General features: G+C 40.4%; 3 protein-coding genes, 1 non-coding gene and 5 pseudogenes across 20 annotated transcripts; 3 read left to right on the forward strand and 6 right to left on the reverse strand.

Annotated features, from left to right (window-relative positions):
- Window positions 1-10,946: 10,946 nt before the first annotated feature.
- CCDC18 (coiled-coil domain containing 18) lies at window positions 10,947-155,797 on the reverse strand. Of its 12 annotated transcripts, none has more exons than XM_059688810.1 (30): window positions 154,735-155,797; window positions 147,785-147,924; window positions 147,127-147,301; window positions 142,474-142,635; window positions 140,423-140,529; window positions 134,889-135,017; window positions 123,508-123,604; window positions 119,653-119,774; window positions 118,449-118,740; window positions 113,244-113,368; window positions 111,995-112,155; window positions 108,429-108,652; window positions 107,090-107,200; window positions 102,021-102,152; window positions 96,949-97,083; window positions 96,716-96,793; window positions 90,410-90,526; window positions 88,946-89,113; window positions 84,743-84,885; window positions 76,531-76,694; window positions 75,820-76,033; window positions 68,886-68,985; window positions 63,377-63,493; window positions 62,024-62,167; window positions 59,319-59,522; window positions 52,859-52,996; window positions 41,040-41,240; window positions 34,455-34,922; window positions 24,034-24,089; window positions 10,947-11,301 (listed from the first exon to the last, which is right to left on the reverse strand). In XM_059688810.1, the coding sequence occupies exons 2-29, from the start codon at window positions 147,916-147,918 to the stop codon at window positions 24,075-24,077; spliced, it is 4,377 nt and encodes a 1,458-aa protein (XP_059544793.1). In that variant the 5' UTR covers window positions 147,919-147,924; window positions 154,735-155,797; the 3' UTR covers window positions 10,947-11,301; window positions 24,034-24,074. The 12 variants fall into 12 exon arrangements, with proteins under 12 accessions (XP_059544793.1, XP_059544806.1, XP_059544797.1 ...); XM_059688814.1 differs by lacking the exon at window positions 10,947-11,301 and having other exon boundaries at window positions 22,923-24,089; window positions 154,735-155,430; window positions 155,615-155,797; XM_059688811.1 differs by lacking the exon at window positions 10,947-11,301 and having other exon boundaries at window positions 22,923-24,089; window positions 154,735-155,430; window positions 155,584-155,797.
- On the reverse strand, window positions 43,139-45,070 carry LOC132231906 (archaemetzincin-2-like; annotated as a pseudogene).
- LOC132231948 (U2 spliceosomal RNA) lies at window positions 129,881-129,976 on the reverse strand (annotated as a pseudogene).
- A 239-nt stretch (window positions 155,798-156,036) lies between the features above and the next one.
- On the forward strand, window positions 156,037-171,575 carry TMED5 (transmembrane p24 trafficking protein 5). 2 transcript variants are annotated; one of them, XM_059688877.1, is made up of 5 exons: window positions 156,037-156,440; window positions 161,689-161,786; window positions 164,704-164,896; window positions 167,433-167,472; window positions 168,066-168,282. In XM_059688877.1, the coding sequence occupies exons 1-5, from the start codon at window positions 156,252-156,254 to the stop codon at window positions 168,134-168,136; spliced, it is 591 nt and encodes a 196-aa protein (XP_059544860.1). In that variant the 5' UTR covers window positions 156,037-156,251; the 3' UTR covers window positions 168,137-168,282. The 2 variants fall into 2 exon arrangements, with proteins under 2 accessions (XP_059544860.1, XP_059544859.1); XM_059688876.1 differs by lacking the exon at window positions 167,433-167,472 and having other exon boundaries at window positions 156,066-156,440; window positions 164,704-164,887; window positions 168,066-171,575.
- Window positions 171,576-178,868: 7,293 nt separating this feature from the next.
- Window positions 178,869-179,030, reverse strand: LOC132232268 (U1 spliceosomal RNA). The gene has a single exon (XR_009452385.1). It is a non-coding gene; the product is annotated as a U1 spliceosomal RNA (small nuclear RNA).
- A 7,476-nt stretch (window positions 179,031-186,506) lies between these two features.
- On the reverse strand, window positions 186,507-268,404 carry MTF2 (metal response element binding transcription factor 2). 5 transcript variants are annotated; one of them, XM_059688845.1, is made up of 17 exons: window positions 268,130-268,404; window positions 217,489-217,505; window positions 217,307-217,408; window positions 217,105-217,186; window positions 212,310-212,405; window positions 212,005-212,105; window positions 211,472-211,620; window positions 209,061-209,156; window positions 208,147-208,215; window positions 206,712-206,835; window positions 203,868-203,969; window positions 197,003-197,070; window positions 194,909-195,079; window positions 191,065-191,170; window positions 190,884-190,936; window positions 190,664-190,768; window positions 186,507-188,991 (listed from the first exon to the last, which is right to left on the reverse strand). In XM_059688845.1, exons 5-17 carry the CDS (start codon window positions 212,383-212,385, stop codon window positions 188,634-188,636), a joined length of 1,578 nt encoding a protein of 525 aa, XP_059544828.1. In that variant the 5' UTR covers window positions 212,386-212,405; window positions 217,105-217,186; window positions 217,307-217,408; window positions 217,489-217,505; window positions 268,130-268,404; the 3' UTR covers window positions 186,507-188,633. The 5 variants fall into 5 exon arrangements, with proteins under 5 accessions (XP_059544828.1, XP_059544829.1, XP_059544824.1 ...); XM_059688846.1 differs by having other exon boundaries at window positions 217,101-217,186; XM_059688841.1 differs by having other exon boundaries at window positions 217,307-217,505.
- On the reverse strand, window positions 205,099-206,409 carry LOC132231908 (large ribosomal subunit protein eL34-like; annotated as a pseudogene).
- LOC132229437 (TCF3 fusion partner-like) lies at window positions 221,121-221,884 on the forward strand (annotated as a pseudogene).
- Window positions 234,187-239,007, forward strand: LOC132231909 (RAF proto-oncogene serine/threonine-protein kinase-like; annotated as a pseudogene).
- Window positions 268,405-288,358: the final 19,954 nt, after the last annotated feature.

A 288,358-nucleotide genomic window follows, 5' to 3' on the forward strand; every position in this document is an offset into this window, starting at 1 on the left:
GTCCCCATGTTACCCTCTACCCCAGATTTTTGTTGTTGTTGTTAATCTTCACCCAAGGATATTTTTCCATTGATTTTGAAAGAGAATAGAAAGGAGGAGGAAAAAGAAAAGCATCAGTGTGAGAGAGACACATTAATTGGTTGCCTCCCGCACACACCCCAACCTGGGCCGGGGATCTAACCTGCAACCGCAGTATGTGCCCTTGACCGGAATCGAACCTGGGATCCTAATAGGCAAAATTTTAAATGCCCAATCCACCCATAGCTCCTGCTTGTTGGCACTAGATCACATGAACCCATAACTCTCACAGGTTTACAGTTGCTCTAAGCTAGGCCCATCTCATATCCCAGAAATATGGAATTGGTGGTGGGGAAATCTCTGAAGATAGGGCACAAACTGAATGAACTATCTTTTGGGATAAGAAATGTTCTAAGCACTTTATAGAAGCTGGGCAATAACTTTCTGAGAAGAAATTCCTTTCAATAGCATAAACCAACACAGATCTAGGATGCGTACAGGCTACTCTTGAATTCTTTAGATAACTGACTCAACTGTAAAATCTAGTAAATGCCATTACTTATGGTTTAGTTGAGCTACAAAAGGGGGGACAAGATGATCTTCCCTCAATAAAACTTAGTACATTTCAAATATAGATTTATTTTTCAAGTTCTGGAAGGTTCAGTGTCTGGTAAGGGCCTACTTGGTATAGACAGCTGTCTTTCACTGTAATCTTACATGGCAGAAGGGGTAAGTGGTGTTTCTTATAAGGGCATTAATCCCATTCATGAGAACTCTGCCCTCATGCCCTGATCACCTCCTAAAACCTCCAGCTCAGAATACCATCATCTTGGGGGTTAGGATTTCAACAATGAATCTGGGGGGACATAAACATTCATTTCATTGTAGATTAGTAGGCAGGATAATAGTTCAGCAGATCTGGCCCCAGTAAATTTAAGCTACAAAAAGAGAAGTATGCAAAAGATTAAACAAAATGAAAGAAATTAACCTAGTTTCATTGACAAAATGTTAGAACTGAAAAGAAAAGTGACAATGCAATAAGTCTGGAGAAAGCCTCTACAATAAGGGAATCTAAGAAACCCCCAAACCACAGACAGTTAAGATTGGATGCATCATGTCTATTTGAAAAGACATGATAAATGTCATATTGAAGGCCTTCAAAGGCTATGATAACAGGCTATGGCCTTCTGGTAAATGCTGAGTGAACTAGAAATAGTAGTGAAAACTACCCAGTACTTAACAAGACTCACAGAGTTCATGATGCCAGTAAAGCTAAAATACAGTGAAGGTAAAACAAGCCATTGAACACCCCTCTCCCACCCGTGGAGGAAACCAGAGGCCATACTGGATGTGCACTGAGTTAGAAGTGGGGTTTTGGCTTCTGAGAGCCAGTCTTGTGGCTATGAGCAGGGGCTTGGAAGGCAGCTGGCCCTACCACATACTAACCATGTGACTTTCACAAACATTTCCAACCATCTGTTTCCTCATGTGAATAATAACAGTCACTGCATTGTGACTACATTGTGTTTCTCACAATTAAATGACATAATACATTAGAAGGTTTAGCAAAGTTCCTGGCACATACTAAACATTAAAAATACTAGCTCTGTGCCCGGCCAGTGTAGCTCAGTAGTTGAGCACCAACCTATGAACCAGGAAGTCACGGTTTGATTCCAGGTCAGGGCACATGCCTGGGTTGTGGGCTCAATCCTCAATGGTGGGTGTGCAGGAGGCAACCAATCAGTAACACTCTCTCATCATTGATGTTTCTATATCTCCCTCTCCCTTCCTCTCTGAAATCAATAACAAATATATATTAAAAAAAAAAAAAACTAGCTCTGTTATTTCTGAATCAGTCACAAAACAGACAGTGAAGTCTGGTGCCCAAGTGCATGTGGTAGGAAGAAAAGGGAGAGCCAAGATAGGAAACCAAGGGGGCTTGGGACTCGAGGAGTCAGTGCCTCACAGATGGCAGCTTCCATGAGCATCACAGTTTGAGAAAGAACTTCCCAGAGGAATAGGAGCTGCTGTCCTAGAAAGACTAAACAAGCCTTCCAGGACACGTGGTCCTGTCCAAGATGTCAACCGAGACATTTGGTCAACACCAAAAGGCCCCTGAAACTTGGTTCTGTCCTAAACATCCATGCCAAATGGTCCTTGATGTTTGATCCTGTCCAAAATGTCCACAACTAGAAAACATTTCTGGGTTCAAATAGCCCGTAATGTTTATTTCTAGTTTGAGTTTACAGGGTGAATCCCTGTAAAAAATACTATCATGTTTGCTTGGTCCAATAATTGTGTTGTGGCTGTATTGTCAGTAATAACCCTTCTTGCCTTGGCCAGGTGGCTCCGTTGGTTGGAGAGGCATCCTGTGCACCCAAATGTGGGTTCGATCCCCAGTCAGGGCTTGTACAGGAGGCAACTGATCAATGCTTCTCTCTCACATTGATGTTTCTCTCTCTCTCCATTCCTCTCTCTCCTAAAAATCAATAAAAACCTATTCTCAGATGAGGATTTTTAAAAAAAACCTTTCTTGCCTTGGCAGCCTAGCTGGTAATGGCTCATGGGGTGAGGTAGGTGGTCGGGTTCGAATCTTATTAAAGAAAATGGGATTGATGTGAACTATGGATCAAATATTGCCATTGACATTTTGGACAGGAGCAAATGTCCACTGATCCCAAACTGTCCATAATAATTGAGTCCATGCTATTCTAGGTCTAAAGCTTGTGCTCTTAATTATTGTATTATCCCATCTTAAGATTTTACTTGGGATATTATAATCAATAAAGTCGAACACACAAAATATGTGTGAAGAAAATTAAAATACAAATTTGTGAAATAATTCCATAATTAAATACTATGTGGGCTTATGTTTCAAAGAATTTTCATTCTAACAAAATTGTCCCTCTATTAGGGCCTTTCTAAAAACAGTAACAAGAAGCTCATGCCCTGTTCTTTCACCTGCTCTGCTATTTTTCCCTTCAAAAGAAAACTGCATCTTATTCACCTTAGAATCCACAGGCAGAGAGTAGAGGCTCAATAAATGTTTACTTAGTAAACCCAAAATGTGGCCCATTAAGCCATATTTTTTAATATAATACCTCAAAATGTAGTTTATAATCACATAGTGAAATAATTATTTAGCAACAAAAAGGGATGAGCTACTGATGCATTAAACAGAATGAATCTCAAAAGCATCATAAAAAAAAAAACACGTTTGGCTCAATGGATAGAGCATCAGCCTGCAGACTGGGGGGTCCCAGGTTTGATTCTGGTCAAGGGCATGTACCTTGGTTGCGGGCACATCCTCAGTAGAAGGCGAGCAGGAGACAGCTTATCGATGTTTCTCTCTCATCGATGTTTCTAACTCTCTCTCCCTCTCCCTTCCTCTCTGTAAAAAATCAATAAAATATATATTTTTAAAAAAGGCTATACTGTATGATTCCATCCTGGTTATAAATTCCATATAGGCACAGAAAACAAATCAGTAGTAGACAGGGGATGGGGAAGATGCTTGATCACAAAGAGGCAAGAAGAAAATTTGAGATGATGGAAATGTTCTCTATTTTCATTGTGGTGGTGGTTACATGATTGTATACATGTGTCAAAAATCCATAGAACTGTGTATGCAAAAGGGTAAATTTTACTTTATAAGTTATGCCACAATAAACCTGACAAAAAAAAAACCCCTAAGATCATGATATATGATACTCCTTGGTAATTTCCTTAACATGCACCCACTAATTTTGAGGTGACTATCAGTATTTCACAGAAGTCATGAAAGCAATTTTCCTGTTATTAACAAGTCTAAAACATCATTTAACTATAGCTTCTCAAAGATAAATAACCTTAACTACTCATTTGCTATTGTTTTTTTTTTTGCGAAGAACATGTTGTATAAGTTATCTTGTACAAAAGGTATTTAGTTTAACTATCTTTAAATACACAAGATCTGAATGATTAAAATGTAATTGTTCATTTTCAAGGTACATAAAAAGTATCCAGGAATTCGATAGCTGCTTATCTTTATGAACGATTTCCTTGTTTGGTTATCTCTGGAACAGTCATATCACTGAGGGTTGTTATACGATGGCTTTCATGATTTCCCATTCATTCATCAATTTTTTCATTTAATAATTGTTTGATGAATATATAAGCCAGACACTGGGGATGCAGGAGTGAGTAAAACACATGAGAGCTCTGCCCTTTGCCTTACACTCTAGTGAGGAGCGAGACCATAAACGTGGACAAATAAATACCTTAGAGTGATAGGAAGTCTTATGAAAAATACAACAGGGTAATGGGGCATGGGATGACTTTGGGGCGGGCAGAATACTTTGGATAGAGTGGTGAGGGGATCTGAGGAGACATTTGTACAGAGAATCCTGGAAAGTGAGGGATGAATGATGAGTCAGCCATGAGAAGCGTATTCCAGGCAGCATAGCCACAAAAAGAGCAAAGACCTGAGACAGAAATGTTTGGCAATAAATGAGGGCTCCTCATGTGGTCAGAAGGCAGTGAACAAGGTGAGAGTGTCAGCAAATGAGTCTAGAAAGCAATGCAGGCCTCGGAGGCCTTGAAAAGGAGCTTCAGTTTTATTCTAATGGAAATGGGAAATTATCAGAGGGTTTTAATATTCTTTTTAAAAGCATCTCTGGCTTCTCTAGTGGTGGGCAAGAAGATCAACTTAGAGAACAATCAGATGGCCATTGCAGTCATCCAGGCAAGAGATGAGGATGGCTTGGATCAAGGTGGTAGCAGTCATGGTGAAAACATACCTCATAGAGGCTCCACTTTGCAGATAGGGATAACAAGACTTGCTGATGGATTGGATGGGGGTGGTGAGAGAAAGCACTAAGTGCATGGGGATGCTGTACCCAAGATCAAGAAAACTGGGATAGCCCGGCTGCTGTGGCTCAGTGGTTGAGTGTCAACCTATGAATCAGGAGGTCACAGTTCGATTCCTGGTCAGGGCACGTGCCCGGGTTACAGGGTTGCTCCCCAGTAGGGGGCATGCAGGAGGCAGCAGATCATTGATGTTTCTATCTCTCTCTCCCTCTCCCTTCCTCCCTGAAATCAATTATATATGTGTACACACACACACACACACACACACACACACACACACAACTTAGTGGCCAGATTATTATGACCACCACATCAGAACTTCATTGGGCCACCTTTTGTCGTCAATACTGCAGCAATTCTTCTTGGCATTGACTCCACGAGATGTTGAAAGGTGATGCGAGGAATCTGACACCATGCCTGATGAATAGCACTGTCCAGTTCTGTGAGATTTGATGGTTGTGGAACCAGCTGCCTGATGGCTCTTTTAACTTCGTCCCACAAATGCTCAATCGGATTGAGATCTGGTGATTGTGGGGGCCACCTAAGCAAGGTAAAGTCTCCCTCATGTTCTTAAAACCACTCCTGCACAATACGAGCACCATGGCATGGTGCATTGTCTTGTTGGAAGAAGCCATCTCCATTGGGATATGCCATCAACATGATAGGATGAACCTGATCAGCAACGATACTTAGGTATGTTGTGCTATTCAGACGTTGTTCCACACGAATTAAAGGGCCCAAATCATGCAAGGAAAACATGCCCCAAACCATAACACTGCCTCCAGCAGCTTGAAGGGTTGTACTCATGCATGTGGGGTGCATGCTTTCATGCTGTTTCTGTCAAATTCTCACTCTGCCATGTGCATCATGCAACTGGAAACGTGATTCATCGGACCATGACTTTTTTCCAATGCTCAACTGTCCAATCCTTGTGTTCCTGTGCGAATGGAGACGTTTTATCTTGGTAACTGCAGATAGCAAAGGTGTTCGAACAGGCCTTCGGCTTCCATATCCCATACGATGAAGTGTATGGCTAATTTGCCTACAAATGTCAGGTGGTCATAATAATCTGGCTACTCAGTGTGTGTGTGTGTGTGTGTGTGTGTGTGTGTGTGTGTGTGTGTGTCCAGGATAGGAAAAAATTTCTGGAGCGTGAACAATAATCCTGTTTTGGTCTTGTTATTTTTGAGATGCATTAAAGAGATAAAAGTGGAGAGGTAAGAAAGCAGTTAAATATTCAAGTGTGGAGATCTGAGGAAGAGACCAGAGTTGAACACATAATTGTATAATTCATCGTATGTATGTAGATTGTATTTAAAGCAATGAGACTGGATATAATTACCAATGAAGTGAACTTAGGCGAGGAAGAAAAAATGTCCTAGATCAGCCGTGGGCAAACTATGGCCCGCGGGCCGGATCCGGCCCGTTTGAAATGAATAAAACTAAAAAAAAAAAAAAAAAAAAAAAAAAGACCATTCCCTTTTATGTAATGATGTTTACTTTGAATTTATATTAGTTCACACAAACACTCCATCCATGCTTTTGTTCCGGCCCTCCGGTCCAGTTTAAGAACCCATTGTGGCCCTCGAGTCAAAAAGTTTGCCCACCCCTGTCCTAGATGGTGACCTGGGGCACTTTAATACTTATAGGTGGAGTAAGGGGAGAAGTGACCCAGAAGAAACTCCGGTGACATAGGAGGAAAACTGAGAGCACATGGAAATGGAAGCGAACAAAAGGATGTGGTTTAAATAGGAGGAAATGTTCATCTCTGTCAAATCCTGCAGAGAAGTCAAATTAGAGAGGACTGAGAATTGCCATTGTATTTGGAAGGTGAAGCCGTTGGTAACAGATTTGATGAAGTGATGAACACATGATTGGAGTGAGCTTAACAGAGAAAAAGTAGAGGGAGCATGTACAGGCAATTGTTGACAAGACTCACCTTGAAAGGATGCTGAGCTACAGGGTAGAAGCTGGCAAGGATATGGACTGTGGGGAGAGTTTACTTAAGGGCAATACTAAGGTATGATGCAGAAAAAGGGGCAGATAATGGAAGTAGTGAAATCCCCAAGCAAGCAGGCCTGATATCCAGAGCCCTAGAGAGAAGAGGGTGTGATTCTCATTGTGAAAGGAGGGAGACATGCATTCAGTTAGGAAGGTTAGTAGATCCAATGCTGAGAAAACAAGGTAATGGCTGCTGGATGGCGTCTGTTCCTTTAGTGAAGCATGAGTGAGACCACTACTTGAAAATGAAGGACGATGAAGTATTGTAGGTTTAAGGAGAAAGGAGATGTGAAATAACTTGGAGAGTCAGAGGCAATGTCGTATTCATATTTGCAACCTACTTAGCACGGTGTCTAGAACATCAGAGGCACTAAAAAATGTTTGAAGAGTGACTGAAGTTAAAAATCACAATAGAGCCCTAGCTGATTTGGCTCAGTGGATAGAGCGTCAGTCTGACCACTGAAGGGTCCAGGGTTCAATTCCAGTCGAGGGCACATGTCTGGGTTGTGGGTTCGATCCCCAGTAGGGGGCATGCAGGAGGCAGCCAATCAATGATTCTCTCTCATAATTGATGTTTTTATCTCTCCCTCTCCCTTCCTCTCTGAAATCAATAAAATATATATATATATATTTTTAAAATCATAATAGAAAGGAAGAATTGACCCATGGACACAGACAATGGAGTGGTGAGGGCCGGGAGGGGAGACAGGAGGAGGACTGGAAGAGGTTAGGGAGCGGGGAGAAAGGAGTTATCTATGTAATACTTTCAAAAATAAAGATTTTTAAAAAAGGAAGAACTGTAATATGCATTAAAGCTTACAAGAGTGCCAAGCTGGTGTGGCTCAGTGGTTGAGCATTGGCCCATGAACCAAGACATCACGGTTCAATTCCCAGTCACAGCACATGCCTGGGGTTGCGAGCTCAATCCCCAGTAGGGGGCGTGCAGGAGGCATCTGATCAATGTTTCTCATTACTGATGTTTCTCTCTCCCTCTCCCTTCCTCTCTCTAAAACTCAATAAAAAATATTTTTAAAAAATAAAAGCTGTAAGAGTGACATATTTGTACTTTGGTTTACAAATGGTATAGGGTCTACTTTAATTTATTCAATAAATTCTAGAATACTAGAGGAAGGAGGCATCCTTACAAAAGGTAATTTAGGACAAGATTACTACTTTACACTTTCCCACTACGCTAATCTTTTTTCTTAGTTTTTTTTTTGTTCTTTTGTTGCTTTTTGTCTTATATCCTACATGTGAGTGAATTCATATGGTTCTTGTCTTTTTTTTTATTTTAGTAAATCTTTATTGTTCAGATTATTACATTTGTTCCTCTTTTTTCCCCCCCATAGCTCCCCTCCACCCAGTTCCCACCCCACCCTCTGCCCTTACCCCCCCACTGTCCTCATCCCTAGGTGCACAATTTTTGTCCAGTCTCTTCCTGCATCTCCCACACCCCTTTCCCCCCCAAGAATAGTGAGTCCATTCCCTTTCTATGTCCCTGATTCTATTATAATCACCAGTTTATTCTGTTCATCAGATTATTTATTCACTTGATTCTTAGATTCACTTGTTGATAGATGTGTATTTGTTGTTCATAATTTGTACCTTTACCTTTTTCTTCTTCCTCTTCTTAAAGGATACTTTTCAGCATTTCATATAATACTGGTTTGGTGGTGATGAACTCCTTTAGCTTTTCCTTATCTGTGAAGCTCTTTATCTGACCTTCAATTCTGAATGATAGCTTTGCTGGATAAAGTAATCTTGGTTGTAGGTTCTTGGCATTCATCACTTTGAATATTTCTTGCCACTCCCTTCTGGTCTGCAAAGTTTCTGTTGAGAAATCAGCTGACAGTTGTATGGGTATTCCCTTGTAGGTAACTGAGTTTCTTTCTCTTGCTGCTTTTAAGATTCTCTCGTTGTCTCTTGCTCTTGGCATTTTAATTATGATGTGTCTTGGTGTGGTCCTCTTTGGATTCCTTTTGTCTGGGGTTCTCTGCGCTTCCTAAACTTGTAAGTCTATTTCTTTCACCAGGTAGGGGAAGTTTTCTGTCATTATTTCTTCAAAGAGGTTTTCAATATCTTGCTCTCTCTCATCTTCTGGCACCCCTATAATTCTGATGTTGGTGCGCTTGAAGCTGTCCCAGAGGCTCCTTACACTATCCTCGTATTTTCGGATTCTTTTTTCATTTTGCTTTTCTGGTTGGGTGTTTTTTGCTTCTTCGCATTTCAACTCTTTGCCTTGATTCTTGTGCTCCTCTGGTCTGCTGTTGGGAGTCTGTATAATATTCGTTATTTCAGTCCATGTTTCTTTGTCTCCGCATTTTTTTATGCTTTCTTGGTGCACCCCCTAGTGGTCTTTGTGCACAGTCTTGTTGTAGTTAAGCCTTGATTGTTGTAGTTAATACTAGGGGGATTTGACCTCCAGGCCAACTGGCTGTGAGAATCAGCTGTGTCTGCAGTGGGAAAACTTCTGTCCTCTAGGGAGGTGCTAATCTAGCCTTTTCCTGAGGCTATCTGGCAAATGTCTCCGCAGGGCTTGGGCGGGGCGGGTCGCACGGGATCAAACAGGGCGGGGGGAGGGAGCAGTTATGGCTGCTCTCAGTCCTGTCCCCAGAGGCTCTGCCTCTCAGAGTCCCAGCAACCGCTGCAAACCTCGGAGAGAAAGCTGCCCTTGTGTTCTGACCGATGCTAAACAGTCCCGCTTCTCCCGTTTGAGTGTGGGTCCCTAGAGACTCGCCCAGAACTGGAGCTCAGAATCTGAGACTCCCTCCCGATTGAAAACGACAACCGCGCCCTCAGCTACCAGCCCGCTCCGCGCATACCTCCGCACCTTTGTATTTTCCGCACTGCGCCTCCTCTGAGTCTCATATGCTGTTCTCTTTCCTTCTAGTTGAAGAATTTCCCCTCAGCCAGCTTTCCTGTGGTTCTGGGTGATGTCCGTTCCGTCTTTTAGTTGTATTTGTGAAGTGGTTGTTCGAGGCAGCTAACTCCGATGTTTACCTATGCCGCCATCTTGGTTTTCTCCCTTAGTTTTTTTTAAATCTTGATTGTTCAAAGTATTACATGTCCTCTCACTGCCCCCCTCCATTGACCCCTTCTAGCCTGCCCCCATCCCCTGCCTCAGACCTTCACCACTCTACTGTCTGTGTCCATGGGTTATGTATTCATGCATGCAAGTTCTTTGGTTGATCTCTTCCCACCCACCTACCCACCTCCGCCTTTCCTCTGAGATTCCACAGTCTGTCCCATGCTCCTATGTCTGTGGATACTATACTAATGTTTGTAAGGGTGAGGGGATTTTGTCTTTTTGTTGTTGTTAATTCTTACTGGAAGATATATTTTCTATTGCTTTTTTAAAAACTATGTTTTTATTGATTTTTAGAGAAAGAGGAAGGGAGAGGGATAGAGAGACAGCAACACTGATGAGATGAGAGAGAAAAGCATTAATGGGCTGCCTCCTGCATGCCTCCCAGTGGGGATTGAGCCTGTAACCCAGGCTGACCAGGAATCGAACCGGTAACCTGTTGGTTTCTGGGTCCATGCTCAACAGCTGAGCCACACTGGCTGGGCTCCATTGATTTTTATTTTTAATTTTTAGAGAGAGAGTGGAAAGAAGGGGGAGAGACAGAGAGAAACATCAATGTGAGAGACATAGCAGTTGGTTGCACCTGGACTGGGGCCAGGGATTGAGCCTGAAACTGAGGTATGTGTACTTGACTGGAATCAAATTTGCGCCCCTTCAGTCCAAGGGCTGACACTCCAGCCACTGAGCAAAATTGGCTGGGTTTTCATCTTTATATTCTGTCTTTTCATCTTTATATTCTCAGGATGTACATAGAATAGTACTGGCATAAAGTAAGTGCACAATGCTTTTTAAAATATAAAGACATGACTATAAACACGTGGCGCTTTTAATCCCAAAAGGATTAAGTACTTCAGGGATGAAAAGCTATAGTGGATTATAAAGTTAAATGGATGCTTTAGGGCCATTTTGAGGGAGTCACAAAACTTTCTTTGTAATGTCATTTCTTTTTAAAAAAAATTAAATTTATTGGAGTGACAGTGGTTAATAGGATCATATAAGTTTCAGATGGAGATATCAATGATACGAGATCTATATATTGCACTGTGTGCCCACCACCCAAAGTTAAATCATCTTCTGTTACCATAAATTAGGCCCCTTCACCTCCACCTCTTCTCCTCTGTTTGTATTTATGAGTTTCAGTTTTATATCCACAAATGAGTGAGATCATATGGTCCTTAGCTTCTTCTGACTTGTTTCACTTAGCATAATATTCTCAAGGTCCATCCATGTTCTCCCAAGTGTTTCATCTTTTCGTATGGCTGAGTAGTATTCCACTGTGTACATGTACCACATATTCTTTATCCAGTCCTCTATTGCAGGACACTTTGGTTGTCTCCATGTCTTGGCCACTGTGAATAATGCTGTAATGAACATAGGGTGCATATATCTTTGCAAATACATGTTTTCCAGGTATATATCCAGGAGAGGGATTGCTGGTTTATATAGTAACTCTATTCTTAATTTTTTGAGGAATCACCAGACTGTTTTCCATAGTGGCTATTCCAGTATATTCTCACCAGCAGTGAATGAAGGTTCCTTTTCTCCACAACCTCTCCAATACTTACTACTTATCTTGCTGTTGATAGTAATTCTAACAGTTGTGAGGTGGCATCACACTGTAGTTTTGACTTGCATTTCCCTAATTGCTAGTGAGGGTGAACATCTTTTCATTATCCATTGGCCATTTGTACGCTTTCTTGGGAGAGGTGTCTGTTCGGGTCCTCTGCCCATTTTTTAATTGGGTTGTTTGTTTGTTTGGTGTTGAGTTTTATGATTTCCTTATGTATTTTGGATATTAAACCTTTGCTGGAGCTATTGTTTGCAAATATCATTTCTCATTCTGGTACAGTCAGTTAGACAGACATGAGCAGAGCAAGGACGATGGGCCAGGTAAGAAACTTACCAGGTCAGAAAGCCTTGGATGCCTGGCAAGGGGCACAACTGGGAAAACAAGAACCTCACCTCCAGGATAACCTTTCCTCCCCTAGCATATTGCTGGTCATGCGGTTTGGAACCCCTGACTTTTCATATCACTAGTCATGCAGTTTAGACCCCTCTGACCTTTTCCTCCCTTAAGATAGTATCTAGGCCTCAGTGGTATTTCAGCTCCAGGCCCAGAAAAGCAGCAAAACCAGACAAGTGACACTTTAGGGCCAGCTGCATTGACTAATGACTTCCTGCCCTGGCGACAACCAATCAGTGGAGACCATGACCCTAAAAAAGCACACCTGGAAAGTTGATGAATATTCTATTGAGATCCTCTGCTGAGACCTCCCCTAAGATTCCCACCTGCAAGGGAGAAATAAATACACTCAGGATGAAGGACCCGGGAGCACACTCGCGCCATTCCCTTCCCTCTTCTTCCCTCTAAGGGACCCCACGAGACTTGCAACCAGAGTAGGAATGGGCAGCGGCAGCTCAGCCAGGCCTACCGCCCTGAACCTGTCTCCAAGGCCCTCTTTCCTCTGACTTCCCAGTGAGCCAAAGCAGCCCAGCTTAGGCTCTCCTGTTGTGTCTTCTATGTCCTTCCTTGTTTCGCTGTGCTAAGCATATTTTTGCTGCAGCCAATAAATTCTTACTTGCTTTGTTACACTTTGTCTCTTGAATGAAATCTTTCCTTTAAGACAGGAAGCAAGGTCTCTTTTCTCCTGGTAATAATTTGGTTGGCTGCCTCTTTGTTTTGTTGTATGGAACATTATTTTAAGAATGAAAAATGGATTTTGAGTCACACCCTTAAATATGGGCATCTCTTATATTTGCTTTGATCTGTTTCTATAATGTAATTCATTTTGTCTTGTTCAGCTAACACTGCATTGTGAACTACTAGCATATCCTCAAACTCTTCAGGACCACCCATTCTGTTGACTCTCCTCCTCCAGGAAGACTAGAGAGGCTCCATTCTGTGGGGTTGGTGAAGTACCACACCCCCTGTGCCAGCTGTGGAAGACCAGCCCCAAAGGAAGTTTTCACTAAGCAGGCAGATTCTGGCTCCACTTGACTCCTATGTTAGGCTTCTCTTACCCCTAGAGTTGTGTACAGCATGGCCTCCCCATTTCTTGTAACACTGGAGTAAAATGCTTGAAAAAAGTAATATAAAGAGGAAAATGTGCTTGGGAATAGACAAAGGAAGGAAAAGGAGGGAAGGTAGAAACAGAGAAAGGGGGGAAGAGAAATCTGCTCAATTTAAAGTTAGTTAATATAATTTCAGTCATGCAGTTGAACAATAAAAAAAGACGATAAACTTCACAGATGCAGAAATCAAAACAAAACAATCCCATGGCAGAGGGGCAGAAAAACTGAGAAAGCATGCACCCCTCAAGTGGTCACTTTGCCTTGTAATGATCAAACAAACTGTTTTTACACTGGGGAAAACTACGTGTGCCCATAGATAGCTCTGGTTTCATGTGTATATATCACTGCAAGTTACAAAGGAGAGAGAATATATACATATTTATTAAGGTTTTCACCAAGAACACTTGGCTTTTCTGACTAGAAAAAGTTCAGAAGGGGGAAGGTGGGGTTGGAAACCATTAATCAGTCATTTTGTAAGTGGCTGGCGCCCTCTGGTGGCAATTTAGATTCCTTGCATGTGGATCCTAAAATGCATTTTTGAGGAGGAAAAATCTTTTAGGAAAAACAAAACAAAACAAAAAGAGCCCACCTCATTACCCCATTCTAATGTCCTGAAGTTTTCTTCAGTGTACTCTGTCTGCAAAGCTAAATTTTAAAATTGGGGAAAATAAAATATTTGTCTGTAACATAATTATGTTTTTATCGTTCCAATTTTAGTATACGTGCTGCCGAAGCGAGCACCATAATTATGTTTTTAAAAAAGCTACTTTGACAACATAAAATGGCAGTGGAAAAGACAATAGCAATGAGTCCTTTGAGGGCAGGATAAAGATGTTGGCCCATTGCCAACATCTTTATCCAAGTTTAGAGAATTTGCACGAGGGAATTTAACCCCCGAAAATGGATCAATAGGATGCTAATTGCTATTTACATATTAACGAATGTACTTGGAAAAGCATTCAATGAGAAGGCCTTTCTTTATAGTTTATATATAAAGACTATCCTTTTATTTATGCTAAGATAGCCCTCTGCAAAGCTTGACGTGTGTGTGTGTGTGTGTGTGTGTGTGTGTGTGTGTGTGTGAATTTGCTGTTTAATCCAGTGTTAAGCATCATAGAAAAAAAATCTTCACTTTGATGCTTTACTATGTTTTTAGTGATCAGTAAAGAGTAGGCATGTTTGATACAGCTATAACAATCCTCTTGAGGTAACCAGGTCGTAAGTTGTTTGATAGCCTAAGGATTGGGGTATTTGATAGGCAAAAGCAAGCTGGTATTGACAAGATTCTTTCAAAGACAGATCACACTGCTGGTACTGTAGAGGATGGACAAGATCAGGGAGAGGAAGAAAGACCAGTTAGGAGGCTGCTTAGATAGTCCAAGGGAAAGGTGATGCAAGCCTAAATTAGTAAAGCAGACAGGTGGAAAAGACAGGCTAGACTAAAGATATTTCTGAAAGGGAATAGTCATTATTAGTGACTGAATATGAGAGGGGCGAGAAGGAAGAACTGAAAATAACTCTGAGAGCCAACTTGAAAAAATGGATGGATAGTGACAGCATCAACTAAGAACAGGAATATAGACTGGACCCAGAGTGTTTTGGTGTTTTGTTTATCCAGGTAGATGATAAATAATAATATGGAAGAAAAAGGAGTCACAAACTAAAGTTGACAAGCTCAGAGAAGGCCCGCACGGCAGGCCTTTCAAACTCAGAGACCAAGGTAACCACACAGGTTGTGGTCTGAATGTGAAATTCCTAACTAAAAGTGGGTCCTGGTGGCTAGTCATGTCCTAAGCCTGTAGATTCCTTGACAAAGGTCAATCTTTAACTTTGAAATTGTCTACTGTCTTTGTGTATCTAAGATAACACACCTTTGAAATATCAAGGAGTCTTTTCCAGACTCCTTGAAGACATAACACCCCCTGGAGCAGGAGACTACATTGCTATCTTGTTGCCCACATACCATCTCTCTGTGCTGTAAATGTTATCCTTTGGTGGCAACCAAAAACGAATAAAAACATCAAATAAACATGAAACTTTTCTCCATGTAGGTTCTTTTTAAAGTATTTTTATTGATTCCAGAGAGGAAGGGAAAGGGAGAGAGAGATAGAAGCATCAATGATGAGAGAGAATCATTGATCAGCTCCTCCTGCACGCCCCACACTGAGGATCGAGCCCCCAACCTGGCCATGTGCCCTGACCAGGAATCGAACCATGACCTCCTGGTTCATAGTTCAACGCTCAACCACTGAGCCACACCAGCCAGGCTTCACGTAGGTACTTAAAATAAGGTCTTGCTGAAACCAAGGGTCCTTATAACTTTGAATAAATTTAGCTTTAGATCCTAGGTCTAGAAATCCTCTCTCTCTCTCTATACATACCCCTCTCAGAGCTAGCCTTTTCCCTGGATAATCAGCAACCTCCAAGGGAGCAGACAGAGCCAGGACCTGACTAATGGTCACAAGGTCTGGGCCCCTGGCAGACTACAGATAACATCCGGACCTGAGTTACATTTCAGCTCCTGAGCACTAAGGTGGGATGACCTCCTGCTCCTTTTCCATGAAATCAGACAGAGGATGACAGAGCAGACTTCAGAGATATCCTCAAGAACTGACGAAATGGTTTATTACTTCACCTCTAATCAGTCAGCAACCAGCCACAACCCCAACCCCCCCAGGCCTCAGCATCTTGTGACCTCGCCCTACATAATCTGTGACCTACATATCATCTGAAAGTTGTGTCTTTAGACCATAAGCTTCCCCCGTTCTCCAGATTGGCCAATTCAATATTAAACTGTATTTCTCTCTATACTGCAAATTCCTGCTTGTACATTTCTTTGGGCCAGTGCTCACAGACAGACAGACTCAAACATTGGGGTCCTGGTAAATTTTGGTGACACAGATGGTACTATTTCAGCCTGTAGATTTGCCGGCCCCACCTAGCAGCCATCTACTCTGGAGGCTCAAGCCGGGACAAGTCCCTGTGACCATGTGCTGTTGATCTATGGAACCTCTCGTTTACAATAGGAGATACGAAAAGGTCAGGATATCCTATTTGGTTGTTTTAATGTCTACTGGTGAGTAGCCTCCTGGGTGACGACCCCAGAAATTCCCCCTATTACACTTGATCAGGTCCTTGAGGGACTCACCTTGGCCTGGGGCTCACCTTACTGGTTGTACTAGACAAGGGACCCCAAGAGGTTACAATTAGCAATCAGGATTGATTACTAGAACTGTATCTGTTATTAAGTCTGTGTCTCATCATATGGCAAGGGGTGCCAATTCCAACCGCATGTCAAGAGACCTTGAAAGAGTAAGCTGTGGAATCCTGACCTGGTATAAATCAAGACAGTATTTGCCTCATCTTGATCAAACTGAGCAGACCTCGTGTTTCGTGACTTTGAGGGAATAATAAACAGGGTCCCAGGTGTAGCAGGAATTTTGAGCCACCTGACCCTACTGTCTTAACTGTTGTGTACAACTTATCATCAGACAGACTTTAGAAGGATATAAGGTTTGAAAATACAGTTTTTGAAGGAATCAAGGATGGTATAGTTTTGTCCTAAAAAAAGGTTGGTAAACTCTGAACAGTAGAAAAGGATAAAACTAAGGACTAAGGAAGTGGTAGAAGGTCTGTAGAAAGTAATCATAAGAAAAGATATTGCCCTGAGGAACCTGATGTTTAACTTGATCCCCCAGCCCTAGCTGGTTTGGCTCAGTGGATAGAGTGTCAGCCCAAGGACCAAAGGGTCCCAGGCTCGATTCCAGTCAAAGGCACATACCGTGGTTGCAGGCTCTATCCTTGACCTCAATTGGGCCATGTGTGGGAGGCAAGCAATTGATGTGTCTCTCTCATATCGACGTTTCTCTCTGTCTCTCCCCCTCCCTTCCACTCTCTCTAAAAATCAATAGAAAAATATCCTCAGGTGAGGATTAACAAAATAATAATAATAACAACTTGGTCTCCCAATCTAGTCCCCTGGGTGCTCTTACAAAAACTGGGCCATGTTCAGCTCTGACCTACTGAAGAGAAAAAGAATGCCCTTCCTTTGCCAGGTGGCATGGCTGCAATATAATTTAGGATCAGGCAAACCTGGCCAGAAAAAGGATAATTAAATTATACTACCATCCTGAAACTTGAGTTATTTTGTAAAAGAGAGGAAAAAATGGAATGAAATCCCCTATGTAGAAGCATTTATGCTTTTATATCAGAATAAGTCTACTCAAATGAAATGTAAAATTATGGTACAGCAAACAGGTAAGCCAATTAATTAGGCCAGTTGTGTTGAAGTCACCTGAGAATGAAGATGATACATTCTTACTCCAGGGTAATGCCCCATGGCTGCCTCTGCTCCACCACCATTGGTGGAGATACAGTGCAGCTCTTCCCCCGTAACCTCCAGCCAGACCTGGGAGTGGCCTTCCCCTCTCACACCCAAAGGGATTCTAGATGTGGTTAAGAGTTTCCTCCAACCCAGGTAGGCAATTCCCATTAAGGCAGGTGCTAGTAGGAGGTCTTGATGTCAATGGACAACTGGTAGGGGTGGTCTGGATGTCACTCTCTTTACGACTTCAGTCCTTTTTAATGGGAAGAATAATATGCCTGCCTGCAGGGAAAATACAATAAAGACAGAAAGCCTTCACCTCCCATAACCCTAATTGGATAACATCTGACATTTGTTTAATATCCTTCTCAAGGCTGAGGAAGGAAGGGTTGTCTTAGATAAGACTAGAGAAGAGGTTAATTGCCTTTATAATGAGACACCCCAGAACCCAGGATGGGGCAGGGGTTTCAGTTGCCGTCCCGACTACCCATGCACAATAGAATGTCTATAATGGGGACCAAACTTGACCATTACCAAGAATGTATCCTAGTGGGATTAAGGAAGGAAGTGCCCAAACAGAGGAGTTTCGATAAAGTCCAGCAGCTAAAGCAATAACCAGATGAGAATCCTTTGGAATTCTTAGAAAGGATCTTTGAGGCTTATCGCCAATATACTGATGTGGGCTGAGGGCCCCTGAGAACAAAGGTTATGAACACATCCTTCATTGCACAAAGTGCCCCCGATATTCAGAAAAAAAGCTTCACAAGGTGGAGGGTGCCTTTGGAATGCCTATGTCACAGCCAGTAGAAATTGCTTGTAAAATCTTAAATAGCAGAAATCAGGCCTCAGAGAAACAGGAACAAAGGACAAAGCAGCAACAGACCAGCCTGCTGGCTGCTGCACTGTCCTCTGGAGGGCCTACAAAGACAGAACAAGGTATGGTCCCAGGGAACAAGGGCTTAGCACATAGAGGACACACAGAAGTAGGCCCCAGTGAAGCAGGGGGTCCCTCGGGGGTGAGGACGACGGAGCCCCAACGCGCTAGGGCGTCTGCATGCACGACTCTGGAGACCAGGTTCAGTGACGCAGATCCATTTTATTGTGGAACTACAGGGGTATATATAGCATGAGGGGACCAATCAGAGGGAGACACGTTGCTACAGGCGACCAATGGCTGAAAGGCTGGGGTACTGTGCACGTGGCTCTAGGAGTTCGTTCAGGCGGGCGTTGCTACTGCCTGGTGTGCTGAGGAAGCATGTCATGGTGGAGTGTGCTCACACCATTGCATCAGCCGCAGCGCTGAGACATACTTCCCGAGCTCTACGTACACCCCAGACAGTGTGCCTACTGCAAACAAGAAGGCCATCGGGAAAGAGAGTGCCCAAACCTAAACCACAGACAAGATGGGGGACGGCAAAGGGCATTACAGATGCCACAACTCTCCGAGAGTGACAGGGCCCAGGGCTCCATTCAACCCAGGTGGCTCCTTCACCATCACCCACACAAAATCCCAGTTACTCTAACAGTGAAAAAGAAATTGACTTTTTAATTTTAACACTGGATCTACATATTCTGTATTAAATACTCCTCTGAAAAAACACTGTGACTGAAGTATTGGGGAGCCACTGCAGAAGCAGTTCCTCCAGCAAAAAGAAAAAAGAACAAAAAAAAAGTGAGACAACAGTGTTGGCAAAAATGTGGAGAAAAGGGAACCCTTGTGCACTGTTGGTGGGAATGAAGATTGGTGCAGTCACTGTGGAAAGCGGTATGGAGTTACCTCAAAAAATTAAAAATGGAACTGCTTTATGACTCAGAGATTCCACTTCTGGGAATACATCTGAAGAAACCTGAAACACTAATTCAAAAGAATATATGGGAGGTAGGAGATCAACCGAAGGACTTATATGCATGCATATGAGAATAACTAATGGACACAAGACACTGAGGGGTGGGGAAAGCCGGGGGAATGTCAAGTGGGGGGAAAAAGAAGACGTGTAATACTCTTTATAATACTTTAAGAAATAAAAATAAATAAATTTAAAAAAAAGAGAAAGAATATATGCACCCCTGTGTTCACTGCAGTGCTATTTATAACAGCCAAGGTTTGGAAGCAGCCAAGTGTCCAACAGAAATATCTCTTTTAATGAAATATCCTTGTTAAATTTTGGTATCATTGTTATGTTGGCCTCATAAAATAATCTGTGAAATTCCCCTCCTCCACTGTTTTCTAAAAAAGCTTCTGTAAGATTGATACTACTTCTACATTAAATGTTCGCTAGACTTCTCTAGTAAAATTATTTGGGCCTGAAGAATTCTTCAGGTCAGCATGATCGCCACTCCACTTAGGCTTTATCTCCCTCCATAGCTGTAACTGGGGGAGCTTGTCCCCAATCTGAGAGCTTAGGCATATGGTAGGGCTAACTATGAATGTTTCCCTCCTTTTAAGCATTACAGTCTGCCTGTAGTTCAATGTCTAAAGAACTGCCTTGCATATTTTGTCCAGTTTTATGATTGTGTAGGATATGAGAATAAAACCAATACCAAGTATCCTATCATGGCTGGAAGTATAAGGTTATCTACTCAAAGTCCATATTCTTTGCCACTTTTGTAAATTACCTCTTTAATGGGATTCTATATAAAGAAAAATGATAAATGTAAATACATACTTAATAATGTGGGAAAACATCAATAGGGGTTAGGGAATGAGAAAGCTGGAAGAATCAAATTGTCAGAGAATGGGGAAGTTGGAATGTAAGGTTTCATAGGTGAAACATGATAAACTCTTGATACACACAAATACGGATGGCTGAAACAATAATCTAATCTCATTTTGCGGAAAGAGAAGAGTATTCTTTTTTTTTTTTTTAAGTTTTCTTAAAATATATTTCTTTATTGACTTCAGAGAGGAAGGGAGAGGGAGAAAGAGATAGAAACATCAATAATCAGAATCATTGATCAGCTGCCTCCTGCACGCCCCCTACTGGGGATCAAGCCCATAACCCAGGCATGTGCCCTTGACCAGAATTAAACCCAGGACCCTTCAGTCCGCAGGCCAATACTCTATTCACTGAGCCAAACCAGCTAGGGCGAGAAGAGTATTCTGATAGCCATCAGCTGGTGATCTTTGATGGCAAGAACTGGGTGAAAGATGATGGAAAATAAGCACACCATATAAACAAACATAGAAACACAAAAGCAGGAAAAGAAAGCTTTGAGGAAAGATAATGAGTATTAGATAAATTTAAATTTTTCTTAAAAAAAAAACAAAAGAAAAGAAAACAACAACACCTGCAGACTATCTAGAGAATTTTCTGGGTAGGCAAGTGCAAATATAAATCTACTGCAAGAAAGAGATGAAGATATAAATCTGGAGGTTATTACCATAAAGATTCTTAATGAAGCAATAGGACTGGATGTGATTATCTAAAAAGAACATAGATCTTTAGAAGAAAAAAGGTCCAACATCGAAAACTAGGGAATCCCAATATTTTAGAAGCAGGCAGACAAGCTGACTAATGGATGTTCAGAGAACTAAAAGGCAATATAAAGAAGAAATCTGGTACGGCAGTTAAGAGCAGGGATTCTGGAATCAAATACTTGGCTCAAATCCCAGCTATTATACTCATAAAGCTATATGATCATGTGAAAAATTACTTAACCCATCTGCGCCTATTTTCTGTAAAAATACAGAAGTGATAAATAATAGTATTTGCCTGATGAGAGACAAATCACGATGGCTCTGGAGGCTCATTCAGCCCCAATCTCCTTCCTTCTCCAACTGTTACTAGCGAAGATCAACAAGTTTAAATTAGCTCAACTCTTTCTAATAAGGCCACTTACCCTACAAGGAAGTTTCCACTGGTGCACAGTCTGCCCTGCCCCAACCTAATAAATGTAGAATATTATGGAGGCAGGGCTCCTCTCTACTGCAACTTTGGACATGGTGCATGCAGACTATGACTAACCTAAAGTGTAGAGTAAGAGTTTGGGGATTATGTATACTCTCCTTCTACTCTCATGTTAAGCTTTTCCTCAACAAACTATACCATGTGATTCTATAATGCTGTGTTGCATGACCTCCTTACAAGATATTTCCTCATAAGGTTGTTGTGAAGATTAAATAAATTAATATTTGTAAAGTGTTTACAATACTGCCTAGCATACAGTAAGCATTATGTAAAGGTTAGCTCTTTGTTTTTAAAAGGAGCGTCAGGAAGGACTAGCAGTGTTCTAGAGTCAAATAAAGAAATATCAAGGGAGAGGTGGGAAACAATGTCAAATGCTATAAAAAATTAAAGAACAAAACAGGACACTGAGTATGGCAACAGAGTAGTAGGAGTCAGTCAGATTATATTAGGTTAAGGACTGAGTGGAAATTAAAGAGTAAGACAGGGAGTATAGACTAGTTTTTCTATAAAACTTGCTAGCAAAAGAAAAGACAAAGTACATTAACTTAAGTAAACAGCTAAGAATACTGTGGTGTCTCAGAATGCAAGGTCAATAGTGTGGCTAGGTCTCACAAACATGTGGAACCAGGGACCATTAGTATCTGTTTCCTGTTTCTCTCTATAGGTGAGCTTCGTCTTCTCCTCCTTTTACCAGACTACTTGCATTGCTTATGTGGTCCATGGTAGGAAACATGACTACTGAGAGCTCTGGAGCCTTGCATTTTACAGTCCAGGCATACAATTGATTTTTTTGTTTTCAGTGCCAGTTTCCAAAGTCTTTAAAAAGGACTCTGGCCTTACTTAAATTAAGTGTCTAATTCTGATTGAATCAACTGTAGCCAATGATTTATAGAGGTTAATGAATTAGAGCATAAATGGCTATTCCTATTGCAACTGTATGAATCCAGTGGGATATAGAAAAGACAAAATAACAAGTGAGTCCCAAAAGGAGACAATTTTTTTTTGAGGGGTAGGTAATATAAAGGTGGGTTTTTTTTGTTTGTTTGTTTGTTTTTAAGGTGGGGTTTTTGTTAATGGTGTTTTTTAGGCCAGGTAAAAGATTTTGAATGTGTTAGGTTACTTAATTGAATAAATTCCTAGGTTAGTAAAGGGAAAGAATGGAATTTAGTGCACAAGTAGCCTGCCAGAAAAAATAAGCTTTTCTATAGGAAGGAAGAAAATAAGAATGCACACTGGCATAGGAAGGTCCAGGAACGTGAAGGAAATTGAGGAAGATCTGACCTGAAGATCTCCTGTGAAGTATGTGGCTAAGTTACCTTGAGAATGTGGGAGATGCATAAAAGGGGTGCTTGAAACAAATAATAAATATTACTATAGCTGTACTGAGGGAAAGGAAGCTAAAAGGAAGAGGTTAGTTTGTCAAAAATGGTTAGTCCTGGCTGGGTGGTTCAGTTGGTTGTAGCATCGTCCCACACACCTAGGTTGCAGGTTCGATCCCTGGTCAGGGAACCTGTGGGGGGTAACCCATCGATATTTCTTGCTCTCTTTCCCTTCCTCTCTCTCTCAAACCAATAAAATCATTTCCTTGGGTGAGGATTAAACAAAATTGTTGAAATAAGGGTGATGGCTAAGAAGACTTAACTCTTGGGGTCAAGTTACTAGTAAGTAGCAGTAAAAAGATAAACTTTATTTCACACCTGACAAATAATTCCAAATTCTGCATTAGTGTTGTTCAAATGGCACTGGCAACATATTAACAACTTTAATGATTAACTATTAGAAAAGATTAATTCTGTATTATTTTCTAAGGATCACTTATATTTACTTATGAATTAATAATTTTGTCTAAAGACATCAAATCTGAACTCTTGAGAGATTTGTAAATTCAAATGTTTAAATGTCATCCTAATTTTGCTGCATTATTTTTATTCTACCATAAAGTTAACTTGTGTAAATGGAGTCACTAACCCAACTGATATGCTTAGAACATATCAATTTCTTTGTAACACATACTTGTGTCATTATGTTAAATAATTCCACCTGTAAAACAGGAATAATAATAGTATCTACTTCATGTCATTATCATATGGATTAAATGAGTTAACAAATATAAACTGCTAGAATAGTTCCTGAAAAATGACAAATACTCAACAGAAGCCTGCCATTATTAACACAATTACGAACCTGTGGTAGAATGACTTTTAAATTTGTAATATTCATTTTAAAAATAACACATTACCAGAAAAATAAACAATACTAAGGTAGTTTGATTAAAAAAATATAAATGACTCAATGTACTTGTGCATTTTAACAATAATCCTATATAATAAAAGCCTAATATGCAAATTGACCGAATGGTAGGATGACCGGTGGAACAACCAGTTGCTATGATGCGCACTAACCACCAGGGGGCAGACACTCAACACAGGAGCTTCCCCCAGCCCGCAGGCCCCAGGCCAGCCAAGGTGGGTGCCAGTGGAGGCCCCCCAATCGCCCTGCCAGTCACCCCACAGATCAGTCCTGATTGCCGGCCAGGTGTAGGGACCCTACTTGTGCACGAATTTCGTGCACCGGGCCTCTAGTTTTTACATAAAAAACAAAGAAAGCAGAAAATTTAAACCAAAAATAATGAATGAATTTTCACAAAAAATATAAGTAAGCTTTAGAAGAAAGAATTTTCTTTAAAAATATTAAAATATAAAATTTATTCAAAAGGAATAAAATAACAGCTTCTATGAAGTATGAGCTACATATAATAAGGAAACACAGCACTGTACCATAAATGACATTTTTTCATCACATCAACATCTTCTTTTAATTATAAATTTTCTCCCTGGAATAATACAAAATAATAGATTAATATTGAAATATTATTATATTGATTTAGCATTAAAAATCCACTAAAACAATCAGGAGCATAATTTAAAGCAAGACTGGAAATACTAAGCTAATTGAAAAAATGAATAAAAATGGATCAATAATGGATCTCATGGATGTAAAAAGCAAATAATTCTGGTTGAGGATGGGGAAGGAGTGCAAGGTTAAACTAAATTGATTTAAAACACAAAAATGGGGACATAATAAAAATAAGATACTTAGCCACTGGTGTCACATAGTTCAAATGAGGGCACGATAAGAAAGACCAAAGGCTACATGAAGAAAGTCAAATGAAAAAGAAAGAAGAAAAAATAAAAATAGAGCACGAAAGAAAAAAAAAAGAAATAAAGTTTGCCCAAAGAAAGTAGCACAACATAAAGTAGAAAAATAGAGGGAAAGGGCACAGGAGATTCTAAAAATGCAGGTCAAATACTCTTATCATACCTTGGCCTTTCCATTGGCCAGGAACTTTAAAATGTTATTATGTCTCTAGATATTACCTGCACTCCTGCCTCATTTTGTTTTTTTCCCCTTTTTTCCCCTTATAGCTGATTTTTTCAATTCTTATTTTTCATTTTATTGCATAGTATACAGACCATATTTTGTAAACTACTTTTCCTTTTTGTAAATAAGATGGAAATAATAAGAAATAATACTTCCTATAACTTCCAAATAAACTATGACTTGGCTAATCAATCAACAACACTTTCACTGCTCTAATCTAAAACAAAAGTTCTTTACTGGAAGTCTGTGAATGCCTTAAAATTGTGTATGTGTAATATTTTGTGAGTTCTGAAGCTTTTGTCAGAAAAGCAGAATACTGCTGTTAGCGGTTTTATTGTGAATGAAATTGCCAACATAGCTAAGTGTCAGGAAATTTAGTATTTGGGCTGCAACAGAAGAAAGGGAGCTAACACTTGCTAAGCACTTCTCACATACCAACTTCTATATGGTATTCTCTGAACCAGTGGATTTTAAGACTGCATTCTCTCTGGAGCGGGAACTCCATTAAGGCCAATTGATGCCCTGAGCACAGTCCAACAATGCCTCCTGGCCCTTCCATTGCTTACAATAATGAGTTTAAGGTCCAAATCAGCGGATGAGTTAAATGCTATCAGACTTGGCCAGCTTGTTTTACTCTCTATAGAAATGAAACTCACACCATGAGTCAGAAACAAATGTAAAGCCAATGACACCTCAAACCAAGCTTTTAAACTTTACATTCACCATTCCAAAGAAAAAGGTGTTTTTTAAAATATATTTTTATTAATTTCAGAGAGGAAGAGAGAGATAGAAACATCAATGATGAAAGAGAATCGTTGATCGGCTGCATCCTGCACTCCCCCTTTTACTGGGGATCAAAACCGCAACCCAGGCATGTGCCCTTGACCAGAATTGAACCAGGATCATTTAGTTTGCAGACCGATGCTCTATCCACTGAACCAAACTGGCTAGGACAAAAAAAAAGGCTTTTTAACATGACAGATAAAGATAAAGATAAAGATAATTACAAAAAATTCTATTCCAGTTAGGCGTGGCAGTGAAAGAATTAAATGCATTATAGCTAGGGCACAAAACTCTGTGGTGCTTCCACTTCCCTTGGTGCCCGTGCCCTAAGCTTGTGCTTATTTTCTTTAAAGGGTAATCCAGGGCAGTCCTGGAGTCTGAATATGCAGTCATGGAACAGGGTGAGCACGTAGCTGGTTAAAAATCGGATATAACCCTCCCTCAACCAGATAAATTATCTTTGCATCTGATTGACATATTTGGAATTCTTTCTAACACTTCATTTAAACAATGGTTTACTTGGCTTAAAAGTGTTTAAAAATTATTCTTGTAAATTGGAGACCAATGCAGTTAGTAGATGAATAACCTGAGAACCAGAACTAGCCTGTAGATCATGGGAAGGGAGAGGGAGAGAGAGAAACATCCATGATGAAAGAGAATCACTGATGGGCTGCCTCCTGCACGCCCCTTACTGGGATAGAGATCGCAACCCAGGCATGTGCCCTTGACCAGAATCAAACCTGGTATCATTTAGTCCACAGGCCGATGCTCTATTCCAGTGATGGCGAACCTATGACACGCGTGTCACCTCTGAACTCATTTTTTTGGCTGATTTTTCTTTGTTAAATGGCATTTAAATATATAAAATAAATATCAAAAATATAAATCTTTGTTTTACTATGGTTGCAAATATCAAAAAATTTCTATATGTGACACGGCACCAGAGTTAAGTTAGGGTTTTTCAAAATGCTGACACGCCGAGCTCAAAAGGTTCGCCATCACTGCTCTATTCATTGAGCCAAACCGGCTAGGGCAGAAAAAGACTTTTAACATGGCAGATAAAGATAATTTTCAATATCTCATGTAAAATTTACAAGGCAATACATATTTATTAGAGCAATGTACATGTATATGACCATAAACAGTAAAACCATAGCAAGTCAAAGTTTCAATAGTAGCAGTTCTCACTCTGAATTTTCTTACCTTCCATAAAAAAACAAAAACAACCCAACAGTGAAATTAGAAAACAGTGGAAGCCCTACAGAAAAGCATTGAAAAGATGCCTTTCATTACCTTTCCCATAAGATTAATAATGTATAATATGCAAGTAATGAGCATCAGAGAATTGAAGAAAACCCTCAGATGAGCATTTGTAAAGCATAAGTCCCAGAATGGGTTCCAAAGGAGCCCTGAAATGAGTTCTGAGTAACCCAAAGAGCCAGTGCCTTCTATCTATGACAAAATTAAGTCAACATAGGTCATGCAATTTGAAGCTTGTGAGCCATGAGAGTCCCATGTGAGCTTAAAGAAATGAGTAGTAACTATGGTTAACGCAAATTTAAAACTCAGTAGAGTATCGCTACAATAAACAACCATATGTACATAGAATTTAACTTTGGCTGAATTTTCTTAGGAACTGTCTACAGTAGTTTGCATATTTTTATTTTTTTATTGATTTCAGAGAGGAAGGAAGAGGGAGAGAAAGATAGAAACAATCAATGATGAGAATAACTAATCAGCTTCCTCCTGCACACTCCGCGCTGGGGATTGAGCCCGCAACCCAGGCATGTGCTCTGACTGGGAATTGAACCCTGATCTCCTGGTTCATAGGCTGATGCCCAACCACTGAGCCACCCCAGGCAGGCTCTTCACTGATCCTAAACCTACAATAGATGATACTCTATGTCTTAAATTATACTCTTTCTTCTTATTTCACTAAGACAATAAAGGCAATCAATAAAGAAATTCCTCCCTTCCCACCAAATCTTCCATTGTACATGTTTCTGTATCCATATATTCTGCCTTCTTTCCCACTGCAGTGGATGAACTGCCTTCTTTATTCAAGGCCAATTCTGCTTCTCTACTGGATCCTATCTTCTTCTACCTTAAGAATTTTATTCCTTCTACTCTCCGTCTTGAATTATCAGTTTCCCTGTCTACTGGATCATTCCCACTAATATATAAAACACTGGTTTATTGCCCTGATCAGTGTGGCTCAGTTAGTTGGGTGTCATCCCGTGCACCAAAAGGTTGCTGGTTCAATTCTTGGTCAGGGCACAGGCCCGTGTTGTGGGCTCAATCCCTGGTAAGGAGCATGCAGGAGGCAGCTGATCTCACATCGATGCTTCTCTCTCTTTCTCCCCCTCTACCTTTCTCTCTCTAAAAATAAATAAAATAAAAAATACAGTCAAGTTACAGGATAAAAATAAATGTATAAAAATCCACTGCCTTCCTATACACTAACAATACAATTTTAGATAAAGAAATGAGGAGAAAAAAACAATTCCTTTTGCAATTACAACAAAGAGAATAAAATACCTAGAAATAAACTTAACAAGGATGTGAAGGAACTATATACTGAACATTACAAGACATTATTTAAAAAGTTGGAAAAAACACAAAGAAATGGATATTTTATGTTCATTAAAATAACCAACATAGTTAAAATAGCCGTATCAACCCTAGCTGGTTTGGCTTAGTAGATAGAGTGTCGGCCTAAGGACCAAAGGGTCCTAGGTTCAATTCCAGTCAAGGGCATGTACCTCAGTTGCAAGCTCCTCCCCTACCCTAGGAATTGGTCAGGGCTCATGTAGGGGGCAACCAATCGATATGTCTCTCTCACTGTCTTTCCCTTTTTCTTCCACTCTAAAAATCAATGGAAAAATATCCTCAAGTGAGGACTAAAAAAAATTAATTAATCAATTAATTAAACAAAATGGCCATATCACCCAAAGCAATATACTGATTTAATGCAATCCCCATCAAAATCCCAATAAATTTTTTTTAAAGAAATAGAACAAAAAGTCTCAGATTTGTACGGAACCAAAAAAGACTCTGAACAACCAAAGCAATCCTGAAAAATAAGACAAAGCCAGAGGATCATTCTCCCTGACTTTAAATTATACTACAAACCAACAATAATCAAAATAGCATGATACTGTGGCAGAAAATAGATGCACAGACCAATGGAACAGAATGAAAGCCCAGAAATAAACCCACATGTATATGGGCAAATAATTTTCCATGAAGGAGCCAAAAACATACTATGGTGAAAAGAAAGCCTCTTCAATAAATGGTGCTGGGAAAACTGTAAAGCCACATGCAAAAGAATAAAACTAGACTACTATTTGGAAGGCAGCTATGCTCACCACTATACCACCAACGCTAGACTACTATTTGTTACTATACACAAAAATTAACTCAAAATGGATCACACACCTAAATATGAGACCTGAAACAATAAATTACATAGAAAAAAAAACAGGGGATTTTATGAATTTGACCTCAAAGGCAAGAGAACTAAAAACCACATAACAAATGAATGGGACTATATCAAACTAAAAAGCTCTGCACAGTAAAAGAAACCATCAACAAAACAAAAAGGTAACCAACCAAATTGGAGAAAATATCTGCAAACAACACTTCTGATAAGGGGTTATCCAAAATATATAAAAAACTCATACAATTATTCAACAACAAAAAAGGAGCAATCCAAATAAAAAATAGGCAGAAGACCTGAATAGATTCTTCTCTCGAGAAAACCCACAAATAGAAAACAGATGTATGAAAAGATGTAACTCCACTAGCTATTAGGGAAATGCAAATCAAAACTACAATGAGATACCATCTCACACCTGTGAGAATCGCTATTACCAACAAAACAAGTAATAACCAGTGTTGGAGAGGTTGTGCAGAAAAAGGAACCCTCATTTACTGCTGGTGGGAATGTAGACTGGTACAGCCACTATGGGAAACAGTGTGAAGGTTCCTCAAAAAATTAAGGATATAGCTAACATATGACCCAGCAATCCCTCTTCTGGGTATCTACCTGAAAAATGTAAAAACATGTATTCATAAAGATATACATATCCCTATGTTCAGTGCAGCATTATTCATGGTGACCAAGACATGGAAACAATTTTTCTAGTATCTTTCAATATGACTGGATAAAAAAAAAAAAAGATGTGGTACAGCCCTGGCAGCTGTGCTAAATGGTTAGAGCATCAGCCTGTGCACTTGAGGGTCTTGGGCTCAATTCCTGGTCAAGGGCATATACCTGAGTTGCAGATATAATCCCCACTGTATGGGAGGCAACCAATTGACGTGTCTCACATCGATGTTTCTCTCTCTCTCCACCCTTCCCGCCCTTCCATTCTCTCTCAAAAAAAAAAAAATCAATGAAGAATATATCCTCACTCCTCAGGTGAGAATTAAAAAAAAAAAAAGATGACGTGGTACGTATATACAATGGAATACTACTCAGCCATAAGAAAAGATGAAACACTGCCATTTGCGACAACCTGGATGGATCTTGAGAATATGATGCTAAGCAAAATAAGTCAAGTCACACAGAAAAAGTCAAGAACATTCACATGTGGGATATAAAACTAAAAGCAACAAATGAACAAGCAATCCAAACAAACAGAAACTAACAGACACAAACAACAGTACGGTGTTTAGCAGCAGCAAAGGAGGGCGGGGGAGGAAGTAAAGGGGATCAAATATATAGTGGAACCTCATTTCTCTAACTCAATTCGTTCCAGAAGGCTGTTTGAGAAGTGATTTATTCAAAAACAGAATAATTTTTTCCATTACAAATAATGTAAATTGAATTAACACATTCCAGACTCCTAAATGATTCTGTTTTAACCTTTCTTATATACAGTGCATGTCTAATGTACTGCTTAATTTATAAACAAACGCTTCTTTTCTTAAATTTATTGACTTCCTATTAGCCTTAAAGGAATTTTCCACATATCACTGTCTCTGAGATACTATCACCAGCTAACTGCTTTTAGTTTATCTAATCAACAATTTTTCTACCTCTTCAATTACCTATGATTGCTGTTTTGTGAGCAATTTCACACCCTGAGCAACATTAGCACTCTTTTTTTAAAAAAAATTTATTTTATTGCTTAAAGTATTGCAAAGAGTAGTACATATGTCTCCTTTATTTCCCCATTGACCTTCCCCCGGCCTCCATTGTTTGCACTCTTGATGGCCTCTTTATGTTTTCAAATTGTGTTAACCCTCTATTTCACCAGCAACAAAAGCCTTCTCTCCTTTGTTGCCTGAGAGACACGTTTTGTCACGCTGAGGTATCAACACAAAAGGGTTGTCAGCTGAGACATTTTTTCTGTGAACAACTTGGGTAGAGAATCAAATTGTTTGAGATGGGAGACGTTAGAGAAAGGAGGTTTTGATTGTATAGTGATGAAAGATGATTTGACTTTGGGTGGTGAACACAATGCAATAAACAGATGATGTATTATAGAACTGTACACTTGAAACCTGTCTAATTTTATTAATGTCACCCCAATACATTTAATAAAAAATGAAACAAAAAAATTATAACTTCAGCCTCAAACTAATCACTCATTTGTCATCGCCACTTAGACATCTAATAGAAATCTCAAATTTAATATATCTAAAATCAAACTCTTGATTATGTCTATGCCTCCAAATCTGCCTATCTCCTAGTATTCCCCATCTCAGTAAATGCTCAGATACTCTGGCCAAAGTCTTTGACCTCTATTTCACTCAAAACCTACATTACATCCTGTTGGTTCTAATTTCAAAATATATCCAGAAATTCAACCATTCTCAAAAGTTCTACATCTCTCCTCCTGCCTATCCAAAATCATCTCTTGCCTGGATTATTACAAGTAGCCTCCTAGTGATGGTGAACCTATGACACGTGTGTCAGAGGTGACACGTGAACTCATTTTTTTGGTTGATTTTTCTTTGTTAAATAGCATTTAAATATATAAAATAAATATCAAAAATATAAATCTTTGTTTTACTATGGTTGCAAATATCAAAAAATTTCTATATGTGACACAGCACCAGAGTTAAGTTAGGGTTTTTCAAAATGCTGACATGCCAAGCTCAAAAGGTTCGCCATCACTGTCCTAGATAGTGTTTTTTACTAGATAGTTTTTGCTTTTGCATCTTTATCATCCATTCTTCGTAAAGCAGCCAGAGTAGTCCTTTAAAAACATAAATCAGATCATGTCATGTCCTTAAGCAGAATGCTTCAACGGCTTCCCATTACACTTCAAATAAAATCCAAACTTCTTACAGGAACTATAAGATCCCTTTCGTACCCCACAGAATTATCTCTGACTTTCTCAGCTACTACTCTCCCTCTTGTTTACACCAAACCAGCCACACATATCCTAGCTGATTTTTGAACATGAGGCATGCTAACACCTCAGCATTTTAGGAGCTGTTGTTCCCTTTCCTCCAATGTTCTTCCTCCAGATACTGAGATAGTTTACTTCCTTATTTCCTACAGGACTCTAATCAAATGTCAGAGGCCTGTCCTGATCACTCTATTTAAAATAGTACCCCTGTCACAAGGCATCCTCTTACCAACTTTCTTCATAACACTTCTTTTCACCTGGCATTAGAACGTATGTCTATTTAGTTGTTTATTGATGGTCTCCCCACTAAAATGGAAGTTCTGTTTGGACAGGTTCTTAGTCATTTTTGTTTATTCACATAATCCTAGAAACTACTATTATATAGTTTTTCAATAAATTCTAAATGAAGTGAATGGCTGAATAAATGATATACAGTGAACACAACGGTAATCTTAAAGGCTAAATGAAAACAAATTTTATCAGGTTTTATAGAAGACTAGAGGCCCGGTGCACAAAAATTTGTGCACTCGGGGAGTGGGGAGCCTCAGCCCAGCCTATGCCCTCTTGCAGTCTGGGACCACTCAGAGGATGTCCACCTGCTGGCTTAGGCCTGCTCCCTGGGGGATCGGGCCCAAGCTGGCAGTCAGACATACCTCTGGCAGCCCGGCAGCCCTTGGGGGATGTCCACTTACCAGCAGGGAGCAGGCCTAAGCTGCAGTTGGACATCCTTAGCGCTGCTGAGGAGGTGGGAGAGGCTCCTGCCACCACCGCTGTGCTGGCAGCCATCAGCCTGGCTTGTGGCTGAGCAGAGCTCCCCCCGTGGGAGCACACTGACCACCAGGGGGCAGCTCCTGCATTGAGCGTCTGCCCCCTGGTGGTCAGTGTGTGTCATAGTGACCAGTCATTCCCAGTCGTTCTGCTGTTAGGGTCAATTTGCATATTACCCTTTTATTATATAGGATTGAGGCCTGGTGCATGGGTGGGGGCCGGCTGGTTTTCCCTGAAGGGTGTCCCGGATCAGGGTGGGAGTCCCACTTGGGTGCCTGGCCAGCCTGGATGAGGGGCTGATGGGTGTTTGCAGGCTGGTCACACCCCCTTCAGGATGGGGGTCCCCACTGTGGTGCCTGGCCAGCCTGGTGAGGGGTTGATGGTTGTTTTCAGGCTGGCCAAGCCCCCCGGTGACGGAAGCTCCCAGCCTCTCCTTTTTTTCCTTTTTTTTTTTATTCTGGGATTTATTTACCTTCTATAATTGAAACTTTGTAGCCTTGAGTGGAGCTCAGAGCCGGCCAGGGCGGGCGGGAAGCTTGGCTTCCTCCATCGCCAGAGGCAACCCAAGCCTCCTGCTTGCTCCAGCTCCGTGGCCACAGCCGGCTGGAAGCAGGTATCTGGGGTTTATTTATCTTCTATAATTGAAACTTTGTTGCCTTGAGTGGAGCTCAGAGCTAGCCGCAGCAGGCTGGAAGCTTGGCTTCCTCCATACTTGGGCAACCAAGCCTCCTGCTTGCTGCAGCTCCGTGGCTGCCGGCCGCCATCTTGGTTGGGTTAATTTGTATATAGTTGCTCTGATTGGCTGGTGGGCATGGCTTAAGGCATAGCGAAGGTATGGTTAATTTGCATGTTTGTCTTTTGTTAATGTAGATTGTCTTGTTTATTATACCACAATTTCATAATGTGTAAATTTTGTTTTAAACACAATATTACATTTATATAGCTTTTTACATGTAAATAGTAAGTTAAGCTTTTTTTTTTTTTTTTTTTTTTTTACAGAGAGGAAGGGAGAAGGATAGAAAATTAGAAACATCAATGAGAGAGAAACATCGATCAGCTGCCTCCTGCACACTCCCCACTGGGGATGTGCCCGCAATCAAGGTACATGCCCCTGACCGGAATCGAACTCAGGACCCCTCAGTCCGCAGGCCGACACTCTATCCACTGAGCCAAACCAGCTAGGGCTAAGCTTTTCTTAATATGAGAAAGGGTATGGAGAAATGAAAAGAAACTATAACACTGTCTTGAATCTATGCTAAAAACACTTTTTAAATTGTTCAGGCTACCAAACCTATTTTTATGTGTTTAAAAATGAGGCAAATGGGCACTTTAAAAAAGCGACGGTAATATTACCTAGAAGAGATTATTTATTTCCATATGCAAACTATAGATTAAATGCTTATAAACAATGTTGAGTGTAGTAGGTATATAGTTGCCTATTCAGTATGATATGTTCGAAGAATAATGGGAGTAGATAAATCATGTGAATGAGATATTCTGAGCCACTGTAGAAGTTTATGACCAAAACAAAGGTTACCTTAATCTTTACTAGAATGGTTTCCAGGAATTCTAGAAACAAACTAATTTTGAACATTTTCCAATATTCTTGAGTTAAAAATACTTTCCTAATACGAGGTAGAATAAGTCCTTTAAGCAAATATAGAGATTATATTTAATAAAAAATATAGGTTATTTTTAAAAAATTACTTTTCAAAGCAAAATTTTTAACTCTACTTTTCAGTTGTAAAAGCATTCCAAACTTACAGTGAATTTTTTGTACTTTCAATATTTGTGTACATCATCTAATGGCATGCTTCATTTAAAGATGGATTTCCTACAACTAATAAAATGATATTCACTGGAGACAAATCATTATAACTTCTAATGTATAAGATACATACCTGAGTTAAGCCAGCACCTGTTTGCATAGAAGACTTTTTAAATAGTCTCACTTCTTTGTTTATGTATCTTAGCATTCCACTAAGAGTACTGAAGTCATTATTCTCAGAACTGTCATCTTCTAGGTCATATGTGAGAGGTTTAAATGAGTCAGACTGGGTATAAGTCAGATCCTTCTGGCTTTCTTCTAATGTTGAAGGTTGTCCTAATTGCATTTTTTTTAAGTCCTGTAGTAATTCTGCAGAAAGATCTTCATCACTATAAGTTTTGAAACTAAGGTCACTGGCACTAATGGAGCGACGTAGTTTTCTACACTTGAGAAAAGCTGTTTGAGCATGTTTGGTAAATTTTGGATCTTGAATGCCAGGCATATTTCCTATTGGAGATGTGAAGGAGGCTGGTAGAAACTTGACATCTTCTGACCTTTCATGTCCAGAAATTTTGGCTTGTAATCTGGTTAATTCTGATTCCTGTAGAAAAATTGTACATAGGAGGTACTCAATACCCTTCGTTAAATAAAATTGCTGACTCTTAGAAGTCATCTAAGTCAACCTTCATCCCAGTATAAAAATTCCTTTTATAACAAATTAACAGGGTTTTCCCAGCTCTGTTTCAAGCCTTTTGGACAATTACATATATTCACTTGAAATACGTTTAAACTACACTAAGGAATTCCATAAAAACTAGATTTTCCTTATATAATTCTTTTCTGCTTAGTGTTAATCACAGTATCATTCTCTAGTCAAGACTAAAATCTTCATCTAAAAATTTCTCTGCAAAAGTGTAAAAATACACAATCTTTTGTTAATCTAATATATACACACAAAAAACCCCACAACTCCCTTCAGAATTTTTGTTTATTGTTTTATTGCTTAAAGTATTACAAAGGTTATTACATATGTGTCCTTTTTTCCCCCCCGCCCTTAACAATCCCCTGGCCTCTCCTACCCCCCAGTGTCTTATGTCCATTGGTTATGCTTATATGCATGCATACCAGAATTTCTAATAGAAAATAAATGTATATTAGCTACTCTGCTTTATATGTCCTCATTATAAGAAAGCTTTATTATGGTAGAAAATTTTCAAAGAAAAACCTTTAAGAAAATGATTACTAATATTTGATAAATCAATCCTTATTAAATAAACTTTTCATTTCTATTATTTTTCCATGTCCTACATTTGGGTCTTCTGACCCAATTTTGGGATCCTAAGAATGAGGTTACATTGAAAAATAATAAAGCCTAAGAAAGTGAAGAAAATACATTTTCATTTTAAAACTTAAATGATATGTGTAGTAGTCTCCTGTTCAAATACATTCCTTTTCTTATGGGTATCCATCCTATCTAATAAAAGAGAAACATGGTAATTGGCGTATGACCGTTACCCTTCCCATTGCCTGCCTAATCAGCGAGATATGCAAATTAACTGCCAGCCAAGATGGCGGCCGGCAGCCAGGCAGCTTGAAACTAACATGAGGCTTTCTGGCTTCAGTGACGGAGGAAACCAACATTCCCCACCTGCTTTGCCGGCCTCTGAGCCTGCAGTTTAAGAAACATTGTAACAAATATAGAAGCTAAACAAAACCCCAGAAACCTGCTTTCAGTGAGGCCCGGATCTCAGAGCTGGAATTGATACAGTTTTGATTATAGAACCGAAACAAACCAGATACATTCTTTCAGCATCAGAAGCCTCAGAGCTGGAGCCTCAGAGCTAAAGCTGGCCCAGAATAAAAAAAAAAGAAAAAAAGGAGCAGTTGGGAGCTTCAGTCGGCCTGAAAACAGCCCTCAGCCCCTCACCCAGACTGGCCAGGCACCCCAGTGGGGACCCCCACCCTGAAGGGTGTGTGACCAGCCATCAGTGTGACAAGGGGCAGCGCCCAAACCCCCTGATCGCCCTGCGGCTCTGTGTGTGACAGGGGGCGGGGCCACAACCTCCCTATCCGCCCTGCTCTGTTCGTGACAGGGGAAGGCGCCCCAACCCCCTGATCAGCCCTGCTCTGTGTGTGACGGGGTGCGGCGCCCCAACCCGCCCCCCCCCACACGGGCCCTGCTCTGTGTGTGACGGGGTAGAGCCATAACCTCCCCATTGGCCCTGCCCTGAGTATGAGAGTGGCGGCGCCCCAATCACCTGATCGGCCCTGCTCTGTGGGTGATAGAGGATGGCGCCCCAACCCCCTGATCCGCCCTGCCCTGAGTGTGACAGGGGGCGGTGTCCCAACTCCCCTATCAGCCCTACTTTGTGAGTGACAGGGGGGAGCTCCACAACCCCCTGATTGGCCCTGCTCTGTGCGTGACAGGGGAAGGCGCCCCAACTCCCCATTCGGCCCTGCTCTGAGCCCAACCAGGGGCTGCACCTAGGGATTGGGCCTGCCCTCTGCCACCCGGGAGCAGGCCTAAGCCAGCAGGTCGTTATTTTCCGAGGGGTTCCAGACTGCGAGAGGGCACAGGCCGGGCTGAGGGACCCCCCCCCCCCCCCAGTGCACAAATTTTTGTGCACCAGGCCTCTAGTAAGATATAAATTTCTAAATCAGCTATTTTTAATTTGATACTTTTTATATTTTCTAAAAATACAGCGCTTATAACTGTCATTACCACAGTGTGCATTACAAAATGCAAATTTAATATGCATATATCAGTTCTTTTATATCATTATACTACTTCATCTAGAAAAAGTTTAAAAGTGGCAGGTGTGCCAAATTTTTTAATGTAAGTCTTGGATTCACATTCTTATAATTACAATTAATAAAGTACCTATAGAGTAGATATATACTGCTATGTGGGAAGTTTAAAAAAAAACAACAAACCTCTTGCGTGTTATCTAGCCACAATTGAGAAATGCAGTATCTCACAAAGTAGGATTCCACTTAAGTTAAACATCTGACTTTTATAATAAAAGGTACTGTACTGCCCTAACTGGTTTGGTCAGTGGATAGAGCATCGGCCTGCAGACTCAAGGGTCCCGGGTTCGATTCTGGTCAAGGGCATGTACCTTGGTTGCGGGCACATTCCCAGTAGGGGGTGTGCATGAGGCAGCTGATCGATGTTTCTCTCTCATCGATGTTTCTGGCTCTCTATCCCTCTCCCTTCCTCTCTGTAAAAAATCAATAAAATATATATTTTTAAAAAATGTACTGTACTGAATACATTGAACATCATTCAACTTTTTCTTAAGACTCAACGAAGGTTCCTGTTGTAATCATCATTGTAATGTGCCATAATATAATGATGCCTTTAGGGCTCTCAGAAAATGGTCTTAGCTTTGCTCTCACTCCAGTTGCCCTCAAAACTAGGCACTTTTGCCCTAGCCAGCTTGGCTCAGTGGATAGAGCATCGGCCTGCAGACTGAAGGGTGCAAGGTTCGATTCTGGCCAAGGGCACATGCCTGGGTTGCGGGCTCCATCCCCAGTGTGTGGTGTGCAGGAGGCAGCCAATCAATGGTTCTCTCTCATCATTGATGTTTCTATCTCTCTTCTTCTCCCTTCCTCTCTGAAATCAATAAAGAAATATATTTAAAAAAACAACAACAAAAAACTAGGCACTTTTTAGGGTACTAAAGTAAATGAGATGGAAAGATTAATTGCGTCAAACACTGTTTATCATTTCTCTTCTCTTTTTGTTCTCTGTATTTAATGCTGCTACTAATGGAATTGCTTTCAATTATTTATAGCTACTTCTTTATTTTTTAAATTTTTAATATTTTCTTTTTTCCCCTCTTTTTTCTATTTTTTTCTTAACAATAACCCACAACCGTCGTACCAACTTAATATTATTTTCTTAATATATTTTTTGTTTTTTAAAAAAATATTTTTATTGATTTCAGAGAGGAAGGAAGAGGGAGAGAGAGATAGAAACATCCATGATGAGAGAGAATCATGGATTGGCTGCCTCCTCCAAGTCCCCCACTGGGGATTGAGCCCACAATCCGGGCATGTGCCCTTGACTGGAATCGAATCTGGGACCTCTCAGTTCCCAGGCTGAGGCTCTATCAACTGAGCCAAACAGGCTAGGGCTATATTTTTTATTGTTGATAGTATTACAGATGTCTCCTGTTTTGCCCTCCTGACCCCCTCCTCCCGGCCCCTAGCAACCCCTCCGCCCCCGTAGCTACTTCTAATTGTTACAGTTATGCCAGCTTTTACTCTTCTATTAACTTTTCTTACTTCTTTCTCTCCTATGAGCCAGCTGACACTGACTTTGAAAGCTAGTGTCAGAAAACAAAGGAATTCGCCCTGATCAGTGTGTTTAAGTGGTTAGAGCATCGGTCTGCACACCAAAGGGTCACAGGTTTAATTCCCAGTCAAGGACATGTACCTTGCTTATGGGTTCCCTCTCCAGCCCTGGTTGGGGTTTGGAGGGAACCAGTCAATGTGTCTCTCTCACATCCATGTTTTTTCTCTCTCTCCCCCTTCTTCCCTCCCTTCCACTCTCTCTGAAAAGTAGTGGAAAAAATATCCTCATGAGAGGATTAACAAAAAAAATAATAATAGAAAACAAAGGAATTCTATTTTCTGACTGGTATATTTGCTAATTATGGTACATGTTCTAAGATCTCTATATGTATAGTTAATTTTAGAATTGCTGATATTTACCCAGTATTTTGGCAATTTTCAAAGTAGTTGAACTTAAAAAACTTCTGGATAATAGATAAGTGCAATCTAATTGTATTTATCTCATTGGTAATATCTAACAAATGAGTAGAGATAACTACTGTGACAAGGAATACATAATGCAGAGTCTTTTCAATTTTTAGTCAATTTTTCCCAATGAAGTTTTATAATTTTGTATAAATGTTATTAATCGCCAGAATATTAGGTATATTAATGTTTCAATAAAAGCAGGAAGAGCCTGGCCAGTGTGGCTCAGTGGTTGAACATCAATCCATAATCCAAGAGTTCACCAGCTCAATTCCCAGTCAGGGCACATGACTGGGTTGCAGGCTCAATCCCCAATAGGGGGCGTGCAGGAGGCAGCCAATTGATGTTTCTCATCAATGTTTCTATCTCTATCCCTCTCCCTTCCTCTCTCTCTCTAAAATCAATAAAAACATACTTTAAAAAATTCAGGAAGAGTATTCAACCAAAACATAATTTTAGATTGTCTATTCAGGTTTCTTTTAGTACTGTGAATATCAAGGCATCCTATATAATAAAAGGCTAATATGCAAATAGACTGAACAGCAGAACAACTGGACAACCGAAAAACCGGTCATTATGACATGCGCTGACCACCAGGAAGGACGTGCAGAACATGATGGATGTTGGCAGCAGGCGGCAGAGCGCAGAACCTGGTGAGAGTCAGCCACGGTGGGATGGTGGAGCAGGTGAGCAGGGGCGCCAGATCAAGGTGAGGCACAGGTCGCTGTCATTGGGGCAAGCTTCTGGTGGTTACTGAATATTCTTTGCTCCTGTGCACCGCAGTCCCGCCTGGCGCTTGCACCCACTGCCAGTGCCAGCCCCATTCGCACCCGCTGCTGGTGCCGGAGCTGCCACTTGCACCTGCTGCTGGAGCCTGGCGCCATCCTGATCACTCGGTGCCATCAATGGATGTGAGAGGCAGCTGCCAGCCCCGATCGCCCCTGAGGGCTTCTCCACCTCCCCCTGCTCCTGAGGGGCAATCGGGGCAGCAGCTGCCACTCGCACCTGCTGACAGCACCAGCCCCACTCGCACCCACTGCTGGGGCCAGCTCCAATTGCTCTGCGCCGTCAGCGGGTGCAAGTGGGGTCAGCGCCGTCAGTGCATGGGAGCAGCAGCAGTGGGAGTAGGGCTGCTGGCAGACAGGGGACTGGGGTCCAGTGCAGGAGGGGCCGGGTGGGGGCACAGAGGATGGGCCAAGGTCTGCCCCTGTGCCCACTGTAGCCTCACAGCCCACAGTTCCTTTCAAAGTGCATGAATTCATATACTGGGCCACTAGTATTATATAAGAGATTTACGTGCTTAGCTTAGTAACTAGAAATATTTCTAAGGTATTATTTAATTAATATTTTTGGCTTTTAAATAATTTTCATTTTGCTATAAAATGATTTTTCTAACTATCAATTAGATTATTCTTTTTTAAGGTCTTAAAAAACTGACCATGTTAATCATACACATTGGCAGTTTTAAACTAACATTAAAATTTTTATCTCTATGCATCAATACTAATATTAACTCCAAATTCTAGAATAAACTGCCATGATCAGCAGGGTAAAGAAACAGAAATAGGCTATTTGAAAAAATGACATATATACTCAAGTCAAGTAAAAACTGCAGACTGGCAGTCTGGGAAGCATTTTTCTCAGCCTGTTGAGGTCTTGCTTCCAGGCATGTCATCAAATGAACTCTTATAAAAAATTTTCCAAAATAAATTTCTTTTCTAGCCCTAGCTGGGTGCTCAGTGGTTAGAGCATCAGTCTGCAGACTGAAGGGTCTTGGCTTTGATTCCCGCTCAAGAACACGATGTTTTCTGTCTTTCTCTCTCCATTCCACAATCTTTAAAAATCAATGGCAAAAATATCCTCAACTGAGGATTAACAACAAGAAAAAAATTTCTTACAGGTTTGCCATTCTTACAGCAACATATGCTTTATACACTTTTATATGTTTACTTACTTTAATAAGTAATGCTTCATTTGTAGCTTCAATTACTTCATTCCGGTCTTGGACTTGTTGATGCAAACTGCTTACAGTGTCCTGAGCTTCTTCTAATTCTAATTTTGCCTTCTCTAATTGTTCATTTAGTTGCTGAACAGAAGTCTTCTGAGAGTCAACAGAAATCTTCCACTTTGCATGGTTCTCTTGATGTGAAATCATCTATATAGCCCCAACATTGAAAAGGAAAAGAAGAAAATAGGGTGGTGTTGGTTTTAATAACATTCTAATACTTTTCACTTCCACCTAAATGAAAGTAAATTGTTTTTAATTACAAATATCTGATTTCTCAACAGATAATATACTCGAAGAAAAAAGAGAGGGAAGGAACTATAATCTTAAATTTACTTAAGAACCAAATAAAATGGACTAGTTTTGGATCCTGATTTGAACACATCACCATAAAGACATTTTTGTGACAATTAGGGAAATCTGAACAATGACTAGGTAGTTGGTGATATTAAGGAATTACTGTCAATTTTTAGGTGTGATAATGATATTATAGTTATAATTTTAAAAATAACCCTTATCTTTTAGAGATAGTTACTGAAATGTTTACTGATGAAACAGTGACATCTGGGATTTGCATCCAAACAATAGCTGGTATGTGGAAGGGGAAGGGAAGTGAGTGAGGTTAAAGATATAGTGACCACCATACTTCCCAGTTTGCCTAGGTCTTTCTGGGTTTTATGCCTTGGTGTCCTGGTTAGTTAGTAACAGCATCCCTTTTCATTCTCAAAAGTATTCCCTTTTAGATAAAATAAATGGTCAACATACTTATATATGAAATCAAATTGGCCAATCCAAGAGTTGTTAACTATTGAAGTTGAACAATAAAGATGGGAGAGGATATATACCATTCTCTCTACTTTTGAATGTTTAAAATTTCCACAATAAAAACTTTTTAAAAATCTCATTTTCATTAAAAAATCAGTTTTTTAAAAAAATATTTTTATTGATTTCAGAATGGAAGGAGAGTCTCTGAGAGAGAAACATCAATGATGAGAAAGAACCATTGCTTGGCTGCCTCCTGCACACCCACTACTGGGGATGAACTTGCAACCCAGGCATGTGCTCTGATCCAGAATCGAACCGTGACCTCCAGGGTCGTATGTAGGTCGACACTCAACCACTGAGCCACACAGGCAGGACCATAAAAAAATTAGTTTTGCACCCTAGCTGGTTTGACTCAATGGATAAAGCGTCAGCCTGCAAAAGCTCTTCCTCTTTGAAATCAATAAAAAATATATTTTTTAAATGCCAGCAAATATTTTTTTAAAAATCAGTTTTGCAATAATTATTCTTTTTATTATTTTATAAGAGTGAGTTTACTTTTAGAAAGTCACATAGGTAGAAGAAGTGAGCCACAGAAGAAATGGGCTTCAGGAAATGTTACAGAGACAAAAGAAGGGCCCTTGAAGCTTAGGAGAGAGAAGCAAGGAAATCATGCCTGGGGAAAGGGGGTAGTGAAAGGCAAGGTGGGCGGGCTCCTTAGAGAATGAGGCTTGCAATAATTATTAAGTGACTTTTCTGACAATTCTAAAACCTGTATTTTAAAAAATACTTAAAAATTTTTTGATCCCTTTTTCTAACTCTGTTATTTTAATGACATACTCTCATTTTTATAATCAATCAAATGCACTTTATTTTATTATTTTTTTAACTATATATTTTATTGACTTTTTACAGAGAGGAAGGGAGAGGGATAGAGAGTTAGAAACATCGATGAGAGAGAAACATCGATCAGCTGCCTCCTGCACACCCCCTACTGGAGATGTGCCTGCAACCAAGGTACATGCCCTTGACCGAAATCGAACCTGGGACCCTTGAGTCCACAGGCCAACGCTCTATCCACTGAACCAAACCGGTCAGGGCAAAATGCATTTTAGAAATAAATCTTTGTCAAGCAATATATAGGAGAAAAACGTTATTTTTTATTAGCCATGCAAGTATTTATTTTAATTACTCCTATTTGAAGTTCCTTACTTTGGAGAACAGCAATGGCATTTTATTACCCACTCTTTCCATTCCTTAAAAGCTTCAATAAAGTTTTGGCAAGTTCACTTATCTTCATGACTATGTTTCAGAGTGACTCCAGGTGCGTCAGCAGGTTCATCATCAATCCATCTCACCAGCCCTTTGTAACGTTCTATAATGTTGAAGCCAATAGTACACTGCAACTTGGGTAAATAGATAGGGTAAAGGTTTAGGGGTGCTAGTCAGCTTCTTTCAAGTGGCTGGAGCTTTGCATTAGGTATGCAAGCTACTGTCAGTGTTTAAGACTTATAGGATTGAGCCCTAGCCCGGCTCAGTGAACCCACGGACTGAAGGGTTGCGGGTTCGATTCTGGTCAAGGGCACATACGTTGGTTGCAGGATTGATCCCTGGCCTTGGTCCAGACACATGGGGGTGGCAACTAATCGATGTGTCTCTCCCCCCCCCTTCCATGCTAAGAATCAATGGAAAAAATATCCTCGGGTGAGGATTAACAACAACAACAACAAAAGACTTACAGGATTGAGCAGCAAAACACAAGTCACTTCAGGAATGTAAGTTATCAAAAGGTGAACAAATAGAAACAAAAGACAAAAAAATAGAAAAACAAAAGTTGAACAGTCACTTGAAGATGTTTTCTGCAGCTCTTCACTTTGCCTTTATAGTATGAGCTATAAAAAGCTGTCATACCTGGCAAAGCTGAATGTCCTACACCGTCTATCAAAGAGGCCTATCCAAAGACAAAATTCCAGGAGTTTCTGGAGTGCAAATCAACCATTGTCATTCCCATGAAAGCATCTTTAGATTTTGTCTTCTTTAAGCACTTCAGAATATGCCCTGCATGAATTAGTAGGTTCTTTGTGCTATCAATGACTCTACAAGAGCACCCCGTTGCAGAGACAGGAACTGGTTCTAGAAGTTTTACTGTCAAGCCACAGAAAAATGCTTCACAGTAGCCCTTCAGCCATTTATTATATTATTTACTGATAATTCTGGTCTTTCCAAGAGATCCAGTGCACTGTATATTGTGGAGAGCGGCTACAATTTTTGGACAGGTTCAAGCCTTGGACTAATGAGAGGGCATAGTCCTCTCACGGCCACGTGCAAGTCCCAGCTTGGAGGGCAGAGCCCTCCCAGTACAATTATTGCCAACAACTATGTTGTAAGCTTGAACCTATGGTCCGAACGCGTGGCCCCACGTGTCGGAGTGATGTGGCCTTGATAAGAGTTCAGGTGCATGTAATTGAGGAGGCTCGAAACCCACAAGAATGTTGTAAACATCTTGACCACGCCCTTACTTTGCCTCGTGGAATCTGGCTATAAAATAAAGACACGGCCTTTAGTCCATGGTGCTGTCTCTCCATCCGGGAGCAGCATCCCACCCAGACCCAGCTTTGCTCTCTTGTCTGTCTTTTCTCCATCCTTCACCGCCCCCTTTCGGGGTCACTGAACCAGGCTGAGCTGGTGCGGCAAATAAGGCACCCTGGGCCTGAGTATGCCATGGCCATGCCGGCTCGCCACAGTATATAAAAACTGTGGTTCTCTAGAGAGGGTGTCCTTCTTTAAGGATAACTGAAAGAGTGTCCAAAGTCTTGGGGAGTCTCTAAGTGGGAGGTGGTCAATCTAATTACAAATGCAAGATAATGGGTCCAAAGAAATCACTGTACAGCTGGAAGACTGTTCATCAAATGCTGCTGCCCAGATCTCATTTCTCATACTGTGATACAAGTGCTGGGTTCTTTGAGATGAGAGCTGTTTTTACTGTAGTGTCTGTTCAGATAATGAGAGGACTCTTCTATTGACATCGTGCTTCTATATAGTGCTTTCATTCTTCTGTTGTATGGGGCTTACAAGAACGGGCATTCTGGGCCTGACCAAAAAAGTGTTGTACTGAGTAAATTCACCCTTGGCAGGCCTCGACATGACCCGTAGTGGTACCTGTGTTACATGTTATTATGTCATACATATAAAAAATTAGTACCAAATTCTCCAAAGCAATACTAGAACCAAATTTTATAATTCATTTTATGTACTATCTGCTTATAAATAATTTCAGGTTGCTTACAAAAATAAAAGTTAATAAATGGATAATCTATAATAATAAAAGCACAATATGCTAATCAGACCAGACAACCTTGGGGATGAAGCCAGGGCTCCGAGGGAAGCCCAGGTATTGGGTGCCAGAGGGAAGCCGGTGCCAGCAGCCAGGGCAAGGAAGGCATACTCTTGCACGAATTTCGTGCATCCAGCCTATAGTCCTATATAATAAAGAGGTAATATGCAAATTGACTGTCATGCCCTTGCACAAGATGGCCACCCCCATGTGGTCACAAGATGGCCATGCTGGGCCAGCAGGGGAGGGCAGCTCGGGGAGACCGGGCCGGCAGGGGAGGGCAGTTGGGGGCAATCGGGCCTGCAGGGGAGCACTTAGGCGTCGATCAGTCTGGCAGGAGAGTGGTTAGGGGTGATCAGGCTGGCAGGCAGCAGCAGTTAGGGGCAATCAGGCAGGCAGGCAGGCAAGTGGTTGGGAGCCAGCAGTCCTGGATTGTGAGAGGGATGTCCAACTGCTGGTTGGATGTCCTACAGGGATCAGGCCTAACCCGCCAGTCAGACATCCCCGGAGGGGTCCCAGATTGGAGAGGGTGCAGGCTGGGCTAAGGGACACCCCCCCCCCACCCCGCCCAGTGCATGAATTTTGTGTACCGGGCCTCTAGTTAAAAATAAAAGCAGAATAGAGACCATATGATAAGTGTAATGAATAGGCACTAGCAAACACTTGAGATGGACTAATTATTACTGAGGGTCACTAAGTTGAGCAGTTAATATCAATTAAATAATTATGCTAAATCCAATAGCATTCACATTTCTCTTTAGAGACTAAAGGTTGTAATCTCTTGGAGTTACAAATATGTTTTGTTTGGCAGACACAATGTTTTCAAAGGGATCTGAATCTAAATGCATTTAAGCAAGACACAGTGAGCACAATCTAACCAATACTTCACAAAGATATTATCAAGCACCTTTTTTATTATGGTGCATTGTTTTTTTGTTTGTTTTTTTTTAATGAATCTTTATTGTTGACATTATAGAGGTCACTCCCCCCCCCCCCCACAGCTCCCTTCCACCCAGTTCCTACCCTGCTACAGGCCCTCACCATCCTATTATCTGTGTCCATAAGTAATGCATACATACATATAAGATCTTTGTCTAATCTCTTCCCCCACCCTCCCCCACCCCCTTCCCTTTGAGAATCACCAGCCTGTTCCATCTCCATGACCCTCATTCTATTCCATTCACCAGTTTATTCTGTTCATCTGATTTTTTTATGCTTTTGATTTTTTAGATTCAATTGTTGATAGATATGTATTTGTTGCCACTTTGTTGTTCATATTTTTTATCCTTAACTTTTTCTTCTTCCTCTTTTTTTAAATTAAATTTTTATTGTTCAGATTATTACAATTGTTCCTCTTTTTTCCCCCTATAGCTCCCCTCCACCCGGTTCCCACTGAACCCGCTGCCCTTAACCCCCCCTCCCCCCCACCAGTGTCCTCATCCATAGGTGTAAGATTTTTTTCCAGTCTCTTCCCACACCCCACACCCCCCACACCCCTTTTACCCTGAGAATTGTCAGTCCACTCCCTTTCTATGCCCCTGATTCTATTATATTCACAAGTTTATTCTGTTCATCAAATATTTTATTCACTTTATTTTTATTTTTTCACTTGATTTTTAGATTCACTTGTTGATAGATATGTATTTGTTCACAATTTTTATCTTTACCTTTTTCTTCTTCTTCCTCTTCTTAAAGAATACCTTTCAGCATTTCATATAATACTGGTTTGGTGGTGATGAACTCCTTTAGCTTTTTCTTATCTGTGAAGCTCTTTATCTGACCTTCAATTCTGAATGATAGCTTTGCTGGGTAGAGTAATCTTGGTTGTAGGTTCTTGCTATTCATTGCTTTGAATATTTCTTGCCACTCCCTTCTGGTCTGCATAGTTTCTGTTGAGAAATCAGCTGACAGTTGTATGGGTACTCCCTTGTAGGTAACTAACTGTTTTTCTCTTGCTGCTTTTAATATTATCTCTTTGTCTTTTGCTCTTGGCATTTTAATTAGGATGTGTCTTGGTGTGGTCCTCTTTGGATTCCTTTTGTTTGGGGTTCTCTGTGCTTCCTGGACTTGTAAGTCTATTTCTTTCACCAGGTAGGAGAAGTTTTCTGTCATTATTTCTTCAAATAGGTTTTCAATATCTTGCTCTCTCTCTTCTTCTGGCACCCCCATAATTCGGATGTTGGTAGGCTTGAAGTTGTCCCAGAGGGTCCTTACACTATCTTCATATTTTTGGAATCATTTTTCTTTTTGCTTTTCTGGTTGGGTGTTTTTTGCTTCTTCGTATTTCAAATCTTTGACTTGATTCTTGCGATCCTCTAGTCTGCTGTTGGATCCCTCTATAATATTCTTTATTACAGTCAGTGTATGCTTAATTTCTAGTTGGTCCTTATTTATTGATTGATTTTTTAAAATATATTTTATTGATTTTTTACAGAGAGGAAGGGAGAGGGATAGAGAGTTAGAAACATCAATGAGAGAGAAACATCGATCAGCTGCCTCCTGCACACTCCCCACTGGGGATGTGCCTACAACCAAGGTACATGCCCTTGACTGGAATCGAACCTGGGAACTTTCAGTCTGCAGGCCGACGCTCTATCCACTGAGCCAAACCGGTTAGGACTAGTTGGTCCTTTTTTATATGCTCGAGGGTATCACTAGATCTGTTGAGGGTCTCACTAAATTTATTGGCAGTTTCTAGAAAATTCTTAAAAAACCTTATAACCGTGGTTTTGAACTCTATATCCAGTAGTTTGCTTGCCTCCATTTCTGTCATTTGTGACCTGCTTCTTTGTCTCCGCATTTTTGTTGCTTCCCTGTGTTGATAGAGTGGCTTTCTATGCTAGGTGTCCTATAGGGCCCAGTGGCTCAGCTGCCCCCATTACCTGAGGTGGACACTCTTGGTGCACCCCTTTGTGGGCTGTATGCACAGTCTTGTTGTAGTTAAGCCTTGATTGTTGTAGGTATCACTGGGAGGAATTGACCTCCAGGCCAATTGGCTGTGAGAATCAGCTGTGTCTATGGTGGGAGAACTTCTGTGCTGGAAACACCCTTCTGGGGCAAGACTTGCTTCAGTGGGGCTTTGGTGCTCACTGAGTCTGCCCCCTGAATGTGTCCCTTGTGGATCTGAGGAGTTGTAATCTGGATGGTCCCCCTCTGACCACTGGGTACACTGGCTCTTGGATCTCTAAGGAGGTGCTAATTTAGCCTCTGCCTGAGGTTACCCAGCAGGAGCTATGAAGAGAACTGCAGATTCCCCTTCCTTTTTTGGAGTTTGGAGGTGCCCAGATGAGGCCCAGCTGTGAAGCAATGCAAACTGCTGTGGGGCCTTGGGCCTTCTTTTGGATGTTCTGGGTCTCTCTGACCCAGCTGCAGTTTGTTAGGTAATTTTAGATTGCAACGGGCCAGGCCATTCATATGCAAAAGCCTCTGTGCACAGCTTGGGTGGGGCGGGGTCTCAGGGAATCAACAGGGTGGAGCAAACAGCTATGGCTGATCCTCAGCCCTGTCCAAAGAGGCCCCGGGTCTCAGGGTCCCAAGGTAATCGCTGCAAGCACCTCTGGAGAAAGCCGCCCTCGTGCTCTGCCCGATGCCAGACAGTCCAGTTTCTCCCCATATGAATCTGGGTCCACAGAGACTCGCTCAGAACTGGAGTTCAGAGCAGTCGGGAGCTTGTGTCTCCTTCCCAATTGAAAAGACAACCACGTCCTCAGTTGCCAGCCCTTTCCACATGAGCCTCCATACCCTTGCACTTTACTTCTGCACCTCCTCTGAGTCTCAGTGTGCTTTTCTCTTTCCTTCTAGTTGTAGAATTTCCACTCAGCCAGCCTTCCTGTGGTTCTGGATTATGTCTGTTTTGTCTTTCAGTTGTATTTTTGAAGTGGCTGTGCGAGGCAGCAATTTCAGGTGTTTACCTATGCCGCCATCTTCTTCCTCTTCTTAAAGAATACCATTCAACATCCTATATAATAACACCCTAATATGCAAATTAACCAAATGGTGGAAGGACCGGTTGCTATGACGTGCACTGACCACCAGGGGGCAGATGCTCAATGCAGGAGCTGCCCCGTGGTAGTCAGTGCGCGCCCACAGAGGGAGCGCCACTCAGCTACAAGTCGGCCTCATGGCTGGGGAGCGTAGCGACGGTGGCGGAAGCCTCTCCTGCTTCCAGACAGCGCTAAGGATGTCTGACTGACTGCAGGCTTACGACAACCCCTGAGGGCTCCCAGACTGTGGGAGGGCACAGGCTGGGCTGAGAGATGCCCCCACCCTCTAGTGCACGAATGTCATGCACTGGGCCTCTACTTTCATGTAATACTGGTTTGGTGGTGATGAACTCCTTTAGCTTTTTCTTGTCTTATAAGTACCACGCGCTAACCGATTGTGCCACTGGAGCTCCTGCTTTTTCTTTTCTGTGAAGCTCTTTATCTGACCTTCAATTCTGAATGATAGCTTTGCTGGGTAGAGTAACCTTGGTTGTAGGTTCTTGCTATTCATCACTTTGAATATTTCTAGCCACTCCCTCTGGCCTGCAAAGTTTCTGTTGAGAAATCAGCTAGCCGTCATAGGTAGGTAGGTAGGTAACTGCTCCCTTGTAGGTAGGTAACTGCTTTTCTCTTGCTGCTTTTAGGATTCTCTCTTTGTCTTTTGTCCTTGGCATTTTAATTAGGATGTGTCTTGGTGTGGTCCTCTTTGGGTTCCTCTTGTTTGGGGTTCTCTGTGCTTCTTGGACTTGTAAGTCTATTTCTTTCACCAGGTAGGGGAAGTTTTCTGTCATTATTTCTTCAAATAGGTTTTCAATATCTTGCTCTCTCTCTTCTTCTGGCACCCCCATAATTCTGGTGTTGGTACGCTTGAAGCTGTCCCAGAGGCTCCTTACACTATCCTCGTATTTTTGGATTCTTTTCTCTTTTTGCTCTTCTGGTTGGGTGTTTTTTGATTCCTTGTATTTCAAATCTTTGACTTGATTCTTGGGATCCTCTAGTCTGCTGTTGAATCTCTGTATATTATTCTTTATTTCAGTCAATGTATGCTTAATTTCTGACTGGTCCTTTTCCAATTTTTGGCATTCTCACGAAGATCTTTGAAGGTTTCACTAAGTTCCTTGGAGGTTTCTAGAACATTCTTGAGTAACCTTAAAACTTTGGTTTTGAAATCTATATCCAGTAGTTTGCTTTCATCCATTTCTTTCATTTGTGACATGTTTCTTTGTCTCTGCATTTTGGCTGCTTCCCTGTGTTTGTTTCTATTTATTGGGTAGCTGCTAAGTCTCCTTGAGTTGATAGAGTGACCTTGTGTGGTAGATGTCCTATAGGGCCCAGTGATTCAGCCTCTCCAGTTAGCTGAAATGGATGTTCTTGATGCACCTCTTGTGGGCTGTGTGCACAATCTTGTTGTAGTTGAGCCTTGATTGCTGTTGGTGTCACTGGGAGGAATCGACCTTCCCGCCACTTGGCTGTGGGGTCCAGCTGTGACTACAGTGGGAAAGCTGCTGTGCTGGAGACACCCTTATGCAGCAGGACTTGCTTCAGTGGGGCTTTGGTGCTCACTGAGTCTGCCCCTTGAGTGTGTTGCTTTTGGATGCATAGAGTTATAATCTGGTATGGTCTGATCCTCACCATGGGGTACACTGGGTCTTGGTTCTCCAGGGAGGTGCAAAGTCAGTCACTGCCTGGGGCCACCCAGCAGGAGCTACAGAGAGATCTGCAGATTCCACCTCTTAGTATCAGGTTTGGAAGTGCCAGACGAGGCACAGCTGTGAAGCAAGGCAGGCTGGTGCTGGTGCTGGGTCTTGGGCCTTTTATTGATAGCTTTGGGGCTCTTTGACCCAGTTGCAAATTGTTTGACATGTTTTAGGCTGAGAAAGGACAGGCCATTCATATGCAAAAGCTGCTGCCCACAGCTTGGGTGGGGTTGTAAATTGGGTGGGGCGGGGTCTCAGGAATCATCAGGGCAGAAGAAACAGCAGTGGCTTCCAGTTAGCCCTGCACTGGGGAGTTCTCAGCACAGGAACAATGACCACTATGAGCACTTCCATCTGGAAGAAAGCCGCCCTCGTTTTCCTGCCCCGATGCCAGACTGTCCAGTTTCTCCTCCTATGTGTCTGGATCTCCCAGGCCCTCATCTGTGTGAGAATAAACAAGTCATCTTTTCTGCCAAAGAACAGTTTAGACAGCTGCCATGCAGGCCACATGACTTGGAGCTCTATCTTGAAACCGCAAGGCCAACCCCTCCCTTCGAATTAGTCAATCGTGAAAGACTGTGCGCCTGAGCTCCAATCAAGAGGGACAAGTGACATGCGTCAGGGATTATAAAGCCGAGCAGACCACCTGCTCAGTGTGTGTGTGCTTCCAGACCATGTGTTGCGCACCCTTCTACGTAAAGTAAAGTAATTTGCTTTGCTGCCTGGCTCCCGAGTATGTTTTGTGTTCTACCAAGACCCCTAAATTTGGGGGATCACCTTCTTACACCTGGCACTGGTGCTCAGAGGAAGTGGGAGCTTGTAAGTTCAGTTCGTGGTGCCGGCCTTTTAAGAGGAGCAGCTGGGTTTCCAGCAGCCCGTGTGTCACTCAGCCCCAATCTACACTGGTTTTTACAGTCCGTAGTTCTTACTGCCCGTAGGAATTTCTTTTTCCAGCTCTGGATCCTGGTTTGGGTGTCTGGTGTGGGGCTGGAACCCCTAGCTCCTCCAAGCACCCTCTGCAGAGGTGACCTCCCTCCCGATTATAAAAGCGGCACACATGGGTGCCGGACCAGGCCGTGCCGTGCCTCCGCACCTCCTACCAGTCTCAGTGTGCTTTATTCTTTGCCTCTCTAGTTGTAGTACTTCCACTCAGCCAGCTTTCCTGTGGTTCTGGATGATAGTTGTTCTGTATTTTAGTTGTAATTTTGATGTGGTTGTGGGAGGCAGCAAGTACAGGCATTTGCCTACACTGCTTTGAAAGGTGTTTAATATAAATGTATTTGCAAGTTTTGCCATTAGAAAAATGCCTTATTAGAACTTCACAAGTATTTTATTTAGATCTTGCACATACATTTTAGATAACATCTTCAGATGTAGTTTTTAAAAAGACAAGAAATGCTCTTCTAATTGGTAATACTGCCTATTTTTATAAAAGCTCAGACATACTAACAGCTAAAAAGCAAAGTATCAGGTTCTGGTATTGCCTCTCCATCTAACTTAATATCAGAACAAATGTTGGAAATTACAAAGCATTATAGATTCACATCACATTAAATTGCTTCTATTGGATTTTTAAATACACCAGTTAGTTTTGGTAAGTGCTATCTTATAACCAATAATGATGATGATGAACCATGCTTTGGTATAAGAACTTTAATTATATTAATTCATTTAATCCTCTACACAGCTCTATGAGATAGATGCTATTATTTTATTCATTTTAGACTGAGGTATTAATTGCCCAAGGTCACATAAGTGCTAAGTGATGCGCTGAGATTTGTAACCAGGTACCTGGCTCAAGAATTCAAGCTCTTAACCTCACAGCATATAGCTCACTGGATATGAAGTCAAAGTTGTATGTTTAGGCTACCAGAAATAAAACCACAACCTATTATTCTATTATTAACACTTAAGAGCTAGACTTATATTTATGTCCAGATAGGTCAACCCATTTCTGCAGGGAGTAATGAAACAAATTAAAATGTTCTTTACCTCCAGATGGTAAGCTTCTTTGAGAGATTCTAGTTCTGCTGATAATTTCTTGACTTCTGCTTGCATTCTTGCTTCTAAATGAGCTTCACGTACTTGAGAGGCCCCCAGTTCTTCAGCTAAATGGTTTCCATGAGCTTCCTTAAAAATGACATATTAGTAAAGGTTATATAATTTGTCTATCTAGCTACTATAGCTAAGCAAATCCTCTCCATTTATGGAAGTACTTTAATCTTTTAACATTATAAACACTCATATACTAAGTTAACTTATTAGATGGTAGACTTTAAAGTCTATACATTTAAAAGACTACTAATGGGAGTACATTAGTATATTGTTCAATATTATAAGTTCACAAATCAATGCTTTCTGTAAAACAAACTAATAACCATAGTAAGCTGAACTTTGGCAGAAAATAGTCTACTCTTTATATATATATACTAGGGGCCCGGTGCACGAAATTCTAGGGGGGGAGTGTCCCTCAGCCCAGCCTGCCCCCTCTCACATACTGGGAGCCCTCAGGCGTTGGCCCGCATCACCCTCCAATCGCAGGATCGGCCCCTTGCCCAGGCCTGACGCCTCTGTCAGAGGCGTCAGGCCTGGGCAGGGGACCCTCATTTCCCCCCATCACTGGTTCTGCCCCCAGCCCAGGCCTGATGCCTCTGGCCCAGGCATCAGGCCTGGGCAGGGGACCCCCAGACCCCTCTGATTGCTGGCTCTGCCCCTTGCCCAGGCCTGATGCCTCAGCCAGAGGCATAGACCCCCATCACCCTCCGATCGCCTGATAGGCCCCTTGCCCAGGCCTGACGCCTCCGCCAGAGGTGTCAGGCTTGGACAGGGGACCCCCATCTCCCCCCGATCACTGGCTCTGGCCCCCGCCCAGGCCTGAGGCCTCTGGCCCAGGAATCATGCCTGGGCAGGGGACCCCCATCTCCCTCTGATCGCTTGCTCCACCCCCCGCCCAAGCCTGACGCCTCTGACCCAGGCTTCAGGCCTGGGCAAGGGGACCATCATATCACCCCAATCCCCGGCTCAGCCCCCCGCCCAGGCCTGATGCCTCGGCCAGAGGAGTTGACCCTCATCACCCTCCGATCACCAATCACCGGATCGGCCCCTTGACCAGGCCTGAGGCCTCCGGCAGAGGTGTCAGGCCTGGGCAGGGGACCCCCAGCTCCCCGCGGTTGCAGGCTCCGCCCCTGCCCAGGCCTAATGCCTCTGGCTGAGGCGTCCGTCCCGGGCAGCGGGGACCCGCAGCTGCAGCGGCCCCGCGATCGTGGGCTCCGCTTTAGGCCCAGGCAAGGGACCCCTAGCTCCCGGGACTGCCAGCTTCGACCGTGTCCAGCTCCCATCGCTGGCTCCACCCCTACTTCCTGCTATCACTGGCCAGGGTGGAAAAGGCACCTGATTCTCTGATCATGGCTGGGGGGCAGGGCAAAGGTGGCCCCAGGGCCGCCTTTGCCCTGCCCCCCAGCTCTTAGCTCCCCCCTGGGTTTCCGATCACTGTCAGTGGCAGGGGGCTTCTTCTTGCTTTCCCTTTCGCCTCCCTGCATTGTGCCTACATATGCAAATTAACCGCCATCTTGTTGGCAGTTAACTGCCAATCTTAGTTGGCAGTTAATTTGCATATAGCCCTGATTAGCCAATGAAAAGGGTATCGTCGTACGCCAATTACCATTTTTCTCTTTTATTAATATATATATATATATATATATATATATATATATATATATATATATGTATATAATTGATTTCAGAGAGAAAGGGAGAGGGAAAGAGAGAAATACCAACTGTCAGAGAGCATCATTGATTGGCTGCTTCCTGCACACCCCCTACTGGGGATCGAGCCCACAATCCGGGCATGTGCCCTTGACCGGAATCGAACCCGGGACCCTTTGGTCCACCGGCCAATGCTCTATCCACTGAGTCAAACCAGCTAGGCCGAAAATAGTCTATTCCTAAGTAGGCCCATGCAATTTTGTTTACCAGAAGTGCTATTTGCTTATCAAGAGTCAGTTGTGTAATTATCCAAACCTATTTATGCTACTTGTGCTTGTGACTGTAATATGTAATTTTATTACACATTATGAAGAATGATGAAATATATGTGCAAAAGGAAAACTCTTTTTTTATTTTGTTTTGAAATATGTTTTTATTGATTTGAGAGAGAGAGAGAGGTAGGGAGAGGGATAGAGAGATAGAGACATCGATGAGAGAGAAACATCATGGATTGACTGCCTCTTGCACTGGGGATCAAGCTGCAACCCAGGCATGCAACCTGCCTGGGAGCTGAACAAGTGACCATCTGATTCATGACTGACGCTCAACCACTGACCACACCAGCCGGGCAAAAGGAAAGTTTTTATATGAAAACTAAGTTACATGCTGTAAAGCACCCAATAAATGAATCACAAACTTTTGCTAGCCATACAAGCAGTCAAGTAGCTGTAAAATATTGTCGGAAACCTCATAAAAAATATGAGATGTTATACTCTAATTAATTTTCAAATGTTTTTTTAATTCTTCCACTTTGGTTTTTTTTAAATGTCTTCTTGTTTTAATTTTTCAATTACAGTTGACATTCAATCTTATTTTACATTAGTTTAAGGTATGAAGCATAGTGGTTAGACATTTATCTAATTTACAAAGTGATCCTTCCAATAATTCTAACACCCACCCAGAATCATATATGATTATTACAATATTATTGACTATATTCCTTATGCTGTACTTTACATTCCTGCAACTATTTGGTAACTACCAATTTGTACTTCTTAATCCCTTCACCTTTTTTCACAGAGCTCCCCAACCTCTCTTCCATCCGGCAACCATCAGTTTGTTCTCTGTATCTACAAGTCTGTTTTTGTTTTGTCTGTTCATTTATTTTGTTCTTTAGATTCCATATATAAGTGAAATTATATGGCATTTGTCTTCCTCTGCCTCTTCTTTCACTTTGAATTGGAAACTATTGAGGGGTGGGGAACGTCAGGCCCATGGGACCTGTATAAGGCCAACAAAATCATTTGGTCTGGCCCTGACAAAGTTTTAATTAAATGTTTGACCAAATATAGCAGGCTAATTTTTAAGTTGATAATTTTGTATGGCCCTGGAATGAAGTTATAAATATCCAAATGGGGACATGGGCAAAAAAATGTTCCCCACCTCTTTTGATGGAATGAGTATGATTTATGGAAGAAAGACCAGGTAGATTCTAATCAAATAATCCTACCCATACACAAAGAACCAAGATTTGGTCCCACATTAAAGATTAACATATGAATGCATATTTAGAGTTTGGGGTTAAAATATAATATTTTAAATTGACATTTTAAATAATTTCCCACATTCACTCACTGTTTTTTTAAATATATTTTATTGATTTTTTACAGAGAGGAGGGGAGAGAGGTAGAGAGTTAGAAACATGGATGAGAGAGAAATATCCATCAGCTGCCTCCTGCACACTCCCCACTGGGGGTGTGCCCGCAACCAAAGTACATGTCCTTGACCGGAATCGAACCTGGGACCTTTCAGTCTGCCGGCTGACACTCTATCCACTGAGCCAAACAGGTCAGGGCTCATTCACTTTTGATTAACTGATTTTATCAGATAAGATCAATCTACCCTAATAAAAGAGAAACATGCAAATTGGTGTCACTCTGCCATGCCCACCAGCCAATCAGAGCGACTATGCAAATTAACACAACAAAGATGGTGGTTAATTTGCATACACGGGTGTGGAGCGAAGACTGAAGGCTCCGGCCAGACTGAAGACTGAAGAGGCTTGGCTTCTCTATTGTGGCTGGATCAAAGGCCTGGGTCCCGGGTGCCAGAGGAAAACCGGTGCCAGCAGCCAGGGGAAGGAAGGCCTAGTGCGCGAATCTTCGTGCAACAGGCTTCTAGTTCTACTATAATTAGATACTATTGATAAGGGCAGAAGTGAGATAAAAGTAGATAGCTTGCCAAAACCGGTTTGGCTCAGTGGATAGAGCGTCGGCCTGTGGACTGAAAGGTCCCAGGTTCGATTCCGGTCAAGGGCATGTACCTGGGTTGCAGGCACATTCCCAGTGGGGGATGTGCAGGAGGCAGCTGATCGATGTTTCTCTCTCATCGATGTTTCTAACTCTCTATCTCTCTCCCTTCCTCTCTGTAAAAAATCAATAAAATAAAAAAAATAAAAATAAAAAAAGTAGATAGCTTCCCTTCTGGTAGACTCTCAAATGCCTTATTATTTTAATAAATACTCCCTAAATATTTTGTATTAGTCTAACCATCTAGAAATGTGAATTTAAAAAAACCACTAGGTTAACCAAAATTAAACATAAAAATACTTTAACTCAATTCCTATATTGAATTACTAACCATTATAGAAATCAAAAATAAAAATAAATTTTAAAAAAATCACAAGAACTTTTCTAGAACACCAATAAATATATTTTTCTCAAATTAACCCATGGGTACCAATCTAACTATTTTTTTAAAATGTTTCCATTCATTTTTTTTAAGGGGGAGAGAGAGAGAGAGAAAGAGAGAAATCAATGTCAGAGAGAAACATTGATCAGCTGCCTCCTGCATGTCCCTCACAGGACATGGAGCCCACAATCCGGGCATGTGCCCTGACTGGGAATCGAACCAACAACCGTTATGGTGCATGGGACAATGCCCAACCAACTAAGCCACACCAGCCAGGGCTAGTGTTCTTGCTTTTTATTTAATTTAATTTATTTATTTAATTTTTTTTGGTTAATCCTCACCCAAGGATATTTTTCCATTGATTTTTAGGAATCATTTAGTTGGCCCTGCCAAGGCATTAATTAAATGTTTGACTAAATATAGTGGGCTAATTTCAGAGTGAAAGGGAGAGGAAGAAACAGAGAGAGAAACATCAATGTGAGAGGGACACATGGATTGGTTGCCTCCCTCACGTGCCCCAACAAGGGACAGGGATAGAGCCTGAAACCGAAGTATGTACCCTTGGCCAGAATTGAACCCAGGACTCTTTAGTCCATGAGCCAGCGTTCTATCCACTGAGCCAAACCAGCTAGGGCTGTTCTTGCTTTTTAAAAGCACAATACCTCCCCAAGTGTTCAGGATTGCAGGTTTCATAATAGTCATATATTTAAATAATCAGTTTTCACTTATAGGAGTGGCTACAAATATAAAATCTTTCACTCAATAAAGATTTATTAGCTTTATTTTGCCTTTAAAGTAATAGCTTATCCCTCGCTGGTGTGGCTCAGTTGGTTGGGCATTGTCCTGTGCACTGAAAGGTTGCTGGTTTGATTCCCAGTCAGGGCACTTGCCCGGGCTTGACCCAGGTGAGAAGGAGGCAGCCAATCAATGTTCTGCTCTCACATCAATGTTTCTCTCTCTCTTTCTCTGCCCCTCTCCCTTTCTCTATCTCTGGAAAAAAAAAAAAAACAATCTTAAAAAAAAAGTGTTAGCTTAAACTCACTTGAAGGTCTAAAAGTGCTTTAATAACTCAATTTATTAAAAACTAATTAGATTGGCCAAAACTCAATTCTGAGGAACTTCCTAGCTACATTAAAAAGCTATGCTGCCCTAGCTGGTTTGGCTCAGTGGATAGAGCATCGGCCTGCAGACCAAAGGGTCTCGGGTTTGATTTCGGTCAAGGGCACATGCCCGGATTGTGGGCTCGATCCCCAGTAGGGGGTGTGCAGGAAGCAGCTGATCAATGATTTTCCCTCATCATTGATGTTTCCATCTCTCTCTCCCTCTCCCTTCATCTCTGAAATCAATAAAAAAATATATTTTTAAAAAAGATATGCTAAGTATAACATTTTTTCTTTTAAATAACATAAAGTTTAACATTTTAAACATTTTTTTATTGTTATTAATCCTCACCTGAGGATATATTTTTTAAAAAATTGTTTTTATTGATTTCAGAGAGGGAGAGGAAGAGAGATAGAAACATCAATGATGAGAGAGAATCATTGATCAGCTGCCTCCTGCACACCCACTACTACGGATAGAGCCCAAAACCCAGGCATGTGCCCTGACAAGGAATCGAACTGTGGCCTCCTGGTTCATAGGTAGATGATACTCAACCACTGAGCCACAATAGACGGTCACTGAGGATATTTTTCCATTGATTTTTAGAGAGAGCAGAAGGGATGGAGAAAGACTGAGAGAGAGAAACATCGATGTGAGAGAGACACATCGATTGGTTGCCTACCACACATGCCCAATGGGCATGTGCAACTGAGGTACATGCCCTTGACTAGAATAGAACCCATGACCCTTCAGTCTGCTGGCTGACAACCTATCTACTGAGCCAAATCAGCTAGGGCACTTTAAACATATTAAGTGTACATTTCAGTAGCATTAGGTACATTCACATTGTTGTGCAACACTAACTTTTGCAAGAACTGTATTATACAGTTAAAAAAAATGAAAGGTAAAATATTAATATTTTCAATAAGGTAAAACTATTAAAAATAGGGATTACCTTCTCTTTAGAGAGTTGTTTTATTTCCTCCAGTTCTGTTGAGAGCTTTTCTATTTCTCTCTGTGCTTGGATTTGTTGGTGACGAGCATCTACCAATTCTGTATGAGAGTTTTGCATCTGTTCCCGGGTTAGCCTCAATTCTTGCTCCAAATCTATGGTCTCCTTATATTGAGTTGCAATGTACTGTTCCTGCTCTTTCATAACCTGAAATACACAGGATATATTTAAGTTCAAAATGAAATGATACAAACAACCTACATCTTATTTAGATTTTTTTTTATTGTTTTATTGCTTAAAGTATTACAAAGGGTATTACATATGTGTCCTTTTTTCCCCCCCCCCTTGACAATCCCTGGCCTCCCCTACCCTCCAAGGTCTTATGTCCATTGGTTATGCTTATATGCATGCATACAAGTCCTTCGGTTGATCTCTTACCCACCTCTCTCCTGCCCCCCAACCCTCCCTGGCCTTCCTGCTGCAGTTTGACAATCAGTTTGAGGCAGCTCTGCCTCTGTATTTAGAGTTCTCTTTTAATAAGTGACTTCACTCCTTCCAACTAAATCTCTATAAAATTTAACATACAATGAATATAATCTACTGTGAAATTGATATTCAGAAAATGTTTTTATTTTTAATAACAAGAGACTGACAAAAGTACTGTAAAAATATGGGAATGACTGGTATATTTTGCATCACTTTAATATGCCAGCTGTATAATCCTTTATCATTATGAATATAACATGACAGAATACATAATAACATAAAGAGAAAAAAGAAGTTAATATCTGATTATCCATGTCAAAGATGGAGAATATATTGGCATGAATAATAAAACCCAACATTAACTCACACAGCTGGATTAGAGTCATTACTTCATTCCCTGTAAGAGTAAAGTGTGTCACTGAGACTGCTACTCTCTCTGAAATACTTTTACATTACTCAGTTAAGTCCCTAGTAAAGTTTGTTCTTAGAGAAAAAAAAAATCAGTGAAAAGGAAGTGAGTTCTAATAGCTTGATTAGATGATAGGGAATGACAATTGACCTTAAGGCTGATAAGAAGTAAAGAAAACTGTATAAATCACTAGGATGCTGATGTCTGGAATGGGGGCCCAGGGCCCAACTCTGTTGTATCCTATATAATAAAAGGCTAATATGCAAATAGACCAAACAGTGGATCAACCAAATCACCAGTTGCTATGACGTGTGCTGACCACCAGGGGGTGTATGCGGAACATGGTGGGCGTTGGGCACGGTGGGATGATGGAGCAGGTGAGCAGGGGCACCAGACCAAGGCAGGGTGCCAGTTGCTGTCATCAGGATGAGCCTCTGGTGGTTACTGAAAATTCTTTGCTCCCGCGTGCCACAGTCCCGCCTGGTGTTTGCACCTGCTGCCGGCACCGGAGCCGCTGCTCACACCCACTGCTGGTGCCCAGCACTGGTCCCAATCACTCGGCACCATCAGTGCGTGCCAGCAGTGGCTGCTGGCCCTGATTGCCTCTGAGGGCTTCTCCACCTTCCCCTGCTCCTGAGAGGCAATCAAGGCAGCAGCTGCCACTCGCAGCCACTGACGGCATGGCCCCGCTTGCACCCGCTGCTGGCACTGGCCCCAATCACTCCATGCCGTCAGCGGATGCGAGCGGGCCAGCACCATCAGCTCGTGGGAGTGGTGGCGGCAGGAGTGAGGCTGCTGGGAGACAGGGGACAGGGGACAGCGGGAGGAGCCGGGGGGGGGGGGGCGTCATGGAGGATGGGCCAAGATCCGCCCCTGTGCCTACCGCAGCCTTGTGGCCCAAAGTTCCTTTCAAGATGAACAAATTCGTGCACTGGGCCCCTAGTGTCAATATAAATGTCGTGTAAATATTTTTAGCCATCCTTGTTAGGGAACACAAAATGACTGGGCTAGTAATCATTTTCCCCCCACAGGGGCCCAAACTTGTTCTCAGAGACCCTGCTTGATTTATGTATGTAATTCAACTAATATTTATTCATGTTTACTATGTGATACGTGCTGTTCTAAGTGTTGCTACAAGAGTGAACAAAGGAGACAATGTGGCCATTCTTATGGAGTTCATATTCTACTAGAGAAGACAGATAATCAATGAGAATCAATGAGTCAGACACAATAAAGAGGGATATACAAAGTTATACAGTTGAGTATAGTATTTAAAAACAAGAGAAAGTTACATTCACAAGTGCTCTTAGAAACAATTTCAGTTTTTATTTATTTACTTATTTAAATTTTTATTGATTTCAGAGAGGAGGGGAGAGGGAGAAAGAGATAGAAACATCAATGATGAAAGAGAATCACTGTTTAGCTGCCTCCTGCACAATCCCTACTGGGGATCGAGCCTGCAACCCTGGCATGTGCCCTGACCAGGAATGGAAAAACACCTCCTGGTTCATGGGTTGATGCTCAACCACTGTGCAACACTGGCCGGCTGCAATTTCAGTTTTTAAAAAGCCAGTGGGTGAAATGGTTCATGACTCAACACACATGCAAACTAATGATTCTTCATCTGGCAACTCATTAGAACATAAGAATAAAAGACTTAATAAAAGAAACTAATAGGTATTGGCCCAAATAATTAGCCTAAAAATATTTATAACACAGTTTCTGTATACTAAAACCAAACAGTTTAAAACATAAAGATTTATATGGCTCTTCAAATAATACATGTTCCCTAGGAGGAAAATAATTTGCTTACACTTTCTATTTCTTTCATCTTTTGTTGTGTTCGTTCAGTTTCTTTTTTCAGTTGATTGATCTCCTGTTCGTTTTGTAGCGTTATAAATTCTTTTTCTCGGAGCTGTTCTTTGGCATTTTGCAATTTTTCATTCAAACTTTCTATCTGAATTTTAAACAGAACAATATTAATATAACTAAGGAAAAATAATTCTTTAATCATAACTACAATTCAAGTAAGTCAAGCTTTGAACACATATATCTAAAACAAAAAAATATAAATGTGTGTTTTTAAGACAACCATAACTTAGACATAAACATCAGAATTCTTGTGCCTAATAAGATGCTTATATGTATAACTAAATATGCTAAAAGAGATTTAGGTCTCAATTATATTTGTATAAGAAAAGAAAATTAGGGTACCTTAAAACAAATATTACATGACGTTACAAATAATTTTATAAGTAATGTGTGTATAAGGAAAAAAATATAGTGTAAAAGTCCCCTTCCCACTGTGTTCCTTCCTTAGCCACAACCAGTTAACAAAATTACTTCCAAATCCTTCCAGAGATATTTTATACATATTCAGATATGCATACATTATGATAAGTATGTGGACACAATGATCCAAGAAAAACTATATTCAAAATAACATTAAGAGAGTAGTCATAGTGGGGGAAATGTTGCAATGTTGGTCATAGGGTACAAAATTTCAGTTATGTAGGATGAATAAGTTCTATAGATCTAATGTATAGCATTTTGACGATAGTAATACTGTATTGCATAGTTGAAATTTACTAAGAGAACAGATCTTAAGTGTTGTCACCAAAATAAAAACAAAAAACAAAAAAAACCCTGTAAGTAATTAGCTTGATTGTGGTAATTATTTTGCAATGTATATCAAATATCACATTTCACACCCTAAATACATGCAATTTTTATTTGTCAATTATACCTCAAAAAGATAGGGTGAAATATTAAGAGGAGAAAAGAAATATAAAGTAGCATGTACAAGGTGATTAAAATTATATAGTATTTTTTGCCCTAGCTGGTTTGGCTCAGTGGATAGAGCATCAAGCCTGCTGACTGAATAGTCCTGGGTTCGATTCTGGTCAAGGGCACATGCCAGGGTTGCGGGCTCGATCCCCAGTAGGGGGCATACAGGAGGCAGCCGATCAATGATTCTCTCTCATCATTGATGTTTCTATCTCTCTCCCTTCCTCTCTGAAATCAATAAAAATAGTTTAAAAAAATAAAATTATATAGTATTTTTAATATATATTCTGTTAAAAAGTTATGCTATATGAATAATGGATACTTACAGTAAAGTAATTATTTTTAAAACAATTTAAAATATGTAATTTTTATAATTTACCTGTTTGTTGCATTCTTTAAGTTCCAATTCTGATTTCTCTAGTGTACCCTCTAATTTAATAATTTTCTGTTCCATTTCTCCTCTGTGCTCACGTATAGTCATATCCAAATGTGTAACCTAAATAGGAAAATAACATTAAACTGTCATTCAATTTTATTCTGATGTGAAAAATTGTGTGCTTAGAATGTGTTTTAGAATTATTTATAGTGGGTATAACTGAAACAAACTCATCTCAAATAAATTATTAAAAAGAATAATAGGAGAACCAAGATGGCAGCGTAGGGTATAGACCTGTGCGTGCTGCCACTCACAACATCACTGAAACAACCAACTATAAGACAAACAACTACCATTCAGAACCATGGGGAAGTTGACCCAGTGGAAGTTCTACAACTGGAAGGAAAGAAAGAAGAGCAGTGAGACTGAGTAGGAGCTACAGAAGCACCAAGAACAGAGGTACAGAGTCGCGGGCCAGGCAGGCTGCAACTGGATGCGCGTTTTTTTTCAATCGGAGAAGGTTACAAACTCTCGAATCCTCTGGGCTTGCTTGGGGCGAATCTCTGAGGCCCTAGACCCCACGGGGAGAGGCGGCACAGCCTTGCAGCGGTTGGAAAACAAGGGAGGCTTTGTCGCACAGCTGCTCGCTGGCACTAGGGGACGCAAATTGCCGCAGTCCCAGAGAGGCGAGGAGCAGCGGAGACGCCATTGCTATTTGCTCCGTCCTGGTGACTCCCTGAGACCCTGCCCTACTCAATTTACATCCCCATCCAAGCCGTGCCAGTGGCACAAAAAGACCCACCTGCGCTTTTGCAGCATAACCCAACAAATTGCAGACTTCAACTCCTCGCACCCATAAGAGACACAGTCAAGAAGCAGACCCAGGAGAACCAAGATGGCAGCATAAGGTACAGACCTGTGTGTGCTGCCTCCCACAACAACATCGAAACTACCAACTATAGGACAAACAACTATCATTTGGAACCATGGGAAAGCTGGCCCAGTGGAGGCTCTACAACGGGAAGGAAAGAAAGAAGAGCACTGAGACTGAGTAGGATGTGCAGAGGCACCAAGTACAGAGCCCAACCCAACAAACTGCAGATTTCAACTCCTCGCATCCAAAAGAGACACACTCAAGAAGCAGAATCAGGTTCTGAGGAAGCCAGAGCCAGACCAGGCTGGGCTGGCAACATGGAATCGCTGTACCAGCAAATGCACAAGCACGTCCACCAATTCCAGTCTCACATGGGACGCTGGGAGACGGCAGACAAGCAGACTGTGCTCTTAGTAGAAAACGAAATCCAAGCAAGCATACCAGATATTCAGCCACCAAGAATGCCTGGAGATTTTGTCCAGCAAGGAGCTGCCCAACAAAAGACAGAATGCCAAACTTTGTGTTGTCCCAGTGAGGCCGGGACGGCCCTGGTGAGGCTGAAACTGCCCCGGTGAGGTCGGGACGCCCCCAGAGAGGTCAAGATGGCCCCGGTGAGGTCAACACTGCCCCGGTGAGGTCGGGACGCCCCCAGAGAGGTCAACACTGCCCCGGTGAGGTCAACACTGCCCTGGTGAGGTCGGGACGGCCCCGGTGAGGTCGGGACAGCCCCGGTGAGGCTGAAACGGCCCTGGTGAGGCTGAAACGGCCCCAGTGAGGTTGGGACGGCCCCGGTGAGGTCGAAACTGCCCCAGTGAAGCCAACGACGACCCCAGTGAGGTTGGGACGGCCCCGGTGAGGCCGAAACAGCCCCGGTGAAGTCGGGATGGCCCCGGTGAGGTTGAAACGGCCCCGGTGAGGTCGGGATGGCCCCAGTGAAGTTGGAATGGCCCCGGTGAGGCCGAAATGGCCCTGCTGAGGTCAGGACGGCCCCAGTGAGGCTGAAACAGCCCCGGTGAGGTTGGGACGGCCCCGGTGAGGTGGGAGCAGCTCTGGTGAGGTTGAAATGGATAATAAAGACCAATATAAACTGATGAACAAAAATAGATGCAGAGGCAGAGCAGCATTGAACAGACTGTCAAACTACAGTGGGAAGCCTGGGGAGGGTTTGTGGGGGAGTTAAGAGATCAACCCAAGGACTTATATGCATGCATATAAGAATAACCAATGGCCGAAACCGGTTTGGCTCAGTGGATAGAGCGTCAGCCTGCGGACTGAGAGGTCCCGGGTTCAATTCCGGGCAAGGGCATGTACCTGGGTTGCGGGCACATCCCCGATGGGGGATGTGCAAGAGGCAGCTGATCGATGTTTCTCTCTCATCGATGTTTCTAACTCTCTTTATCTCTCTCCCTTCCTCTCTGTGAAAAATCAATATATTAAAAAAAAAAAAAAAAGAATAACCAATGGACACAAGACACTGGGGGGTAGGGGAGGCCGGGGGAAGGTCGGGGGGGGGGGGGAAGGAGACATATGTAATACTCTTTGTAATACTTTAAGAAATAAAAATTATTTTAAAAAAAATTAAAAAAAGAATAAGAAAAAAATAATCATCGCTTAATACTGGATCTTGAGCCCCATATATATTATAGAAACTTAAAGAAAAAATATTATGCTCAAAATGACAAAATGATTCAGATTTCATTTCATACCAACATTCAAATTATGGGGGTGCCAAAAGAAGAAAGAGAGCAAGATATTGAAAATCTATTTGAAGAAATAATGACAGAAAACTTCCCCTACCTGGTGAAAGAAATAGACTTACAAGTCCAGGAAGCGCAGAGAACCCCAAACAAGAGGAACCCAAAGAGAACCACACCAAGACACATAATAATTAAAATGCCAAGGGCAAAAGACAAAGAGAGAATCCTAAAAGCAGCAAGAAAAAAGCAGTTAGTTACCTACAAGGGAGTGCCCATACAACTGTCAGCTGATTTCTCAACAGAAACTACGCAGGCCAGAAGGGAGTGTCAAGAAATATTCTAAGTGATGAATAGCAAGAACCTACAACCAAGATTCCTCTACCCAGCAAAGCTATTATTTGAATTGAAGGTCAGTAAAGAGCTTCACAGATAAGAAAAAGCTAAAGGAGTTCATTACCACCAAACCAGTATTATATGAAACGCTGAAAGGTATTCTTTAAGAAGAGGAAGAAGAAAAAGGTAAAGATAAAAAATTATGAACAACAAATACTTATCTATCAACAAGTGAATCTAAAAATCAAATGAATAAAAAATCTGATGAACAAAATACACTGGTGAATATAATAGAATCAGGGGCATAGAAAGGGAGTGGACAGACAATTCTCGGGGGAAAGAGGGTGAGGGGGTGCAGGAAGAGATTGGATAAAGATCTTACACCTATGGATGAGGACAGTGGTGGGGGTTCGGGTGAGGGCTTGGGGTGGGGTGGGAAGCGGGTGGAGGGGAGCTATGGGGTGAAAAAAGAGGAACATCTGTAATAATCTGAACAATAAAGATTTTTTTTTTTGAACAATAAAGATTTTTAAAAAAACTAAACTATAAACCTAGAGAATTTGGGTACAGCTATAACTTTTTAGATAAAACACCAAAGCTCAATCCATGAAAGAAATGATTGATGAGCTGGACTTTATTAAAATGAAAAAGTTCTACTCTGTGAAAGTTAATGTCAAAAGAATGAGAAAAGCTACACACTGAGAGAAAATATTTGCAAAAGACAAATTTAATAAAGACTGGTATCCAAGATATACAAAGAGCTTTTAACACTCAACAATAAAAAAACAAACCACCCGCCCTAGTCAGTATGGCTCAGTTAGTTGGGCTTTGTCCGGTGCACTGAAAGATTGCGAGTTCGATTCCCAGTCAGGGGACATGCCCAAGTTGTAGGCTCAACCCCCAGGAAGGGGGCATGTAGGAGGCAGCCAATGGATGTTTTGCTCTCACAACAATGTTTGATGTTTCTCTCTCTTTCCCTTTCCCTTCCTCTCTGTCTAAATAATCTTAAAAATATAGACAATTCAATTAAAAAATAAGACACCTTACCAAAGGAGATAATTAGGTGGCAAGTAAACATAGGAAACAATGCTCCATATCATGTCATTAGGGAAATACAAATTAAAACAACAAGGAAACAACACTATACACCTATTAGGATGGTAAAGTCTGAAACACTGATAACACTAAATGCTAGCCAGCATGTGTAGCAACAGGAACTTCCATTTGTTACTGGTGGGTATGCAAAATGGTACAGCCACTTTGGAAGGCAATTTGGAAGTGTCTTATTAAAATTAAATATACTCTTACAATATGATCCAGCAATCATGCTCCTTGTTATTTACCCAAAGAAACTGAAAACATGTCAACACAAAAAGCTACCCACCAATGTTTATAGCAGCTTTATTTATAATTGCCAGAACGTGGAAACAGCCATGATGGCCTTCAATAGGCGAATGAATAAATAAGCTGCAGTATATCCAGAATATGGAATCAGTGTTAAAAAGAAATGAGCCATCAAGGTATGAAAAGACATGGAGGAATCTTAAGTGTTTATTACTAGCTGAAGGAACCCAATCTGAAAAGGCTATATACTCTGATTCAATTTATGTATATGATATTCTGGAAAAAGCAAAACTACTGAGACAATAAAAAGATCAGTGGTTGCCAGGGTAGGGGGAAGAAAAGGGAGGGATGAACAGGTGCATCATAGAGGATTTTTAGTGTAGTGAAAATACTATAATTCCTCCCAGAGAATGTGCAACTCCAAGAGTAAACTATAATGTAAACTGATGTATCAATGTAGGTTCACAACTGAAACAAATGTACTATCTCTGGTGGGGAAGGTTGATAATGGGGAAGGTTGTACACATGTGGGCGTATATGGGAAATCTGTGTACGTTCTTGCTTAATCTTGCTATGAACCTAAAACTACCCTGAAAAAATAAAGACTTCAAAAAAGATGCTGGTAAGTAATACCTTCTGAATATTTTTGCTCCTCCAACAAACAATAGCAAATAACTCGTTTAACACCATTTTTTCCAATATACAGTAGGTCCTTGGGTTACGTCGGAGATCCGTTCCCCTAAGGCAACATGTAATGCGATTTTCGCTGTTAAGTCGGAACCCACCTACATAAGCACCTATGTCACTCACATGGAGCACATATACAGCAGTAATGAAGTGAAACAGTAAAAAAATTTAAAAGAAAGATAACAATTCCTGACCTTTACTTATGGTAAATAAATAATAAAAAACATAAAGCACGTATGTACATACATCGAAATGATGGAACTTTTTTTTTTTTTATAAATACTGTAAATGGGAGATGGAGATGTAACCACGACGTAACCCGAGGACTGCCTATACAGTAATATAAGAGATCAAAATGTTCAGATACTAAGCTAATTTTCATTCTCAAAAATCCTTTTGCTGTAAAAATAGCAAGATAAAGAAAAATTATATGTTTCTAATTTTTCAAAAATATTTATGTGCACAAAAAACAAGTATGTTATAAAAATATCCATTTATCAAAAAGTGTGACTTCTGAAATATTGTGTGATTGCATTTTAACAGAAAATTTCATTACAATATAATTAAGAAAACCAACTTGAGCTGCTCTTTGCTTTAGCTCCCAATTTCTCTCCTTAAGTGCCTGATCCATTTCAAGGAGTTCCTGCTTTTTGTCTTCAATCTCCATCTTGCAGTCTCTGAAATTTAACAAAGGAAAAAGATCAAAGCAAACAGTGGAAATATTATAGTACTTAAAAATTAAGTCAACTGGAGGAGAAACCAAGATGGCGGCATAGGTAAACACCTGAAATTGCTGCCTCACACAACCACCTCAAAAATACAACTGAAAGACAAAACAGACATCATCCATAACCACAGGAAGGCTGGCTGAGTGGAAATTCTACACTAGAAGGAAAGAAAAAAGCACACTGAAACTCAGAGGAGGTGCAGAAGTAAAGTGCAGAGGTACGGAGGCGCACGTGGAAAGGGATGGCAACTGAGGACATGGTTGTCTTTTCAATTGGGAAGGAGACACAAGCTCCCAAAGGCCCTGACTCCAGTTCCGGGCGAGTCTCTGGGGACCCAGACTCATATGGGGAGAAACTGGACTGTCTGGCAGCGGGCGGAACTAGAGGGTGGCTTTCTCTCAGAGGTGCCTGCAGCAATTTCCTTGGGACACTGAGACCCGGGGCCTCTTAGGGCAGGGCTGAGGATCAGCCATAGCTGTTTGCTCCACCTTGTTGATTCCCTGAGACCCCGCTCCACCCAAGCTGTGCACAGAGGCTTTTGCATGTGAATGGCCTGGCCCTTTGCAATCTAAAATTACCTAACAAACTGCAGCTGGGTCAGAGAGACCCAGAACATCCAAAAGAAGGCCCAAGGCCCCACAGCAGTTTGCATTGCTTCACAGCTGGGCCTCATCTGGGCACCTCCAAACCCCAAACAAAGAAGAGGAATCTGCAGATCTCTCCGTAGCTCCTGCTGGGTAGTCTCAGGCAGAGGCTAAATTAGCACCTCCTTAGAGATCCAAGAGCCAGTGTACCCAGTGGTCAGAGTGGGACCATCAAGATTACAACTCCTCAGATCCATAAGGGACACATTCAGGGGGCAGACTCAGTGAGCACCAAAGCCCCACTGAAGCAAGTCTTGCCCCATAAGGGTGTCTCCAGCACAGAAGTTCTCCCACCATAGACACAGCTGATTCTCACAGCCAATTGGCCTGGAGGTCAATTCCTCCCAGTGATACCTACAACAATCAAGGCTTAACTACAAGACTGTGCACACAGCTCACAAAGGGGTGCACCAAGAGTGTCCACCTCAGGTAATTGTGGAGGCTGAGCCACTGGGCCCTATAGGAAACCTAGCACAGAAAGCCACTCTATCAACACAGGGAAGCAGCAAAAATGAGGAGACAAAGAAGCAGGTCACAAATGACAGAAATGGAGGCAAGCAAACTACTGGATATAAAGTTGAAAACTACAGTTATAAGGTTTTTCAAGAATTTTCTAGAAACTGCAAATAAATTTAGTAAGATCCTCAATAAGTCTAGTGAGACCCTCAAGGATATGAAAAAGGACCAACTAGAAATTAAGCATACACTGACTGAAATAAAGAATTGTATACAGAGATCCAACAGCAGACTAGAGGATCGCAAGAATCAAGTCAAAGATTTGAAATACGAAGAAGCAAAAAACACCCATCCGGAAAAGCAAAAAGAAAAAAAGAATCCAAAAATATGAAGATAGTGTAAGGAGCCTCTGGGACAACTTCAAGCCTACCAACATCCAAATTATGGGGGTGCCAGAAGAAGAGAGAGAGCAAGATATTGAAAACCTATTTGAAGAAATAATGACAGAAAACTTCCCCTACCTGGTAAAAGAAATAGACTTACAAGTCCAGGAAGCACAGAGAACCCCAAACAAAACGAATCCAAAGAGGATCACACCAAGACACATCCTAATTAAAATGCCAAGAGCAAAAGACAAAGAGAGAATCTTAAGAGCAGCAAGAGAAAAACAGTTAATTACCTACAAGAGAGTACCCATATGATTGTCAGCTGATTTCTCAACAGAAACTATGCAGACCAGAAGGGAGTGGCAAGAAATATTGAAAGTGATGAATACCAAGAACCTACAACCAAGATTACTTTATCCAGCAAAGCTATCATTCAGAATTGAAGGTCAGATAAAGAGCTTCACAGATAAGAAAAAGCTAAAGGAGTTCATCACCACCAAACAGTATTATATGAAATGCTGAAAGGTATTCTTTAAGAAGAGGAAGAAGAAGAAAAAGGTAAAGATAAAAATTATGAACAACAAATACATATCTATCAAAAAGTGAATCTAAAAATCAAGTGAATAAAAAATCTGATGAACAGAATAAACTGGTGAATATAATAGAATCAGGAGCATAGAAAGGGAGTGGACTGACAATTCTCAGGGGGAACAGGGTGTAGGGGTGCAGGAAGAATGGACAAAAATCTTACACCTATGGATGAGGACAGTGGGGGGGGGGGTAAGGGCAGAGGGTGGAGTGGGAACCAGGTGGAGGGGAGCAATGGGGGGAAAACAAGAGGAACAACTGTAATAATCTGAACAATAAAGATTTAAAAAAAAAAATTAAGTCAACTGGGTCACCTTTCCATGCATTTTTTTAGATTGAAAGGGCTCAAACTAAAGTAATAATGTATAAGAAAAATGATTGATATCAATATAATTCGTTTAATATAGTGTTAAAAAGACAAAAGTTAGTTTAAACTCTATTACTATAGACAGTTTAAGCAAAATATTAAAGCACTCCCAGGAAATAAGATTGAATCAGTATTAGAATTTAAAAACTATATCCATATTTTTTGATCTATAGATCAAAGGAGCATTTGAAAGTCTTTTCTATGTAACAGCTGGGAGTTTATTACAATTGAATTAAGCATTTATCTCATGGTTGGTATTCTTGATATCCGCAGCTAAAGAAATGACCACCGTGTTTCTCATGGGAATTTTACTCAAAATGATGCATTACATATAGTGAAGTAATAAAGTCAACTATAGAAATATTTTTTATAAATATAAATGTATTTTATACATTATATATTTTATAAATATATATTTTATAAATTATCGTCATCCTAAAACCCTAACTTACATTTTAATACTTCTAACAGTCTGGCGCCTATGATCAGAGAATTTTAATTTGAACTCTAAGTTATGACATGACAAAGTCTGAAAATGTTGTATTGATTTTGAAAATCTTCAAATGTTTCCCAGTTTTAAATATGAAACAATATTGAATAAAGATACAGATTTTAAAAAACAGATCCTGAACTTCTTTAATGAGCTGTTTATTATTCTCCTAAAAGTCAAAAGTTGTAAAATACAAGGCTAAACTAAAATTCTAAAAGTAACATGAAACCTATATGTTCATGTTGACCAATGTCATCCCAATAAAATTTAATAAAAGAAAATAAAATGTGAATCCTAAAGATATCTAACTGCTGTCTATGCAAATAATTGAGCTTCTAAAATTTAGATATTAGAATTTTAGATTTCATTACTACTTCTTTCATCTATTCACTCACTTAACTATGTAGAAAATATTTGTTGGATGCTTCCTATATGTCAGGGTTCTATGTACTGTAGACTTAATAGTCAACAAGATAGATGTCCTTCATCACATGGAGCTTATACTCTCGTAGGTCCAGGAGAGAAGATGAATTATAAATAACAAACAACTCAACAAGAAAAATATCACAATACAAAGTGCTATGTTAGAGCATTAAATAGTGATGACTGGGTGGCTACTTTAGAGCAGGTGGCCAAGGAAGGGTTCTCTGAGGTAAGAATGTCAAACTTGTGGTCCATGGGCCGCATGTGGCCCACAACGAATATTTTTACAGCCTAGCCAACATAATGGTATGTAAGAAACATTTTAATAAAAATGTCATAATTTAATTTTTACAATATCCTGTTATACACAATAATTAATAACGAACTACAATGTTCACTAATGACTAATGACTATAATTTTGTTGTATTCATTTTCCTTACGCATCTTACGTGCAGGTGCACCACTTCTCTCCACTAATACTAGTAGCGAATATTTTAGCAGCCAATTGTTATATCATTAGTCTTGTACTGACTGGTTTGGTGTGCCCAACAGGAAATGTTTCGCTTTCAGAGAACAAGAAAAATAGGTTTATTTGCGTTAAGCTTATTAATTTGTGCAGTTATTCAGTGTCTGGTAAGTAAATGTTCAAGAAAAAATATTAATTTTTATTAAAATGTTCTATGATTTTATGTTAACGATTACTCATTTCAGCCCTTTGTATTCAGCATGTCTCTATCGAAATAAACCTGTTTCTATGAAAATTGAAGCTTTTGGTTTTTTGCGGCCCACATAAACTTAAACCTTATTTGGCCCATCTTAGCCTCTGAATTTGACATGCTTGCTCTGAGGTCATGTGACGGGCAAGAAGCTGGCCACAGAACCATTATTTTAGGCCAAAGAAACAGCTATGGCAAAGTTGGAAGATGCGAAAAAACTTGGTAAGTTTTAAGTAAAGTAAGAAGGCCAGGAACAAGATCAGTATGAAATGAGGCCAGGGAAGTAGAGCAGAATCTTGTCATGTAGGGTTTTATATTCCAGAATAAGGACCTTGCATTTTTTTAAAATTGTGGTAAAATACATAGAAGATTTACCATTTTAACCCCTTCAAAGTATATAATTCAGTTACACTAAGTACCTTCACAATGTTATTACTTCAATGTGTTACTATCGCCACTATTTCCAGTACTTTTTCATCACTTCAAATGAAAATTCCATACCTATTTGCAGTTATTTTCTATTCCCCTTCCCCCTAGTTCTTGGCAACCACTAATCTGCCTTCTATCTCTATAGATTTGTTAATTTTGGATATTTCATATAGGTGGAATTGTGCAATGTGTATCTGATTTCTTTCATTCAGCATAATGTATTCAAGGTTCATCATGTTATAGCACATATCAGTACTTTCTTTTCATGGCTGGATAATATTCCTGCCTAGCTGGTTTGGCTCAATGGATAGAGCATCGGCCTGCAGACCAAAGGGTCCTGGGTTCAATTCCAGTCAAGGGCATGCACCTTAGCTGCAGGCTCCCCCCTGGCCCCAGCCCTATGGCCTGGGCAGGAGGCAACCAATTGATGTATTTCTCTCATACCGATATTTTTCTGTCTTTCCCTCTCTCCTCCACTCTCTCTAAAAATCAATGGAAAAATATCCTCGGGTGAGAATTAAAATATATCTATCTATATCTATCTATCTATCTATCTATCTATCTATCATCTATCTATCTATCTATCTATATATTATATTCCTTGTATGGATACACCACATTGTGTTTATCCATTCAACTACTGATGGACACTTGGGTTGTTTCTACTTGGTGGCTATAGTCAAGAGCTGCTATGAACATTTGTGCACAATTTTTGTTTGAACACCTGTTTTCAATTATTTTCTGTACATACCTAGGAGTGAAATTACTGAGTTACAAATAATTCTTGTTTAACTTATTGAGAATCTGCCAAACTGTTTTGTGCAGCATCTATACCATTTCAGCTTCCCACCAGCAATGTATAAAGGTTCCAATTTCTCCACCCGCTTGCTAATACTTGCTATTTTCTGTTTTGGTTTTGGTTTGTTTTTATCATGGCCATTCACTCATTACAGTATGAAGTGGTATCTCACTGTGGTTTTGATTTACATTTCCCAAGTAGCCTGAGTTTTATTCTGAATCTTCTGGGAAGCCATTAGAAGGGTTAAGTAGGGGAGTAATATAATCTGATGGATGTTTTAAATCATAACTTAAATCCATTCTGTGGAGAAGGGATTGTGGGAGGGTCAAGAATTTAAACAGGGAAACCAGTTGGGAAGTCATAGCAACAGACCAGGTGAGAGATGATGATGGCTTGTGCTAAGGCAATGATTAAAAAAGAGGCCTAGAAATCAACTGATTTCAGAATATATTTTAGAAACAGAGTTGAGATGATTAGCTAATAGATTAAATGAAAAGAGGGAGAGAAAGAGATAAAATAATCATATATTTCTGGTTTGAGCTACTGTATGATTCTGAGAGGAAGGGCAGGAGAAAAAAAAGAGTTCTGTTTTGGCCAACCTTAAGAAGCCTCTTAAAAACCTCTAAGTGGAAAAAAACAAGTAAGTCATTAGATATTTGAGTCTGGAGTTTGGGTAATAAGTTATTTCTGGAGATATGGATTTGAAAATCTGACACATACTATTTAAAACTACATGAACTTTACTAAAAATTAGCTTGTGAGTAGAAAAGAGAAAGGAATCCTAGAATAAATCATGAGTTACATTTAAGTTTCTGGGTCATCTTGCTGCTCTCTATCCTGTTCTTTCATTCCACTTTTCACATCCTAGGTTTTCGTTTTCAGAATCTATTTCCCACACTCTGGCTCTGGTCTGGCTCTCCAATCCCACTTACCATAGAAGTAGTGAATTTAGCTGCTAATCTAAGAATCTATTTTAGAGTTGGACAGACTTGTGTTTAATTTCCATCTCTGAACCCTCTATCTGACTTTGGGGATTTTACTTAATTTTCTCAGGCTTCAGTTTTCTCAAGTGTGAAAAGGTTGTATATGTTGTAAAGAAATTAGTAAGATCACATATAAAGTCCCTGACATAGCATTGGCACAAAATAAAGGCTTAATACAAAGAACAATATTGTTATTGTTAATATTACTTTGCTATTAACCACTGCGATATGCTGGTCCAATCATTTTCTACCACTATAGAATACAGGAGTGGGCCAATGTAAAATGGTCCACAGATCAATAATAAATTATTAGCCAACAGAAACTACTGAATTTATTACATGGAGAGTGGGACAGGCTAACCAGGAAGAGCCACAGTGAACCAGCTGAGAAATTTAGACATCTAGAATTCAGCAACAACTGGGGTATTGTATGACCCAAGGATTCAGAATAATAAAGTGAAATACTTGTAATTGTGATATCATTTCTTAGTATTAACTCACCTAAGTTCAGCTGTGAGATCCTTTATAGTGGTGTATTTTTCCTCCAATGATAATTGAGCCTTCTGTAGCACGTCTCTCAATTCCTGGAGTTGTCTTAAAGTACTTTTTAATTCTCCATGAGCATTTTGCAGTTCAGTCTCTAGTACTTCCCGTTTCTGCAAGGTTTCTGTTAGTTCAGTTTCAGTGTGGTGCTGTAACTTTTCTAACTCCTTCACTGTTAAGATAAGAGAATATTTTTAGAACTACATATAAACCATTTATTATTAAGAACTTTGTAAATAATTATAATTAAGAATATTCAATTTTATTCATCTACCAGAGATAAGATATTGACTACACATTATCCCTTTAAACCCTATCATCCCAAGTTCTTAACTTTAGTTCACTTCTTTAAATATAAATATGCAGCCCTGACTGGTTTGGCTCAGTGGATAGAGCGCCAGCCTGCAGACTGAAGGGCCCCGGGTTCAATTCCGGTCAAGAGCATATACCTTGGTTGCGGGCACATCCCCAGTGGGGAGTGTGCAGGAGGCAGCTGATCGATGTTTCTCTCTCTTCGATGTTTCTAACTCTCTATCCCTCTCCATTCCTCTCTGTAAACAAATTAATAAAATGTATTTTAAATAAATAAATAAATAAATAAATAAATAAATAAATAAATAAATAAATAAAAATATGCAGGCAGCTAAGCTCAGCTAACTTGTTGCTTACCAGCATTTGTTTTCTTATCTAGTTCTATCCTTGTCTGTTCTAAGATCATGTCTAACTGAGAGAGATGCATTGCTTTATTTTCTCCATCTCGTTTTAGGTGCATTATTTCTTTTTCCATTGTAGACAGCTCTTCTTTGTACTGATCCATCTCAAGTTTTACTTGCCTAATTAAAAACAAACAATAAAACAAATGATAATTTGGAAATTTAAAAACCGACTGACTTGTCTCTGACTAAACAAAAACTGCAAGTTATATGAGGGCAAATATCAGCAAAATGTCTAGTCAGAATCTTAAATCACCTTATGATATTGTTTAAAATGCTCCAACTAAATACAACTGTACCACCTAGTAATATTTAACAAGGCTAGCAGTCTTTTCAATTTAACTACAGTTAATTTTTATAAAGCTTTATATGGATTGAGAGCTAGTGCAACTTCCTTGCTTTACAGATGATTGAAAATAGAAGATTAAGTGAATTAATTGTCTAGGATAGCAATTTTCAACCTTTTTAAAAATTTCCTGGCACACATAAACTAATTGCTAAAATCTACAGCACAACAATAATATATTTTTTGCCAATCTGTCAAAAATATAGGCATAATTTTTATTCACTCACATGGGCAGGTATTGTTGTGTTGGCTGTTGTTATCTTTTTATTTGATAATCTAAGGCAGTGGTTCTCAACCTTCCTAATGCCGCGACCCTTCAATACAGTTCCACATGTTGTACTGACCCCCAACCATGAAATTATTTTCGTTGCTACTTCATAACTGTAATTTTGCTACTGTTATGAATCATAATGTAAATATCTGATATGCAGGATGTATTTTCATTGTTACAAATTGAACATAATTAAAGCATAGTGATTGATCACAAAAATAATATGTAATTATATATGTGTTTTCCGATGGTCTTAGGTGACCCCTGTGAAAGGGTCGTTCGACCCCCAAAGGGGTCGCGACCCACAGTTTGAGAACCGCTGATCTAAGGGAAAAGAGGTCAGTGCCCCTGACTAAATAGTCAGGTATTGCATGTTTTAAAAATTATTATGGCACACTGGTTAAAAACCACTGGCCTAGGATAATACAAATAGTTATTAATAGTGAAAGTTTACTAACTTTCAGGTGGTCCTGGGCTTAATTTCACTACAGAAGTTTGAAGTTTGGCTACCTATCAGCTCATAAACATAGTGAGAGGAAGTTTTAAGTCAATTTGCTGTTAATTCCAAAGTGATATTTACTATTTAAACAATTGTTAGTGTCATCCACAATAGTGGGCAGAGCTGATGTTCCTTTGCATCAGCATTTTCTTATTGTAGTTCTTTTGGTCTTTGACATTTCATAAGCTGAGTTTGCAAGTTAGAGCATTTGTTTTCTAAATGCAACATAGATGAAATTGTATTTGTTCAGGAGGTTTTTTTTCAATGTCCATAAGTGAACTTGAAGAAAACTAAAAAACTCCTGAAACAATTTGCATAATGATGTATGCATATGTTATGTCTATGTATAGAAAATGATCCATATCCTCAAATATGTCCATGGCCCAACAAAGTTAAGAACTATTAGATTAGACAAGTGCTGATGACCCTTTTACATGTCTAAAATCCTAGCTAAAGCTTGACTAATTCTTTTCTCATATTAGAGTGGATTTAAAACATAATTTAAAAAAAATAATCAAAAAAGGTTGGTATACAGTACTAAGAGGTAATAGCTTGTCAGCAAAGAAGTTGGGGAAAAGTTATTATTATTATTTATTTCGCCTCACCTGAAGATATTTTTCCATTGATTTTAGAGAAAGTGGTAAAAAGGTAGGGAGGGAGAGAGGTAAAGGGGTAAGGGGAGAGGAGAGAGGGAAAGAAGCAGAGAGTGAGAGAGGGAGATATATATATACACATACATACACACACACATGCAGTAAGAGAGAAAAACATCGATTGGTTGACTCCTGCACACGTCCCAACTGGGGCTGGGGATTGAACCTGCAGCCCAGGTATGTGCCCTTGGCTGGGAATCAAACAAGTGACCCTGCTGGATGACACTCTTACCACTTAGCTACACCAGCCAAGGCTTAAAAGATTTTTTATTGATTTTTTTAGAGAGAGAGGAAGGGAGAGGGACAGAGAAACACCAGTGTTTGAGAGCGCAACATTGATCGGCTGCCTACTGCATGCCCCCGACTGGGGATAGAGCCTGCATCCTAGGCATGCACCCTGACCAGGAATTGAACAGGCAACTCTTCTGTGCATAGGACGATGCCCAACCAACTGAGCCACGCCAGCAGGGCAGGGAAAAATTATATTTTAAAAAACAAGAACTCAAAAAGCACAGCTTCCTACAGATATTTGGTAACAAATAAACAGAGTTCTATACTCCTAAAGGTTTCATAAAGTTACCATGATATAACTAATGAATATAATGATAACCCTAGTCACCCAGAGAAGGTAAAAATGACAAGAAAATACACATTTTGGAAAATTTCTATAAAATTTTGTTTTGTTTTGTTTCAAAGTTTCAGTGTTTGATAAAGATAAATTTCACTCATTTCTCTATTTATGAGCAACTATACATTATTTCCTGATGCCATGTAAATGAGGCATTACTATAACACAATAAATATTTAAAGGCTTAAGATTTTTAACTATTATATAAATAATCTAATACCAATATTTTCCCCATAACTTTCAAAATTTGTAACAGCCTTTAAGCCTACGAGTTTTTCCAAAAATACTTCACATTACAGGCATAGAGTTATTATGGACAATTAAGTCTGAGATTGGAAACAGGGCTAAAGGAAAAATTATGCAAAAATAAAACTAAACTTTAAGAATATAGCAGCTGAGATTCTCTGGCATCTTCAAATGTAAAAAGATTTTTAAATGGCTATGGAGGCAGTCTGAGAAATCTAACAAGTGCTCCATGAACCTCAGCACTAAGACAGTAGGGTTAGGACATTTACATATAATATCAGAAGAACCTTCCAATGTGATGTAACAGAAAAAACTTAGTTTTAGAGCACATCTAAATTATGTATCTCATACCCTAACTTCTTTGAGTTTCAGCTTTTTTTCTTTTTTACTTAGATTCATAATTTCCAAAAGTTATTTAGAAATATATCTTAAAAAAACAATCTTTATTGTTAAAATATTACAGATGCCTTCCCCTCACCCCGAGTTATAGCTCTGGCTGGTGTGGCTCAGTTGGTTGGGTATCATCATGTGCACTGAAAGGTTGCAGGTTTGATTTCTGGTCAGGGCACGTGCCTAGCTGCAGGCTCCATCCCTGCAAGGGGGCATGCAGGAGGCAGCTCATCTATTTTTCACGCTCTCATCGATGTTTCTCTCTCTCTCCCTATCCCTTTCTCTCTAAAAATCAATTAAAAATCAAAATAAATAGATATTTGGATAATAAAACCCAATGGGCTGTTTTGAAGACTGAGTTAATGTGTTCACCTAGCACACTGCCCACCACAGAATATATTCAATAATTAAGTTTCTTCTCTTTTAATCTGAAAATATTTTATTGCTAAAACAGATCCAAGGAGATATATAACATATATATTTTAACTGTAATATCTTTTGGGAGAGAAAAATAATTTTATAAGTTGCAATTCCAAAAGTAAAAGAAGTATTAGTGAGAAGAGAGAAAACCCTGCTTCATGAAGAGATTTCTTGGAACTAGGGTGCATCTTTCTTATGAAGTTTAATTATCTAGTTTATAAGCTTCCTGTTAGCATTTAGGACTTACTTTTCCTATGAATGTGCCTTTAGCTATAACCATAAATAGTTTTTGTCTAGAAGTCAAATTATAGGGGATTATAGAGGTGAGAAAAGAAACAATTATTTCAATTTTCTCAGTGAAACAGAAAGCAACATTGGGGAGGGTTTGTAGGAATTTTGAAAGAAAAGGCAAAGGTACAGAAAAGTATTGCCAGATAGCATTAAGGCAGTGGTTCTCAACCTGTGGGCCGCGACCACCTTGGCGGTCGAACGACCCTTTCACAGGGGTCGCCTAAGACCATCATGCATATCAACTATTTACATTACTATTCATAACAGTAGCAACATTACAGTTATGAAATAGCAACGAAAATAATTTTATGGTTGGGTCACAACATGAGGAACTGTATTTAAAGGGCCAAAAGGTTGAGAACCACTGCTAAGGGAACACTTCAGGCTTAAAGTTATAATTTTAAAGTAAGATTGGTCAGTGTGGTTATTTTCTCAAGCCTCTGTAAAGATGCAAACATGGAGTAGTCTGAGTTGGTTTTAGGCTGTGTACCACAAAGTAAGAGTGAGGTAAGGGAATTGTGGTTATATGCAAATCAGTTATTTTAATGACTAATAAGAATTTAAGCTGGGTAGAGAGAGAAGAGAGAACATTAGGGAATGAGACAGTGATGGGACTGATGGATTAGGGTTCCTGATAAGACCAAAGAATTGTTGAATTTGGGGTATTAAAAGAGAATGAGCCCTAACCAGTTTGGCTCAGGGGCTAGCAGGGGTGGGCAAACTTTTTGACTCGAGGGCCACAATGGGTTCTTAAACTGGACCGGAGGGCCGGAACAAAAGCATGGATGGAGTGTTTGTGTGAACTAATATAAATTCAAAGTAAACATCCTATCTAATAAAAGAGAAAAATGGTAATTGGCGTACGACGATACCCTTTTCATTGGCTAATCAGGGCTATATGCAAATTAACTGCCAACTATGATTGGCAGTTAACTGCCAACAAGATGGCGGTTAATTTGCATATGTAGGCACAATGCAGGGAGGCGAAAGGGAAAGCAGGAAGAAGCCCCCTGCCACTGACAGTGATCGGAAACCCAGGGGGGAGCTAAGAGCTGGGGGGCAGGGCAAAGGCGGCCCTGGGGCCACCTTTGCCCTGCCCCCCAGCCATGATCGGAGAATCAGGCGCCTTTGCTGCCCTGGCCAGTGATAGCAGGAAGTAGGGGTGGAGCCAGTGATGGGAGCTGGGCATGGTCGAAGCTGGCAGTCCCGGGAGCTAGGGGTCCCTTGCCTGGGCCTAAAGTGGAGCCCACGATCGCGGGGCTGCTGCAGCTGCGGGTCCCCGTTGCCCGGGCCGGACGCCTAGGCCAGAGGCATTAGGCCTGGGCAGGGGCGGAGCCTGCAACCGCGGGGAGCTGGGGGTCCCCTGCCCAGGCCTGACACCTCTGTCGGAGGCCTCAGGCCTGGTCAAGGGGCCGATCCGGTGATTGGTGGTCGGAGGGTGATGAGGGTCAACTCCTCTGGCCGAGGCATCAGGCCTGGGTGGGGGGCGGAGCCGGGGATTGGGGGGATATGATGGTCCCCATGCCCAGGCCTGAAGCCTGGGTCAGAGGCGTCAGGCTTGGGCGGGGGGTGGAGCAAGTGATCAGAGGGAGATGGGGGTCCCCTGCTCAGGCATGATTCCTGGGCCAGAGGCCTCAGGCCTGGGTGGGGGCCAGAGCCAGTGATCAGGGGGAGATGGGGGTCCCCTGTCCAAGCCTGACACCTCTGGCGGAGGCGTCAGGCCTGGGCAAGGGGCCGATCAGGCGATCGGAGGGTGATGGGGGTCTACGCCTGAGGGCTCCCAGTATGTGAGAGGGGGCAGGCTGAGCTGAGGGACACTCCCCTCCCCACACACACCCAGTGCACGAATTTCGTGCACCGGGCCCCTAGTCATTACATAAAAGGGTACGGTGCTTTTTTTTTTTTTAGTTTTATTCATTTCAAACGGGCCGGATCCAGCCCGCGGGCCGTAGTTTGCCCACAGCTGGGCTAGAGCGTCGGCCTGCAGACCCAAGGGCATGTACCTTGGTTGCAGGCACATCCCCAGTAGGGGGTGTGCAGGAGGCAGCTGATCAATGTTTCTCTCTCATTGATGTTTCTAACTCTCTATCCCTTTCCCTTCCTCTCTGTAAAAAATCAATAAAATATATATTTAAAAGAAAAAGAGAGAGAATGAGGAGTCCTAGCCGGTTTTGCTCAGTGGATAGAGTGTCAGTCAGCCTGAGGACCAAAGGATCCCAGGTTCAATTCCAATCAAGGGCATGTACCTTAGTTGCAGGCTCCTCCCTGGCCATGGGGCTCATGCAAGAGGCAACCAATTGATGTGTTTCTCTCACATTAATATTTCTCTCTGTCTTTCCCTCTCTCTTCTACTCTCTCTAAAAATCAATGGAAAAATATCTTCAGGTGAGGATTTAAAAAAGAGAGAAAATGAGGATAATATGGGGTAGATACATAATATTCAGATTATGTTGAAATACTAATGACAAGATCAAGGATGAATCATGTGAGTGAGTGGCCTAGGTATGAGAGAGATCAGGATCATTAGAGGAGAACTTTTTAAAATGAGGCTAAGGTGCCCTAACCAGTTTGGCTCAGTGGACACAGCGTCAGCCTATGGACTGAAGGGTCCCAGGTTCGATTCCGGTCAAGGGCATGTACCTTGGTTGCGGGCACATCTCCAGTGGGGAATGTGCAGGAGGCAGCTGATCGATGTTTCTCTCTCATCGATGTTTCTAACTCTCTAACCCTCTCCCTTCCTCTCTGTAAAAAATCAATAAAATATATTTTAAAAAAATAAAAATAAATAAAATGAGGCTAAGGTGTCAGAGGATCAGCTAGATAGATATACTATATTGAAATCTCCAAGAATAATGACAGCAGTGATTAATCTTTGTGAGGAATTTTAGAGAGCAACAGTAAGTCGGGCGGCCTGTAGGTGTCAGCAGCAGTGAGGGATGATATGATCAGATGTCATGAAGTTTGTGAACTATGGTATACTATTGCACATCTTGATCCTATGGTACAAGAACTGTGGGGAAAATTTTTTACTTTAGAGGGCTGCAAGGAAAGAAGTAATATCCTCGAGAGAATCAGATTTCTATTACAAGAAGAGGAAAGAAGTTGAGGATATAGATGTGTCACAGGATGGATTGGGAATTCCAGAGGACACAATGGAAGTCTTTCAGAAAGTGGAATGAAGTGGGAGAAGGGAAAAGAATACGTGGAGAGGTTACTATGGGAGATAAGGGTTGAGCTGAAAATCTATAGCTTCTAGTGGTGTTTTGCATAACCAAGGACAAAGTTATAATGTGATTAATCTTTGAGGAATTAAGGTACACACTGGTGGTGTGGCTGTGTTAGTGGACAGAAACCTGTCAATAGAAGAAAGACAGTCTGAAGAACTGTGGTCCTAGTTTGAAAAATAGGACACCCGCTTGACCCTGTTGAGAGAGTTGAGGACATCTGGGGAAGCAAGTTGCTACTCAAGGCACAAAGGCCCTATCTTTACTCCTGTCAGTAGGGGAGAAGAAGCCTGGTGACCTGTGGTTTTAGTTCAAGTGCATAATTAGCTCTCACCTCCTATTGGTAGAATCGTGGGCTAATTATGAGTATATTATTAATTAAGTCAACTCTTGTTGACAAAGTAGAAGAGGTCTGGGGAAGCTGGGTATAGCTTTCAGCTCATGTGTGCATTTCTTTACTAACTGATGCCTAGACCCAGCCTAGCCAAATTAAATTAGAACCTTAGAGGTGGGACCTAGGCATCAGTACTTTGTAAAGCTCCTCAGGTGATTTTATTTATTTTATATCTTAAATATATTTTTATTGGTTTCAGAGAAGAAGGGAGAGGGAGAGATAGAAACATAAATGATAAGAATCATTGATCAGCTTCCTCCTGCATGCCCCCAGTGGGGATTGAGCCCACAACCCAGGCCTGTGCCCTGACTGGGAATCGAACCGTGATCTCTTGGTTCATGGGTCGATCCTCAATCACTGAGCCACACCGGCCAGGGTCCTCAGGTGATTTTAATGTTCAGTCAAAGTTCAGTCAAGGTGGAGAACCACTGCTTTATTTTATTAAGTTACTCCCTCCCCTAGATAACTCAACCCCATTCTTGTGTGTGAGTACATCTTTGCCTTAAAATGTTATTATTTTCCACAATTTAATTCACTACAACAATTGCTAAGTGCCTATGAGGTATAAGGAATTATGCTAATTGTTGTAGGAGCCCCATTAAAATAAACCAGATATTATCTTGGTATTAAGGAACTTATAATAGGAGGGTTATGAGGGAGGTGCAAACAAAACACTATAGGAACACAGACTGTAGATAAATTACTTTCTCAAGCAAAAGCTTCCCTGAACATTTTCTGATATTGAAACTCAGATACTACTGATGCTGAAAGAGGAAGATAAATGAAAAGTATCATATTCATTTTACCTTGCAGTACCAGTAAGCTCGATAACTTTCTGTCTTTTCAAATCTGCTTCATGTGTGGCTGCATCACATTTCTCCTCCATTTTTCTCAACTTTTCAGTGGAATTTTCCCTTTGTTTTTGAAGCTCTTGTTCCAGTTTTGATACCTTGTAAAACAGTATTCAGTAAGTATTTTAAATTCAGTCACAGCTCAATATTCTTCAGAAGAAGAAAAAATATATATGTGTAGCCCTAGCCTATCATTCAGTTTCAAGATGTATTATAAAAATCAAAGTATAGACCAGGAATTATAGCAGGTCCTTGAATAATGTCATTTCATTCAATGTTGTTTCATTATAATACTGACTAGGGGCCCGGTGCACGAAATTCGTGCACTGGGTGTGTGTGGGGGGGAGTGTCCCTCAGCCCAGCCTGCCCCCTCTCACATACTGGGAGCCCTCAGGTGTTGACCCCCATCACCCTCCAATCGCAGGATCGGCCCCTTGCCCAGGCCTGACTCCTCTGGCCTAGGCGTCCGGCCCGGGCAGCGGGGACCCGCAGTCGCAGCGGCCCCACGATCGTGGGTTTCGCTTTAGGCCCAGGCAAGGGACCCCTAGCTCCCGGGACTGCCAGCTTCGACCGTGCCCAGCTCCCATCGCTGGCTCCACCCCTACTTCCTGCTATCACTGGCCAGGGCGGAAAAGGCACCTGATTCTCCGATCATGGCTGGGGGGCAGGGCAAAGGCGGCCCCAGGGCCACCTTTGCCCTGCCCCCCAGCTCTTAGCTCCCCCCTGGGTTTCCGATCACTGTCAGTGGCAGGGGGCTTCTTCCTGCTTTCCCTTTTGCCTCCCTGCATTGTACCTACATATGCAAATTAACCGCCATCTTGTTGGCAGTTAACTGCCAATCTTAGTTGGCAATTAATTTGCATATAGCCCTGATTAGCCAATGAAAAGGGTAGCTCGTACGCCAATTACCATTTTTCTCTTTTATTAGTGTTGATAAGGTACATAGGAACCTAACTCACTTATATCAGTAAGTCTACACTAAAATTGTTTTCATTATTTGTCATTTCACTTAAAGTGATGGAATTTATCAATGTTAAATGAGGACTTACTGTAATGTTTTGAAATATAAAAGCAAAACAATTTTTTATAATGTATTTCATTCCTATACATATTTATAGAAGTGGCCACATCATAACACTAAAATAAGACTTACAAGAATTGAACAAGCCCAGCCAGTGTGGCTCAGTGGTTCATTGACCCATGAACCAAGAGGTCCCAAGTTCAATTAACTTTGAGCCAATGACTTTAATATCCTTCCTGATCTTCTAAGACCTTTCAATGAAGAACTAAATTCAGAGTATAAATCATTAATACCCACTCAGGGCACAACCCAGGCTCAATCCCCAGTAGGGGAGGTGGTGTAGGAGGCAGACGATCTATATTTTCATCTCTCTATCCCTCTCCCTTCCTCCCTTCTCTAAAATCAATGAAAACATATATATTTTTTAAAAATTGAACAAAATAATGGTAAATATTCTCCTTTTCATTATCCCCATTTGAAATGTTTTTTCTTCTCTTGTCAAATCATGTTCCTTTCCTTCTTCACAAATTGGCCCATTCAGTGAAGAATTACAAGATTCCCATCTACCCTCAAACATTATAACCTGCATTTACTCCCAACATGATTTGCATTCACTCCTATTCATTCTTCCTTCTGTTTCTGCTACAGTGAAAGAGGTATTCTTTCTCCTATACAAGTCAAATTATATCATAGGTATTCTGGGTTCAATTCCTATCCACATCCTCAGGAACCTCATATTATTTTTTAAATGTTTTTATTGATTTTAGAGAGAAGGAAGGGAAAGGGGGGAGAGGGAGAGGGAAAGGGAGAGGGAGAGGGAGAGGGAGAGGGAGAGGGAGAGGGAGAGGGAGAGGGAGAGGGAGAGGGAGAGAGAGAGAGAGAGAGAGAGAGAAACACTGATCGGCTGCTTCCCATAAGAACCCCAACTGGGGACTGAACCTGCAACCTGGGCATGTGCCCTGAAGAGGAATTGAACCGGTGACCTCTTAGTTCATGAGTTGATGCTCAACTAATTGAGCCACACTGGCCAGGAGGGGCCCTCATACTATTCACTATCTCTATTCTCTGCTTTATCTTCAATCTCTCTTTCTTCTGGTTTCTTTTTTATCAGAATTTAAACATGTTCAAGATCCTTCTATTGTAAAAAATCATCCTTCTTACTTCTATCTCCCTCCAACTACCACCCCTTCTTTTCTCTTCTCCATAGCCCAACCTCTCGGTTTCCTATGCTTGTTGTATCATTCTCACTTCTCCTTCATTCCTCAATCATAGTAATCTGGCCATTCTACAGAAACTACGCTAATTCATCAATGAGCTCCATGTTGCTAATTCCAATGGATATTTCACAACCCTCAATTTACTTGGCATTGATTCCAACAGTCCATGATACCAACTATCATTTCTTATCATGAAATACTTACTTTGGCTTCCATGTACTACATCCCTCACAGATCTATCCAAGTCAATCTCCTCACTCCTCATACTACATTCTCTTCCTAGTAAATCTCAGCCACTCCTTGTTTTCAATGAACATTTACATGATTCTGATTTCAAAGTTAATCTCTGGGCAATGACTTTAATATCCTCCCTGATCTTCTAAAATCTCTCAAAGAAGAACTAAATTCAGAGTATAAATCATTAATATCTACTCAAGTTTCAAGAATAAAATTAAAACAATACCCAGGTAAAAAGGGAAGGGAACCATGAAAAATCTATCTACTCTGTGCTTAATTAGAGAGCACACTCATAAGCAGAAAAAAATCTAAAGATAAGTAATAATCTGAAAGAATACAGCACAGAACCTATGCATAATGGAACAGAAATGCAAGATAGGAAAATATTCACCAAATACTGAAGAAGTTTTTTTTAAAATATATTTTACTGATATTTTACAGAGAGGAAGGGAGAGAGAGTTAGAAACATCGATGAGAGAGAAACATCGATCAGCTGCCTCCTGCACATCTCCTACTGGGGATGTGCCCACAACCGAGGTACATGTCCTTGACCGGAATCGAACCTGGGACCTTTCAGTCCGCAGGCCGACGCTCTATCCACTGAGCCAAACCGGTTTCAGCAAAATTTTTATATATAAATTCCTTTATACCCTCAAAGAAAGAGAACACAAAAATCTCTTAAAGATCATGAAGAAATAAAATCACCAAATGAAAAATACAAATGAACTGGCAGACTTAGGGAGGAGAAAAAACAGAAGAAAACTGTAAGACCATTAGAGAAATAAAAACAACTCCAGAAGGAACAAGAATTATAACCAATCCTGCATAAACCCAGATCAATGACAAGGTATGCAGGAAGTGGGAATCTAACACAGATGAGATGAAGAAATACTTCAGAATAAAGCTGTACATCAGGTATATCAAGCAATAGGCCTACACTTTAACAAAAAAGATGGAAGAGTTACAGGAGTGATCTCTAGAAAAAAAAATATATAATATCTGCCTGAAATGTCTGAACGTATTGAGAGGAGATTCTTTAATTCCATTCGAGAGGCTGAGGATGAATTCAGAATACATAGATAAAGTCATAAAGGTGAGGTGTAGTGAGATTACACAGAACCATCATTTTCTAATTTACATGTTTCTCTAAAGTTTGAAAAGGGGAAAAGAACAAAAGATGTGAAGTACAGTATCTGTCTGAATAATTCAGATGAATTTGTTAATGAATGAAAGAGCGAAGATTGGGTTCTAGTATAAATTTTCTGAGGATACTTTCTTTAGAATATTAATTTATTTTTAGAAGTAAGTGATATCCTTTGTGATTTTTCTTTTAGTGTCGTGCTTTGGCATTTCTTTGGGGATTGTCACAAATCCTAATCAAAAAAAAAAAAAAGAAATTGGAAGGTCTGATGATTCATATAGGAATTATATTCAGATCCAGGAAGAAAGGAGATATTGAAGAAGAAGCCTATATTATAAGTAAGTTGTATGGAATGACAAAATGTGCCCATGGTCACATTACACAGGAATAGAGCTTTATCCATTTTATGATGTTAATATAGAATATTTCTTATAATATGAAATCTTTGATATTGAACACCAATTTATATAACTAACAAAAATGTATTATTAATTGTAAAAATTTCTATTTCATACAAGTAAAATTATTTTGACCAATAATACCTGTTTTTCAAGTTTAGTTTGAATGTCTTCCAGCTCTCCATTTCTTATTGTCTCTTGTTGTAACATTTGCTGCTGTTGCTGAAGAGTATGCTGTAGAATAGCATTTTGCTCAGAGGTCTCTTGAAGACTATGATTTTTTATCTTTAGCTCTTTCTGTAAACAGTATACCTAACAAATATATACATTTGTCATTATAATGACATGCTTCAAATAAAAAACACAAAATGTCAAAGATGTCTGCCTTGTTAGATAATTATCAAACTTGCCATGTGGGACAATTATATTTATAGCTATAGGTTATTATGTGGAGGGGGGCGGGTCCATCTTTCTGATGAGGAGATATGCTTATAGGGTTGGCCCTTGGATGGTGTCTGGGAATGTGCATTTTCACATTCCCTAAGAGCTGAAATTGCTTTGTCTGGCTAGGGCATAGAATCATGCTTTCCTTTTGAAATTTTGATACTTGTTGTTGTTCCTGTGTGACTAGCGCCCCCATATAAAATATTGATTTGTGAGTCATAAGCAGGTTTCCCTGGGCAGAAATATTGTAGACGTTACCATATTTCACTGCTATAGAAAGAAGCGTGTTCTATGTGATCCCTCCCAGAAGAAGGAAGAGAACATAGGAGGCCATGAGTTTTGTCATACTCCTATCGATGTATCTTTTTCCCTTAGTAAAAATAAATTATAGCCGTAAAAGCATTATGTGCTATTTATTACATTATTGTTGCCATTATTGCCATTTTTGTAAAATTATATCCTAGCAATGCACTTTTGAATATTCATGGTCCAAAAAACACATAAAGGAATGACAATACAAACTAAGAAATCATACCTATTCACTGCAAATATTTAAAGACTTGAATATTGCATTCCTGCAAATTGCTTTAAAAGACACCTTTGAAATTATCTGAAAGCACTTATATTGGGGGGGGGGGGAGGAGGAATGCCCTTTGTCCTAGTTTTCCAAATTCCAAAAAAATCTGCCAAAAAAATTATTGTTAAATTTGAATAAACAATGCAGTATAATTTAATGATTATTTTATAATATTCTTCGCTTGCTCCCAAAAGAAGGAGGTTAAATAAATGACCTTGATATGCTGAGCTCCTTCATATCACTTTGATTTAAAGTGATACAACTAGACTGGCCAGTGTGGTTCAGTGGTTGAGTATTGACCTATGAACCAGAAGGTACGGTTCGATTCCTGGTCAGGGAACATGCCCGGGTCACGGGCTCGATCCCCAGTGTGGGGTATGCAGAAGGCAGCCAATCAATGATTCTCTCTCACCACTGATGTTTCTTCTCTCTCTCTCCCTTCTTCTCTGAAATCAATAAAAATATTTATTGATAAAAATATTATTTAAAAAAAACAGATGTACTTGTAAAGTATTTTGAAAATAAACAATATCTCAAAAAGAAGTCACTTGACAAATATTCTATATGTAAAGAAAATATTCATTTACCTCTTCAGATTTCTTCTTTAGCTGTTTTTCAAACTTTTCCTTATTTCCTTCCAATTGATTCAAATGCAAGGCAAGTTCTTCCTTACAAATTTCCAATGCTGAATCTAACTGTCTGACCTAAGCAGCAAAAATTTGAAACAGGAAAATCAACTCATATTAATAAGTGTTTATTATATGCTCAATATTTTATAGATTTATGTCCTAATGTTAATTCACTGCTTCTAACAGTGAATATATAGTCAAACTTAGGACATAAAATATGAATACAGAAGAGATTTACTTAGAAACTAACTTTTTCATTGCAAACTAGGAAACCAGAAAATGGAGTTGAAGAATAAATAGGACATGAACAAGTGAGAAAGGTCATTCCAGGAAGAAGGAGTATGTTCAGAGTTAAGTCTCTGTAAAAGGGAATGGTGAGAAGCTGGCAGGAGCTCAGCATATCAAGAGTATGAATTTGTTCTGTTCATCAGATTTTTTATTCATTTGATTTTTAGATTCACTTGTTGATAGATATGTATTTGTTGTCACTTTGTTGTTCATAAACTGGTGAATGTTATAGAATCAGGGGCATGGAAAGGGAGCAGACTGACAATTCTCGGGGGGAAGGGGATATGGAAGGTGCAGAAAGAGAATGGACAAAGAGCTTATACCTATGGACGAGAAGAGTAGGGTGGGGGGGGGGGGCAAGGGCCTGGAGTGGGGTGGGAACTGGGTGGAGGGGAGCTATGGGGGGGAAAAAAGAGGAACACATCTGTAATAATCTGAACAATAAAGATTTAAAAAGAGAGTATGAATGTTAGTGATGTGTATTGGGGGGAGAAGGCAAGATAGAGGGGCCAGCCATCAAGAACCTGTAAAACTGCTGAAGCCGGTTTGACTCAGTGGATAGAGCGCTGGCCTGCGGACTGAAGGGTCCCGGGTTCGATTCTGGTCAAGGGCATGTACCTGGGTTGTGGGCACATCTCCAGTAGGAGATGTGCAGGAGGCGGCTGATCGATGTTTCTCTCTCATCGATGTTTCTAACTCTCTATCTCTCTCCCTTCCTCTCTGTAAAAAATCAATAAAATATATTTAAAAAAAAAGAACCTGTAAAACAAACACTCTAAAAGGAAAGCAGTATTTCAGCCTACTCCTTAAGTTTCCTTGATCAAGAAAAATAGCAAAGTGAGTACAAACTGTTATATTGTGCTAATGCAGAAGTCAATAAGAAAATGAAAATGTTGTCAGCCTGAAAGCTGCTTTTGCTTTGAATCAGTGAAAATAGTTTTAGAAAGGCAGCAATGTAACTTGGTTCAAGGGTTTTACAGTTGCAAATGCTTAATATAAAGAGAAAATTAGCAACAAGTAACCCAAATCAACAAATCTATTTTTTGAAAAATTAATTCAAGAGCCAGTTTGCATACATGCTCTATCTCCTATCTGCTAATAAGATTCTTGTCTTGGTCCTTTCTTGTCCTTACAGTAATACAGTAATTTTGAGCTTGTCGGGTTTTCTCTCTCTCTCTCTCTCTCTGTATATTTTTATTGATTTCAGAGAGGAAGGGAAAGGGAGAGATAGAAACATCAACGATGAGAGAGAATCATCCATCAGGTGCCTCCTGCACGCCCCTCACTGGGGATCAAGACCACAACCAGGGCATGTGCACTGACGGGGAATCGAACTGGTGGGCTTCTTTGTGCCTCGGGTGGATGCTTAACCACCGTGAGTAACACCAGTGAGGTCTCTCTCTCTCTCTCTCTCTCTCTCTCTCTCTCTCTTAAATATATTTCTTTATTGATTTAAGAGAGAGGGAGGAAGAGACAGAAACATCAATGATGAGAGAGAATCATTGATCGGCTGCCCTCCACACGCCCCCCACTGGGGATCAAGCCCGAAACCCGGGCATGCACCCCTGGCTGGAATCGAACCCAGAACCCTTCAGTCTGCAGGCCGACGCTCCATTCACCGAGCCAAACTGGCCAGGGCATCTCTCTCTCTCTTAATAGCATCCTATTGTGAAAAAAATCTAAACAAGATAAACAGAAAAAGAAAAAAATGTTCCCTCAGATACTATTCTGTATCATGAAATTGTCCTTACAATTCTTATTTCTAAAAAGAAAATCTTGACACAGATTTCAAAGATTGTCCCTAGAGCTTGTGAATGTAACCATCAACAGCTTTAAAAGCTTGTAATTTTGAACGATTATTTTTTGTTAATAAACTGTTGCCCTCATAATAATTTTTAATTAACATTTGTTTATGAAAGGTATAAATATTTGCAAGTTTTCTTTCTTAAGCATGAGAATGAGCACTGGTACTTGTGTCATCTTACACAGAGAAAAAGAAAATCTATGACTGTCAGAATATCACTACATTGATAATTAATAATGTAAAAACTCATTCAGACAAGATTCATCACTAAATGTTAAAACCAATGGTTATAAAGTTGTTGAGGATCAAGGCCTTTACATGGTCTCCAAGAATTATTGCACATTTTTGTGTATTAATTATAAAGGAAAAAATGTGCCCTTAGAACAGTGAGAGCTGGCAATAACCACCTTAAATAAAGTGTAAAGATTGGTAATGCCAATAATGGGGTGATCAGACATTATGGGTGTCCTGATATGAAGCAGTGGGAGGAACACAGTATAACCCATGTGGTGTTCTAGTTGACTTAGACTTTTCAAAATATTTAAGTGTTATGAAGAATAGGAGACAGTGAATTTAGGGGAATCTAAAGAACCAAATGCAACACATAAACTATAATTAAATCCTAGACTGGGGAAAAGAAAAGGAACAAAGCAAAAGCAGTGCAAATCAAGGTTTTACCAGGTATACAAACCCCCTGAACACCCCACTCAAATAAAGAGTCTAATTCAGAAACAAGGCCAGGAATAGGGTGATGCAAGGAAGGTACCTAGGGGTTAAAATTTAAAGAGGCACTCAGGGTCATGAAAGTTCTGACCCTTCCACTTGTATGACCCTAAGAGTAAGCATCTCCTTAAATTTTGCGCTAGAGGCCTTTCCCTTGCTTCACCGTAGTTCCATATTTGTTCTATAGGTCTGTGGCACAGCAGATATTCTGCAAGTCAAACAAGTTCCCAGGGGATGCTAATGCTGCTAGTCAATGTTTGAGCATACTTTGAGCAACAAGGCTGTAAAAACATTTTTAAATATTTGGGAAATTTTCAGTATGAACTGTGTATTGTTATTGAATTATTGTTTACTTTCTCTGGCATGTACAGGTGGTGTGGTCCTGAAGGAGAAAGTTCCTGTTCATAGGAGATGCAACTTTAAGTATTAAAGGCACAAAGTGTTATGACATCAGCAACTTCTCAGGTAATCTGTCAAAAAGGGAAGTGTGTGAGCAGGGGGAAGGGATATTGGGTGGATGCAAACACAAGGGTGTGTATGCATGTGTGTACAGAGAGATGAAGTGAGTATAGCTAGCACTTAACAAACAGTGAATCTACAAAGATGTTCTCCCTACTATTATTTCAATATTTTTGTAGAATGAAATTTAAAAATTAATAAACCAATTAAAACTAATAAATAATAAAAAACAAACATCCACTACTCCAATAGATTTCTTATTTTTGAACAGAGCTTGAGAGTGTGAATCTCATATAAATAAACATCATTACTGTATACAAAACACTTACTGCTCTGATGAACCAAAAACCTACTCAGGGGTACAACCTGGGGCAACTGGATGGGAGTTCTACACTATCCTTTCTTCAACAAAAGCACCTAAGCTCTTCTTCTTTCCCCTTCCACCCACTTATGACTTTCTTTTTTGAGGGGATCTAGAGTGGAAAATAAAAACAAAACAATAAATAAATAGAATCTAAATCTAATAAACACTCTCAATTTTCTATTTAATAGCAGGCTAAAAAATTACTTTAATTTACTGATTTTCTTATTACTTGTTTAGAATTTTCCCATCAATTTTCTAGCTCTCATTAAGCTAGAAGCTGCATCATACTTTTCTAAGTGATACATTTTTAAACTGGGCCCTGGCTGAGTAGCTCAGCTGCTTGAAGCATTGTCCCAATACGCTAGGGTTGCAGGTTCAATCCCAGGTCAGGACATATGCAAGAATGCATAAGTAAATGGAAGAACAGACTGATGTCTATCTTTCTGTCTCTCTCTTTCTTCCTCTCTCTCTCTCTAAAAATCAATCAATCAGTTAATCAATAATTTAACCCCTAGCTGGTTTGGCTCAGTGCATAGAGCATCAGCCAGCGGACTAAAGGGTCCCAGGTTCAATTCCGGTCAGGGGCACATGTCCAGGTTGTGGGCTCGATCCCCAGTAGGGGGCTTGCAGGAGGCAGCCGATCAATGATTCTTTCTTATCACTGATGTTTCTATCTCTTCCCCCCTTCCCCTTCCTCTCTGAAATCAATAAAAATATATTTTAAAAAATAATTAAAATAAAAAAACCAAACTTTAAACTGATCCTAATAACTCTCCTGCAGATAGAAAATTTGTAATTTTTTTATGCAAAGAACTAATTAACGTATGCAGAAGGGCATAGCCAGAAGTCGGGAAGCAAAGATGATAATGACATAATCAAGAAAAGAGAACTAGATTTCAAACTTCTTTTTTATTGCTACAAATATCCAATATGTTAAGACTCATTTAGCCCCAGCTGGTATACTCAGTGGATAGAGTGTCAGCCTGTGCACTGAAGGGTCCGGGGTTTGATTCTGGTCAAGGGCACAGGCTTGATCCCCAGGAGGGGACATATTCTCTCTCATCATTGATGTTTCTATCTCTCTCCCTCTCTCTCTGAAATCAATTAAAAAAAAAAAAGAATCATTAAGTATAACTTCAGTTATAAGAATTTTGTTTCTAATTTCAATGACAGTAAAACTATTAAAGGTACCAAGGGAATAAAACCCAACATCATAATTCATTCTTTTGTTGATTTACTTCCTGTCTCTTACCTGGCTATTAATATGCAGAAATAACTTATCAGATGACGGGCTAGATGTGTTAGGTGGTTTAAAGAAAAACAGGAGTTAAGTGGCAATATAAGTTTTATTTAATAAAATTATTTCATGCCCACAACCTTTGTACAGTAGTGATTTTTAATATTAATTATCTTAGAGGTTAGTTTTACATGAAGCAATGAATTGACATGGCATGAAATATTAAAAGTTTAGAAAATACTATAGGAAAGTTATGGATAAACATATAATTGTGTTTACATGGGTATACAAGGTCACAAAATGGATTAAAAACCAGACAAAAGTACTAGTACTATACAACACCAATTTTTAAAATTCCTTTATATTCAAGCCATATATGACAGAATAAAGATAGCAGTATGTTTGGATCTATTTTTAATACTAAAAATGCAAATGAGAAAATATTGAATACATAGTAATTACGTATTAAATTCTGAGTAACTTAGCATATACTAAGCATTTTATGTACCTCATTAATCTGAATCTCACACTATTGTTATCCTTATTTTACAGATAAAAAAATTAAAGTTCAGAGAGCATAAATAACCTAGCTAAGGTTATGTCAGTTAATAAACTGTGAAGCCAGAACTGAAACCTAAGTCAATTTATCTCCAAAGCCCATGCTTTTAAGCATGAAGATATATTAGTCACAAAACTGTATTTTATCTGGAAATTCTGAGTTTATCTCCTAATTAATCTTAGAACAGGTAGAAAGAAATAAAACTGGACTGCTTATAGTTTCATCTCCTTTCACTTTCACTGTTAATTCTTTACTAGTAATATTAACAAGTAGCTAATGTTAAAAAAAATTTAATGTTAAAAAAATGGTTAGATAATATAAAAAAGCAAAAAAAAGAGGTTAGGTAATATACAAACTAAATTACCAACCATCTAGTAATTAAGACCAAAACTCACATTGAAGAAAATATATTTACAGAAGCTAAGTTCGTTGACCCAAGTAAAATCTTTACCTTTTGATTTTTATATTGATAATTTTTACAATTTATAGAAAAAAGTGAAAAAAACCACAGGAATGTCTCCATTAAGAAAAAAAAATTTTAAGCATTTTTATTATCCTCACCTAAGAATATGTTTATTGATTTTTTAGAGAGAGAAGGGAAAAAGGGAGAAAGACAAACAGAGAGAGACATCCATGTGAGAGAGAAACATCGATCGATTGCCTCCCAAACACACCCGACCAGGGATCAAACCTGAAACCTAGTTATGTACCCTGACCGGGTATTGAACCCACAATCCTTTGGTGTATGGGACAATGCTCCAACTAACTGAGCCACCAACCAGGGCTAAGAAAAATTTTTTTAAAATTTCTTTAAGTATTCGCATCCTAACCTTGATTGTTTCTTCAGATACTTGGTTCTGTAATGCTTTCAAAGCTTCATCTTTCTTCATATTTTCCTTTTCCATTTCCTGAAAACAGATTGATAAGCAAAAATATAAGTATGGTTATAAATATTTTAGCATTACTAATGTGCTGTTTAACAACTGATAAAGGTATGTTACAGAAACATAAACTTAAAATACTACTCAGCTTTTAGAAAGCATTTTTATAAAGATGGTTTTACCCTTTTGCTTTCTGTCAACAGTCTGTCTAGTGATTCAAGATGATGCTGTTTGCATATTATGTCTTGCTGCAACATGGACATAGTCTTTTCTTGCTCTTTAAATTGCTGGTCTTTTTTCTCTAGTTGAGATTCAAGCTTAACATAAAAATAAGATTTATTAATTTTCATGTCAAATTTTTTAAAATTTTAAAACATTTAAATATATAAAAAGAAATATAATTCATTTTAAATTACTGAAATTACATATATTTTTGCATTTTACCAAATTTCCTTTCGTTTCCCTTCTTTTAGAGAAGAAATGAAATCACACGCCCACGTCTTATCCCTTTACTCCTTCACCAATACTAGACTGAAATTGAACTGTATCATTCTGTGGTGTTTCATTCTTACACATTTTTTTGTGCTTTTAATATATGCATTTAGTGCTATAAGCTTCCCAGAGCTGCTCTAGCTGCACCCCACAATTTTTATGTTGTGTTTTCATTTTCATTCAGTGTGAATTGTTTTAATTAACCTTGAGACTTACTTTTTGATCCATGGATTATTTAGAAGTGTGTTGTTTAGCTTCAAGTATTTGGGGACTTTTCAGATATCTTAATGGTTTCTAGTTTAATTCCATTAAAGTCAGAGGACATTCTATGTATGATTTCAATTTTTACATTTGATAAAGCTTATTTTGACCTAGGGTATGGCATACCTTAGTGCACATTTCATGAAGGTACACTGGAGAAGAATGTATATTCTATTGTTGGGTGAAATATTCTATAAATGTCAATTAGGCTAATTTGATAGACAGTGGTGTTCAGGTGAGTTCTATATCCTTGCTGATTTTTAAAAAATATTTTTTTATTGATTTTAAAGAGAAAGGAAGGGAGAGGGAGAGAGAGAAACCAATGATGAGAGAGAATCATTAATTGGCCGCCTCAGGCATGCCCCCTACCAGGGATCAAGCCCTTAACCTGGGCATGTGCCCTGACCGGGAATTGAACTGGTGGTCTTTGGTTCATAGGTTGACACTTAACCACTGAGCACACCCGCTGGGCTATCTTTGCTGATTTTTATGGCTACTTATTCTGTTGATTACATAAAAGAGTAGTGTTGATGTCTCCAACTATAGTTTTGGATTAATTTCTTTCTCCTTTCAGACTTCACATTTACTCCATGTATTTTCACCAGGGGGCAGACGCTCAATTCTTTTGTTAGGTACCTACACATTTAAGACTGTTTGAGCCTTTTATCACTATGTAATGTTCCTCTTTTTCAACTGCAAGTTTCTTTCTTTTGACATCTACGTTGATATTTATATAGCCACTGCAGCTTCCTTTTCTTTGCCTGGGACATCTTTTTCCAACCTTTTATATTTAACCTATCTAGTACATCTTTATATTTAACACAAGAGGCCTACTGAACGACATTTGCAGTCAGGGACCCCTTGGGGGATGTCCGACTGCCGGCTTAGGCCTGCTCCCCTAGGCACTGCTCTGGAGGCAGAAGAGGCTCCCACCAACCAGCTTCTGTCTGAGCAGTGTTCCCCCTGTGAGAGTGCACTGATCACCAGGGGGCAGTTCTTGCATTGAGCGTCTGCCCACTGGTGGTCAGTGCACATCATAGCGACTGGTCTTTCCATTCTTCAGTTGATTTCCATATTACGGTTTTATTATATAGGATGGATTTCTTGAAGAGTATATATATATATATATATATATATATATATATATATATATATATATATATATATATATATTTGAGTTAATTTTTTAAATACAATCTCACATCTTTTATTTGGTGTATTTAGAACATTTACATCTAAAGTAATATTTGAGCCCTAGCCTGGTAGCTCAGTTGGTTAGTGTCGTCCCATATACCAAGGTTGCACTTGCACGTTCAATCTCCAGTCAGGACACATATAAGCAACCAATGAATGTATAAATTAGTGGAGCAACAAATTGATGCCTCTCTCTCTCTCTCTAAAATTAATAAATTAAAAAATAAAGTAATATTTTATAAGACTGGATTTAACCAGTTAACTGCCACAATATTTTGAATTTAATTAAAAAAGGTCTGCCACTTGCGTCTATAGATGCTTATGGTGTACAAATTGTTAAACATATCATTTCATTATTAGTTTTCTCTTTGAATCCTGTTTTCCTTCCTGTTTCTACTGTCCAGTCTTCTTTTAAATATATGAATATTTTCAGAATTCTATTTTATCTATTGGCTCTTTACTATGTCATTTTTAGTGGTTTTGCTAAGATTATAATATACATATTTAATTCTTCATACTTTGCTGAGAATTAAATTTTGCCACTTGAAGTAAAATGTAGAAACTGTATATAAATATATATCCCTTAACCTCCTCTTTTATGTTGTAGTTGTCCAGTGTATTACACCAACATATATTAAAATCTCAATAGACAATGCTATAATTTTTTTCTTCAAATGTCCTAAAACCTTAAGAGAAGAAAAATAGTGCATTGTATCTAACCAAATAGTTACTGTTTTTGTTGTTCTTCCCTCACTCCTGAGGTTCCAAGTTTCCTTCTGGTATTATTTCTTTTTGTTTGAAGAACCTTATTTTGGAACAAGTACACTGGTGGCAAAATCTCAAAACTGTCCTCCATCTAAGAATATCTTCATATTCCCTAAATAATATCTGTGCTGGACATAGAATTCTATGGTTCATGGATTTTCTCTTTCAGCACTAAATGTTTTCTCTTCTAATCTTCATGGTTTTTGATGAGAAATCTACAGTAATTTTAGTATTTGTTCCTTTATATGCAATGTGTTATTTCTCTGGATGCTTTTAAGATATTTTTGGTTTTGGTTTTCAGCAAGAACTTTGATGTAAGAGGATGTGGAGAAAAAGGAACACTTGTGCACTGCTGGTGGGAATGCAGACTGGTGCAGCCACTATGGAAGACAGTATGGAGTTTCCTTAAAAAACTGAAAATGGAACTCCCATTTGACCCTGTGATCCCACTTCTAGGAATATATCCCAAGAAACCAGAAACACCAATCAGAAAGGATATATGCACCCCTATGTTCATAGCAGCACAATTCACCATAGCTAAGATCTGGAAACAACCTAAGTGCCCATCAGTAGATGAATGGATTAGAAAACTGTGGTACATCTACACGATGGAATACTATGCTGCTGTAAAAAGGAAGGAACTCTTACCATTTGCAACGTCATGGATGGAACTGGAGAGCATTATGCTAAGTGAAATAAGCCAGTCAATAAAGGAAAAATACCACATGATCTCACTCATTCATGGACAATAGAGACCATTATAAACTTTTGAACAATAATAGATACAGAGGCAGAGCTGTTTCAAACAGATTGTCAAACTGCAGCGGGAAGGCCGGGGGGGGTTGGGGGGCAGGAGGTAGGGGGGTAAGAGATCAACTAAAGGACTTGTATGCATGCATATAAGCATAACCAATGGACATAAGACACTGGGTGATAGGGGAAGCTAGGGGACTGTCTAGGGCGGGGGGATAAAATGGATACATATGTAATACCCTTTGTAATACTTTAAGCAATAAAAAAAAAAAAAGAACTTTGATGTATTTTAAAGTTGTTTTCTTTGATTTAACTTCTTTGAGCTTGTTAATTTGTAAACTTATTTCCTTCTATTCTATTTTATTTATTATTTATTTTTAAAAAATATATTTTATTGATTTCAGAGAGGAAGAGACAGGGAGAGAGATAGAAACATCAATGATGAGAATCACTGATCAGCTGCCTCCTGCACGCCCCAACTGGGGATCGAGCCTGCAACCCAAGCATGGGCCCTTGACCAGAAACAAATCCGGGACCCTCTAGTCCACAGGCTGACACTCTATCCACTGAGCCAAACCAGCTAGGGTTTTATTTTATTTTTAAATATGTTTTTATTGATTTCAGAGAGAGGAAGAGAGAGGGAGAGGGATAGAAACATCAATGATGAGAGAGAATATGCCCCTACTGGGGACTGAGCCCACAACCTGGGCATGTGTCCTGAGCAGGAATCGAACAGTGACTTCCTGGTTCATGGGTTGATGCTCAACCACTGAGCCACATGGGCTGAGCTATTTCTTTCAATAAAATTGTGAAGTTCTCAGTCATTATTTCTTCAAATATTTTTTTTGGTACCAGTCTTATTCTCTTCTCAGGGACTCTGATGACATGAATGTTAGACCTTATAATATGTCCCAAAGGTCCCTGAGGCTCTGTTCATTTTCTTCCAAATGTTTTTTTTTTCCTCTCTGTTGCTCAGACTGAATAATGTCTATTGCTTTATATTCAAGCTCATATTTTTTTCCTCATTAGCTCCATTTTGTTATTAGGCATATACAAATGATACATATTTTTACTTAGCCTTGTGTTCTTGGTCTCACACCTTTTTCTTTACTTCTGTTTTTACTATTTACTTTCTATCCACAGTTAAGAGTGCTTCTATTCTCAACCAATCTTCAAGCAAGTGATATCTCTAGTGGAAAAGAATCTATAGAATCACTCTTAGTTTGGTAATGTGAAAAAATAATGATTGGGGGGGTGGGTAAGGGCTGGGAGAAGGGGGGGGAATGGGAGCTATTTGTACTACTATCAATAATAAAAATACATATTTAAATTGAAAAAAAAAAAGATTAAAACTGAAATGGCAGGAGTGCTATATAAGAAAGCATTTAAAAATGATCCAGGCCCGGTTGGGATAGCTCAGTGGTAGAATGTTGACCCATGTACTAAGAGGTCACTAGTTCAATTCCTGATCACGGTACATGCCCAGTTTGCAGTATCAATCCCCAGCAAGAAGCAGCTGATCTTTTCTCCTCCCTCCCTATCTACCTCCCTCCCTCCCTCTCTTTCTTCCTTCTTTCTCTCCTCTCTCTCTCTAAAAATCAATTTTTAAAAATCTGTTGTTCTTGATTAAAAAAAAAAAAGATTCAGAAGCAATGGGATTCTGATTATAGTCCTTGCCAGTAACTTTTTATGTCTTTATTTCCTCAGATATTAAAAAAAGGAAGTTGGACTAGTAACGTTAAGGTAATTTTTATTCTATATCTACTTGTAAAAAATATTAATGTCTTACTCTTTCAATCTGCTTTTCCATTTCTTTATGCTGTTCAAGATGAATTTTCTTTGCCTTTTCAAAAGCTAAACAAATTTTCTCATGTTCTGTGTTGATATTGGTTTCTAGACTTCTTATCTTTTCATTCTTTTCCTAGGAATACAAAAACACTTGAAAAGAATTTAATTGAGAGGTAGTTTTACATAAGAATATATTAGTAAAGCATTATATTTGTGATACTCTATTCTTTAAAGATTCATAGTAGTTAATAAATCAAACTTGGAGAACCAAGATGGCATAGGTTAACGCCGGAGTTTGCTGCTTTGAACAACTACTTCAAAAGTGAAACTAAAAGACGGACCAGACATCACCCAGAACCACAGGAACACTGGCTGAGTGGAAGTCCTACAACTAGGAGGAAAGAGAAACGCACACGGACACTCAGAGGAGGCGCAGTGCTGAAGTCAAATTCTGAGGTGCGGAGTGCGCGGAGCGGGCTGGCGGCGGAGGGCACGGTTGTTGTTTTCAATCGGGAGGGAGTCGCAGACTCTGAGCTCCAGATACAGGCGAGTCTTTAGGGACCCAGACTCAAACGGGAGAAGCGGGACTGTCTGGCTTCAGTCAGAGCGAGTGCAGCTTTCTCTCCGAGCTTTGCAGCGGGTGCTGGGACTCAGAGAGGCAGAGCCCCTGGGGACAGGACTGAGAGCCGCCATAACTGCTCTCTCCGGCCCACCCTGTTGATCCTGTGCGACCCGCCCCGCCCAAGCCCTGCACAGAGGCATTTGCCGGATAGCCTCAGGCAAAGGCTAGATTAGCACCTCCCTAGAGGACAGAAGTTCTCTCACTGCTGACACAGCTGATTCTCATAGCCACTTGGCCTGGAGGTCAAACCCTCCCTGGAATTAGCTACAACAATCAAGATTTAACTATAAGACTGCGAACAAAGACCACTAGGGGGTGCACCAAGGAAGCATAACAAAATGCGGAGACAAAGAAACAGGACAAAATTGTCAATGGAAGATATAGAGTTCAGAACCGCACTTTTAAGGTCTCTCAAGAACTGTTTAGAAGCTGCCGATAAACTTAATGAGATCTACACGAAAACTAATAAGACCCTCGATCTTATATTGGGGAACCAACTAGAAATTAAGCATACACGGACTGAAATAACGAATATTATACAGACGCTCGACAGCAGACCAGAGGAGCGCAAGAATCAAGTCAATGATTTGAAATGCGAGGAAGCAAAAAACATCCAACCGGAAAAGCAAAATGAAAAAAGAATCCAAAAATGCGAGGATAGTGTAAGGAGCCTCTGGGACAGCTTCAAGCGTACCAACATCAGAATTATAGGGGTGCCAGAAGATGAGAGAGACCAAGATATTGAAAACCTATTTGAAGAAATAATGACAGAAAACTTCCCCCACCTGGTGAAAGAAATGGACTTAACAGGTCCAAGAAGCGCGGAGAACCCCAAACAAAAGGAATCCAAAGAGGACCACACCAAGACACATCATCATTAAAATGCCAAGAGCAAAAGATAAAGAGAGAATCTTAAAAACAGCAAGAGGAAGAAACTCAGTTACCTACAAGGGAATACCCATACGACTGTCAGCTGATTTCTCAACAGAAACTTTGCAGGCCAGAAGGGAGTGGCAAGAAATATTCAAAGTGATGAATACCAAGAACCTACAACCAAGATTACTTTATCCAGCAAAGCTATCATTCAGAATTGAAGGTCAGATAAAGAGCTTCACAGATAAGGAAAAGCTAAAGGAGTTCATCACCACCAAACCAGGATTATATGAAATGCTGAAAGGTATCCTTTAAGAAGAGGAAGAAGAAGAAAAAGGTAAAGATACAAATTATGAACAACAAATATGCATCTATCAACAAGTGAATCTAAGAATCAAGTGAATAAATAATCTGATGAACAGAATGAACTGTTGATTATAATAGAATCAGGGACATAGAAAGGGAATGGACTGACTATTCTAGGCGGGGAAAGGGGTGTGGGAGATGTGGGAAGAGACTGGACAAAAATCGTGCACCTATGGATGAGGACAGTGGGTGGGGAGTGAGGGCAGAGGGTGGGGCGGGAACTGGGAGGAGGGGAGTTATGGGGGGGAAAAAAAAAGAGGAACAAATGTAATAATCTGAACAATAAAGATTTAATTAAAAAAAAAATAAATCAAACTTCAAAAATATTTAAATACTGAGAGAAACCAAGATGGTGGCATAGCTAAACACTGGAAATTTCTGCCTCCCACAACAACTTCAAAAATACAACTAAAAGACAAAACGGACATCATCCAGAACTACAGGAAGACTGGCTGAGTGGAAATTCTACAACTAGAAGGAAAGAGAAAAGCACACTGAAACTCAGAGGAGCTGCGGAGGTGAAGTGCAAAGGTATGGAGGGGCATGCAGCAAGGGCTGGCGACTGAGGACGTGGCTGTCTTTGTGAATCAGGAGGGAGTCACAAGCCCCCAACTGCTCTGAACTCTGGTTCCGGGAAGTCTCTGGGGACCCTGACTCGTACGGGGAGAGACTGGATGGTCTGGCAGCGGGCAGAATTCGGAACTCGAGGGCGGCTTTCTCTCGTAGGTGCTTGCAGCAATTACCGGGACACTGAGACGCGGGGCCCCTTAGGGCTGGGCTGAGGATCAGGCATAGCTGCTTGCTCCGCCCTGTTGATCCCAAGACCCCACCCCACCCAAGTTGCTGCAGAGGCTTTTGCATATGAATGACCTGGCCCTTTGCAATCTAAAATTACCTAACAAACTGCAGCTGGGCAGACAGACCCAGAACTTCAAAGAGAAGGCCTAAGGCCCCACAGCAGCTTGCACTGCTTCACAGCTGGGCCTCATCAGGGCACCTCCAAACTCCAAAAAAGGAAGGGGAATCTGCAGTTCTCTTCGTAGTTCCTGCTGGGTAACCTCAGGCAGAGGCTAAATTAGCGCCTCCTTAGATCCAAGAGCCAGTGTACCCAGTGGTCAGAGGGGGACCATCCAGATTACAACTCCTCAGATCCATAAGGGACACACTCAGGGCGCAGACTCAGTGAGCACCAAAGCCCCACTGAAGCAGGTCTTGCCCCAGAAGGGTGTCTTCAGCACAGTTCTCCCACTGCAGACACAGCTGATTCTCACTGCCAATTGGCCTGGAGGTCAATTCCTCCCAGTGATCCTACAACAATCAAGGCTTAACTACAACAAGACTGTGCACAAAGCTCACAAAGGGGTGCATCAAGAGTGTCCACCTCAGGTAATTGGGGAGGTTGAGCCACTGGGCCCTATAGCACACAAAGCCACTCTATAGACACAGGGAAGCAGTCAAAATGCGGAGACAAAGAAACAGGATACAAATGACAGAAATGGAGGCAAGCAAACTACTGGATATAGAGTTCAAAACCACACTTTTAAGGTTTTTCAAGAACTTTCTAGAAACCGCCGATAAATTTAGTAAGACCCTCAAAAAGTCTGGTGAGACCGCCGATAAATGTAGCGAGACCCTCAAGAAATCTAGTGAGACCCTTGAGGTTATGAAAAAGGACCAACTAGAAATTAAGAATACACTGACTGAAATAAAGGATATTATGCAGAGTTCCAACAGCAGACCAGAGGAGCATAAGAATCAAGTCAAAGATCTGAAATATGAAGAAGCAAAAAACACCCAACCAGAAAAGCAAAAAGAAAAATGATTCCAAAAATAGGAAGATAGTATAAGGAGCCTCTGGGACAGCTTCAAGCGTGCCAACACCAGAATTATGGGGGTGCCAGAAGAAGAGAGAGAGCAAGATATTGAAAACCTATTTGAAGAAATAATGACAGAAAACTTCCCCTACCTGGTAAAAGAAATAGACTTACAAGTCCAGGAAGCACAGAGAACCCCAAACAAAAGGAACCCAAAGAGGACCACACCAAGACACATCCTAATTAAAATGCCAAGAGCAAAAGACAAAGAGAGAATCTTACAAGCAGCAAGAGAAAGACAATCAGTTACCTACAAGGGAGTACCCATACGACTGTCAGCTGATTCCTCAACAGAAACTTTGCAGACCAGAAGGGAGTGGCAAGAAATATTCAAAGCGATGAATACCAAGAACCTACAACCAAGATTACTTTATCCAGCAAAGCTATCATTCAGAATTGAAGGTCAGATAAAGAGCTTCACAGATAAGGAAAAGCTAAAGGAGTTCATCACCACCAAACCAGGATTATATGAAATGCTGAAAGGTATCCTTTAAGAAGAGGAAGAAGAAGAAAAAGATAAAGATACAAATTATGAACAACAAATACACATCTATCAACAAGTGAATCTAAAAATCAAGTGAATAAATAATCTGATGAACAGAATAAACCGGTGATTATAACAGAATCAGGGGCATAGAAAGGGAGTGGACTGAGTATTCTCGGGGGGAAAGGGGTGTGGGGGGTGCGGGAAGAGACTGGAGAAAAATCGTGCACCTACGGATGAGGACAGTGGGGGGGGGGGTGAGAGCGGAGGTGGGGGGGGAACCGGGTGGAGGGGAGCTATGGGGGGAAAAAAGAGGTACAACTGTAATAATCTGAACAATAAAGATTTAATTTAAAAAATATTTAAATACTTATTAAAAAGGCAAAATGGTTATTTTAAAAATTGTATCAAAATGAGAAAATTAAACTACTTAAAAAAACTGTGAAGCATTACCAATGGACATAAGTCACTGGGGGGTAGGGGAGGCCAGGGGATTGTCAAGGGCGGGGGGAAAAAAAAGGACACATATGTAATACCCTTTGTAATACTTTAAGCAATAAAAAAAAGTGAAAAAACAAACAAACTGTGAATATCAAAGAACTACTATTATTTCCTTCAACTCTACTAGTATAAAAATGAGAAAATGTACGTAACAATTGCATATAATATTAACCCTAAAGATATGAAAACAAAAAAGAAATAATGGGAGGAGTTTAGAATTTATACTTTCCTATATGATATATTTTATAATAATAATACTAAAACAAACATGCTGTCACGAATTAAGTGCCTTAAAGTCATGGTGAATTTGTAGCAAAAAAAAAAAAAAAAAAAAAAAGGGTAATTTTTACCATAAGCTCCTGTTCAAGTTCCGCATTTTTTGCAGCAATAGAGGAATAAGCAACTATTTTTTCCTCCAGCTGTTTCTCTAGAGTTAAAAGTTGAGAACATTTCTTTGTCATCTAAAAACAGATCAAAATGAAAAATTATTTTAAAAACCTACTTTAAAAAATGAGTTACAATTTAGAAGAAAAACAAATAATGGAGGGTAGATCAGAGATACAATGCAGCTCGTTTCATCTATGTAATACATAAGCAATTTAATTCAGACCCTCTATGTCTAAGTAGGATTACACCTTAACCCATTTCTTAAAAGAAGCTATTAAAAACTAAAATTACTATAATAAAATGTTAACAATAGTTATTTGATGATAGAATTATCAATGCTTTATTTTTCCTTTGTCCCTTTTTGTATTTTCAACAAGATTGTGCTAATTTTGTAATTTTAAAAAAAGTTATTAATCTTAGTACTTGATAATTTTCTAAGTAAGCTAAAGCTATAATTACAGACTGACTAAATCTCCTTTTCCATTACTTAAGCAATCTCCTATCCCACAGGTCTTTTTCTTGGCTACAAACTTTAAATGAGAATTCAGACATTTAAAAAGTGCCCCCAGAGATAACGGCAGCCCCTGGTTTGAAGGATGAGTATAACAGACACCTGTGTTCTGTGGGTCCACTATGACCTAATGAGTTATCCTTGTTCTGACCTCAATGGGATGAAGATCAGATACTCACAAAACACACATTATCCCCTTTTCAGAATGTAATCCACAGCATTATCTGTACCAGATTCATAAGCAGGTTTTTTTTTAATTCACATCCCTGAGCATAACTCAATATCTGCTGAATCAAAATCACTAGGATCCAGAAATCTGCATGTTTAATAGGAGTCTCAGGTGGCTCTGCTGTTTGCAAAAATTTGAAATCCTCTATTACCACTATTTTTCTTCCAATTGCATAATCCAAATACTTTACTTGTACATGTGTATTAACCACATTATGTTATACTTAGAAGAAATAAGAGTATAGCACAGTATAAATTCCATCAAATTTTAGATCTTTTAGCACCCTAAAGTGTATTTTCCTACTTTTAACATAGGTTATAAAGCAAATGTTTCCAAACAAAATTTTAGAAAGAATTTATAAATGGGGGGATAAGGACACATATGTAATACCTTAATCAATAAAGAAAAAAAATAGAAGAATTTATAACTTATGTGGTTCCATTAATATTTTTAAATGTATAAAACTGGACTTACAAACATACAATTTTTAATAAAAACCTACAATAATATATTTTTTCTTGTATGAAAATGTAGCCCATATAAACTGTTAATTCAAGCTTACTTCACTTTCAAGTTTGCTAGAGTTTGAAGCTTTCTCTAGCAGCTCTTCTTGAATCAGCTGAAACTGACTAGTTCTGTGGGCCATGTTAACTTTCAAATCAGAATTCTCAGCTTCTATTTGCATCAACTTAGTACGGAGTTCTTCTATTCCAGAAGCAAGTTTTTGCCTCTCTCTTTCATATTGCTTGCTCACAGTATGTTGATTTTGATCTTTTATACTTTCTGCTAGTAAAAATAAGAGGAAAATTATTCAGTATAAATTTCAAAAAAACCCTATTAGAATGTTAAAAGATTTAATCATAAAGTTTAGTTTTTGATCTAAAGAATAGTAAAGGGAATGGAGGATGAGATATACATTAAGGAAAATATAATGAAACGAACATGGTAAGTACAGTACTTTCTAACTTAAATACATAATAAAGTGGGAATAAGTTCTTTTTAGTATCACTAACTTTTATTTTTTAAAAAATATATTTTATTGATTTTTTACAGAGAGGAAGGGAGAAGGATAGAGAGTTAGAAACATCGATGAGAGAGGAACATTGATCAGCTGCCTCCTGCACACCCCGCACCGGGGATGTGCCCGCAACCAAGGTACATGTCCTTGACCAGAATCGAACCTGGGACCCTTCAGTCCACAAGCGGATGCTCTATCCACTGATCCAAACAGGTCAGGGCAGTATCACTCACTTTTATAGACTATTCCTTCATACCAGAAAAACTATTCCTTTGTACCAGGAAGAGCCCTTCTCTGTCTTTAAAAATCCCCCTTTTTTTTTTTTTTTTATAGAAATCATTGTTTTAAAAACAACATAACAAAACCCTTGTCATGTCTCCTTAAACTGAAGTTAATCATAAAATGTATTTGGATAACCTGAGATCATTATGAATATTCTGATATAAATGCAGGTTCAAACGCTGAAAACTGACTCCCAGTCCAAACTAACTGATGAGAATTCAGTGATGCATTTTAAAACTGAGGGTTACCAGAGGCAGTTGTCTGAATACACCCTTTCTCCATTATAAACATACACACCTATCCTCACACCTCAAGATAACGGGAGCTTCAGAATTACTTTATAAAGGCATAATGTAAATGATTGCATGAAAATACACATAGATGTGGAAACAAGTAGAGATGTACTATGACTTTAGTTCTTCCTATCAACTCTCCATCTTGCTAATATTTCACTTTCTACACTAGCTATCTATCATTGGCTCTATTCTTTTTTGATGTCAGAGAATCTATGACATATATTTATCACCACCTCTAAAAACTTAGCATTCCTTCTGCTAATCCATCTTTCTTCTTTCTATTCTAATAACTTAGATATCTACTTTTCTCTGCTGTCATTTCTGCTGCTAGACTGTGTATTTGAAGATAGACTGTGATACATTAAAGCTCTACATGTTAACCACTAAGGCAACCACTTAAAAAAAATAGGTATAGTTAGTTAATTAGTAGTGGAGATTTTAAAAAATGAAATACTAAGAAGGCAAGAAAGATGGACAAAGGCCAACAGAACAAATAGTAAACAAATACTAAGATGCTAAATTTAAATCCAAAATGGAATACTAAGAAGGCAAAGATGAACAAAGGTCAATAGAATAAATAGTAAACAAATACCAAGATGGTAGGCTTAAACCCCCAAGGATTGATAGTTACATTTAATGAAAGTGACCTAAACATTCCTATTAAGGAGCAAAAAATGTCTACCTGCTTATAAAAGCAAGAACTAAGTATATGCTTTCTATAAGACAATCACTTATACATAAAAATACAAGTTAAAATTATGGGGAAAATCATACTAGGCAAACACTAATCAAAATAGTTGGTGATAAACTATCAGATAAAAATAAATGGAAAGATGTTTTGTGCTCATGGATTAGAAAAATTATTATTGTGAAAATATCCATACTATCCACAGTGATCTACAGATTCAATCCAACCCATATAAAATTCCAATGGCCTTAAGATTTTAACACTACTCTCAGTCATTCACAGAACAAGTACACAAAACATTTTTATTAAGGATAAAAAAGACTAAACACCATCAACCAATTTCACATGATTGACATTCAAAAGAACATTCCACCAGCCCTGGCCTGGTAGCACAGTTGATTAGAGCATCATCCTGATACACCAAGGTTGCAGGTTTGATCCCCAGTCAGGGCACACACAAGAAACAACCAAGGAATGCAGAAATAAATGGAACAACTGATGTTTCTCTCTCTCTCTCTCTCTCTCTCTCTCTCTCTCTCTCTCTCTCTCTCCCCTCCAACTCTCTCTCTAAAACCAATTTTAAAAAAAACAACACTAAAAAAAAAAGAGAGAACACACTCCACTCAAAAATTATAGAATACTAGTACTTACTAATTTTTGTCAAATGCATCTGGAACATTCAACTATACACTGACTAAGCTTCAAAACAGTATTTATAAAATTAAATCTGGTTCACTCATGAATTAAGCTGTTTAATGGAAACAACCTAATGTCTACCGCTAGTAACAGGTATCTGAAACGTCCCTAAATATAAGGAAATAAACACACACAAGAGATATACAATATCTGAAATGAAAGTATAATATGTATATTTAAATACATTAGACAATAAGTTAAAGTAAACTTTAAGAAAAGTTAGAAAAAAGAAAATTAAATATAAAGTAAACTGGGAAGGAGTAAAAAGAACTGATTGTGGTGATTGTAACAAGGGTATATAAACATGAAAAACAAACAAATCGTATCAAGTGTTTGTCTCAGGGGAATATTTTATTGTAAGGAAATTTTACTTTAATAAAGTACTTTGGGGGGGGGGGGGTTAATCTTCACCCGAGGATATTTTTTCATTGATTTTTAGGGAGAATGGAAGAGAGAGGGAAAGACAGAGGGAGAAACATCAATGATGAGAGAGAATCATTGACTGGCTGCCTCCTGCACGCCCCCTACTGGGGATTGAGCCTGCAACCCAGGCATGTGCCCTTGACCAGAATCGAACCCGAGACCTTTCAGTCCACAGGCCGATGCTCTATCCACTGAGCCAAACCAGCTAGGGCAAGGTATGTGCCCTTGACAAAAATCAAACCTGGGACCCTTGGGTCCACAGGCTGACCCTCTATCAGCTGAGCCAAACGGGCTAGGGCTAAAGTACATTTTTTAAAAATATAATTTTATTGATTTCAGAGAGGAAGGGAGAGGGAGAGAGGGAGATTGAAACATCAATGATGAGAGAGAACTACCAATCGGCCGCCTCCCACATGCCCCCCACTGGGGATCAAGCCTAAAACCTGGGCATGTGCCCCTGAGCGGAATCGAACCCGGGACCCTTCAGTCCGCAGGCCCAAGCTCCATCCTCTGAGCCAAACCGGCCAGGGCTAAAGTACATTTTTAAAGAATGATGCAAAATTTAAGAATTTTGAAATAATTTTTGCTGTCTTATCAATCCATAACTAGTAATAACAGATTATTTAATATGTTTGATAATAGTTGGTAAGCCATTTATTTTTAAAAAACTATCACAGAGAACTCTGATCATAATTTATTTTAAAAATTCAATAAAATATACTCACCTACTTGACTAGTTCCTAGTTTTACAGGTTCTGTTTCTAAACTATGTAATTTGCCATTTTCTTTGTTGTCATTCTGAGAAATAAGACTCTGAGATAACTGATTTGCAGTTAGATTTGCCTGAAGCTTTTGAATTTCTGCCTCTTTTATTGCAAGCTTAATCCTAGCACAGAGAAAAGAAGCCAAAAAATATTAGAAAGGTTCTATAAAAATATCTCATTCTATTTTTTACCTTTCAAGATGGAAAAAATTTAAAACTGGTATTAGTCAACTATTGGGCAGGATATGTAAATTCTTTTCTACCACTGATTGGACTACAAACTGGTTCAGATACTTTAAAAACTTGGTGATACCTAGTAAAATTGAAAATGTACACGCTATTCTCAGATTTTCACTTTTAGGAATATATACTAGAGAAACTCATCTATATTGTAGTTAACATGTATAAATGTGTACTTTGTAGCACTGTATGGAAAAGACAGAAACTAGAAACACAGTAACTAACACTAAAGGAATAAATAAATTGTGACATTGTTATAGGATAGACTCTTATACAGCTATAGAAACTAAATTAACCACATTAATCCATGCACTGATCAATCACTCTACCTACTTCAACATGGATGAATTTAAAAAATGATCGAGTGAAAAAGCAAAATTACAAACAATATAATCATATAGTATATTTCTGAGTGCAAACATATACAAAATGGATTGAAGAATATTACCCAATTCATGATGGTGGATACTAAGGAGGAGAATGGGACTAGTGGTAAGAATCAAAATGTATAATCTATCCTGTAATGTTTTATTTTTTATTTAAATAAACAGATTTGAAACAAATATCACAAAATATTAAGAATCAATTCTTTGGCCCTGACCAGTTTGGCTCAGTGGCTAAAGCATCGGCCTATGGACTGAAGAGTCCCAGGTTCAATTCCGGTCAAGGGCATGTGCCTTGGTTGCAGGCACATCCCCAGTAGGGGATGTGTAGGAGGCAGCTGATCAATGTTTCTCTGTCATGGATGTTTCTAACTCTCTATCCCTCTCCCTTCCTCTCTGTAAAAAAAAAATCAATAAAATATATATATATATTTTTAAAAGAATCAATTCTTTGTTGTGGAAACAGATATTTGTTATAATACTCTGGACTTTTAGTATATTTTTCAACATTTCAATTAAAGATCTTAATTTATTACCAGTTTTTAAAAACATTGTATTTGATACAACTTCAGAGCCTAAAAACCATACCTCAATTCTGAAATCATCATTTTATTTGTCTCACAGCAGCCAATGTAGTTGTCTTCCTTGTTTGACAAACTACTCATCTGTTGCTTAGAAAGAGATGATTTAAAACCAAGCATTTCTCTTTTTAACTGTAAGTATAAAAATAAACATATGAATTTATAATATCTGTGATATAATTTTTTTATTCAGAACTCCAACTCTGAAAAATTGTGTGAATTTAATAGAAACAACCTAACATCCATCAATAGAACATATAAATACATTATGAAATAGAAAGATAATGGGAAAACTACAATAGTTAAATAAACCTGCATGATGTAAATCATTATGGAAACATTACATAACATAAAACTGAATGTAAAAAAACAGTAGCACATGTAGTATTTTTTTAGCCATGTAGTAGTTTTTAAAATGCACTAAACTATATATATGTGTGTGTGTGTGTGTACACATGTGTATGTGTGTACATATACACACACACACACACATTCTAAATGCATCTGTATGTGGCAGTATTTAAAATATGAACAAGAAGGCGTGGCTGGTATGGCTCAGTGGTTGAGCATCAACCTATCAATGAGATAATGGCTTGATTCCTGGTTAGGGCAAATGCCTGAGTTGCAGGCTAGATCTTCAGTAGGGGACGTGCAGGAGCCAGCCAATCAATGATTCTCTCTCATAACTGATATTTCTCTCTTTTTTTTCTTTTTAAATGTATTTTTACTGGTTTCAGAGAAGAAGGGCGAGGGAGAGAGAGATAGAAACATCAATGATGAGAGAGAATCATTGATTGGCTGCCTCCTGCACACCCCGTACTGGGGATCGAGCCCGAAACCTGGGCATATGCCCTTGACCGAAATCAAACCTGGGGACTCGTCAGTCTGCAGGCCAACGCTCTATCCACTGAGCCAAACCAGCTAGAGCTCATCATTGATGTTTCTATCTTTCTCTCCTTTCCTCTCTGAAATCAATAAAAATATTATTTAAAAAAAACAGCAACATTTAAAATATGGACAAGAAGGCCCTGGCCAGTGTGACTCGGTTGGGCAACATCCTATATACCAAAAGGTTGCCATTTGATTCCTGGACAGGGTACATGCCCAGGGTTGTAGGCTCGATCCCTGATAGGGGGTGTGCAGGAGGCAGCCGATTAATGTTTCACTCTTCATATCCACATTTCTCTCTCCCTCTCCCTTCCTCTCTCAAAAATCAATAAAAAAATTTTTGAAAATATGGACAAGAAGGATACACATGAACTTCAAAATAGTTGCTACCTCTAAGAGGGAGAGAATTAGATGTGATAGGTATATAAAAAGGCTTCATTTACCTGTAAAATTTTATTCTAAAAAAATCTGAAGTGGATATGCAAAATGTTATCCACATTTAGCAAATGCTATGCTACATTGGTCTCTGTACTTTTCTGTGTGCTTGAATAACACAGAATTTTTAAATTAGTTGTAAAAAGGGGCAAGGTAAACAATATGACCATTACCTTCAAATTATAACCAAATCACATTTTCTAGAATGAAAAAACTCACATTTCCAAACTATGTTATTCTTAGTACTGCATGAAACACAGGATCACGCATATTATTATCACACTACCTTTAGAATCTCATATTAAATAAATTTTGATACTGAGTCAAATTAGAATATCACTTTAAGATGAATGCTATCTGCATATGATTACTATCAGATTTATAAAGCAAACTGGTGCATTAAAAACCTAAGCAAATAATCAAAAATCAGCATCCTAGGAAAGTAGATATAGCAGAGGCTGGGAACCAAGAATCATACATTCAGTTTCAATTCTGCTACAAGTTATTAACTTCATGGTTAGCTATTTCTTCACCAATAAAACAATGGTATTGAATCAGATACTTTCTAAGGTCCCTCGTAGCTTCATAATTTCATGACAGTTTAAAATTGTTAAAAGGCTACCGTCCATACATATGTGAAACCAACCACGATACATTTATCTGTAGCTTTCTCCTGATCTCACCATTATTTTACACTTATCAGAAACGTATAGCTTAACTTCTTCCTAATCTCACTTGTAACTATGATCATACACATATATAACTTAACGAGAAAAAGGGACTGGCTACAATATAAAAACACTTTCATGTTCTGTACCATTCAGTCAGTATGTGAGAAGTTGCTCAACATTAATCATTAGGGAAATGCAAATTAAAACCACAATGTGATAACACCTTATACACACTAATATAGATATAATAAAAAAGAATAAACAATAACAAATATTGGCAAGGATGTGGAGAAATAGGACCCCTCATGCATTGCTGGTAAGGATATAAAATGGTGCAGCCACATTAAAAAACATTTTGGCATAAATTTACTATATGACTCAGCATTTCTATGCCTAATCAAAAGAAATGAAAACATATCCACACAAAGACTTACATGCAAATGTTCATAGCAGCATTATTCACAATAGTCCCAAAGTAGAAACAATCCAAATGTCCATCTTTTGGTGAATAGATTAATAAAATGTGGCATGTCCACACAATGGGTAATAGTCAACAATAAAAAGAAATGAAATACTGATATATGTCACAATGAGTGATCTTCAAAAACATTAAGAATGCAAAAGGACAGATGCAAAAAGAGACCATGGTTAATTTAATTTATAATAAATGTCCAGAAAAGACAAATCTCTAGATGCAGAAAGTAGATGAGTGGGATAGGGATTAAAAATAGTGGCAGAGTAAGTGGATATGCTGCATGGACATGCTTCCAGGAACAAATTGGAATTACAACTAAAATACAGAAAAACTTCCTGAATAATCAACAGGAAACTCGCAGAAGAGAACCCTGATACCTAAGGACCGAAAGTGGAGACCACATAAACTGGTAGGAGGGGCAGAGGCACGAAAGGGCTGGCTGGGCGCACACAGATAGCAACTGAAGTCCCAAAGAGGTATCTCAATTGTCGGGGGTTGCCACTGAGAACTCTGGGATCTAATCCCCAAGCTGGTCTCCCCAACAGAGAGCATCAAAACTGAAGAGGGTACCCACATAACATCTGGCTATGAAAAGCAGCTGAAAATTCAGGCACCCTCTTAAAGGGTCAATGCACAAAATTCCCTGTGGAGCTACCCATCTTGTGCTCCAGCAGTGAGGGGGTGAAGTGTACTGGAGCTGAGAGAGCAGAAGTCAGGACTGGGAACCAGGGGGATAGAGTTTAGAACACAGACACCCCAAGTTTCCTAGACTGAGTCATTCCCTCACACAGGACATCTTTCCAACATAGACATTTGCCTTGCCTGTGAGGAAGACAGTTGACACATCCTATTGGAAAAAACCTTGCCCTTAGGTCACTTAAGAGATTAAAAATAACAATTAGTCTCCAGGCAGAAGCAACCGCCCTACCCTGTTGAAAAAAACTCTCACCACACCTGAGATGATTGCCTGGGGGCAATTCAAGAGGAATGCTATCAGTCTGTAGGCAGAGGCAGTCTCTGGAGGCTTTGAGTGTTTGCCTGATCTAATTAGTCAGAAACAGCCTTTAACACTGTCCTGGACTAGAGATTGAGAGGTGTAGAGCAGCAGTCACCAACTTTTTGGACCTCATGGACTACCAGTGATCCCCAGACCACTGGTTGGCGATTGCTGCTCCAAAGGTTTCCTTAAACCAGTGGTAGCCAACCTTTCAGACCTCACAGACCACCAGTGGTCTTGGCGACTGCTGGTATAGAGGATCTACCTAATACATAGTCACAAACCCACACAGACAGCCAAAATGAGGAGACAAAGAAACAACCCCCAAATGAAAGAACTAGAGAATTTTCCAGAAGAAGAGATAAATGAAGCAGAGATAAGAAATTTATCTGAAACAGAGTTCAGAGTAATGATGGTAAAAATGCTCAAAAGCATGAAAAAGAAAGTAGATGAGTGGCTCCCTAGCGGTAAGGGTGAGTACAAAAACTAATTATAAGTGGCACAAGGGGTCTTTGGGAGATGAAAGAAATGTTTGAAAACTAGACTGTGGTAACTGTTCTAAAACTTGTGAATTTACTAAAAATAATTGAACAATACACTTAAAATGGGTAAATTTGGTGGCATATAAATGTCACTTTAAGAAAGCTATTTTTTGTGGGAAACAGTATGGAGTTTCCTCAAAAAATTAAGGATGGAATTCCCATTTGACCCAGTAATCCCACTTCTAGGAATATATCCCATGAAATCAGAAACACCAATCAGAAAGGATATACGCAACCCTGTGTTCACAGCAGCACAATTTATAATAGCTAGGATTTGGAAACAGCCAAAGTGCCCAACAGCATATGAGCTGATTAAAAAACTGTGGTACATCTACACAATGAAATACTATGTTTTTGTAAAAAAGAACTCTTACCATTTGCAACAGCATGGATGGACCTGGAGAGCATTATGCTAAGCAAAATTAGCCAGTCGGAGAACGATAAATATCACATGATCTCACTCATTTGTAGAATATAATGAACAAAAATAGATCCAGAGACACAGAAGCATTGAACAGACTGTCAAACCTCAGAAGGAAGGCAGGGGAAGGAAGGGAGGGTAAGAGATCAACCAAAGAACGTGTATGCATGCATATAAGCAAAACCAATAGACACAGACAGTAGGGGGATGAGGGCATGTGCTGGGGGGTGGGAATGGTTGGGGAGAGGTCAATGGAGGAAGAAGGAGACATGTGTAATACTTTAAACAATAAAGAATTTAAATAAAAATGTTTCTAAAAAGCTGTTTTTAAAAAATTCTGTGCCAATTTTTTTTAATGTATTTTATTGATTTTTTTACAGAGAGGAAGGGAGAGGGATAGAGAGTGAGAAACATCGATTAGAGAGAAACATCGATCAGCTGCCTCCTGCACACTCCCCACTGGGGATGTGCCCACAACCAAGGTACATGCCCTTGACTGGAATTGAACCCGGGACCCTTGAGTCCGCAGGCCGACACTCTATCCACTGAGCCAAACCGGTCAGGGCTGTGCCATTCTTATATATGACATCTGAGAGACTAAGAAAGGCTGAAATAGTAGAAAATGTAAAAGAAAAAAAATAGGAATTAGACAGAAAAGAAATTGATGTCTGAAAGTATAGACATCTAAAATAAAACAAACAAACAGAAGCTAATAAATCAACCACAAAACGATGGTTTCTTATAAAGCACTTCAGTAAAATTTTCCTTTTCACTCATACTTACTGGCAATCGGGACATAATTTTATCCAAATGTCTCAGTTCCACTCTTGAACTTTCTATTTCTTGCTGACATACATCCAGTCGCTCATTCTGTGTTGCAATACGGACCTTTAATTCTCTGTTTTCATTTATTAGAGAAAATTTTTCTCGAAGTATTTCGTCTTTGTCCTCTAACTCACTCTCTAGCTTCAAAATAGTTTGTCTAGATTCAGATAGTTGTGCCATTATTTCTGAATTTTTCACTGCCATGATTCTTATTTTTTCTTTTCCGTCATTATTTTCTTCTTTTAACTGCCTATGAAGAAAAAAAGCAGAAAAATTAAAAACATATTCATTTTTAATAATGATATTTAGTTAATCTCACACAAAATATTTTAAAGCTTAATTTTGAAATAAAAATATCTGCTCACATTTGCCATGCGCCTACTTTCTGCATGCCAGGTACTCACAACTTTATGTGGTAGCACTATTATTACTTCCAGTTTATATTTGGGGAAATTGAGGCACAAAAATGTTATAAAACTTCCCTGGTGTCTCACAGTAAGTAGTAGGGCAGGATAACCCCATTATCTCGGAAGCATTTCTGTTCCTTTTTAAAAGTGTGAAACAGGAGATCTAACTCCAAAATCCTGACACAACTTTTTGCAGCTTTAAGAAAGTTTTAGATCATGTAAGGAACAATCATGAAGTATCAGCCACAACTCCATTAGGTAAAGTCTAATCAACCATTAACGGATTACAAAGCATTACTATTTTCAAATACATATACCTATAAATATATGTCAAACATTATGACAATCTAATCTTTAGAATTGTTAATGTATTTAATCAGTTCCCTTTTTCACATTTTTAAGATCTCTAAAGGGAGAAGGCTGGACTAGGTGATTCTTCATGACTTGAAGAATACGTATTTTACTAACTAGCTAATGTGGTCACACTATAAGAACATGAAGTGTGTGTTAATTTTCTCTAAATATTTTCAAAGCAAAAATTGTGATCATATTACTCTATATCTACAAGTATATCATCATACATTTTATTCATTTAAAATCCTCACTTCATTATATCTAGAAAACAATTTGTCATGAAGCCAATCTTTCTACATAATTTAAGTCCACAATTAAAATATACAAAATACTCTATTCCAAAATGCTTCAATTTCTTCATTTCCCCACAAAAATCCTTTTTCTACAACAGGATACTGTACCTTAATTTCTCTTTTAGAATTTCAAGGTCACTTTTATATAGACCACACTTTTCCTGTAGCCTTTTATTTTCTTTTTCACAGTTAATTAGATTTTTCTCTAATATTTCTTCTTCAGCTTGAACCTAAAAACAATAATTTGTTTTAAGTATGCACACTAATGTCATCAGTTTTAGGTTTTTTAAACTAAAAAGTAGTGACTTTTGAAATAATCAGGAGAATGGAATAAGTATTCCACCCATTTAAGTTACCAACCTTATAGTAAAGGGAGGAAAGTGAACTTCCTGGACAGGGAATAGGATTCTAACTACCTGTTCAGAAATGGTTAAGAGCCTATGACAGAGGGGCAACAGCAAGAGTGTTCTGGCCTCACATGGACAAGTCAAACAACTCATTCAGGGATTCTGCATGAAGTTACTAAAGGCTAACTTTAGTACAAATGTTCCAGAGAATAATTTTTGAAATTGTAGCTAAAAAATACTCCCAATGAAATCATAGTCCAAAATTTAAAACAAAAGCCATGTACTCAGGATGGAACAGTGGGAGTGGAGGACTGGGCAGATCTCCCTCACTTCCTTTGTTACATCTACCTAACTATAGGGCTCTGCTGAGCAGTTTGAAATTGATAATCCTAAGAAGAGTTATGAGAAATCATCTCTTATATTTGCCTCTCTCTCCTCCATAAAGTCCTCCCTTTCCTCGAGGATACCCACCCTATACTAGTCATTCTACCTTCCCCTACAGATTACCTTTTTAAAAATCACTTCTATGATATTTCATTCCCACAGGGACCATCTCCAAGGCTTTCAAACAGTGACCTAATTAATTCACATTTAAGATTTTGGTATCAAATGGGATTTTGATTTCTTAATCATCATCCTATCTAATAAAAGAGAAACATGGGAATTAGCATACAACCGCTACCCTTCCCAATGGCTAATCAGGGCAATATGCAAATTAACTGCCAGCCAAGATGGCGGCCGGCAGCCAGGCAGCTTAAAGTGAACATGAGGCTTGCTTGCTTCAGTGATGGAGGACTCCAACATTCCCCGCCTGCCGCTGCCAGCCTCTGAGCTGCAACTCTAAGCAACTATGTTACAAATATAGAAGCTAAACAAAACCCCAGAAACCTGCTTTAGTCCATCGGGCTTCAGGCAGCAGGATCGCAACATTGTTTCAAATACAGAAGGTAAACAAAGGCCAGAAACCTGCTTTCAGCAGTGGAGGACTAAGAGCTGGACCCAAGCCTCAAAGCTAAAGCTGGCCCAGAATAAAAAAGAAAAAGAAAAAAAGGAGCAGTTGGGACCTTCAGTCACCCGCCAGCCTGAAAACAGCCCTCAGCCCCTCACCCAGACTGGCCAGGCACCCCAGTGGGGACCCCCACCCTGAAGGGTGTGACCAGCTGCAAACAGCCATCATCCCCTCACCCAGGCTGGCCAGGCACCCCAGTAGGGACCCCCACCCTGATCCAGGACACCCTTCAGGGCAAACCAGCCGGCCCCCACCCGTGCACCAGGCCTCTATACTATATAGTAAAAGGGTAACATGCCTCCCAGCACCGGGATCAGCGGAGCCGAGAGGCCTCCCGGCACGAGGATCAGTGTGACAGGGGGCAGTGCCCAAACCCCCTGATTGCTCTGCGGCTCTGTGTGTAACAGGGGGCGGGGCCACAACCTCCCTATCCGCCCTGCTCTGTTCGTGACAGGGGAAGGCGCCCCAACCCCCTGATCAGCCCTGCTCTGTGCCTGATAGGGGGAGCTCCCCAACCCCCTGATCGCCCTGCGGCTCTGTGTGTGACAGGGTGCGGCGCCCCAACCCCCTGATTAGCCCTGCTCTGTGTGTGACAGGGGGCAGCGCCCCAACCCCCTGATCGGCCCTGCTCTGTGGGTGATAGAAGGCGGCGCCCCAACCCCCACCCCGCGGGCCCTGCTCTGTGTGTGATGGGGTAGAGCCATAACCACCCCATCGGCCCTGCCCTGAGTGTGACAGTGGCGGCGCCCCAACCCCCTGATCGGCCTGCTCCGTGCGTGACAGGTGGGAGCTCCCCAACCACCTGATGGGCCCTGCTCTGTGCGTGACAGGGTACGGAGCCCTAACCCCCTTGATGGGCACTGCTCTGTGCGTGACAGGGGGCAGCGCCCCAACCCCCTGATTGGCCCTGCTCTGTGCGTGACAGGGGGTGGCGCCGCAACCTCCCCATCGACCCTGCCTTGAGTGACAGGGAGCGGTACCCCAACCCCCCAATCGGCCCTACCCTGAGCATGACTGAGGGTGGCATCGCAATCTCCCAATCCGCCCTGCTCTGTGCATGACAGGGGAAGGCACCCCAACTTCCCAATCGGCCCTGCTCTGAGCCCGACCAAGGGCTGCATCTAGGGATTGGGCCTGCCCTCTGCCACCCGGGAGCAGGCCTAATCCAGCAGGTCGTTATCTCCCGAGGGGTCCCAGACTGTGAGAGTGCACAGGCCGGGCTGAGGGAACCCTCCTCCCCGCCGAGTGCACAAATTTTTGTGCACCGGGCCTCTAGTATATAATAAAAGGCTAATATGCAAATTAACCCAACAGCGGGAACAAACGGTCACTATGACGCACACTGACCACCAGGGGCAGACGCTCAACGCAGGAGCTGCCCCTGGTGGTCAGAGCACTCCCACAGGGGGAGTGCCACTCAGCCAGAAGCCAGGCTTATGGCTGGCAAGCACAGTGGCAGTGGCAGGAGCCTCTCCTGCCTTTAAGACAGCGCAAAGGATATCTGACTGCTAGCTCCCTACAGGTAGTGGGCCTAAACCATCAGTCAGACCTCCCTTGAGGGCTCCTAGACTGAGAGGGGGCTCAAGCCAGGCTGAAGGACACCCCCCCCCCAGTGTATGAATTTCATGCACTGGGCCTCCAATTTTTAATAATAATATTTCTCTTTTCTACCCTTCTACCTCTCTTTTATTTTTTAAATATATTTTATTTATTTATTTATTTATTTATTTATTTATTTATTTATTTATTTTTTTACAGAGAGGAAGGGAGAGGGAGAGTTAGAAACATCGATGAAAGAGAAACATCAATCAGCTGCCTCCTGCACACCTCCTACTGGGGATGTGCCCACAACCAAGGTACATGCCCTTGACCGGAATTGAACCTGGGACCTTTATGTCCACAGGCTGACACTCTATCCACTGAGCCAAACCAGTTAGGGCCCTTCTACCTTTCTTTAATCAGAATCATAAACTTCCTGCTTCAATTATCTCAAGATGGAAGTCTCTCATATCAGTATCAGTTGACTAGACCTCTCTTCTGAGCTCCACAATTGAACATCTAACATGTGGCCTTCCTCCAAACAGGTTTTATTACTATGTGGTATTACTTGAAGATAGCAAATAAATGTAATAAAGCCATTATATTACTATGAAGAATCTGTTCAGGTATCTTTTCTTTGAGAGGCAGAAGTGAGCCCCTCTCAGGGTGGTAGATCCAGGGAGATCAACTGAAAGCTACATAATCTACTCTTTTATTTTCACTGAGGTTATAGGAATAAATTTCCTGCTTCTATTTCTATAGCTCCAACTTCTGCTCACTCACCCCATCTTCCTCTATATTTTATTTCTTCTCTTGTCTCCACTCTTTTCTCTGGATAAAAAAAGTTTCAACTCATTATAAAAAAAATTGTCCATCAATTAATTAAGGAACATCATGCTTAACTAATATTTATAAATTCTTTATTTCAAAGATTTTATTATAAATGAGATAATAAAAATTACTCCCTGCTTTAATCATAAATACATATATTCTATTTATGTCTCTATTTTTACAATATGGACTGTAATACTAAACACTGACTTTGTACAGTCAGTTAATTAGATTTACCTTTTCCAGCTTTTCAGCCACTTTTTCTTTATAATGTTGGAAAGCTTTACTCAGCTCTTCAGCATTATATAGTGCTTCATTCCTTTGTCGTTCAGCTCTAAAATTTAAAAAGGGATAATTAATAAAAGCAAAAGATGCCCTGCACTGAATAGTTAAGATCCAAAGTAATCTATATTTAATTTTGAGGAGTAATTAGAGAGAAACAGATTTCTCTGTACTAAAACAAAAAAAAGAATACTAAGCTTAAACTGCAAATAAAAAATGAAGATTAATAATTTCCTTACTATAAGATATCAATATAAAAAATAAAATGTAACAAAATATTTATAAACATACTTTAAATCATACATACATTCTTATGTGTTGGCAATATTTTTCCCTCAATCCAGAAGACAGACAAGAGAAGTAGCCTGAAGCTGTATGATAAATTGTCACTTCACTGCCTAATATATTAAAAATACTCGGTAAATCCTATGACCTTTACAAAGATCAGGTAAAATTTTCAAAAAGGTATTTCAAGACACAGTAACTTTTATTTATGCATATATAAAAATCTGAACAACAAATCCAATCATCACCAAGCACTGTCTTAAGCCCAACCATGCTGCCTCACCTCCTAGCTGACCCTGACCTTTCATCATACTTCTCACACTGAATTGAGATTATTGGACTGGAACTTGGTCAATTTCCTATCCACATCTAAAACTTTCCTAGCCCTGACCAAGTAGCTCAGTTGGTTAAGCATTGCCCCAATACACCAAGGTTGTGGGTTTGAGTCCTGGTCCGGGCACACATAAGAATCAACCACTGAATGTGTAAATAAGAACAACAAATCCATGTTTCTCTCTTTGTTACTATCTCTAAAATCAATAAGTAAAATATAAAAAGAAACCCACACATAACTTTTCTATATTTAATCCCATTCTCATCACATTGTTTCCAGTGTAAGGGAAGTGTAGTGACTCTTCTTCAACATGATTTCCTTTACCAATACTCTGGATCTTAGCTCTTTCCTTTGAGGAACTTACTCTGTCTTCTGTATTTTAGCCTCTTCTCTATTGGCTTACAAACTCAAGTGAAAGTACCCCTTATTTCCTAAATATGTGGTTCTTAAGTCTGGATAGCAACTGTGAATACTGGAGATGTCTATTTGGTTTCAAAGTTTCAGATAAAAAATAGCAAGTATTTAAACAATAAGAGATTTATCTGAACATCTAAGAAAATTCATTCTATTAATTTGCAAAGCTAGAACTCAGAAAGGAAAGGATACCTATGTTTCTCATTTAACAAAACAAAAACCCCCAGATATTGTGCATTTCTCATGTTATCCTTTCTTTCAAGCCAAAGTTATCCACTTTATAGATATCTACTCCTCTTTACCACCAATTTTTTTTTAAAAGTCGTAACATATTTCAGTCACACAGAACCGTCTGTATATATATTATATATGCATGTACTCACAACCCACACTTAATGAATCTTAAATCTGCTATTTTTCTTTCATGGAGACTTAGTTGCTTATTTATTTTTAATCCTTACCTCAGGACGTGCTTTTACTGATTTGATTTTTGTTACTCCTCACCTGAGGATATTTTCCCATTGATTTTTAGGGAGAGTGGAAGACAAAGAGAAAGACAGAGAGAAACATCAATGTGAGAGAAGACATTGATTGGTTGCCTCCTGCATGAGCCCCAACCATGGGCCTGGGCCAGGTAAGAGCCTGCAACCAAGGTACGTGCCAGTGACTGGAACTGAATCCGGAACCCTTTGGTCCTCAGGCCGAGGGTCTATCCACTGAGCCAAACTGGCGAGGGCGCTTTTATTGATTTTAGAGAGAAGAAGGAAAAGGGAGAGAGGGAGAGAGGGAGAGAGTGAGAGAGAGAGAGAGAGAGAGAGACAGAGAGAGAGAGAGAGAGAGACAGAGAGACAGAGACAGAGAGAAAGAAACATCAATTAGTTGCTTTCTGCACTCACCTGATAGGATCGGACACACACCTGCCCTGACCAGGAATTGAACGCACCACCTTTTGGTGTATGGGACAACACTCCTATCAACTAAGCCACAAAGGTCAGGGCAGACTTTTTTATTTTAAGAAAACAAAGACATTACAGAGTTGAGGTCCTGTCCCTGTGAGTCTTTTCAAAACCCCATTCCCCTGACTTCTTCCACAAAGGTAACCCTAGAATCACTTTGTTTTTTTAAATTACAAAACATTTTGGAAGAGTGTGGGGGCAGAAGGGGGTCCTAATATATGGTGGCAAGAGAAGATTTGACTTTGGGTGGTGGGCACACGGTGCAATATACAGATCTTGTAACAGAGAAACCCACACCTGAAACCTGTATGTTTATGCTGACCAATGTCACCACAATAAATTTAATAAAAATAAATAAATAAATAAAAGCACTAAGATGTAACATTAAAAAACATTTTGTATATTCATATATTAACCTAAGCCCACAAATAGTACCTTATAATTCGTCTAAGAGGCAGATCGTTTTCACATTTTTAACTTCTCTAAGATTGATATGTATTTTACAATTGATGGTATCTCGGTTTCATGGCGATATTTTTTTCTTAGTGATTACTAACATAATGGTATATCTTAAAATCTGTGTAATCTTACATTTAATAAAATATCAGTCTTTTTTCATGTTTTTATATTTTATACAAATGGCATCACACTGCCTATATCCTACTGCAAATTGCTTTTGTTCAATTCATTCAAGACGTATCTATATTCACTGATATGACTACAATTCATTTAAAAAAATCTATTACATAATATTCCATGGTATAAAAATACTGTAATTTATTTACCCATTCCACAGTTGATAGACATTGAAGTGTTTTCTCAGCTAATACAAACAACATTGCAGTCAACATCACAATGCATAGTTTCTTAGCAATATGTGTGAGAGTTTCTTTAAGATAAATAACTAGGAGCAAAATTGCTAGATTTTTTCTAAAAGTTATTTCAAAATTTAAGGTACTATATAGGTGAACATTCAACTTTATTAAATCTTTTTCAAAATTTTCACAGGAGAATATTTAGAGAAAGTGGAAGAAAGGAGAGAGAGAGAGAGAGAGAGAGAGAGAGAGAGAGAGAGAGAGAGAGAGAGAGAGAAAGAAAGAGAGAAACATCAGTGTTGGAGACACGCATGGATTGGTTGTCTCCCGCATGCACTCCAACAGGGATAGGGATCAAACCTGCAACCCAGGAATGTGCCCTTGACTAGGAATCAAACCCGAGACCCTTCTGTGTGCTGGCTGATGCTCTAACCATGCAGCCATATCAGCCAGGGTGTTTATTAAATTTTTTTCAATAATTAGTACAGCAGCTGTACCAATTTACATTCCCAAACAGAAATGTGTACCACACCCTCACCTACACTTAGAGAACCAGTAGAGAATAATATAAATAATAACTTATTTAAGCCTCCCAACAATCTAAAACTTTTCTAAATTTTATCATAAGTTCCTCAATGGTATATGAGGAAGAAAGCTTGTTTTAAATTTCCAAACATACATGACTTGGGAGATTATATTCCAACTTAACTGTACTGTGGTCTGAGAAGGTGATATGTGTGACATCAATCTTTTGGTGTTTATTGAAACTCATGTTTTCTGGCATAGTGAGGTAGGTAACGGATTATAAATGTTATAGAAGTGCTTGAAACAATATCATTTCTCAAATTGTTCAGTATAGGGTTCTAGATAAGCATCCATTAGATCAAGATTATTAATTGTCATTCAATTCTTCAACTTCTTACTTTTTTTGTTGTTTAATCTAATAATTCCCAGTAAATGTATAAAAATGTTCCCTGTATAAGATTTATTTACTTCTACTTGAAATTTTATTTTCTTTATATAATCTTGGACTAAATTATTAGATACATGTAAGTTTAGAATCTCCATAGCTTTTTCCTTAGGTGTTACTTAAACGTAAATTTATCATATGAATTATTTTTAACTCTAGCAATGCTTGTTGCATTTAAATCTATTCTGTGTGATTTTAATATAGCTATATCTACTTTGTTTTGGTGACTATTTGCCTGAGATATTTCTTTCCATCCCTCTGCTTTAAACTTTTCTGTGTTCATATGTTTTAGGTATGTCTTTTATAAACAGCATAAAACTAAACAATCTCTGCCTTTATACTGGCTTTTTAATCCATTATAATGACTCTTCTGTACCCAAAAAAATATCTTTGCAAAAGTTTAAATCTTTCAATTTCAGAATGCCAATATTTATTCTAACACTTCAAAAAGCTCCAAGAGTCTTCATGTCACATCTCTACCTAAAAATCTCAATTGCCTATTTATGCTTTCCAGGTTAAAATACAAATCTTTTGGCATAACACACAAAGCCATTTATAGTCTGGACCAAACCGGTTTTTCTTGCCTCATTTCTTATTACACCTACCCATTTACATATACTATATAATAAAAGGGCAATATGCAAATTGACCCTAACAGCAGAACAACTGGGAATGACTGGTCACTATGAAACACACTGACCACCAGGGGGCAGATGCTCAATGTAGGAACTGCCCCCTGGTGGTCAGTGCGCTCCCACAGGGGGAGTTCTGCTCAGCCACAAGCCAAGCTGATGGCTGCCAGCACAGTGGTGGTGGCGGGAGCCTCTCCCACCTCCTCAGCAGCACTAAGGATGTCCAACTGCAGCTTAGGCCTGCTCCCCGCTGGAAGCAGACATCCCCCGAGGGCTCCCAGGCTGCCACAGGGATGTCTGACTAACAGCTTAGGCCCGATCCCCTGGGGAGCAGGCCTAAGCCAACAGGTGGACATCCCCCAAGGAGTCCCAGACTGCGAGAGGGCACAGGCTGGGCTGAGGGACCCCCCCGAGTACACAAATTTTTGTACATCGGGCCTCTAGTAAGTATATAAAATTCCTCAATGTTCTTCAGCAATGATGTCTTTTTATATTTCTACTAGAGGCCCGGTGCACAAAATTCGTGCACAAGTAGGGTCCCTAGGCTTGGCCTGTGATCAGGGCCTATTAGGTTTGCTGCTTCCCCACCTCCCCATCTCCTCCTTCCCTCACTGCCCATGCATTGCCACTGCGTGGTTCCTGCGCCTCCCTGCCTCGTCCTTCCCTCGTTCCCTCAGTGCCCCGCTACCACCACTGGTCACCCGCTATGTTCTGTGCCACCCCCTGGTGGTCAGTGCACATCATAGCAAGTGATCAAACTCCTGTACTCCTGGTCGAACTCCTGAGGGGGCACTTTGCATATTAGCCTTTTATATATATATACACTAGTAGCTTGGTGCACGAAATTCGTGCACATTGAAAGGGAATTAATTAGAGGAACGTAATTTGGACTCACTATCTAATATCAATAATATGTGAGCATGAGGCAGTCCGCGTTTCTGAAATCCAATGACATGAATTTTAGCTATTACTTTGCCAAATAAATGGAATTTACAGATATCATTTAAAAGAGCATTCAGCTTAATATTAAAAACTCTGCCTACCAAATCGGGTCTGTTTTCAATTTTTTGCCAGCGTTGCAAATTGTTTGCAATATCTGCCCATTTGGGGTTGCATGTCATGGTTATGAATAAATAGGGCTTGCCATACTTCATTACAATTGTCATAGCATCCTGATATCACTGCTGCATATTTCTGGGACTACCCTCAAAAGATGATGGAAGTATTATCATTTTACCAATCGGCACATTGTCCTTTTCAGATCTAGATTTGAGATAATCCATCAAACCACTGTATTTTTCAACTCTCAACTTAGATTGTTTGCTTTGATGAAATTTATCTGATTGGCCTCCATTTTTTAATACGAATCCACAATAAACTGTTGAGTTAATTTTCCTACATTTAAAATAGGATTGAACGTGTCCCACACAGAGAGACGAAATCCATAATACTGCATTTGTGTGACTCATGTCCTTACGTTTTGTCTAGTATTATTGTCCATTACACTGTTGTCTCTGAGTCTTGTTTTTTTTAATTTGAAAGTGGATGGGTTTTTTTGTTTATTTTTTATTTTTTTATTTTTTTGTCTCTGAGTCTTAATGCAATATCTGTTCCCCAGCCTTTTTCACCATGTGGAAAAAGAATAGGATATGTCATTGCATCTAACGTAGGAAACAGGATATTGATTTGTTTCATTTTAGTGGCATTTGGATTATTGGGATCTGGTTTACAATGAATGAGCAAGTCCCTTTCAAAAGGAGGTTCTTCATCTTTGTTTCTTAATATGACAGCAATCTCGGTTACACGGGTAGAATTATATCTACCCGGATCACTGTTATGATTGTATTTAATCACCACTGTTACCTCTGTGGGAGCAATACCATTTGCTGCTGCTTCAGATTGGGCTTCCTTTTCTACCTCATGTAGCATCTTGTACGATACATATTTTTTTTTTTTAGATATTAAACTGATACGAACAGATACTACACTTGATCTTAGCCAAAAGGCGGAGAAGCGATTATACGATTCTTTTAATTCATTTATTTCATGCATGAGGTTGTTGATGTTGATCATGAGTCTTTCTGAGCAGCTGTGGTTTTCTGGCATTGCTATTCTTTTACTTGTAGCTTCGGCTGTATCCAAAATATAGAGTTGAGCAAACTTCCGAGAAACACCATCCAAAGGATGTAAAGTTCCAGTACGGTGATAAACTTGTCAGTGTATTCTAAAACAGTATGGTCCATATCTTGATGGCGATGCAATATTTGCACCCATGGAAGCAAAAGCAAAAGAACTATTTATGGAACGAGTATTTTCCAGGAAATTTTTACTGTCAGAATCTTCGTTTGTCATTAATCTTTCTAAATATGCCAGGTAATCTGGAAAATGTCTATCATTTGGACAGACTTTCCCTTTGCTACGACATCAAGTAAATTTCCCATCGGATAGTTTTCATCTGAGAAATTTAGGGATAGGCAAAATTCACATCGAACAGTCATTCCACCACAACTATGTTCAAGGATTGCATCCTCATGTACTCCATTTTCGCTGAGAAGGCAGTTCCTACTGGTATTGGTAGTATTTGTTGATGACTGTTCTCTCGACATATTCTGTCGTCACTACCACCTTCTTTCAACTTCAAAGGCACATTGCCGGGAGCCGGTCCATGCTTGCTGTTTCAAGGGACCTGGTATATATGGCATACTGTTCTTAAAATGTTTGCTCACCTTCTTGGCACTATGTGTTTTAACCAAGGTCTCCTCTCTGAGAAAGGTTGTTTCCCCAAGGAGGGATTTTCCCCTGAAGTTAGGGAGGGAATAAAACCACTCAACTAAGTGCCAGGCGGGTAATTAATCACTTTAACTACGAACAATCATGCTTAAGCTACATAATCTTTACTCCCTGGAATGGAGATAAGAAACGCCCTAACCTTTGTAATAGAGATTGATAGGATTGAATGAACTGGTATAAATACAGATGTAACAAGACAGCAAGACACAGGGCTTGGAAGACAGGACTAAGAGAGACAGAGCCTAGGCACAGAACCTACACAGAACGTTCTCTAGAGACAGAAGAACTTCGCTGGAGAGAGCATGCCGGAGGATCCTGGACAGGGACTGGCCTCGGAGCCTGGAGGCGGAGCCTGGCGAGAGAGCATGGCAGAGGATCCTGGACTGAACCTGACTGCGGAGATTGGCAGGAGAGCCTGACTAGAACCTGGTGACTGAACCTGACTGGAGAACCTGGACAGAACCTCTCTGGAGATCGAGACCAGAACTTGGCTGGAGATCCAGGCTGGAGATGCTGGCTAGGCTGCTGATCAACTGAACGCTGTCTCTGTGTCATTCCTTCTTCACCGACTCCGTCCACACCTTTGGGGACCCCTGGACCTGCTGGGGTTGGACCCCGGCAGCACATTAGTCTTTAGACATTTTCTGTCAATAGTGCCATTGTTTTTTCAGCATCAGAGCAACATTTTTTCAGTAGCGGGTGTTCAGATACATCCTGTTGCAGGCGCCACCTTCTTTCAATATCAGATGCACACTGCTCTGCAGACACTTTCTGTCAATAACGACGGCATCTTTCAGCTGCAGAGCTATGTTGTATCAACAGTTGTTCTTTAGACATAGTCCCACCTCCCAGCTGTCACGGTCTGAGATGCAGGTGAATGAGAGGCCTGGCTACCAGGCCACTGAGAACTGTCTGACCAATGGCTGAATCTGGCTGATTTTGTGGGGGTGGGACTTCCTCCTCCCTGCTGTCAGTTTCCACAGCTGTGATGAGGAAGCTGGACAGAGGGAGCCGCACCCTCCAAGCCGCCCTCTCTCTCACTCTGCTCTATGTCCAGCGGTCTGCTGCTCTGCCAAGTCCTCCAAACCTCTTGCTCTCCGCCGGCAAGGTCCCAGGAGTCCGCGGGAGTGGCTAGGCGCGGATGGCCATGCCTCCCCAACCAGCGAAAGTCCCGGGAGCCCGTGGGCATGGCTTGGTGCACCTCCTGGGGCTGGCAAAGGTCCTGGGAGCCAGCGGCTGCGGCCGCCATCACCTTCTGGGGCGCTTGACACCTGCATATGCAAATTAACCACCATCTTTGTCAGATAATTTGCATAGTCACTCAGATTGGCTGGTGGGCATGGCTGGTGGGCGTGGCTTGAGCATAGTGGAGGGATGACTAATTTGCATGTTTCTCTTTTATTACATAGAATATACACTAGGGGCCCAGTGGGCGAATTTGTGCACCTTGAAAGGAATTGTGGGCCGCGAGGCTGTGGTGGGCACAGGGGTGGGTCTTAGCCCATCCTCCGCACTCCCACCCAGCCCCTCCCCCTGTGGCCCCTAGTCCCCTGTCTGTAAGCAGCCCCGCTCCCACTGCCATCATTCCCACGCACTGACGGCACGGAGCAATTGGGGCCAGTGCCAGCAGCGATTGAGAGCAGAGCCTGCACCATCAGTGGGTGTGAGTGGCTGCTGCTACCCCAATTGCACCTCAGGAGCAGGGGGAGGTAGAGAAGCCCTCAGGGACAATTGGAGCCAGCAGCGCCACTTGCACCAGCTGATGGCACCAAGCAATTGTGACCGGCGTCAGGTGCCAGCAGCAGGTGCGAGTGGCAGCTCCGGCTCTGGCTCCGGTGCCGGCAGCAGATGCGAGTGGGGGCCAGCACTAGCAGTGGGTGTGAGCAGTGGCTCCGGCGCTGGCAGTGGTGCGAGCAGGGCCATTGGTGGCAGTAGGTGGGAGAGGTGGCTGCCAGCCCCAATCACCCCCCAGGAGCAAGAGGAGGTAGAGAAGCCCTGAGGGGCGATCAGGGCCAGCAGCTGCCACTCACACCTGCTGACGGTGCCAAGTGATTGGGGCAGGCGCCGGGCTGCAGCAGCAGGTGCGAGTGGGGCTGGCACCGGCAGCAGGTGCAAGCACCCGGCTGGACCGTGGCATGGAGAAGCAAAGAATTTTCAGTGACCACCAGAGCCGTGCCCCGATGACAGTGACCAGTGCCCCACTTTGGTCGGTGCCCCTGCTCACCTGCGCCGCCATCCCACCACAGCCGATGCCCACCATGTTCCATGCTCTGCCACCTGCTGCCAATGCCCACCATGTTCTGCGCGTACCCCCTGGTGGTCAGCGCACATCATAGCGACCAGTTGTTCAGTTGTTCTGCTGTTCAGTCTATTTGCATATTAGGGTTTTATATATATCGACTAGTAGATAGATGCCTTTGCACATGCTGTCCAAACTGTGGCCATCCTCACTATTCACCTTGTGAAAGCAAAGTCAATACTTGACCCTAAGAATCATATTAAGTTTTACAGAGAGAACTAGTTGCTCTTCCTTTGTATTTTTTCTTAGCTATATTAGAAAGCTAGTTTCCATAATATTACCTCACTATAATAACCATATGCAAAAAGATTATCTGAATAAGTCTGAATTTCAGAATATTTAACCATACAGTTTATTAATTTTTTTAAAATATATTTTTATTGATTTCAGAGAGGAAGGGAGATACAGAGAGAGATAGAAACATCAATAATGAGAATCATTCATTGGCTGCCTCCTGCACGCCCCCTACTGGGATTAAGCCAGAGGACTGAACCCACAACTCGGGCATATGCCCTGACTGGAATCAAATTGTGACCTCTCCACTCAACCACTGAGCCACGCCTGGAGGGCTTTAACCATACAGGTTACACTCATGATAGTTACATTTGCTAGTGTTTATTATTTAAAAGGCACCTAACATTTCTTCTTTCATTTAATCCTTATATCAAGACAATATCATCTCAATTTAAAGATGAGCAAAGTTAGATTCAAGAAGGACAGATAATTTTCCCAAGGTATCAAAGCCACTGAGAGGTAAAATCTGGCTATTTAACTCCAAAACCTAAACATTACCACAAAGTAATATTGACTACCAAATATACATTGTAATTGAAACTAGACTAGCCAAATGCTGTTAGGTTTCGAGAGGTTAAATAAAAATGCAAACAAATATTTAATCTACTTATGACAAATTTTCAAAATACACTTTCTTTGAAATGTTATTTACACTATAGTGCAAATTTTAAAAATATTTTAATGTAAAAGATAAAAATACAGATTATGATTTTACTTTATGTAAAAGTTGTCATAATTACATTATTATATTGTAAAATCTCATTGACTTAAACTAAACATTTTAAATATTAGTTTAAAAGTTAATTGACATTCAAAGTTAATGGTTCCTGGGTCAAGGCTACCTACAAAACTTTATTTTAAGACATGGTTTAAATAAAATAGATATTTTTATAGTACCCACGTATTCCTAAAGGAAGACCCAAAGACACTTTCTCATGAATTTTATGTAAGTCATGCAACTTAATTTCAGAAATAAGTAAATATCATTATGTTGATCATCATTATCAGGCTCTTAGGAATTAATCCCAATCAAGAATGCCAATAACATAAAATTCACACATGAAAATTTTAATGGAGTCCTGGTTGGTTTGGCTCAGTAGGTGGAGCATCAGCCTGCGGACTGAAGGGTTCTGGGTTCGATTCCGGTCGGGGGAACATGCCCAGGTTGCAGGCTCCATCCCCAGTGGGGGACGTGCAGGAGGCAGCCAATCAATGGTTCTCTCTCATCACTGATGTGTTTTTTTTTCCCCCCATAGCTCCCCTCCACCCGGTTCCCACTCCACCCCATGCCATCACCACCCTATTGTCTGTCCATTACTGATGTCTCTCTCACCCCCTCTCCCTTTCTCTCTGAAATCAATAAAAATATATTTTTTAAAAAATTTTAATGGGAAATGAAAATAAAAATGTACCAAAAAGATTAAGTTATTCTACTGACAAATTTCTGAAAAATTTTAACTTCAAAACTTAGCTAGAATTTTAAATAGGTAATATATTCTTTTTTTCCACTTACAAAAAAAGAAATAACTTGCTTTAAAAACACATACCTCTTTCCTTGTTTACTTTGTTCAAGTAAATCCACCTTCAGCTTTATACATTCCTCTTGGGACTTCTGCAAACTCTGTTCCTTTTCAATCACCATTTTCTGACTCTGCTCTAATTTATCTTCTGCCTCTCTATAAAATAAAGGATATTTTTTAAGGTTATTAAAGCGATTATGTCAGTATGCAAAAATAGTTCAACATTAGGAATTCTGTTAGTTTAAACGAGAATTAAGAGAAATGAATATTTAATTAGAGATAAAGAAAAGGGCATATTTATCATTTGCCATCTAGGAGTTTTAGTAATAATAAAAGAATACTTCCATCAAATTATATATATACAGCTTACTAGTATATCCTATTTCATGGTCAGATACTAAAAGCACTATCATATAGTTTAGAGACTGGATAAGAATGACTATTATCACCACTATATTCAATGATTTTTTTCCTGACAGGTACAAAAAAGCAAATATGAAAATATAATAAGTGTAAATATAAGAAAGAAAAGACAACATTTTCTTTTTTCGCTGATAATATCATTAGCTACCTAGAAAATCCAAGATAATCAAATGACAAATATTAGACTTAAAAGATTATGACGAACACTCCAATCCTATCTAATAAAAGAGAAACATGGTAATTAGCATACAATCGCTACCCTTCCCAATGGCTAATCAGGGCAATATGCAAATTAACTGCCAGACAAGATGGCAGCCGGCAGCCAGGCAGCTTAAAGTGAACATGAGGCTTGCTTGCTTCAGTGACGGAGGACTCCAATGTTCCCTGCCTGCCGCTGCCGGCCTCTGAGCTGCAACTCTAAGCAACTATGTTACAAATATAGAAGCTAAAGAAAACCCCAGAAACCTGCTTTAGTCCGTCGGGCTTCAGCCAGCAGGATCGCAACATTGTTTCAAATACAGAAGGTAAACAAAGGCCAGAAACCTGCTTTCAGCAGCGGAGGCCTAAGAGCTGGAGCCAAGCCTCAAAGCTAAAGCTGGCCCAGAATAAAAAAAAAAAGAAAAAAAGGAGCGGTTGGGGGCTTTAGTCACCCACCAGCCTGAAAACAGCCCTCAGCCCCTCACCCAGACTGGCCAGGCACACCAGTGGGGACCCCCACCCTGATCCAGGACACCCTTCAGGGCAAACCAGCCGGCCCCCACCCGTGCACCAGGCCTCTACCCTATATAGTAAAAGGGTAATATGCCTCCCAGCACCGAGATCAGCGAAGCCAAGAGGCCTCCCGGCACCGGGATCAGCGTGACAGGGGGCAGCACCCAAACCCCCTGACTGCCCTGTGGCTGTGTGTGTGTCAGGGGGCAGTGCCCCAACCCCCTGATCGGCCCTGTTCTGAGTGTGACGGGGTAGATCCATAACCTCCCCATTGGCCCTGCCCTGAGTGTGAGAGTAGCGGTGCCCCAACCCCCTGATCAGCCCTGCTCTGTGGGTAATAGAATGCGGCGCCCCAACCCCCACCCCATGGGCCCTGCTCTGTGTGTGATGGGGTAGAGCCATAACCTCCCCATTGGCCCTGCCCTGAGTGTGATAGTGGCGGCGCCCCAACCCCCTGATTGGCCCTGCTCTGTGGGTGATAGAGGGCGGTGCCCCAACGCCCCTATCGGCCCTACTCTGTGAGTGACAGGGGGGAGCTCCTCAACCCCCTGATCGGCCCTGCTCTGTGCGTGACAGGGGGGAGCTCCCCAACCCCCTGATGGGCCCTGCTGTTCATGACAGGGGGCAGCACCCCAACCCCCTGATTGGCCCTGCTCTGTGGGTGACACGGTACGGGGCCCCAACCCCCCTGATGGGCCCTGCTCTGTGTGTGAAAGGGGGCAGCGCCCCAACCCCCTGATTGGCCCTGCTCTGTGGGTGACACGGTACGGGGCCCCAACCCCCCTGATGGGCCCTGCTCTGTGCGTGACAGGGGGTGGCGCCGCAACCTCCCCATCGACCCTGCCTTGAGTGTGACAGGGGGCGGTGCCCCAACCCCCCAATCGGCCCTACCCTGAGCATGACTGAGGGTGGCATCGCAACCTCCCAATCTGCCCTGCTCTGTGCATGACAGGGGGTGGTGCCCCAATTCCCCAATCGGCCCTGCTCTGAGCCCGACCAGGGGCTGCACCTAGGGATTGGGCCTGCCCTCTGCCACCCAGGAGCAGGCCTAAGCCAGCAGGTCGTTACCTCCCGAGGGCTCCCAGACTGCGAGAGGGCACAGGCGGGGCTGAGGGACCCCCCCCCCCCCGAGTGCACAAATTTTTGTGCACCGGGCCTCTAGTCTATCTATAAAAGGCTAAGTGACTGACTGTATGTCCCTCTGACCGGCCGGTGCATATGACGCCTACTGGCAATTTAAAAATAAACGTTGACTCAAGCATGCGCGATACATATAAAGCTCTAGGTTGTTCTGATTCCAAGAATTGATTTGTCCCTGTCTGACACTGACCTCCCATTTAAATTAATTCGAAGACAGTTTCCCATGATGCCAGCATCTGCGATGACTATTAATAAATCACAAGGAAAAACTCTAGACAGAGTAGTAATATTCCTACCTGAACCCGTTTTTGGACATGGTCAGTTATATATTGCTTTCTCTCGAGGTCAAAGAGCACGAGACGTTAAAGTTCAAGTTGTAAATACTTCATCACAAGGGAAATTAGTCAAGAACTCTGAAAGTGTTTTTACTCTGAATGTGGTATACAGGGAGATATTAGAATAAGTTTAATCAATTTATTAGTCACTGTTTTTATCAATGTTGTTTTATGTCATGTTTTTATTGTTTTTATATCATGTTTTTGCTGTTTGTTTTTTTTTAAATATATTTTATTGATTTTTTACAGAGAGAGATAGAAAGCCAGAAACATCGATGAGCGAGAAACATCGATCAGCTGCCTCCCGCACATCTCCCACTGGGGATATGCCTGCAACCCAGGTACATGCCCTTGACCGGAATCGAACCTGGGACCTTTCAGTCCGCAGGCTGACGCTCTATCCACTGAGCCAAACCAGTTTCGGCATGTTTTTGCTGTTTTTTTATATCATGTTTTTGTTGTTTTTATTTTTTTTACTTTTTGTTTTTATATTTTATTGAGTTTTTACAGAGAGGAAGGGAGAGGGATAGAGAGTTAGAAACATCGATGAGAGAGAAACATCGATCAGCTGCCGCCTGCACAGCCCCCACTGGGGATATGCCCACAACCAAGGTACATATCCCTGACCGGAATCGAACCTGGGACCCTTCGGTCCGCAGGCTGACGCTCTATCCACTGAGCCAAACCAGTCAGGGCAGTTGTTTTTATATCATGTTTTTGCTGTTTTTACATCATGTTGTTATTGTTTATTGATCAATTTATATATTACTAGGGGCCCGGTGCACGAAATTCGTGCACTGGCTGGGGGGGGGGGGGAGTGTCCCTCAGCCCAGCCTGCCCCCTCTCACATACTGGGAGCCCTCAGGCGTTGACCCCCATCACCCTCCAATCGCAGGATCGGCCCCTTGCCCAGGCCTGACGCCTGTGGCCTAGGCGTCCGGCCCGGGCAACGGGGACCTGCAGTGGCAGCGAGGGGCGCCGCGATCGCGCGGGCTCCGCCCCTGCCCCTGCAGGATGCCTCTGGCTGAGGCGTCCGGCCCGGGCAGCGGGGACCCACAGCTGCAGCGGCCCCGCGATCGTGGGCTCCGCTTTAGGCCCAGGCAAGGGACCCCTAGCTCCTGGGACTGCCAGCTTTGACCGTGCCCAGCTCCCATCGCTGGCTCCACCCCTACTTCCTGCTATCACTGGCCAGGGCGGAAAAGGCACCTGATTCTCTGATCATGGCTGGGGGGCAGGGCAAAGGCGGCCCCAGGGCTTCCTTTGCCCTGCCTCCCAGCTCTTAGCTCCCCCCTGGGTTTCCGATCACTGTCAGTGGCAGGGGGCTTCTTCCTGCTTTCCCTTTCGCCTCCCTGCATTGTGCCTACATATGCAAATTAACCGCCATCTTGTTGGCAGTTAACTGCCAATCTTAGTTGGCAGTTAATTTGCATATAGCCCTGATTAGCCAATGAAAAGGGTATCGTCGTACGCCAATTACCATTTTTCTCTTTTATTAGTGTAGATTTTCATATACATTTTACTAATTTTCTTTCATCTCTGACTCCTCTATTATAGAGAAATGGCAAGTAGCGATATTAAAATATTTCTTCTAGTTAATTTCCTTTCAATGTGCACGAATCCATGCCGGGCCACTAGTTACAAAATAAAAGCAGTAGCTTTCCCATGTACTATCAGTGAACAATACAAGAACAAATTCACAAACAAAAATATACAATACCTAGGACTAACCATAATATATGAGTTACAAAAAAATCTGAAAAACTCTAATGGTCATGAAAGACAGCTTTAGTGTACATCTGAATCATCTGCAGGACTTGTTAAAACATAAGACTGTGCCCTGGCTGGGTGGTTCAGTTGGTTGGAGCATTGTCCCATAAACCAAAAAGGTTTCAGGTTTAATTCCCAATTAGGGAACATACCTAAGTTGAGAGTTCAGTCCCTGGTTAGAGCACGTATGGGAGGCAACTCATTGATGTTTCTCTCTCTATATCTCTCCCTCTCCATTCCTCTCTCTCTAAAATCAATAAAAGCAGCATGTCCTCAGGTGAGGATTAATAAATACACAATAAAGATGATCTATCCTCATATTTAAAAACAAACTAAACATAAGATTGCTGGGTCCCACCTCTCACAGTTTGTGATTCAGTAAGTATGCGATAGGACCTTAGATTTGTATTTCTAATAAGTTCCCAAATAATGCTAATACTGCTGGTTCCAGAACTACACTTTAAGAATCACTAAAATGAAGTAATGTGCTATTTAGTATGTATATATTTCTTATTTCAAAGCAGAATAGAAAAAATTATAAATTGCCTGATTCTGTATATTTTCTTTCTTGAACTCCAATGAAGAGATAGAGAAAAGGCATATTTATCATTTAACATCTATGAGTTTTAGTAAGGAATAAAAGAATACTTCCATCAAATTATATATACAGCTATGTAAGGCAAGAAATGAACAAGTTAAAGTTAATAAAAGCATGTAAATAAGTATCTCAGCCTAGATCTAGTCTTTTTTATTTTAAGTCCCCATATACTGCATGAATCCTGAAGCCAAGAGGAGCTAACACAGATTCAACACATTCTAACATAGTCCAGTACAGATTTATCGGGGCAGACGACAAGATTTAACATGATATATAAAAAAGCAGAAGCAGGAAATAAAAATTTGTTGTTGTTGTTAATTCTTAAACAAGGATATTTTTCCATTAATTTTTAGAGAAAGTGGAAAGGAGGGGGAGAGACAGAGAAGCATTGATGTTACAGAGATACACTGATTGGTTGCCTCCAGCACTCGCCCCAACGATGGCCAGGATTGGGCCTGCAACTGAGGTATGTGCCCTTGATCGGAATCAAACCCGAGATCCTTCAGTCTGTGGGCCGACACTCTATCCACCGAACCAAACCGGCTAGGGCAGAATAGAAATTTTAAAGCTATAAAAAGTATACTTACCTCAAAACTTTATCTTGGGCTGAAACTTCTGCTTCCAAATTTATAATTTGTTCTTCTAAGATTGGCACATTGGCTGCCTGTTGTTGAGCAGATTCAAGCATAGAGACCTAAAACAAACAAGGTAGCTCTAGATGGTGGAACTCAGCGATCTTTCTCATTCTTTTGTATCCATTTTTAAAGTTTTCTTTAAAAAAAAAAGTTTTCAACAAAAGAGAACGTATTGCGCTGCCTGGTGTCACTAAGTGGTTAGAGTGTCAGCCCGGGTCGTGGGTTCGATTCCCGGTCAAGGGCATGTACCTGGGTTTCAGGTTGACCCCAGCCCCAGTACAGGTATGTGCCAGAGGCAACCAATCAACGTGTCTCTCACACCAATGTTTCTCTCTCTCTCTCTCTCTCCCCTTCCACTCTCTAAAAAAATCAATGGAGTCCCTGGCTGGTTTGGCTCAGTAGATAGAGCATCGACCTGTGGACTGAAGGGTCCCAGGTTCGATTCTGGTCAAGGTCACATGCCTGGTTTATGGGCTCAATCCTCAATAGGGGTTGTGCAGGAGGCAGCAGATCAATGATTCTTTCTCATCATTGATGTTTCTATCTCTCTTTCCTTCTCCCTTCTTCTCTGAAATCAATAAAAATATATATTTTTTAAAAATCAATGGAAAAAAATGTCCTCAGGTAAGCACTAACAACAAAAGAGAATGTATTACTTTAAAAAAGAAGGGTCGTAGCCAGTTTAGCTCAGTGGATAGAGCGTCAGCCTGCAGATTTGAAGGGTCCCAGGTTTGATTCTGGCCAAGGGCACATGCCCGAGTTGTGGGCTCAATCCCCAGTGGGGGGCATGCAGGAGGCAGCCGATAAATGATTCTCTCATCATTGACATTTCCATCTCTCTCTCCCTCTCCCTTCCTCTCTGAAATCAATCAAAAAATAAAAAAGATAAATAAGCTTATTTCCTTTAATAAAAACACACAAATTTGCAATCTTAAGATTTTAAGCTTGCCCTCCCTCCCAGGAGCACAGCCAAGCCTTTCCCCAACCCCTCTTCTTCCCGCCCACAGGCATGCATCTCCTAAACTCTAAAGGACCCCTAAGAGGCTTGCAACCAGGGTAGGGATGGGCAGCAACAGTCTGTCCCAGGCAAACCCCTAAGCCTGTCTCTACAGCCCCCCTTTCTCTGACTTCTTAGTGAGCCAAAGCAGCTCAACCTAGCTTATTTCACTATCTAGTCCCTCTGTTATCCTAGGCCAGTGATGGCAAACCTTTTGAGCTCAGCATGTCAGCATTTTGAAAAACCCTAACTTAACTCTGGTGCCAAGTCACATATAGAAAGTTTTTGATATCTGCAACCGTGGTAAAACAAAGATGTATATTTTTGATATTTATTTTATATATTTAAATGCCATTTAACAAAGAAAAATCAACCAAAAAAATGAGTTCACGTGTCACCTCCGACATGCATGTCATAGGTTCGTCATCACTGTCCTAGGCCCTTTCTTGTTTAATTTTTCTCAGCTTAATAAATGTCCTCTAAAATAAAACTTAAAAAAAGATTTAAAGAAGCTCTGACTTATCTAAATGCAGACTATACAAGTTTTTCTGAATCATTTTCAGATATTAAATTCATATAAAATTGATTCCATATATATTGATACTATCCTATCTAATAAAGACAGAATATGCAAACTGACCATCACTTCATGACAAAGATGGTGGCACCCACAGCTAATAAGGAGGGAATATGCAAATTATTGTGACAAAGATGGTGGCGGCTGCCCCGGAGCTAAGGCGGGAGGTGGCGCCTGGCCCCAGGGCGAAGGCGGAAGGTGGTGGCCAAAGCGAAGGCTGGGATCCTGGGTGCCAGAGGGAAACTTGTGCCGGCAGCCAGGGGAAGGAAGGCCTATTCTTGCACGAATCTTCATGCAACAGGCCTCTAGTATTATCATAATAAAAGCTATTCATAACACCTTAAAACAACACAAGAATATTTTTCCAATTCTAAAACTTCATGTAATTATGATTTTCTGTTAGCATAGTCACCATTTTAAGAAACATACTTTTGCTCTTGACTGTGTTAATTCAAAGTGGACAGATTCTATCTTAGTCATTAAAGAATGATTCTGTGAGACCAAACAGGCATTCTGTTGCCTAAGTTTATTAAGTTTCTCTCGAAGACTTTTCATCTCCTGATCCATAGCATTAGCAGATGAAAAAGATATCTGAAAAATCAAAAAAGAACAATCTATTATTATTTCATTAAGCATTACATGTAATTAATGGAAAATGGTGAACAATTATCTATAAAATAACTAAGTAGCTCAGAAAATTAATTAAAATATTTAGTGAGTGTTGGTGAGGAGCTGTGGAACAATCAGTTCCCTCTCCATCACTGCTGGAGGACATGTACATAAACAAGTACAGCTTGGAACTTTGGAAAGGTTCTTGGTATTATCTATTAAGGCTAAATATGCTAAGATTTGACAGTTTTATTTCTGGTATAAATCTGACAGAAACTTTCATATTTTTGCACCTGAAGATATAAAAATATTCATAGCTACATTGTCCATAAGAAACAATTGAAAGAACCCAAATGTTCACCAACAATAAAATGAATACTGAATAAACTGCATACATATTTTTATTTCACGCTTTTAAATACAGTGGAGCCTTGACTTGCGAGTTTAATTCGTTCCGTGATGGAGCTCGTAACTCAAATTACTCGTACGTCAAATCAAAAAGTGAACGAGTGAGACACGTGATGCTGGGCTGATGTTGTGGTGTTCACTGTGATGTTCACTGCACCAGCTAGCAGTGGAGTATCTGAAGCTGGCTCGTAACCCGAATTTTAGCTCGCAACTCAAAGCAAAAAATTGGCCGAGAGATGGCTCGTATCTCGAAAAACTCATTAGTCGGGACACTCGTAAGTCAAGGCCCCACTGTATATATTTTACAATAAATTATTTTAATTTTCATAAGGGTTAAGATTTTCAAAACCTGATTTAATTATTATTATTACTTTAAAGCTATTTTTAAAAGGCACAAGCATTTTATTTTTTAAAATACATTTTTATTGATTTCAGAGAGGAAGGGAGAGGGAGATAGAAACATCAATGATGAGAGAGAATCATTGATCAGCTGCCTCCTGCACACCCCCTACTGGGTATCGAAGCCGCAACCCAGGCATGTGCCCTTGACTGAAACTGAACCCAGGACCCTTCAGTCTGAAGGTCGATGCTCTAGCCACCAAGCCAAACCAACTACGGCCTTATTTAATTATTTTTGAATAATATATTATACAATTCAAAAGTGAAAACTACAGAAAAGAAAAAGCATACACAGAAGTCTCATTCCCATCGTTAGTAGTTACATAACCAAAGTTTTAACATTACCATTTATAAATTTTTAACACCACTCATACATCAAAAAATATGAAACAGCTTACATAGGAATTATTAATTATAGTTTTAAGTAAACCTAGCCTTCAGGTGTTTTCACATGCATATACAAGCAATACAAATTATCCATGCAAAAAACTGCATACTATATACAGTTGGCCCTTCATACCTACTGATTCTGCATCTACGGATTCAATCAACCACAGATCAAAAATATTTGGAGGCCACCATCTTTATTCCAAGTTCCCTATACAAAATGCCCGGTGAAGCCACAGAAACTGTCCCTGCTACAGAACGAGTTGCCACCAGGTTCAGACAGGGTCTGGAACAGAATCTGACAATGATGAATCAGTGCCGGAGCTTGAGGAACAAGATTCCACACAGGCAATCATACAACAAGCCAGCTGGTAGCAGCACCTGCTGAAATCAGTGAAGAACCAGTCAGGAAGAAAAAGAGAGCCAGAGTGAAAAGAAGGCACAGAAGTCTATGTCCAAACTGGGCCTTGGACATAGGTTACAGGGGTTATTAGGGTCACTATCCGGAAATCTAAGAATATCCTTTGTCATCATAATACCAGATGTCATCCTTTTTGGAGAGATTTCAGAGGAATGGTGGCATGAGAGTGCACCTTTTACTCTCCCCCTAAAATTTCAATAAGTTAACCAACTATAATTCAACAAAGAAAGCCCTGCTCAATACAGACACATGTCTTAGAGACCAGCACACTGAAACATCTAAAGGTGGGCAACTGGGAACAAATGGAGAGATGAGAAGGGAGGAAAGTGCAGATGGCCTGTAGACGCAGCCCTGTAGCTGGGAGCTCCTGGCTCAGCTGGCAGAGAGAAGAGAGAAAGCCTGTGGTAGCAGGTGCTTCCTTTGGTCAGAAGGAATAGAGAGCTGCAGGGGCAGTCAATCAAGGTAAGCAGGCTGGAGCAAACAGCGACTGAGCTAGCAGACGCCTGTCAGAGCACAAGATTCTGCCAGGCGGCTCTCCACTGTCAGGCTGAGCAGTGGTATTTCAGACAAAGAAACAAAGTCACAGAGCCCTGCCTCTGCCATTTGGATTCCCAAAACCCACTTCCCATTGCCCATGGAGTCGGATCCAGGAGCATACTATCTGCAAAGTAAGAGCTGTTGCCGTTGAACCACTGTTTCCCACTGTGACTGATCCACGGGAGGGGTACTTATATCTGACAAAATAGATTTCAAGATAACAAGAGACAAAGATGGACACTTAAAATGGTAAAGGGAACACTACATCAACAAAGCATAACACTTCTTTTTTTAAAAAATATATTTTATTGATTTTTTACAGAGAGGAAGGGAGATAGAGAGTTAGAAACATCGATGAGAGAGAAACATCGATCAGCTGCCTTCTGCACACCCCCTACTGGGGATGTGCCCACAACCCAGGTACATGCCCTTGACCGGAATCAAACCTGGGACCTTTCAGTCCGCAGGCCGACGCTCTATCCACTGAGCCAAACCGGCCTTGGCAACACTTCTTAACATATATGCACCCAACCAGGGAGCACTGCAATACATAAAACAACCACTAGACCAAATGGACATAATTGACATTTACAGAACCTTTCATCCCAGAATATCAGATTATACATTCTTCTTTAGCGCACATGGAACATTCTCAAGGATGGACCATATGTTGGATCACAAGCTAGCATCAACCAATTCAAGAAGATTGAAATTATACCAAGCATATTCTCTGACCACAATGCCTTGAAATTAGAAATCAACTGCAAAAAGGAAGTAAAAAACACACACAAATACATGAAGATTAAACAACATACTGCTAAAAAATGACTGGGTCAAAAAAAAAATAAAGGATGAGATCAAAAGATATATAGAGACAAATGAGAATGACAATACAACATATCAAAACCTCTAGGATGCAGAGAAAGCAGTAATAAGAGGGAAGTTTATAGCCCTCTCTCCTTCTCCTTTCCTCTCTGAAATCAATAAAAATATATATATTTTAAAAAAAACATAATACACCACATTAACAAAAGAAAGGATAAAAATCGTAAGATCTTATCAACAGATGCAGAAAAAGCATTTGATAAGATATAACATCCATTTATGATTAAAACACTCAATAAAATAAAAATAGAAAGAAAGTACCTCAACATAATGAAGGCGATATATGATAAACCCTCAGGTAATATCATACTCGTTGTAAAACTGAAAGCTTTTCCTAAGATCAGGAACAAGGCAAAGATATCCACTCTCACCACTCTTATTCAACACTAGAGGCCCAGTGCATGAATTTGTGCACGGGTGGGGTCCCTTGGCCTGGCCAGCGATCGGGGCCAATGTTGGGGAGGGGGAAGCCAGCCAGGGGAAGGGACCACAGGAGGTTGGCCGGCGGGGGAAAGGACCACGGTAGATTAGCCGGCTGGAGGGGAGGAACCATGGGAGGTTGGCTGTGGGAGTGCACTGACCACCAGGGGGCAGCTCCTGCATTAAGCATCTGCCCCCTGGTGGTCAGTGCACATCATAGCGACTGGTCAACCAGTCATTCGGTCACTTGGGCTTTTATGTATATAGATAGTGCTGGAAGTCCTAGCCAGAGCAATAAGGAAAGAGAAAGAAATAAAAGGCATCCAAATAGGGAAGGAAGAAGTCAAACTATCACTTTTTGCAGACGACATGATTCTATATACAGGTAACCTTAAAGATTCCACCAAAAAACTATTAGAAACAATAAATAAATATAGTCAAGTTGCAGGATACAAAATCAATGTGCAAAAATCCTTTGCCTTCCTGTATAACAACAACAAAACTTCAGAAAAAGAAATGAAAACAAAAACAAAAACAATTCCTTTTGTACTTGCAACCAAAAGAATAAAATACCTAGGAATAAACTTAACAAAAAACGTGAAAGACCTATATACTGAAAATTACAAAACATTATTAAAAGAGATTGAAAAACACACAACAAAATGGAAAAATATCCTGTGTTCATGGATTGGAAGAATCAACATAGTTAAAATAGCCATATTACCCAAATCAATATACAGATTTAATGCAATCCCCATCAAAATCCCAGGTTAACAGTAAGTATACTTTAACCACTTAATAAATAATTACAGAAGTTTAAAAATAGAATGATATAACAAATCAACTACTTTCCTCTAAGACAAAACAAGAACCATTATATTTAAATTCAGCAAGTCTTGAGCACGGTAATAAGACTTTGGAAAAAAACCATTTAAAGAAAAAACTCAAAGAAGAAAGTATTTTAAGTAGGTAAAAAACAAAACCACTTTTAAGTAGAGAGGTCTAAAAACTATAACCTTATCTCTTGGCTGTTTTTGAAAATCAGTACTGCTACTGGGCATTTTATAAATTTTTTTATAAGGTGAGTAATTCAAAAGTCCAAGCTGGCTAGGCTGAGAAAGTTCTTCCAGAATCAGCCTTTCAGACCTTGAGGGATTACAGGCATAATCGGAATTTTCACTTGGACTAACACTAGAGAAAAAAAGAAAAGATGCATTTTAGTTCTTTGATAGTTTAAGTATTCACTCCAAATTTCTATACATTAAATAAGGAATAAAGAAAAGCATTTGAAATGCTGCTAGAAATTGGATTCACACTTAAGAACTTAAGGCTTCAACTGAAATTTTAAATAAAACATAATTAATTTTAAACTAGCAATCTGTGTATTTCTAGAGCTTCTATGCTAGAAATACTTATTTCAAAAAGCAATCATAATAATAGATGAATAAGGCCCCAAATATGTATTTCATACTGTGTCCCTTAATATGTGCTTTCTTAATATGTACATGATTCTCCAATATTTCTATTTTCTCCTAAACTGAGTTATATTTGAAGTTATAGAATATTATTTCCTATTCTAGAGACATTAGATACACAATAATAATGAAATTCAGACATTTTACATTTGTAAACTAAGTCATACTCTGAATTCTATATGTGATTTTATTTACTTACCTGGATAACTCTTCCCCTAAACTCTGCAAACTCCATTCTGTTATTTTTAGTTCATGTCTTAAGGAAGCAACATTTGCAAGCAAACTTTCTTCTTCATTGTCTTTCTTATAGTAGTTTGATGTATTAGATTCCATTTATTTCTTTAAAAAAAGAAATGAATTTCTCGTACCTTGCCAAAAAGAGCCTGTGGTGTCAATCAAAATAGTCTCATATTAATGGAGTTTAATTATTTTTCTATTTCTAAAATTGTGAAAGCTTTCATGGTAATTTAAAACAAATTAAAACAAAAAAAAAAAACACATTTAATTTCTCTGAAGTGTAAAGCTATAATGGAAAGTTCTATAGAATTTAAATGAATCAATTTTCATTATAGCCAGGGTCTAGTTATTATAGATCCCCTTTTCTAAACAATTGTGTGAACTCATTATTTTTATTCCATGTTAAAGATGAAGAAAATAAGAATAAGACAGATTAGCCCTAACCGGTTTGGCTCAGTGGATAGAGTGTCGGCCTGCGGACTGAAGGGCCCCGGGTTCGATTCTGGTCAAGGCCATGTACCTTGGTTGCGGGCACATCCCCAGTAGGGGGCGTGCAGGAGACAGCTGATCGATGTTTCTCTCTCATCGATGTTTCTAATTCTCTATACCTCTCCCTTCCTCTCTGTAAAAAATCAATAAAATAAATTAAAAAAAAAAAAGAATGAGACATTAAATAATATACTCAAGGTCACACCAACAGTAAATAATGGAACCAAGATTTGAACCTAAGTTCTCAGGATCCAAAGACCTTTTAATTGTCACCCTGCAATTTTCTTATTATATATCAATTTCAATATGAGGTATTTGAAGTTACATTACAAGCTCTGGATATCTGATAAAATTGGTATCATTACAGTCATCCATATTTTCTGAAAGGCAATTTATTACCAAATAAAGATGATCTGATTCTCCCATTCACAATGGTTATAAATTTTTAAAAGCACACACATTCACATCACAACCACAGAGATCAAAATGATCCTTGGTGGGTTAACTCATGGAAATCTATCCTATATAATAAAACGGTAATATGCAAATTGACCATCACTCCAACACACAAGATGGCTGCCCCCATGTGGTCACCAGATGGCCAGCAGGGCAGAGCAGTTAGGGGGGAACCAGGCCAGCAGGGCAGAGCAGTTAGGGGGGAACCAGGCCAGCAGGGGAGGGCAGTTGGGGGCAACCAGGTCAGCAGGGGAGGGCAGCTGGGGGTGACCAGGCCTGCAGGGAAGGGCAGTTGGGGGGATCAGGCCTGCAGGTGAGGGCAGTTGGGGGGGACCAGGCCAGCAGGGGAGGGCAGTTGGGTGGTGGGACCAGGTCAGCAGGGGAGGGCACTTAGGGGCAACCAGGCTGGCAAGGGAGGGCAATTAGGGGTGACCGGGCCAGCAGGGGAGCAGTTAGGCATCAATCAGGCTGGCAGGCAAGCTGTTGGGAGCCAGCAGTCCTGGATTGTGAGAGGGATGTCCGACTGCCTGTTTAGGCCTGATCCCACCAGGATCAGGCTGGTGGGATCGGGCCTAAACGGGCAGTCAGACACCCCTTGAGGGGTCCCAGATTGGAGAAGGTGCAGGCTGGGCTGAGGGACACACACCTCCTCCCCCCCATGCACTGGGCCTATAGTGTGTGTGTGTGTGTGTGTGTGTGTGTGTGTGTGTGTGTGTTTACACACACACACACACACACATATCCTATCTAATAAAAGAGAAAAATGGTAATTGGCGTACGACGATACCCTTTTCATTGGCTAATCAGGGCTATATGCAAATTAACTGCCAACTATGATTGGCAGTTAACTGCCAACAAGATGGCGGTTAATTTGCATATGTAGGCACAATGCAGGGAGGTGAAAGGGAAAGCAGGAAGAAGCCCCCTGCCACTGACAGTGATCGGAAACCCAGGGGGGAGCTAAGAGCTGGGGGGCAGGGCAAAGGCGGCCCTGGGGCCGCCTTTGCCCTGCCCCCCAGCCATGATCAGAGAATCAGGCGCCTTTGCCGCCCTGGCCAGTGATAGCAGGAAGTAGGGGTGGAGCCAGCGATGGGAGCTGGGCACGGTCGAAGCTGGCAGTCCCAGGAGCTAGGGGTCCCTTGCCTGGGCCTAAAGCGGAGCCCACGATCGCGGGGCCGCTGCAGCTGCGGGTCCCCGCTGCCCGAGCCGGACGCCTAGGCCAGAGGCGTTAGCCCTGGCAGGGGCAGAGCCTGCAACCGCGGGGAGCTGGGGGTCCCCTGCCCAGGCCTGACACCTCTGCCAGAGGCCTCAGGCCTGGGCAAGGGGCCGATCCGGTGATTGGTGATCGGAGGGGGATGAGGGTCAACTCCTCTGGCCGAGGCATCAGGCCTGGGTCGGGGGCGGAGCCGGGGATTGGGGGGATATGATGGTCCCCTTGCCCAGGCCTGAAGCCTGGGTAGGAGGCGTCAGGCTTGGGCGGGGGGTGGAGCAAGCGATCAGAGGGAGATGGGGGTCCCCTGCCCAGGCATGATTCCTGGGCCAGAGGCCTCAGGTCTGGGCAGGGGCCAGAGCCAGTGATCAGGGGGAGATGGGGGTCCCCTGTCCAAGCCTGACACCTCTGGCGGAGGCGTCAGGCCTGAGCAAGGGGCCGATCAGGCGAGCAGAGGGTGATGGGGGTCTACGCCTGAGGGCTCCCAGTATGTGAGAGGGGGCAGGCTGGGCTGAGGGACACTCCCCTCCCCACACACACACCCAGTGCACGAATTTCGTGCACCGGGCCCCTAGTATATTTATATTTATATATATATACATCCTATCTAATAAAAGAGAAACATGGTAATTGGCGTACGACTGCTACCCTTCCCATTGGCTAATCAGTGAGATATGCAAATTAACTGCCAGCCAAGATGGCGGACAGCAGCCAGGCAGCTTGAAACTAACATGAGGCTTGCTTGCTTCAGTGACGGAAGAAACCAACATTCCCCACCTGCCTTGCCAGCCTCTGAGCCTGCAGTTTAAAAAACATTGTAACAAATATAGAAGCTAAACAAAACCCCAGAAACCTGCTTTCAGCGAGCCCAGGATCTCAGAGCTGGAATTGATACAGAGTTTCGATTATAGAACCGAAACAAACCAGATACCTGCTTTCAGCAGCAGATGCCTAAGAGCTGGAGCCTCAGAGCTAAAGCTGGCCCAGAATTTAAAAAAAAGAAAAAGAAAAAAAGCAGTTGGGAGCTTCAGTCACCCGCCAGCCTGAAAACAGCCCTCAGCCCCTCACCCAGACTGGCCAGGCACCCCAGTGGGGACCCCCACCCTGAAGGGTGTGTGACCAGCTGCAAACAGCCATCATCCCCTCACCCAGGCTGGCCAGGCACCCCAGTGGGGACCCCCACCCTGATCCAGGACACCCTTCAGGGCAAATGAGCTGGCACCCACCCATGCACCAGGCCTCTACCCTATATAGTAAAAGGGTAATATGCCTCCCAGCACCGGGATCAGCGGAGCCGAGAGGCCTCCCGGCACCGGGATCAGCATGACAGGGGGCAGCGCCCAAACCCCCTGATCGGCCCTGCTCTGTGTGTGACAGGGTTCGGCACCCCAAATCCGCCCCCCCAAGGGCCCTGCTCTGTGTGACGGGGTAGAGCCATAACCTCCCCATCGGCCCTGCCCTGAGTGTGACAGTGGCGGCGCCCCAGTCCCGATTGGCCCTGCTCTGTGGGTGATAGAGGGCGGCGCCCCAACCCACTGATCTGCCCTACTCTGTGTGTGACAGGGGATGGTGCCCCAACTCCCCTATTGGCCCTACTCTGTGAGTGACAGGGGGGAGCTCCTCAACCCCCGATCGGCCCTGCTCTGTGAGTGACAGGGGGGAGTTCCCCAACCCCCTGATCGACCCTGCTCTGTGCGTGACAGGGGGTCACGTGCCACAACCTCCCCATCGACCCTGCCTTGAGTGTGACAGGGGGCGGTGCCCCAACCCCCCAATCGGCCCTGCTCTGAGCCCGACCAGGGGCTACACCTAGGGATTGGGCCTGCCCTCTGCCACCCGGGAGCAGGCCTAAGCCAGCAGGGCGTTATCTCCTGAGGGGTCCCCGACTACGAGGGCGCAGGCCGGGCTGAGGGGCCACCCCTTCCCCCGAATGCACAAATTTTTGTGCACCGGGGCTCTAGTGTGTGTGTATATATATATATATATATATATATATATATATGAGAAATATGCAAATATGGCCAGGATGCCGTAATAGGACACTACTAGACAGGAGGAGGCTATGCGCGGAGGTGAGGCCCAGAGCAGAAACAGAGACAGAGACAGAGCCAGCCCGCAGCCTCCACGTCCGAGCGCAGGCCTGGAGAGGAGATGGCAGGCCCGCCACCCATGGAAGCAGTGCGGCTCCCTCCCACCTCCCGCAGAATTGGCGCGGGTCCCTCCCGGCTCCTGTGGAAGCGGCACGTCTCCCTCTCAGCTCCCGTGGGTGCCAGTGGCTCGCTTCCACCTCCCGTGGAAGCCGCACAGCTCCTGTAGAAGCAGCATGGATCCCGGTAGCACACTGCAGTTCCTGCTGGCTCCCATGGAAACGGCGGGCGGTCTACTGCCCGCAATATCATGCGATGGGCTACTAGTCCTATCTAATAATAGAGAAACATGGTAATTAACCGTAACTTCGCTACCCTTCCCATTGGCTAATCAGCAAGATATGCAAATTAACTGCCAACCACAATGGTGGCCGGCAGCCAGGCAGCTGAAGCGAACAGGAGGCTTGCTTGCTGCAGTGATGGAGGAAGCCAAGGTTCCCTGCCTGCCGCTGCCAGTCTCTGAGCTGCACTCTAAGCAACTATGTTGCAATTATAGAAGCTAAACAAACCCCAGAAACCTGCTTTCAGCCGTCAGAGCTGGAGCGAGCAGGACCGCAACAGTGTTACAATTATAGAACCCAAACAAACCCAGATACCTGCTTTCAAAAGCTGAGGTCTCAGAGCTGGAGCCAAGCCTCAGAGCTAAAGCCGGCTCTCAGCTCCAGTGACAGCCATAGAAGGTAAATAAATCCCAGAATAAAAAAAAAAGAAAGAAAGGAGAGGTTGGGAGCTTCAGTCACCTGCCAGCCTGAAAACAGCCCTCAGCCCCTCACCCAGACTGGCCAGACACCCCAGTGGGGACCCCCACCCTGAAGAAAGTGTGACCAGCTGCAAACAGCCATCATCCCCTCATCCAGGCTGGCCAAGCACCCAAGCAGGACCCTCACCCTGAAGGGGGTGTGACCAGCTGCAAACAGCCATCATCCCCTCATCCAGGCTGGCCAGGCACCCAAGCGGGACCCCCATCCTGATCCAGGACACCCTTCAGGGCAAACCAGCCTCTATCCTATATAGTAAAAGGGTAATATGCAAACTGACCCTAACAGCAGAAAGACTGGGAATGACTGGTCACTATGACACACACTGACCACCAGGGGGCAGACTCTCAATGCAGGAGCTGCCCTCTGGTGGTCAGGTCGCTCTCACATGGGAGAAGCTCTGCTCAGCCACAAGACAGGCTGATGGCTGCCAGTACAGCAGTGGTGTTGGGAGCCTCTCCTGCCTCATCTGCAGCGCTAAGGATGTCCGACTGCAGTTTAGGCCTGCTCCCCGCTGGCAAGTGGACATCCCTGAGGGCTGCCGGGCTGCCAGAGGGATGTCTGATTGCCATCTTAGGCCCAATTCCCCAGGGAGCGGGCTTAAGCCAGCAGGTGGTCATCCCCTGAGGGGTCCCAGACTTTGAAAGGGCACAGGCCGGTCTGAGGGACCCCTCCTCCCCCCCGAGTGCACAAATTTTTGTGCACCAGGTCTCTAGTCTATATAATAAAAGCCTAATTGACCATTACAGCTGAACGACCAGAACAACTGGTTGCTATGATGTGCACTGATCACCAGGGGGCAGACGCTCAACACAGGGACTGCCCCCTGGTGGTCAGTACGCTCCCACAGGGGGAGCGCCGCTCAGCCAGAAGCTGGGCTCACAGCTGGCGAGCACAGCGGCGGTGGCAGGACCTCTCCCACCTCCACAGTAACACTAAGGAGCAGGGAGCAGGCGGGCAGTAAGGAGCAAGGGCTCCCAGACTGTGAGAGGGGTGTCTGACTGCTGGGAGCTGGTCTAAGCCGGCAGGCAGACATCCCCCAAGGGATCCCGGATGGCGAGAGGGTGCAGGCCAGGCTGAGGGACCTACCCCCCCAAAAAAGTGCAGAAATTTCATGCACCGGGCCTCTAGTATATGAAGAAAAGCTTTTGCTTCTTCAACTTGTGTATTTCTAGGGTTATGAAATTCTCTACTAAATATCTTTACACATAAAAATCGTGATAATGCCGAAACCGGTTTGGCTTAGTGGATAGAGCGTCGGCCTGCGGACTAAAAGGTCCCAGGTTCGATTCCGGTCAAGGGTATGTACCTGGGTTGCGTGCACATCCCCAGTAGGAGATGTGCAGGAGGCAGCTGATCGATGTTTCTCTCTCATCGATGTTTCTAACTATCTCTCTCCCTTTCTCTCTGTAAAAAATCAATAAAATATATTAAAAAAAATCGTGATAAGGGGCCACATTTTATTAAAAATTAATATATAACTAAACATTAAAATACATATGTTCATAATTAATACAATTAAATGAAAACTTTATAATCTCTATTACTCCTAGCTCTTTCTGCATAATCTTAAAATAACATTCCTCTTTCGGATCCCATTTACCTTTAGCATTATAGCATCCCTCTTTCATCACCCTTCTAGAATTCTGACCACATTTCAAGCTCTAAATGGCTAGGAGTCCTATGAATTATGTTCAGGACTGTAAGGCACTTAGGGAAACTTAGTATTTTCAGTGAATAAATTATTTCTAAACTGCCTTTCCTCCCACTCATTCAGTTAAAATATTATGACATTTATCCCATAGTCAAAATTTCTCAGATGTAAGGAGAAACATTAAAAGAAAACTCTCACCTTATTGAAAGAAACTATGTTAGGAAATTAAATGAGCTATTCTGTGATCTTAGAGAAAATCCTTTTTCCCCTTTTGCTTCTACAAATTTGCCTCTGCTTAATTATTAAGAAGCCCCCAACGTCAATGTATCAGGCCCGTCCCCATTCTGCTTTACCTTTTCAACATCTCTAGCTTCCTACAGGACGATGAAGGGGAAAAAAAAGGGGTAAATAAAATGTGGGGAAATTAAAATGCCATTCCATTATCATGGATCAACTAAATTAGGTTTTATGTCCCAACGTCTCCCGTGTACTTTAAGAATTCCCTAATTCTCCTGAATTATCAATCAATACAGTGCTATTCAAACATTTTCTTTTTCTTGGTGGCCATTTATTGTCAAACCAAGAGTCCCCCTCACTTTAGCGGCCACTAAAATCTACCTTCCTTGCCTGTACATGCGGAAAAGCACAAGCTACCTGCATAATATATCTGAACGTCTGCATAATATTATATAGGGAATTGCCTTCATTTATCCCGGCCCTGACGTCATCTCTTGGCTCTAATAACACTGTGCTTGGAGCTGCTGTTCCCAAGCACCCCCACCGCAGCGAGGAACAGGCGCTCTTCATACCCCTGTATGTGATAGGACGGGCTGCAGTCGGACAGGATTCCCGCATCAAGAACGCTCTGCTGGACAGCAGTGATCCTACGTCCGTCTGCAGGAACAGGGCACATAGGACATCTTCCTCACAGAGCCGCGCGCGCAGCGCAGGCAAGGACTAGACAGCGTGCGACCGAGGGTGCCCGCAGGGAAGGCCACCAACTCCCCCGGCGGGCCTGAGTCCACCCTCCAAGAAGCAGTCGCTCACCACCCGAGTCGTCGCTGGCAGAGGGACCCACCCGACGACAGCGCCCGCCGCGCTCTCGTCTGCGTTCCGAAGCCTCGGGCCCTCTCGCGGGCCCCGGGCCTGGAACCAGTAGACACAACAGGTAGAGAAACCGAGAACCCAGATTGCTCAGCGTTCGAACCGCCGCGGGAACCGTTGGGAACGCACCGCCCCCTGCGGGCCCAGCTCCGCCCCCGACGCCCACCTCCCCGCCTCTGCGCCGGGTAACGCAGGCGGCGTGGGGCCTGCTGGGAATCGTGGTCTGAGAGCGCCGCCCGGACGGCTCGCTCGGAACTACATTTCCCACAATTACCCCCCAAGGCGCCCATTGGCCTGCAGGAAGCTATGGGAACCTGCGGCTGTGGGCGTGCGAGGCGGGCGGTGCTCACGCCGGCCGTGAGGGAGCCGGGACCTAGGAGGGTGCGGAAGGGACTGCTGGCCCCGCCCTCAGTCCCCCCTCACCCTTTGGAGGTTGGCGAATGCTCCTCAGTGGGAGTGTTTGCCGCCGCTGCGGCCGCCGCCTGGAGTGTCCTCAGGCTCCGGGTTTCCCTGCCTCGCCAGCCACGCGGAGTCCGGGGAGGCAAGCGGAGCCTGGGTGCCGATAGCCCACACCGCCCACGCCTTTTCCAGCCCGAGATCGCCCGGCAGGGATGGGCGAAAAGACCTGGCTGCCCTTCCCGGTGCTGCTCCTGGCCGCTCTGCCCCCGGCGCTGCTGCCCGGGGTGGCGGGCTTCACGCACTCCTTGGACAGCGACTTCACCTTCACGCTGCCGGCCGGCCGGAGGGAGTGTTTCTACCAGCCCATGCCCCTGAAGGCCTCGCTGGAGATCGAGTACCAGGTCAGTGCGGAGGGTGAGCCGGCCCCCCTCCTTCCGCCCGGCTGACCGCGTCGTCGCCCCTCGCCCGCTTGGCGACGGGTCGGGGGCGCGGGGTGGTGCGGCGCGGGGGCCGCGGGAAGCCGCCGCCGCCGCCTTCGCGCAGGCGCGCTCTGCCGCCGGGGAGCCGAGAAGTTAGGCGGGACGGGAGTTGGCTGCGCTCTGCCTTTTCCCCTTTCCTCCCGTCGTAGAGCGGCCAGCGCCGCGGATGGCGGTGGTTTTTTCTGTTTCACAATTCGCCCGTCGCTTCGCTAGCCAGTCCACGCTCCAGGGACTGAGAATTTCACAATTCAGGGCTAATACACGTTCTCCTTAGTCATTGGATGAGATGATGGTATTTGTTTTATTCACGCCGCCACCCTCGCCCAAATGCAAATATCGTAAGTTGTAACTGTCCTTTCTGCAGTTAAGGATTTTTGAATTGGACCATGCGATTATCAAGCAATCCGATTTCGGTATAAACCTGTGAAAAAGACTATGGATGTATGCAATGGTACATTTGCTTATCAGTTACATATTTTTTAATCGAATTAGATCTAATTGTATATTAAAGCGATATAACCTTTCATTTCCGCATTAGAAGCTTCTCCCATATCACTGGCTTCTTTTTATCTGCACAGTAGTGTGTAGGAAATTGCCTTCATTTATACAGCCCTCTGGTAGAGGGTAATTTCTTAGAAGAAATCTTGTTAGTTCAACACAGCTGATTTCGATGTCTCTAGGTAGCACTGCAAAAAGAGATGCGCTGGTGTGGTTCATCTTTTAATTTTTTTACAAGTTACATAATTTATAATCAGGTGTCACTTTTTTTTCAGGTCTCACTTTTTAAAAAATATATATTTTTATTGATTTCACAGAGGAAGGGTGAGGGGGAGAGAGAGAGAGAGAAAAGCATCAATGATGAGAGAGAATCACCTGCACGCTCCCCAGTGCAGGCGAGTGCCCTTGACGGGAATTGAACCGGACCCTTCAGGCCACAGGCCCCTTGCTCTATCCACTCAGCCAAACCGGCTAGGACAGGTGTCACTTTTTTAAAGTTGATGTAGGGAATCTTTTTCAGTAACAGGTACTGTCATATATAGAGCAAAATAAAGAGTTATGCTGGATTTTCATGCGAAGGGACTTCAGAATTAGATTATTTATAGATGTATAAGGTAAGCATAGAGAGTAAAGAATCTAATGTCACACATAATTAGCAAAACCAAATCCAGACCTCTTGCTCGCCAGACCTCGACATTTTAAAAATGTCCAGTCTAGTTCAAAAGTTCACTTACTGAACAGTTAACTATATGCCAATAATTGGGGGGTGGGGGGAAGGGGGTAAAAACAAAAGAAAGAGTCCCTGTTTTCAGGAGGTTCTTGAAATATTTAAGGAGCACTGGCTCATAAGCAGGTAATTTCAGTAAAGTATGGTTAAGTGCTCATAGAGAAGGGCCACTTCTCTGGGGTTTCAGAAAAGGATACCTGAAGAAAATAAATTTGAATCTAGAAAGATGCTTAAGTGAAACAAGGATGCAAGGAAGAGGGGACATTTCAAAAAAAGGAACAAAATGAATATGCATTTTGCATTCTGAAAATGCATAGTGGGAGTGTTTTGGCTGTAGGCAGTATGAAGTGGAAGTTACAAGTGCTGAGGTTTTATGAGACTTCAAGTCTAGAAAGTCTAGAGTGGGAGTAAAATAAAAAGGTTAGAGAGATAACCGGAGGCTTTATCATGGGTCATGATCTGAGCCTTGCGCACCATTTTAAGTAGCTTTGTCCTTATTCTGTGCAAGAGCCATTGAAGATTTAAGCAGCATGGTAACGGAGTCAAAAATGTTTGTCCGATAGATCACTGCATAGTGCGGAAGATGGGTTTAAGTAAGTCAAAATGAGAGGCAAGGAAATCAGTGAAATGGTCTACAAGACAGCAATTTGTACTATTCAAAAACGCCTCAGTATTTACCCAGGTATTAGGGAGGAAGTCTATTTTAACTTCTGACCTCTTATGATTAAGAGCTCTAGCGCTAGAGGTAAAATGCCTGAGTTGAAATCCTCTCAATTACTACCTGTGTGATTTTGTACAAGTTACTTAACCTCTGTCTTGTAAAATAGAGATAATAGTAATTGTCTCCTAGATTTGAAAAAAAATGAGTAAATGATTGTTCATAGACCATCTCCGACACATAGTAAATATTAAATGAATGTGTGTGTGTTTTTTACATTTACACTTCTAGTGTTATGTAGCTGGCTTGGTTTAGCTTTATACTTTGTATAAAGGGACTGTTCCCCCAAAGCATTCACTCTCCCTAAACCATTTAATTGTTTTCATTGAGGAGAAAAGTATAATCATTTAATGTCTATAAACCTAGACAATGTAGGAGGAATGTGTAAGGTAGAGATCATCTTCAGCCCTTTGCATTTCCCTACTCCATGATTAATTTCCAACAAGTAAGCTCTGGTTTTTGTCTTAGTATTTAAAATTTCAGGGAATTGGTGTTCCAGACACTGCCTTGGAGTTACTGTGACAAACTGATGAGCCCTACATTATATTGTTCTCAAAATTTTTTAATGTCAATACATGTATCTTATGAATAATGTAGATCATTTACTTAAAAATTTAAATCTTTGGCCCAGCCACTGTGGCTCAGTGGTTGAGCATCGACCTATGAACCAAGAAGTTATGGTTCGATTCCTGGTCGGGACATGTGCCCAGGTTGCAGGATCGATCCCCAGTGTGGGGCTGCAGGAGGCAGCCGATCAAGGATTCTCACTTGTCCTATCTCTTGCTTCCTCTCCCTTCCTTTCTGAAGTCAATAAAAATATATTTTAAAAAAGAACACGTGATAAGGCATTGAGGAGTAAGACACTACTTTTGAGGAATTGAAACATTATTACCATAGCACACAGACAGGGGAAAGTGGCACTTGCCTTTCATGTTCCATTAAAATCAGTGGGGAGCCGAAACCGGTTTGGCTCAGTGGATAGAGCATCGGCCTGCGGACTGAAAGGTCCCAGGTTCGATTCCGGTCAAGGGCATGTACCTGGGTTGCGGGCATATCCCCAGTAGGAGATGTGCAGGAGGCAGCTGATCGATGTTTCTCTCTCATTGATGTTTCTAACTCTCTATCTCTCTCCCTTCCTCTCTGTAAAAAATCAATAAAATATATATATAAAAAAATAATAATAATAAAAAAATCAGTGGGGAGTTTAGATTTGGATTATGGTGTAAGTTGGCTTCTGTGTTTTTTAAAAATATATTTTTATTGATTTCAGAGAGGAAGGGAGAGAGAGATAGAAACATCAATGATTAGAGAGAATCATTGATCAGTTAGCTGCCTTTGCACGTCCCACACTGAGGATCGAGCCCGCAACCCGGGAATGTGCCCTGACAGGAATGGAACAGTCATCTCCTGGTTCATAGGTTGAAGCTTAACCACTGAGCCATGATGGCTGGGCAGCTTCTGTATTCTTAAGTGCCATTTTTAACAATTTCATTAAGCCTGATAGCCACTAACAAAAATATATTTTAAACTTAGCTTTACTGAAATCTTTGCTTAGTTTTGTTAGAGCTCGTTTTCTGACTTAATGGATTTTTTTTTTTTTTTTTGAGGATAACCTGAGTAATTCTTTTAGTATGTTTTGAGTCCTTGGGTATCTGAAAATTGCTCTTACTTTTTACTTTCACTTCAGTAAGTACTATAATTTTTATTTTTACTTGGGAACATTGAAGTCATGGTTCCATTGTGGGTTTTTTGCATCTTCTATGTAAGAATTCTGATGCCAATCCCAATTCTTGATATTTTTCAGTCTTTACTACTGGTGTTGGAAGTTTCCAGATTGTTCTTTTTAAATCCTTTGGAAGAGTCAATAGGATTTTTGGATCTTTTTTTATTTATACTGCTTTCCATCTATTAAACTCTTTCAGTCTAATGAATTTTATCTTTTGAAGCAGGAATTTTTATTCTCTTATTTGATGATTTCTTCCCTTCATTTCTCTTGGTTCTCTCCTTTTGAAATGCTTACTAGATGAATAATTTAAAATCTTTAGCTCTGTGCTTCATAAGGGACTTACCATTTTCCTCATACTTTTCATCTATACTTTTTCACCTTATTCTGAGAATTCCTTGGCTCGTTCTAATGCTCTGATTTTTAGGCTTCATCTATGTTCATTCTGCTAACATTGCACTTGTTTATAGTGCACATTTAATTGTGAGTTTTGAGATCAATAGATACTGGTAGCTGGATATAGCCTTTGCTCAGTAGAGTATCTTCCAGAAATTCCTTTCTCTTCAAGTCTCTTAACAGGCTTCTTGATTTCTGGTGGTGTTATGGATTATTTATATTATGTTTTCTTCATTTCATTGGGATTTAAAGAAGAATTGTATATATTTAACTTGCCATTTGAAGCCAGTTGTTTTGGTTTTTTTGTCAGTAAGTAGAGCACAGGAGTAGGTAATCTTTTATATCATTCTATTAAAGCCACCAAGAAAAATAAAGTGGAGTGTTACATAAGAAAAAGAGTAGCCATGGGAGGGAGATTGGTGAGTTCATATTTTCTGGCTATGCCACTTATTTGCTGTATCATCTTGGGAAAATTTCTTCTCTCTGCCTTCATTTTTTTTTTTTTTATTAAAATGAGAACAATAATAAGACCTACGTTTTAGAGTTGTTTTGAGGAATAAATTAACCCACATAAAGCACTTACAAGACAATGTGTGGCATAAACTGTAATTGTGAACTGCTCTCTTCGCAGCAGCAGCAGTAGGAGGACATTTGGGGATTGTAAAGGAACAGATTGTGTTCATTGGCCAGTAAGTAAGCAGCCTACCTTGAATGTATTGTTCATATTGGGGAATAATATATGAATGTGTTGAAGAAGTCAGTTGGAGTCAGATCATGGTGGTCTCAAATTCTAGACTAAGTATCAGCTAATTCTTATTTTATTCTACAGGGCTTCTCAACTTGAAGGCACTGTTTTAGGAAGATTATTTCACTAATACCTGTAAGGCCTAAATTTCCATGATAGCCAACAGGAATTGGTACAAAAGAGAACAGTTCCAAAAATGAATGGAATTGAACTAGATGATCTTTCTGCTCCTTTCTAGCCATAATGAGTCCATTGACTTTCTTACCCCTCTAGGTTTATAAAGAAAGTCTCTTCATTATGGGATCTACTTTCTATAATTTATTTTCAGAATTTGTAATATATGTTCTCTTCTGTATTCTACAGGTTTTAGATGGAGCAGGATTAGATATTGATTTCCATCTTGCTTCTCCAGAAGGAAGAACCTTAGTTTTTGAACAAAGAAAATCAGATGGAGTTCACACGTAAGTAATCTCTTAGTTGATTCCTTGAGCTGAATAATACCAATGGGACCATCTACAAGGCAGGAACATTTAGCACATTTGATACTAAATATCAATATAAAATTATTCCATATGAACATTTTATTATTTGTTGTTACTATTATTATTATTATCATTATTATTTTTAATCCTCACTCGAGGACATGCTTAACCAGGGATCAAACCTACAACCTAGGTATGTGCCCTGACTAGGAATTAAATCCTAAACCCTTCGGTGTACAGGATGACTTTGCTCCAACCAACTAAATCACACCAGCCAGGATACCAAATGAACATTTTAAACAATCCTTTTTATTTATTTTTTAATGTATTTTTATTGATTTTAGAGAGGGGAAGGGAGAGGGATAGAGAGAGAGAAACATTGGTGATGAGAATCACTGATTGGCTGCCTCCTGTGGGGATTGAGCCTGCAACCCAGGCATGTGCCCTGACTGGGAATTGAACCATGACTTTCTGGTTCATAGGCCAATGCTCAACCACTGAGCCACACTGGCGGCCTAAATAGTCCTAGATAGTGGTCTAAAAAACTAGAATATTTTCCATTAACCTTTTTCTTTTTCTTTAGGCATTTTGTATTGATCCTGTTTTTTCCTTGCTTTGTTTAAATAGATAAGTATTCCCTAAATATTATATGCAATCTATTGTGTCATTTTGAACCAACCTTTTTGGCTAGAAGAGGCCTTCCATTTTAACTGTAAATTACACTTCCAGGTAATTTATTATCTCTGCCCATTCTTTTCTTCCTTAAAACAACAGTAAAATACATTTGTGAGTATAAGTAAAAATTGTTTTACTCAGACCTTACTCTTTTTAGACGATTAGAAGACCTGAAAGTAAAAGATGTGACCATAGGAAACCATATAAAAAGAAAATACTTGTTATAACACTTTCAGTTTAAATTTGACAACTGGCCATATATTCCCTTTTTTCATCTATTTTCCTTTTTCCATCTGTCACTGGTGTTTTGTTGTTCTATTATTTTACTTTAGCTCTTTCATTACTCAGTATTGTTGTGTTTAAACTAAACTGAATTTATAGGAAAAAGAGCGAATACAGAGTATCTAATATTTGCCATAAATGAGGCCTTGCATTTTATATGCTTCTAAATTAATTCTTCCAATCCACTGTGAGATAGATTCTTTGATTCCCTAATTCCCATTTTACAGACAAGGAAGCTCAGAGAAGTTAAATAAGTCTGCAGGGGTATATATTTATTAAGCGGAGGCAGGATGGACCAAAATATTTACTTTCTACCATATGATGCTTAGAACATCCCTGGCACATAGTACATGTAAGTACTAGTTATTATTATAATTATTGGTGTTTATTAACCAAAGTACCTGGCATGGTAATTGATAGTAAATACTGAATACATGTATGACTGAAGGAGGGGGAAAATGTCTCCACCATAATTTTTCAAGATACTCATTTCAGAGTGCTTTGTAAAGCGGCTTTTTCCTATGTAGAGCTCAGGAAAAATATTTGCATAAACTATTAATATATAAAATAAATTACCATTTTAAAAGTCAGTTTAGATTGATATGCTTAGGATTAACTATGCTTTCTCTTTGATAGGTATATGAACAAGAAATAAAAATGTAGTTCACCTTTAAATTTCAGAATATAGAAAATATATAGAGTTTCTCTCAATTTTTATTTCCTCTCCAGTTTTATGCTTTCTTTTAGAGATAAATTAATATTGACTCTTAGAGGGAAAAGGTATTTTATTGCTTTAGTACACAGAATTGCCTCTCATTAAAACATTGGGAGACAGAAATTAATTTATAAGAGTTTGCATTTATTGAGTTCTTTTGATGTGCCCGGAAACTATTCTAAGCACTTTACATGTATTTGTATACATATTATTCTTCACCACAATCCTATGAGTTACATGATATTTTTATCATTTTACCAATGAGGAAATTGAGACCTAAAGCTCTTAAGTAAACTGATGGCAGGTTACACAGCTAGTCAACAGTGAAGCCAGGATCTAAAACCCATGCAGTCTAATTCACTCTTAATCACTACATGAAGTTTACACATCTACTTTGTAAATATTAGATTTTAATACACATTTTATCTTTAGCTATATTAACTTTTTAAAGACAACTAAAATCTCAGTTACAGCATTGAAATAGTTTTTTCTTAATTTAAATCTTTAAAATAAATACTGTCCTTCTAGAAGTCGGGATAAGTAAAAATTTCTCCAAACAGAGCCTTATAACAGATTAAATAATACCTATTTGTCTAACACTGCCTGTAATGAAGAGTTGTATATAAATGCATTTTTCTAAACAACGGAATTAATATTACCCTAACTGCATTCCAAAGATGTACTTATTTGGTAGGAGTCCTGGAAGAAAGCATTTAGGAAAATCAATCACTGGTTTTGAAAAAAAACACCAAAAACTCATTTTATAAATTAATCTCAATTGAAGGCGAGGTTTGTAGTCATAAATATTGAAGTTCATTGTGAGTTATCATGTATCTAGTTTTTAATTCAATTCTTTTCCAAAAATTATGTCAAGACCATTTACCGTAATGCCAAGCACATCTAGATTGCAAGTATAGTACTTGAATATACAGTGGTGGGCAAAAGTAGGTTTACACTTGTGAGTACTCGAAACAGAGTTGATTTTTGTATTATTAGTTATTGTATTACTTATTTGTATTAAACTGTAAACCTATTTTTGCCTACCTCTATATATTTCTAGGTTGCCTCTCCCAAAAAATTATAAATTATCTTTTAAATCTAAGGAAGTCTATCAGTAAGCTGTCCAATTATTATTACCGGTTACTTCTTCTATCTGTAGTATTTTTTCCTTTGATTTGAAATATAAGTACTGATAATGGAAGACATGTACTTTTTTTAATACAGGGTAGAGACGGAAGTTGGGGACTACATGTTCTGCTTCGATAATACATTCAGCACCATTTCTGAGAAGGTGATTTTCTTTGAGTTAATCCTGGATAATATGGGAGAACAGGAGCAAGAACAAGAGGACTGGAAGAAATATATTACTGGCACAGATATGTTGGATATGAAACTAGAAGATATCCTGGTCAGTATGGTCTATTAATGAAATAATAAAAATTATTAACATCCAGAGGTTTTACTCTGTGACAGGCACTGGCTAAGTATTGTAACTGCATTATCTCATATAATCCTTACTTAACTCTATCAGGATCATCTCTATTTCCCAATAAGGAAATTGTATTTTAGGGGGGATTAAGTAACATTCCTATCACATAAACAGAGAGAGAGAACTAGAATTTGAATACAGGCTCTTAACTGCAAAACTTCCTTAGAATATTCACTAACAGAAGAATATAATAATCTGTTGCATACTTGCACTGAGTAATTTGTAAACAGTTAAGATATACAGGCATTTTTCCCACATCATAGTTTTTATAACATGGAATTTTATATTATTTGATTAATTTGGGAACACTATTGGCATTACTCAAACCAGACCTAGCAATTATCAGAAACTAGCACTGCACTCAGGAGTGCAAACTTAGGATATGGCTTCTTTTCTTGAACTGCTTTAAGCTTTATTATAAACATGAATAATGAAACATGTATAAAAACCTATTTACATTTAATAATAGTACTGTCAGTGCTAGAGGGAAAGGTCATAACCCTTCAGCCACAGCTAGATGTGTAACCAAAGGACAGAACTTACTCAGTGATATGTGTAACTCCATTGTAGAAATTCTTGCAGGAGAAATAACATAGTTATTTCAAGTTTGAAACTGTAACACTTCTAATACTCTTATCACCTGAACTTTTTAAAAATAATGTGATATTTTGATAAATATATCTGAGTTTTCTTAGGAAAGGAATGATCAAATTATAGCAGAAGAGACATAAATCAGCTTAAGTTGGAATATTAAGTGGTCCTATCATATGTGTAATTCCTTGGTGACTGAGCTCTCTGAGCCTTGGTTTCCAACCCGGAAGATGGGGACAATACCTCTAGAGTTGTGAGGTTGAAATGTGATACACTATGTATATAAGTGCTTTAAACAGTGTCTGGCAAATAATAAATGTTAGTTTTCATACCTTTTCCACTGGTGTTACTCTGAATACAAACTGAAAGGCTAAAGTTTGATTGGCATTAGTTTTACCATGACATTTAAAAAATTATATATATATATATATATATATATATATATATATATATATATATATATGTATTTTTTTATTTATTTATTTATTTTTTTTTCAGAGAGGAGAGGGAGAGACAAATAGAGGCATCAATGATAAGAATCATCGATTGGCTGCCTCCTCCTGCAGGTCCTACACTGGGGATCAAGCCAATAACCCGGGCATGTGACCTGATGGGAATCAAACTGTGACCTCCTAGTTCATAGGTCAACTCCAACCAGTGAGCCACACTCGCCGGGCTACCATGACAGTTTTTTTTATCTCATCATGATTTCTTATGTATATTAAGCTTAGTTGAATTTTAGAACTAGAAGATGACTTAGATATTATTAATGTAGCTTCAGCCTCCTTCCTTTTCCCTTCCATTCCATTTTTTAGATAAGGAACTGGCTTACAATTAAAATGGAAATGCTATGTCCATATTTCCACTATAGTCCAATCTTCCCACACATTTAAAAAACCTCAATCAAATGAACATATTCTTCCATTTTAAATATATGTTACCAACAAGAACAAAATGCAAGTAGTTATAAATCTTATTAGTACTTCACTGCATTCTCCAGAGATTGACTTTACTCACACAGTTAAACAAAATGACCAGAAAGTTCCGATTTAAATATGGCTTAAAATACTTAGATTCCTTAAGAAAATAAAGTGTCTTTCAGGAGCTTTTTCCATTTGCTCCCCCAGACTTTGTATATGTGACTATCATCATTATGCTATTGAAAAGAACTATGCATGCTTTTTTTGAGGAGTTGAACTCCATATTTTCCTGGAAAATATCTATTTCTTTACAGAAATGCCCATATGATATTATATTTTGTAGTTTTATAGGATCAGCACAGCAGCCTGAAATTGAGTATATTTTTTTACTTAAATAAGGATTTTAAGCAAAGTGGGTCTCTAGGAAAAAAGTCTGTTGCTTGGATTTTTTTATTTTATACTAGAGACCTGGTGCACAAAATTTGTGCACATGTAGGGTCCCAAGGCCTGGCCAGCAATCAGGGCCTATCTGTGAGGTGACCATCGGGGCAATTGGAGGGTCCCTGCTGGCACCTGCCTTGGCCAGCCTGGCACTGCCTGCTCGCCAGCCAGCACTGCCCCCTGCTACTGCCTGCTTATTGGCTGGCCCCGCCCCCTGCCGCCGCCACTGGTCGCCTCCCTCTGTGGGGCGACCGGCGGGGCGATCAGGGTGACCCCACTGGCACCTGCCTTGACTGGCCTGGGGCCTGCAGGCTTGGGGCAGCTCCTGCATTGAACATCTGTCCCCTGGTGGTGAGTGTGCATCATAGCGACCGGTTGCTCCACCATTTGGTCAATTTGCATATTAGGCTTTTATTATATAGGATTATTTTAATTCTCAACTAAATTTTACCTTATATTCATATAGTCTATAGTTAGTCTTCAAATAATTTCTGATCAGGTCCGTACTATAGTTTTTTTTTCCAGAAGATATGCAGCTTAGAATGAATCTTGGTAAGTTTGTTTAATGAATGTGATCTTGTAATAAGTTTTTATTAACAATAGGTTGTTCTTTTTGGGTGTAAATAATGCACATATGAAGTTGAAATAGTTTTTAATTTCACTATTTTGTGAGATAAAAACATTGTGTGTTTTGCTAAATACTATATTGGACCAGATTAACATTCCAAGAAAAAAAAATATTAACATACAATGCATTAATTATATGAAGGCAAATTCCTAAAAACTTATCAGTTCTGTTTTTTAAAACATTTTCTTATAGTTGCATGGGATGAGAAAGAAATAATGTATGTAAAATTCCTGGCACTGTGCCAACTCAAATATATTTTCATTTTATTTAGTTTCAATTTGTAGCTTTGTTCGTGTGTTAAATAACTATTTATAAATAATAATTTAAATGTATCAGGAGAGCTATGACATAACCTTTCAGATAACCTTTATGTAATCTAAATAGCATCTGTTCCTTAATTAACATTGTGTTTAGATATGAAACATATGAATAGGAAGGGTACTGTAAAACACATTTTAAAATGAACTTAAAATTACTGAGAATTCTTTCATAGTAAAATTATTTTCTTTATCTCCAGGAATCCATCAACAGTATCAAGTCCCGACTAAGCAAAAGTGGTCATATCCAAACTCTTCTCAGAGCATTTGAAGCGCGTGATCGAAATATACAAGAAAGCAACTTTGATAGAGTCAACTTTTGGTCTATGGTTAATTTAGTGGTAATGGTGGTGGTGTCAGCCATTCAAGTTTATATGCTGAAGAGTCTATTTGAAGATAAGAGGAAAAGTAGAACTTAAAACTCCATATTGAAAAAGAGACAGAAAAATGCAATAAACTGTTACAGTCAAGACCATTAATAGTATTTCCAAAATGTTTTCAGTTATTACCATAAGTGTGAAAATTTTAATTTTAATGTGAAAGAAAAAGTCTTCACTTTCATCTGTGCAAGTAATCTTATTGCTCTGGTTATACTTAAGTGCATAGCAAATATTTTGCAGAGTATAGGTATAATTGAATGAAGCCATATTAATAATGGCATTTTCCTGTTTAAAAAAAATGCAAATGTGTCATAGGTGATTTTAAAAAAAGGAACTTTGGGCCTAAATGCAACACCAAACAATTTTTGTTTAATATTTTTTTTGTTGATTTTTGGAGAGAGAGAAACATCAATGTGAGAGGGAAACATCAATAGGCTGCCTTCTGCACACCTCCTACCAGGGATCTAGCCCATAACCTAGGCATGTACCCTGACCAGGAATTGAACCAGCAACCTTTCAGTGCAGGATGCCCAACCAACAACTGAGCAACACCAGCCAGGGCCTAATAATGTTGCTGGGTTTTTTTGTTTTTGTTTTTCTGTAAATCCTCACCCGAGGATTATTTTCCATTGATTTTTTTACAGTTTTTTTTTGGGGGAGGGGGGGGCAGGTGGGGAGATACATCGATTGGTTGCTCCTGCACACAACCTGACTGGGGCTGGGGATTGCACCTGCAACCCAGGTAGTGCCCTTGACCAGTAATCAAACCTGCGACCCTTTGGTGCCTGTGCCAACGCTCTAACCACTGATCCACACCAGCCAGGGCCGAACAATTTATTTATTTTTTATAAATTTTTTTAAATTGATTTCAGAGAGGAAGGGAGAGAGAAACGTCAGTGGTGAGAGAGAATCACCTGCCTCCTGCACGCCCCCTGTGGGGGATCGAGTCCGAACCCAGGCATGTGCCCTTAACTGGAATCGAACCCAGAACCCTTCAGTCTGCAGGCCAACACTCTATCCACTGGCCCAAACCAGCTAGGGCCAAACAATGTTTTTAAAAGATTCTCTTACCTAGAAGTTTCCTTGTAAATGTAGCAATTATAAATTAAATTTCCAACATACTAAGTTATAAATCATCTGAGAATTGACCTAATCATGGATTGAATATATCTTTAGAAGATGAAGACTCTACTTTTCTCTTTTTACATATGCATCTCTCCTCTAATGTAAATGGAAGCATAGCTGTGAAAAAGAGATTTGTGAGACTTTTATAACCAAATATATTTCAATTTAAAATATTAGCAACAAGTAATTAGTTTTATATACTTATCTTACATTCCCAAAAGTTGACATTGTGATAATTCTTAAAAATGCTAAGTCATAATTAAAATTAGGACAAATTATCTTTTTGAAATAAAGAGTTAAAGGTTGCTAAGTCTCCTTTAGGACTTATTCTGTCTAATCCTTAACTAAGGTATAGGATTTTAAAATTAAATGTGAGAGAAATAATTTTGTTTTTATGTTGTCAACAGTGTTAATTTTAACATGATTATTGAGTTGGATACATTATTACCAGCAGTTGTAAAGGAAATATTGCTAAAAGGATCTGGGCCTAACATAAATATCTCCTTTTCTGACTTCTCAAAATCAGTAAAAGAGAACTAATAAAGTCAATATAAAAAGAATTAAGGTAAGTATCTATAATCTAATGGGCCCCTCATAATGAACTAACCTTAATACAAATCATGAGATAATTTCCAGTTAACTAGAAGAAATATTACTTGGCTATGAACTTTTTTACAACTGTTCTGTTTGAATTATCTAATAAGTATTCGGGTACATTTTATGAAATATAAGTCCTATTGTAGTTTAGCATTGGGTATACATATTTATTACAAATATAACTTTCATAAAATGATTTTTCTGATCATTTTATTGACATTCAAGTAAAATTTGAAACCCACAGAATCCCAAGTTTGAATACTCATAAGTAAAGGCTGTACTGTCCTGGCCTCCTGCAGTCCGTGGAGTCTTACTCCAATACTAGTAATTAATTGAATAGCATTTTTAGGTTATACCCATTTGTAGTATTGTTTATAACAAATATGAGTTAGAAGCAGCCAACTTCTAAATTTGAGTACAGAATCCCTCTGTAGGTTAGTACTGCTGGCAATGTTAAGCAATGATTGATATCCAGAGAGAATGTTTTCATTATGCTTTATACTCTGTGGTACAAAAAGATTTATTTCCCTCCTTATGCCTTTGGGAACACAGAAACTTAGGTTTCCCTACTTTCAAGCTTTTTTAAAATCAGGTAAATGCCATGTATGATCAATTACCTTCATTGGCCAAGAACGTGCTTTAAGTGTCCAGGAATAGTCCCTGTAACATGCAAAACAAGGGCCAATAAGTCATTGCCTCTGAAGAGCCCTCCCCGTCACCCCTCCTATTAACCTAATGAGAAGCAAACTTAGAGTACTATAATAAAACAGTACAACATAAACTACTGCATCTTTTCTTTAAAACTGTGATTAAGAATTCTACCTCTTATGTATGGCTAGCAACTATACTGTACTCTTATTCCCTACCTAACAATGAATTTTTTACATCTTGTACATATGATTTCTGCCACTGATATTAAACCTATGATTCAGTAACTTCTCACCATGTAACAATGGCCTTATTTGGAAAAGAATTTAGGAAGATTGAGGACAATTTTATTTTTATAGACACAAAGTGAAAAGAGATTATTTAAGAAACATGTTATTTGTAATTAGCCAAAAGAAGTAAAATTGATAAGCAAAGGACTAAATTTTGAAATATTTCTGAAGCTATACTATTTTCTTCATGGTTTTTAATGCCAACATTCACTTTCATAGTTAAAATTATGCTAAAATTGAGTAAGCTATCAACAGCTTTTTGTCTTTCGTTTTTAATTAAAATACTGCAATATTTAAGTAAGGCCTAGCGTTTCGCTCTGATTTGCATTTGGGTAATTAATGATATGCTTTTCTTTCATGTGAATGTCAAGACATAAAGGATAAATAAATGGTTGAAATAGCATTGAAATAAATTACACATTCAAATGTAATTTCATGTTATGTTTATCCTTCTTAAGCATTGCTATTATGTCTTAACATTGACAAAGACTTGAGTTCCTATAATTGTATGCCTTCTCAAATGAAATTTTAAAGAAATTGATTCAGCATGTAATGGTGTTTCATCTGAAGTGTAATAATGCAGTGTTGTTCAAATTGCCTTATACTTGTGAACAACCATATTAAGTGAGAAATGAATACTGCACCGAGTGTAATAAAAATTTAAAAATCTGACTTGTCTTATCAGTTGTAAATGCTATCTAATCCTTCAAGTCTTTACTGATCTCATCTACTCTCCTTTCCACTTGAAAACCCATAGTTCACTGCATTTATTACATATCCTACCTTGCATTGGAGTTCTGCTTATATGTATACTTATTCATATATTGTCTAAACATGCATTGTAACTAAAAGGGCTCAAAATATAGAAGCAAAAATAATCAGTTCTGAAAGTTTGGAATGCTATAAATAAGCACTCTACTCCTCTACCCCACCACAAGAATTGTTTAGGTCTGGCATACGGCTCCAGAATCTTAAATTAACCATCACAATTTGGGATTCTGGTGTCCATTTTCCTTGAACCATTACTGGGTGATTTTGGGAAGTCAAAACTCCTTTGAATCCATTCACTGGTAGAAATATTGTAAAATCTTAAAACTTAGTTAAAATAGCCTATCAGAGTCCAGTACTTAGGGGTCATTCCCTTCACACCTTCTAGACAAGTCATTCTTCACCCCCAAGCTGGTAGAATTCCTAAGGCAGTTTTCTACTTCTACACTCCTGTCACTTTCAGGTGCCTGGGCTTCTGTAAGACTTGTGTCATTAGAAACGAGTCATACTACATTTACTATATATATATGGCATAAAATACATTCAAACCTAAGATGACATATGAAAGTATTGAGTCCATCTCAAAGTATGATGGACTCAATCCTTAAACCTGAAAGAGGAAGAAAAGAAAATGCAGGGCAGGTTAAAAATTTGGAGGTCTTCAATGACCATGAGTCAATAGCAAAATGAACAATGAGAATCAGTTATCCAACAATGAAATGAACTTCTTTATATAGAGAGAGACTACTTTCTAATCCTGGAAGTTTTCCAGTGGCAATATGATCGGATGTTACAAAAGGATTATTTCTACATCTGATATCAAGTGGGAGAATGAAGTAATTATAATTAGTCTATCCTTTTTACACTTATTTAAAATCTGAAAACTAGTAAAGCTATGAGACATGCCAGAGCTTCAAGAGACATATTTTAAAGTTATAGTTTGCTGGATTCTTGCTTGATACTCAAAAACCAATTGGAAATGAAATTAACACAATATCATTTACAATCACTCCAAAGAAAACAACATATTTTGGTATAAATCTAACAAAACATGTACAGGATCTATATGCTGAAAATTATCAAATGGAAAAAAACTTTAAAAATGGATTGGAAGTCAGTAAAAAGGTCAATTCTTCCTAAATCTATAAATTTAACATATTCCTACAAAAATCCAACAAGCTTTGTTTTTGTAGACAAACATTCTAAAAAGTTTAAATGGAAAAGCAAAGGACTGCCCTAGCCGGTTTTGCTCAGTGGATAGAGCATCAGCCTGTGACGGAAGGGTCTTGGGTTCAATTCCAGTCAAGGGCACATCCCCAGTAGGGGGCATGCAGAATGCAGTTGATCAATGATTCTCTCATGGTTGTTTCTCTCCCTCTCCCTTGCTCTCTATCTAAAATCAATAAAAACTTAAAGTTTTTTTTAAAAAAATATGTGGATGGCAAATAAGCATATAAAAAAGATGTTCAACATAATTAGCCATTAGGGAAATTCAAGTTAAAACCACAATGAGACAATGAGATTATCACTACACAACTAACAGGGTAGCTAAAATAAAAGTGACACCACCAAATGCTAGCAAGAATGCAAGAAAAATTGGGCCACTCATACATTGCTAGAGGTTTATAAAATGGTAAACTCACTCTGGAAAATATTTTGGCAATTTGTTATAAAATTAAACAGGAACTTATCATGCAACACAGCACTTCTACTCTTGGACACTTATCCCTGAGAAATGACAGCGTATGCTCAAATACAATCCTGTACATGTTATATAAGCAGCTTCATTTTTAACAGCCCACATGTCCTTAAAAGAGTGAATGGTTAAACTGGTACATCCACACTGTGGAATACTATGCAGCAATAAAAAGGAACAAACTATTGATACATGCAACAATTTGGATGGACCTCAAAGGAATTAGGTTAGTGGGGGGGGGGGGGAGGGATAAACTTAAAAGGTTACACACTGTATGATTCCTTTTACATAACATTCTTGAAATAACAAAATTATAGAGATGGAAAACAGATTAGTGGTCACCAGGTGTTAGGAATGCAGGGAAGAAAGGGAATGTGGCTATAAAGGCAGTCTTGTAGTAGAATAATTGTTTTCATTGTGGTTGTATATAAATCTACATGTGATAAAATAACAGAATTATATATAAACTTGTAAAATCAGTAAAATCTGAATAAATTGTGGATTGTACCAATGACATTTTCTGGACTTGATATTGTACTATATGCAAGATTTTACATTAGCGGAAACTAAAGAGTACAAAAGGACTCCCTGTACATTTTTTTGATGACTATTTGTGAGTTTATAATTATTTCAAAATAAAAAATTAAAACAAAAATGGGCAGATGAATTGTATGTTGGTATATACATATTTCTGAACAATTTAACTCTAGCTTCATTTTAAACCTAAATATTCTCTGAAAAAATGACCATCATTTTCAGTATTACTTTAATTAAGAACTTAATTACTAGTATAACAGTGAAACACTATATTCTTCAGGAAACTTAAGGGTTGAGTGAGCCTGATTGTTTTTACATGAAATATGAAAAGTTCAAAAGTCAACATTTTTCCTTTTTGAAGCAATGCTACATTCTAAAATATTGTCTACTAGTGAGGTTATGATGAAGTGGTTACTAGAACACAGCCTTGGGAAGTCCACACCTATTGGCAAAGTGTTGCAGAATCATCATTCTGAATCTCAACGGAGAAACTATCCTTGATTTTTTCAAATGCTGACTTTTTTCAGTGGATAATCAAGGAATATAGGTATATGGAAAATATTAAACATAGGATAATGTTTTCTTCACCAATAAAGGTAAGAAAGTCTTTTTTCTGTAAACGATCTTAGGATTAAGGAATATACATCACATGCAACTGAAAAGCAACTTATCCTATATAATAAAAGGCTAATATGCAAATTGTCCCCTCAACCAGGAGTTTGACCAGTTCGACCAGCGGGCAGGGCCAGCCGGCCAACTGCCCGCAGCCCCTTCCCCGGGCCAGCTGAGCCCGATTGGCCCCAATCGGGGTGGGCCAGCTGGACCCCACCCATGCACAAATTCATGCACCGGGCCCTCTAGTTAAGTATAATATAAACTACTGTAAATTTTTAAATGCCAAAGGGACATAAGTTTAAAACCAAATATGCAGCAACTATTTCACTACTCCTTGGACAAATAGCAAAGGAGAAAAGAATGAACAAAGATCAGTTTGTTTAGACAGGAAAACAAGGAAAGACTATAAAATAGTATGCAGATATCCCATATATTGTCAAAGGAGAGTATTTCCTTTTTGGCACCCAAGCAAAGATCAGGATGCAATACTTTTATATCCCCATAGTACCTAAATATTCCCAAGACAAAGTTTAATGTTTTAGGATAAGAAAAATCTGAACATTGCTATGCCTTGACCTTTGGAGAACAGAAAAGCAAAGAATCTGCCCTTAAAGAGTTGACAGCTTAACTGGAGAGAGATAATATTCAAGAATTATCAACTACTAATTTTTCCAAGTCAGCTTTCTCATTCATTGCTCCAGGAAATTTGGTAAGATCCCTCAAATTTAGGTTGTGTCCATCTTATGTACCATCTATACTTCGTTTTCAAAGCACTGATCGCACCATATCGTAATCCTATATAATAAAGATGTAGCTGAAACCGGTTTGGCTCAGTAGATAGAGTGTCGGCCTGCGGACTGAGGGGTCCCGGGTTCGATTCCGGTCAAGGGCATGTACCTGGGTTGCGGGCACATCCCCAGTGGGGGATGTGCAGGAGGCAGCTGATCGATGTTTCTCTCTCATCGATGTTTCTGACTCTCTATCTCTCTCCCTTCCTCTCTGTAAAAAATCAATAAAATATATTTTTTAAAAAAGATGTAATATGCAAATGGTCGATACGTAACGACCAACCGCGTAACGACCGGATCACAGATCAGCAGGAGGGTGAGGCAGCGAGCTACAAGTGGGCCGTGGAGAGCTACAGGAGAGGGCAGGGCAGCAAGCTATGAGGGGATGTGTGTGTGGAGGGAGCTACAGGAGGGCGGTAGCAAGCTACTGGCGCACAGATTCATGTGCAGGGCTACTAGTTAACACATATAAATCCTCTATCAGACCCTATTCTGAAGGCAGAGAACATGACTATTGTATCCACCACACCCGGTGTTTAGGACAATATTTGTTGGGACAAAGATGAGGCACACTGTTTATTATTAAGTAAAAAGTGAAATTTCAAAATAACATGAATGATCTTTTTCAGTAAAAAACAAACCAAAAAATAAAGTCTAAAAGGCTAGGGCTTATACACCATTTTCTCTGGACTGTAGAACTGAAAAAATCTTCAGAATATTTTAGTTTTGTGTTGTCTGAATTTTTCACTGAGTGAGAAATACTTTTATGTCATAATTAGAAATAGTAAAGCTTTTTAATTTTGGAGAAAAAATAATTGATATAAGACTTCCTCTCATTTTTCTCATCTACTTCCTACATCTTTCCTTATAATTGCCCTTTTCTTCTAAACCACATCTCCATTCTCTTAGAACTGCTTTACTAATTCTGTTTGTTGCCAGCTAAAATACAATATAAGGTTAAGAGGAAAAGCAATACTTTAGGAACAAATTAGCATTATTTCCTCTAAGTTAGGTTTAGATGAGGAAAAGGAATATTTTTTATCCCAGATGTGAATAATTTCTATTATAAGGAAAACCCAAATTAGAAGTTATTGCAGTTGCCTTATGAAGGGGACAATTTACTTGTTGATTGTAATATTGAGTTTTCAAAGTTTCTCTATTACTGAACTACAGCTTGTGCTTGCTATTTTCTAAACCTAAAGTATTTTTCAATACCATAGACCAGTGGTCGGCAAACTCATTAGTCAACAGAGACATATCAACAGTACAATGACTGAAATTTCTTTTGAGAGCCAAATTTTTTAAACTTAAACTATATAGGTAGGTACATTGTTATTAACTTAACAATTTTGGATTGAGTACTTAGTATTAACAACATGAGTTCAATACACTAATATATTTATGGAATGCCTATTATGTGTCTAAGGCTGGAGATAACATGACATCCTTCTGGAACTTACATTCTAGTGAGGAAGATCAACTTTTTTTTTTTTTAATATATTTTATTGAGTTTTTACAGAGAGGAAAGGAGAGAGACAGAGAGCTAGAAACATCGATGAGAGAGAAACATCGATCAGCTGCCTCCCGCACACTCCCACACTGGGGATGAGCCTGCAACCAAGGTACATGCCCTTGACCGGAATCGAACCTGGGACCCTTCAGTCCGCAGGCCGACGCTCTATCCACTGAGCCAAACTGGTTTCAGCAGGAAGATCAACTTAAATAAGTAAATAGTCACATCAAATAATTGCAGTTGTCATGAGTGCTAAGGAAGGAAATAAACAGTAAGTGAGAGAAGTTATTTAGCAAGGTTAGGCATTTAAACTTCTCTAAGCAGATAAGTTTCATTTTATAATAATAAAGCCACCAACACAAAACAATTACAATTCTTAAATTGATGACAAAAATACCTGTAGAATTTGTAGCTGGTTGGAAAAATTCAGGTAACTTTATGCTTCAAGTAGGTACTTTTGTCACCCGGGCGTGATTTGCGGATGCGACTAGCACTAACCACTGCACATGAGACTGCTGACTGACTGGCTCGCTCAACTCGTGCATGAATCACGCATGCCTCCCCCGCGCTGTGTATCCCACGGCCTGCCTGCAGCGCGTCTCCCGTCGCCCAACCAATACCCCCCACTTTCGAACCACTTCTTCAAAACAGACTTGCCCAGGCCGAAAACTGACTTCTGCGTATGAGCCACGAAGTTTCAATCACACTGTACTTGCATGCCCGCACATGGTGTTTTGTGGAAGAGCCACACTCAAGGGGCCAAAGAGCCGCGGTTTGCCAACCACTGCCATAGACAAAGTAAACATTGTAATTTTAAAAGGTCAATTTCAGTAACTACATGAAACTTTTTTTTTTGTTAATCTTCATCAAAGGATCTTTTTTCCATTGACCTTTAGAGAGTGTGGCAAGGAAGGAAGGGGGGGAGGGGCCGGGGATAGAGGGGGGAGGGGAGAGAGAGAGAGAGAGAGAGAGAGAGAGAGAGAGAGAGAGAGAGAGAGAGAGAGAGAGAGAGAGAGGGAGGAACATCAATGTGAGAAACACATCCATTGTTTCCCACACATGCCCCAACCAGGGACAGGGATCCAACCTGCAACCCAGGTATGTGCCCTTGACCAGAATTGAGCCAGTGATGCTCTGGAGCACAGGCTAAGCATGCCGGCCAGGGCTACAACCTGCTTTTAATACACCACTTAGAAGTACAGTATGGACTTTTGAATCCACAACAGAGTATCTACCTGGAAAGCACCATAAAATAGTCTCTAGGAAATACTTCCCACTGCTTTTGCTTCAGAATAAGCTTTCAAATAAACCAACACAATGGTTCCTTACTATAAATATAGGTACAAATGCTTTTAAAAAATACTTTTTTGGTTCAGCTAATAACCTTAAATCTGCTCTAAATTATTCTAATACTATGGTAGCATGTAAGAAAGTAAGTCACATTTTTACGGAAAATTTTCGGCATACCTGCCACAGAACCACCATGAAGAACCTCAAGTCTAAGTCTTGGCTCAAAAAATGGTGATGAGCAAGTTTTTAATAATAAAGTGCAGAAGCTCCTGGGAAATGACTGACAGAGGCTGCAGCTATTAACGTATGCTGATCTATAATCCAATTCTATTCCATGTCCTACGCCCAAGTATGCTTTATTTCAACCAAGCCTATCTTCCTTCCTGTTCTCTGAACAGGTCTGCTCTTCTGTTTCCTCTATTTAATGACATAACTAGCCTCCCAGGTCCTCAAAACTTAAAATAAACCTCCTTACTCAGTCCTCTCCCCGTATCTCTTATGAATTCTTTTTTTAAAAAAAACACCTCATCTGAGGATATGTATTTATTGACTTTAGAAAGAAGGGTAGAAGGGAGGAAGGGACAGAGAAACACCAATTGGTTGCCTTCCACATACGCCCCAACCAGGAATCAAAACCACAACCTAGGTATATGCCCTGACCAGGAATTGAACCCGCTACCTTGTGGTGTACAGGATGATATTCCCACCAACTGAGCCATATATATGTATTCTTTCCCTTTTTTTTTTTTCTTTTACAGGGGAGAATGCGGATGCAGTTCCCCACTACCACAGACTATGTAGTCGAGTTTGCCACATTTGGGGAAATCACAGGGGTCAGCACACCCGGAGTATAATGGGAGAGCCTCACCCTGAGAAAATCCCCTTCAAGATCATGGTATCTCCCCCGCCAGTAAGTATCTCCATGCATTCCGAACATTCCTACTGCTTCTACTACCTCAGCTTTACCTCAATTTAGATTAGTCCTAGTTGGTTTTGCATTACATCATTTCCCTCTAAATCATGCAAAACATTCATGGTCGTCTAATGCCTTCATGAAGTCTTCCTTAATAAATCATTTTTCCCAAACATCCTCTACAGGCAGGCCCTTAAAAGTAATTCTCCCTTCCCTTAAATTCTCTTGCCGCTGGGACCCCTTTAAATAGCTAAACATAGTTATCTTCCCAGTAGAAAACAATAAATGAAGGAGGCAATCATATCTATTTCACATCCTCCCCCGCCCCCCCTAGTCTTAACAGGCCCTCACATATTGGGTGAGATGTTACTTCTCAACTCCAGGCCTATTCTTACCTTGCTCCCTCCTTCTGAACCAAGATGTTATCTCCTTCAGCAGCTGTTCAGGTTAATCCATCCTTGAAAATACAACTTAAAAAATACTTCAGTCCAAATCAATCTCCTTTCTCCAGGGATATGCCATATATTTGGATACCTTTAGTCAGTCATACACTGTTTTCAAATACTGCTTAATTGTCATGTCCTAACTCCCCAAGACTGTACATTCTCTAAACTATAACCCTTGAATTGTCCCTCCCAATTCCATTTATTTGTGCTGTTTCTTATTCCACCCTATTTTTGCCAGTCAAAATCCTATTGTCCTTCAAACCCAAATTCAAATGAGATCCTCTTTAATAAGTCCTTCCCTAATGCCTCTTAGGTTTATTCTACATTCTTATGGAACCTTATAGCAATATTCCATAGTACTTATCACATTTCAACTCAAATTTAGTTGTGTTTGTGTCCTCCAGAATTTAAAATTTCAGAGCAGGGCTCCTAATATTTCATTTCCCTTTTCACAGCAAGTCACAGGTATTTGAAAAATGATTGCTACATTTTAATAAACACCACAAAATGGCTTGTAAAACCATTTTCAGAAACTGAAGCATACAAAAAAAAAAATCCGGTAATACTAAAGTGGATTAAATTGTGTGTCCCCCCAAAAGATATGCCTATCTTTTTTTTTAAATCCTCACCCAAGGATATTTTTCCATTTATTTTTAGAGAGTAGGAGAGGGAAGACAAAGAGAAACATCGGAGGAGCCTGCACCCGAGATACATGCCCCGAGGTATGTGCCCTTGACTGGAATCAAACCTGGAACCCTTTGGTCCACAGGCCAACGCTCTATCCTCTGAGCCAACTGGCTAGGACAGATATGCCTATCTTAAGAATGGACCTTATTGGAAATACAGTATTTGCAAATATGATTAAGTTAACGGTCTTGAAGCAAGATCATCCTGGACTTAGGGTAGGCCCTTAATCCAATGACTGGTATCTATATAAAAGGAGAGGGAGATTTAACACAGAGTAAGGATGTGTGAATTGGAGGCAGAAAATGGAGTTATGCTAGCCCTGGCTGGGAAGCTCGGTTGGTTGAGCATCATCCTGTATACCAAAAGATTGTGGGTTTAATTCCAGGTCAGGGCACATACCTAGGTTACGAGTTTGATCCCTGTCCGGGCTTATACAGGAGGCAACTGATCCATGTTTCTCACATAGATGTTTCTCTCTACTTTCCCCTCCTCTTTCAAATCAATTAAAAAAAGAAGAAAGAAAATGGAGTAATGCTAATCCAAGGAAAACCAAGGATTGCTGGCTGCTACCAGAAGCTAAGAGAGAGGCATGAATGGATTCTCTCTCAGAGCCTCCAGAAGCAACCAACCTTGTAATCACCTTGATATCATACTTCTGGCCTCTAGAACTAAGTGATGAATTGCTGTTGTTTTATGTCACTAACTACCATACCAGTACGTGGTGACTTTTTATGGTAGTCCTAGGTAACTAATACAAATAGTTAAACAGTATACCTTTGAAAAATTCAGAAAAATAAATTTCTTATTTTCACAAATAAAAGCAAAAATAAGGTTAAGAAATAAACAAATTTGTTTTTAGTACCTAAAACCATATTTTACTTAAACTTAATATTAAGTAGATTTTATTTATAGGTAAGTAGTGGCTTATGTTAAACTGAATTCAGTGCAACCTCTAAATATAAAATGTTTTATTTTCAAAGTATACAGTTTTAAAAGTTGTAAAACCAAAGTTATACTCATATATACTATAATTTTAAAAATTCATGCTATTTTTAAAGAGAGTAGTAATGGTGAACAGATGAAGTGCTACTTTATTGGTATTTCACTACAATATAAATCTTAATGTTATTCTTAATGGAGGTTTGTATTATCAATGTAATTTGATATTAAGGGTCAATATTTTATTCTCTATAAAGGATTTAATCCAGTGCTCCCCTTTAACCCTTAGACCATGTGTAACCCTTAGACCATGTTTCTAAGTTAAGTTTTGCTTTTTTAAAAATATGTATTTTTATTGATTTCAGAGAGGTAGGGAGAGCTAGAAACACAATGATGAGAGAGAATCACTGATTAGCTGCCTCCTGCATACCCCCCACTGGGGGGTCGAACTTGCAACCTGGGCATGTGCTCTAACTGGGAATCGAATTGTGGCCTCCAGTTTCATAGGCTGATGCTCAATCACTGAGCCACAAGTTTTGCTTTTTTAAGTGAGAGTATGCTTAAGGAACAAATAATTTCAATGAGTGGAAACGAATAATAAATCCCTCTAATTGCAAAAATATAAATGATTGTATATTTTGTTAATTTTGCTTATCTATAACACTGGTACCTTCAATTAGCAAATAAGATTTGATTGTAATATGGCTGACAACATACATATTTTCTCTAGAAGGGGCCCACAAATAAATATACATTACATTTTCAAGCACATGAGTCTTTATGTTAAGTACTACTTTTTAATAAAAGTACAAATTTAATTTTTAAATATTTTAAAAATTATTTCAAAAAATATCAAGAGTTTGACCTTATTGAAACATTTTTAATTATACCTTCCACATACATGCAATAACCAGCTCAGGTAACTTAATTTTACATATTTCCATGAATTATTTAGCTAAGATCAAACATTACATAAATTTGGTAAAATTACTATTTTCTTAGAAATTATGATCCTCTGAGGCTTGGCATTTTAAATTTAATTGCAGTCACTCAATTTCAGTACTTAAAGTACTAAAAATTAAATTAATATTATCAATTCTTATGTTCATTTAATTATATGGTCATGGTAATTAGCATTGAATATTGCTCTCATTGACACACACATCTCCTTTCTATTCCTTTTAGGCTATGTTTATAACTATTAAATACATGCAATAAAACCATGTCAATATGCTATTCTGAAAACGATAATATTCTTATATGACAAATCCATACTAGACAAAATACTATCTTCTCTTTCCCATAAGATACAGATGGCATGAGCAAACTCCTAAGTCTTAGATAAGTCAATGGCTTTTCCTATCAAAACTCTCTCCAACGAGCTTCATTTCCTAAAACTTCCATGTCTCCTCAAGGAAAAGTTTAACTTCATGGATATTTTCAAAAGGGACAGAAATTTTCACAAATTCCTGTTTTTGTCTCAAATTTTGCATAGGAAAATCTTATATTCCACTAATTCTATATAGGAAATTCTGTATTAAAGGTAAAATATGTTTGAGATCAATAATTATTTAAAACAACACTAATTATAATCCTTCACTAAGACATATTATTAATACTGCATACTGCTATTAGCATTTAACTTCAATTTCCAATTTAATCTTGAATATATTTTAATGTAATTGACTTACTTATATAAATGGTAATGTATCTAAGATTACATATGCAAATTATCAATTAATATAAAAACATAGCAATGTAATTTCTAAAAATCATTCAAAAAATGGTATTTCTCCAGCAAAAGTAAAACATTTAAAAAACTTAATTTCTTATAAAAAAAATTTTAGTGAGCTTAATTTTACCTTCTTAATATGAAAAAATGACTTTTAACTATCCACTAGACATTCATTCAAATACTGTCAACATTTTTTCTTTTCAGACTTGACATAATCAATGATGGGTTGAATAACCTTGGCTGAACTAAATAACAAAATATAAACTCAATTTTATTTAATTCTCCAAGCCCAACTCACAAACAAAAGCACTGAGGATCAAACAAACATCTCAAGGGAGTTCAATGGAAGCCAATAAACATGCACAGGCCACCTGACAATATGACTTCAACATTGAACAAAGTCCTCCAAAATATAGCTAGCCATTTGCCAGTTTCATAGCACTGATCTTGCACATATTTTATGTGTTCTATGAACTCAATGTCAGTGCTGCTCTTGTGATACTCAATAAATTCAATGATACCATCAAACCAATATAAGAAATGTTAAAGGGAATTCAAGAAAAAAAAGGATCAAAAATATGAATAAAATGGCAATAACTACATCTTTATCAACATTTTTAAATGTAAATGGTTAAATGCTCCAATCAAAAGACAGTTTGGTTGAATGGATAAGACAAGACCCTTATATATGCTGCCTGCCAGAGACTCACTTCAAATCAAAGGACACACAGGCTGAAAGTAAAGGGATGGAAAAAAATAGCTCATGAAAGAAAAAAACAAAACAAAACAAAAAAAACTGGGCCCTAACCGGTTTGGCTCAGTGGATAGAGAATAGGCCTGAGGACTGAAAGGTCCCAGGTTCGATTCCGGTCAAGGGCTTGTACCTTGGTTGAGGGCATATCCCCAGTAGGAGGTGTGCAAGAGGCAGCTGATCGATATTTCTCTCTTATCGATGTTTCTAACTCTCTATTCCTTTCCCTCTTCCTACCTCTCTTAAAATAATCAGTAAAATATATATATATACATTTTTTAAAACTGCAGCAAAATTTACCATAGCCAAGATATGGAAATAACCCAAGTGTCCACCAACAGATGAATAGATAAAAAGTGGTACATATATACCACCTAGTAGTACTCAGCTGTCAGATCTGCAACGGCATCGATGGGCCTATTGGGTATTGTGCTAAGTAAACTAAGTCAGGCAGAGTGAACTAAGTCAGGCAGAGTGAACTAAGTCAATCACACCATCTGATTTCACTTATATGTGGAATCTAAAAACAAAATAAACAAAGCAGAAAAACTAATAGAACATTATGATGGCTTACAGATGGAAGGTCGGTAGGGGAAGGGGAAGAAAGGGGGAAGGTATTAAGAATTACAAATTTGTAGTTATAAGAAAAGTCATGGGGATGTAAAATATAGGACAGGGAATATAATCAGTAATATTATAATAATTATGTATGGTGTCAGATGGGTACTAGATTTATCATTGATCACTTCATAAGTTATATAAATGCCTAATCACTAGCCTGAAACTAATATAATTTTGTATGTCAATTATAATTAAAACATGAAAAATTATTTAAAAAAGAAATAAACCATGCGTCCAGGACAATATAGGCCCAATGTATACTATGTTTTTTTTAGGGTGCTCTAAAATTTACCATTTCTTCTACTGCTTTTAAATCTAATTTACTTTAGGGAATCTACTTGCCTTATCTTTTATTTTGTCCATAATAAATATTAGTATACTTTCTCTATGAATACCGTACTTACATTAAACTCAAACCAACTCATGTTTCCTAATTGGGCCAGATAAATCCTTGGCCATTCTGGTTGACCAATGATCCAGGAAGACATTAAAAAAAGGCTTTCTAATTAAAAACCCCCACAAACACAAAGGTAATTAAATATTAAGGAATAACATTTTTGTTGGGTAAAGTTAAACTTTGGAGGGCCACAAACCATTTACTAAGATTTTCTTGCCCCCTCCCCGAACCCCATGAACCAATTTGTGCCAGTTTAGGGACTATATTATACTCATTGGGAAAGCATGTTATAGAGTTACCAAAAAAAAACAAAAAGGATTGAATACTAAAGGAACAGAAATTAGACTAATGATAATGACAAAATATATTTTTGTTTTATCCAATATGTACATTTTATCATTTTTTGAGGTTTTGTTCATTTGTTTGCTTGCTTAAATCCAATGGAAAATTTTTCTGAGTGAGATATCACACTCCTTGAAGATGCTTTAAAGTGAGGAGTTGTTACTAAACATCCAGCTTCAATACTCATCATCTCCAAGGGGAGCAAGCAAAAAGGGATTTTGTTGGATAAAAGGGAGGGGGAGGGAGAGAAAAAAAAGTGAGCCAGTTCATTTGCAGTCTTATTCTAATTTCAAATATAAAGTCAGCAAAATATATTAATCTAGTTATTTCTCCAAGACACTTTGATATTAAGATAAATATTGTGCTGTACTTGCTCCTATCTATTGGTTATTCAGAGAGCCAGATTGCTTTCACAGCTTCGCCAATCTCCAAATTGCTCAGTCAGACATCTGGTTTCTTAACTACTATTAATTAGAAAAGAATCCATGATCAGATGAAAGTCTCACTTTACATTTAACTGTCAAGTTTTTATTTTCCTGAGGAAAGCACATGATTGATTAACTGCCACAGAAGAAACAAAAGGAGATTTTGGGGAGTGTGTATTCATAGAGATACTCAAATATCATTAAAGAGGAAAACATCCCCATAAAAGAAGGCTTCTTTTCTATTTCCCAAAGTTGCACACATATCTTCCTTTGCCATCACATCCTCATTCAAAAACCTCTAGAACCACATTATAAAACAATCTGCTATAACAATGCAAGTCAGATTATGTTCCAATAAAAACTTATTAGTACGCAGCAGAAAATCAAGTAGCCCCCAAAAAACCAGAATTATAGTCCCCAACACATAATAGAAATCTTCTGTATACACAATAGAAATCAAACACGCCTAGTTCGACATACCTTGCAAAATAAAAAAGGAGAGGTACCCCCATCAACTCACATATCCGTGATCATTCACACTTCCATTGAACATTTAATAATAAAATATACCTAGCAAGAACTGACTTCATCACCCCGACATTAGAATTTCTAAAATAACTCAGATAGCTCATGTTGTGATTTTGTTTGATCACCTAAAAGCCTAAGAATCCATATTTACTATTTATTACAAGGGTATTTATAAAAATGTATTTGTTTAAAACAAAAGAATTAAATGAGTATGATATTATTGATATATCAATATATTATTGATAATATATGATATATTGTACATCTTTTCTTTCTGTAGCCTAGGTAGGGACAAAGCTTTCTAGGAAAAAAACAAAAAATCCTTTTATATGAACCCTGACACCTTCTTTGTAAGTAAGAAAAAAACAAAGTTGAAAGTCTGAATTTTTTTTTTTTTTAATTTGGGGGACAGGGTAGAGAGAGGGAGGTATACTGTCTTTCAAGTATAAAGAATACAAACTGGCTTAACAGGTAAGTTTTTAAGGATCGTTTAAGATGAGCATGCAATAATAATTATTATTTGGGGGCAAGAGAAAAATGAAAGCGAAGTTTTATAAAGACTGATTCAAGTGAACATACATGTTTACAATGGAATTAGAAAATCCTTAGCTCCCTGAGCTAAATAAAAGTAGTCATCTATTGCACCAGTGTGTATTTTTAAGCAAATACAGAAGCAAAACTCATTAGCTATTTAAAAAATACACACATTTAATGTTGGTCTGTTTTAATTCTACGTAAAGCAATTCCAAAAATACAAACTGAACATCAGCGCCATGTGAATCACCATGATAAAATAAAACAGACATTCACAATAATTACGTCTAAAGACAGTTCAGCTTAATAAATCATCTTCCAAGTATGCCAAAGAGTTTCTAAAAATACTGCTGGTGTTCAGTTAGAATTAAAGGACTTTGGGGAAAATGAAATAATATGATACAGGGGGAGTGAATAAGGTTACACGGGATTTACATTTTCCATTACCCCTAGATATAAACAAACATTCAAAATCAACACAAACTCTGTGTGTTATTCAAAATATTGCAGTGCAGGAAAGGCAACTTTAAATTAATAGCTAGGGGGAAATCAAGTTTTGGTGGAGGTAAACAGAAATGACAGTTTTAATTCACACTTTTGTAAAGCTCATTTATACCTGGCCAACCAGGAACCAAATGCAGGACAACAATGTTCTCTGCTTCTTTTGGCTATAGTATGACAAGAAAAGGTCATCTTTTGAAGATGTTTAAAGAAATAAAGCAACTTTCATTATAAACAGTCAAATAATCAATCAATGGAATAAATAAGTACTAACCCACATTTTTACCGCTCTGTAATCACTACGCTTTACATATTTTTCATTTTGGCAGCAAATTCCCCAATTTTTAGGCTAAAATCCACCAATCACTTTTAAGAATAAAATGAATAGCCACCAAAATAAGAATATTCTTCTGTTTACTCTTTGGCTAAAAAAGAACAAACAAGCGAAACAAAAACAAACAGAAGACAACTCTAACACTGGTGATAAAAGAAATTGTTTCTTTTTACATGTAAAATAAAATTATCAATTTAAATCTTGGTACATTTTATAAAAACAAGAGGTAATGTTGTAAAAAAACAGCACTAGCCGTGGCAGGCAACATACTGTTTGTTAACCCTGTGCAATAAAATACTTTGTTCATACTACACTTATTCAACATGACTAACAGTTACTACGGACATTTCAGGAATCTTCACAGGACTCCTATAGACTTACTGTTAAAACTGAGAGACATTTACAATCAAAATGTGCCGTGAAAAGTTGAAAACGTTACTTCTAGTAGGAGATAATGTTCATATTATTTGAATTTGTTTTAGGTACTGAACAGCTGAGTTACAAGGACTGAAAGAGAAAAGCATTCTAAAAGCCCATGAACAATGTTGTCCACACCCTTCTTCAGAGCACACTAAACTTGTTTGACACATTTCTCTTCATACATAGCAAGCAACAGCACCCAATAAAAGCCTGAGAAGAAATGCTGCTGTGTAAATACTGCAACTATTCCTGAAATAAGAATTATGGGATATATACTCCAAAGCTGCCCATTCCCATAATTTGTATTGCATAGGTCACATAATCACACACATATACATACACAACTGCGTGTGTATATATATATATGCACATGCAAAGAATATATTAAGACGACAATGAAGTCTAGTCACAGAGCAATTTACAGGCTCAATATATATTTTTACACTTTGCTTGAAAGAAAATTTCAATATTTTACAGTCTTTTAGTAGGCATTATATACACTGCACTTAATGAAATCTAAAAGATATTGAAATAAACTTTTTCCAACATTTTGGTAACAAAACAGACAATTTTTTCAAATACTTGTGCTATCTAACTACAGGATCTGTTTGCTCTGATAACCACTCATCACAAAAACTGACTCAATGGAATAATTAGAAAAATTATCTAACACCATGCATGGGTTTGAATCATTTTTAATATCCTATTCTAGAAACATTCTACAAATCTTAAGATTTAAAAAATTAAGTCTCTTTGATTTTTAAAAGATATCTTTTTATGACAATATCCATAACATTGACAGATACACATTAAGGCTAGTATCATCTTCTTTTGTGAAATTTTTTGACATTTTTTTTAAGAAAGATAGTAAAAGCCAGACTCCTTTAGGGCTTTGAACTGTACCTATAGAAAATGAGAGTGCAGTGAACATAATGTTCAGTCCTACAGTCAGGATGCAGTTGCTCCTTCCCATTCCACAAGATACTGCACCTTTCCATCAAGTGTCACCCGACGAGCCAACACTCGGTATTTTTCACCACATGCTATTCTACCTGCAGCACCAAAATAACTGGTAATGGAGTTTTTTAGATGAGTGAGTTGTAACTCCTGATCTGCTAAGTTATTCAAAATCTCTGTGTTGAGTTCATCAAATTGGTAATCCTCTTTGCCTTCATCGTCTTTTACAATTTCTGAGTTCTGAGTCTGGAGTGCTCTTCTTGGAAGACGACCCCTCCGCCTCCGTAAATGAGGGATCGCAGCAGGCCAAGATCTTCCTGTACGAGTTCTTTTTCTGGAGTCAGATAAACTATGGAAGAAAAAAAGACCATAATTATCCACTACATTTATAAAGTATCCTCTGCCCATACTATATGTTTTCTCTGATTATTTTTTTTCTATCACTCTGTTATAGTATATATCCTGGTGACATAAAATTAGCCAAACCAAAACAATAAATGCTATATAAATGGATTATCACTCGCCTTCATTAGATTCCATCACCTTCTTGGGGCTGACCTTTGAAGAGCTTTTCTTCCTTAACTATGATCTATTAAGCTTAAAAGAATCAAAGGAAATTTTTGGATTACCAGGCCGAGTCAAATTCTTACCAAGAGGACCTATTAGTAAGTCAGGTTTTGTCAACACTCTTATCATTAACATCCCCCATCCCCCAGAAAGCCAGTTCATTCTTTCAATGCAGCAAATATACAATATGTACAAGACACTGTGTCCCATGTGCTTAAACAGATGGTAAAACTAGAATAAAGGGTGTCTTATTACCAGTTCTAAGCCTAGTAAAGTAAGGAAATGAACTGGAATAAGCATAAACTAGAAGTCAGGCAATCCTGAGTACAGCTCTTGTGATATTGGCCAAATTCAAATCCCTTATCTTCTGTGTTCTCTTAAGAGAAAAGATTAAGTGAAGGAGTTGAACTAGATCATCTTTGAGGTCCTTTTCTGCTCAGAAATTTAATGATTTTATGAACTTATAACAAAGGGAGAATAGGGCACAACTGCTAAATTCAAAGACTTTATAATCACACTACAGTTAACATACCAGCTCTGCTATACTTGCTAAACATGCTATCTTGGACTTGTTACTTAAAACCCTCTAAGTCTGTTTCCTTATCTATAAAATGGAAATAACAGGACCTACAACTCAAAAGACTGTTTTAAGAATTAAAGAAGATAATATATGTAAAAAGCTTAGCACAATAAGAGGCCAAAAAATAGGTTACCTAATTGTTCATGATTCATTTAAAAATGTTACATTTTAAGCTTCAAATACTTAGAATATTATATAATTTACACGAGTTTTTTTAATTGTGAACAAAAATTAAACAAAGAGAAGTATAAAACTTGGAAGCTCGAAACTCTGACCCCAAGTAAACAAAACTTTTCATAACTGATGAGTCATACTTTATGGAAGTTTTTCTTCTGAAGAGTTTAGGTTATGCAAAACATTAAAGAAATCTGCTATTTATAAAAATCCTGAGTTTAAAAATACTTTTACTAACAAAAGAACTTATGTTTCAGGTTCTATCCCCAGTAGGGGGCCTGTAAGAGGCAGCGAATCAATGCTTCTCTCTTTCCTTCTCCCTTCCTTTCTTTCTTCAAAAAAAAAAGGTCAATAAAAATATATTAAAAAAATATTTTAAAAGAAAAGCATAAAAAAGTCTCATAGAAAAGAGCACATAAACAAAAAAAAAGAAAAAAAAAGAGCACAGACTATAAACATTTGTGTGCCTCTTTTCTCCGTGCACACAGCAAATTTTCTAAAAAATTTGAATGTGCTCTAAAAAGCAAAATTATTCAAATGAATATTAACAACCTACAGCATCGACATATTGGTTGCTTCTCAAAAGGTGAAAAACATACTTGTATCACTTTCAATTGGAAAATATGTCGTTAATCATCACTTCACAAAGAAAAAGAGACTACAGGAAAATTAACAAAGAATAAGAACATAAAATATCTACCCATAATGCCTGGCAATGCTAGACGAGGTAGTTTCTTTTGCACTGGAAGCACCCGTGAATTCCACATCTGAGGTATTAGATGAATGTGCAGATCCCTCAGTTCTCCTGAGACAAAAGAATTTAAATGGTAAAACGACTATATTACATAACAATAGAAATAGTAATTCCCCCCCCCCCAAAAGAAAGTTCTTAGGATAGGAGAAAATAACTTTCTATTTACCCTATAGAACAAGGTAAATCCAAGGTAGGATTTTCTGAAATTGATTCCTTATCCTGGAAAATACAAAAATATATGTATTTAAAAAGCATGATTCTAAAGTAAGCTGAAAAGATACTAGTTTCTCAGTCATTTTAAGCACCTTTCCTCTCTGAGAACATATACAAACATATTATTCTCTTACCAAAGACGGCTCAGCAGTTTTCTGAATCATTTTTCTTGTATATGGACCAGGTGGACGACCTACAGATTTTTTCTTTCCTTTTTTTTCTATGCCATTGCTTACTTCCCTGAAAAATAAAATCATTATGTATTTAATCTCTGCATAAAGAGAACAAAAACAATGGACAATATACACTGTCATATCTCTATGTAATAATTAGGTTATGCTTATTTTATTTTTATATTAATGATAATATAAAAACAAAATAAATATAAGTTGAATCTATAAGTTTGGTCAAATGCACAAGTAATACATTCTAATTTAAATAAGTATTTATTGACTCAAGGGATATTCACATATGAAAGGTTTAAGAAAGTTCTCTTTAATACGCTTGTGAAATATACCACCTAAAAAAGTTTTTTTAAATGAAGAAACAGACAGCTATTTCAAATGGAAAAGTTCAAAATTCCTGAAAGTTCCATTATATAGGTTAGGTTGTTACTAGTAGGTGGGTACCTAGGGGATGTTTCAAGGATTTATTACTAAAAGTAATTAGGAATTCAGTAGTTAAACCCACAGAGCCAGGAAGTAACTATGTTAAAATATACTAATTATAAATAGAGGTTACCCTTTAGATGTATATACCTAAATTTTATATATACATATTCATTCTTGAATGGTAATAATCAGAAAGAGAATGAAGCCCACGGTGGGAGAGGGTAAAGTGAGTGAGTCATTCAAAGGGCAAAATTATAAAGATCTAGAAAACCATTTTTGAGACATAAAGGCAAATAGCAAGGAAAAAAGCAATAGTTAAGGACACCTCTAATTAATATAAGGGAAGAAGAAAAGGGCAACTATCAATATACAAAACATCTATTTCACTTATTCAACATTATCTACCATATAAATTTTGTAATTCCTAATTACATAATAGGAATACCGAGATGTTCTCTGTGCTAATGGGTTAACAAAATAGTTAGAAAGTGACAAATGTACATACAAGTAAGCTTATTAAATGGGTTAAGTGTTGTAAGAAAGTTATCCAGGAAAATTCAATTAAAAACAACAACAAAAAAATGAACAATACTATAGATACAGATGGAAAGAGGTGAATGGAGTAAAGTAGGAAAGCATACCTCTCCAGACACCAAATTAAGATTGGAGAATAAAGGTGGAAGTACAAGTAAGGAAGCTAGAGGAACATAACTGCAATCAAAAGTCTCAAGGCTAAGATGGATAGGGCACACACTTTCTTTTTTGAAGATGATCAACAGAACATTTCTTAAGGACCGACCCCTGACTAAGGAAAGTACTCTCACATTAAAAGGATCACACTTCATACGTAGGGCCCAGAAGTAACTAAAAATGCCTTTAAAGAACGGTGAACCATTACCAAGTAGCATCAAATGAAAATCTGATAGCTACCACAGATAAAGTGTCCTATCAAAATCATAATAGGAATGAGAGAGTTTGTGCAAACCTTTTTCTAATTCATCATATGGGCAATTACTAGCAAAGGATTAATAATAAAATTTGTAAGTGATAGTATTCTTTCCTTCAAAAAAAAAAAAAGCACAACAAAAACAACAACAACCCTGAAGTAGCATCTACTTTATTACAAACTCAAATAGATATGAAGCACTGCCAATCCTCTGGAATTACATTTTCTCACTCTCCAAAATGACTACCTCATACTTTTATTTGCTCCTTAAATGTCTCTCTCAACTATCTTTGCCTCATTACTTCACTGAGAAAATAGAAGCTATCTGTCAATAACTTTAGTCATCTTCCAAATGGCAAATCTACAATAAAACCAGCATCTGTACCTAACTTCTCTTTTTTCACTCCATTTCAACAGAAAGACGTTAAGTTCTCCTACCAAAGGCTACTCCCACATTTGGGCTCTAAAATCCCTTTCCTTTTGGCTTCTCAAAGACTTTACAGTATCTTTAATTACCTCCCCTATCTCCTATACCAATCTCTTCTCCACTGGATCATTCCTACTAGCACACGAAAACAGGTTCCAATTATCTTCTATCTATTAAAAAACCATCACTTGATTACTCCCTCCTCTTCAGCTTCCATTCCATTATCTATTTCCCTTCACAGTAAAACTACTTCTAAGAGTTGAGGACACATACCCTTTCCACTTTCTCCCTTTTCATTCAGAATTCTTAGATTTCCTTTGTTATTATTATCATCATCATTACTTTGAATCTCCTTATGTTTCTTATTTGCAGAAAAACCCCAGTTTTGACATGTCAATTGGACAGTGCCAGATTCAATCACATTTTAACACACTTCAATTTGACTTCTATCTTTACCTCTCAAAAAAAAATTGGTTTTGTCAAGGTCACTAATAAAAGAATGCTATCTTATCCAACAAACATTTTTCTCTCATCTTAACCCAGCTCTTAAAAACACTCAATACTATTTAATGCATTCATCTTTCTTGAGACAGTACCCTTCTTTGGTTTTCGTGACACTAAACTTTTCTGATTTCCTATTTCACTGATCATCCCTTTTTGTGTTCTTCATTTATTTCACCTCTTCCCAAATCTCTAAATAGTATCAGAGCATTGTTCTGGGCCACATTCTCTTCTCTCCTCTTGCTCCCTAGATAATTTCATTCATTCTCCTGGCTTCCAAATTTTTATTATGTGCCCTGACCTCTCTTGAGCACCCAATTGCCTATATCTAACATCATCACCATAACTTAGTTATCTCAAGATCAATGAGTATGAAACAGAAGAATGCTTCATTCACCTTGCCAAATTCTGTTCTTTCAGATCTTGGAAACAGATAGCACCACCCACCAGTTGCTCAAGCCAGAAATCTGGGCATTTGTTAAACTTCATTCCTCCCCTTCTTTCATAAATTTAATTCATTCACATAGCCAATAAATTCTTCCAATAGTTCTCCTGAATCTATTTTCTCTCTCCATTAGACTGTTCACTATACAAGCAGGCATCATCTATCTCTTACCCAGACAACTTCAAGAGTCTTAATTTCATTTTTCTCTTGCTTCTATTCTTACCTCTATACCTATCCATTCTCCAAAGAGCATCCAAAGAGGTACTTTAAAAGATAGTCCGATCTACTTACATCTTTAAATAGTTCCCCATTATTCATAGAAAACCCAAAGTCCTTATGAAACCTACAAGATTCTAGATGATCATGCCCTACTCAACCTTCTCAACATTTTGAAGCTACTCTCTACCCCTCATTCTTACCCCAAAATCCTTTTGGGAGTTCCTACAACATGCCTCACAGTTTTCACACTTGTTATTTCTACCTGGAGTATTCATCCCTTTGTTCTTCAAATTATTAGGTCATTTTTAATCTTTAAGTTTCAACTTAAATAGGCCTTCCTTAAACCTCCTTCTTAAGTAGACCCAATCCATTCCAGTACAGTCTAAATCTGTGTGTTATTTCCTAAATGGCACTAGCATGATCTGTAATTATTTTACTTTTATCACATTTCTTCCTCACCATAATGTAAACCCCATCAGGGCAGAAAGGAAGTCTGTCCTGTTTGTTATTATATCCCCACACTTAGTAAGATGCTAAATGGAATTAATGAATAAATGAAAAATAAAAAATAAATAAACAGGCCAGCATTTCAATTGTTTGCTAACCAAGTCAATAGTGCTTATTCCTGGAAAACCTAAGATCTGAAATAAATGAATAAACATCTAGTAATAACTCTTTGTACCTTATCTAAGCAAAAAATTATACACAGTAAAACAAATCAGGGTAACTACCACTTGTACTTTCAAATATACTAATGAGACTAAACAACACACATTTTTAGTTACAAATAAGCTAAAGAGAAAAAACTAAGCCACAGATCAACTTTTACCTTGAATCAGACATAGGTTTGGATGCCTTTCTGCCTTTAATTTTAAATTCATGGGATGTTCCTTCAGGTTCTTTCTCTGCTTTGAAAGCCACATTTGGTGGCACAGGAGGAACACGAATTCGCAACCCAAACAAATGCTTCTTCTTCTTTATTTCTTTCCCAGACATAAACCTAAATTTTTAAAAAAATTAACTAAAGATTTAAAAACTGAACACATATACATGGCAGACCCTAACTCAACTTTCAGATATAAAGTCTTCATACATGAAACTCCACCCAATACTACAAAAACTACCTTTTCCCTTGCTTTCTTTGATTCTTATCTGCCCCAGAGCCAGTCCACAGGTTATGATGGAAAAATTGGGAGGGAGGATAGCATCCGAAGGATGAGAGATGTGCACATGTCCACCTTTCTTTTTGAAATATGGCATCTAACTTTTTAGAGGAAAGCAGAGTATAGAGTGGTGTCTTCTTAGTCTAGCCCAGGGGTGGGCAAACTTTTTGACTCGAGGGCCACAATGGGTTCTTAAACTGGACCGGAGGGCCGGAACAAAAGCATGGATGGAGTGTTTGTGTGAACTAATATAAATTCAAAGTAAACATCATTACATAAAAGGGTACGGTCTTTTATTTCAATAGTTTCATTCATTTCAAACGGGCCGGATCCGGCCCACGGGCCGTAGTTTGCCCACAGCTGGTCTAGTATGTTTTTCCATATTTTAGTGTCATCTGTTAAAAAGTATCTCAAAAAAAGGTGTGGGACAAGAAGAATTTCACGTGAGAGTATATCTGCGAGACACTCTGGTCAGGAAGTAGTAGGTAACAGCATTGCTAAAGACAGTCTCAGAAAATACAAAGAATAGCGTGTGTGTCAGATCTGAAACTAGAAATAACCTGGAGCAGAGAAATGTTATTTTAGTGTGGGTTTGGGTCTCTGAATAATATGCTCTGAAAAGTAAGAGCCTTTAAGGTCCTTAGTCCTAAACACCCCAATCTATCTTAGCTCTGCCTGCTTAGCAACAAGAACCACTACCAAATGCTTGGACTATTCTTCCACTTTCATGTAGGATTGAAAAAGAGAAGCTCCCATTTCTATTATAATAGGAACACATGTATTTCTGGCATCCTAAACTGGATTACAGAATTCCCTGTCCCATAAAGTATTTTTACCAACACAATAACTGCTCATGGACTTTGTGACTTTTTGAGCTGGCCTAAAGATCTAGCTACTAGTAATTATAACATTTTTTGAAAATGAGGAAATGCTATCAAGTATAAAAACAGCAAACCTGTTATAAAAATTCTGTAATGTAATTCAATAGTTGGAGTTGGCATAAACATTTAAAAAATTACTTATATGTATTTTGAAAATATTTTAAAGAAATATAGATATGCTGGGGTTTTTAAAAAGGAAAGATTAGATAAAAAATATCAAACAATATCACTTAATTATAAAAAACTTAGGCCACTGCCCAACTAGCATGGCTCAGTGGTTGAGCATTGACCTATGAACCAGGAGGTGATGGTTTGATTCCCGGTCAGGGCACATGCTCAGGTTGTGGTTCGATCCCCAGGACAGGGTGTGCAGGAGGCAGCTGATCAATAATTCTCTCTCATCATTGATGCTTCATCTCTCTCTCTCTGAAATCAATTAGACCACTGATACTACTTTTCTATAACTGAGGCAATAACTAATCTCAATACCATAAAAGACCTCATTTAAAAACCCACATTCTCTACAATATATTCCCCTACCTTATGCAAATTCCCACCAGCTAACAAGATTTTATTTTACTTTAGGTAGATTGCATTATAAAAACAAATCATTACTTGTTGCACAAATTGACCAGGCCAAATTCCCCTGAGATACTCATATGCCACCTCCCATTCCCCATTCCTATAGGATTGCTCTTCCCTTCTCCAATCCTTGAGAATCAATGTACTACTCTAACTAAGAGAGAATAGGACATTAGAAATTTTTAAACTGTATGTACTAGTTCTATACACAAATCCCACAATTCTTAAACAATGCCATTATTCCTTAGACTGAATAAATGTCTCCCTCATAGGGAAACATAAAATAAATCAACTTACATGGTCTTGTAATCATTTAATGCCTCCAGAACATGCTCATATCTTTCAGATTTTGGTGTGTCTGCCAGCTGTGAAGTATCAAGAAACAATTTAACGTAGTATAATTTAATCAATTAGTAATATACAGGTGCTAGATAGAGGCAATATAATGCAGAAGAAAAGGGTAGTGACTGATAGAAGATCTAATTCCAGGTCTTAATGACAAGCTGCTCTGTGATTTAAGGCTGCTTAACCTTTAAAGGCTTATTTTCTTACCTATACAAATGAGAATATAAATCCTGCACTAATTACTTTACTAGTAATTGCAGATTAAATGATATGTCTGAGAGAACTATGAACTGTGTAACATCACAAAAGTGGGATTAGTTATTATTAAATTTATTTTAATTTTATTACCTGCGGGAAAATATATTTGAATTTGCTTTAATATCAACCATAAAAGCTTCTAATAGGTATTAATTAGATATGAATAGGGAGGAGTATAAAAAATAATGAGAAACATACCATTTTATCTCCCAATACTTTTAACATTAGTAAACTAATCATTTCTATAACTTTAAAAACTGTGAAATTTAAGGACATTATTTTTATAACAATTATAGACTTTAACCAGCCCTAAAATCCAAATTGCCTCAGTAATTTTTATGATCTCAAATCATTTAAAAATCTAAATATTAAATTCTAGAAAATATTCTATTTTGTTTCAAAAGGGCTTCCTGTAGTCATTTCTGTATCATCTTCAAAGTTAAAACAGCAGAAAAACTCTGAATCATAAAAGTACCACCCTCAATTAAAGTCACAAAGTCTTAAAAAAAAAATAAAGGTTTCCAAAACATCACAACAGCTGACTTTCAGAATTCTGCAAATTATCTTTTTTTATTTTTTTTATTTGCAAATAATCTTCTTTACCAGGTAAAACTCCTAAATCTCAGAAATGCTTCAAATAAAGAGAGCAAGCAAATCTGCCACATAGAAGGCTGGAGTTAGAAGAGACATAAAGTCATCTACTCCAACTCTTATTTACTTAACAGATATAAAGATTAAATGAACTGCTCAAATTCACATGGCTGGTTAGTGAGAGAGCTAGAACCTGAACCCAAGTAACAGTAAGTCCACTCACTATTCATTGAGAGCCAATTCTGTGCAATGTGTTAGTTGCTAAAAGGGGAGGGAAGCAGTTTTGTGCTCATTCCTCCAAATCACTCTATCACTTTCTCCTATTGTAATCTGTGAAGTGTCCAACGATAAAAAAAATTCTATTAAAGTAAAAATAACAGAATCAAACTTTAAAGCTTGAAAGAGACCCTAGATGACCATGTAATTCAAGCTTCTATCAATACACTGCAATCTTTTTATAGTACTGATAGTCATTCAACCTTACTATTACCACTGATGAGGCACCTACTGAGACAGCCCATTCCATGAGTGTATGAAACTTTCCTTCTGGGAACTCTTCTATTCTCTCTTTTACAAGATAGGTCTTCAAATATTTGACAGCAGCTATCATGTCTAAGTATAAGATTAGGTTAAAGTTTTTACCAGTAACATCACATGATTATTTCATATTAAGCATTGGCTAACTAATTCCATCCTCTTCCTCATTCCCACCCATGTCCCTACCCTAACTCTAAAATCTGATCAGATGCCCTAACTGGTGTGGCTCAATGGCTAGAGCATCAGCCTATGGACTGAAGGTTCCCAGGTTTGATTCCGGTCAAGAGCACATGCCTAGGTTGCGGGCTCAATCCCCAGTAGGGGGCGTGCAGGAGGCAGCTAATCAATGATTCTCTCTCATCATTGATGTTTCTATCTCTCTTTCCCTCTTCCCTTTTTCTCTGAAATCAATAAAAATATATTTTAAAAATAAATAAAATCTGATCAGATGAACTTCTATCAAGTCAAGTATTCCGTTATACCTGCTTCTTCTGTACTGTTTGTGTATTTAAACCTAAAAGCAGAACTTTATAACTATTGTTAATCTGATTTTGTTTGCAGCTCAGTGTTCAAAATTATTTTTTCTCTTGATTCTGTTATATTGAGGGTAGAGACAAAGACACACCCTCAAGAATAAACTCTCCCTCAAGAGTATTTCCAAGCCAAGGCCCTGGCCAGGTTGTTCATTTGGTTAGAGCGTCATCCTCATATGCCAAGTTTGCGGGTACGATGTCTGGTAAGGACACATTCAGGAAGCAACCAATGAATACACAATTAAGTGGAACAACAAATCGAAGTTTTTCTGTCTCTCTCTCTCCCTCCCTCTCTTTCCCTTTCTCTCTCTAAAATCATTAAAAATATGTATTTTTTCCCAAGACTTTGCTTTTGTTACTATCATTTGATTAGTTACAAATCCATTTTACTTTAACTAGTTCACATTTCATTGTCTAATATGAAATTGAGTTGCGCTACGGTACACCATGCCCATACCAGTTTTGCTAACTATAACAAAAAAGAATCCGGAGTATTTAACAGGATTTATTCTAATAAATCAGTGTTATTTCCCTACTGCTTCTTAAACCATGCACTTGAAAAATCTGCTCTTCAATTTGGCTGACAAACAACTGACTTTCTAATTTCTCAAATCCACTCCTTTTTTCTTTTTTAAAATCACAATGAAGTCTCATCTTCTTTTAATGCTTATTCTCTATAGCTCTCAGAAATTTTATCTTTAAGTTCCGTCAGCACTCTTGGACTATAACTGCATAGGACTGTATTTCAACTTGCATAATGAGGTCAAGGGATCCCATTCTGTGTTTTGAAAACAGGGTTGTATATTTCTGTACAACATAAATGATATTATGTATAGCTACAACTCTTTCCACCATTCAATTATTCATGTTGAATTCCCTGCCACATAGGCTTAAGCATGACAAACAGCTTAATTTGTCCACAGACTTATATACTACATGCTAATATATAACACTCAAGGCCCCATGTGTTTTTGTTAACTAGATTTCTTATTATACCTGCTCTATCATACCACATTTTCCATTAGCCAAAACATCATTTCTGCCATAGTATTTCATTTGAGTTTTATCTATGCTTTTCCCCTTATATCCCTCAAAAGTGAGATAGCACTCTACACATTGTTAAGACCACAGTAAACAGAAAAGTGGGTAGTCCTTTCAGAACTAGGACTTCAAATCACATTAGGAATCAAAGACAAATGATAAGAGGCAGATTCGAGAAAGTACTGATATCTCATTTTAACTCCCAAAAGAAATCTGCTACAACAGTGATACATCATTCTAAATAAAAACCTTAAGCAACCTTTATTCGGGGTCCTAAATAGTATATTACACATTTTTACAAATCCAAAGAAAACATTCCAAAACAGATTCTCAAACAGCTATACTCAATCAATGAAATCATTAAGTCACTACTTCTCAAAGATATAAAAAAATTTACATAAGAAAACATATCAAATTATATGTTCTATATGTTCTAAAAGTTTCAGCTTCTCTTCACAGCAATCCTAAAAATAACCAACTGAAAAAATAGATATGCTACATAAATGTTAAATTTGCCTTTCACTATGAAAGACATTTAATGATTTTGAAACTTCTTTTTGTTATTAAAAGAGGTCACGGGCCCTAACCTATCTGGCTTGGTTAGAGCATCTTCTGTGCATCAAAAGGTGGTGGCGGGTTCAATTCCCAGCCAGGGAACAGACCCAGGTCCCAGGTTTGATAACTGGCAGGGGAACGTGCCAGAGGCAGCCAATTGATGTTTTGCTATCACATCAATGTTTCTCTCTCCTTTTCTCTCTCTAAAATCAATTAAAAAAAAAAGTTCACAGTACTACTTTATACCAAATTAAAAAAAGAAGCACAAAATACTAAACAGACACCACTGATTCAATATAAAATTGTTCAACTAACTAGAAATGTAAATAATTATTTATTAGGCTTCTCAAACAACATAGAAATACCATTTACTTTAGCCAGAGTCATCATATGTTATAATTTAGCTTGGCAATCTATATGTATAAAACCCTAATATGCAAATAGACCAAAGGGTGTAACAACCGAACAACCGGTCACTATGACATGCGCTGACCACCAGGGGGCGCGCACAGAACATGGCAGGCGTCAGCAGCATGTGGCAGAGCGCAGATAATGGCGGGCATTGGCCATGGCGGATGGTGAGCGGGGTTGTCAGACCAAGGTGGGGCGCTGGTTGCTGTCATGGGGGCAAGCCTCTGGTGGTTACTGAAAATTCTTTGCCTCCGCACGCCACTGTCCCTCGCACCTGCTGCCAGCACCGGAGCTGCTGCTTGCACTCACTGCTGGCGCCTAGCGCCCGGTGCCGGCCCAGATTGCCCGGCACCATCAGCAGCGGTGAGTTTTATCTATGCTTTTCCCCTTATATCCCTCAAATATAAGTCAGCGGGGGCGAGCAGCGGCTGCCAGCCCCAATTGCCTCTGAGGGATTCTCCACCTCCCCCTGCTCCTGAGGGGCTATGGGGGCCGGCAGCCGCCTCTTGCACCAGCTGCTGGCACCGGCCCCAATCGCTCCGTGCCATCAGCAGGTGCAAGTGGGGCTGATGCCGTCAGTGTGTGGGAGCAGTGGCAGCGGGAGCGGGGCTGCTGGCAGGAGCGGGGCTGCCAGCAAACAGGAAACTGGGGGCCACAGCGGGAGGGGCTGGAGAGGGGTGTGGAGGATGGGCCCACCGCAGCCTTGTGGCCCACAGTTCCTTTCAAGGTGCAAGAATTCGTGCACTGGGCCCCTAGTATTAAATATGAGAGTGTTTCCCTTATTAGGTGTGACTAGGTGTCCATTATATATACCTAAACAAAATGCCATAAAAATCTCAACTTTCCAAATCATTACAAGATTTTTCTTTTTTACTTGGAATAAGGGAGAAAACTCCACATTTGAGAGAATAAAATCGTAACTACTTCTCTCCTTTGTGTCATTTTTGAGGAGAAACTTCTAGAGTAAGTGTCTATGTCATATAATCTATAGTCTGTGTAATAAGAGTTGATGTTCAAAATGACCCTCGGGTACTCCAAGGTACCCAATTAACCAATAATATACTCAGCATACAGTATTTCTCATGTTGTTAATGCTATTTTATAAAATTTTGAACACAAATATAAAAAGAAATTTTTTGTAACTTAAATTCGAATTTGTGACAAAATTCAATTTGCAATTCAATTTTAGTTAAACTAAAGATTTACTATTTTAATAATCTGAAATAATCCATTGCTTGTATTCTTTGTTTCTACTACCATATATATATTAAAAGTAAACTAAATTAAAATCACTGAATATACATTACCAATTGGCATAAATTTTATGGTCTTCTTATTATATAAAGACTAGAGGCCTGGTGCATGAATTCATTGCACCGACGGGGTCCCTTGGCCTGGCCTGCAGGGATTGGGCTGAAACTGGCTCACCAACATCCCCCGAGGGGTCCAGGATTGAGAGAGGGCACAGGCCAGGCCTAAGGATCCCACCAGTGCATGAATCCGTGCAGCAGGCCTCTAGTATGCATATTAGATCTTTGGTTAATCTCTTCCCACCCTCCCTTCCTCCCTCCCCACACCCCTCTGAGATTCATCAGTCTGATCCATGTTACCATGCCTGTGGTTTCCACTCCTGCATTAAGCATCTGGCCCCTGGTGGTCAGTGCATGTCATAGCTACCGTTCAGACGGCTGGCCGGTCGCTTAGGCTTTTATATATATACTAGAAGGCCTGATGCACAGAATTCATGCAAGAGTAGGCCTTCCTTCCCCTGGCTGCCAGCACCGGCTTCCCTCTGGCACCTGGGACCCGGGCTTCCCTCGCAGCCCCGTTTTAGTCCGGAAGGTCAAACAGAAGGACATCCAGTCTAATTAGCATATTACGCTTTTAATATTATAGACTAGAGGCCCAGTGCACAAAATTTGTGCACTTGGAGGGGGTCCCTCAGCCCGGCCTGCACCCTCTCACAGTCTGGGGGTCCTTGGGGGATGTCTGACTGACAGCTTAGGCCTGCTCCCTTCTGGGCAGCCTAGATCCTGGATGCCTGCAGGCAGCCGAAGGGACGCTCGGGTCCAGGTGCCAAAGGGAAGCCGGTGCCGGCAGCCAGGGGAAGTCAGGCTCTGGGGGGAGTGGAACTAAGCTGTCAATCAGACATCCTTAGCACTGCCGCAGAGGCGGGAGAGGCTCCCACCACCACTGCTGTGCTCGTTAGCCATGAGCCTGGCTTCTGGCCGAGTGGCGCTCCCCTGTGGGAGTACACTGACCACCAGGCAGCAACTCCTGTGTTGAGCATCTGCCCCCTGGTGGTCAGTGCACGTCATAGCAAGTGGTTGAGCAGCCTTAGCATATCATTAGCATATTATGCTTTGATTGGTTGAACGGACGGCTGGACAACAAGACACTTAGCATATTAGGCTTTTATTATATAGGATAGATGTATAAAATTAACCTGAAGCTCCATTTATACATAACCAGACTGAGGACATATGACTAATCTAAGAAGTCTGAACAATTTTTTAATGTAGAAAAAGAGCAATAAGAAATGATTCAAAAGTCTTTTGTTCTGATAATTTGATGGCTCAAAAAAATGCTCCTCAGAAAAGTAAAATTTTTGTTGTAAAGTTTTTATTTGATTGTAATCAAGTTTTCCTGAATTTTTAAATAAATTTTTTTTCTATGTCAAATAAAAAATTGAAATTTCTTATTTCTAAGACATTATCTCATAAACTACAGAAAATGAAAATATGTATCTATTGCTGAAATAAATTTCTTCTGATATGTATCAGAAGTTCAACTAGAACTAAGTACCTGCCCTAACTGGTTTGGCTCAGTGGATAGAGCATCTGCTTGCGGACTGAAGGGTCCTGGGTTCGATTCTGGTCAGGGGCATGTACCTTGGTTGCAGGCACATCCCCAGTAGGGGGTGTGCAGGAGGCAGCTGATTGATGTTTCTCTCTCATTGATGTTTCTAATTCTCTGTCCCTCTTCCTTCCTCTCTGTAAAAAATCAATAAAATATATATTAAAAAAAAGAACTAAGTACCTGAAATTCATTAACTGAACTCATTTTTAAAAAATAGACAAATTGTTTTTATTGTTTTCTACTTTCAATCTCTTACCTACAATGTAAATATTATTTTAATAAAAAATATAGCATTTAAAATAAATAAAACAACTTGAATTTTTATATGTATGCCCCTGTTTACATCGGGGACAGGGAACGTCCAGCCTAAGGGCCGTATAAGGCCCATGAAATCACTTGGTCTGGCCGTGCCAAGGCATTAGCAGTAAGTTAATTAAATGTTTGGCCAAATAGAGCAGGCTAATTTTTAAGCTGATAATTCTGTATGGCCCGTAAATGATGTTATAAATATCCAAATGGCTCTTGGCAGCAAAACGTTTCCCACCCCTGAGCTCTACATGAAGTAACTACTGCAGTATTTAATCATGTAAAACATGAAATGTACTAACTGGAAATCAGATGTATCTGCATATAAACTGTTGAAGAAACAAGGCTAGAATAAAAGCATTTCTTTGAGGGGAGAGAGGTAAAATCAAAGTGCTTCAATATTGAAACAGAATAAAAACATTTTAAATAAATGTATTAGAACGTAAGATATTAAGATGACTATTAAGGACACTACAGCCCTGGCCAGTGTCCTTCAGTGGTCAGAGTGTCAGCCGTGCACTGAAAGGTCTTGGGTTTAATTCCTGGTCAAGGGCATGTACCTGGGTTGCAGGTTCAATCTAGTCCCCGGCGGGAGTGCGTTTCTCTCTCTTCCCCCAGCCCTTCCCCCCAACTACCTTCCACTCTCTCCAAAAATTAATGGAAAAAATATCCTCAGGTGAGGATTAACCAAAATAAAAAAGAACACTAGAGTTACTAGCACCATACACATACTTTTTTCTTTTATACTAATCAGTTAATTAAAATTTATCTAATTTACAAATCCCTTTTCTCTTAAACTTCAGAAAAATAAGCATTTAACAAACTCTTAACTAAACTTATTTATATTTCAGTTTCTAACAATCAAGACATCTTAGTTCAGTTGATTTTAATATCCTTAGATTTAAAATTTAAGTATTCTGTGTTTTATTTTATGCCTCTGATCTACCAACAACTAACTTTTTTTTTGGCCTTTTAATTGTCTTTATTACCCAAAAAAAGCTTCATTTTTAAAATTTATTTAGTTTTCTGACCCTGTGCTTGTGCCTTCAACACTTTCACAATGATTTTCTGCTCCTCAATAAGGAAAGCACACTTGATCCTGTCACGAACACATTTAGCACACATGGATCCACCATAGGCCCTGCTGACATGTTTTTTCGTTTTAGACAACCTCATTAGAACTTTAGTTCTCACAGCACAAACGCCTCTAAGTCGGCCTGGGCTCAGACCACATGCAGATTTTGTTGCTTTCCCAAGCTTCTTGGTATAAAGGCAAACAATTCTATTACCAGGGATTCAGGACAGCCTAGTTTTGTTAGAGGCTGTACTGAAGGACAGCCTCCAATGGTATGTCAAATGCTGGACCGTGGTGAATGCCTGAAGTCACTGTCCCCGGAAGAGCCCACCAACTAACTTTTAAATAAATGTGCACTATGCTCTCTGGGATGCCCCACAAAACCCCCAATATAATAACAAAACCCTTAAGGTCCTATTTGATATGAACCTTATAAACTGCCACATGTCTAAAGGCTTCAAATGTAAGAATTCTTCCTAAATTTCAAATCAATTTACTCAATTTTTACCTCAAAATGTGATGTGTGACTAAAATTCATTCATCTCATTCCACATATTATAAAACAATTTTTATTTAACCCAGGAGTACTTAATATCCATATTTCAATAATTATAACTAAATGCTAAATACCAGATAACTACTAAAGTTATTCTAGTTACTTTCTTCTTTGTGCTATTCTTTGGTTTCAAAATCTTCTTCAATGTATGTGCATTAACTTTTATATTGCTTTTAAAAAATCCTTTGTATATCCAGCATGAGTGGTTATATTTTGCAAATGAAAAGCAGAATGAGATGTCTGAATGAGGGAGAAAATCTCCAACTCAGGTAGCTTCACTCTAACTCAGGGGGCCTCAAACTTTTTAAACAGGGGGCCAGTTCACTGTCCCTCAGACCGTTGGAGGGCCGGACTATAGTTTAAAAAAAACTATGAACAAATTCCCATGTACACTGCACATATCTTATTTTGAAGTAAAAAAACAAAACGGGAACAAATACAATATTTGTATTTGCATGTGGCCCGCGGACCGTAGTTTGAGGACTCCTGCTCTAACTCATTCTTTTAACACTATTAATGGGTCCTAACATTCCCAGAAGTCAAAGATTTACAAGCAAGTACCAACAAGAAATTTGTAAAGAAGAGTGTTAGTTACATCTCTAAAGTTGATGGAAAACATAGAAGGAGGAGGAACCATAAGTAAGGTAACCAATAATGATTTCTCCCTCCCTTCTATCTTTAACTACAATGATTCTCACTTCAGAATATGAAAGATTAAAGAAATTTACTTCCTCCTCCTACATATTCTCCCCTACTCATCAAGCAACAAACAGGAGGATGAGAGGGCTGGTCTTGATATCCTTACAGGAATTATTTCTCCCTGAATTAAAAATAAAATTCTACATTAGATGGGTGGCTTATAGATATGTCTTAGTTGCTTTTAACAAAAACAGAAAAAGACATCAAGTAGCTAATGAAGTCTGCTCTAAAACCACTTACCTCTCCAGGGTGCAATCTATCCCAGTTTTCATTAATGTATGTCATAAGCTCAAGTTCAGAATCAAAGTATTTCTTCTTGTGAATAACACTTAGGTTGTAAAGGCATAAGTGTGCTATATCTACCCTGGAATCCAAAGTAATCAAAATATACAAAAAAACAATGTTTTTGGTTATTGTTAAGAAATCACACAATTTTTTATAACACCAGTAATTTTAAAAATCCAATGTAAAATACTTAAGTGAACAGAGGGTCAATATCCTAAGTCATATTCATAATGTAATAAATCATTACATTGAAAATAATTGGAAAGCATTAACTAAACATTTACTTATCCTAAACTAACTATAAACTAAAAAATATTTGAATAATTTCTTAAAATGTATTAAAAAAGAATCTGATTTCAAAAAACACCTTACAATAAAAAAATTTTGTTTTTACTACTATATATAAGCTACTGTATAGATCATACTTCATTAGACTTTGCCTGATTCACAAGTGTTATCTTTTCCTAAAATATGCAAAACATTTAATAAAAATGTCTAAGTACTTACTACATAGTACTCCTAAGTGTCAGTTTTGCTTTTAAAGTTACCTGCAGTCAACTGCAGCTCAAAAATATGAAATGGAAAATTCCAGAAATAAACAATTTCTAAGTTTCAAACTGTGCGCTGTTCTGAGTAGCATAACATCTTGTGCCATCCCACTCTGTCCCCCTTGGGGTGTGAGTCATCCTTTTTGTTCAGTGGATCCATGCTGAACTGCCCTGCCGATTAGTCACTTAGTAGCTATCCTGGTTATTAGATGGATTGTGACAGTATCTCAGTGCTTGTGTTCATGTAACCCTTATTTTACTAAATAATGAACACAAAGCTCAAGAGTAGTGATGATGGCAATTTTCCAAAGAGAAGCTGTAAAGTGTATTTATGCATGTATAACAAAAACCATAGTATATAACAAGGTTTGGTTCTATCCAAAGTTTCAGGTATTCACTTGGAGTCTTGAGCATATTTCCCATGAATAATGGGGAACTACCGTATAAATATTTTATCATTAAATCTCCCAAATTCATTATACTTCCCATGCCCAAGAATTGCTACTCAGAAGCAGAAATTGGCATATTTGTAATAAAAATTTCCTTCTACTATATGCTATTCTGAAGGCCCAAAAGAACTAGAAAGTTAAGAGTTTTGAAGATATAAAGGGTATTTTAAAAAGTCATTAGAAAATGAATGGCTATAAAACTTTTTCAATATAATTAGCTAATCCTTGGTGAAGATGACATCAGGTTTTCTATAAACAATAGAAAGATAAATAAAGCTATACGTAAAGATGACCAAATTTTTACTTAAACCAAGTAAATATATCTACAGTTTTATCTTATAGGTTTAAGAATATGGCTCTCTTTTGTTCCTTAACAGAAATGTCCTCACTTACCACTGTAATGGTAGACGTTTGAGGTATTCAGGTCCAGAACTGCAGACAGAGCAAATAAATGTATAAAACCTAAGTTAAAAGGAAAAGTTGTAATTATTGTGTAATCAAAGGTATACATCAGAGAGACATGTTGACCTTCCTAAGCTCAGAAAGATGGCATAAATTAATGGCATAAGCCAATATTTAAAACCAGACTTTATGCCAAGTTTAGTGTTCTATCTTTAATTTGTCTTCCTAGAGTTCTCTCTTATATTCTACATTCTCCTAATCCAGAAAGCACATTAAGTCTACTTTTAGAAATTCTTAGGTCTAAGGTATAAATTGTGTGTATCAAGGTTCTTTGTCCTTTTCCAATGTTCTGTCACAGGATCTCTTTGAGGTTCTTTAAAGGAAGATACCAGTGAGAAGAGTTTAGAACAGCCGTGGGCAAACTATGGCCCGCGGGCCGGATTCGGCCCGTTTGAAATGAATAAAATTAAAAAAAAAAAAAAAAAGACCGTACCCTTTTATGTAATGATGTTTACTTTGAATTTATATTAGTTCACACAAACACTCCATCCATGCTTTTGTTCCAGCCCTCCGGTCCAGTTTAAGAACCCATTGTGGCCCTCGAGTCAAAAAGTTTGCCCACCCCTGGTTTAGAACATTGTGGGGCAATACAAGCAAATGTAATCACTAATCAAATACTTAAAAAAGCCTTTTGGAATAATATCCAAAAGCATAAAAATTATGTGTACTTTCAAATTACATATAATTTAAATATATTACTCAATATTTTCCTAGTAAGGTGACTCCTTTACAAATCACTATTAAAACTACTTCTAGAAATCAAAAACTGCAAATATTACCACAATAAAAAAGCTAAATAAAAATTTTTTTAAAACCAAACAGTAAAGTCCAAATGCCCTTCTCACCTGTCTCCAAATAACATTGGCTTTTGAAGGCATTGCACACAAGCCTCGTGAAACCACTGCTTACATTTGCAGCACTGTAGCATCTTTAAATACCAGCTATGAGAAAAAAGTTAAGATTAAAATTACTACCTTTTGATGATGTAAAGTATTTTTTTTAAGTGGCATTGTGCTTATAGGATCACATTTCTACTACATGTAGTGCTAAATTTTTTCTTTCTCAAAAATGTCATTCATATTAACCACTTCATCTCTTATTCATGAGAATTTATAAGCTCTAGAAAGATACAACTATTTCTAGTCAGTAAGTGCCTGGTTCCTACACTAGTCTAGGATCTATGTCAAAACACAATCCTGGGAATGTTTTCACACTGACTCTATACTCTAGAACAGTGGTTCTCAACCTTCCTAATGCTGCAACCCTTTAATACAGATCCTCATGCTGTGGTGACCCCCAACCATAAAATTATTTTTGTTGCTACTTCATAACTGTAATTTTGTTACTGTTATGAATCATAATGTAAATATCTGATAATGCAGGATGTATTTTCATTGTTACAAATTGAACATAATTAAAGCATAGTGATTAATCACAAAAACAGTATGTAATTATATATGTGTTTTCCGATGGTCTTAGGCGACCCCTGTGAAAGGGTCGTGCGACCCCCAAAGGGGTCGCGACCCACAGGTTGAGAACCGCTGCTCTAGGAGACGTTCCATAGGTCACTGATGTGTATGGGTGTTTACCCCATATATCAAATGGGCATAAGCAGCTTTATATTTTCACTGTGTTTCTATTATTCTTGTCTATTAAAATGGAAACAAGTATAAGCTATGCATGACATAATTTCGGGCAAAAACAGACCACATATGTCACAGTGACATGCCATATAGCCTAGGTGTATACCATTTAGGGTTGTATAAGTATACTCTGTGATGTTCACACAATGATGAAATTGCTTAATGATATATTCAGAAAGTATTCCCATCGTTAAATGGCACATGACTACATAGCAATTTAATGTAATTGATTAACATAATTATACATCTAATCTAAGACTCTACCAGGTGGTAAAGGCTTTGTGAAAAATTTTGTTGTTTTAAACAGCTGAAGATGCTAAAACTCAATCTTCAACTGAGGATTATCCTTTCCTTTCAGTTACTACATGGTTTTGATATATTGATATCCTTATTTGCCACCCAAATAATGTGTTCCTCCTAATAATTCTGTTGCTCAACTAGTCAGCCCCACATAAATTTTAAGCTACATATACACAAAGGTAAGAAGACTGATCTAAGTAAGGTCAGTCATTCAACAAAGACTAATAAATAAACTATGTTCCAGTGCTTGTGTTCAAATAACTACTCTGCTAGGTGCTGAAGTTAGAGTTGTTAGCAATATCAGCTCATGTAATCATGGTACAGAACAATGAATGATCTATCTCCCAAAATAATGTCTATAATACTTTCCACCTACTTTGAATAATGCTTTAAACTAAATGCTAGTTATAAATGAGTTCATTGTACCTATTTTAGAAGTGATTTTTAAAAACTAGTTTCTTAAATGTGCAGGTGACCAAAAACTAAGAAGCATTATAAAAATGTTAAATCACAAAAAGTCCCTAAGATCAGAGATGAGGCAGAATACAGAACTAAAATTTCACTAATTTATATGTTCATTTATTCATCATCAATTACCTATATGTTCCAGTCTTCTCCTAGACAGCATCATCTTAAGAGAAGCAGAGTCTCATAAGACACACAAAAAATAATTATAATTTAAATAGTTAAATCAAAAGAATAAGATGGGATGACTAAAGAAAGGTAATACAATCTCTCTTTGCAATTACAGAAGTATAATGTCCAGAACTCTAACAGTCCCATTATTTTCTGTAAGACTATTCTTGGAAACAGTGAATTTTCTAACCATAACACCGCATTTCAAGAGTAAATTTTAAAAACTATGAGCAAGAAATGCCGTTTGGAAGTCATGTCATAAAGAATATTTTATGGCAATGGAGATTTTAGCCTGGAAAAAAGAACATTATTAGTATGTAAGTAATGGGAGTAAGAAATGTGATTGCTGGATTGAAATATTTTAAGAATTACCTCCTCAGAGAGAAAAGAGTATTTGTTTAGTTCCAAAGAGCAGAACTAGGACCACTGATCAGAAGTTAAGGGTAAATTCCTAAACATTCTTAGTTAGAACTGATTCATTTCTTTAGCAAATATTTAATTAAAAAGATGAATAAAACTACAGCCTCTAATTCCCCTCCCTCAATTTTCTTTACTGATACTTCCATAAATTTACAATTCACTATTACTCCGACACCAAAATCAGTAACAAAAATAAAGTTGAAAAAATGAAAAAATAAAAATTACTTAAAGGGTATTAAATAACTATATTTACTTACTCTCCAGGGCCTCCACAATAGCAGTAACATTGCTGGACATTGGTTTTATGACCTGCATCCCATTCAAGGTCTGCCACACTATAGGGTAATGTCTGCTTCATGACTTGCAATGCTTTGGCATTTGGTCCTTTCTTAAGCGCACCACCCCTCTATATTAGAGGGAAAAGATTATTTAAAAGAGTGAAGGATAAAATTTTAAATACAATTCTATAACTTAAAAATGCTTCTGAAACTTCTGAAGGCATTTCCATTCTAAATTTCTTAGCATATCACAAAACTGCCTGACTAATAATCTTTCCTATTAGCTTTTCTTTCAAATTATTGCCCCAATTCCAAGACCACAATCAGAAAGTAAGTGCAAAAATAGCTGCAAGTCACTTAAGCATCATTAGCCAAACAATAACCAGCACCTCTTTCTACTCAGCATTGACTGCTCATTTCATTCAAATAAACTTTCAACGTACACAATCATTATGTTGATAATGCCTTATAAATTCCATTTAGGGCTTTAGCCCAAAACACTTAAAAGATACCTTTGTTGTTGTTGCAAAAACACACTGTCGACAGAGCCATTTTTCATCTGAATCAATCACACTGGAATCAATGTGAGGTGTGTGACACAACTGATGATATCCTTAATATCAAAAAAAGCATAAAGCAAATTCTATTTTATTAATAAATACAATTTAAATGCATTAGTATTTTCTTTTCCTACATTAATATAATTACAACTGATAAGTAAATTTATCATAACAGCTTCAAATTAACATTGTAAAGTAATTTTTAATGATTAATCTTCACAAACTTTTCCACAAGATTAAAAGAAATCAATGTTTACCTTGGCCACACTTATCACATATAACCATTTCATTGGGAGCTTCTGAATACTCTTCCTGACATATTGTACAGACCATTTCCCCACTTCCAGTGGCTCCTGAAATATTTAAATAATTTTATTATTTATTTATAATAATAAAATGTTCCATTTAACAAAACTACTTTTTGATTCAGTGAGGAGCCTATATTGGCAATGTTTGTTCACTAGATCATAATGATTTCTTTTTAAGCCAAAGTACTATACACAACATGCTATCTCTCTGCTCCTTTTCTATGTTCTGACCTCTAACTGATTTCTAACTGTCTACATTCATAACTTAACCTGCTTTTTGGCAGAGGACATAATTTAAACTGCTCTCAGGCAGGATCCTTTAGCATTCATTTTTAATATTCCCATTCTCCTGGGAGGTTGTTTTTGTCAACACTAGAACTACTCTCCAAAACACATACCCACCCATGTATATACATGTGTTCACTCACCCTACACTGCCTAACATCATGAGACTAAAGAAAAGGCGCAAGGGAGATGTGTCAATGACTCCTTTTCCTCTGGGTTTGGAACATTTCTTTTCTTTTTATTTACTAATTTATGAAAGAGGCTGAACACCAATTATTTAATTTTCAGCTTCTGAAATATGGAAATATGGTTGGTGCCAATAATATATCCTAACAAAATCCCACTGCAATAAAATCTGGGGGTTCCACAGTTAATAATTTTACTTTTTACCTGAATAGATAAATTATTTCTTTCTTAAACATTTCTATTCTAAAACACTTCTATTCTATAAATTTTAAAATATGATTTTATCACTCTAACACATTTCCAATATTCCCTACTCATCTATTTAAATATACATAGTTAAAATATTAATACACATGCTTTATTCACATAGCAACAATAAAAAAATTTCAATTTTGTGCTCTGACCCAAGCATTGTTAGGCTCCTGACATATACTATTTTATTTAATTCTACAACTTTTAGATAAATATCCTCTCTAAAGAGAAGACGTGAGGTTCAGAAAGATAAAGTAACTAATCCAAGGACCTTCAGTCAGAAAGTATCAAGGCTAGGATTCAAACCTAGATATACTAGAGTCCATACTCTACACTGTGAGATGCTTCTTTTCATTAATACTATTTAATATTCCTTCTATCAAAAGCATTTTTTAGCCCTAGCTGGTTTGGCTCAGTAGATAGTCGGCCTGTGGACTGAAGGGTCCCAGGTTTGATTCTGGTCAAGGGCCCATGCCCAGGTTGCAGGCTCGATCCCCAGTTGGGGGCGTGCAGGAGGCAGCCAATCAATGACTCTCTCATCATTGATGCTTCTATTTCTCTATCCCTCTCCCTTCCTCTCTGAAATCAATAAAAATATATTTTTTAAAAAGCATTTTTTACGCCGCAGTTTTCAAAACTATAACTTCAAATCTATACTAACAGAAGGGTAATGTGCTAATTAGACTGGACGTCTTCTGGACAAAGCCATGGTGGTGGGGGCCAAGGCAGAGGCGGTTAGGGGTGATCAGGCCAGCAGGGGAGAGCAGTTAGGGGCAATCAGGCTAGCAGGGGAGCAGTTAGGGGCAATCAGGCAGGCAGGCAGAGGCGGTTAGGGGCGATCAGGCAGGCAGGGGAGCAGTTAGGGGCATCAGGTAAGTAGGCAGAGGGTTTGGGGGCGACCAGGCAGGCAGGCAGGTAAGCGGTTAGGAGCCAATGGTCCTGGATTACGAGAGGGACATCCCCCGAGGGGTCCCAGATTGGAGAGGGTGCAGGCCAGGCTGAGGGACACCCCCTCCCGTGCACAAATTTCATGCAATGGGCCTCTAGTAACTACATAATATTCCATCCAGGGAAAGAACCAAATTTACTTTATTACACCCTCTATTCTTAGACAAACAGGTTACCAAATTTCTTGTTTGTTCATTTTTTTGCATTTTTTCCTTGTCTGTTTCAGTGTCTTGTCCTCTCTAGCCTCCTGCTTTCCCAGGGTTTGTCTTCTTCTCTGCACAGTTGACTAAAGCTGGCCTCCCAAAATCTTCTGATTTTTGGCTAGATTAGAATAAGGAGAGCAACCAGAACCTCTCTGTCCAAATCTGTAATTCCTTTGAACAGAACCAATAGTCCTAGATTGGGGTAGGTGCTTAATCTGACTCCCACTGCAACCAGGTAGACTGGTGTAGGCAGTTCCTCAGGAAAGCCAGTGCTAATTCAAGCCATTTCATCTTTGATATCTCACATTTTTTGTTATTATTAAAATAAAACTACAGTAAATATTTTTTATCTAATTTTTTAAATTTTGAATTATTTAGAATAAACTGCTAAAATGAGTCTGCTGGATAAATTAAAGAGTATAAAACATTTGTATGCATTTAATGCTGCTGTTTAAATATCCAAAATAGAAATTTACACTGTCATCAGCAGTGTATCATTTTCCCAGAAACCATAATGGTATTTAGGTGTTAAGATTAAAAATCCTTTTAAATTCATTTAATGGTTTTAACATGTTATCTCCCTGTTGTAATGCACATTTCTTTGATTACTAACATGACTATATATTCTTCCTTATTTATGTAAACTGTTCAAAGGAATCTTATTACATGAGTGAAATTATGCTAATTTATTATTATTTTGCTAGTATCTGTTATTATAGAAAGAAAATTACTAAAGCTACTCTCCACACTGAAATCTGTCATAATGCAATTTTCAGGTTCACTTCCTCATTTTATACCAACTCCAAGTTATGTGTGTTGTACTTTCTAGATATTACAAAGTTAATGGCCAAAGAGTAATCCTTGGTAATTCTAAGGCTAGTAAAAGCAGCCAGTGAGGAAAGAACCACCACAGACTACTAAACTGACGCACTGGTGGGGCACATGTTGGATAGGACCCTCACTTTCATTACAACTTTCTATCTCTATGTACCACTGGTCTTCGGAAAGAAGGAATGGAGGGAGGAAAGAGACAAAAGACTGAGAAACCTGTATTTTAACTCACAGGAACCTTGAAAAGGTAGGAAAGTTGAAAGGGATACATAGCTAATACAAGGGAATAGAGGCAGTATATGTGTTTCAGACCCACCAAAGACAGAGTCACATTTACAAACTAAAAAAGAGAAATTCCTAATGCAGGTAATAAGATCTGCTCAATATCACTACTGTTGAAGACATCCTATCCTCCTAGCACTTTTCTCACTGACTCATCAATTCCAGATTCAAAACATACAACACACAGCAACCTATCATAAAGTTGCAGTTGGGAATCCAATACAAAACCCAATTGCTAAATATTTTAGAAAGGTATCCACCTATCCTTCAGGGAAAGAGAATTTATATCTCCTTTCTAAAACAGGAAATAGAAAACAGAGGTCTTTGTGCAGGCCTATTAACCTAGTAAAGCAAAACCAAAAGTGCTGCTTTAGCCCTGGCTGTTATGGTTCAATCAGTTGTAACGTCTGTCCCATACACCAGAAGGTGGTGGGTTTGATTCCCCTTCAGGGCATGTACGGGAGGCAACTAATAGATGTTTCTCTCTCCCTTCCTCTCTCTCTAAAATAAATAACATCAACAATAATAAAAACTGTTACATTTTTTAAAAATCCTCACCCACAGATATATTTCCATTGATTTTTAGAGAGAGTGGAAGAGAGAGGGAAAGAGAAATATCGATGTGAGAGAAACATGTCGATTGGCTGCCTCCTGCACCGCCCCAACCAGGGCCCAGTCTGGGAAGGCATCTGCAACCTAGGTACTCACCCTTGACTGAAATCGAACCTGAGACCCTTCTGTCCCCAGGCCAATGCTCTATCCAATGAGCCAAACCAGGTAGGGCAAAACTTACATTTTTTAAAAAGTGTTACATTAGTGTGTAAAGTACTCAGATTTTAATAATAATACTTTTTCTAAAAATAAATAAAGCACCTACCATGAAAGAGATACCTAGAAAAACACCTTTATTTAGCAGATTCAAATAACACGCAGCAATTATAGTTTGTAAAAATAGAAAGTATAAAAAATGTACCTACAACCAAACCAAGGTGTACCTGTACTTATTTTCCCATATAAACATTAAAAAAATAATTGATCATTTTAAACCATTTTTATTAATATTTCTAGTACTCAGCCTTTTATTATGTTCTAATTCCCCCAAGCATCTGACAAAAAATATGTCCTCAATACTTATTAGCTCTTTATAGTACTTTGTACTAATATAAGCAAGTAACAGTTAAAATGAAGCCCAAACTGTTTCTTCTTAGTTCTTAGAAGGGTCCTAACAATAGTGACACACCTGTCTTCTAGTAGTTAGTAGTCTACCTCTACCCTAACAGAGTGACCCTTTTTTTTTTTTTTGCAGTTTTTAATATAGATCAGCAATTTTCAACCAGAGTGCTGCAAGAATTCTTAAAATGTGCAATACCTAACTATTTAGTCAGGGGCACTGACCTCTTTTCCCTTAGATTGTCAAATAAAAAAATGACAACAGCCAATACAACAATATCTGTCCGGTATGAATGAATTAAAATTATACCTTCTTTTTTTTTGGTCGGACTGGCAAAATATATATTTTTTGATGTGCTTCAGAATTTTAGTAATTAGCTTATGTGTGTCAGGAGATGAAAAAGATTGAAAATCACTGATATAAATTATAACTTCCTGAAGACTACAAAGGTAAAGTTGATTTTTTTAGCCTCTCCTTAAAAGTGATTCTGAGATATTGTAATACACTACTGAACACTCAAAAATGACAAGTTGGAAAATATCAAATTTTAGTATAAATCATGTTCAAGAGAAACAGTAGCACCTGCCTGTTTGGATGTCCTTCCAGAGAACCCAGGATTTAGAACTGTCTTCAAAAATGATGAAGCAGCTCTGTTTCAATATGTTTATCTGAAATACAGAGGAATACTGGTGAGTTCTTTTAAAATAAAAAACAGTTAAATTTAAATTCAAAATTATTAAACGTTTACTGCAAAAACTGCAAAAACATCTTATGTTAAGGTAACTTGCCTTTTTGATAGTTCCAAGATAAAACAAGCCATCTGACCATCTAGCTAGGACATCCTGACCCTCTTCAAATTTACATGCTGGCTTTTTGACTTTATATCCATCCTGTAAAGACAGCTTGGTCAAGGATGTTGGGGTCTTTTGGTTTCGACGTAAAGGAGACCGCTTGTGGACCAGTGAATTACCTGCCCCTGTAGAGTCTCTGTTTCAGAAAATAAAAGATAGCCATAAGATTAACTTGCTGATAGAGCTTGTTTTATTCCACTGATATCATATATTAAAAATTTTGATTTATTAAAAACCTTAGATGGAGGTAAAATATAACAAGTACCTCAAAGTCACAAATACCTTCCAAGAAACAAAGAGGTTTAACACAGAATGATAACAGTTTCAATATTTATTCAGTGCCTGTCCAAAGTGAGGCCACGATTCAGCAACCACTCCAAGATAAATAAAAACAGCTATCATCAAAATAACAGCTCTAAGTTAAAGTGGATAGGCCATGGTCATGAGCAAAAGATGCTTTGAATATCATAACCTCGTTTAGACAAAAAAAAAAGTTACATGGCACAATTTCACAAGCACTTGATAAAGAACAAAAATGTTTATGCCACATGTAGTTAAAACACACTAATCAGTGACGACTTTGGGGTAGCTGGGTATATTTAACTCATTGGAAGGGTAGTCATGACCTCCCTCTGGGGAATCACTATAGAAATGATCCTTGTTTACTGACAGAAATGTATCAGAATCCATCAAATATGCAAAAAGGAAATTTAAAATAAAAATTGGGAACCACCAATTCCACAAGATCACAATCAAATGAGAAGTATGTTATAATTTACTTTTTTTTAAAACAAAAGACCCCCAAATTAAATATTCTAAAATATAACTTATGTATTAGTTATTCCATAAGCAGCATAGCATACCACCATCAATCTTTTCTATTTTTTGGTTAATTCTCACCCAAGATATTTTTTTTAATGATTTTTAAGAGAGTGAGGGGGGAAAGGGAGATAGGCAGGGGAAGGGGGAGAGAGAGAAACATCAATATGAGAGAGAGACATTGACTGGTGGCCTCCAACATGAACCCAAACAGGGCCAGAGATTGAACCGGAAACCCAAGTACTTGCCCTTGACCGGGAATCAAACCATCAGTGTACAGGCTGATGCTCTAACCATCAACCTTCTTAAAGGTAAAGCAGTTTATTTTGTTTTACTTCCTAATTTAGATTATTATTTACTAATTAAACAAACAACATGTAAAACTAGGTAGACAGTAATTCAAAAATAGACAGCATAAAAGTTAAGTAAAAATAAAAGAAGTGAGGAAGAAAAAAAAGTTTTAACACCTAAGAATTAGGAATACCTGATTTCAATACCTAAGAATATTCAAATTCTGGAAAATTTTGTCATAAGGTAAAACGTGGATAAACCTTGAAAACATTATGCAAAGCAAAATAAGCCATACGAAAAAGACAAATATTATAAAATTCTACTTATATGCTATAACAAGTAGTAAAATTCAGAGACAGAGAGTAGAATGGTGGCTGCCAGGGGCTGAAACAAAGAAGGCATGGGGATTTAGTATTTATTTAAAGGGTATAAAGTTTCAGTTTGAAAGGTATGCATTTTAAAGATATATTATCTACCCAAATTTGCTGAAAAACATTAATCTACACATCCAAGCTTAACAAACTCCAAGTAGAATAAATGAAAAGATCTCTATACCCAGACATACCATAGTAAAAATACTGAAAGAGAAAATCTTGAGAGCAGCGAGAAAATTACTCAGCATCTACAAGGAAACCCCACAACATAAGTTCTCATCAGAAACAATGAAGGCCAGAAGGCTGTGAGATGACATATTCAAAGTGCTCAAAGAAAAACTGTCAACCAAGAATATTATATTCAGCAAAACTGTCTTTCAAAAATAAAGGTGAATAAAAATACTCCCATTACCCTGACTGGTTTGGCTCAGTGGATAGAGCATCGGCCTGTGTACTGGGGGGGGTCCCAGGTTCGATTCTGGTCAAGGGCATGTACCTTGGTTGTGGGCATATCCCCAGTGGGAGGTGTGAAGGAGGCAGCTGATCGATGTACCTCTCTCATAGATGTTTCTGACTCTCTCTCTTTCCCTTCCTCTCTGTGAAAAATCAGTGAAATATATTTAAAAAAAAAAAAAAAAAAAACTCCCATTAAACAAAAACTGAGAGAATTTGTTGCTAGCAAAGCACCTTACAAGAAATACTAAAGGAAATTCTGCCGGAAGCCGGTCCATCCTTGCTGCTTGGCACAGTCGCTGCAGGAAAGAAACATCTGCACAGCATACGTTTCAAGGGACCTGGCGTATATAGCATACTGTTCTTAATATGTTTGCTCCCCTTAGCGCTATGTGTTTTAACCAAGGTCACCTCTCCCAGAAAGGTTGTTTCCCCAGGTAGGGATTTTTCCCTGAAGTTAGGGAGGGGATAAAACCCCTTAACTAAGTGCCAGGCGGGTAGTTAATCACTTTAACTATAAACAATCACGCTTAAGCTACATAATCTTTACTCCCTGGAATGGAGATAAGAAACGCCCTAACCTTTGCAATAGAAATTGACAGGATTAAAATCAACTAGTACAAATACAGATGTAACAAGACAATAAACACCAGAACTTGGCTGGAGATCCTGAACAGAACTTGGCTGGAGATCCAGACCAGAACTTGGCTAGAGATACTGGCTAGGCTGTTGATCAACTGAACGCTGTCTCTGTGTCATTCCTTCTTCGCCGACTCCGTCCACACCTTTGGGGACCCCTGGACCTGCTGGGGTTGGACCCCAGCAAAATTCTTAGAATTGAAAGCAAGTAAACCAAAATAAAAATTCAAATACACATACATACAAGAAAACAAAGAACACTGGTAAAGGTAATTAGATATACCGTATAAATGCTATTTCCTCTAATGTAAGTATATGAAACAATCCTCCTATCTAATAAAAGAGAAACATGGTAATTAGCCGTACATCCACTACCCTTCCCATTGGCTAATCAGCAAGATATGCAAATTAATCACCAGCCAAGATGGCGGTTAATTTGCATACGTAGGCACAATGATGGGAGGCGAAAAGGGAAGGATGGAAGAAGCAGCCTGCCAGTGTCGGAACCCAGGTGGCAGCCAAGAGCCCGAGAACTGGGCCACCATTGTGATCGGAGAAGCCGGGCCACCTTTGCTGGCCCTGGGCCAGTAATCGGAGAAGCTGGGTGGGGCACGGAAGAGGGGATGTCCGTCTCTTTCCTGCCCCGCCGGCTTCTCAGATCACGGATCACCAGTGATCGGAGAACACCCAGAGGCGGGGCCAGAGGCCAGGCAGCACCCCTGCCTGGGGACGCGGTCAGGCCCCAGAAGAAGACCCATGGGCCTGGGAACGCGATCCGGTGCCTGGGCGGCAGCACAGCCAGGCCCCAGAAGGAGACCCATGGGCCTGGGAATGCGATCCGGTGCCCGGGCAGTGGCACATCGCCAGCCCCAGAAGGAGACCCAGGGACCTCCCAAGCGGAGTCTCCGTGGTCAGACTGCGTGGTGTCGGGACAGGAATAAAGATGGAGGTGACTCAGATGCCTGGTCAGTGGCCTTAGACCAGCAAACAGGCCCTTTCAGTGGGGACTCGGGGTGGGGGTAGGGCGAGGAAAGCCAGCGGGAAATAAAGAACTACAACTCCCAGGAGGCTTAGCGGCTGGGGCCTGTGTGCCTGGCTATGAAGTCAGATTGGGCGAGTCATTTTGCACTTTAAGAGGCTTGCAAGGTTGGAAGTTCTGCCGGGAGCCGGGAGAAATGGAGCTGGAGCAGAGAGAGGGGTCCATGGCAGCTGTGGGCTTTGAGGAGTTCTCAGCACCTTCCTGCTTGGAGCTGGCGCTGCCTCCACTGTTCGGTGGTCACATCCTGGAGAGCGAGCTTGAGACTGAAGTGGAGTTCATGTCTGGGGGTCTGGGCAGCTCCAGCCTCCAGGAGCGAGACGAAGAGGAGGAGGCAGCCCAAGGCCAGCGACCTTGGTGCCAAGGGGAACTCAATCGCAGGAAGTACCAGGTGCTGGATCTGTGCTGCAGGGAGATCGAGCAGGTGAACGAGCGGGTCCTGAACAGGTTCCATCAGATACAGAGGATAACACGGAGACTCCAGCAGGAGCGGAGATTCCTCATGAGGGTGCTGGACTCCTACAGCGACGACTACTGGGCCAGCCAGTTCACCATCTTACTGGAGGACGAGGGCAGCCAGGGCACAGACGCCCCACCCCAGGCAACGCTGAGAACGAGCCTCCGGAGAAAGAGGGGCTGTCCCCGCCCAGGAGGACACTAGCACCTGCAGAAGCCAGCAGCCCGGCCCCTGGTGAGGGGTCCAGCAGTTGGAAGAGGTGGCAAATGCCACGGGAAGGGTGCCGGGCGGGAGTTCCACTGACTCCGGATCTGGCCCCCATGCAGATAAAGGTGGAGGAAGACTTTGGCTTCAAAGTGGTCGAGGCTCTGGACTCAATTTGGGTTTCTCGGGAGCCAAACAAGCTGCTGCCCTACCCCACCCTAGCCAGCTCCACCTCTGATTGACCCCCAATAAACAGACCCCATGCTCTCCTTGGCAAAAAAAAAAAAAAAAAGAAAAGAAAAGCTTATAGAGGCATGCTTATAGGATCAAATAGTATAAATATAGATGTAGCAGGACAATAAAAAGAGAACCTGGCTATGATGATCACCTGAACACTGCCTCTGTGTCATTCCTTCTTCGCCGACTCCGTCCACACCTTTGGGAACCTCTGGACCTGCTGGGGCTGGACCCCAACATTCCTCTTTTTATAAGGACTTCAGTGAGATGGGCTAAGGGTCCCACTAGAATTGCCTCAATTTAATGTAATCCCCTCTTTAAAGATCTTATCTCCACATACAGATACATTCTGAGGTTAGGGGGATTAGGATTTTAACATACATTTTGTTGATTACCCAAATCAGCCCTTAACAACCAGCATGTTTCAGAAAGTAGATTCCTGCAGGGTTATTTACCAAACATTCAGAAGTATTTTTAAAAGAGCTAAGCCCCTCGCCCACCGCACGGGCCCCTTCCAGCGAAGAGCGAAGGCCTGGGTTCCGGGCGCCGGAGGAAAACTGGTGCCAGCAGCCAGGGGAAGGGGCCAACAAGGGGCCCCAGATTGCGAGAGGGCACAGGTCGGGCTGAGGGACCCACCCGAGTGCACAAATTTTTGTGGACCGGGCCTCTAGTCCTATCTAATAAAAGAGAAACATAGTAAATGGCGTACGACCGCTACCCTTCCCATTGGCTAATCAGCGAGACATGCAAATTAACTGCCAGCCAAGATTGCGGCTGGCAGCCAGGCAGCTTGAAACTAACATGAGGCTTGCTTGCTTCAGTGACGGAGGAAACCAACGTTCCCCGTTTCCCTTGCCAGCCTCTGAGCCTGCAGTTTAAAAAACATTGTAACAAATATAGAAGCTAAACAAAACCCCAGAAACCTGTTTTCAGCGAGCCCGGGATCTCAGAGCTGGAATTGATACAGAGTTTCGATTATAAAACCCAAACAAACCAGATACCTGCTTTCAGCAGCAGAGGCCTAAGAGCTGGAGCCTCAGAGCTAAAGCTAGCCCAGAATTAAATTAAAAAAAAGAAAAAAAGGAGCAGTTGGGAACTTAAGTCCCAGCTTGAAAACAGCCCTCAGCCCCTCACCCAGACTGGCCAGGCACCCCAGTGGGGACCCCCACCCTGAAGGGTGTGTGACCAGCTGCAAACAGCCATCATCCCCTCACCCAGGCTGGCCAGGCACCCCAGTGGGGACCCCCACCCTGATCCAGGACACCCTTCAGGGCAAACCAGCCGGCCCCAACACGTGCACCAGGCCTCTATCCTATATAGTAAAAGGGTAATATGCCTCCCAGCACCGGGATCAGTGGAGCCGCGAGGCACCCCGGCACCGGGATCAGCGTGACAGGGAAGCGCCAAAACCCATGATCGCCCTGCAGCTCTGTGTGTGACAGGGGGAGGGGCCACAACCTCCCTATCTGCCCTGTTCTGTTCATGACAGGGGAAGACGCCCCAATCCCCTGATCAGCCCTGCTCTGTGCCTGATAGGGGGAGCTCCCCAACCCCGATAGCCCTGCGGCTCTGTGTGTGACAGGGTGTGGCGCCCCAACCCCCTGATCGGCCCTGCTCTGTGTGTGACAGGGTAGAGCCATAACCTCCCCATCGGCCCTGCCCTGAATATGACAGGGTGCGGCGCCCCAACCCCCTGATCCGCCCCGCTCTGTGTGTGACAGGGGGCGGTGCCCCAACTCCCCTATCAGCCCTATTCTGTGAGTGACAGGGGAGCGCCCCAACCCCCTGATGGGCCCTGCTCTGTGCATGACAGAGGGCAGCGCCCCAACCCCATGATTGGCCCTGCTCTGTGTGTGACAGGGGGTGGCGCCGCAATCTCCCCATCGACCCTGCCTTGAGTGTGACAGGGGGCGGTGTCCCAACCTCCCAATCGGCCCTACCCTGAGCGTGACTGAGGGTGGCATCGCAACCTCCCCATTTGCCCTGCTCTGTGCATGACAGGGGGCGGCACCCTAACTCCCCAATCAGCCCTGCTCTGAGCCTGGCCAGGTCGTTATCTCCCGAGGGGTCCCAGACTGTGAGAGGGCACAGGCCAGGCTGAGCGGCCTACCCTCCCCCCTGAGTGTACAAATTTTTGTGCACCGGGCCTCTAGTATATAATAAAACCCTAATATGCAAATCGACCAAACAACAGAACGACCAGTTGCTATAACACGCACTGACCACCAGGGGGCAGACGCTCAACCCAGGAGCTGCCCCCTGGTGGTCAGTGCGTTCCCACAGGGGGTGCACCACTCAGCCAGAAGTTGGTGATGGGAGCCTCTCCCACCTCCACTACAGGCAGGCGGTAAGGAGTGAGGGGTCCTGGACTGCAAGAGGGTGCAGGCCAGGCTGAGGGACCCCCCTCTAGTTTTATTGTTAGATCTATAACATATAGAAATGTAACATAATTGACAATATGTTACAAAGGAGGTAGTGGAAACGAAATTATATTAAAGAAATGACACCAGCTGGTAACTCCAACCCATAGGAAAAAATGAAGGAAACCAAAAGTGTTAAATAAGAAAGTAAATGTAAGTGAAGTGTGTATGTCACTTCAAGGAAATAATCTGCCATATACTCAAGTAACTCATTGTTAAATTAAAAATAAGGCATGTTACAGAGCAGTATGCAAAGTATACATAATTTTGAGGTCAAACGCTTTTATTAGATAAACTAAAAATCTATAGAATAGCTAAGTCAAATTTTAAAAGGAAGAACAAAAAGAAGACCTGCCCTACCAGACACTGTGACATATTCAGGAGAAAAACAGTTCCTGAAAAAAGGGAACAGACAATAAAACCAATGCAATAGAATAAGTATCTCCAAAACAGATTCATTTAGCCCTGGCCGGGTACCCGCCTGAGTTGGTTAGAGCATCATCCCAATATGGCAAAGTTGTGGGTATGATCCCCAATTAGAGCACACATAAGAATCCATCAATGAATGCATAAATAAGTGGGTTAACAAATCAATGTCGATGTGTCTCCCACTGCCCCCTCCCCCTCCCCCTCTCCCTCCAATTAAAAAAAAAACCACCACAGTTTCATCTATGGTAAGTTGATAAATGATGAAATTGATATCACAAATCAGTACAGAAAGGATGTATTATTTAGTAAATGGTATTTGGGAAACTGGATAACTTAAATAAAGACGAAATTGTATCCCTAATTTACAATACACACACACACACACACACACACACACACACACACACAAAAAAAAACTCCAGATGGATTAAAGGCATAAAAGTAAAATGTAAAACCTGAAATCTATCTTGAAAATGTAGAATACTGTTATGATCTTGGAAGTGGAGCACACATTCAACATGGAAATAGGTTGCAAATGTGTTGATGAAAACAGAAGCAGAAAAAACTTTATAGCACAACTAGAGGCCCGGTACACGAAATTCATGCACAGAGGGGGGCTCCCTCAGCCCAGCCTGCACCCATTCCAATCAGGGACCCCTCTCACAATCTGGGACCGCTGGCTCCTAACCACTCACCTGCCTGCCTGCCTGATTGCCCCTAACCTCTCTGCCTGCCTGATTGCCCCTAACTGCCTCTCCCTGCCTACCTGTGATCATCCCTAACTGCCCTCCCGAGCCACCTGATCTCACCCCCAACTGCTCTCCCCTGCTGGCCTGATCTCACCCCCCAACTGCCTCTGCCAGCCTGATCTCACCCCCAACTGCCCTCCCTTGCTGGCCTGATCTTGCCTCCAACTGCCCTCCCCTGCCAGCCTGGTTGCTCCCAACTTCTCTCCCCAGCCAGCCTGATCTCACCCCTAACTGCTCTCCCCTGCTGGCCTGATCACCCCTAACTGCCCTCCCCTGCAGGCCTGATCTTGCCCCCCAGCTGCCCTCCTCTGCCAGCCAATTTGGTTCTGATTGGTCAGTTTCTATGCCAGTCAGCGTCAAAAGCTCCACCTCCTAGGCAACCATTGGCTACTCACAGTTGACCCAGATTTGGTTCTGATTGGTCAGTTTCTATGCCAGTCAGTGTCAAAAGCTCTGCCTCCTAGGAAGCCATTGGCTCCTCACAGTCGACCCAGATTTTGTTCTGATTAGTCAGTTTCTATGCCAATCAGCATCTCTGGGCCAATCAACAGGGCCTGATCAGAAAGGCAGGGCTGATAAGCAGCCCCATGAAGGCCTGGAGAGAAATGGAGGCTCGGCTGTTGGGCAGGCCAGGAGAGAAAGAGAGGCAAGTTCTGATCAACGCCTGCCTCAGAGTCTACGGATCAGACCCTGCCTCTCTATCTCTGCAGGCCTCTTTCCGGGCCTGATCTGCAGCCCCCTAGGCAGTCAGTGCTGGGTCACCAGGGCAACCCAGCACTGACTTCCGGTCTGTTCCAGACCGTCTGGTCGAGCCTTTGGTCGTAACTGGTTGTTATGACCCTGACTCTTAATTACATACATTATCATCTAGGCAAACTGAAAACATGCATATATAACCCCATATATTTTACAAGGACATACAAGATGCATGATAATATCTTCAACTGAGTTTTTAAGAAGTTTACAATGTAAAATCATGTTGTATTTAGTGACATACTTTATTAAATTACCACCTTCACCAAATAATCCCCAAGTCAAGAGCAACAGTTTCTTTCGTTTGGTTTGGGGTGGGGGTAGAGTCGTTGTAATGAAGTGCACAGAACAGTGAGAGCTGCAAGTCTTATGGGCAGGACTCAGATCCTGCTGCGAACCTCTGCCCTCTGCACCAATGGATGATCTTACACTGGCTAAATACAAGGTACAAGGTGATGAGGGAACAAGTGTCTTACCTCTGTTAGTTGATTGCGTCTTTAGTAAAAACAACTCAGCTACTAAATTGCCTATTTTTTCTTTACACCACAATCCTAATTAGAAATTTGGTATTTTATAGGAACTGTCTAATAAGATAAAAATGACATATATGAATTAATGTGAATACAGTATCTGTGCTCTTGTGTCTTCAAGTATTTTAAGTTATAATTAACTGTCTCCTTGACTATAAAGTTAACATGTAGGAGTTTCTGTTAAAGCTATTTACAGAAAGGGTGGAAACTCTTGTCAACTGGCACTGTCCTTGATTGCTATATTTTAAATTAATTCTCTTTGAACCCAATTAAAGTGTATTTTATGAGTAAAAAATAAATATATTCAAGTGGATATGTTAAGATGATTAGTAGATTAAAGCGGGGAATCTGAGGACTGGGGAAAAATGGACATATCCTGATCATAGACTTGGGATGATGTACACTTTTTCCAATGTTTCTAAGATCTGGTTCAATATAGCCCCTCTTCATAGCACACAATACAGGTGACAGAGTAGCAAGAGTATGAGAATAGCAAGTCAAATCTGCTTTTACTATTTGACAACACACACATACAGACTTTTTCTATCTATACTGCTATTATCATTAGAGAAGTATTTTCTTCGTCACTCCTACTGATATCCATTGGAAGACATTGCCTCGACAAAGAAATTCTTCCTTCTTGGTTGACCACTCCACAATAAATATGACTCTGACTCAAGAACTTGAGAATTGGATGCACTATTCAAATAGTGTGGCTTTTTTTTTTCTTCCCTAGCCATTCCCCAATTTACTCCTCAAGCTAACTAAGAAATAAACTATCTGAATATTACTTGTGAGACCATGGATAGTTTATTTCATCTGTTTGAGATAATCACTGAGGACTACTATCAGGCTAATATTTAAAAACATGAGTTAAGGATTTGACATACTATAATTTCTCAGTAAGACGGGAAAAAATATCAAGAAATTCAACTCACTTTCAAGTTATTTTTCCTTCGCAATAGTCAAGGTCCCATCTTTAGAGCCCAAGATTTTTGGTAAGACAGATTCAGCTAGACCTTCCTTCTTCTTTTTTTAAAATATATTTTTATTGATTTCAGAGAGAAAGGGAGGAGAGATAGATAAAAGCATCAATGATGAGAAAGAATCATTGATCAGCTGCCTCCTGCAATCCCCACTGGAGATGGAGCCAGCAACGCAGGCAGGTGACTTGACCAAGAATCGAACCCATGACTTCCTGATTCATAGGTCGATGCTCAACCACTGAGCAACACTGGCCTGGGCAGACCTTCCTTCTTAAACACATTTCGTACCGCATAGAAATCTCTAAGACATACGCCAGGGACCGCACGTTTTGGGGCAAACTGCACGTTATTTAAATCATCATAACTACAGATCATAATGCACTTTAGGTGTTGTTTTTCAATAATTATAACATTTTTATTTACAAAAACAATTAAACAATTAAAGTTCCCAGTACTTTTTTAACATATGGTACCGTGTAAAACATTTTCCTCTATGAAGAGGGACCAAACAAAATTTACATAAGTATCTAGATTTGCTCCTTTTTCCATGGGCGGCACAAACTCTGCAGGCTCTCGTAGGAAATTTTTTCTTTCCACTCGCTGGAATACATGTAGGTTCATGCTGCTTCATATCACCTGACAACCTTTTGGGTGGATCTTTACGAGGTGCTCTCCTTGCACCCCCAGGGGAAGGGCTGGACAGATTTGTCTCTGGTTCTGGAGAGCCTTCATTATTGTCATCCGTTATCCAGTCTCTCGCCACCGATAGCAGAAACTGTTTATACTTCATTTTTGCTTGTGGATTGAGGACGTTGTACACTCTAAATGAATTGAAAAGTCCACAGTTTATAAGGTACAGCACTACTTTTTTTGTCCATTTTATCGTTTTCCTTAGAATGGAACAACACGAAAGGAAGTGTATCAGTTTCGTTGGTTTCCTTCCTTTTTCTGAGAGAGGGCATTTCTAAAAGCACCAGGAAGTTGAAGACGAAGACTATTCGAATGACCAAAATACAATGTAACTGCAATGCTTTATGGGTTCGTGCAATTATATAGTTTTTCGTAGATTGACCTGCACAGTTTCCAAAAATGAGATCGCTTCATTCGATGTGGACAAGACAGTGTGTTGACATCTAAGGTCCGTAACAGATGGCGCATGAAAAACGAGAAAACTCGTGAGGGGTCCTTAACAGATGGCGCGCGAAACACGACAAAGCTCATGAGCGGTAGGAAAGATGTTAAGACTCCTTTCCCTGATTCAGGTCCACCCACCATGTTCAGGTTAGAAGTTCTCTTGGTTTGCTATAGTTCTCCCATCATTATACTTGTCACACTGTGCTCTACTTGTCTACTTACTTGTCTTTATCTATTCCCCACCCTTTAAACAGTTTGTACTCTGAGAGAGGAAAAGACTGTCCCATTTTGTTTATCATTACTTTCCCAGTACGTAGCAATATGCCCAGAATGAAGTAGGAACACAATAATCAATGAATAACTAGCACTTAATTTAAAGGCAGAAACTAAGAGCCAAACCCTACTACTTCAACATAGCACCTACCTCCCTAGTAGGAACTTTCATCCCTCTATTATGCTGCTGAGGGGTTTCCTCATCTTCTCTGACAACCCCAATTAGCCATTAAAGATCTACCACAAGCCCATCTCTAGTATACCTGCCACTACTCTTGAACTCACAAACTATAATTTGGCAGTAAAAGGAGGAAAGGATGGAAAACCTACTCCCACACACAATGGAGCACTCCTCTCACTTTGACTTAACCCAATCCACAAAGTCAAAGGACTATGCAATAGCAAATTAAGACCAGCACTACTAAGAGAGAAAGGGAACAAAACCTATTCTGCTACTATCCAAATCCTCCAAGCATCAGAGGTCCTAACCTCATCTCTTAAAACACAAAAACTACCATTTTTCCCAGAAATTCTTCCCGTTCCGGGGAAAAGCAGCACATGTGTGGGTGTGAAGGATATAGTGTGCACTAACAATGGTGCCACTTTTGGTGGGACCTTTCATATGTCCACATTTATAAGGCCAGAGATTAAAAATGGCAGCAGAGTGAGCGGATACTGCATGGACATGCTCACAGAAACAAACTGGAATTACAACTAAAATACAGAAAAACTTCCTGAATAATCAACGGAAAACTTGCTGGAGAGAACCTTGATACTCGAGGACCAAAAGTGGAGACCACATAGACTGGTAGGACGGGCAGAGGTGTGAAAAGGGCTGGCTGGGCGCCCATGGACAGCAACTGAAGTTTCAGAAAGGCATCTCAGCTGTGGGGGGTTGCCACTGAGAACTCAGGGGTCTAATCACCAAGTTGGGCCTCCCAGCAGAGAGCACCAGAACTGAGAAGGGTACCCACATAACACCTGTGAAAAGCAGCGGGGTTGCTGCCTGCCAGGGAGCGACAGCTGGAAATTCAGACACCCTCTTTTAAAAGGGCCAAAATTCCCTGTGGAGCCACCCACCTTGTGCTCCAGCAGAGGGAAGCCAGTGTGGACTGGAGCTTTGTGAGCGGAAGCCAGGATTGGGGACTCAGGGGTTAGAGCTCAGAAGGCAGAATAGAAAACACGGATAGTATTTATGGACTCTCCTATGTTGAGTCATTCCCTCATGCAGTGGAGGACATCTTTCCCACACAGACATTTGCCTTGCCTGGGGGAAGACAGTGGACCCACACCAAGCATGTCAAACTCACAGCCAGAAGCCGCATGCAGCCCACAATGAATATTTTTGTGGCCCAACCAATATAATAGTATGTAAGAAACGTTTTAATAAAAATTTCGTAACTTAATTTTTACAATATCCTATTATACATAACTAGTGGCCCGGTGCACGAAATTCGTGCACTGGGGTGGGGGGGAGGGCCCCTCAGTCTGGCCTTCACCCTCTCCATTCTGAGACCCCTCAGGGAATGTCCAACTACCTGTTTGTGCCCACACTTTTAACAGATAACAGCTCCATTGTTGTTTCTTTCTTATGCTTAAAACCATTGGAATTAGTAGGTATTCAAAGTGTGTATACATTTGGGGGGACACCCTGTATATCTCTAGTCAGCGGTGAAAGAAACCAACAGCAGATTTGGAACCCCCAGACAGGGAACCTCGCTCACTCCCCACGTCTCCCCATTTCACTTTCCACCTTCGTGGGCAGGAGAATCAACGTTTTCTCTCATTAATTTGGAAAAGCACGTCCTGTCAATGGCTGCCTGGTAGGAGTGCGCTAGGCCTCAAGCAAGCGAGGCTCAGTCAGGGCAGCCTTCGCTCATGGGTGCTGGCACCCAAAGTGCACATTCCTCCTCTACAGTCGCCCCGATTATCCCACTGTTTCACTGAGAGGACAGAATTCCTCTCCGCCTCTGGGTTCTTGATCTTGAACGCTGACCGAAGGCACCTCAGCGAGGGCCGCCCGCGCCCACCAGGTGTGTCTGTCTGCATCTGCTCCCGCCTCAGCACCTGCATTAACCCCCTAGAGGTTATCTCTTGCTGCACTGGCCTCTGTGAGAACAGGGCATCACCACTCCGCCCTCTCACTGTCATCTCACAGGCGCCCACCCTCAGCACCCAGAACACCCAGACACTCTCCAACGGACGTGAGCACATCAGAGGGGATGTGTGCACATCCTGTGGGGGTGTTAGGCATGCCAGGTTGATGGAAGTGCAGTGGAGAGGCGGGGGGAACTTGTCCACGCCTTGGTTTGCAACTGTTGCAGGCGCGGGAGGGTGACAGTGTGCTAGGGGATGTTCGCACACCAGGGGGGGATGTGCACACCGGAGGCCTCTGGCTTTGCAGATCCGCAAACCCCCGTGGTGCGGCCAGGAGGACGTCAGTCTGGCCCACCACGGTGGCTGTCCCTGCGATCCTGCACCTTCTGGGCCAGGAGGCGGATCTTGCGCAGCCACTCCTGGGCGCTAATGGCCTGCAGGCGCTACTTCAGCTCAGCCTGCAGGCTCTGCTTGGCGAGCTCACAGCTGTCACCACCGCCATGTGGGGAGTACAGGCCGCCCTCCGCCGGCCTGCCTCCCCTGTCCAGAGGCTCTCTGCGCTGCTCACCTGCCCAGAGTGACTGGGGCTAGGTGGAAGCTAGGCGTGCTGCCCTGCCCAACCCCGGCTGATCTGCCCCTGTGCGAGCTGCCGCCCCGCCAGGAAGGGTCACTGATCCGGGTCCCAGGACCGCGGACAGTCTCAAGCGCTGCCCCCTGCCCGGCAGGGTCACGGATCCGGGTCCCGGGACCCGGGACCACGGACAGCCTCAAGCGCTGCCCCCCCGCCCGGCAGGGTCACAGATCCGGTCCCGGACCGCAGACAGCCTTGCTCGCTGCTGCCCGCCTTCAGTATGCAAATTAGCCGCCATCCTGTTGCTTCAGGGTGGGGGTCCCCACTGGGGTGCCTGGCCAGTCTGGGTGAGGGCCTGAGGGCCGTTTTCAGGCTGGTGGGCGACTGAAGCTTCCAACTTCTCCTTTTTTTCTTTTTTTATTCTGGGATTTATTTACCTTCTATGGCTGTCACTGGAGCTGAGAGCTGGCTTTAGCTCTGAGGCCCGGCTGCAGCTCTGAGACCTCGGGCCCTGAAAGCAGGGATCTGGGTTTGTTTGAGTTCTATAATTGAAACACTGTTGCGATCCTGCTAGCTGAAGCCCGGCTGGCCAAAAGCAAGTTTCTGGGATTGTTTAACTTCTATAATTGCAACATTGTTTCTTAGAGTGCAAGGTCAGAGGCCGGCAGCAGCAGGCGGGGAACCTTGGCTTCCTCCTTCAGGGGAGCAAGCAAGCCTCCTGTTCACTTCAGCTGCCTAGCTACTGGCCGCCTTCTTGGTTGGCAGTTAATTTGCATATCGGCCTGATTAGCCAATGGGAAGCATGTCAGACCTACGATTAATTACCATGTTTGTCTATTATTATATAGGATTATTAATAACGAAGTTCACTAATGACTGATTACTATAATTGTGTTGCACTCATTTCCCTTACACGCCTTACGCACAGGCACACCATTTCTCTCCACTAATACTAGCAGCGAATATTTTAGCAGTCAATTGCCGCGTCATTAGTCTTGGACTGACTTGTTTGTTGTGCGCAACAAGAAATCTTTTGCTTTCAGAGAATAAGAAAAATCGGTTTATTTGCGTTATGCTTATTAATTTGTGCAGTTATTCAGTGTCTGGTAAGTTAATGTTCAAGAAAAAATATTAATTTTTATTAAAATGTTCTATTATTTATGTTAATGATTATTCATTTATTTCAGCCCTTTGTATTCAGCATGTTATCTATTGACATAAACCTACGTTTCTATGAAAATTGAAGTTTTTGGTTTTTTGCAGCCCATATAAACTTAAACCTTGTTTATTTGGCCCATGTTAGCCTTTGAGTTTGACATGCTTGACCCACACTATTGGAAAACACCTTGCCCTGAGGCCACTTGAGAATATAAATAATTAACCTCCAAGCAGAAGCAACTGCCACACCCTGCTGAAAAAAAAACCTCTCCCCACGCCTGAGGATGATTGCCTGGGTAATTCAAGAGGAATCCTATCAGTCTATAGGCAGAGGCCATCTCTGGAGGCTTTGAGTGTTTGCCTGATCTAATTTGTCAGAAACAGCATTTGACACTGTCCTGCAGTAGAGATTAAGAGGCATAGAGGATGTACCTAATACAGAGTCACAAACCCAAACAAGCAGCCAAAATGAAGAGACAAATAAACAACCCCCAAATGAAAGAATAAGCGAATTCTCCATAAGAAGAGAAAAATGAAGCAGAGATAAGAAATTTATCTAAAACACAGTTCACAGTAATGATGGTAAAGATGCTCAACGGCATGAGAAAAGATATAGTAACTATGAAAACAGAAATAATGACATAGCACAAATAAAGAACACATTGGAAGGAATACACAGCGGATTAGCAGAAGCTGAGGGTCAAATAAGTGAATTAGAAGACAGGGTTGAAAAAAACCACGCAATCAGAGAACTAGAAAGAAAAAACAGTTAAAAAACAGGAGGACACTTCTTCACAGCAGGTACTGGGCTGCCACCTTACATGGCGGGAGTAAGACGAGAAGGAGCATGAGACGGGAAGGGTTCCCTGCCGCTCTCCTTGGGTCCCAAAGAGGGCCAGCTGGCCGGGCTTTGGGGCGTGTGCCCTGAGGCGGGGAGCGCGAGTGCAATGATGAGGGACCCGTCCCCTGGGCTGGGGACATGCCAAATGTGACCACCTTTCTCTCCTTAACCCGGCTTCGGGAGGAGGAGTGGGCCAGATGCTGCCACTAGATGGATTTCGGACATGGAGGCGGCCTGGCTCCTTCAGGTTTAAGTATTGTGTAAGTTGCATCAATGAAGCACATACAGGGGGCCTAGAATACGATCAGCAACGGTTTTGGATTCAAAGACGCAATGTCTGATGGCCCCACCTGCATTTCCCAATATTTCAGCAGTTTGGCTATCAGCGCCAAGCATCAGATAATGGCAAACTTATGGACTCTTCTAAGACAAGCAATACTATCCATGTTTTCTTGCCAAACAAGCAAAGAACAGTGGTCAGTATATGAAATGGAATGAGTTTGCATGACTGCCTTATGAAAAGCACTCAAGGTGAGGGGCCTACAACTGGAGTGCTGTGCAGCGTTCAGATTTCTCCACGAACACAAAGGTAAAAAAGCATGAATACTGATGCTGCCTCCTTGATTGCAGAAGATCTTAAAGTAGACTTGATGGATCACGTTCCTCTCACAACACACAACTTTGCTCGGAAGACCTTCCTGTGAAGCTTTCCTTCTGTGACATGTGTCAGAAGTTCCTACTAAATGGATTTCGATGTCAGACTTGTGGCTACAAATTTCACGAGCATTATAGCACTAAAGTACCTACTATGTGTGTGGACTAGAGTAATGTCAGACAACTCTTATTGTTTCCAAATTCCACTATCACCATTAGTCCCAGCACTGCCTTCTGACAATGCATAGGATGCGAGAGTCTGCTTTCCAGATGCCTGCTAGTTCCCAGCACAGATATCCACACCATGCCTTTATATTCAACACCTCCAACCCCTCCTCTGAAGGTTCCCTTTCCCAGAAGCAGAGGTCGACATCCACACCTAATGTTCACATGGTCAGCACTACACAGGATGATTGAGGATGCAATCTGAAGTCACAGTGAACCAGCCTCACCTTCAGCCTTGTCTAGCAGCCCCAACAATCTGAGCCCAACGGGCTGGTCACAGCCCAAAACCCCTATGCCGGCACAGAGAGAGCAGGCACCAGGATCTGGGTCCCAGGAGAAAACAAAATTAGGCCTCGTGGACAGAGAGATTCAAGTTATTACTGGGAAAAAGAAGCCAGTGAAGTGATGCTCTCCACTCAGACTGGGTCAGGCTCCTTTGGAACTGTTTTTAAGGACAAATGGGATGGAGACGTTGCAGTAAAGATCCTAAAGGTTGTTGACCCCACGCCAGAGCAGTTTCAGGCCTTCAGGAATGAGGTGGCTGTCTTGCGCAAAACACAACACATGTACATCCTGCTCTTTGTGGGTACATGACGAAGGACAATCTGGCGATTGTGACCCAATGATGTGAGGGCAACAACCTCTACAAACACCTGCATGTCTAAGAGACCAACTTCCAAACGTTCCAGCTGATTGACATTGCCCAGCAGACGGCTCAGAGAATGGACTACTTGCAATGTAAAGTACATCATCCACAGAGACATGAAATCCAACAATATATTTCTCCATGAAGGCCTGACAGTGAAAATTGGAGATTCTGGTTTGGCAACAGTGGTTGAACAATCCACTGGCTCTATCTTGTAGATGGCCCCAGAGGTGATTAGCACTTGCAAGCTAATAACCCATTCAGCTTAGTCTGACGTCCACTCCTATGGCACTGTGCTGTGTGAGCTCATGACAAGGGAGCTACCTTACTCCCACATCAACAATCAAGATAAGATCATCTTCACGGTGGGCCAAGGGTATGCCTCCCCAGACCTTAGTAAACTATACAAGAGCTGCCCTGAAGCAATAAAGAGGCTTGTAGCTGACTGTGACAAGAAAGTTAAGGAAGAGAGGTCTTTTTTCCCCCAGATCCTGTCTTCCATTGAGCTGCTCCAACACCCTCTACCGAAAATCAACCGGAGCACTCCTGAGCCATCCCTGAATCAGGCAGCCCACACCGAGGATATCAATGCCTGCACGCTGACCACGCCCCCTAGACCAGGCGTCACCAACCAGTGGTCTGCGGACCACTGGTGTTCCGTGAGGTCTGAAAGGCTGGCAACTGCTGGTTTAAGGAAACCTTTAGAGCAGCGGTCGCCAACCGGTGGTCCGGGGACCACTGGTGGTCCGTGAGGTCTGAAAGACTGGCGAACGCTGCCTAGACTGCCTGTCTTCTAGCTGAATTTGCACCTATACTCAGGCCATCAGGGGAGGAAGAGAAGTCAGCAGGCACCATCTTTCTGCTCCCTTTCTATGGGAGCAAAGAGCTTGTTTTCAGAGAAGCTGCCGCTAAGGACCTTCTACTCAAAGGGCCTTACTTCATGTTACCTTCTTTTCTGCCCTTTCTGGTCCTGGGAGAAGGAAGCCATTTACAATGCTTGTTTATCCTGCTCCCTACCTGCATCCTCCATGCTCATGAGCTGAGCCTTCCCTAGATTCACCAGTGGCTGCTGATGGCAATATATGATCTGGGAACCCGGCCATTGGTTAGACAAGTATTTTTAGGGCATGAAAAGCACTTGGAGGGAAAATGAAGGTAGGCAAACTAGCCATGATGGGGGGGACATGTGGATTTTGAGAATCAGCTCCTATGAGGAATGCTTATCACAGGAAGGACTTTTTCTTCAGAGATAGTGGTGAGTAGTGTGGCACCAAACAGGTAGTTCTGCACATAATAGCACCAAATAGCCCAGGATTGTCAAGACCATGGCCGCCTAAAGGAGTGCTTTGGTACTATAGAACTATGGAGTTTGGGGAACCTTCCTTTTTTCATGGAGTTCTCCAGTGCACTGGGATCGTTTTCCAGAAGAGGTGCCGGGCCTACCCTTCGAAGTCTCAGCTCTGTCAGGGAGCAGTCTTCCATCATGCTGAATTTTGTCTTCTAGGAGTTGCCCCTATGGGGTGGGGCCATCGACCAGCCTTGTCTCTCAATAGTCATGTCATTTGAGAGGAAACCAGGAATACAAGTTTTCTTGATTTGGCTCTTAATTTTGTTTTTATTGCGCCTGACAAAATACAGTTATCTGATGGTTCCTCAATTATGTTATTTTGATAAAAATAAATTAAATGTAAAAAACAAAAACAAACCAACAACACACAAAAAAACAGGAGGATAACTTAAGGGAGCAGTGGGACTACAGAAACAACAATATTTGAATAGCAGGTGTGCCAGATGAGGTAGAAAGGGAGAAAGGGATAGAGAATGTGTTTGAAGAAATAATGGCAGAAAACTTCCCTAACCTGGTAAAGGAAAAAGTCACACAACTTCAGGAGGCACAGAGAACCCCAAGCAAGAAAAACCCAAACAGGCCCACGTGCAGACACATCATAATTAAAATGCCAAAAATTAAAGACAAAGAGAAAATCTTAATGGCAGCAAGAGAAAAGAAAACTGTTACCTACGAAGGAGTTCCCATAAGGCTGACACCTGATTTCTCATCAGAAACTCTACAGGTCAGAGGGAATGGCATGAAGTACTCAAGGTAATGCAAAGCAAGGATCTGAGACCAAGATAACTGTATCTAGCAAGGCTATCATTCAAAATAGATGATCAAATAAAGAGCTTCCCGGACAAAAAAAAAAGGCTAAAGGAGTACATCACCACCAAGCCAGCATTATAAGAAATGTAAAGGGATTGCAGTAATGAGAATAAGCAACAGAGAGAGAAACCTAGGCATACAGAATTAAAATGGCAATAAATAGTACCTATCAATAATAACCCTAAATGTCAATGGACTGAATGCTCCAATCAAAAGGCATAAGGTAGCTAAATGGATACAAAAACATGACCTAACTATATGCTCTATAAGAGACCCACCTCAGGACAAAAGACACACAAAAGAACTTAAGTGCACAGGATGAGGGTGAAGGGTTGGGAAAAAAAATTGCAAAGCAAATGAAAAGAAAAAAAAAGCTGGAATAGCAATACTCATATCTGACAAAATAGACTTTAAAATGAAGGCCATCACAAGTGACAACAAAGGTCACTACATAATACTAAAGGGAGCCATCCAACAAGAGGCTATAACCCTGGTAAACATATATGCACCCAATACAGGAGCACCTAAATATATAAAAAACTTTTAGAGTATTTTAACCGTGAGGTCGGCAACAATACAGTCACAGTAGGGGACTTTAACACCCTGCTGACTTCACTGGATAGATCTTCCAGACAAAAACTTAAGGAAACAGTGACTCTAAAGGACACACTGGACAGATGGATTTAATTGACATTTATAGAACATTTTGCCCCAAAGCAGCAGAATATAGATTCTTCTCAAGTGCACCTGGATCACTCACAAAGATAGACCACATGTGAGGATACAAAACAAGTCTCTACAAGTTCAAGAAGATTGAAATCATATCAACCATCCTCTCAGATCACAGTGGAATGAAATTAGATAGCAACACAGTAAAAACACCCCAAAACATTCAAACACATGAAGGCTAAATAGCATGTTATTAAACAATGAATGGGTTACCAACAAGATCAAGAAAGAAATAAAAAACTTCCTGGAAACAAATGAAAACAAACACACAACAACCCAAAATCTCTGGGACACAGCAAAAGCAGTCCTGAGAGAGAAGTTCATAGCATTACAGGCATACCTCAAAAAATAAACAAACAAACAAAAAACATCCCACACAAAAATCAACAATAAACTCAATCAACTATTTAACCCTACAACTTAGAAGACATTGTTTCTTTCCTGAGCTCCCCCACATTGAGTCAGCAGGCAGAGGCCATATCAGCCTGGCTATCACTGTTCCTCCTGCCCTGGTGATGCCCTGAGACACTGCCCCGCCCAACTTGCTGGTCCACCAATGCTGTTTCAAGTGGCTTTTCCATTTGAATAGACTCTCTTGGTTCATGCAGTGGACTTTTTTAAAATCTCTCAAACAAGTAGCATCTGGCCCCAGCATCCCTCAAATCTCTCACTAAATGGCCCCATACCCAGCAATCGGCCTTGTTTTGCAGCTTGGTCTCTCCTGGGCATCTCCAAGCCCAGCACAAGTAGCATTCACCTGCAGATCGCTTTGTAGTTCATGCCGGGTGGCCCTGAGCAGAACAAGGTGATGACTGACCTTAGCCGGCACCTCCCAGGAGGCCCCAAAGTCAGCACACCCAGTGGACAGCTTCAGACCACAACAAAGCACCACCCATCCATTTCCACAAGTGACAAACTCAAGGGGAGGACTCAGCAGGCACCAGAGTCCCACTGAAGTAAGTCACCCTCCGTGGGGTGGACACCTGCAAAGCTGATCCTCCACAGTGGTCACAGCCAGTCATTGCAGCCAATCAGCCTGCAGGTAAATCCCTCCCATTAGCATGACAAAAGCAAGCAAGACTCAACTACACTGAGGAGGCTGTCTCACTCAACTCTACAGGACACCTACTACATTAGGCCACTCTACCAAGCTCAGGAGATGCAGCAGCTCTACCTAATACAAACAAACACAGAAAAGCTGCCAAAATGAGGAGACAAAGAAACATGTCCCAAATGAAAGAACAAAAAAACTCCAGAAAAATAACTAAACAAAATGGAGATAAGAAAAATATTAGATGCAGAGTTCAAAACACTGGTTAAAAGGGTAGAACTTAGTGAGAACTTCAATGGCATAAAAAGGAGGTGAAAATCATAAAGAGCCAGTCAGAAAATAAAGATACACTAACTGAAATGAATAATTTATAGGGGATCAACCACAGTAGATGAAGTCAAGAATCAAAACAGACAAGAATCAGAAATAAAAGAGAAGAGGCTACAACTAATATAACAGAAATACAAAAGGAATCATAAGAGACTATGAACAATTATACATCAACAATGCACACCAACCTAAAAGAAATAAATTTTCAGAAACACATAACCTATCAAGATTGAATCATGAAGAAATAGAAAATCTGAATAAACATTACCAGTAAAGAGACTGAATCTGTAATTTAAAAAACTACAAAGGATCAAACATCTAGGACACAATACATACACTGGAAAATTCTCCGAGAAAGTGAAAGAAGAATACCAATCCAGAAAACAGAAGGGGAGAGAACACTTCCAAACTCATTTTATGAGGCCCACATTACCCCGACACCAAAACCAAACAAGGTCTCTACAAGAAAAGAAAATTATAGGTCAGTATTGCTGATGAACATAGATGTAAAAATTCTCAGCAAAATAAGTTCAACAATACAGTAAAAGGATCACCATAATCAAGTGGGATTTATTCCAGGGATACCAGAATGGTTCAACATCCACAAATCAATCATTGTGTTATACCACATGGACACAATCATCTTAATAGATGCAGAAAAGCATCTGACAAAGTTCAATATCCATTTAAGATAGGGAGCAAACCTCAACATAATAAAGGCTATATATGATAAGCCCAGAGCTAACATCATACTCAATGATGAGAAACTGAAAGCTTTTCCTCTAAGATCAGGAAGAATACAAGGATGCCCGCTCTTACCACCTTTAAAAAATATATATATTTGTATTGATTTCAGAGAGGAAGAGAGAGGGAGAGAGAGATAGAAACATTAAGGATGAGAATCATTAATAGGCTGCCTCCTGCATGCTTCCTATTGGGGATCGTGCCCGCAACCTGGGCATGTGCCCTGACTGGGACTCAATCGAACTGTGACCTCCTGGTTCATGTGTCAAGGCCCCAACCACTGAGCCACGCCAGCCGGGCCACTCTCACCGTATTCAACATATATATAAAACCCTAAACACTCCACACACAAAAAAACTATTAGAATAAACAAAGTTGCAGGATACAAAATCAATATATAAAAATCTGTTGTGTTGCTATACACTAGTAATTATCAGAAAGAGAAATTAAGTAAACAATCCCATTTACAATTACACCCGCCCCCCCCCCCAAAAAAAATGCCTGAGAAAAAATTTAACCACGGAGCTAAAAAAACTATACACTGAAAACTATTAAGACATCAATAAAAGAAATTGAAAATGACACAAACAAAAATATATTCCATGCTCATGGACTAAAAGAACTGATACTGTTAAAATGTCCATATTATTGCCCTAGTCTAGTGTGGCTAAGTTGGTTGAGAGTCATCCTATGCACCAAAAGGTCATTTGTTCAATTCCCTACCAGGGCACATGCTCAGGCTGTGGGTTTGATCCCCCTGTCAGGATACATGTGGAAGGCGATCGATTATATTTGGCAATTTCCAAAAGAAAGAATTGGGGGGGGGAAAGAATTAAACGTTATAATATAGAACAAGAGCCCTAGCTGGTTTGGCTCAGTGGATAGAGCATCGTCTTGTGGACTAGATCCCCAGTAGGAGGCGTGCTGGAGGCAACTGATCAATGATTCTCTCTCATCATTGATGTTTCTGTCTCTCCCTCTCCCTTCCTCTCTGAAATCAATAAAAAATAATTTTAAAAATCAAATATTTCTAAAAAATAATTATAAAACAAGAGTTCTTTGATAGTGACTATTGTAAAGTACAACTACTTTGATACAATTACTTAGAAGAATTAGCTATGCCAAGAATGGAGGAGTGAGGAGGTAAAGATTTCTTTCCCAAGCACACTTTAGGCCTGATAGAGGAGATACCAAAAAAGGGGAGCAAACTATATAAAAGACAGACACGAGATGCAAGGGAGGCAACATAGCAGAAAACCAAAGGGAATTGTGAAGGCAACCCCCAAGACAACATCTGTGCTGGAAGTCTAGAGAGCAACAAGTCCAGATTAGAGAAAAACTCCAGAAGAGCTCCAGGACAGTATCTCTTTAAAAAATATAACTGATAAATCATATGACATTGATAGTATGGAAAACTACACTGCAAGACATTTTACAGATCAGGGTGAAAATTTCAATGTTCAACAAAAGTAAGCAAATTCTATTGTTTTAATGAGTCAATTTTTAAACCCAATTGTATAAGAAAGAAATTTAATACTGCAAATAACTAAAAATATCTTACAAATATTTTACACTGTTCTAAGTACTTTGAATGCATTAAATCATTTAACCTTCAACATTACTGTCTTCTATTCTACATGGCTTATATGTAAATTTTTTCCTATCTAATAAGAGAGTAGTATGGAAATTAAACGTGACTGTCACTCCGTCACTCTGTCACAAAGATGGCGGCGCCCAGTCTCCTCAGCCCCGCTGCTGAAGTGTCAAGGCCTGTCACCACTCCGGCGGGCTGATCGAGGCAGTGTCTGGGCATGTGGACCCGGCCGGGGGCCGCGGGGGAGAGCAGGAAGGCATGACCCGCCCACTCCGGCAGGCTGATGCAGCCTGGCCGCTGCAGTGTGCGGGCCTGTGGACCCGGCCGGGACCGCGGGGCCAAGCAGCAAGGCACGACCCGCCCACTCCGGCTGGCAGATGGCGGCAGTGTCTGGGCCTCTGGACCCAGCTGGGGGCTGCAGGGCCGAGCAGCGAGGCACAACTCACCCACTCCAGCAGGCCGATGCAGCCTCGCCGCTCTACTGCTGCCGCAGTGTCCGGGCCTGTCAGCCCCTCCATGAGGCTGAATGCTGCGTCCAGGGGGCACATGCAAATGGGTGGGGACTTGACTCTGGGTCTTCTGGCACAGGGGGACTTGATACTATGTCCTCGTTTGTGCTGGCCAGCAGGTGGACATCCCCTGAGGGGTCCCAGACTGTGAGAGGGCACAGACCGGGCTGAGAGACCGCCCCCCCGAGTGCACAAATTTTTGTGCACCGGGCCACTAGTATAATCATAAAAGGACATGGGATTTGAAATGTTTTGTGTGAGCATATTGAAAGAATGGAAAAGAGACTATGTGGGAAATTCCTCATCTAACGTTACTAGTATAGAAGAAAATATCTAAAGCTGCTGAATCAAGATACAGTAATGTTTTATTAAGAAATAAAGCTAATAGGCGTAGCTCAGTGCTTGAGCGCTGACCTATGTACCAGGAGGTCATAGTTCAATTCCTCGTTAAGGCACATGCCTGAGTTGTGGGCTAAATCTACAGTGTGGGGCGTGCAGGAGGCAGCGAATCAACTCTCATCATTGATGTTTCTATCTCTCTCTCCCTCTTCCTTCCTCTCTGAAATCAATAAAAATATATATAAAAAAAGAAATACAAAAAATTAACTAAGAGTGAAGAGTAGTTGCCTTTAAGAAGAATGGAGGGAACAGATAAGACACTGAATCTGTTGTTTTGTTTGTTTTTTGACATTCAATATTATTTTGTAGTTTCAGGTGTACAGCATAGTGGTTAGACCTCTCAGTCCCTTCCCCCCTCGGCCCGCGAGTGGGGCGGGGCAGGACTGTCGAGCAGGCTGAACGGCTGACCTCTTGGTTCCTGCCCCCAGCCCACAGGCTCCGATGGATCAGCCATGGTGAACAGGGGAATCAGGGTGGGTGGTGGGAGGACCGGGCTGGCTATCAGGCCGTTGGGATCACCAGCTCATCCCCAGCTGCTCAGGGGCTCAGGCCTGAGGGAAAGCGGGCGCCAGCGACTTCACTTCCATTCACGTGCGCCAGGCTGGCCACTGATGGAATGCGCTGCCCACTGGAGGCCGCTCATGCCAGGGCAGGTAGGTCACAGGCATGCCCCACAGCTGCTAGTAGCACCTCAAGCCCCAGAGGCAGTGGCAGCGCCCACATGAGCGGCCCCCAGCAGGCAGCACACTCCATCAGTCGCCGCCCAGTGCACGCACATGGAGGTGAAGTCACTGGCGCCTGCTTTCCCGCAAGCCTGAGCCCCTGAGCAGCCAGGGATGAGCTGGTGATCCCAACGGCCTGACAGCCTAGTGGCGGAGGCAGTGTTTGGCCTGGGGACTGGCGAACGGGCAGAAGATGGCCCTGATCACAGGAGGCTAGGCCCTAGGAACCCTACCCACACGATTTCATGAGCTGGGCCTCTGGTATATATATAAAAGCCTAAGCGACCATTATGACTGCTTGACCGAACGACCAGTCGCTATGAGGTGCACTGGCCACCAGGGGGCAGACGCTCAATGCAGGAACTGCCCCCTGGTGGTCAGTGCACTCCCACAGCCAACCTCCCGCAGTCCCTCCCCCCGGCCGCCCCGATTGCCCCAACTGGGACTGGGCGAGATGGCCCCGTTCAGCCCCCATCACTGGCCAGGCTGAGGGACCCCACCCGTGCACGAATTCATGCACCAGGCCTCTAGTACTTAATAGTTTCCCTAATATTTCCAGGACCCACCTGGCACCATACATAGCTATTACAATACTAGTAGCCCTGCACATGAATCCGTGTGCCAGTAGCTCACCAGTAACTCGCTGCCGCCCTCCACTAGCTCTCCACCCGCTGCCCCACCCTCCTGTAGCTCCCTCCGTCCCCCCAGCTCCCCCACTCATAGCTTGCTACCCTGCCCCCTCCTGTAGTTAGCCGCCGCCCGCTTGTAGATTGCTGCCCCACCCTCCTGCTGATCCATGATCCGGTTGTTACGTGGTCAGTCGTTAACACTTCACGGTGTAAGGACCATTTGCATATTACATCTTTATTATAAAGGATTACTGACTATTATTTCCTATGCTGTACATTATATCCCCATGATTACCATTCTCAATCCCTTCACTTCTTTCACCCAGTCCCCAACCCTTCTCCCCTCTGGCAACCATCAGTCTGTTTTCTGTATCTATAAGTTTGTTTAGGTGTTGTTTCTTGGTTTATGGTGTTCTTTAGATTCCACAGATAAGTGAAATCATATAATATTTATCTTTCTCTGGCTGACATATTTCACCTAGCATAATATACCCTTTAGGTCCATCCATGCTGTCAAAAATTGTAAGGTTTCATTTTTTATGGCTGAGTAATATTCCATTGTATATATATGTACCACAGCTTTTTTGTTATCCACTGATCTAATGATTGGTGCTTGGGTTGCTTCTATAGCTTGGCTATTGTAAATAATGCTGCCATGAACATAGGGGTGCATGTATTCTTTCAAATTAGTGTTTTGGTTTTCTTTGAATATATACCCGGAAGAGAAATTGCTGAGTCATAAGGCAGCTGCATTTTTAATTTCTGAGGAACTTCCCATAGTGGCTCACCAATCTGCATTCCCACCAACAATGCATGAGGACTCCCTAGGATACTGTATCTTTTGGTGAAAAGTTTCATAATTTTACAACTACTTCATTTTTGTTAAATATTCAAAATTAACTTTTAAAAGACAGAAAATGGTGAAAGTGAAAACAAACCTTGGTAACATCAGTTTCCATAGCAGTGTTTCACAAAGGGCATCCTCTGGAAAAATAGGTCTCATTTCACAGGATTACCTTGGAGCCTTTAATATACGGTGGAGCAAAAGTAGGTTTACAGTTGAGTTGTGAGTATGCAAAAGTCTATCTTTGTATTATTATTTATTAATTATTGTATTATTTTCCATACAAATAACTGTAAACCTGCTTTTGCCCTACAAAGTATGTTAAAACATACTTTATAGTTTTTCCCTAACACTGGACGGCAAGAACTACCCACTCTCTCCTGTTCTAAGGAAGTGGTTGTCAAATGTAATTAAGTCCACAGACCAGTACAAAGAAAAGCAAGAACAATGTTGAGTTTTTAACTAAGATTAATCAACTTAAAAGCAATTCCTATTTTGAGAGCATGTCCTTAGATTCTTAGAGTTAAAATATCTTTTCTTTTATAAAATAAGGGTGATAAGTGGCAATTTTTAATAAACTTCTTACTTTCCAAAATAAAAAGGTGGCAAGCCTATGTCAGCACACTACCTTTATCCCACTAAAAAAAGTTAATGGTTCATGAAAGTCAAATCTGGGAATCTTTGGAAAACTCATTTGAACGATGAGAAAAAAATCCTCTTAGAAAAAACAACCCAGAAAGAGTATCATTAAAAAAAAGAAAATTAAGAAAAAGGAGGAAGTAGTCTATCGAATGTACCTAATAGGTTAGGTAAAATGAGTAATAAAAATTGTTTATTGAAATTAACAATCCTACAGTCACCTATGACCACTGGGTTCAAATGCCAGACCACATGGGGTTTATAAGTGAAGACTAACAGGCTAAGTTTAGCTTGCTCTTTCTAAACACCTCCTCAAAAAGGTCAAAGAAGGCTTTAGAGTGGGAATAATTTGAGCATTAATACAAGCTACTGGTTACAAGAATGGAGAAGTTGTTGGAACTAGGGGAAAAATAACCTAACCACAAATATTCATATTCTAAAAAATTTATTCTTACTTTCATACACAGGTATCTAAGCAGAATCAACCAATTTTCTAGAAATTTGACCTAAAATAACTCAATGTCAACAAATGGAATTTGCATTTCAAGTTACAAAGGAAAGAAAATATTCTGCTCATCACTAAGATATCTAAAACTTTTCACAGTGTCTGACAGAAGGTAGATACTTTTCTCTTGAATAAATTAATGAACACCTATACTTACCAAGACAGACATACATTAGTGAATCCTCCATCTATCAAGCAAATATCACTATCCTACGAATGCACATATTCTACAACACACGACTCCAAATTTGTTTGTGTATTTAAATGTAGAATTAAAAAGCCAAAAAACTAATTTCACCTCACTTCAAGATTGAAACTAAAAGTAGAACCAAATTCGCTACCCTAGCCTCAGGTTTAGCCTGAGCCCTCCAGAATTAAAATTAACTTAGCCATCTAACAGGTCAAGCAATGACAGAGGTGTATACAGTAAACGTAGCTTTTGCTCTTATCATGGAATTACAGAAAATATGCTTAAGTACCCTAAAATTTAGAATAGTTTGATTGAACATTTCTGTATGTTTAGACTTTTGCAACATGTACACAGTACTTATGTAATCACAAAAAGATGTTTTTAAATATTTTTTTATTGATTTCAGAGGAAGGGAAAGGGAGAGAGATATAGAAACATCAATGATTAGAGACAATCATTGATTGGTGGCCTCCTGCATGCCCCCTCCCCCTGGGAACCGAGCCCACAACCCAGGCATGTGCCCTTGACCAGAATTGAACCCAAGACCTTTCAATACGCAGGCCAACTCTCTATCCACTGAGCCAATCCAGCTAGGGCACAAAAAGATTTTTATAAACTATAAAAAATCGTAAGTCATAACTTTTAAAACATTGTAAACAACATGGATAAATATAATTATTAAGTATCCAGTCATCTTAACTATTTGTGAAAACTGAAAACAGAATGTCTCCACAATAACATTTAATACTAGCTACTAATAATTAGTTTGGAAATCCCTGATGACATATTAGTTGTAAGATGATTAGTTATTTTGCAGGTGCAATAGACAGGTAACTACAGATTTAAAACACCAAAACCCAACAAAGCTAATAATATACATAAAAACCATAGTTAACTTCAAGTTAAATATATACATTCATATTCAAGTCCAGAATTGCTAAGATTGATTGCAATAACATAAATGAAACTCATTAACAATTCAGGCAAATGTGATCTGAATGAAAATTTCAGAATTTTCATTATAATCCTGCAGAATTTGACCCTAAGACCAGGGAAGAAGAAATAACAGAACCGAGGTATCTTTTTTAAAAAATATATTTTTTATTGATTTCAGAAAGGAAGGGAGAATAACCTCACAGGGCGATCCTATCTAATAACAGACAAACATGGTAATTAACCATACCTCTGCTATGCTTCCGATTGGCTAATCAGCAGGATATGCAAATTAACTGCCAACAAAGATGGCGGCCAGCAGCCATGCAGCTGAAGCGAGCAGGAGTCTTGCTTGCTCCAGTGATGGAGGAAGACAAGGTTCCCCGCCTGCTGCGGCCCAGCTCTGAGTTCCGGATGCAACAATGTTTCACTTATAGAAGCTAAACAAACCCAGATACCTGCTCTCAGCCAGCCACGGCCTCAGAGCTGGAGCCAGCTCTCAGCTCCAGTGACAGCTATAGAAGGTAAATAAATCCGAGAATAAAAAATAAAAAAAAGAGGCTGGGAGCTTCAGTCGTCCACCAGCCTGAAAACGACCCTCAGCCCCTCACCCAGACTGGCCAGGCACCCCAGTGGGGACCCCCACCCTGAAGGGGGTGTGACCAGCTGCAAACAGCCATCAGCCCGTCATTCAGGCTGGCCAGGCACCCAAGTGGGACCCCTACCCTGATCCGGGACACCCTTCAGGACAAACCAGCCGGCCCCCACCCGTGCACCAGGCCTCTATCCTATATAGTAAAAAGGTAATATGCAAACTGACCCTAACAGGAGAACGACTGGGAATGACTGGTCACTATGACACACACTGACCACCAGGGGGCAGACGCTCAATGCAGGAGCTGCCCTCTGGTGGTCAGTGCGAGCCTCTCCTGCCTCCTCAGCAGCGCTAAGGATGTCTGACTGCAGCTTAGGTCTGCTCCCCGCTGGCAAGTGGGCATCCTCCGAGCGCTGCCGGGCTGCCAGAGGGATGTCTGACTGCCAGCTTAGGCCCAATCCCCCCAGGGAGCAGGCCTAAGCAAGTGGTCTCCCCCGAGGAGTCCCAAACTGCAAGAGGGCACAGGCCGGGCTGAGGTACCCCCTACCCCCGAGTGCACAAATTTTTGTTCACCGGGCCTCTAGTCTGATCATAAATTCCTAACTCGGCAGGTCATGCACGCCCCCTACTGGGGATCAAGCCCGCAACCCAGGCATATATCCTTGATCAGAATCAAACCCAGGACCCTTCAGTCAGCAAGCCAACACTCTATCCACTGAGCCAAACCAGCCAGGGCCTGAGTTATCTTTGCTGCAAGCCATTAACGCTGTCCTAGAGTTAAGCAGTTCCAATTCCTAAAAGAAACATATGAACTGATCATGGGTAGTAGAGCAGATAGATTAAAAGGGCTTGAAAAAACTCTTCACCTTACTACATACTGCTTAACTTTCTCAAGAGCATTCATATCTCATTTTCTCCTAATAATAATGTCATAGGATAGAAGGGGAGACTATTATTTCCTCTAACAAATAAAAAATCTGTAACTTAAAAAAAGTAAAATCACTTCCTTATAGCTCTAAAGAATGCTCTAAAAAATTCCAAAACTCTTGACTCCTAATATGGTAAACTCTAATAGGTCACATTATCTGATACAATCTAAATTATTCTAGATATTTGTCATTTTGGATCCCAATTATGAACTGGTCACAAAATACAGTGGGAAGGCAAAGAATATTTTCAGACTTAACAAGTGGTGAAATCAAGTCACTGACTGGCATTTTTTTCTTGTCCACAGAACATTTAGCCACAACACATTTAAAAGTCTAAGTTTAAGGGATGAAACACATTTAACTCTATTAGTGACGAAATGTATTCCTAGGGATGGTTCAACTTGGTTGCTTAGTTTCCTGAGATACAAACAGCTGTATATCCTGATTTTTTTTGCTGTTGTTGTTAATATTTTTCCATTGATTTTTAGGGAGAATGGAAGAGAGAGGAAAGACAGAGAGAAACATCAATGTGAGAGAAACACATCAATTGGTTGCCTCCTGTATGAGCCCTGACCAGGTCCTGGGCCAGGGAGAAGCCTGCAACCAAGGTACCTGCCCTTGACCAGAATCAACCCCAGGACCCTTTGGCCCACAGCCAACTCTCGATCCACTGAGCCAAACTGGCTAGGGCTTATCCCTGATTTTGACACAATGAAAAGCTTAGGGACACACAACTGTATCTAGTTTACTTTTTCCAAAGCTCTACAGATAAATACAAAAAAAAAAAAAAAAAAAAAAGCCACACACACACACACACACACACACACACAAAACTGTATATATAGTTCAAACACCAACAAAACTGGGACATTAAGATATTTATTAGGCTGAAAATACTACAAGTATCACATGTTAGTTTTTTCCTTCCATAGGACTGTCACATCTTTGCATCTCCAGATGTAGCCATACAGGCCTCCTTTCAATCTTCAAAAACAAAGATCTTTCCCAGTCAAGACATTCATACATATTGTACCTCCTACAAAAACTGCCCTCCCGACTCCTCCATTCTTTGCATAGCTAATTCGTCTAAGTAATTCTACTAAAGTAGTTGTACTCTACAATAGTCTCTATCAAAGAATTCTTGTTCTTTATTATAACCTATAATTCATTTCCCCCAATTCTTTCTTTTGGAAATTGCCAAATATAATCAATAATAATCACTATACTCTTCACCTAGATTTACCAATATTTCACATTTCTTTTTCCCTTCCCCCACACTTTTTTTGCTCATCCATTTGAAAGTTGCAGACATTATGACATTTCACCCATACATATCAGATGTACCCCTTTAAAACAATGAACCTTCTCCTATGCAGCCACAAGACCATTATCACAGCCACCAAATTTAACATTAATATTATTGTCTGATGTACAGCCCAAATTCTCCAATTATATACAAAAATGTTCTTTAAAGCTGTTTTCCAAATCTAGGATCCAGTCAAGGTTCACACTTTGCATTTTTCATGTCTCTTTTGTTTCCTTCAATATCAGCTGTATCGTCCTTGTTTGGAGATATTTTTATTAAATATACTAGAGCCCGATGCACGAAATTCGTGCAAGGGGCTCGGCCCTCACAACCCCGCCTTCATCCAGAAGGACTTCCGGAAGGTGGTTTGGCTGTCTGGTCTAATTAGCATATTATGCTTTTATTATTATAGGCATTTTTTTAAATCAGCTATCCTGTTAGCATGCTACACATACTGAATTTGTCTTATTGTTTCCTCATTATTAAACGTTAGGTTAAACAATTTTAGCAAAAAGCTACATAGATGCTGTGTTTACTTGTCTTTGTGCTAGTGTGTCCTTCCTCCAAAAATAACACATACTCCACAAGGGCAGTGAACATGACTCATGTTGTTCAACAATGTATCTCTAGCACCTTAAACTATATGTCCCATAGAAGATCATCAATAGCATTTGTTCAACAAATAAATTAATTCTCCGTAGCATATAGAACCAAAGTGTAGTATTTTCTTCAAGATGGACAACCAATATATATTTGTTGATATTAACTCATAATTAAGAGATAATGTCATTAGGATCCAAAACTATATTATGTGAATGTTTTGAAATTTAGTATAAATGTATTTTTAGTACTAGTTAAGTGCTCTTAACCAGAACTACATAAACTATGATTCCATCTATTTAATGGAGAATTCATAAACTGCTATCAAAAAGTCGCAGACTGTGGCCCAGCCGGCATGGCTCAGTGTTGACCTATGGCAGAAGATCAGGGTTCGATTCCCAGTTAGGGCACATGCCCAGGTTGCGGGCTCCATACCCAGTGTGGGGCGTGCAGAAGGCAGCCAATCAATAAGTCTCTCTCATCATTGATATTTCTCTCTCTCTCTCTCTCCCTCTCTGAAATCAATAGGAATACATTAAAAAAAAAAATCACAGACTGTGAATAGAGGGATTCAAGTACCCATAAAAAGAACCTTAGACCTAGCCAGTTTGGCTCAGTGGATAGAGCGTAGGCCTGCAGACTGAATGGTCCCAGGTTCAATTCCAGTCAAGGGCACAGGCCTGGGTTGTGGTCTTGATCCCCAGTAGGAGGCATGCAGGAGTTAGCCGATCCATGATTCTCTTTCATCATTAATGTTTCTCTCCCTCTCCCTTCTTCTTTGAAATCAAATGTAAGAACCTTAAACTAATGTGAGGAGACAAGAGGAAATGATGCTTTCTTTTTCTCAATGAAAATAGGCTTCTTTTGTTTCTATATGATTAAAGCATCTTAATATTATAAACTATAATTCTTAAAAAACAAAAACAAGACAGAAAAAACTCTCCTAGGAATAGTAAACTGGTACATAAGCCAGACACTCCTCAAAGAGCTGAAAGTTTAATGATTACAACCTAGTCTCCTGGCCTCAGGAAAAAAGAAAACTGACTATATCATTCAAAAAGCTTAGATGCTATAACTAAACATATATGCAAAGCAATTAATGCACAAAGAAAACTTTTTAAAATATTATAATCGTTTCTGCTATGTACACACCTTCAGGCAGAGGAACTTGATGGCAGTTCCGTTGGGGCATTCAACTCCACTCTCAAGTTGGGTTATAGTTCAGAAAAAACAGAAGCTACAAATATGAAATTCCTCAATTTCCTCCCCACTCTTTCCCCCTAAACCTATCCACAAAAGTATGTATCTAATTCACTTCTTTAAGGAGGACATAGTTGTTCTTCAGTATTAGAGAGATCTCACATTAAGGATTTCACTTTATCGCCCTAGCTGGTTTGGCTCAGTGGATAGAGCATCGGCCTGCGGACTGAAGGGTCCTGGGTTCAATTCCGGTTAAGGGCACATGCCCGGGTTGCAGGGACAGCCGATCAATGATTCTCTCTCATCATTGATGTTTCTATCTATCTCTCCCTTCCTCTCTGAAATCACTAAAAATATATTTTTAAAAAATAATTTCACTTTACCATCTTTTCTCCTTTCCTTTCCTTTCCTTTCCTTTCCTTTCCTTTCCTTTCCTTTCCTTTTTACTTATTGATTTGAGTGAGAAAAACACTGATTTGTTGTTATACCTATCTATGCATTCATTGTTTCAAGATTAATATGACAAAACTATTTGTATTTCTATACACTAGCAATAAACAATCTAAAAACGAAATTGAGAAAAAATTTCCATTTGCAATCGCATCAAAAAGTACAAAATACTCAGGAATAAATTTAACAAAAAGGCATAAGGCTTGTACAATGAAAACTACATAACAACAGAGAAAGGAATTAAATAAGACCTATAGGTTTGGAAAGACATGTTCATGGATATTAACATTAAGATGGCACTATTTCCCAAATTGATCTACAGACTCAATGCAATTATCTATCAAAATCCCAGCTGACATTTTTGCAGAAACTGACAGACTGATCCTAAAATTCATATAGAAAAGAAAACCCATAATAGCTAAATATTGAAAAGAAAAAAAGAGAACAAAACCGGAGGACTCACACTTTCCATTTCAAAATTTTATACAAAGCAACAGTAATCAAGATGTTATGATATAGACATTAAGGACACAAAAATCGTTGAAATTAAACTGAGAATCCAGAATCAAACCCTTACACTTATGGTCAATTGATCTTTGGAGATTGTCAAAACAACTCAGTCAGAAAGAAGAGTCTCTTTCACATTTACACAATGGAATACTATGCAGCAGTAAAAAAGAATATCTTACCCTTTGAGACAGCATGGAGGGACCTGAAGAGTATTACGCTAAGTGAAAGAGTCAGAGAAAGACAAATATCATATAATCTCACTTATACGTGGAATCTAATAAACCAAATAAATTGACAAAATAATTCCAAACACATGATAGCATGCAACAGACTGAGGATTCTTAGAAGCAATGGGGGGGGGGGGGGGGGATCAAACAAAGAACTTATATGCATACTAGAGGCCCAGTGCACAAATTTGTGCACCAGTAGGGTTCCTCAGCCTCTCCTGCGGCCTCTCCTGTGGGAGTGGGCCTAAGCCATCAGTCGGACATCCTCCGAGGGCTCCCATGTGTATATTTTTATTTATAAAAATGTCAACTTTGCATACTGCTCTGTAACATGCCTTATTTTTAATTTAAAAATATATTAGGAACATCTTTCCATATCTAGATTTCCAAAACTAGATTTCTATAGCATCTTTTTATTTATTTTTGCTATTTAATATACTTTAATTGAACTACAAATGACATATAACATTACATTAGTTTCAGGGGTAGTACATAATGAGTCTATATTTGTATATCTATATAATAAAAGCCTAAGCAACCCTTATGGCAGAACAACCAGAATGACTGGTCACTATGATGCACACTGACTACCAGGGGACAGACGCTCAACACAGGAGCTGCCCCCTGGTGGTCAGTGCACTCCCACAGGGAGAGTGCCGCTCAGCCAGAAGCCAGGCTCACGGCTGGCGAGTGCAGCAGTGGTGGCAGGAGCCTCTCCCGCCTCCACAGTAGTACTAAGGAAGGAGCAGCGAGTCAAGCGCACCGATGAACAGTAAGGAGCAAGGGGTCCTGGACTGCAAGAGGGATGTCCGACTGCCAGCTTAGGCCCGCTCCCCGTCCCGGACTGCGAGAGGGTGCAGGCTGGGCTGAGGGACCTCCCAGACACTGCACGAATTTTGTGCACTGGGCCTCTAGTAAGTATATAGATACACTAGAGGCCCAGTGCACAAAAATTTGTGCACTCGGGGGGGGGGGGTCCCTCAGCCCGGCCTGTGCCCTCTCGCAGTCTGGGACCCTTCGGGAGATAACGACCTGCTGGCTTAGGCCTGCTCCCGGGTGGCAGAGGGCAGGCCCAATCACTAGGTGCAGCCCCTGGTCGGGCTCAGAGCAGGGCCGATTGGGGAGTTGGGGCGCCGCCCCGTCATGCACAGAGCAGGGCAGATTGGGAGGTTGTGATGCCACCCTCAGTCACGCTCAGGGTAGGGCCAATTGGGGGGTTGGGGCACCGTCCCGTCACACTCAAGGCAGGGTTGATGGGGAAGGTTGCGGCGCCACCCCCTGTCACGTACAGAGCAGGGCCAATCAGGGGGTTGGGGCGCTGCCCCCGTCACGCACAGAGCAGGGCCAATCAGGGGGTTGGGGCGCTGCCCCCGTCACGCACAGAGCAGGGCCAATCAGGGGGTTGGGGCACCACCCTCTATCACCCACAGAGCAGGGCCAATCAGGGGGTTGGGGTACAGCCACTCTCACATTCAGGGCAGGGCCGATGGGGAGGTTATGGCTCTACCCCATCACACACAGAGCAGGGCCCGTGGGGGGGGGGGGGTTGGGGAGCTCCCCCTATCAGGCACAGAGCAGGACGGCTCAGGGGGTTGGGGCCCCGCCCCCTGTCACACACAGAACCGCAGGGCGATCAGGGGGTTTGGGCGCTGCCCCCTGTCACGCTGATCCCGGTGCCGGGAGGCATATTACCCTTTTACTATATAGGGTAGAGGCTTGGTGCATGGGTAGGGCCAGCTGGTTTGCCCTGAAGGGTGTCCTGGATCAGGGTGGGGGTCCCCACTGGGGTTCCTGGCCAGCCTGGGTGAGGGGATGATGGCTGTTTGCAGCTGGTCACACACCCTTCAGGGTGGAGGTCCCCACTGGGGTGCCTGGCCAGTCTGGGAGAGGGGCTGAGGGCTGTTTTCAGGCTGGGAGTGACTGGAGTTCCCAACCGCTCCTTTTTTTCTTTTTTTTTTTTTTATTCTGGGCCAGCTTTACCTTGAGGCTTGGCTCCAGCTCTTAGGCCTCCGCGTTGAAAGTAGGTTTCTGGCCTTTGCTTACAATGTTGCGAATCTGCTGGCTGAAGTCCCGCGGTATTTGTTACAATGTTTCTTAAACTGCAGGCTCAGAGGCCTGCAGCCGCAGGCGGGGAATGTTGGTTTCCTCCAACGATCCTCCGTCACTGAAGCAAGCAAGCCTCATGTTAGTATCAAGCTGCCTGGCTGCCGGCCGCCATCTTGGCTGACAGTTAATTTGCATATCTCGCTGAGTAGCCAATGAAAAGGGTAGTGGTCGTACGCCAATTACCATGTTTCTCTTTTTTTAGTGTAGATAGAAGTGTACAATATAATCAGTACCTTACTTGAAGGAAAATAAGAGCATTTATCCTATAAACCAGTGTTTAACTCTGCTCTATGTTTACATTCTAATAAATCACAAAATAAGGGATGCTTGGTCCTAGCACATTTCAACAGGATTATTTTATCTTACCTTCTGAAAGAGACAGACATAGGAATCAAGCAGAACCCTTTGAGTTACAAGAACACATTTTGAAACCACTCTGTTTCAACATCAAAATATTAACTAGAATCTTGTGTTCCAAAAAAAAAGTGTTTACAACTAATTTACTAGAAAAAAAAAGTACTCAGTAATAATAACCTAATGTCACAGAAGTAATTTGAAAAAATAGGAAGCAATATTGGAATTCACTAAGATTCTGGAAAGGGCAACTCATTTTGATGCTGCTGATATACCATCAGACAAATCCACCCTTTGCAAAGCAAATTCATCTTTTCCACTTCAAATTCACCTTTTCAAAAGCAAATTAATCTTTTTGCTAAGCAAATTCAACTTTTGCAAAGCAAATTCACCTATGCACTGAAGGGTCCAGAGGTTGACTCCAGTCAAGGGTACATGCCTGGGTTGTGGCACATGCCCAGTAGGGGGCATGCAGGAGGCAGCCAAGAAATGATTTTCTCTCATCATTCATGTTTTTATCTCTCTCCCTCTCCCTTCCTCTCTGAAATCAATAAATATCCTATATAATAAAAGCCTAATATGCAAATTGTCCCCTCATCCAGGAGTTCAACCGGAAGTCAGACCGCTCGCTATGACATGCACTGACCCCCAGGGGGCGGCATAGAACATGGCAGGCATCAGCGACAAGGCGCCCAGGTGGGGGGCTGCAACCTCTCGCCGGCTACCTGGGGGCGGGGTGATGGAGACGGAAGTGCGGTGAGAATGCGGGGTGTCTGCCAAGCTTGCTCTCACTCTCCCTGATACTCTCCACTGGGACACCAGGGTTTGCACAATGGGCAAGCCCCCGCGCTCAGGTACAAGGCGCCCGCAAGGAACCCACTCCACAAATGCACGGCCTCTTCCGGGTGAGCTGGGCCGCAGCCGCTGGGCCTGCAGGGGCTGGTCATGCTCGCTGTGGGTTCACGCAGGAGCCGATCTGTGAGGTCGGCCGGGAGAGAGCGCGCTACCTGCCTGGCTTCCATGCGGCATCGCTGGGTGGACCAGAAGCCCACATTGCACCCCAGCCCCTGGCGTCCAGCCACGCTCATCGCATCTCCACATGGGGATCATGCGCTGTGACTCAGGTGGAGGGGGGTGCGCGGGGACCTGGGGGCCCAGAGGTCAGCTGGGACCTGCCCTTCCACACCAGACATTTGTGCTTCAATCGCTGGCCAGGCCTAGGAACCACACCCGTGCACAAATTTCATGTACCAGGCCTCTAGTATTACATAAACATCACCATAATAAATCTTGGTGTGTTTTGTTGTTGTTGTTGTTGTTGCTTTTAATCCTCATCCAGGGATATTTTTTACATTGCTTTTTTAAGAGTGGGAGGGAGGGAGGAAGGAAAGAGAAAGATCAATGTAGAGGCACATCGACTGGTTGCATCCTGCACAAGCCCTGATCAGGGTATGATGGAACCTGCAACCCAGGTATATTCCCTTGACCGGGAATCTAACCCTTGACTCTTCTGTGCATGGGCCAACAATCTAACCACTTAGCAACACAGGCCAGGACTAATAAATCTTGCTAACCTCTATCACCAGCTACAAATTTATTTCTTGTGATGAGAACTTTTAAGATTTACTCTTAGTAACTTTTAAATATGTAAGACAGCATTATTAACTACTAGAGGCCCGGTGCACAAAATTTGTGCACTGGAAGGGCAGTTCCCCCCAGCTTGGTCTGTGCCCTCTCACAGTGCAGGAACCACGCAATCGATTGTCCCAAAGATGTAGGCCCCACCCACCCATCCGGGGCTCCTCGATGGATTGCCCCAAAGAGGTAGGCTGGAGCTGCGGGACCCCGCCTCTGCACCAAGCACAAAGCATCAAGCCCCCACCCACCCACGTGCAAGCGCACTACACACACAGCCTCCTGGTGATCACTCGTTACAGCGTGAGGGCATCATGACTACATACGCTTTTATTAATAGGATAGTCACCACGCTATATGTTACATCTACATGACAATTTATTTTATAACTGAAGTTTGTACTTTTTGACCCCCTTCAACCATTTTGTCAGCACTGTCACCACTCCCCCTACTCTGGCAATCACCAGTCTATTTTCTGCATATATGAGGCCAGGTGTTTTTTGGTTGTTGTTTTTGATTCCACATGAAAGTAAAATCATACAGTGTATGTCTTTCTTTGTCTGACTTATTTCTCTTAATCATAATGTCCTCAAAGTCCATCCATGTTGTCTGGGTGATATGAAGATTTTAATTTAAATTTTCTATGATTGTATGTATAGAAAAATGTTTGTATTAATAATACTTTAAATGGGAGCTGAAGGAGTTGAAACTTTTTTCAAGGTGCTCGTCTACATACATCTAGGTGATATAAGGTAAGATAAATAAATGGCTTTTGCTGTGTTTTTAAATAGGAAAAGTCTTGACCATATTTCTAATATGAAAGGAAAGTATCAAAAGGTAACTGAAAACACAATCAAAGAAACAGATTCTTAAATATAAGGGAAAGACTAGCCTTGAATCAGAGAAAGTACATTTCTTCTGACGTGAGGAAGGGTGCATTAATAGTTAAATTGGTAGACTTGAAGATAGCAGTAGAAGCAGTTTATGTCTGATACAGTAAATTAGGACACACCCTTCAAATCTGTTCTATGAAGAGGCCAATTAAAAAAAAAATGCTTAAAAAGAAGCCAGGAATTGTAACTATGCTGCAATGCATGAAATAACTGTAACTCCCCAAAGAAACAGGGGACTAGATTAGCAGGTCCTGAGTATGGTTCCTAGACCATACTAATACTAAGACATTATTTACCTTTTTCACTCTTACTCTCCCAAAAGTGTAGAGTGGCATTTTGAGGCTAAACATGTGATGATTTCACTCTGAAGACTTACGGTATATACACATATGTACTCTTTCTATTTTAAGTTTCTATTTTAATTTCTAATACAGTAAATATTGATAGAGATAACCCACATAAAACTTCTTGTGGTATTCAATAATTAAGAGTGTATTCTGGTCCTGAAACCAAAAAGTTTACGAACCACTGCATTAGAAATACTATAAAAATGTTCTTAATTTCTTAGATCTTTGCAAATAACCACTTTTGTTTATTCCTCTCTAGTGAGCATCAATAACACTGAGATGACAACATATATCTTCAGCCTGTTTTGGGAAAAGAAAAATCTAAGTGATGGATTTAAATAACTGTCAAAAATGGAAAAGAACTGAAATCTAGAGAAAAATAGGAAAAAAAAGGACACTCAGGAGAAACGACTTTGGGAAGGATTCTATCCCCTTGACAATTCTCATCATTAACCTAATGGAAAAAGTGCCCATTGTTTTCATTATAACCTAAATCTTATTTTAGTTTTAGAAAGTATCTGGAAGGTCATTTACTTCCTAGCTAATGTGAAAAAACTGCTTCTTATAATATCCCTAAATAACATGTTCATTAGCCTCCGCTTAAACACATCCCTGAAAGGAGAATTCTCTATCTCACCACACCTAAATGCAATTTTATAGAACATCTAATAGTCCACAAGGTTCCCACACTACAAAGTTCCTTTAGAGCTATTTTATTAATCACCAATTTTAAATAAATGTGATACTAAAATATTTCTTTGTCAAGCATGAAAATCATGTCTATTATTAGTCTTTCCTCTGTATAGCTCATAGTTATCTATACTAATAAAAGTGTAATATGCTAATTGGACCAGATGACCTTCTGGATGAAGCGGGGCTGTGAGGGAAGCCCAGGTCCTGGGTGCCAGAGGGAAGCCAGTGCCAGCAGCCAGGGGAAGGAAGGCCTACTCTTGAGCGAATTTCGTGTATTGGGCCTCTAGTGTTTTAATAAGAACTCTTAAGTTTAAAACTGCTCTCATTGGTCACAAATGACTTCCTTACTGCTAAATACAATGAACTTCAGTCTGACCTACACTCTCAGCAGCATTTGTGGTGGCTGATCACTCCTTCCTCTCAACATTCTTCCATTGGCTTCCATTAGGACACACCCTTCTGGTTTTCCTTCTCGCTCTCTGATTATTATTTCTCAGTATCTTTTGGAGTGCTCTCTTTTTCTGCCTATCCTTGAACATTTTCTATTCTACAAGGATTGTGCTTAGAACTTTTCTCAATCCACATACTCTCAGTGTATGAATCTATTCACTCCATAGTTTCTATTGCATCTATTAGCTATTAGCTTCTAAATTTACTAGGGGCCCGGTGCACGAAATTCGTGCACTGGGTGTGGGGGTGGGGGGGGGAGTGTCCCTCAGCCCAGCCTGCCCCCTCTCATACTGAAAGCCCTCAGGCACTGACCCCCATCACCCTCCAATCGCAGGATCGGCCCCTTGCCCAGGCCTGATGCCTCTGGCCCAGGCGTCCGGCCCGGGCAGCGGGGACCCACAGCTGCAAGCGGCCCCGCGATCGTGGGCTTCGCTTTAGGCCCAGGCAAGGGACCCCTAGCTCCTGGGACTGCCAGCTTCGACCGTGCCCAGCTCCCATCTCTGGCTCCACCCCTACTTCCTGCTATCACTGGCCAGGGCGGAAAAGGCACCTGATTCTCCGATCATGGCTGGGGGGCAGGGCAAAGGCGGCCCCAGGGCTGCCTTTGCCCTGCCCCCCAGCTCTTAGCTCCCCCCTGGGTTTCCGATCACTGTCAGTGGCAGGGGGCTTCTTCCTGCTTTCCCTTTCGCCTCCCTGCATTGTGCCTACATATGCAAATTAGCCGCCATCTTGTTGGCAGTTAACTGCCAATCTTAGTTGGTGGTTAATTTGCATGTAGCCCTGATTAGCCAATGAAAAGGGTATCGTCGTACGCCAATTACCATTTTTCTCTTTTATTAGTGTAGATAGCTTCACAAATGTCTTTCCTTTGTATCTATTACTGAACATCTCAGTTTGGATTTTCCACAACCAACTCAAATTCTTCAGGTCCAAAAGTGAACTCATAATCTTCATTCCAAACCTGCTCCTGTTCTTGAGGTCTCGGCTTCTCTAAATGTCAACCACCAAAGTCGGGATACTTTGGAAGCAACCCAAGTGTCCATCAATTGATGAGTGGATGAAAAATCTGTGATACATATATACAACAGAATGTTATTCGGCCATAAAAAAAAGAATGAAATCACCATTTGTGACAGCATGAATAAACCTAGAGGGTATTATGATAAGCGAAGTAAGAAAAGTCAGAGAAACTCAAGTACTGTATTATCAGACTTGCATGTGGAAACTTAAGAACAAAATAAATGAACAAACAAAATTGAAACAGACTCAGACACAAGAACAGACTGGTGGTTGACAGAGGAAAAGGGACTTGGGGGACTGGGTGAAAGGTAAAGGGATTAAGTACAAACAGGGAGTTACAAAGTAGTCACAGGGAAGTAAAGTGCAGCTTAGGTCAATAATATTACGATAACTATGTATGGGGCCAGAGGGTATTGGAAATATCAGGGGAACACTTTGTAAAGTATATGACACTCTATCCACTATGCTGTACACCTGAAACTAATACAAAATAATATTAAATGTAAACTGTAATTGAAAAATAAAAGTGAAAGTTCTTTTAAAAAAAATTTAAAAGCCCTGTCTGGCATGCTATGGTTAGAGTTCTCAGGTTCAATTCCAGTCAAGGGCACATACCTGGATTGTCAGTTCATTCCACTGGACTAGCTAGGCACAGGCCAATCTATGTGTGTGTCTCTCACATCTCTCTCTCTCTCTCTCTCTCTCTCTCTCTCTACTGTTTGGCAATTCCTCAAAATGTTAAACACAGAGGTATTATCTGTGTTGGGTATAGCTATTCCACTTAGAACCTAAATCTTATTTTAGTTTTAGAAAGTACCTGGAAGGTCATTTACTTCCTAGCTAATGTGAAAAAACTGCTTCTTATAATATCCCTAAATAACATGTTCATTAGCCTCCGCTTAAACACATCCCTGAAAGGAGAATTCTCTATCTCACCACACCTAAATGCAATTTTATAAAACATCTAATAGTACCCAAGAGAAATGGAAACACATGTTCACACAAACCCTGTACACAAATGTTCATAGCATTATTTATTATAGCCAAAAAGTAAAAACAACCCAAATGTCAATCAACTAATGAATAACAAAATGCAGTATGAAATATATTTTGGCCATAAACAGAAATAAAGTACAAATACATATTCAACATGGATGTACCTTAAAACACTATGCTAAGTGAAAAAAGCCAGTCACAAAAGGCCAAAAATTGTATTATCCCACTTATATGAAATGTTCAGAATAGGCAAAATATAAACACAGAAAATAATTTATTACACAGAAAATAGATTAGTGGTTGCCATAAGTATTGGGAAAGTGGGGAATAAAGAACGACTGATAGTAGATACAGATTTTAACTTTAGGGTAATGAAAATGTTCTTTAGTTAGATAATGGTGATGGTTGCACAACTCTGTGAATACATTAAAATTTTTTCACTCAATTGTAGCTTAGAATGTAATATACATATGAATTGTCCTATATAATAAAAGGAAAACATGTAAATTGACCGTCCCTCTGCTACGCTCACCAGCCAATCAGGACTATGCAAATTAACCCGACAAAGATGGTGGGTTAGTTTGCATACACAGGTGCCAGGCGGAGAGCAGAGCGGGAGAGCCAGCCGAGAGTGGAGCGGCTTGGGGAACTTGGCTCCCCAAGCCGCCAGACAGAGAGCAGAGAGGGAGAGCTGGCGGCTTGGAGGACTTGGCAGAGTGGGAGGCCATGGGATGGAGAAAGAGCAGGAAGGGAAAACCAAGATCACAGGGAACACCAGGAATTCTGGGAATAGTAGTTTTGGTGGCAGCCCCAGGACCAGAAGCAGAAGCCCAGAGTGCAGGGAGCACCAGGAATGCTGGGAATTGTAGTTCTGGTGGCAGACGGATCTCCTAGACCAGGGGTGGGCAAACTTTTTGACTCGAGGGCCACAATGGGTTCTTAAACTGGACTGGAGGGCCGGAAAAAAAGCATGGATGGAGTGTTTGTGTGAACTAATATAAATTCAAAGTAAACATCATTACATAAAAGGGTACAGTCTTTTATTTCAATAGTTTTATTCATTTCAAACGGGCCGTAGTTTGCCCACGGCTGTCCTAGACCAAGGGTGGGCAACCCCTGTCACACGTGTCAAACATGGCACGCCAATAACTTTTGCTGGCACGCGAAACCCTCTCTTATAATCTTCCATTTACAATTTTTTTCTTAATATCGACTTTTTTATTTTTCAGATAAATTCAGTGTAGGTGCACCTTAGATAAATAAATAATTTTACATAACAAGTTACATTAAAGACCATAGACATGGATTGACGAGAGAGGGGAAGAGCAATTTCTATGCCTCTGCCTTAACTCTCCCTGCCTTCCTAGATTTGACCAGTGTTTTGGTTTCATCCACATACGCTTGGGAATCTTTGTTCTCAGTGATGAATTTTGTTAAGTCTCGTAATAGGAGTAGCCTGACGGATGAAAGTAGTAGCTCGTGCATATCTCTGAAGGTCACGAAATATAAACCTGATGTAAAATCTCTGCCATCAGTGATGCAGCAGCAAAAGTCCCACTGATAATATCAAACAGAGTCAAAGTTTTCTGTCAGACTATCAGTGCACATGTATACATTAAAAAATAAATGTATTTTTCATCATCATATATTGTTTTTTGTCGCTCAAATGAATTTTATTATTTCTTCAAGGTTCTTCACATACGTACACCTTAAGCGATATCAAGTAGGCGTAACATGTTCTCAAAAAATTAGGGTTGGCACGCAGAAGAATTGAGTCAGAGATTTTGCTGGTTTTGGCACGCACTCACAAAAAGGTTGCCCACCCTGTCCTAGACACTAGAGCAGTGGTTCTCAACCTTCCTAATGATGCAAACCTTTAATACAGTTCCTCATGTTGTGGTGACTCCCAATTTCATTTTTAGAAATTGCATATAAGTAAAGCATAGTGATTAATCACAAAAACAATATGTAATTATATATGTGTTTTCCGATGGTCTTAGGCGACCCCTGTGAAAGGGTCCTTCAACCCCCAAAGGAGTCGCGACCCACAGGTTGAGAACCGCTGCACTAGAGCAAAGTGAGCCTGGAACAAGTTACTGTTGCGGTAGGAGATAGAGGGAAAGCAAAGGTGAGAGACATAAGTAAAATCAGAGTTTCTAGGAAAAATTAAAGGGAAGATATCCTAAACTTCCAGGAACTCTCCACCAATGAAGCAAAGAAAAAAATATACCTCTATTAATCTGTGAGCAACAAACCAAACTGAGTTGGGGTCTCAGACAATTCGCTCATATGATTGTAAAGACAGACAGAAACTCCCAGATTGGAGAGGGCTCCCCTGAGGGCTCTCAGATTGGAGAGGTGGCAGGTTGGGCTGAGGGACCCCCACAACCCCCAGTGCACGAATGTCGTGCACCGGGCCTCTAGTCTATATATACAAAAGCCTAAGCGACCAGATGACCAGCCAGTAGTTATAATGCACACTGACCACCAGGGGGCAGATGCTCAACGCAGGAGCTGCCCCCTGGTGGTCAGTGTGCTCCCACAGTGGGAGCACTGCATCACTCAGCTGACCATTGGGTGCCAGAGGCCGGGCTCATGGCTGGCGAGCACCACTGCGAGCCTCTCCCGCCTCCAGAGCAGCGCTTCCTACAGCCTGCGAGGATCAGGCCACAACCGGCAGCTTGACATCCCCCGAGGGGTCCCGGATTGCAGAGGGCGCAGGCCAGGCTGAGGGGCCCCACCAGCGCATGAATTCGTGCCCTGGGCCTCTAGTGTACATATAAACATGGTATGTGCTAATACATCTAACTAAAGCTATTATTTTAAAAGTGTACAGAATTTGTGCATTTCACCCGACTAGCATGGCTCAGTGATTGAGTGTCAACCTGTGAACCAGGAGGTCACAGTTCGATTCCAGGTTCAATTTCAGTCAGGAGAACTTACCCAGGTTGTGGGCTCGATCCCCAGTGGGGTGCATGCAGAAGGCAGCCAATCAATGATTCTCTCTCATCATTGATGTTTCTATCTCTCCCTTTCCCTTCCTCTCTGAAATCAAAATATATTTTTTAAAAAGATTTGTGCATTTCAGTATGTGTAAATTTTACCTTAGAAAACTTTAAAATAGAAAACACGGAGTGAAATGGAGGAGTAGAGGTATTGATGAAATAAGCCTGGGCACAAAAAAGGTCGTTATACTATTTGTGTTTTCTTTGTATATGTTTGAAATTTTCAAAAAGTTAACTTATGTGTCAAAATAACAAAGTAAAATTTTTAAATATAAACTTTCCTAACATCCATTTTTGCTGCTTTTCAACAAAAGAAACAGAATCTTACATCTCTTAAAAAGACCAGAGAAGTTGCTATCTTCATTATTCTTTTGTAATGTTATATGAAAACTGATATATGACAAAAGATATGATGTGTGGCAAAAATGAAAAAGACTTTATCTTAAAAATGTACAAAGAGAATTTCAACCTCCTTACAAGATAGTTCTTTACCCTTAGGTTCCTGGGTTTCCATGGTTAATGGATGTGATAATTCCTAATCAATGGGTGCAATAACCCTTAATATTGTACTGTCCAATACAGCAGTCACTAGCTACTTATGACCATTCAAATTTTAGTGTTGTTTTTAAATACGTTTTTAATAATTTTCAGAGGAAGGGAGAGGGAGAGAGAGAGAAGCATCAATGATGAGAATCATTGATCGATTGCCTCCTGCACACCCCCTCCTGGAGACTGAGCCCATAACCCGAGCATGTGCCCTGACTGGGAATCGAACTGTGACCTCCTGGTTCATAGTCAACACTCAACCACTGAGCCACACTGGTCAGACTCAAATTTTAGTTTTACTTAAATTATAAATTCAGTTCTCAGCCCTGGCCGAGTGGCTCAGTTGTTTGGAATGCTATCCTGTGCTCCAAAGGGTTGCAGGTTTGATTCCTGGTTGGGGCACATGCCTAGGTTGAGGGTTCAATCCCTGGTCAGGGCATGTACCGAAGGCAACCAATTGATGTTTCTCTCTCTCCTTTCTTCTCTTTAACCATGACCTCAGATGAGGATTAAAATAAATAAATAAATAAACAAATAAATAAATAAAGTTTTCAGCCTCACCTAATAGTTAATTAAACTAAATTATAAATTGTTTCTAGTGTTCAACATCCACAAGTGGCTATTGGCTACCATAATAGATAAAGCAAATAAAGATCAATCAGTGCAGAAAGTTCTACTGGAGAGTACTCCTAATACATAAAAACACCCACAGGGAAACTTGCACATTCCAATTTGGGGTTGTTATACTGTATCAATAAATAAATCCTGGAAAACAGTAGAAACAAAGCATAAAAATATCAAACAAGGAATAGCATTTGTGGAAGTTTAGACTAACTAAAACAGCAAATTTTAGTTTCAGAACCACCAAGCTACAGATGTTGGCAATGGCAACTCCTCAGAGGCATATTTCCCATATGTTAAAATAGATTATCACTATACTGCCAGTTTCCTAAAGTCAGATGTAAAGATTATGATGAAATATAAGTTGAACAAATTATCCTTTTAGTCAAGGGTCTAATAAAAAGGTACATTTATAAACCATGACATCAAAGCACCCACAGTAAATATACAGAATAAAATCCCTTTCCAAACTGAGCTCTGAGGCAACAGGCACATTTTAAAGGATTATTAAATATATTTTGTTTCATCAGAAAAAAAAGTTCATTTCTGCACTTCTAGTTCTAAAATTGTGTGTGCTTTCATCCTAATAGGTATAGATTTCCGTTAATGCCCATTAACATGATATGCAGTATCAGGAAACAGGTGCACTCTAAATTCAAATATTTTAGAATATTTTTAGTACCTTAAAAGAAACTGAAGGTGCGCAAATTGAAAATGTGAATTATACAATTTTTTAAATTAAGGAACCTAAAAACAACAAAAAATGTCGCCTTGTATCCCCTCTCAAGCTATCACTGCAAATGCTTGCAGTGTGAATAACACTCTAAATATCAACAATAGGATGCTCTATGTTAAGACATTTAAAATCAACTCTTTCCTTGCCAAAACTACTGGGCACCTGAAACTTTAACTCAAAATGGCTCCAATTAAAGCATTTCAAACCTGTAAAAAGGTCACTTAAGGATCTAAGTATTTGCTTTGGCCACATTAAATACCTTTAAATTCACTGTCTTTGCAATCCACTGCCAAAAAAGGAAAGAGAGAGAGAGAGAGAGAGAGAGAGAGAGAGAGAGAGAGAGAGAGAGAGAGAGAGAGAGAGAGAGAGAGAGAGAGAGAGAAAACATGGAAATTGAAACCAGCCTGCAGGCAAGGTATAGCGGGTCACCTGGAATCAATCTGAAGGAGAAAGTTACTACTACCGGAGCATCTGGAGACAAATTAAATCAGGCACTATTTACATATTTCTAGTTAGGTACTGACCTCACATACACTTTCTTACGTTACACACAGACCCACCTAGGTTTCCACATCTGAATTAGTAAACAGGGTCTACCTTTAACTGCGGTTACAGGCTTTCAAGAACAGAATTAACATCCCATATCCTTTTTTCCCCATTGTTCACGAACCCTCCCCGTTCGTCAAAATCACCCCGATAAACCCATCTGTCCCCCTCGAGTTGCTTCCAGAACAAAAACTCTAGCCACCAAGGACGCCAGGTTGTAAAACACAGAGTTCAGAGTTCTGGCACTGCCACGATACGTTAAGAAATCTCGGCGAGTTAGTCCCAATCCCAGCTCAAACCATCACGACCTCAGTTGTAAAAAAAAAAAAATCAAAAAAAAAATCAATCAATCAATACAAATCGGCATCCCGAGCAGGGATCTGAGGTGGACTGAATGACACTGAACAACTGCCTCCGACTGCTGGTGCGCTCCCGGCGCGAGGTGCCTCCTCCCCACCCCAGACTTGCACCTCTGCCCCTCGGAGCTCTCGGGGTCTGCTCCCGGGCTCCGCTCAGTGCTCCCCGTACCCCCGCATCCACCCTGCCCTTCCATTGCACCCCCTTCCTCCAATTCCATGCACTCCCCGCACCCGCCCGGCCCAGGCAGCCCCTCCCCTGAGCACCCCACGTCCCCCTCGGCCCCGATTTCCCCACGGCTCCTCCCCCCGGTTCCCCTCCCCTTCACCCCCAGGTTCATCCTGCCCCTCCAACCGCCTGCTGCCCCCAGGTTCCTTCCTGCCCCTCCACACACTGCTTCCCCGCCTCAACGTTTCATCCAGTTCCCCCAACCGACTTCCCCAACGCCCAGCTCCCTCCCAGAGCCTCTCTGTTCTCCAGCACCCAGCGGACGGCTCCTTCCCATCCATTCTTTTCATCACATACAACGCGAACGCCAAGCACCCCCAGCCCCGGGCTGCAGCCGCCACCCCCACCTCGGTCCTCCATCTTTCCCTTTTCGACTTGCTTCCTTTCTTCTCTCCCTCCGCCCCCGCCGCCCTTCTCCTCCGGAAGAGCCCGCTGCCCCCCGGCCCCAGGTCTCTCACCTCATTCGGTCACTTCAGTGGTGCCAACCGCTTCATACAGGAAAAAACAACCAAGCACGTCCCCGTGGGTGCTTCCCCTGCGAGTCCGAGCGCTGGCCGGGCACTCTCCCCGACGGGCACCCCGCACAGACAACACGCACAAACCACGGTCCTGAGGACGAGCGACGGGGGTCAGAGCGAGCGTTCCCACACCGGCCTTAAACACAGCCAGCTTCGCTACAGCCCTTCGCCATTTTGGTTTCCCGCGGACTGCCGGTGCATTCTGGGAGCGCGCAGCGCCTCCGCGGCCGAATGGCAGCCCGGCAGGGCCGCGCGGGGGCGGGGACTGCGCGGCGAGCGCGGAGGGACACCGCGCCCTGCGTCTGCGGCCGACGGCGAACAAAGAGGGACTCTTTAATGTTGCGGTGGCCTGAGTCCTTCCGCCGCCGGCGTTCGCACAATAGTGAGCGCTGCGCTCCCGGCCGCCGGCGGTGCTCCTGCGGCGTCTCCCGTAGAGGGAAGCGTCGTGTCCCGTATACATAGCTCGCTGCACCTTGCCATGCCGGCTTCCTTTCCGGGGAGAAAACTTTACGTTTCTTCTTGTCCTCACCCTGAAGCCTGCTGCTGGAATGTCCTTCAGCCGGCGGAAGACCCGGGATGTCACAATTAAATGTATTCGGCGGTGATGGACCAGCCCCAGATTCCTTTCTGATCGGGAGCTGCTTGTATAGATTTTTGGACTTTTTTTTTTCCCCACTGACGATGAAAGGTTTTTCTGTGTATCTGCCTTGCAATCGTTCCTAATTGTAATGAAATCTGAGAATAATCCCGTGCCAAGTGGTTTATTTTAGGAATACAAACTTTTTCCTACAAGGGCAGACCTGCCAATAGACTGCTGCGGACAGGGGTCCCCAGTGACAAAGTGCACGCTGGTCTCTCTCTCTCCAACTTAGATACAACCCAGCTCCTCTTGGCAGCCACGCGTGTCCCTTTGTTTATAAATTTGTCAAAATATTTTGTAAATTGATTTATGCTTTTGTCTCATATTACATCACAGGGATAATTAATACCATGCTTTCTCTCTCTGCAAAAATACCTCTTGTGGCCTGAACTTAACTTTACTCATATTTCAAAAGGGATTCCCTCAGCCTCTGATCCCAGGATTTAGCAAATAAACATTCATTTTATCCACACCATTAAATATTTAAAATATTTTAGTCATACCCTTCCACACTCTTGCTTCTCCTGACTAATGATCCTAATTAGATGTTTAAGTCTTCTTACCAGAGCCTCAGCCTACTTGCTACTTTTCAAGTTTCACTTTCTCTGAATTCTATTATAACAATTTTTCATAAATTCGGCTTCAATGCACTTCACACTTTTGGTTGAGGAGAGTTTTGACTTAAAGTAGAGTTTTGACTTAAAATAGATAAAGATGTTACATAAACAGGTATATTTGCTGTGCAACTAAGCCTCATGATAGGACATCAGTTTGGGAGAACATTGGGTGGAAGTTCTCCATGTTTCTGTCAAGTGGTGGGTCATCAAGCCTCAACTTCAACATCTTCAGTGGTTCAATACCTCAGAGGCGGTCTTTAATCATTAGAAAATTCTCCCTTATATACGTAGATGTAGATGTACAATCTGCCTTCCTATAATTTCCATTTACTGGTATAATTTTGACCTCTTTAGCCACACAAAAGTATTCTAATCCCTTAAACATTAGAGAAGTCACTGATCCCTAATTTTTTTAAAGCTTGTTTTTCTGTGTAAGCATAGGACTGCAAAAGTGCAATCATTTAATGTAAGGACACCAGGTGTTCAGGGGGTCAAAGGCACTAAGGGAGTCACAGTAAAATATAAAAAATACCTGTTACTGTGGTCTTATACATTTTTTAACTAAGCAGCATGCAAAGGATTAACAGTGGTTCTCAACCTTCCTAATGCCGCACGCGACCCTTTAATACAATTCCTCATGTTGTGGTGACCCCCAACCATAAAATTATTTCCGTTGCTACTTCATAACTGTAATTTTGCTACTGTTATGAATCGTAATGTAAATAACTGATATGCAGGATGTATTTTCATTGTTGCAAATTGAACATAATTAAAGCATAGTGATAAATCACAAAAACAATATGCAATTATATACGTGTTTTCCGATGGTCTTAGGCGACCCCTGTGAAAGGGTCCTTCGACCCCCAAAGGGGTTGCAACCCACAGGTTGGCGACCCACAGGTTGAGAACCGCTGGATTAGGGCTTTAAGAAGGAACAAATGTCAAGTCTCTCAGAAGTGCAAAGCAAAATAACTCCAGTCAGACTCAACGGAGCCCTTTATTCTTATTATTTATCTCTGTGAGGGTCATTAGAGTTCACAAAAATTATGCTTGTTCTGTCTTCCCGACAGGTAGTAAAATAGCACTCTCTTGCACGCTTGAAGTTAGGCATGGCCACGTAACTTGCTTTTACCAATAAAATGGGCGGGTAAGTGATATCACTTCCTAGGAAATTTGTAAGAGGCAGAGGCACAATCCCCTGCCCCCTGCTGTGGTGACCATGGAAGCATGTGTTGATATAAAACATCTGTCACGTTGAGTCCCTAAGTGACAATAAGCAGAGATTAGAGTTGTGCAACCATCACCACAATCCAGTTTTAGAACATTTCCACAACCCCCAAAATAGTCAGTCTGCCCATTTTTAATCAATCCTGTTCTCACCCCCAACCCCAGGCAATCTGCTGTTCCAGTAGATTTACCTTTTCTGGCCATTTCATATAAGTGGACTCATACAATATATAGTCTTTTGGTCTGACTTCTTTCGCCCAAACAGTGTTTTTGAAGTTCATCCATGTTGTGCCATGTGTCAGTTCTTTCCTTTATATTGCTGAATAGTACTCTATTGTATGAATGTGCCATATTTGGTTTATCTGTTCACCAATTGATGCATATTTGCATTGTTTCTAATTGTGGGGCTATTATAAATAATGCTGTTATGAACATTTGTGTGCAAGTCTTTGTGTAGATATTTGTTTTTATTTTGCTTGGGTAGATTCCTGGAAGTGGAATTGCTTCATCCTATGGTAAGTTTATGATTAACTTTTTAGGATACTGCTGAACATTTTTCCAAAATTCAAGCAATGTGTAAGTGTTCTTATTCCTCCACATCCTGACCAATACATACTTGTTATTGTCTATATTTTTTATTTTACTCACTTTAATGGGAGGGAGGTGGTTTTTTCATTGTGATTTCAATATATATTTCCCTAGTGGATAATGATGTTGAGCATTTTTTTTCATGTGCATATTAGCTCTTCTTAGATCTTCTTTGGTAAAGCATATATTAAAATCTTTTACCCATTTTTTAACTGGGCTGTTTGTCATATTATCAAGTTATGAGATCTTTATATATCCTGGATACAAGTCCTTTATCAAATACATGATTTGCAAATATTTTCTCCCAGTCTAGCTTATCTTTTCATTTTCTTAATAATATCTTTTGAAGCACAATATTTTTTTTAAAGCTTTTTTTTTAAATAATTTTTTAAAATATATATTTTATTGATTTTTTACAGAGAGGAAGGGAGAGAGATAGAAAGTCAGAAACATCGATGAGAGAGAAACATCGATCAGCTGCCTCCTGCACACCTCCTACTGGGGATGTGCCCACAACCAAGGTACATGCCCTTGACCGGAATTGAACCTGGGACCTTTCAGTCCGCAGGCCGACGCTCTATCCACTGAGCCAAACCGGTTTCGGCAAAGCACAATGTTTTTTAATTTTGATGAAATCCAATTTATTTTTTTAATACCATATAGTTTAAAAATTTTTTAAAAAAATTTGTTGTTAATCCTCACCCGAGGATACTTTTCCTTATTTTTAGAGAGAGTGGAAGGGAGAGGGAGAGACAGAGAGAAACATCGATGTGAGAGAGACACATGTATTGGTTGCCTCCCACACACACCCCGACCGAGCCTGCAACCGAGGTACATGCCCTTAATGGAATCAAACCCAAGACCCTTCAGTTTGTGGGCTGATGCTCTACCTACTGAGCCAAACCAGCTAGCGCAATGCCACATGCTTTTGATCTCATATCTAAGAACTCTTGGCTTGACTCAAGATCACAGAGATTTTTCTATTATGTTTTCTTCTAAAAATTTTATAGGTTTAACTCTTGTATTTGAGTATATGATTCATTTTGGGGTATACTGTGAGGTTTGTTATATACTGTGAGGTATTCATCTTTTTTGCATGTAGATATTCAATTGGAGAAATAAGTTTTGATGTGTTAAGCCACTGCAATTTGGAGTTATCTGCCACCCATCTACTCTGACTAATATAATCTAGATATGTTAATATGTAACAAAACTCAGAAATAGCATTGAATTCTCTTCCATAATCAGAAGCAAAAATGACAAATATGAAAATTTGAGCAGAACATTCAAAACATTAGGTAATTCTTACCCTGGCCAGGTGCCTCGGTTGGAGAGTCGTCCCGTACAAAAAGGTTGTGGCTTTGATGCCTGGTCAGGGCACATATCTAGGTTTTGGGTTTGATCCCCATTAGGGGTGCATATAAGAGGCAACTGATCAATGTTTCTCTCCCTTTCTCTGTAAAATCAGTGACTGTGCCCTAGCCAGTTTGGATCAGTAGCTAGAGTATCGGCCTGCAGACTAAAGGGCCCCAGGTTTGATTCCAGCCAAAGGCACAAGCCCAGGTTGTGGGCTCGATCCCCCCAGTAGGGGGCGTGTAGGAGGCAGCCAATCAATGATTCTCTCTCATCATTGATATTTCTATCTCTCTATCTCCTTTCCTCTCTGAGAGCAATAAAAAAATATATAAAAAAATAAAAATAAAATCAGCGAATCCTCAGGTGAGGATTAAAGAAAAATTAGGTAATTCTCAAAGTTTATCATTGAAAAGTCACATATTTCAGTGATAAAATATTATATTTATAATCCTACAAGCTCTCAATTATCAGCTACTAGAGGCCCAGTGCACAAAATTCTTGCACGGGTGCGGTCCCTAGGCCTGGCCAGTGATCAAAGTGCAAGTGTCTGGCATGGAAGGGCAGGTCCCAGCTGATCTCTGGGCCCTGGGCAGCACCTGGGCCCCCACACATCCCCGTCCACCTGAGTCATTGGCCCTTGTCCAGCTCCCTCAGTATCTGTGAGCTGGGTGGCAGCCCTGCCCCCTGCCACCGCTGCTGGTCACCGTCTGTGAGGCAATCAGCAGGGCGATCGGGGCCCGTTCACACCCGCCTTGGCCTGGCACCGCCCACTCACCTGCTCCACCATCCCACGGCAGTCCCGCTCTCATTGGGGCCCATCGGGGCCAGCAGCTCCTCCACTGCCGCCCACTGCTGGCACTGTGTCACTGACGCCCACCATGTTTCACACCACCCCCTGGTGGTCAGCGCACATCATAGCAAGTGGTCAAACTCTTGGTCAAGGGGACAAATTGCATATTGGGCTTTTATTATGTAGGATTACTCTGTGCAAAAGTACAAGAAGACCTTTAATGTTCATTGTGCAGAGATAGAAATGCAAATAATCAGACAAGTCAGAGAAATCAAAGAAAGACATTCTGAGTCCTTACAGAGTTTGCTTTCACTGATCTGAAAAGGGAAAAAGATCTGAAACATTAAAAAAAAAGTTTCCATAATAAATCAAAAGGATTTGTTAAAATTCCTTTCCTTTTTATCCAAAGCTTAAACATCCATATATAGCATGAACCTGCTTTTAAACCCAGTTATTTGTTGTAAAAACTATATGTAGTAAATTTGGACTCTGTATAATACCCCTTAAAACATAGTGTGCCCATTATCAATTTATTGCCTATCACTTCCAAATCTACCCTTCATTATTTGCTTTGTGAAAATAGATATGGGCCCTTTAAATTTTTTCCTTTGCCAACTGGCAGAATGTTAAGTTTTGTCAGTGGAGAGACCATCCTATCTAATAAAACAGAAACATGGTAATTGGCGTACAACCGCTACCCTTCCCATTGGCTAATAATGGCAATATGCAAATTAACTGACAGCCAAGATGGCAGCCAGCAGCCAGGCAGATTAAACTGAACATGAGGCTGGCTTGCTTCAGTGACGGAGGACTGCAACGTTCCCCGCCTGCCTTGCCGGCCTCTGAGCCTGCAGTTTGAAACATTGTAACAAATATAGAAGCTAAACAAAACCCCAGAAACTTGCTTTTAGCGAGCCGGGATGTCAGAGCTGGAGTTGATACAGAGTTTCGATTATAGAACCAAAACAAACCAGATACCTACTTTCAGCAGCTGAGGCCCCAGAGCTGGAGCCAAGCCTCAGAGCTAAAGCTGGCCCAGAATAAAAAAAAAAAGAAAAGAAAAAAGGAGCAGTTGGGAGCTTCAATCCCAGCCTGAAAATAGCCCTCAGCCCCTGACCCAGACTGGCCAGGCACCCCAGTGGGGACCCCCGACCCTGATCCAGGACACTCTTCAGGGATAAACAGCCAGCCCCCACCCATGCACCAGGCCTCTATTCTATATAGTAAAAGGGTAATATGCCTCCCAGCACCGGGATCAGCGGAGCCATGAGGCCTCCCGGCACCGGGATCAGCGTGACAGGGGGCAGCGCCCAAACCCCCTGATCACCCTGTGGCTCTGTGTGTGACAAGGGGCGGGGCCACAACCTCCCTATCAGCCCTGCTCTGTTTCTGACAGGGGAAAGCACCCCAACCCCCTGATCGGCCCTGCTCTGTGCCTGATAGGGGGGAGCTCCCCAACACCCTGATCGCCCTGCGGCTCTGTGTGTGACAGGGTGCGGCGCCCCAACCCCCCCACACCACGGGCCCTACTCTGTGTGTGACAGGGTAGAGCCATAACCTCCCCATCGGCCCTGCCCTGAGTGTGAGAGTGGCGGCTCCCCAACCCCCTGATCGGCCCTGCTCTGTGGGTGATAGAGGGCAGCGCCCCAACCTCCCCACCCCACGGGCCCTGCTCTGTGTGTGATGGGATAGAGCCATAACCTCCCCATCGGCCCTGCCCTGAGTGTGACAGTGGTGGCGCCCCAAACCCCTGATTGGCCCTGCTCTGTGCATGACAGGGGGGAGCTCCCCAACCCCCTGATTGGCCCTGCTCTGTGCATGACGGGGTGGCGCCGCAACCTCCCCATCGACCCTGCCTTGAGTGTGACAGGGGGCGGTGCTCCAACTCCCCAATCGGCCCTACCCTGAGCATGACTGAGGGTGGCATCGCAACCTCCTGATCCGCCCTGCTCTGTGCATGACAGGGGCGATGCCCCAACTCCCCAATCGGCCCTGCTCTGAGCCCAACCAGGGGCTGCACCTAGGGATTAGGCCTGCCCTCTGCCACCCGGGAGCAGGCCTAAGCCAGCAGGTCATTATCTCCTGAGGGGTCTCAGACTGCGAGAGGGCACAGGCCGGGCTGAGGGACCCCTCCTCTGCGAGTGCACAAATTTTTATGCACCGGGCCTCTAGTCTCTAATAATAAAAGGGTAATATGCTAATTAGACCGGATGTTCTTCCAGACAAAGCCGGGGCCAGAAAGAAGCTAGTGCCAGCAGCCGGGGGAAGGAAGGCCTACTCTTGCATGAATTTCATGCACCGGGCCTCTAGTAGGTTCTATATGTGAAGAACTGTGGTATACACTGTTCAGCACAGGATACAAGCATTAATAAGCAATATATCCACAAAGTGGGTTGGAGGGCTTAGAGTCTGGAGACAGTGACATTAACAAGTAACTAAGATACAATACAAATGTATAGAGATGTAGAAGGTTGTGAGGTATCCTAAGAATGAGGAAAACATTTAGTAGAACCTAGGGTGAAGGATAAAAACAGGCACAGAAAAATGACTGTGTCGTACTGTGAGACAAGCACTATCAGTCAAGACTATTTTTATTACTAGGGTCATGATTGCAACCTAAACAAGCCTTGGAAGGGCAGAAAGCCTTACTTTGTGTTGCCTGAAAACAGGAACTAGAAAGATATCAGGATCCTCCATATTTCTCTCTCTCTGTTTTGTTTCTGCTCTCTCTGAATGGTGTTTTCAGTCCCTCCTTCTGCATCTGGTTTTCTCTATTTAGTGGGAAGCATTTCAGCAAAGTTACATTTTATTATAGGAACCAGTAGTTAAGAAAAGGGAAGTTTTTGCCATAACAGGTTTGGCTCAGTGGATAGAGCATTGGCCTGTGGACTGAGGGTCCCAGGTTTGATTCTGGTCAAGGGCATGTACCTTGGATGGGGGCACTTCTCCAGTAGATGGTGTGCAAGAGGCAGCTGATCAATGTTTCTCTCTCACTGATATTTCTAAATCCTATCCCTCTCCTTTCCTCTCTGTAAAACATCAATAAAATAAATATTTTTTAAAAAGGGAATTTATCTCCTTTACTTCCTTCCCTCATCCCCACTCCCCACCTTTAGAGTTCTGGACCAAATAAATAAACAAACAAATAAATAAATAAATAAATAAATCACAAGGAAATATTCTGATGGGCTATGCTTCGGTCTCATACCCAACCTGGACCAGATGTTACAAGCAAGAAGAGGAGATATTATGTTCAACAAAAATTGGATCAATGTGCCCTGGCTGGGTGGCTTGGTTCGTTGAAGTGTCATCCAGTACATCAAAAAGTTGTGGTTTGATCCCCAGAGGAGGCAGGTACATGAGACAACTGATCAGTGTTTCTCTCTCACATTGAAAGTTGTCTTCTTCCCTCCCACCCTTACTCCCTCCCTCCTTCCCTCCCTCCCTCTTTTATTTCCTCTCCTCTTTCCTCTCTCTCTAAAAATCAATGGAAATATCCTCAGGTGATCAATGCTCAATCCTGCAGTCAAAGAAATGGAGTCTTTTACTAACTGCCACCACAAGAAACACATAATTGGAGTTGGAGGGAAAGTGTTTCCCCAAAGAAAGTGTTGCTATTCTGGACTGCCAAAATACTTTGAATCCACTAACATGAGGTGAGGTTTAAACTTCCATCATCACCATCATCATCATCATCATCATCATCATCATCATCACCACCACAATAATAACATTCATTGAATGTTTGCCCTCTGCTAAGCTGTGTGAAAAGTATTTTACACATGTTATTTTCTTTAGTCTTCCCAACACCTTATGAAGAAGAAATTATTCCTATGTTATAGAATGACTGAGGTAAAGAGAAGATAAGCAAATTGTCTAGTCACACAATTCAATTTTGTTTGACTTTGGAGATTACTCTTTAACCATGATCCTATGTAGAACTAGAAGAACCATCAGAGGCTTTAAAATGAATCCATCCTTTAGAAATATATCTCATAGTGGTATGGAAATTAAATTCAAGAGGGGAAAAGCTGCAAATAAAGAGGCTACTGCAACTGTCCAGATGGGTGATGGTGAAAGCCTGAACAGAGAGAAGAGACTCCAGAGAGAGTTAGAAGGAGATATCAACAAAACTTAGCAGTCATTGGAAGAGATAGGTGAAAGAGTGAATGGATTTAAGGATAATCTTTGAGGTTCGTGGCTTTACTGAGATGAGAAATGACACCTGTGTTTCTTTGTTTCTTCTTCCCTCTTTTCTTTCTTTCTTCCCCGCTTCATTTTAACAAGGATTAGAGGTGGCTTGTGCTGAAATTAACCAAGATAGAAAAAACATGTGGAACAATTTGAGTGAAAAACTAATATAATAAGTTCTGAACAAGTTGAGTTTAAGGTGCCCATGGAATATTAAAATGAGTGTGTCTAGTAGGCAGCTGAAATTGCATCTAGAGCTCAAGAAAGGAGAGGACTGGTATCAAGTGGAAACTATATATATAACCAAGCCTTCATATTCCAATCCAGTTTGCTTTACTATTGCTCTTTCCTGACTATATTACAAAAAAATTTGAATATATTAAATTACATAATCTTAAGTATTACAATGTAATTTCACAAAACTTGCACATTAAACTAGAGTAATTGAAGAACTGCTGACAAAGGAAGATAGGCGTAAGTAAATAGGGTCCATTTATGGATTTTGTTTCACCATTGTCATCAGTTAATAATGAATGTAGTTAATGGATATCTCTATGTGGTAAGATTTTTTTCTTCTTTGTGTTTCTCTGTTTCATAATTTTTCTATTCTTGTAATATTTAAAACTCATTCACTATGGATGAGGACAGTGGATGGGGAGTGAGGGAGGAGGGTGGGGTGGGAACTGGGTGGAGGGGAGTTATGGGGGGGGAAAGAGGAACAAATGTAATAATCTGAACAATAAAGATTTAATTAATAAAAAAATTAAACTCATTCAGTGCAGTGATATAGGTGTCTGGCCCAGTAACCCATTAGAAAATTTAGATGCTATTAAGTAGGGATATATGAAAGCTTCCAGGCTCTCAAAACATGGGCTCTTTGGGGAGCTCTCCAGGGTACTGGACAGCCTTTTCTGAAATTCTGATCAGTAAACCCAATCCTTGTGTCTCTCTTCTGATCTATTTGCCCATGGTCTACCCTGAATCATACTCTTCTGATCAGCTGACTCTCTCAACTATGTCTTAACTGGCAACTTAATTCTTTGGATGAGTTCCCAACAACCTTTAACTTTATGCTGATGCCTTCAAAATCTATAGAGCCAATAATCTTCCCACCCAAATTAATCCATCAATTTCTACTACCATTAAACTGCATTAACATATTTAATAAATAATACTGAGTATAAACAAAAATGTAAAATTTCTAGACGATAACACAGGAGAAAATCTATATGACCTAGGTTTGGCAATTTGTTTTTAGATGCAACACGAAAACCATGCTATGTGACTTAAAAAATTGATGTTAGACTTCACGAAAATTAATTTTACTCTGTGAAAGACACCATTAAGAGAATGAAAAGAAAGCCAAGGATTGGAAGAAAATATTTGCAGAACACATATCCAGTAAAGTACTTATATCTAAAATACACAAAGAAATCTTAAAACTCAACAATAGGAAAAAAAACAACCTGATTAAAAATGTGCAAAAGACCTGAACTGACACCTCACCAAAGAAGATATACAACTGGCAAATAAAGCATATGAAAATGTGCCAGCCCAGGCAGCATTGTTCAGTGGAGGGCGTGCAGGAGGCAGCCGATCAATGATTCTCATCATTGATGTTTCTATCTCTCTCTCCCTCTCTCTTCCTCTCTGAAATCAATAAAAATATATTTTTAAAAGGGGGCTAGGCCCTGGCCAGTGTAACTCAGTTGATAGAGTGTTGGGCCTGTGCACTGAAGGGTCACAGGTTGGATTCCTGATCAAGGGCATGTACCTGGGTTGCAGGTTCGATCCCTGGTTGGGTGTGCATGGGAGGCAACCAACCAATGTGTCTCTCTCACAAGGATGTTTCTTTCTCTTTCCCTCTCCCTCCCTCCCACTCCTCTCTAAAAATCAATGGGAAAAAAATATCCTCAGGTGAGGATTAACAAAAAACAACAACAACAAACAAACAAAAAACCCCCACAAGAAACAACTGAACAAAAGAAACAAGGGCTAGGAACAGTGATAGGTTTTGTCACTTTTATTTCTGCTAGATTTTGAAGTTGACACAGGAACTTTGACCCTAAGGTTCAACACAGATCACACATTTTTCCCAATAAATCCTAAGCCAACTGTTGTGAGAAATGGGGATAATATAACTTTCATAACCAGCCTTCCTCTAAAGCAGTGGTTCTCAACCTTCCTAATGCAGCGACTCTTTAATACAGTTCCTCATGTTGTGGTGACCCCCAACCATAAAATTATTTCCGTTGCTACTTCATAACTGTAATTTTGCTACTGTTATGAATTGTAATGTAAATATCTGATATGCAGGATGTATTTTCATTGTTACAAATTGAACATAATTAAAACATAGTCATTAATCACAAAAACAATATGTAATTATATATGTGTTTTCCGATGGTCTTAGGGGACCCCCGTGAAAGGGTCGTTCGACACCCAAAGGGGTCGCGACCCACAGGTTGAGAACCGATGCACTAAGGAATAGGAGGATAATCTAGGACCAGCTTTGAGGGAGGGTGGAGGTTGAGAAAAACCAGTGCAACAATAAGGAACTGCTTTTCCAAGCCCAAAGCGACAAGTTGGCACAGGTCTGTGTTTATATCCCAGGGTGTCTAGATAGGAGGCATCTAAAGATACCTTTGTTATCTTTGATTTCTACGATCTATACAATGTCTGATGTTTGTTACATGAATGACCAGATGTGAGATGAGTGAGCATGTTCATCCATGACATGGATATTACTCCATGAAACATGTTACTCCAGAGTCAGACCAGAATTCACAAAAAGTGATCTGAGGATGGAAAGAATCTATATTTTCAGTCTAAAAAACTTCAAGTGACATTTTCCTTCAAACAAGTCAAACAAATTCATCTGGCCCTTCCTCAATTCTACTATTTATTTCTAGAGATGAAGTATGAAGAATAGGACAGAATGTTTTATTTGTAGATATATAGTTTGTTGAAGGGTGGGATAGGGTGTGCAATTTACTTTTCCATTTAATTTTTAGTGATGTCCAATCTTTTATTAATTTGTTGGCTGTAACAGTTTGAGGATTACTATCCTAAAGGAATAATTAACAATGACTTACTATTATCCTCTAAATATATTTTAGATAAATGTCATCTTGCATTTGTTCATGCCGAAACTCATCTGACATGTTTTCACCCACCTTACTGACTTAACAATAGCTTCCTTTAATTTGTCCTCACACATTTGGGTTTTCATCACAAAGAAAAGATGTGTCATCTACATGTCACTTTCCCCCTTTAAGTCTCATTTTTTATCTGTAAAATAGGATAATAATATATCACTCATAAGATTGTTGGAAACATTAAGTAAGAAACCCGTGTAAAATGTCTGCTATATTGTGGTTTAGGAAGGTAAATTCTTCTTCCCTCTCTTACTGGGTTCCTTGACAATTGAATAGTCTCACTGTTTCATTTTTTGTTCTCAAACCTCCTTGATGAACTATACATATATTCAAGGGTTACTAGAGCCAAGCATAAACATTCAGAATTAGATAATTATACTAACATTGACCTAATAGTTTCAGATGGTATTAGAGTCAGGTCAGCATATGTTACAACTAAGGTTAGGCATTAATCAATATAACAATTTATCAGGCTATTTTCTCTCTCCAACTTTAGACAAGTTTTGATTAAAGTACTCAACATAAAACTTCAATTATAATGATATTTAGAAATACATAAAACATAAATAAATAATATCAATTATGTCTAAAAATAATCCCCTTGGAAAGCATAGAAGGGATAAATAGTGATGGAAAAAATAAAATTAAATTCAAAGTAGATAAGTAAGCAAATAATAATCCCCTTGTATACTCCATGTGCTTTCCCTTTGCTTTTTTTTTTTTTAATATATTTTATTGAGTTTTTACAGAGAGGAAAGGAGAGAGATAGAGAGTTAGAAACATCGATGAGAGAGAAACATCAACCAGCTGCCTCCTGCACACCCCCCACTGGGGATGTGCCTGCAACCAAGGTACATGCCCTTGACCGGAATCGAACCTGGGACCTTTCAGTCCGCAGGCTGACGCTCTATCCACTGAGCCAAACCGGTTTCGGCCCTTTGCTTTTTTTTAAGTTGGTGAAGAGTATTATGATTATGGAGAAGCTGACAATCAAACTTTTTAAAATATTAACTTTATTGGGGTGACATTGGTTAATAGGGTTGAATAGGTTTCAAGTATACATTTCTATGATACATGATCTGTATATTGCAGTGTGTGATGATCACCAAACATTTTTTAAAAATATATTTTTATTGATTTCAGAGAGGAAGGGAGAGGGAGAGAGAAAAACAACCAGAACCACACAACTAGCTAACTCCTATTCATCTTTGAGGTCAGAGTTCTAATATCTCTCTCTTAGGGAAGACTTCCCTAACCCTCCAGACTAGGTATAAGCTCTCATAGCCCTATGAAGCTTTCATTCACAGCAATATATAATTATGTACTTATTTGTGTTACTTGATTTCATTGGTTTGAATACCCCTACGCATTACATTATAAATGCCAAAATGGCCAGTAATACTAGTTCTTGGTGCAATGCTGATGTATAATGGACACTCAATAATATCTTTATTAATAGATTTTAATTTTCAGGCATTTTAGTTTTACAAAAAATTTGAGCGGATAATAATACAGAATTACCATATAATTCCTTGTTTTCCTCCACTCAATTTCCCTTAGTATGTTGCTTTAGTGTGGTACATTTGTTAGTGTGATATATTTGTTATAATTAAATGAAACCTATAGTAAGGTTCATTCATTGTATTGTACAGTTCTATGGGTTTTGACAAATGCATTGTCATGATCCACCATTATAGTATCATTCAGAATAGTTTCACCACTGTAAAATCCCATATGCTTATCCTATTTGTTCCTCCCTCTCTCTTCCCTAACCTCTAACAACTACTGATCTTTTTCTGTTCTCTATAATTTTGCCTTTTCCAAAATATTGTATTGTCAAACTCATAGAGTATATAGCCTTTTCAGTCTAGTTTCTTCCACTTTGCAGTATGTATTTAAGTTTCTTCCATGTCTTTTCATGGCTTCATAGCTCATTTCCTTTTATTATTGAATGATATGCCATTGTATGGATGTACCACAGTTTGTCCATTCACCTACTGAAGAACATGTTGGTTCCTTCCAGTTTGGATACAAACATAAAAAACATATGTAAACATTCATGTGCAAATTTTTGTGTGGACATATTTATTTGTGTAAATACCAAAAAGTGTGATTGCTGGATCAGATGTTAAGACTATACCTAATTGTAAGAAACTGCTGAACTGTCTTCCAAAGTGTTTCCCTCATTCTCCAGCAATGATGAGAGTTCCTGTTGTGCTACATCTTCACCAACATTTAGTATTGTCAGTATTTTTTATTTAAGCCATTATAATAGGTGTGTAGCAGAGTTCCACTATTTTAATATTCAACTTAATTATAGGATATCTGGCATATTTTCTTTTTAAAAAATATATTTTTATTGATTTCAGAGAGGAAGGAAGAGGGAGAGAGAGAGATAAAAACAGTAATGCTGAAAGAGAATAATTGACTGGCTGCCTTCTGTGTACCCCCAACAAGGGATCAAGCCCACAACCCTGGCATGTGCCCTTGACCAGAATTGAACCCAGGACCTTTCAGTCTGCAGGCCAACACTCTATCCACTGAGCCAAACCAGCTAAGGTGACCATCAAACTTTTTAAAATGAGTTTTCAAACTTTGTGACTGGAATTTGATCATTTGGTACTCATTATGCTTTGGCTGCTATTAAAATGTCTAAAAAGTTATAAACTGTAAAGATTTCCCATATCCTATGCTCAAATTTTTTAGGTTGCACCTATAAACCCAGGAAGTTTTGCTTTTAAATTGTTTAGTTTGTTTTTAAATCTTTAGTCCTTGAAGAAACTCTAAACAAGTTATACTGTACATGACTGAAAAGAAACAGTAGAGTAGAAACAGAAAGGGATGTCATAAATATCAGTCAACAGCAATGGTTGATAAATTTTGGGAACTCCAGTCTATATAACTTTATTTAATTGAACTCTTTAGTCTGAGTTTAGTTCACTTAAGTTATTTTGTCAAATGAGTGGTATTATTTCTACCCAGATCTCATTCTTACTTTCCCAAGCTTTCACCATGACTATGTAGTGAACTCAGTGTGGGTGATGAGTATAATAGATTTCACAATTATGTCAAAATTATTGGGCTGAATTTTTTTTTTAGAGCACCAAGTGTTGTGGTATTTACTTCTTTATTTTTTTGAAAATTTTAAAAAATTTATTTCAACTAGAACACTATATTCCTTAGCTTTAATTTTACTTTCAGGATCTGTTTTGCTGTCTCCACACTCTGAGTTCTGGACCCTAGTCACTGTATGATTAAGGGCTTTTCTGTTTTTATTCTCTTTTCTCTCACTGGATATTCTTGTCCCAAGTTTCACAGAGCCGTCTTTAAAAACATCTCCAAATCCGATTCCCCTAATTTTCTCTGGCTGTGTAACTGATCCGAGTGCAGTTGTATTCCCATTCCCCAGAGAGGGGAAAGATAAGGTGGCCCAGTACAGTTTCTGACTCCTCCTGGGCGTCATGAGTTTCACTATCATCTGTTACCTCTACTTCTTTCACAGAATTTGAGGAAAACAGCCCAACTTGTTGTTTAGGTTCCACTCCACCAGCCTTCTTCTATCTCTTCATAAATATCAATAATATCTCCCATTTTCAACTACAGTTCATCTTTTTATGGAATGTACCCAGGGTGAACTTTACACTGATGCTTCTTAGTCTCCTTCTTAATGCTTTTATTTCGTGGATGTGGCTGAAATCCTCCAGCTGGGAGTCCATCGGTGCTTATTTTTTTGTATAAGACTTGCTACATTCCCACGCTTTTCACATTTGATGGAATCCTGTCATCTTGGATTCTGTCTCTTTCTTAATTTCCTTAACAAAATTATCAGAAAACATTTTTCTTCTCCTATTTAGGTCTCCTTCTAGTCATCCTCCTGTAGTTCTTTTTACACTCCTGAAGATTTCCCCAACTCAAATAGTTGATTCATCATTATGTACAGCATCATAATTAAACTCCACAATCCAGCCAGCCATGCTGGGGGCCCCTGAGAGGAGAAGGCCGACACCTGGTATTTACTTCTGTTTAATCAACTATAGTATATAATGTCAAAACAATACATTAGAACCAAGAGCTCTTAGGGTAAAAACTATCCATGCACAGATGGTGACCAGAATGATCAATTGAACTCTAGATGTATAAATACTGTAAGAACATATTCAAGTTGTGAATGGAATAAGGATTCCCACAGCATTAACCTACTTTTAACAAGCTGTGCAAATAAAGAAAGTGAAACATAATCTGTCCTATACATTTTTCACAATCTCCATGGCTGTAACATGAGAAATGGCTTTTCTAAAGGGTAGAAATCCTCAATTGCTTCTAGCCCACAAAAGTCCATCAGTTTACAGCTGGATGCTTCTATCCATTCAGAATATTGGGTACTTTTATGAACAATAGTCTCACTGTTTAAGTTAGTATAGTTTATGTCCTTGGGACAAAAGTACTTTCAAGCCATGAAATGACTTTTGCTTTGGCCTTAAATTTACTTTTATTTCTAAATACTTCTGTAAAAGGGTAAATGTTTTTAACATATATTTTCTTTGTAATAGAACATTAAATTTTTTCTCCATATTTTCACAAAAGCAAAAATCATTTGTATAAGTCAATAGTTGTCTCTAACAGATATATTGTTTCCAATTACAAAATATTCATGTTATTTCTAGAGAAACATAAAAAGTATAAAGCATAAAATAAAAATTACTCAAATCCATATATAGATAAATATCATTAATATTTGGGTATCCACAAACCATTACACTCAATTAATATTTGACAAAGGAAGCAAGAACATACAATGGAGTCCAAGACAGTCTCTTCAATAAACAGTGTTGGGAAAATTGAACAGATACATACAAAAAAAAAATGAAACTAGACCACCAACTTACACCATATACAAGAATAAATTCAAAATGGATAAAAGACTTAAATGTAAGTCATGAAACCATAAAAATCCTAGAAGAAACTATAGGCAGCAAAATCCGGGACATCTTTCATAGCAATATGTTTATGGATACATCGCTTAGGGCAAAGAAAACCAAGAAGAAAATAAACAAATAAAATCAAAACTAAAAGCTTCTGCATAGCAAAAGAAAACGTCAACAAAGTGAAAAGGGAGCCCTCTGTATGGGAGAACATATTTGGCAATGATACATCTGATAAAAGGTTAATGTTGAAAATATATAAGGAACTCATACAACTTAACAAAAGGAAGACCAACAATCCAATTAAAAAATGGGCAAAGGACCAAAATAGACATTTCTCAAAAGTGGACATACAGAGGGCTAAGAGACACATAGAAAAAATGCTCAATGTCACTGGTCATCAGGGAGATGCAAATTGAAATGACAATGAGGTATCACCTCACACTTGTCAGAATGGCTACCATTAACAAATCAACAAGTGGTGAGGATGTGGAGAAAAGGGAACCCTAGTACACTGCTGGTGGGAATGCAGACTGGTGTAGCCATTGTGGAAACAGTATGGGGTTTCCTCAAAAAATTAAATATGGAACTGCCATTTGACCCAGTGATCCCACTTCTAGGATTATATCCTAAGAAACCTGAAGTACTAATCAGAAAGAATATATGCACCCCTATGTTCATAGCAGCACAATTTACAATAGCTAAGATTAGAGACTAGCCCAAGTGCCCATCATTAGATGAATCCATTTATACCATGGAATACTATGCAGTAGTAAAAAAAAATAAGGATCTCTTACCTTTTGAGACAGCATGGAGGGATCTGGAGAGTATTATGCTAAGCGAAATAAGCAAGTCAGAGAAAGACGAGGATCACATGATCTCTCTCATATGTGGAATCTAATGAACAAAATAAACTGATAAACAAAATAGAACCAGAGACATAGAAGCATAGAACAGACTGTGGAATCTCAGAGGGAAGGCAGGGCAGAGTGGGTAGGTGGGAAGTGATCAACCAAAGAACTTGTATGCATATATGCATAACCCATGGACACAGACAATAGGGTAGTGAAGGCCTGGGGTAGGGGATGGGGGTGGGCTAGAAGGGGTCAATGGGGGACATATGTAATACCTTCAACAATAAAGATTAATTAAAAAATATATTTAGATGTCCATATTCCCATAAAACCTACTTCCTTTTTTTGTTTAGATTCAAATATATCCATAAACTACATCTTTTAAAAAATATATTTTTTATTGATTTTTTTGCAGAGAGGAAGGGAGAGGGATAGAGAGTTAGAAACATCGATCAGCTGCCTCCTGCACACCTCCCACTGTGGATGTGCCCGCAACCAAGGTACATGCCCTTGACTGGAATTGAACCTGGGACCCTTCAGTCTGCAAGCTGACACTAGCCACTGAGCCAAACCGGTTAGGGCCATAAACTACATCTTTAAAAAGAAAGAAATGTGTCATCCATGGTTTGTATTTAAATTGGAAATAGAAAATACTAGAAGTGTGACTAGATGATTATGTGAATTTTTTATTTTCTAGAACCTATTTTGGAGACTAATGATAAATAGCTCCATGAAACCCAGAACTGAAGACATCCTCAAGAAAAGTTTTTTGATTAAAACAAAACAAAACTTAAATATGACTAATTATAAAGTATCACCATCTATACTAATAAAAGGGTAATATGCTAATTAGACTGGGAGACCTTCCAGGAGACCTTCCAGACATTCTTCTGGACAAAGCCATGGTGGCGGGGCTGAGGTAGAGGTGGTTAGGGGCCAAGAAGGGAGGGCAGTTGGGGGTGATCAGGCTGGCGGGGGGGGAGGGGAGTTGGGGGTGAGTAAGCCAGCAGGGGGTCCATTTGGGGGTAAGCAGGCCATCAGTGGGGGTCAGTTGGGGGCAATCAGGCCAGTGGGGGGAGGGCAAGTGGGGGTGAGCAGGTCAGCAGGGGGGCATTTGGGGTGAGCAGGTCAGCAGGGGGGGCAGTTGGGGGCGAGCAAGCCGGCAGGCAGAATGGTTAGGGGCAATCAGGCAGGCAGGTGAGTGGTTAGGAGCCAGCAGTCCCAGATTTCGAGAGAAATGTCAGATTGACAGTTTAGGCTCTATCCCTGAGGGGTCCCAGATTGGAGAGGGTGCAGGCCGGGCTGAGGGACACCCCTCCCCCCACGTGCATGAATTTTGTGCACCAGGCCACTGGTAAAGAACAATAAAAGATGAATAACTTCATCAAGATGCATCTCTAAAATGAGGAAGAGCATGAAGAAGCACAATAAAAAGCCCATATAATTATAAGACCCAAAGAGTGAACCCTAATGTAAATTATGGACTTTAATAAATGATAATGTATCAATGTTGGTTTATCAATTTTAATATAAATATCACACCAAAGCATCAACACTAATAAAAGAGAAAAATGGTAATTGGCATACAAGCTACCCTTTTCATTGGCTAATCAGGGCTATATGCAAATTAACTGCCAACTAAGATTGGCAGTTAACTGCCAACAAGATGGCGGTTAATTTGCATATGTAGGCACAATGCAGGGAGGCAAAAGGGAAAGCAGGAAGAAGCCCCCTGCCACTGACAGTGATCGGAAACCCAGCGGGGAGCTAAGAGCTGGGGGGCAGGGCAAAGGCGGCCCTGGGGCCGCCTTTGCCCTGCCCCCCAG

This window comes from Myotis daubentonii, chromosome 3 (assembly GCF_963259705.1).
Source record: "Myotis daubentonii chromosome 3, mMyoDau2.1, whole genome shotgun sequence".
Classification (NCBI taxonomy): domain Eukaryota; kingdom Metazoa; phylum Chordata; class Mammalia; order Chiroptera; family Vespertilionidae; genus Myotis; species Myotis daubentonii.

Coding starts and splice junctions, on each gene's coding strand:
- MTF2 (XM_059688841.1), bottom strand. Junction 190,937..191,064: donor AAACTGCTGAGCCGTCTTTG/GTAAGAGAATAA, acceptor TGTATTTTCCAG/GATAAGGAATCAATTTCAGA. Junction 190,769..190,883: donor GATTTACCTTGTTCTATAGG/GTAAATAGAAAG, acceptor CTTTTGTCTCAG/GAGAACTGAGGGATCTGCAC.
- CCDC18 (XM_059688810.1), bottom strand. CDS start 147,918: ATGGAATCTAATACATCAAACTACTATAAGAAAGACAATGAAGAAGAA. Junction 62,168..63,376: donor TTAAAGAATGCAACAAACAG/GTAAATTATAAA, acceptor TTTAAAATTCAG/ATAGAAAGTTTGAATGAAAA. Junction 59,523..62,023: donor AGATGAAAGAAATAGAAAGT/GTAAGCAAATTA, acceptor TGTGTATTTCAG/GTTATGAAAGAGCAGGAACA.
- TMED5 (XM_059688876.1), top strand. CDS start 156,252: ATGGGCGAAAAGACCTGGCTGCCCTTCCCGGTGCTGCTCCTGGCCGCT. Junction 161,787..164,703: donor AAATCAGATGGAGTTCACAC/GTAAGTAATCTC, acceptor TTTTTAATACAG/GGTAGAGACGGAAGTTGGGG. Junction 164,888..168,065: donor TGAAACTAGAAGATATCCTG/GTCAGTATGGTC, acceptor CTTTATCTCCAG/GAATCCATCAACAGTATCAA.